Raw genomic sequence first — 214,655 nt, 5'->3', positions numbered from 1 at the left:
TTCCAAAATCTTTTTCGCCATCTCAATTCTTGAAACAGTACCATTGCTCAGTGACATAGAAGAAATCATTTCAATTTGATTTCTTTTTATCTTCATACTAATAACCTCTTATGCAACCGGCAAAATCAATTTGTCCTTAACATTGTGTGGCTTACCACATTTTTCAATCATCGTGCTATTCTGAAAGAAACAATAAAACCATCTTTCTGATTAGGAAAAATTTGTTAAACATTCCAATGATAGTAAGACAGCTTTCAAAGTTCTCAGGATGCTGTATCTCTGCCAACTTACTGCTCTGTTTCTTTGTAAAGTGGTCACTTAACCTTCATAGTTTCATTACTTCCTGCGAGAAAAACATGTTAACAAAATGGAAATATTGGTAACTGTTCACTTGTGGACAAAGATATAAGACCTAATTTGAAATATCCTACTGAATATTGATACTTTTCTTCATAATTAATGAAATAAGGACTGAATAAATATATTAATTTAGGTAGAGAAAATCACTGTACGTGCAACATTATAAGTACAGGCTGAGTTGTAGTAGGTGAGTATCAACTACTCAAATACCATGGGTGACATCATTGCCTTTGATGATTTTCCAAAATGGAGAACCTAAAACAAAATGCAACCTTCCCTTGTGTTACATGATATTTTACTTTCTTGGAAAACTCATTTATTGAAACTATGCTAAAATATTTGGTGCCTATATGTGCAAGAGAGAATCTGGGCTCAGATAATCAAAAACAAATATTTTTCGTTCATATGAATATTTAGCAGGACATTCAAAAATTGGACAGTATGTGGGACTCTCCCACACATGTGGAGCTCTAGCATCTTGAGCTTCTGCCCACTAAATGCTAATAGCAGAGTTACTATGACACCCTCACACATTTTCAAAGCACCCCCTGCAGCCTGCAGGACTTCATCTTTTATTTATTTATTTATTTATTTATTTATTTATTCAAAACAGAGTCTGGCTCTGTCAACAGGCTGGAGTGCAGTGGCGCAATCTCGGCTCGCTGCAACCTCCACCTCCAGGGTTCAAGCGATTCTCCTGCCTCAGCTTCCCAAGTAGCAGGGACTGCAGGTGCACGCCACCATGCCCAGCTAATTTTTGTATTTTTTGTAGAGATGGGTTTTCACCATGTTGGCTAGGATGGTCTCGATCTCCTGACCTCATGATCCACCCACCTTGGCCTCCCAAAGTGTTGGGATTACAGGCGTGAGCCACCACATCCGGCCTCATCTTTTTTTTTTTTTTTTTTTTTTTTAACTGTTCCTTCAATTGAGAATCACAAGATAAAAGCATCTGCCTCAAAGCTCAGCAAATAGTATTTTCCCAAATGGCCAGGGGCGACAGAAGAGAGTGGTATTCTCTCTAAATGCTATGAGGATTCTAGATAAAAGTTTTCTTTTCCAAATTACTTCTTGATAAAAGTTCATATATCATAAGACATTCAGAGGTATGTTTTTTCTTCTTAAGCGCCAAAGCTTTTTTGGATTTGTACGCATAGGATGAAGAATGGCAAGTGCTAGGCAGTGGAGCCTCAACAATGAAAGCTGTTTGCTTTCCAGTATCTGAAGAGACTAGTCTTTGTTTGAAAACCTTGTGATAATGTCACTTGGGGCAGACACCTTGAAAGAGGATGCCCATTCACTTCAAGACCCATGGTGAGCATCCTTTATTGCCACTAGCCTCATAACTAGGATCAAATGTTGACATCTGCAGCTGGGCGGGTACACACTATGATCCAGGAGGAAATAACACCAAAAAAACTGCAATATTTTGTTAATATATATGAATGGAAACCTGGTGAATGTGTGGAAGTGGATGCTAAAGGTATTAAACCAAGGAGAACAGAATCGAACACTAGATCCAGCTGAATTCATCGCTGTGGATACACTTTACTAGGGACTGCGGGCTCAAAATATCAGTCCACGCAGCTGGAGATGGCTGTAAAAGCTTACCTGGTTGGTTGCCTAAAAATTTCGACTCAATGGTGGTCTACAGTTAATGAGGTTGAAATGCTGGAGCTTCCTTGTCATGATGTGAAGGAGGTAATCCAAAGGCTAGCCTCAGTCTTTTTCCATAGCAAACTTCAATGCTGGAAGATTTTTGAGCAATGGCTACAAAATCCCAGAAGAAAGAAAATGTGAGCCAGATGTTTTCAGGTGTAAAGACAAAAGATAAATAGTTTGAACATGAAAGAACTCTGGGAATATTATTTTCATAAATCCATTTGAGAAATGTTGGAAGATTCAGCAGACCAAGAGATGAGTGGAGAAACAATTGCAGACGGGATTGGCAGTGAGCTTTGATGCAAATCACAGGACAAAGACAAATATGAGAATGACGGTGGAAAGATGGAATTTAAATGTTATTAGCCCTGATGATGTAGAAATGATAGAGCAAATGAAAGGTGGAAAGCAAAGGATGGAAAAGGATGAAAATATACTGATTTTTTTTCCCCCGCTGGATACAGCGGCATGTGCCTGTAATCCCAGCTACTTGAGGGGCTGAGGCAGGAGGATTGTTTGAGCTCAGGAATTCGAGACTAGCCTGAGCAAAAGAGTAAGACCCCATCTCTAAACAATTAAAAAATTATATATATGAAATAAAGTATACTGATTCCTCATCTTTAATAACTAGAGGTCAAAAGTTATTACTTAAAGCTAATTAAATGAATAGTAGAGTTATAAGTATTATATGGAATAATACAGAGGTAAAATAATTAGAGGTAAACATGAAGAAGGATAATATTACTAAAATCAGGTGATAGAGAAGAGAGGGGGAGATGGAGGAAAAAATATATTCATTCTGTCATTGTAAATAGAAGAAAACTATTATATACTGTTCGATTGGGGGAAGGAGGAGAAGACGAATTATTCAGTGAGTAGTAACTAGTATCAAGAAAACTGGAAAAATCCAGTTGACCCTTCAACAGCACAGGTTTGAACTGCATGAGTCCACTTATGTGTGAATTTTTTTCAATAAATATATGGAAATTTTGGGGGGATATTTGCAACAATTATAAAAAAACTTGCAGACAAACCACATAGCCTAGAAATATGGAAAAAAGAAAATGTTAGGTATGTCATCAATGCATAAAAATATGTACATACTTGTCTATTTTTATCATTTACTACCATAAAATATACATGAATCTATTATTAAAATGTTAAAATATATCAAAATTTCCACACACAAACGTAGACTACACATGGCACCATTGGCAGTCCAGAGAAATGGAAACAAATGTGAAGATGCAGTATTAAATCATAACTGCATACAACTCACTGTAGTACACACTGTACTGCTGGAATAATTTCGCAGCCACCTCCCGTTGCTGTCATGGTGGGCTCAAGTGTTGTGAGTATCCACCCAAAACGTTGTGTGACGCTCATCGGTCATCTCCACTTGCACAGTTCGTCTCTCCAGTAAATTCCATTGAAGTAAAAAGTAATTTCTCTCAGTTCTTGCATTTTTTTGTGTGTGTTTAGTGTGAGAAAAATGAAATCCTAAGCCCCTCAACCAACTGAACAGACTCTCTCGGCCAAAACTCAGTTCCAGCTGTGACGAGATGGGGGCCTCATTACACCTGCTCCTGCTGTAACTGCCCGTAGGTTTTCTTCCCTAAGGGTTACAGAGAAGCCAGCCCTTCTGAGAGACTCACTCCACTACTGATAGCCACCAACCACCTGTCGCTGCCCCTCCGTTTGGCAGTTTGGACAAAGCTTTCCTTCCTTTATAAGAGACCAGGGTCCACGGAGTGGTTCTGGCCAGTCTACCAAGGATGAGCAGAGAGGTTTTCGTGTTGTCTGCTTTACCACTTGACATCAGAGGGCCAAAAACTCTACGCTTGGATCATGCTAACACTGCCACTTTTTGAACATGGGTCCCTTGGAGAGACGTGAAGCTCTGTTGTGCATGTGTGTGTTTCTCCTTTCATAAATATTCATAACTCTTCCTATAGCTTATTAAGTACGTATATTTGGCCACCTGGTTCAGCAAATCTCTGTCTTACTCTTCCCCCTGTCAAAGTGTCTGTTTTTGGCTTCTGGCTGGAGGCTGTGCTTCCCAGCCTGTCAGAATGGCCACCCTACAAGCTGCAACCCTTTATAAGAAAGCTCTCCTTTCCAAATGTATGAAACTCTATCAGAGTGAGACTCTGTCTCAAAATCATAATAATAAAATAATAAATTACCCAGTTTAGCTGGGCATGGTGGCTTATGCCTATAATCTCAGCACTTGATGGGAGGCCAAGGCAAATGGGTTGCTTGAGCCCAGGAGTTCAAGACCAGCCTGGGCAACATAGTGAGAACCCATCTCAAAAAAAAAAAAAGTTATATAAAATGGTAAATCTTATGTATATTTACCGCAATTCAAAAAAAAAAACCCAATGCAATTTTTAAATGAAGTCTTTTTAAAGTATATAAACCGTTCAGTCTCTATAATTAAAAAATAACTATATAATATTATGAAGATTCAGAGAAAGCATATAGTAATGCAACTTGGCAAAACACAGTAAAGGCAAAAATACTAACCTTTCTACTCAGAAATTCTACCACTAGGAATTTTGCCTAAAGGAAATAAAGGTGAGCATAAAGATTTATCTATTAGAGTGTTCATAGCAGTGGTGTTTATCACTGTGAAACAGGAAACAAATCTACATGTTCAACGATAGAGTTACTACAAATTAAAGATTCATCCATTTCATGGGATAACTGTGGAAACCATCAAAATAATGATGTAGAATTATACTGAATGACACAGGTAGTAAACTTCTGCTATTTTTCTGCACAGAATCCATTCACTTTTCCAGGCAACAGGACCCTAGTTTTCTTTGAAGGGACCACCACCCTTCCTCTTCTCATTTCATGAAGTGAGTTAGTCATTACCCCGCCTCAGGGCGGCATGATTCGTGTCTGTTGAGTCAGCATCTCCTGACTCCTGGCTCAGTGATGGGTTCTGAGATGGGCACCTGACCTGTGTTAGACCAGTGCATTTTGATCCCAGGACTTTTTGTCCAAAAGACTGGGAAAGGGAAGTTCTTTCTCATCTGCTAGAGTTGATACAAAGGATAGCCTGGAGTTGTGGGAAAGAGGTCCCTTGAACAATGCCTACCAAAAAGAAAGCACCTGGACTTTTCACTCTTTTTCTTAAACCAGTCTGATTTGATTTTGGTTTTTATCACTAACCAAAAAAAAAAAAAAAAGTCATAAAGGATATGACATAGAAAGATGTTGTAAGACTGAAGTGAAAAAAGCATGTTGCAGAATAGTATGTGTAGCACTTCTACAAATCGTTTCCATACATACCCATAAATGTAGTCTAAAGGGATATAGTCTGTAATGATAAAGTATGAGCATTTTTTTCTTCTTGTTTAATGTCTCAAGATGAACTTTTCATTTCTGTAAGATTAGAAGGCACTGTAGGCTTTCCATGAGTGTCCCTTCAGTTCCATTATGCTAGCATTCTATTTTAGGTTGAAAATTTTTTACAGGAGCTTCTCTTTAGTGAAGTATCTGTCATCTGAGTCTCTGCTGTTGAATATGGAGGTATACTCAGAGTTGTTACTGTAGTGTCATTGCTTCTAGACACTGTCTGTGGACAGAGTTAGGAAACATATGCATGACTACACACACACACACACACACACACATTCCACATTTCATTCCAATCCATCACCATAGTGTTTATTCACTTTACACCTTCCACATATGTACCTCCCTACTCCAATAGTGAGAAACCTGGCTCCCATTTTCCTCAGTCTATTTACTTATTTGTTCAAGCCCCTGTAAATAGACTTAACCTCCCAATTATGTGGCCTTCTCCTTGGCCCTGGAGCAGCCATGCCAGCCAAGCTCTCCCTGATTCAGCACTGATACTGTGGACTCACTCCAGCTGCACTGGCTGAGTTGCACTGGCTAAGTTTTCTAGGGAAATCCTTAAAAGCACTAAAATAAAGTCAACATGTTAATACTGACAAGTTTGGAAACCATTCATTTATTCAAAAAATCCTCGTTGAGCACTTATTCTGTGCCAGGCACTTTTCTAAATGTTGGAGATGAAATGCTAAAACAGACAAAAAGCTCTACCTTTGTGGAACTTGCAGTCTAGCTGGGGAGACAATAAAGATAAATAAACTGTGCATGGTGGTTCATACCTGGGATCCCAGCACTTTGGGAGGCCCAGGTGGGAGGATCACTTGAGCCCAGGAGGTCAAGTTCAGCCTGGGCAATACAGTGAAACTCTGTCTCTACGAAAAGTCAAAAAATTAGCCAGGCTTTGTGGTACATGCCTGTGGTCCCAGCTACTCAGGAGGCTGAGGTGGGAGGATCCCTTGAAGCCAGGGGTTTGAGGCTGCAGTGAGCTGTGATCAAGCCACTGCACTTTTGTCTGGGTGACTGAGTGTGACCCTGTCTCAAGGAAAACCCAAAAACAAACAAAAAATAAATAAATAAGACCAGCCATAGTGGCTCATGCCTGTAATCCCAGTACTTTGGGAAGTCAAGGTGGGAGGATCACTTGAGGCCAGGAGGTCAAGACTAGCCTGGGCAACATAATGAGACCTCATCTCTACCAAAAATTAAAAATTAAAAAAAATTAGCCAGCATGGCACATACCTGTAGTTCCTGCATTTCAGGAGGCTGAGGTGGGAGAATCACTGGAGCCCAGAAGATGGAGGCTGCAGTGAGCCACGATTGCACCACCACACTCCAGCCTAGGTAACAGAGTGAGACCCTGTCTAGAAAGAAAGAAAGAGAGAGAGAGAGAGAGAGAGAGAGAGAGAGAGAGAGAGAGAGAGAGAGAAAGAAAGAAAGAAAGAAAGAAAGAAAGAAAGAAAGAGAAAGAAAGAAAAAGAAAGAAAGAAAGAAAGAAGAAAGAAAGAAAGAAAGAAAGAAAGAAAGAAAGAAAGAAAGAAAGAAAGAAAGAAAGAAAGAAAGAAAGAAAGAAAGAAAGGAAGAAAGGAAGAAAGGAAGAAAGGGAAGGAAGGAAGGAAGGAAGGAAGGAAGGAAGGAAGGAAGGAAGGAAAGAAAGAAGGAAAGAAAGAAAATGGTATGCTAGTGATAACTACTAAGAAGAAAAAAATTAAGTTGGGAAGGGGGATATGAATTGCCTGGGGAAGGGGATTAAATTTTAGATCATCAGGGGAGGCTTAATAGAGGAGACTTAAAAAAAAAAAAATGTGGCCAGGCGCAGTGGCTCACGCTTGTAATCCAGCACTTTGGGAGGCCAAGGTGGGCGGATCACCTGAGGTTGGGAGTTTGAGACTAGCCTGACCAATATGGTGAAACTCCATCTATACTAAAAATACAAAAATTAGCTGGGTGTGGTGGTGCACACCTGTATTCCCAGCTACTCGAGAGGCTGAGGCAGGAGAATCGCTTGAACCCAGGAGGCGGAGTTTTCAGTGAGTTGAGATCGTGCCACTGCACTCCAGCCTGGCAACAGAGTGAGACTCTGTCTCAAAAAAAAAGAAACAAAAGATTCAATGGAGTTTTGGGGAACAAGTGGTGTTTGGTTACATGAGTAAGCTCTTTAGTGTGATTTCTGAGATTTTGGTGCACCCGTCACCCAAGCAGTATACACTGTACCAAATGTGTAGTCCTTTATCCCTCACCCCACTCTTACCCTTTGCCCTGAGTCCCCAAAGTCCATTGTATCATTCTTATGCCTTTGTGTCCTCATTGCTTAGCTCCCACTTATGACTGAGAACATACGATATTTGGTTTTCCATTCCTGAGTTACTTCACTTAGAATAATGGTCTCCAATTCCATCTAGGTTGCTGCAGATGCCATTATTTTGTTCCTTTTTATGGCTGAGTAGTATTCATGGTATATATAGACCACATTTTCTTTATCTACTTGTTGCTTGATGGCCATTTAGGCTGATTCCATATTTTTGTAGTTGTACATTGTGCTGCTATAAACATGCGTGTGCAAGTATCTTTTTTGTGTAATGACTTCTTTTCCTCTGGGTAGATACCCAGGTGAGGGATTACTGGATCAAATGGTAAATCTTCTTTTAGTTCTTTAAGGAATCTCTGCACTGTTTTCCACAGAGGTTGTACTAGTTTACATTTCCACCAACAGTGTAAAAGTGTTCCCTTTTCACCACATCCATGCCAACTCCATTATTTTGTTGTTGTTGTTGTTGTTATGGCCATTCTTGCAGGAGTAAGGTGGTTTCACATCATAGTTGTGATTTGCATTACCCTATCATTAGTGATGTTGAGCATTTTTTCATATGTTTGTTGGCCATTTGTATATCTTCTTTTGATATTGTCTATTCATGTCCTTAGCCCACTTTTTGATGGGATTATTTGTTTTTTTCTTGCTGATTTGTTTAAGTTCCTTGTAGATTCTGGCTATTAGTCCTTTGTCAGATGCATAGATTGCGAAGATTTTCTCCTACTCTGTAAGTTATCTGTTTACTTTGCTGTTTGTTTCTTTTGCTGTGCAGAAGCTTCTTAGTTTAAGTCCCATCTATTTATCTTTGTTTTTATTGGGTTTGCTTTTGGGTTCTTGGTCATGAAGTCTTTGCCTAAGCCAATGTCTAGAATGGTTTTTCCAATGTTATCTTCTAGAATTTGTATGGCTTCAGGTCTTAGATTTAAGTCTTTGATCCATTTTCCATTTTGAGTTGATTTTTGTATAAGGTGAGGGATCAGAACCCAGTTTCATTCTTCTACATGTGGCTTGCCCAGTATCCCAGCACCATTTGTTGAATAGGGTGTCCTTTCCTCACTTTATGTTTTTGCTTTGTTGAAGATCAGTTGACTATAAGTATTTGGCTTTATTTCTGGGTTCCGTATTCTGTTCCATTGGTCTATATGCCTGTTTTTATACAAGTACCATGCTGTTTTGGTGACTCTGGCCTTTTAGTATAGTTTGAAGTCAGGTAATGTAATGCCTGTAATGCCTCCAGAATTTTTTTTTTTTTTTCCTTAGTCTTCCTTTGGCTATGCAGGCTCTTTTTTGGTTCCATATGAATTTTAGGACTGTTTTTTAATTCTGTGAAGAATGATGGTGGTATTTTGATAGGAATTGCATTTAATTTGTAGATTGCTTTTGGCAGAATGGTCATTTTCACAATATTGATTCTACCCATCCATGAGCATGGGATGTGTTTTCATTTGCTTGTGTTGTCTATATTTCTTTCAGCAGCGTTTTGTAGTTTTCCTTGTAAAGGTCTTTCACCTCACAGAGGGGACTTTCGAGTAGACCTGAAGGAGGTAAGGGAGCAATCGAAGAGGATAGCTGGGGGAAGAGCACCCCAGGCAGGGGCAGTGATACAAGGATGGAAGTGGAGAGAGGCCAGAGTGAAACAGGAGAGAGCAGGAGATAAGGTCAGAGACGTAGCAGGGACCAGAACATGTGGAGCTGTGCTGGTCATGGTAAGGATTTTGGTTTTCTGTGAGGGATAAAGGCAGCCACAGGAAGCAAAGGGGCTGATTTCATCTGACTTGTTTTGACAGGATCATGCTGGCTGCTGTGTAGAGAAAAGACTGAGGGGAAGTAGAAGAACAAAGAACAAAAGAGAACATGATGGCTTGGAACAAAGTGGTGTCAGTGGTGATAGTGAGAAGTGGAGAAATTCTGGGTATATTTTGGAAGCAGAGCCTGTAGGATTTGCTTGCAGAACAAGAGATGTTTAGTTGCAGATAGAAGGCTCTGGAGTTCAAAGGGGAGGTTTGGGCTTCATCAGCATCTAGGTAGTAATTCAAGGCATGAGATAGGATGAGATCATGTAGGCAGTGAATAGGGATAAAAAAGAGAGGGGGTTCAAGAACTAGGCCCTGATGGCCTCCCAATATTTAGAGGTTAGAAGTTGAGTAGGACCCAGTAAAACAGTGGCTAGAAAGATAGGAGAGGCCGGGCGTGGTGGCTCAAGCCTGTAATCCCAGCACTTTGGGGGGCCGAGACGGGTGGATCACGAGGTCAGGAGATCGAGACCATCCTGGCTAATACGGTGAAACCCCGTCTCTACTAAAAAATACAAAAAAAAATCTAGCCGGGCAAGGTGGTGGGCGCCTGTAGTCCCAGCTACTCTGGAGGCTGAGGCAGGAGAATGGCGTAAACCCGGGAGGCGGAGGTTGCAGTGAGCTGAGATCTGGCCACTGCACTCCAGCCTGGGCGACAGAGCGAGACTCTGTCTCAAAAAAAAAAAAAAAAAAAAGAAAGAAAGATAGGAGAAAAACCAGGTAAGTATGGTGTCCTGGAAGCCTGATTCAGAGATCAGGAATTGATATATTGTACCAAATACTTTAGATAATTCAAATAAAATGAGGACTGAAAAATGACTATTGGATTTAGTGATTGTGGAGGTCAGTGGTAACCTAGTGATGAGAAGGGCAGTTTCAGTGGAGTGGTAGGGGCAAAATCCTGATAGAGTGGAATCAAAAGAGAATACGAGATAAAATGGGAGATAGTAAATATACATTTTTTCAGGAAAAAGAATTTGGTTATTTAGTCTTTTGTGAATAATGATGCAAGGCTGGGCACAGCGGCTCATGCCTGTAACCCCAGCACTTTGGGAGGCTGAGATGGGAGGATTGCTTGAGTCCAGGAGTTCAAGACCAGCCTAAGCAACATGGCGAGACCCTGTCTCTATAAAAAATGATAACATGGCCAGGTGCGGTGGCTCATACCTGTAATCTCAGCACTCTAGGAGGCCGAGGCAGGTGGATCACAAGGTCAGGAGTTTGAGACCAGCCTGTCCAACATAGTGAAATCCCGTCTCTATTAAAAATACAAAAATTAGCTGACCGCATGATGGCAGGTGCCTGTAGTCCCAACTACATGAGAGGCTGAAGCGGGAGAATAGCTTGAACCCGGGAGGCGGAGGTTGCAGTGAGCCGAGACCACGCCATTGTATTCCAGTCTGGGTGATAGAGTGAGACTCCATCTCAAAAAAAAAAAAAAAAAAGACAACAAAATTAAAAAGTCTTTTTTTTTCCAAGATGAGAGAAATAATAGCATGTATATATGGGAATGCTGGTGGAAATGATCCAATAGAGAGGGAGAAATTGATAATATGAAGAGAAGAAATGGTTGGAGAAGCTGGAAGTATTTAATTTGGAAAAGGAAAAGTATAGGGGCAATAGTAAGCGGAGTACTATGGGGCGGTAGGGGCGGGGTTGCGGTTTTGTAGATCCTAGGGTTAGGATTAGGGAGGAAACAAAGTAAAAACTGGAAAGACGTGGGAAGTTTTGGTAAGAGGCAAGAGCGTTGGTATTTAAGATTTCAAAGATGAAGCCATTTCCAGAGATGACAAGGCTCCAAGTGTCTCTGTTAAATTAGTGGAAATAAAGTTGCTCCCCATGAATACTGAGCCTTGAACCAAAAGCCATTTGCTGGAGTAACAAATGGATAATATGAGAATGACAAAGGGGGTCCACAGATAACTGTGACACAGACACTAGAAGGTGGTAGAGCTGAATGGGGTAAGAAAGAGAAGCAGAGGGCCCAGCTGTGGAGGGGACCACCATGTAGGGTGGTGAGCTTCCTATCTCTGGAATAAAACACTGGTGACTCTGATTTAAATATTTATAAAAAGTACTCCTGAATTTAAAAAGTATTAAGTTCATCTATAGGAGACTCTGAGAAGAGAACTTTCAGTCCTAAAAGGCTGATACTATGATAATTGGTATGTCTCTTAAATTGGGTTTTCTGTATAAATTAGGATTCTTCTGTTTTTTTCTATAAAAATTATTTTCTGGCCGGGCGTGGTGGCTCATGCCTGTAATCTCACACTTTGGGAGGCCAAGGTTGATGGATCACCTGAGGTCAGGAGTTCGAGACCAGCCTGGCCAACATGGTGAAACCCCCTCTCTGCTAAAAATGTAGAAATTAGCCGGGCATGGTGGTGGGCATCTATAATCCCAGCTTCTTGGGAGGCTGAGGCAGGAGTATCACTTGAATCCGGGAGGCAGAGGTTGCAGTGAGCCAAGATCACACCATTGCACTCCAGCCTGGGTGACAAGAGAGAAACTCCATCTCAAAAAAAAAAAAAAAATGTCCTCAGGAGAATGAATGTTATCCTGCTTAACATCAGTAACAATTGGTCGTATCTGTTCTCTCCTCAGTTCCCTCAAAGGTCTTCTAATGGCCTGCACATTCTGACATGTAAATACTTTTTGGATTAAATGACATATCACAAATGCCAAGTTCTTGAGTTTAATGTATTAAATCTCATTAGTACTATTAAACATAAATAATGATTTGCTTTGTAGTTAAGGCTCATCAAATCATAAACATCTTCTGACGCCAGAGTCAGTTTTTATCCAGGCAAGCAATGCACAGTAATGGAACTGCTTTTTAATTTCCAGCCTGGTTCTTGACTAGCCCCTAAAATTGTCGCTCAGTAGAAGCTCACTGAGTATCATCTGAATTTGATAAGTTTAATCAATGTAAGAAAATGGTAATGTAAGTCAGCTACAAAAAGAAGGAAGCATCAAACAGAAATGGTTTTTAGACTGTCTAAAGCTTTTGGATAATTTCTATCCCTGTTCCCTGCTCCAGGGAAATAACAATACCCAAACGTATGTAGAATACAGATATGCAATGTAAAAAGCACACAGCTTATTTATTTTATTCAACACAAACTATTTCCTTCATTTCAGTAATTTCCCTTCCCCCACCCTCCAGAGAATTCCAGAAACATAATCATGAAGCCTTATAGGAATTTGCTAAAATGTTTTTATTGCATTTACTGAGAGTATCACATTATCCTCCAAGCCATTGTAAAGATCTTTTCATTAAAAAGGTTTTGGTTATCTATATTAAATTGCACATTATTTTTAAAAATTGTAAATTGTAGCCTTCAAAAAGAAACATACATTTTTTAAAAAGTACTAAAATACTGCATACTGGTCAAATCCAGCACAATCATTCAGCATAGTGATCTACATTTGAACAACTATTGTGCCAAAAATGGCCCCGGTGTAGGTAGGGAGAGAAGCAGAGCTGCACTGTGGTGTATAGCATACACTTGGAATAATTTGGCTTTGATGTCTAAGATAAAGTGTGTTTTTCTAACTTTCAAATATACAAAATAATTAAAAAAGTAATTTTCAAATAAACATTAAAATAAGTCCACATGAACAATGTCATATTATACTAGGAGATACTTAAAATATCCACACTCTCTCTTAGTAATACTACAAGGTTCAGTTTGTTGTAGCTATAACTTTAAGGCTAAAATAAACTGGTGGAAGAAGAAAAGCAAAATGCAACTTTTATCAAGCATTGTGCAATGCCTTTACAATCTTACACATCTCAAACCACATTAAGTTACATCAGAAGTTATAATTAGAGTGATGCTTAATCTCACTCTAATGTAACTTCTGATTAGCAAGCTTCCATTCTCTCTTCCAAATATAACTCATGTTAATGTAGAAAAGTGTTGTTATTAGTTACCAGAGCAAATCCAGTATACTGGATTTTAAGTCAGGGTCTTTAAAAGAGAGAAGAATTCAACTGAAACCTGTCATTCTCTAGCTGGGCATGGTGGCTCACGCCTGTAATTCCAGCACTTTGGGAGGCCGAGAGGGGTGGATCACTTAAGGCCAGTCTGGCCAACATGGTGAAACCCCATCTCCACTAAAAATACAAAATTAGCCAGTGTGGTAGTGGGCACCTGTAGTCCCAGCTGCTCAGAAGACTGAGGCACGAGAATCGCTTGAGCCCGGGAGGCGGAGGTTGCAGTGAGCTGAGATCGTGCCACTGCACTGGAGCCTGGCATTAGAGCGAGACTCCAAAAAAGAAAAAAAAGAGAAGAGAAGAGAGAAAAGAAAAGTAAAAAAAAGAGAAAAGAAAAGAAAGAGAAAAAGGAAAAGAAAAAGAAAAGAAAGACCTGTCATTCTCAATTCATCTGAATCCTACCTACAGAACATTAAGGAGACCCTTATGTCTCAAACTCCTGGCCTTGAGCAATCCACCTGCCTCGGCCTCCCAAAGTGTTGGGATTACAGGTGTGAGCCACAGCGCCTGGCCAAGGAGACCCATATGTAATTTTACGTGTTACACAATCAGACCAACGATGGTGCTTGATAAATCACAGATCTGAGATTTGCTGACACTGACCCAGCTGTAGTACTTATTGTTTATGTTAAATCTGAAAGACGAACCATGATACTTTCAGTGAGAAGTTTCAAATAATTATAAAAATATAACTGTGCAAGTAACTCATTATCCATGTTTTAAGATTGATGACTCTCAAAACTGATTTTAGCCTGAAAATTGCGAAATAGCTTTAAATGTCCAAATGTCTGCATAAGCAAGCTCAATAGGAAGCAATTATATATAATTTTTTTCACATTGCCTCAAAGTTACAGAATATATTTGAATCGCTCACTTTGTGTTAGAAACATTGACAAGGGACTTTCTCTTTAAAGTTATTAACTTAGGAGGTTGTGTTCATTAGAACGTTTTCATTTGGTGATCATTTTCTTGTGAGTTTCATAATTTAAAGTCTTACATGTTAACAAAAATTGAATACTTCTAAGTATATACTGGAACTCAATAATCACTGTATAGGTGAGCTTTTTTCCTCAGTCATGTATGTATACATTTTCCATTGTGTTGTATATTAATTTTTTTTTTCTTTGAGACGGAGTCCCGCTCTGTCGCCCGGGCTGGAGTGCAGTGGCCGGATCTCAGCTCACTGCAAGCTCCGCCTCCCGGGTTTACGCCATTCTCCTGCCTCAGCCTCCCGAGTAGCGGGGACTACAGGCGCCCGCCACCTCGCTCGGCTAGTTTTTTTGTATTTTTTTAGTAGAGACGGAGTTTCACCGGGTTAGCCAGGATGGTTTCAATCTCCTGACCTCGTGATCCGCCCGCCTCGGCCTCCCAAAGTGCTGGGATCACAGGCATGAGCCCTCGCGCCCGGCTGTATATTAATATTTTTAAAAGAAAAATAATTTTGAAAGGAACATGAAGTATAGCACCAATCTTGATTTAATAATCTTTGGTAGAAAAAAAAAAAGAGGCAGCAACTATACAGTCTGTTCATAGTCCAGGGTCAAAATACAGCACTTTTTTTTTTTTTTTTTTGAGACAGCGTTTTGCTCTGTCGCCCCGGCTGGAGTGCAGTGGCGCGATCTCTGCTCACTGCAAGCTCCGCCTCCGGGTTCACGCCATTCTCCTGCCTCAGCCTCTCGAGCAGCTAGGATTACGGCATGGAGCCACCACGCCCGGCTAGTTTTGTATTTTTGGCAGAGACGGGGTTTCTCCGTGTTGGTCAGGCTGGTCTCCAACTCCCGACCTCAGGTGATTCACCCGCCCCGGCCTTGTAAAGTGCTGGGATTACAGGCATGAGTCACCGTGCCCAGCCCAGCACTATTAATAACAAGCCCTCCATTCCTGAAATAACATTTCAATATAGACTGAATTATGAAAGATACTTTGACTCATTAGGGGAGATCACAGTAGAAAGGTTTTATGTGTTTACACATTTAAAATATTTAACAAACTGACTCTTCTAATGACAGATATTGAAAAATATCTAGTAAAGAATAAAAGTCATACATCAGGCTCCACAATAGTATTACAGACCTAATTTGAATTCTAAGTGTTATTTTATATTAGTAGTTCCTATCGCATACGTGTTTAGGGACATTCAACTCCAAAATACTCTTCTTAAAGCACTCATATTGAAAGGCAAAGCAACTTCTTTAGGTAGACTGGGTTAACTCCTACACTATTGCCACACTCAAGAACAGCATTTTAAAAAACTCCAGCAAGTCAAAAATTCATTGTCCCAGTCCTTGTTCTACTAGGAAGGAGTGTCTCTTACAGGAGTTTAATGTGTAAGTTGTAAGGTTCAGGCACAGCTGTACAATCTGTGCATCACTGATTATCTACCCTCTTGCCAATGAAAACAGAACTTTTTCATAATCAAGCTTCCAGTGTAACTTGAAAAGCCACTGGCGAAGCATTCTAAGTGTTCATTAGAATCTAAGTGGGTCTAATTTAGGATCTAACTGTATCTAGATTCTGAATTTCTTCAGGTTTTTCTTTGTCAGATCCACAGGCCATATTAGTTGTTATTCCTTTTTTGTTACTTTTACAACCGTTTATCAGAACAAAGCACTTAAGAAATTTTACTGATACTTTGACCCCACTAACATTTTACACCCCCTTGCTTTTCAATCCTAGAATCACCATTAGCTCCCTTTTGATGAAGCAGGAGTTGATTCAGCTGCGCTTTTAGCTGGGCTTTCAGCTGGACACGGAAAGCAGAGGTAGATGAATTGTCATGATCAAGTGGGTGTCATCAGGTACTTAGGTTTTATTTTGTTCTTACTGTCTTTCCAACTTACTAATAAAAATATTGAAATCTATTTCAAAAATGAGGTAGCCTCATGTTATTTTATATCTGTCAGGAATACAGTACCATGGGGAATTTTATTTCCCCAGAAAGCAAGATTGCACCCCTTTAGTATGGTACATTGAACTTTAAAAGAGGTGCCCTTGAACGTGTGGAAGTGAAGACGAAGTTTATGATTTAAAATTTGATAATTTTTAAAAACGCGAGCTAAGTAAACTACGTCCTAAGTTTCAAGGTTTTTCTGAGTGATTCAAAGATGTAATGAATTTTCCATGGGTCTTTACTGTCTCAGGAGTCATCATCTGATAAAATGCACATTGATGATAGGTCCGTAATTGTGGTTCTGACATTTATGCAAGCTTCACACTTCACTGTGAGCATTCAGCCCTTTGTTCTTAAGAATCGTGACCTATTGCTCTATAGTATATTTATAACACAAAGCATTAATCTCTGTCAACTAATAATAAACATGTCATGGCTATGAAAGTATAGTGAGCCCAGGGCCTGTTTATCTACCTTGTTATTATTTGCCCCTGGAACCATTCTTAAATTCAGCTCTAGACAGTCTTTTTAGACCAAGCTATCAACAAAAATCAGCATGTATAGTAGAGTAGAACTAATTTTTTTTTCTTTTTTTAGACAAGGTCTCATTTTGTTACCCAGGCTGGAGTGCAGTGGTGCAGCCACGGCTCACTGCAGCCTTGACCTGCTATGCTCAAGCGATCCTCCTGTCTCAGCCTCCTGAGTAGCTGGGACTACGGGCGTATGCCACCAAGCTGGCTAAATTTATTTTTGTAGAAACAAAATCTCACTATGTTGCCCAGGCTGAGTCTTGAACCCTGGGCTCTGGCGATCCTACCACCTTGGACTCCCAAAGTGCTGGGATTACAGGCGTGGGCCCCCACACGTAGCCTTAGAACTAATGATTAAGTCAGTAAAGTAGCAAGTCTTCCTTCTATGATGTATTCTTATTCTACATTACCACTATGAATGATAAATTGCCTTTTGTTTTCATAACGACAAAAAGCTTGTCTTTTTAAGACTTAATTAAATTGTTAGGGATGATGCATTTCTCATTCGCCAAGATACTACTTGCCTTTTAAATTATAAAAACATATAGATGTAAAAAGAAGGTAATAGTTTCATTTCCTTCTCTTTTTAAGACAACACACTAGAAAAGCAACAATCTTTGACCTAATGTAAAAGTTGCTCCTTAATTTTTTATACCAGCAACAATACCTTTTTTCAGTGTTAGAGACTTCCTAAAAAGTTTTAAATACTAGTTTAAATTGTTTACATATTATAAGATTGGAGCTAATTAGTTTATGCATTTCTACTTGTATCTCTAAACTCTGGGAATTTATTCTAACACCATTCACCAGAAAAGGTAACCCAACCTAAGGAAGGTTCCTGAAGAACAATCATTAGGAACTGCATGAGAGAGGCACACTACATTCCCAGTCACCCTTTATGCTGGGCTCTCAGGACTAAGATCTAATGAAACCTTAGTGAAACTGGAAATCAAAGTAAAAAATTATGCTCTCTGAAAATATGCTAAGGACTTGGCAATGTTTTTTTTTTTCTCGAAGCATTTACCTTACAATTTTAAAGTTACAAATGTTAGCATAAAAGATACTAATTTTTATGAAATTTATTTCTTCCCTTAAATATTTTAGTCATGTAATTTAAAATTAAATTCAATGTAGACTGTAGAACTAAGTTGAAGACTGAGAGAAAGCCATTCTCCAGGATACATTAAATTGGGTGGGGATCCATTCAGTGAAACTGCAGGGATCAGTAGGAAGTACAGCCACGTAACCAGTGGAGCTAAGCATGGATGCTAATGAACTCTTCAGGCAGTTTTTGAAGGATAGGAGGAAGTAAAGGAAAATGAAACAATGATGAGGACAAGAATAATGTAAGAAGAGTAAGACAAAAGGTACATAAGAAAGGGCATGAAAGTGCACCACCAGGAACTCCTCAGAGCCACCCATGCTATAGGTTGCCTTCCCCCCCCAATCTCATGTCATATTTTCTATTCAGTTTTCCATTGATTTAATGTCAAAAGTCATCTAGACATAGGCCAATTTAGAGTAACACTGGTAGAAATTAAAATATTCTTAAATGCAGCTAAAATGATTAGAATTATCCAAAGTAAATTGCTTTTAAACGATGTGTACTTTTACTTTCTTTTTTTTTTTTTTTTTTTTTTTTTGAGACAGAATCTCGCTCTGTTGCCCAGGCTGGAGTGCAGTGGCACAATCTCAGCTCACTGCAACCTCCGCCTCCCAGGTTCTTCTCCTGCCTCAGCCTCCCAAATAGCTGGGACTACAGGCGCCCACCGCCACGCCTGGCTAATTTTTTGTATTTTAGTAGAGACGGGGTGTCGCCGTGTTTCCCACGCTGGTTGTGAACTCCTGAACTCAGGCAATCCACCCGCCTCAGCCTCCCAAAGTGCTGGGATTACAGGTGTGAGCCACCATGTCTGGCTAGAATTTGAATCTTAATACAAGAATTATGCAATTTTCAGTGGAAATTACAAGTCTTAAAGCAGGGCTATGGAATAAGCATTGTAAATATGATCAAAGGGATGAACACATCTTGCATAAAGTATCAATAATCTGGGTGGTATATTACTGCTTAAATGGATGGATCCCAGCAATATCCATGGCAATCAAATTTAACCAAAATGTTTCTGGAAGTTTCTTGGCCATCTGTTACATTATTATCCAATCGAGTTTCTATAACAAGGAATGTTACTCCCTTTCATACTTTTCTTGGCCTCAAATGCCAGAACCTTTTGAATTTGAGAATTTTCTGAGTCTTATCAAAAACAGGATGAGGAGATAAAAGCAGAGTTTTGACTCTGTATTCTTTTCAGACTCTCAGAAACGTGTCTGGATTGAACACAAAAAATTTAGGCTTATCAGGTCACATTTTTGCAGCAGTAACACTTCATTCAGAAATTAGGACTTAGTTTGACTAGATTAAACCACAAATTTTTATATTAGTATTTTTCATTTTCTTTGTGTATTTTAAACTTTAAATCTTTTCCCACAAATAGTATTAAATATGTATTTATGGAATTTAGCATCTTACCTTTATACTTTTTCTTCTTAATTTTATATTATTATAGCAGAGTATTCTCCATATGAGTCTTTGACAATAGAGCTTTTTCAGTGTTATAGATCCAGTCTGATTCATTCCATTAAACTGAAAACTACATATGTGAAGTTTAATATACAAATACATATGCTGAGATCTAAGTTTTATTATATATACTTAAGTCACTGCTATTTTAATATGGAAACTAACCAAGCAATTTCTTTTAGTTTCAGATTATCTTTTTTCCTAAAATCAGCCAAATTTTGAAGAAAAAAAAACATTGTAGAGGTCTTTACAGAGATAAGTTTTCATTTTTGAATTACTTTCTATGAAATTGGGGAGAAGGTGTCTTAAGGGGAGTCTGTGCTAAAACTTTTTTTTTTTTGAGACGGAGTCTCACTCTATCGCTCAGGCTGGAGCACAGTGGTGTGATCTCTGCTCACTGCAAGCACCACCTCCCGGGTTCATGCCATTCTCCTGCCTCAGCCTCCCAAGTAGCTGGGACTACAGGCACACGTCACCACACCCCAGCTAATTTTTTTATTTTTAGTAGAGACGGGGTTTCACCACATTGGCCAGGCTGGTCTCAAACTCCTGACCTCGTGATCCACCTGCCTCTGCCTCCCAAAGTACTGGGATTACAGGCATGAGCCACTGTGCCCGGCCTAAAACTTTTTAAAAAATTAACAGTTTTTGTTTTTGATCTTCTTTTACAGACAGGGTCCTGCTCAGTTGAACAGGCTACAGTACAGTGGCATAGCTCACTGCAGCCTCCATCTCTCAGGCTCAAGCAATCCTTCCACTACCTCAGCTTCTGAGTAGCTGGGGCTACAGGTGGGCACCATCATGCCTGGCTAATTTTTAAATATTTTGTAGAGACATGGTCTCATGTTACCCAAGCTGGTCTTGAACTTCTGGGCTCAAGTGATCCCCCTGCCTTGGACTGCCAAAGTGCTAGGATTACAGGCATGAGCCACCACGCTTGGCCTAATTTTTTTTTATTTTTAGTAGAGACAAGATCTTGCTATGTTGCCCAAGCCGGTCTCAAACTCCTGGGCTCAAGCGATCTTCCCTCCTCAGCCTCCCAAAGTGCTGGGATTATAGGCATGAGCCACCTTACCCAGCCAAAATTAACATTTATAATAGTGGGTTTGATGATTGGTCTTAGTTGTATGTTTTGTTGAACTTCTCAAAAATGAGAAAGTAACGTTTTATATAACTGGACATGAGTGAATGAAATCATTTTCTAAAAACTTATAGTAAGAACATGAAAAGGTAGTATGGTCAAAATGTAGATTTTTTTTTTTCCTGCAAAAGAACCATCCACAGGCAAATTACCTAAGTCCCCTGAATATGAAATATGAAACTATTAGAAGTGGTAAGGTACAACTGCGTGTATGACAAAGTAAGTTGCTGAATGTCTTCACAATGAAAAGCACTACCTTTTAAAGGTCTCAAGCACTAAAGCATAATTTTAGGGATATAGGAAAGAGTTCTTGTTTTTATAAATGAGTATGGGTCACGGCATGACTTTGGTTTTAATTTTGGGACCTCAAACTGAAAGCTTTCTTATGATAATCTGTATATAAATAGCAAAAATATAATGGGAATGTTCATAGGTAACACACTAGGATAAATAATATGAGTGAAAATTTTTGCCAGAAAGTTCTGGAAATGTAGGACTTGGTTCTTTCTATAAGTACTTTTAACCTTTTCAGACTCATTAATTTCATAAACCAATTTAAGCAATTATTTCTATCAGCTACAGATATTTTCTTCACAAATATAAAGGGTTTTGCCCCCCTCCCCATCCTCCGGCCTCCACCAATTTCTGCCTGTAACTGCCACTTGATAACTGCTAAGTAAGACTTTGTTTAAATATCAGGTTCTAGTGCTAACAAATCTGGAAGTCAGAAGATTTCTAAGTTACAATTGCCAGAATATCTTTCATGCATTCTATTTTACTTTATTGTTACAATTTAAACAATTCAGAAACGTGGGGTGTTTCTGGCTACTTGAGTAAAACACACTGCAAACGCAAAGGGAACAATGCTGTAAACTTAAATGATTTCTGAACAGCTCAGGATTCTCCGGAGAGGATCCTTTTCATTTCACGTATTGATTCTGAACACATTGTTAGCACCCGCTCCCAGAAGGTTCCTTGACACTGGAGCAAGTCAGAATATCTTAATATTATAGCTTATTTAACAGCAGGAAAGCAACTTTAACACAGACTGGAGGTTTAGGTAGATCTGGTATTACCTAGAACCCAGGCTTAAATTTTGCAAAAAGTTTCCACAGAGCATAAGAAAGTAACACAGAGGTACCAGAACTGAAGACATCATTAACAAACAAAATATTTCCACTCCTAACCAAACTGCAACCCTTTCAGTATAGCTTGAGGTATTTTTAAATATTTGTACAAGCTAAAGATCATTCACAGTTTTCAAAGTTGCTTTTTACTGAGATAGCTTCAAATTTTCACAATATGTGACTTTCAGACATGTTTTCATATACCGGAGTCTCTGCCCTCAGACTCACGGAAACATCAGAGATATTCAGTGGCAGAAAATGGTTCTTGTAGTGATAAGGGTTCTATTTCCCAATTATTGTGCTATTCCTAGGATGTGATTAAAAAAATATGAAATTTGCATTTCGTATAAAAGGAAAGGAAACTTGCTTAAAATTCAAAAAGCAAGTCCAGTCTGGTGGAGGTATGTGAGATATTAAATAATAGAGTCAGATTCTTTCTTGAACACTCCAGATGAACTTGACAGCAGAGAGTTCTGGTTTTCCAACATTTTCTCCATCTTTTCTTTTCCAGTGGTTTTACTGATCTCTCTTTGCTTCTTACTATGGATCCATGGGATAAAACAAAGCACAGCACCTCCAATAAGGGGAGGGACTCCAGCGAGGTAGAATGCCACGTCATAGGAGCCCAGCTTGTCACGAAGTAACCCTGAGAAGGGAAAAAGCTGTCACCAAGGGAGAACAAGTGAAGCTCTGGAGGGGTCTAGATCAGTCACAGGGATGGCCTAGTCCCAGCCTAATTTCACCTCCACAGGACTGGTTCAAACATCTCAGATATCAGACTTTTTTTTTTTTAAGGAAACAGATCTGAAATATAAACCTTTATTGATAGAAAAAAAAAATCTCATATATGTAACGTTGTCATAAAGTACAGGCCTCTGGATTTTCATACCAAGACATTACTTGAAAAGCTGGAAAGGCAGACTTTTTTTTTTTTTTTTTTTTTTTGAGACAGGGTCTCACTGTGTCACCCAGGCTGGAGTATGGTGGCATAATCATGGCTCACTGCAAGCTTTGACTTCCCAAGCTCAACTGATCCTCCCAGCTCAGCCTCTTGAGTAGCTGGGACTACAGGTGCATGCTACCATGCCTGGCTAATTTTTGTATTTTTTGTAGAGATGGGGTTTTGTCACATTGCCCAGGCTGGTCTCAAGCTCCTGGGCTAAAGCAATCCTCCCACCTCAGCCTCCCAAAATGCTGGGATTACAGGCATGAACCACCATGCCCAGCTTTCAAACTACTCTTTGGTCTATTTGGTTTTTATGAAATAACATGAAACTATTTAACATTATAATTCAAAATTGAGAAAAATTGTAAATTTAATAATGTGGATGAAAGTTAGGTTGTTAAATACATTTTGGAAAGAGACTAAGGTTTATAAGTACCTGGAAGAAAATATAAATATATAAGAATTATTAATGGCATTCTATATTTGGGTTCTGCTTCTGAAAACTATTATTTAGGGTACTCAACATTTCCAATTTCTCTAACAAATTCCAGGACTCATGGTTTTAAAAGTTATCTTAGTGTTTTTAAACTTTTATAACTTATACAACCTAAATTATCTAAAATGTCCAGGGAACATACTGTACTAAATATCTATCTGACTTTGTTAAGTAAATAGCTGACCATTTGTCTAATTAAGTACCAACACATAAAAATGTGTATATCCATTCTGCATAAATAAAATAGACAATATCTGTAAATGTACAAGTTTTCTATCTTTGGAATCAGACCATTCCATACATAACTGAACTCTTCCTCCTTATGAACACTCATGATTATGTTCTGCTGTAATACTGTGATACCCTCAGAGCCTCCTGGTGAGCCAGCAGCTTTCTGCTGCCAGTTGCTGTGTGGTGGTGTTCTGCCTGCTTCCGAAGTTTCCTGTTACCTCCCTTATTCTTGCTCTGTTAACTGTCACTTCTGGTAGCAAAACTATTTACTACTAGAGTGCTGCTTATATAAAATCTGTTGTGGACTTAGAAACTGTAAAACTAAGCTTGTAGGGTATAAAAAGAAGACTGAACAGTATATTACCTGTGGGAGAGAAGAAGGAATGGAGGGTTCTCCTATAGGGAGACCGTGACCTTTTGAACTTAAACTGTATGTGGTCTGCTCAGTAGTAACTCTGCTTGCTTGATTCATGACTAGGAATGCAGTTTAGGATATGAGAATGCATTGAGCTAAACCTTCACTGAGTGTCTCATGTGCCAAACACAGATGACAGTACATACATTTACATTTTATCATATTTATATTGAATCTTCTAATACTAATTGACACAGGCACCCAAGTAATACTGAACATTAGACATCTTTATAGTATCATTCAGAGAATTTCTAGAGGTGGAATTCACATGAGATAGAATTAACCATTTGAAAGTGAACAATTCAGTGGCATTTAGCACATACACAATGTTGTGCACCCACCGCTTCTATTCCAAAATATTTTCATCGTGCCAAAAGGACACTTCATCCCAATTAAGTAGTTACTTCCCAATCCTCTTTCTCTCCAGCCTCTGGCAATCACCAGTCTGTTTCCTATCTGTATTTATTTACCTATTTTGGACATTTCACATGAAATAAATCATACGATATACAACCTTTTAGAGTGAGACAGGGTCTCACTCTGTCACCCAGGCTGGAGTGCAGTGGTGCTCTCACAGCTCTGCAGACTTGATCTCCCAGGCGCAAGAGATCCTCTCACCTCCACCTCTGGAGTAGGTGGGATTACACTACTATTAGTATGTGCCACCACGCCAGGCTAGTTTTTTTTTATTTTTAGTAGAGACAAGGTCTTGCTATGTTGCCCAAGCTAGTCTGGAACTCCTGAGCTCAAACGATCCTCCTGCCTTGGCCTCTCAAAGTGCTGGGATTACAGGTGTGAGCCACCATGCCAGCCATGTCACCTTCTATGTCTGGCTTCTTTCACTTATATGTTCTTGAGGTCCATTCACCTGGTAGCATCAGTTCTGTACCTTACTCCTTTTTATGGCTGAATAATATTGCACTGTAGATATTCCACATTTTGCTTACCCAATTAGCTATTTACGGGCATTTGGGTTTTTTCTATTATGTTATTTTTCATCAACTACTCCTCAGGGGGATGTATGATCTCTTACCAAAAGCTGACATATTTAGAAATCTTCCAGAATCTTCATCTCTTTTTTTTTTTTTTTTTTTAAATAGGGTTTCGCCCAGGCTGGGGTACAGTGGTATGATCACAGCTCACTGCAGCCTTGACCTCTGGGCTCAAGCAATCCTCCCACCTCAGCCTCCTGTGCATCTGGGACTGCAGATGCATGCCACCATGCTTGGCTAATGTTTTTATTTTCTATTTTTTGTACAGATAGTATCTCACTATGTTGCCCAGCCTGGTCTCAAGCTCCTGAGCTCAGGTGATCTTCCCGCCTCAGCCTCCCAGAGTGCTGCTATTGCAGGTGTGAGTCACTGTGCCTGGCCCACTGTTACATATTTTATTCAGTGTTTTAGCTGCCAGTAAGGATAAGAGGGACTTTTCAGCAAACTTTTTCAACATACCGTTTATAGCTAGTCTTATTAAAAATGTTACTGGTAAGGCACACATGAAAGCAAAAGACCAGTAATCAATAACCTGTAATACATTTTACATATAAGTGAGACTTAATTAAGACCTGAAGTAGAAAATACTATGAATTAATATAATTACTGGAGAATCATTATATTTACCTGCAATGGGTGGTCCAACAGTCATGGGTATAGACATAAATCCGAGCAGAAATCCAATTGCTTGGGAGACATCCTGGGCACCAACCAACTCAAAGGCTATGGGAGCCATAATGGAAATGAAGCATCCATCGAAGAGACCCATGATGAGACACACAGCAATGAGGGCCCCAAAGATGCTACACAGAGGAATCATCATGGACATCAGACCAATGAAGAAAAAGGAGAGTACCTAGGACGGACACCACAATGTCAGCTCCACTCGCAGGAAGTGAATGTCACAATTACTATGCAACATGCTTAGGACTTCTAAGTCACTACTGGTTCCCCTTTTTCCCCCCTGCCACTGCCCCATTCACTTTGATTTTACATACATAATCAACTCCTATAATCATCTCCTTCGAGTTCCCCTAGCACTTTCTTAATATTTCCACTAAGGGACAAGAAGAAAATAACTTTTTGTTTTGAGCCGGAGTCTCTCTCTGTTGCCCAGGCTGGAGTCCAATGGTGTGATCTCGGCTCATTACAACCTCCACTTTCCAGGTTCAAGCAATTCTTCTGCCTTAGCCTCCTGAGTAGCTGGGACTATAGGCAAGCACCACCGCGTCTGGCTAATTTTTGTATTTTTAGTAGAGACGGGGCTTCACCATGTTGGCCAGGCTGGTCTTGAACTCCTGACCTCAAGTGATCTGCCTGCCTCAGCCTCCCAAAGTGCTGGGATTACAGGCATGAGCCACACCGCCCAGCCAAAAATGACTTTTTATATATTTACTTTCCCTCCCAGCCTGCAAACCCCTTGAAGTCAGAATCTGCACCCCCAAAAAAAAAAAAAAAAAAATCATCTTTGGACTAGATATCATGAAGTTTAAGGATCTTGTATCTGGTCAGTGCTCAGTCAGCTCAAATTCATTAAACACTTGATTTTTTTTTAACCTTTAAAACCATATATACTTCACTGGCAGACATTATAGATAAATTTAAGCACCCCAGAGTTAAGGCTTATTATACTTATTTTGAGCCATTGAACACTTTCATTTCAGTGTTAGAGTAGTTAATAGAATCGAACACCTGATTTTGCCTACTATTTGGTAGGCACTGTGCTATGTACTAGAGATTTCAACAATGAGTAAGACTTCATTCCTATCCTTGGGTTATGGAAAGATGGACATTTAAATACGTAAGTGCAAGTGAAGTGTTTATATGCTGCCCTAGTTATATATTAAAAGTATGGTGGGTACAAAAAAGGAGGAAACAGTTAATTTAATAACTTTTTAAAGGCACAGAACGAGGCCGGGCGCGGTGGCTCAAGCCTGTAATCCCAGCACTTTGGGAGAATGAGACGGGCGGATCACGAGGTCAGGAGATCGAGACCATCCTGGCTAACACGGTGAAACCTCAGACGGGCGGATCACGAGGTCAGGAGATCGAGACCATCCTGGCTAACACGGTGAAACCTCGTCTCTACTAAAAATACAAAAAAAAAAAAAAAAAAAAAGGTTAGCCAGGCGCGGTGGCGGGCGCCTATAGTCCCAGCTACTCGGGAGGCTGGGGCAGGAGAATGGCATGAACCCGGGAGGCAGAGCTTGCAGTGAACTGAGATCACGCCACTGCACTCCAGCTTGGGCGACAGAGCGAGAATCCGTCTCAAAAAAAAAAAGAAAAAAAAAAGAATACCAGTTGACCATTTGAAAAATAAGCCTACCACTTCACACTAGCATTTCTAAAGAACAAAATCTCCCATTCTCCTGATTTTTATTTGCCAGTTAAATATCCTTTTCTCCAATGCAACTTCCATGACAGCACAAGCATAATTTCTTAGCAGTGAGTAACTGCTGGGCCTACAGCCTGGCAGGTTGGAAAGAACTGGGGCTCAGAGGGACACTATCAGGTTCTAAGCTCTCTCTGACCTTGAGCAAGTAAAAAGACTTCCTGATACTTCCCATTTATTGAGACAAAAAGAGATCTAAAGATAAATCAAAATGTAGAAAGGGGTTTGAAATTAACAAGTAGGTAAAGATTTAAGTAGTCGTTTGTATTGAAAATCTAAGTAGATAAACCCCAATCTTTTATTTTTTATTTTTGAAACAGGTCTCACTTTGTTACCCAGGCTGGAATGCAGTGGTGCGATCACAGCTCACTGCAGCCTCAACCTCCTGGGCTCCAAGTGATCCTCCCACTTCAGTCTCCCAAGTAGCTGGGACATGCCATTATGCCTGGCTAATTTTTTATTTTTTGTAGAGATGGGATCTTACTATGTTGCCCAGGCCATTCTTGAACTCCTGGGCTCAAACAAACTACTTGCTTTGGTCTCCCAAAGTGCTGGGATTACAGGCGTGAACCACTGCATCCAACCCTAATATTCTTAACAATAGAAACATTTTTATTCTATGTACAAACATAAAAGGAGATAAACATGGAAAGTTACTTAAATCTTAGAAACATATCTATAATCACAAACTCCAGAGAATCTAGAATAAAACTTTAGGATGGTACGGGGCCAGATTCAATGGATTTAATTGTTAAAACTATAGACCAAACATTCCCAACCACGCCACTGTAATTATACAAGGTTTTCAGGAATATATATTTTTTCTTTTAATGTGCTTCATTTTTTTTTCTATTTTGGTCAGTACATATTTCCTTTTTTTTTTCTTTAACACCAGTACCACTTGCCAACAACTTTCTTTAAAGATAAGAAAACCAGCTCTGTAGAATTTTATACTTAGTGAATGTTAGAAGCCTAGTACAGTACTTGGCTTTGTTAACTTTTCAACTTTGTTAAGTGCTTATGTTGTTTTAGAACAATATGTAACATGATTCCTGGAACTTGGCCTCTTCACATTTTTGTTCTTTGGTCAGTTTCGTAAAAAATTATTCAAGTAAAAGTTTCCAACTTATTGCTATATATTTTGAGCATACTATTTCTTTCTTTTTTTTTTTTTTTTTTGAGACGGAGTCTCACTCTGTGGCCCAGGCTGGAGTGCAGTGGCACAATCTCGGCTCACTGCAAGATCTGCTTCCCGGTTCATGCCATTCTCCTGCCTCAGCCTCCCAAGTAGCTGGGACCACAGGTGCCCGCCATCATGCCTGGCTAATTTTTTGTATTTTTAGTAGAGACAGGGTTTCACTGTGTTAGCCAGGATGGTCTCGATCTCCTGACCTCGTGATCCACCTGCCTCGGCCTCCCAAAGTGTTGGGATTACAGGCATTGAGCCACCGCGCCCAGCCTGAGCATATTATTTCTTAATACTTTCCCTGACTGCAAGTCATCCTTTTCTCCATTCAAGTTATATTAAGTTATATTCTTATTAGACAATGATTTATGTAGTTATTTAAATGTAAAAATTTTTCATTTTCCTGTAAGACTTGTGTTTATAGAAATTTACACATCTATTCTTTAAGTACTTCTCAGAAAAATACTTTGCTTCCTTCACCTTATTTGTAGCTACTGTAGTGATGCTCTTTCCCAGCAGATGTTAATACGCAAAATCTGGCTAAATGTGGAGGTAAGTAGGTGAGGCTGGTGAGAACACATGTATTCCTTACACGGAGGGATGCCTGGGCTGCAAGAAGCACATGCCAACGTTTGGCAGACTACACACATAGCAGGTTCAGTGCTTCATCACTCCCCAGAATAAAGACTGATCCAGGCATCAAATACTGATCTGGTGATGCTGGGACTCAGTGTGAAAGATGAATAAACTTAGTATTACATACAATCTTTTAAAACTTGCTCTCAAACACAGCAGCTCTGGTTAGATTCGAATAAGGGAGCCACAGTCTCCTTATTTTCTCCTAGGCTCTGGCACTGACACTTAATAAGCCAGTGACAGTTTAGATATCTATATTGCTTTTGTTTTCTTTAAGGAACTATATCACAAATATATAAATACTTGTTATAATAGCACAGGCTATAGAAGAATTAACCTTCTATGAGCTAGTGTATGTACATGAGAACAAAAGATTCCTTTTGCTCTTACCTTTCCCATTTCTATCAAGCAGAGCATTGGTGGAGAAATGTCAGTTTAGGTTTTGCTTAAGAATATTAAGTGTAGCTCAAGAGGAAACAATGAGCTGCACCTGACTAAGAGAAGGCATCTTGGAGGTGGACATATAATTGACGTTCCTAAAGTTTAGTCAATATAAAGTCTCCAGACTTTCAGAGCCTCTGGCTGGGCACCCAGGACAGAAAACAGTTGGCAACAGAGTTCTGTTGGCCCACCACAAACTAAAGGAAAATGTCAGGCTATACAGCAGGTGGCTGGATTCTTCTGAAGCACACAGAGGCCGGTGTCACGTCAAAGTGCTTCACAGGGAGTCGGTCAACCTTCTCCATGGCACATGGTTACTCTCATTTCTGCCTGATGGAGAAACGTGCATTTGATACGTTCACACCCCGTGCCACAGTCTAGATGAGAGTGAGTACGGAGCCTCTGATCATTTACTTAGGCTGGGAAATTGTTAAGTATTTGGATATTACTTTGGAAATAGCTTACATTTGGTAAAGTATATACCCTCATCCCAAGATATCTTTAGGTGAGTGTAAAACGCTAAAAAGGAAAATGGAGCAACACTGATCCAGTTCATTCTACCTGAACTGGAAGAGGAAGCTTACGCAGGCTGATGGATAGGAAAGTCATTAATATTTCTACATTACAAAAGTAACTCATGAATGTATTTTTTAAAATTCAAACCTTAGAGAAATGTACACAGTAATATATGAAAGTCTTCCTACAACCTCTTCTCACCCTCAACCCATGCGCATTCACGTCCTCAGGAATCAACACTTCACAGTTGGGTTTGCATCCTTCAGAGCGTTCCTGGGCACGTGTGTGTGTCGTCTGGGTTGTCTGCTCTATGTGCATGGACATGATGTCCATGCTTCAATACGTCCATGTCGCAGAGAAATATGATACAATGGAAAAGTGATCTAAATTCCAAGTTTTCAATTCTTTCACACGAAGTTTTAACTTTCAAACCTTTGAAATATTCTCACCCTTCCAAAACACTTATATATTACATTAAAGACACAAATCTGTAGTAATTTAATGGTAACTAGAAACACAGGCCTATAAGGTTAAGAAAATAGTAAAAAAGATACCACGATACACGTAGCCTCTCCTGTCCCAATAAAGTATATACTCTGGGACTTTTGCCAAGCTTTTCTTTAACCATTATTATTCTATGTAATGCATTTCAATCATGTCTTCTGGCAGGAGCTGTAGACTTGACTCAGCATTTATTTTTTATTTTTGTTTTTTGGAGACAAAGTCTTACTCTGCCATTCAGATTGGTGTGCAGTGGCAGGATCACAGCTCACTCCAGCCTCAACCTCCCCGGCTCAAGCAATCTTCCCATCTCAATGTCCCAATAGCTGGGACTACAGGTGCAGGCTACCATGTCCAGCTAATTTTTTAAGTTTTTGTAAAGATAAGGTCTCACTATGTTGCCCAGGCTGGTCTTGCATTCCTGGGGTCAAGAGATCCTTCTGCCTTGGCCTCCCAAAGTGCTGGGATTATAGGCATAAGCTACTGCAACCAATCACTCAATATTTAGAATTATTAGGTTGAAAATACCTGGGACCCAGGACCTTGATGGAAGTTGAAATTCAGAACTCTTAAGCAAAACTGTGAGATAAATTCCTAAATTCTTTGTTACCTATAAGCAAAGACTCTAATTCAGGATTAACTAGGGTCTCCTTTCTTGACACCTATTCCAAATCAGGATCTGCTTTCAGTATTTAATAGAATATTAAAACATAACAAATGCAAGGATTTATTAATCATCCAGTCTGGGCTAGGCACTTTATATAACCTGCCACCAAGAATCCTCACCACACCCCTCTGTTGGTTCTCAAGTTGGTGGTAGAACTGGGGTGAACTGGTGTCTCACTCCAGAGCCTGTGCTCTTGGGCTCAGCAGCCTCCTAGACTGGGGATTACCATGATCTGAAACTAGACCATGTGGAAGGGCTGTGAAGTGTGTCTGTGTCACCAGTGTTCTAGGCCTGGCTGCTCCTCAAAACTGGCTTCCAGGGACAAGGAGGGAAGAGTTGTCACAGCCCCATGAGGTTGAAAGATGAAAGCAGGGAGCAGGTATGTCTGAGAAAACACATCACCAGTGAACGGAAAGAAGGTAAGCCCAAGAGCACTCCAAGCCTTAAAGGATGGGCCAAAAGGCAGACAGCCAGGGACGGAGAAAAAGGAATAAACAAACAGGCAGAGCTGGAGTCAACTGCAGCCGAGAAAAGTCAAGAATCAAAAAACACACTGTGTGTTTGGGAAGCTGGGGCAGGGAAGCCAGGAAAAAGGAGAGAGAGGAGGTAGTGAATGAGGGAACGAGTCCAGCATCCTGCATGGGTTAGGCCTGTGCTGTGTCCTGTGCCACTGTGTTTACAAGGTGGAGTCTATGGGTGGCTCCTCTCAGCCACAGGACACACTGAAGGGCTTTCTTTCTCCTTCTCAGGCTTGTTTGAAATGCAGCTGTCACACCTGTGCCTCAGCAGGTACTACTGGCTGCCACAAACGATGCTCTACATTTGGATGAAAAAAATTAGATACGGCCTAACAGAAGCCAGATTGTGGCTAAACGTTCATCTAAAGTGAAATATTTGACCCCCAATACTAACTTTTAGCTTACTGCTGTGTAAATGCAGACCAACATGGGACAAGTTAGGAAAGGCTGTATTTTCTTTTGTAAATTACTGGAAACACTCAGGTATTAAAATGTGCTCCAAAAATGTTACAGATAATCTGTCTGCCCTATCTAGGGTAGGAGGACATTCGAAAATCGAAAATTGTTTTGGAATAAAATGCTGATATATAAAATATATCATGAGTTTATCTATTACAGCACCATAGTCCATCATCTCTCACCTGGACCCTGAATTGATCACCTACCGGGTCTTCCTCCCCTCTTGCACTCTCGTTTCCCTCCCTGTAATTCATCCTCCACACACAGAACAACCACAGTGACTTTAAAAACATGAAATCAGACCTATGTCCTCCAACAAAGGTCCACTACTCTTTTTTTTTTTTTTTTTTTTTTTTTGGTCTCACTCTGTCACCCAGGCTGGAGTGCAGTGGTGCGATCTTGGCTCACTGCAACCTCTGCCTCCTAGATTCAAGCGATCCTGCTCCCTCAGCCTCCCCAGTAGCTGGGACTACAGGCGCGTGCCACCAAGCCCGGCTAATTTTTTGTAATTATAGTAGAGACGAGGTTTCACTGTGTTTCGATCTCCTGACCTCATGATCCACCAGCCTTGGCCTCCCAAAGTGCTGGGATTACAGGCGTGAACCATCACGCCTGGCCAAAATCCACCACTCTTAAAGCAAAGTCTCTTCATCTTTGCTTTCAAGGCTCTGTCTAATCTGACCCACTCTAACTTTCCAGTCTCTTCCCATGCCACTTTCCTGTCTTCTTGGGTTTCCAAACACATTTGGCTTCTTCCTGCCTTAGTCTTGCTTTAGGAACTCAGGGACCATGTCTGTCTCTGTCTTGTTTGCATCACCCTAACGGCATCTGAGCTGGTGCTTGGGGCACAGGAGGCACTCAACTTTTTGAATGAATAAAAGCTGAAAGTCTGTAGTGCAACAAATGTCCATTAGAGGGCTCCCTTGACACTAGAGAACAAAACTAAATGTTAGATGAGGATGTCCACAGTGAGGTATTGACAAAGTGATCATGATACCATAAATACATTTTTAAAAGCAGCACATTACCAACTCTCTTCACTTCCTTCCAGCTGTGTGACCAGACTGTCCTGCGACTGCCTGGATCTCTATACACAGAGACACCCATGATGAGGTAGCCTCTCTGTTCCTCAGTGTTCACATCTCTAAGTGGAAATAACAATGGTACCCTCTCTTAAAGGGCTGGGACAAGGATCAATGAGATAATGCATGTAGAGCCCTTAGTTCATTGTCTGGCACATGAAAGTCCTCAATAAATGGTTGACTGTTATTACTTCAAGTCAATTAATGGAAGTTTATCTGTAATGCCTTTTCCAATCATTTTCCTGTGTCCAAATTTCACCTCTTTTTCAAGACCCTGCTCAAATACTGCCTCTCATGTATAGTATAATTAGACAGGCTTAATCCCCAAATCCTAAGGCCCCCCTTATGGCTCGCCTTTACCTTCCTTCCACAGCCAAGCGTTTGGACAAAGTTGTCTATATTTCCATTTGTTCAAATGATCATGATCAATTTTCTGCACCTGCCATCCACGAAACCATTCTCTGTAAGGTCACTCATAGCCTCCCTGTTCTAAATTCAATGAAAACCTTTCAGCCTCTTTGTCACTAGCTACTGACACTGCTGACCAGTCCTGCCCCTAGAAACACTCTCGTCCCTGTTTTACCCCCTGCCTATCTGGCCACTCCTTTTCTGTCTCCCTAGTCCTCCACTTACTTCATGCAGCCCATGAATGCCAAACCCACAGGCCTCTTAACCCACAGGCCTCTTATCTAGACTCTTTCATGAGCTCTAAACTCAACTTGGCTTTCCTACAGGCATCACAAACTTCACATGGCACAAACAAACTCATCACTGGGGCAAGGGCAGGTAGGCTGGGTGAAACAAATTTTTTTTAATTTAAAAACCCAATTCATCATCATACTTAGATCTACTGCATATTGATCTTGATAAGATGGAAAAATCATCTACTCCATTACCTGAGCCATAAATCTCAGATCCAGCCTAAGTGGCTTCATCAAATTTTCATTCTCTATGTCCCTAGCTTATTCCATTTGATCTCAGTATCTCTGCCTTGGTTCTTCCTGCCTAGATGCCTAGACTACTTTAAAATAGTTTCCAACTAGTTCCTGGACCTCTACTCTTTTTTTCTAAATTTTAGAGACATGGTGTCACTCTGTTGCCTAGGCTAGAGTACAGTGGCATGACCATACTCCCCTGTAACCTCAAAGTCCTAGGCTCAAAGTCCTCCCAGCTCAGCCTCCTGCATAGCTAAGACTATAGGCATGTGCCACCATGCCTGGCTAACTTAAAAAAAATTTTTTTTTCTTATAGAGATGAGATCTCACTATGATTCCAGGATTGTCTCAAACTGGCCTCAAGTGATCCTCCTGCTTCAGCCTCCTAAAGTGTTGACATTACGGTCATGAGCCGCCATGCCTGGCCTTTTTTCAAAATAGCTTTATTGAGATATAATTCATATTCTATGAAATTCACCCACTTAAAGTGTACACTTCAGTGAGTTTCATCACTATCTAATTTTATAACATTTTCATTACCCTACAAAGAAACCCAGTAGCAGTTACTCCCCATTCCCTCCTTTCCCTAGCCCCTACAACCACAAATCTACCTTCTTTCTCTACGGAAAGAGACAGAGATTCCTATTCTGGACACTTCATATAAATGAATCATTCAGTATGTGGCCTTTTGTGACTATCTCAACTCTTGTCCCCTCCTCCACTCCATTCCACTCTTCACAGTTACCAGATTGATCTTTTTTTTTCTGAGATGGAGTCTTGCTCTGTCACCCAGTCTGGAGTGCAGTGGCACAATCTCAGCTCACTGTAACCTCTGCCTCTCAGGTTCAAGTGATTCTCCTGCTTCAGCCTGCTGAGTAGCTGGGATTACAGGAATGTGCCACCATGTCTGGATAATTTTTGTACTTTTTGTAGAGATGGGGTTTTACCATGTCTAATCTCAAACTCTCAGGTGATCTACCTGCCTCAGCCTCCCAAAGTGCTGGGATTGCAGGCATGAGCTACCACACACAGCCGAGATTGATCTTTATAAAACACAACTCAGGCTGGGCATGGCTCACACCTGTAACCCCAGCACTGTGGGAGGCTGAAGTGGGTGGATCGTTTGAGTCCAGGAGTTTGAGACCAGCCTGGACAACACAGCGAAACCCTGTTACTACAAAACACACACACACACACACACACACAAAACAAAAATTAGCCAGGCATGGCGGCATGCACCTGTAGTCCCAGCTACTCAGGAGTTTGAGGTGGGAGGATTGCTTGAGCCTGGGAGGTCGAGGTTGCAGTGAGCCGTGATGGCACCACTGTACTCCAGCCTGGGAAATGGAGTGACACCTTGCCTCAAAAAACAAAAAAACACCAACCCCCGCCGCCCCAACTTATGTCACCCTCTGGCTTAAAATCCTTTAATAGCTCCTGGTAGGTTGCAGGATAGAGCTCATGTACATAACGGCCCTTCCCAAGCTGCTTCCTGTCCATCCCCCCAAGCAATCCAACTACTATTCTCCCTTTATTCCATTCAAACATTCGTTTCCCAGATATAACATCCCATGTCACACATCCACAGCTTTCCCATGTGTTTGTCTTTGCTCGGAGCATGCTTCTCTGTCTTCCTTATCTACATACTTGGTCCTCTCCTCTTAACTCTACTCAGACCTCGCTAGTGACTCAGATGCATGGTGCCTGTGTTGCCATGGCACCCATCTAGCAAACCCATTTTTAAAGCTGCAACACCGCTTTATCTTCTCCCATGAGACCATTAGATATTAGCTGAGGGCACAGACCATGCTTCACTTAAGTCTTCAGCATTTAGCCAAGTGTGTGACATAAAGGAGTCACTTCAATACCTGTTCTGTTGATTGTCAGTAATGATCTTGGAATTAGCATTTGTTTATGCTCACCCCAAAAAAACAGGAGGCAATTTGCAGTAAAGAAGCTCAAAAGTCACACACACAACCAAATTTCATAAGACATGCAAAGAGCACAGGATCTGCACATGACTATGAGAACTACACCAAAAAACATTCTTCATAGAAAAAGCAATGGACAAAAACCATTCTGGTTTGGTGGAGTTCCATGACAAAACAAAGAAATTGTTTCATTGCCAATTTTTCATGTTTAAAACCCAAACTAATAACTGACTTTGTCCTTGAAAAACTGCCTAAAGAAGTTATGTTGTAGAAAATATTTCTCATTTTTATAGAAGAATTTAAGTCACTTTGGGAGGCCGAGGCAGGCAGATCACCTGAGGTCGGGAGTTCAAGACCAGCCTGACCGACATGGAGAAATCCCATCTCTACTAAAAAATACAAAACTCAGCCTGGTGTGGTGGCACATGCCTGTAATCCCAGCTATTTGGGAGGTTGAGGCAGGAGAATCCCTTAAACCTGGGAGGTGGAGGTTGTGGAGAGCTGAGATTGTACCATTGTACTCCAGCCTGGGCAATAAGAGCGAAACTCCATCTCAAAAAGAAAAAGAAGAAGATAAGAAATAATTTAAGCATGTAAGTACATTTAATGAGCCATCGGGTGATAAGAGTAATTTCTGATAGGGGAAAAGTGTAAAAAAGTACCTGTAGGTAAACCTTCTTCACACCAGGCACATAATCTGCAATCCGGCCAAAGAGCAGTCGTCCAACTCCTGAAGTGATGCCAATGCACATGAGAACAACCTCTTTATTTTTTTCATCTTGAAATCTTTCATTTACATGTTTCATCTGTAGGCCAAAGAGAAAGAAACCACACTAAATATGGTAGAAAAACTTGGCAAGTTTGAGGCTCTGCATCAAATGCATTTGCTTCTCTGCAATGTTATGGGCTCTCAACTTTTTTCAAATTTGATATTTATGAAATTTGTCCTGTGATAATTTTTCATGAAAACATATGAAAAAAATTTAACATGTTTTAGTTTTCATTTTAAAAAGCATTTTTATGGCTGGGCACGGTGGCTCATGCCTGTAATCCCAGCACTTTGAGAGGCCGAGGTGGGTGGATCACCTGAGGTCAGGAGTTCAAGACTAGCCTGTCCAAACATGGTGAAACCTCATCTCTACAAAAAATTCAAAAATTAGCCAGGCGTGGTGGCATACACCTGTAATCCCAGCTACTTGGGAGGCTGAGACAGGAGAATCGCTTGAACCTAGGAGGCGGAGTTTGCCGTGAGCTGATTGCACAACTGGACTCCAGCCTGGCGACAGAGCAAGACTCCGTCTCCAAAAAAAAAAAAAAAAAAGGCATTTTTATAAGAGTTTTTATTTTTCAACAAAGGGTGAGAAGCATACAATTATAAGCTATACTGAGCCATTGGCTAAAGGAAGAGAATAGACATTTGAACATACCTATTCTCTCAAGGTCACCCAAGGACCCATTATATTATCTGCCCCCTAAGAGACAGTTCAAGGGTCAATTCTGAAGTTTTATTTATTCTAGGAGGACCTGAACCAAATTGACACCCCTGAAATGAGTTATAACAGAGCTTCCAGAATGAAAGCATAAGGTTCTCTACCTGTAAAGTTGCCTATTTGTGTAGCATTAGAACAGATAAAAATGCAGGGGCAGCTTAACAGAGCAGTTAAAAGATACACCACTGGAGAGGCAGACTGCTTGCGTTCAAGTCCTGGTTCTGTTCTTATCAGCCTTGTGGCTTTGAGTAAGTTCTTAACCTCTAGGGTTTCAGTTTCTTTGTCTGTAAAATGGAAATTGGAGTAGTACCTACTTCAGAAATTGGTTGTGAGGATTAAATGTCTGTGTAAAGAGTTTAAAATAGTGTTTGGCACACAGTTAATAACAATAAGATATTAATTTTAGCCTTCTTTTTTTCAAAGGACCTTTCTCCTCCATGTACAGTGTACATATAACAGAGACTACAGTGACCTGTGGGCCATAGATAACCAGTGAGCATATTCTGTTTGACGTTTCCATAATGCCTGACAATAATCATCCCCCACACCACACATGGGTCTCAGTTCTGGAAATCTGCAAGCAAATTTCCACCAAATACAACTACCCACATAGTGCCCATGTGGCAGTGAATAGCCTTCCTGGATGATATCTCTTTAAAACATTTCTCATTTTGCATTTTAAAAGCCCATTTATGTATCCCAACACCATCTCCTTTTTCTCTTCTCTTTCAAAACTATTAACTGTTTTCCCTAACTTCTGTGTTTTCATACTGGTCCAGAATAATCCTCCTAAATATGGCTTTAATCTCAATTCCTTATTCAAAGGCGGCCCACTGCCTACATTTACACTCCTTAGTTTGGTATTCAAAGCCTTCCGTAATCTGTTGCTAATCCATCTTTGTACCTTTATTACCTACTGATCTTTGACTCAGAAGTAGAAAATTCATCTGACTTACAAGCCTGGGTTAAACAAAACAAAACAAAACAGCAGAAAATTAAATGTCTAAGGGCCCAGCGAAATAACACAAAAAAGTAAAACAGGTTCATTGGAGAGAAAGGACATATATTGCAGTCGATTATTATCATATAGGTCTACCAATGTTGCCAAATCTACCTCTAGGATCCCTTTAATTTAAAAGAAAAGTCAGAAATCTGGATTTTGTGTGGAAATGTTGGCACCTAATTTAAATTTAGGACACTGTGTGATCCAGCTCTACAAAAGTCACACAAAACACGTCTGCAAACTGCATTAGGCCTGCTTTGATCTCAGCCCTAATCCCACCTGGCCCAGTAGGACAGGTTTATTCACAATGTCACTTAAATACGCCAAGATGTTCTTACCCATCTACATTTCTGCTGCCTCTTCTACCCTCTTCAACTTCCTAACTTCTTGTTATTGCCAAAAGTTTTCATTTGGTACCTGAGGTATTCCGTGTTCCTACCCAGCCCTGTGAGTGTCTCTACACAGTCTCTTAAGCAGACACTTCATGTAAAATTAGACATATCCACTCCTGTTTCAAAGGCACCTCAAAGTCAACACGCCCCATGCTGAACTCAACTCACCCTCACAAATTGCCTGCCCCCCATTTCAGTTAATACACTACTATTAGCCCAACCACCCATAGCAGAAACTGACAGCTACCTTAGATTATTCCCTTTCCCTCTTCAAATCCAAGAGTCACCACTGAATCCTGATGATTTACTTTCTAAATCTCTCAGACTTGCTTCCTTTGGCCCACGTTCCTCATGGTATTTTAGTTCCGTTCTTACCACTCACTCCTCACCGGGACCACTACAGCAGCCTTCTGACATGCTTCTTGCTTGAGCCCTCACTACTAAGTCTCTCCCCTCTAACCTATGTTCCCTGAGAACACCAGGTTAGGTTCAAAATGAACCTGTCTCAAACAAACAAAAATAAGAGACATTCTTTAGTATTCATAAAAGACTGAATCTACCAGGCATCTTTTTTTATGAAACTAAGAACACCTGTCTGTCAAATGGCTATTATTCCTTAATAGTGGTTTCTTTTCCCCCCGTTCTACTTTGTAATCCTTAAAAGGAATAATAAGGTGAAATGTTTGAGGAATTTTGAAAGAAGATAAATTGGGTAAATTCAAATTATGCTTAGGTGGGAACTTAGGTCTTCAACTAGAAGGGGCATTATTTATTTATTTATTTGACATGGAGTTTCGCTCTGTAGCCCAGGCTGGAGTGCAGTGGCGCAATCTCAGCTCACTGCAACCTCTACCTCCCCGGTTCAAGCGATTCTCCTGCCTCAGCCTCCAGAGTAGCTGGGATTACAGGTGTGCACCACCACGCCTGGCTAATTTTTGTATTTTTAGTAGAGATGAAGTTTCACCATGTTGGCCAGGCTGGTCTCAAACTCCTGACCTCAAGTGATCTGCCTGCTTCGGCCTCCTAAAGTGCTGGGATTACAGGCATGTGCCACCACGCCCGGCCTAGAAGGGGCATTATTTAACTGAATTTTGTTACTGTCATGATTATTTAAATACAGCAAGAACTTCAGCTTCTAATACTCCCTCCCTATTCCCACCAAAATCTGCAAACTAAAAAAGTTTTTTTGGTCAGTATGTGAGGGAATCTGGGGATGCTGGATCTCTGGATCCTTTCTCACTGAGGCAGTAGTTACCCAAGAGGTCTGGTATGTTCTACTTGTATTCTGGGCTGTCCATGACTGCTGCTGTTTTATAAATTTCTGCCCATCTGTCATCCTCTGGAGACTGGCATGCCCTTTAGTTCAGCAGAAAGTGAATACAGGACAAAATGGATATTTCTAACAAAGAGTTGTAGAGATATGGAAATGTTGAAGAGATGTTTTCATACTTAATCTAATTTATTTTTTAAACCAATTCAAAGCTTATACTAGAGGCCACTGTCTACACAGGGGATAATATTATGTTGTAGAGCAGTTGTTTAAAGTTAACTTTAAAGATAAGTTAGACTTTATCTAAATATATTAAGTGTTAGGAATTCATCTTTTTTTTTTTTTTTTTTTTTTTTTTTTATGGAGTCTCACTCTTTTGCCCAGGCTGGAGTGCAGTGGTGCGATCTCGGCTCACTGCAACTCTGCCTTCTGGGTTCAAGTGATTCTCCTGCCTCAGCCTCCTGAGTAGCTGGGATTACAGGTGCCCACCACCAAGCCTGGCTTATTTTTGTATTTTTAGTAGAGACAGGGTTTCACCATGTTGGTCAGGCTGGTCTCAAACTCCTGACCTCGTGAAACACCTGCCTCGGCCTCCCAAAGTGCTGGGATTACAGGCATGAGCCACTGCACCTGGCCAGGGATTCATCTTTTATTTATGTTCTTAAACATCTGTTTAATTCTGGGTTGCACACTTCCAGGGGATTAACAAAACCTTGCTAATTGACATCTTCGACACTGACTGTGTCTGAAACATTTTTTCTTTTTGAGACAGAGTTTCACTCTGTTGCCCAGGCTGGAGTATGGCACAATCACAGCTCACTGCAGCCTCGATCTCCTGGGCTTAAGTAATCCTTAGCCTCCCAAGTAGCTGGGACCACAGGTACATGCCACCACACCCAGTTAATTTTTAAATCATTTTTGTAGAGACATGGTCCTGTTATGTTGTCCAGGCTGGTCTCAAACTGCTGGGCTAAGCAATCCTCCACCCTTGCTCTCCCAAAGTGCTGGAATTATAGGCATGAGCCACCACACCTGGCCCTGGGTAACTGTTTCTGACCAGCCAACTGAAGGCAGGTTCCTCTCCCCTCACTAGAGCCCATGGACAGATTCTGTTTTTTGAGAGGTCTCAGGCAGTAGCCCAAGAAAGTGATCATCTCACTGGAATGGCCTCAGCCCTGGCCTCTCTCCTCTCCACCTCTCTTACAGGGGAGCCACAGTGTAAGACATTTGGAGACATCAGGTGGTGTTCTGGTGAAGAAGCTAAGGCAGAGTCCTCTAGCTCTCATGTATCAACCACAGAGGAAGTTAAATGGGTGGCCACAGTACAAAAGCAGCTCCAATAAAGCCGATGAACACGCATTAGAAACTCAAGCTTCTCATCACCAAATGGTTTCATGATAGAAGAATGCCCAACAGAAGGGAACCCCAAATCACTATATTTACAGAAACCTGTGAGGTGCAGTGGTGGTACACATCTGCAAAGCAAGGATGCCACTGATCAAAAAGGTCCAATAATTACCTACTGTACTGTTTTCTAAGATTGTGTAATTTGGCCATGCCTTGATGGTCATTATCTTCCTCCTTTTAAGGGGGTGAGTACTTTTTGTTTAATGTCTTTCATGTAAGGTTTATGGAATTTATTAAATAAATATGATAAAATACTGGTGCACAAAAGTTAGACTATATATCTTTGGGGAGTCATAGTTTAAAAAGAAGGGGGATTACTGGAGACTCTTCAAACAAAAGTAACTTTATTTCTGACAGAGGACTTGGAGTAACAGCTGACTGACAACTACAAAGTGCTAACAAAGGCCGTAGACAGAGGCCAGGAAAGCAGGGCAAAAACAGGCCCAGGGGAGGAGTGGAGACTGTGGGACTAAAATAATCACAACTGTCTTCTAGGCAGAACTGAACAAAACAACCCCTCCACCCCCACCCAATAGTTATCATCCACTGCTGTTGCAGTTAACTATGCTCTTTGGGAGATAAGATTTCAGTCACCCAGTCATCATCTGTATTCGTTTATAATTATTTTGATTCATCTCTGTCCTTCCTCATCAGACACACATCATCAAACTGAAAAGAGGTGGACAATAGCTAGGCATGTACATTCATTTTATGTCTAGGAGAATAAACTCTTTGGGGAAGGGAGGGAATCTGTATGTTTTACATTTACATGGTACATCAAAAAATGGGATAATAAATCCTACATAATATTTACCGCAATTATGGAATTCAAACTGATTCTTTTAACTCCCTACTTTCCAATACAGACACTAAGTTCAAAGCACTTTTACTCACTGCTGTTCACACCAGAGATTGGCAGCTTCAGCCTGTTGCCTCTCATTTACTGCATTTTGGAGGAATTCTAAGAAAATATCCATCTAACATTTGAAAAGCTATTCCATAACTCTAGAAGACCATTCTGCCTAAATACACTTTTTTGAAAGGTAAACTCAAAAAGCCTGGCCCTTTAAAAAAATAGATGTACATTCGAAAGGGAATAGAAAGCCTGCAAGAGTGGGTTAATGGATAATCTGAGTTTGTTACAAATCAAAACTTAACACTACCCTTTGACTTAAAAGTAGGATTAACAGAAATCTTCTGAATGAAATGAGACAGTTTATTTTGTTTTTTTCTTTCTTTTTTAAACGACTGTGTTTCCTCTGGCTGTGCTTTTGCTAGAGGAAGTAAATTAAAACAAGTGGGGCACTCCCTTAGGAAGTTCTGCATGAGCACTGCACACAAGCAAGCCGAGCGAGGTGATTAAAGGTGGAAGAAAACTAACTCCATAGATCTGAGTACATAAAATTAATCCCTTTACACCAGAACACACTAAAATAAAACTTTATGGCCACTGATAGATATTCATTGATTAGACTAGCCCCAAAATGTCATCTTAGCTTCTTTAATCTGATCAACTGTGCCTTGAGACTAAGGTATCTCTAAGATGTGCTTGAAAGGAAAAATTTCTTTGCTTGCCAACATGTTTAAGGACTGACATCTTTTGGCAGCACAGTGTCTATTTTTTAATGATATTTCTGTTGTGGCTAAACTGTGGTGCAGGTACCTGCTCCCTCCTCAGCAGCTGACCAGGTGGAGAGCAGACCTTTGGCCTAACAGGACTGTAGGAGGCATGGGTGGTTGGTTCTGTTTGTTTTTTTTAAACAGCTGATCTTTCCATTTCATTAAGATGGGTTTCCATGGTGTAGATAATCACGCATATCTACTGTTAAGACATGAAAAAGTACTAGGAAAAAAGAAGTTTCTGTAGTGCAGATTATTTGATAGCTACCAAAGGGCAGAAGAAAAAAAAAGTTCAGAAGGAAGAGATGGCTAATGGTTTAAAGAACCTGATTTTGAAAAAATTTCTAACTCTAAAAATTCTTTAAAAGCCTTTGTTATTTCTACTTTTTTTTTTTTTGAACAATTTTCCCTGGATTACAAACAAAACAAACAGTCCACCTATGACATAGCATCATTTAGATAAGATCAAGATTTAGTAAAATGTCCTAGAGGAATTACCAACCAAAACCAAGTTGGATTTAGATGCCAGTTTAAATAACCCTGCATTTTAGAAGTTTAAAGTAGACTTCATCTTAAAATAGAAAATAAATCACCAGGATTTTTAGGTAACTTGAAATTATTTAGTGGCTCTAAATAATTTCTGTGCCAGATATTTCACAAGTTATCAAAAATTGTTTTGTTCCTTCCTGAACAATGAAAGATTTAGTCTGTTAGTTTATTTAAATTTTTATTAATTCCACCTACATTCGATTTTTTTTTTTTTTTTTTTTTTTTTTGAGATTGCTTTTTCTGCCTTGTTGCCCAGGCTGGAGTGCAATGGTGTGATCTCAGCTCACTGCAACCTCCACCTCCCAGATTCAAGCGATTCTCCTATGTCAGTCTCCCATTTAACTGGGATTACAGGTGTCCGCCACCATACCCAGCTAATTTTGTATTTTTAGTAGAAACAGGATTTCACCATGTTGCCCAGGCTGGTCTCGAACTCCTGAACTCAGGTGATCTGCCCACCTCAGCCTCCCAAAGTGCTGGGACTACTGGTGTGAGCCACCACACCCAGCCTAAATTCAAATTTGATTCGGAAGTTTCTTTTTTGGAGTTTCATTCTTGGCACACCAGACTTACCACTCTCTCAGATCCTTGGTTCCTGGCAAGTTTGAATGAACACAACAGACTGTGTCTATGCTGGTCATCAAGATGGCTCCTGAGGGCTCAGCCATGGTTGGCAGCCTACCTGCACGACTGACGGACTCTGATACTTTGGTAGAGCACTTTGAAGATAGAAAAGTGGTTGCAAAGGCTCTGTAGATGTGGACTCCTGTTTGTGATTCGTGCTCCTTTGAGGTATCATGTACTTCCATGTTTTACATTTATTTAAAAACAAGAAAAGGGGACATGCTCTTTAAACTTATTCTTGGGTTGATCTGGTGATAAAGTCACCTATCGACTAAATGTGCATGCAAATGAACAGATAGGTGTGGGTTATGGAGTCTCTAATCAATAGTGGAATTACAGTCATGTGCTACTTAATAACATTTCTGGTCAAAGATGAACCACATATACAACAGCAATTCCATAAGATTATAATCCTGTACTTTCACGGTACCTTTTCTATGTTTAGATACACAAATACCATGTGTTACAACTGCCTACAGCATTCAGCACAGTAACATGCTGTACAGGTTTGTAGCCCAGGAGCAATAGGCTATACGTATGCCATATAGCCTAGGTATGTAGTGACTGCACCATGTAGGTTTGTCTAAGTACACTCTCTGATGTTTGCACAACAATGAAATTGCCTAAGGATACATTTCTCAGAACATATCCTCATTGTTAAGAGATGCATGACTGTACATGAATTTGGAAAAATAGTCCAAAGTGAACAAATGCACCCAACAAAAGGCTAGTTGAAATGGTATTAAATTTTAGAAGTTTAATATAGCCTTCTTTATCTTTTTTAGATGGAGCCTCGCTCTGTTGCCCAGACGAGTGCAGGGGCAGAATCTCAGTTCACTGCAACCTCCACCTGTGGGTTCAAAAGTGCTTCCTGTCTTAGCCTCCCAAGTAGCTGGGATTACAGGCGTGAGCCACCATGCCCAGCTAGTTTTTGTATTTTTAGTAGAGATGGGGTTTCACCATGTTGCCCATGCTGGTCTCAAACTCCTGACCTCAAGTGATCTGCCTGCCTCGGTCTCTCAAAGTGCTGCAATTACAGGTGTGAGCCACCATGCCTGGCTTAAGATTGGCTTCTGATTTGGTTTGAATGTTTGTCCCTTCCATATCTCATGTTGAAATGTGATTCCCAATGTTAGAGGTGGGATCTGGCGGGAGGTGACTGGATTTTGGAGGTGGATCTATCACGAGTGGCTTAGCACCATTCCCTTGATGATAAGTCAGTTATTGCTTGAGTTCAACAGAGATTGGGTTAACAGTGTGGCAGCTACCCACTGACACTCTTGCTCCCAATCTCATCAAGTGACCTGCTGCTCCCACTCTGCTTTTGCCATGAGTAAAAGCTCCCTGAGACCTCACCAGAAACTGAGCAGATGCTGGGGCCATGCTTCCTATACAGCCTGCAGAATCGTGAGCCAATTAAACCTCTTTTCTTTATAAATCATCCAGCCTCGGGTATTTCTTTATAGGAACACAAGAACCGAATACAGCTTCTTTTTAAAACAGAAAAGGATACATTCAGAAAGCATTATTTAAATCACTGGGATCTGAGGTAACTTGATAACTTATTTAATGACTTTGGCAGTAGTGTCAATAAGCAAGTATTTTGTAAATTCACAAAATTGGTTCTACCTTATTCTGTTGGTTATTGACATTTTAACTTAAAGATTTGATTTTTGAAAGAAACAAATAAATTAGGCCATTAGTTCTATTCAGCTTCCTAATTTTTCCCTTAATTCTGAAGTGAAGAAAAATGGATCCTTCCATGATAATTCTACCTTCTAACCTCTCTTCACTAAGATTTAGGCTAATGATGTTGGCTAAAGTGCTACTTTGCAAAGTCTCCTATCTATCTTTCTCTTTCCCTCAGTCTTTGGAAGGCATGGTGTTCAGTCTTTTTTATTAATCCTAAGAGCCATCTAATTGCTGGCTCAAATTTGCATCCATAAATCTAATTTGTTTTTACCAGAATGAAGATTAAAATTTGTTGAGTAGGCCTAGATCAGCTTTCCTTCCACTGTTATCATTTCCATATACTTCTGATATTGTCTATCGCAACTGTTCCTTTTCTTTTCCTTATTTCAGAGTTCTGTCGTAGGGGTTGGGGAAATGAAATCAACATTAGTCTCTTGGTATCCGTGGGGAACTGAACCCACACCTCCTCGGATACCCATATCTATGGATGCTCAAGTCCCTGATATAAAATGTTGCAGTATTTGCATGTAACCTATGCATATCCTCCTGTATACTTTAATTAATCTCTAGATTACTTATAATAACCGATACCATGTAAATGCTATGTAAATAGTTATTCTGCATTTTTATATTTCAATGCTCTACACAGAGAAACTTCTCTAGTAACAAACTATGATCCCCAGAAATGGTCCCTGAAAGTACAGTCTCCTGTTGTTGTTGTTGTTGTTGTTGTTGTTGTTTGTAGAGATGTGGTCTTGCCGTGTTACCCAGGCTGATCTCGAACTCCTGAGCACAAGCAATCCTCCCACCTTGGCCTCTCAAAGTTCTGGGATACAGGCATAAGCCACTGAGCCCAGCCTGTATTTTGTTTTTAATCAGTGTTCTTTTTTATTGTTTTTGTTTTGAGATGGGGTCTCGCTGTTGCCTAGGCTGGAGTGCAGTGGTATGATCACGGCTCACTGCCACCTCAACCTCCCAAGTAACTGGGACCATGGGCACATGCCACTATGCTCAGCTAATTTTTTATTTATTTATTTTTATTTTTATTTTTTTGAGAAGGAGTCTCGCTCCGTCACCCAGGCTGCAGTGCAGTGGCGGGATCTTGGCAAACTGCAACCTCTGCTTCCCCGGTTCAAGAAATTTTCCCTGCCTCAGCCTCCTGAGTAGCTGGGACTACAGGCAGCTGCCATCATGCCTGGCTAACTTCTGTATTTTTAGTACAGACAGGGTTTTGCCATGTTGGCCAGTCTGGTCTCGAACTCCTGACCTCAGGTGATCTGCCTGCCTTGACCTCCCAAAGTGCTGGAATGCTCAGCTAATTTTTTATGTTTTTGTAGAGATGGCATCTCACTATGCTGCCCAGGCCAGTGTTATTTTTATTGTTTTCTTCCTCCCAAATATTTTCAATCCATGGTTGGTTGAATCCAAGGATGTGGAATCTTGGATATAGAGGACTGCTTATATTTTAAATATGTTGAGTTTTTTCTGGTAATTATACAGTGTTCAGGAATAAAAGGACCACACCTTGGTAGGAGGACAGATAAGAAAGTGGAAAGCCTGTGTACTCTGGATTAAGGCAGCCTACAGAGCAGAGAGAAAACTTCTTTGGACAGGGAATCAGATGGCCTTGGCACAGCAGTGAAAGAAATGTCTTTGGAGTCAAATTATGAACTCTACTCCTTATTGAGGCTAAAATCTTGGGCATCAGTTTCCCAGTCTCAAACACTACACATTGGTTCACAATTTCATTCACAATTTAGTTCACAATTTAGGCAGCAATACCTCATTAGGGTTGTTTTGGAAATTTGTGGGGACTATTTTTATCTTTCTGATATACTTTCGCCCAAGCAGTAACTTTTCTTACTTTTTAATTTTTTATTGTGATAAATTCCTATCTCATAAAATTTGCCATTTTAACCAGTTTAAGTGTACTATATTAAGTACATTTACATTGTTGTACAACTGTCACCACCGTTCTGCTCCAGAACTTTTTCATTTTCTCAAGCTGAAACTCTTCACCCATTAAATAACTCCTCATTTCCCCCTCCCCTTGGAGACCACCATACAACTTTCAGTATTTATGAATGTGACTTCCCTGGGTACTGCATCTAAGCAGAACCATACATTTGTGCTTTTGTGCCTGGAGTATTTCACTTGGTGTAGTGTCCTCATGGTTCATCCATGTTGTAGCACGTATCCCAAGCATTATCTTACTTCTTTTATTTCTCCTTACTGTAACAAGTGGGACATTACTGAGGTTTAAAAACATTATGTATATAGGTAGGTCTTCTTCCTTTTTTCTAAAATCAAAGACAAGGCCTGGAATATAGAGGTCTTCTTATCTAGGAATTTTATTTCGGGAGAGAAAAGGAGGCACTGAGTACGACACTGCTTTGGGTACATTACAGGGTTGCTGTGAAGGTGAAAGGGATGCAGAGTTGAGAAAGTGCCACACGAGGAAGCGGGGATGGTGGGGACATGAGGTGATTCCTAATCCTGGGCAATTCTGACTCCATAATTCAGAATAGCTCTGAGGGCTCAAGAGTCTAGCAAGGAAATACCTGGCAGAAAAAGCAATTAATGCTTGAGGGATCAACAGGGAGCTAAGAATTGTCCTCTGAGAAAATGCTGAAAAGGACAGGGTCAGGAACTGAAAAGTCCCTGAGAGAGCTCCTGAGGAGTAAGGAGCACATAAAAGAAAACATGTGTTCACAGAAGCAGAGATAACAAGTTGGGACAGGGACACTTGGTTTATTATTGAGGATATTATAATGCTTCATAAATTCAATCATCAATATGTGGCAGCATTCTAAATCCCACTGATATGTGTGTGGGTCAAGAGGGGCATGGGCATCTGTTAACCTACTTGTTGGGTGATGTTCACACTCAAGACACCCCATTCTGCTGGGAGAAGGCACAAAGCACAGGGCATTATTTTACTCCAGCAAGACTGACTATACCTCTTGGCATCCTTTTCCATACCTTTAAGTTATTTCACATTGAAACTAGTCAAGATAATTATAAAATCACTTTTATTTCTATGAAGGTTTAAACCTCACCCTGTCATTAACTACATGTGTGTGACCTGAGAAAGTCTCTTAACTAACTCTTCTCCCTGCAAGATGGAGATAAAACTGTTCTTACCTTATTATACATTGAAGAACAAAGAAAAAAAGCACTTGAAGAACATAAAGTGCTATTAGAATGTAAAGTAGTCATGAGCAGAGAAATTAGTAGACCTTGCACTCTACCAGCCTATAAACTTAGCCAGCCTATAAACTCAACCTGAAGTCAGTTAAAAAAAAAAAAAAAAGAAAAGAAAAGATGGAGTGCCAGGCACATGCTAGGTGCTGGGGCTAGAGCAATGAAGAGAAGACGCTCTCCCTACCCTTGTGGAGTGTTCAGTCTGCCTTACCCATTTCTTCCTTAGCATTTCCTGAGGTGTTAGGACACTTCCCACACAAAACTCCCCAATGTACTAATGTATTTTGTAGATAAATCCACAGTTTTCACCAGCCTTTCCCATACTTACATAGACTATGTTACCCAATATAAGGGCCTAACAAAAAATACACTACTGCTGTTTTTCAACTTAAGCTAAAATTAGATATTTTCATATGTTTGTGAGTTTATTTCTCCCTCACAAATTTAAAATATTTTAGAAGTTTGGGGCCTACATTATAGGGATAATTTCCACCCCTGAGAAATCCATGAATCATTTCTAAAAACTACTATTCAATTATCTATGAATATTTATTTTTGGCTAAGTGTAATTTGGAACACAGGACAAACTTGGTCTACCTTACTATAAGCAGCAGCTTTGTTTTAGTTTAATTATTTCTACATGATCAGTTCTCTAGATTTCTTCTGTATTATCACCTCTTCTCTCAAGTTCCTATGCTAGTATATTATATTTTGAAAAGAAAAAACTAGCTTGTTTTGATGGAAGTGTTCTGTAAATATTAAACTTCGCATGAATGATCAAACAAGTGGTCAGAGAAATAAAGATCCTTATTCATCTCAAGTAGGAGAATGCTGGTGAATACTGCCTAAGGCACAAAACTGATAAATGGGCAAATTGTCACTAACCTGAATAGTCAAATTGCAGCAGATGTTGAGATCTGAAGGAAAATAAATGCAACGTTAGAAAAGCTAGAAAACAAGAAAAGCATAGACATCACTGAAAAAAATCTGAGAAAAAGTAGGGACAAAGTAAAGGAGAGAAGGTATCTTAATCATTCACTGTAATAACCACATGAGGCCAGGTGTGATGGCTCACATCTGTAATCCCAGAACTTTGGGAGGCAACCATGGGAGGGTGGCTCATGCCCAGGAGTTTGAGACTAGCTTGGGCAACATAGTGAGACTTCATCTCCAAAAAAGGTAGTAAGAAGAATAACCACATGAGAACCAAGTAACACTAGTATATTATAAGAGATAAAATAAAGTATATAATATGGCTTGGCTGTGTTCCCATCCAGATCTCATCTTGAATTGTAACTCCCATAATCCCCATGTGTCCTAGGAGGAACCTGGTGGGAGGTAATTAAATCATGGGGGTGGGTTTTTCCTGTGCTGTTCTCATGGTAGTTTCATAAAGGGCAGTTCCTCTGCATGCACACTCTTGTCTCCTGCCACGTAAGACTTGGTTGTGCTCCTCCTCTGCCTTCTGCCATGATTGTGCGGCCTCCCCAGCCATATGGAACTGTGAGTCCATTAAACCTCTTTTTCTTTATAAATTACCCAGTCTTGGGTATGTCTTTATTAGCAGCATGAGAACAGACTAACACAGTAAATTGGTACTGGGTAGTGAGGTGCTGCTGTAAAGATACCCAAACATGTGGAAGCAACTTTGGAACTGGGTAACAGGTAGAGGCTGGAACAGTTTGGAGGGCTCAGAAGAAGACAGGAAGATGTGGGAAAGTTTGGAACTTCCTAGAGACCTGTTGAATGGCTTCTGAGGTGGTCTCAGATGGAGATGAGGAATTTGTTGGGAACTGGAGTAAAGGTCACACTTGCTATACAAAGAGACTGGTGGCATTTTGTCCCTGCCCTAGAGATCTGTGGAAATTTGAACTTGAGAGGATGATTTGGGGTATCTGTTGGAATAAATTTCTAAGCAGCAAAGTGTTCAAGAGGAAGCAGAGCATAAAAGTTTGGAAAATTTGCAGCCTGTTGATGCAATGGAACCATAAAAACCCTAGAAGAAAACCTAGGCAATACCATTCAGGACATTGGCATGGGCAAAGACTTCATGATTAAAACACCAAAAGCAATGGCAACAAAAGCCAAAATTGACAAATGGGATCTAATTAAACTAAAGAGCTTCTGCACAGCAAAAGGAACTACCATCAGAGTGAACAGGCAACCTACAGAATGGGAGAAAATTTTTGCAATCTATCCATCTGACAAAGCGCTAATATCCACAATCTACAAGGAACTTAAACAAATTTACAAGAACAACCCCATCAAAAAGTAGGTGAAGGATATGAACAGACACTTTTCAAAAGAAGATATTTATGCAGCCAACAAACATATATAAAAAAAGATCATCACTGGTCATTAGAGAAATGCAAATCAAAACCAAAATGAGATACCATCTCATGCCAGTTAGAATGGCAATCATTAAAATGTCAGGAAACGAGATGCTGGAGAGGATGTGGAGAAATAAGAATGCTTTTACACTGTTGGTGGGAGTGTAAATTAGTTCAACCATTGTGGACGACAGTGTGGCAATTCCTCAAGGAACTAGAACCAGAAATACCATTTGACCCAGCAATCCAATTACTGGGTATATACCCAAAGGATTATAAATCATTCTCCTATAAAGACACATGCACACGTATGTTTATTGCAGCACTATTCACAATAGCAAAGACTTGAAACCAACCCAAATGCCCATCAATGACAGACTAGATAAAGAAAAAGTGGCACATCTACACCATGGAATACTATGCAGCCATAAAAAGGATGAGTTCCTATCCTTTGCAGGGACATGGATGAAGCTGGAAACCATCATTCTCAGGAAACTAAGACAGGAACAGAAAACCAAACACTGCATGCTCTCACTCCTAAGTGGGAGCTGAACAATCGGAACACAAGGACACAGGGAGGGGAACATCACACAGCAGGGCTGGTCAGGGGAATGGGGGGCTACAGGAGGGATAGCATTAGGAGAAATACCTAATGTAGCTGACAGGTTGATGGGTACAGCAAACCACCATGGCTGGCACATGTATACCTATGTAATAAACCTGCACATTCTGCATGTGTATTCCAGAACTTAAAGTATAATAAAATAATAAGAAAAAGAAAAACCCATTTTCTGGGGAGGAATTCAAGCCAGCTGCAGAAATTTGCAGAATTTCCATAAGTAAGAAGAAGCCCAATGTTAATTGCCAAGACAATGGTGAAAATGTCCCCAGGGCATGCCACAGACCTTCAAGGTAGCCCCTCCTATTACAGACCTGAAGGCCTAGGAGGAAAAAATGGTTTCATAGGCCAGGCCCAGAGCCCCCCATGCTGTGTGCAGCTTAGGGACTTAGTGTACTGTATCCTAGCTGCTCCAGCCATGGCTAAAAGGGGCTAAGACAGAGCTCAGGTCATGGCTTCAGAGGGTGCAAGCCCCAAGCCTTGGCAGCTTCCACATGGTGTTGAGTCTGTGGGTGCACGGAAGTCAAGAATTGAGGTTTGGGAACCTCCACCTAGATTTCAGAGGATGTATGGAAATGCCTGGATGTACAGATAGAAGTTTGCTGCAGGGGCAGGGCCCTCATGAAGAACCTCTGCTAGGGCAGTGTGGAAGGGAAATGTGGGATCGGAGCCCCTACACAGAGTCCCCAGTGGGACACTGCCTAGTGGAGCTACGAGAAGAGGGATACCATCCTCCAGACCCCAGAATAGTAGATCCACCAACAGCCTACACTGCATCTGGAAAGGCTGCAGACCCTCAATGTCAGCCCGTGAAAGCAGCTGGAAGGGGGCCTGTACCCTGCAAAGCCACAGGGACAGAGCTTCCCAAGGCCATGGGAACACACCTCTTGCATCAATGTGCCCTGAATGTGAGACATGGAATCAAAGAAGATCATTTTGGAACTTTAAGGTTTAATAACTGCCCTACTGGATTTCGGACTTGCATGGGGCCTGTAGCCCCTTTGTTTTGGCCAATTTCTCCCACTTGGAATGGGTGTATTTACCCAACGCTTGTATCCCTATTTTATCTAGGAAGTAAATAACTTGCTTTTGATTTCACAGATTCATAGGCAGAAGGGACTTGCCTTGTCTCAGATGAGACTTTGGACTGTGGACTTTTGAGTTAATGCTGAAATGAGTTAAGACTTTGAGGGACTATTGGGAAGGCATAATTGGTTTTGAAATATGACGACATGAGATGTGGGAGGAGCCAGGGGCAGAATTATATGGTTTGGTTGTGTTTCCTACCCAAATTTCATCTTGAATTATAGCTCCCATAATCCCCACATGTCATGGGAGCAAGCTGGTGGGAGGTAATTAAATCTTGGGGGCGGGTTTTTCTTGTGCTATTCTCATGATAGTGAACAAGTCTCATGAGATCTGATGGTTTTATAAAGGGCAGTTCCCCTGCACATACTCCCTTGCCTGCCACCATGTAAGACATGCCTTTGCTCCTCCTCCATCTTCCACCATGACTGTGAATCCTCCCCAGCCATGTGGAACTGTGAGTCCATTAAACTGCTTTTTCTTTATAAATTGCCCAGTCTCGGGTAAGTCTTTATTAGCAGTGTGAAAACAGACTAATACAGTATATGAAGAAGAAACAATGATTGGGTCCTACAGCAAAGTATGCAAGATATTTTCATTTTTGACATGCAGATTTTTAATAATACATCAAATAAAAATAAGTTGGATTAAAAAATCCAACTCTTGATTGGCCTTAGAGACTTGAGAAATTCTGTTACAGGCCTCCAAAGGGCAACAGAAAGCTGTCTTATTTTTGTATCTTCAAAGTACCTAATACTACCCTTCACCCAAAGGATGTACTTACTATAAGCTTTTCAATGAAGTTGTCCCTGACTGGCTAAAGTCGTCTCTTACCATTTCTTACCATCACCTTCCATCTCATTTTGTTTTCTTTGAAGAAAATATCACTATTTGAAAATTACTTTGTTTCTTTATGAACTTACTTGTTTATTGAGCTATGTGTGAGAAAGTATCTGCTCTTAGCATTGTATCCCCACATCTAGAATGTCTGTGGCACACAGTAGACACTCAAATGAATGCTTGAATCTGTTTAACTGATTTATAATTAGAGCAAGTCAAACAACAATAAATTAATTTAAATATAATTTATTCTAATGGCAACCCTGTTACTTAACTGTGCAACCTTAGGCAAACCTTTTAAAGCTCTCTGAGCCTCAGTGTTCATATCTATTAGTAGGAGAACCACTATTAGCGCTGCTTTCCTTATAAAAGGTTACCATGAGAGTTGAATCAGAAAACGTATATGTGCGTAAATATCTTCATAGCCTTTTTGGAAGTTAATTGCAAAGGGAATGAATAAATAAAGGAAACATTTTCAGGCCACATAACAACAACAAAAATACAAGAAATACATATAGGGATTGAGAGTAAATTTAATCAGCACACATGAATCTCAGTGGGTAAATTATCATATTTAGATTAACAAAGGCTGAGTACAGTGGCTCATGCCTGTGATCCCAGCACTTGGGGAGGTTGAGACAGGAGGATCACTTGACACCAGGAGTTCAAGGCCAGCCTGAATCACATAGCAAGACCCAGTCTCTAAATATCTATATATCCTGGTGTCAAGGAAATGTTGTAAGCCTATTTTTGAATGAAAAATAGAAAAACAAAATTACTTAAATTTCAAAATCTTGATGAAAAAGCAATGTAATTACTCTTTGTTTTGCAAAGTAGCAAAGTATTCTGTATAGCTAAGAAAAAGGCAAAAGGGAAGAAGGGAGGGAGGGAAGAAAGAAGGAAGGGAGGGAAGAAAGAAGGGAGGGAGGGAAAGAGGGAGAGAGAAAGTAAATGAAACTTTTAAACCCTAGAATTTAAGCCTCTAGGCCAAAAACAGAATTAACATTCTAAGCCTTTCTATTTTAATTGGTTGCAGTGGTACGAAGACAGAGATAGGGCAACTCTTCAGTTACATAACTCCATTTTAAATCAATAAAAATGTTTCCAGCACTCTACAACCATCATCCACCAAGCTGGGGACATGTAATGGGGCCCAAGACTTTGCTTCTGTCAGAACCTTATAGTGAACAGAGATAAACACAACTAACAGAGGTAAACCAACCAACATGAAGGAGAGGTCACCTTCAGCAGTCCATTACTGGCCGAGTATACAGTGACCTTTCGTTTACAAGAATACAATTGTGAGCCTTGCGTTGTCAGGGACAATCTGCTGCACAACAACCTTGTCCCTGAGCTCCAAATAGATCCATGAAAGAAAGACAACAAAGACAGTGCAACTGCTGTTGGCAACTCTGAGAAAATGCATCATGTCAAAATGGCAAAGCAACCTCCTGATTGGGAAATGAACCGTATGAGTTGATCAGGGTTAGGACAGAAACTAATTTCACTCCTGTAATCATTTTGTTTCTACATACACATTCTGTTTCTATGTACATATTTACAGGCTGGGCTGTAATAAGCTTCCATTTATTTTCCATGGATGTTCTTGGGTGTTACACCCAGTTCTGCTACTTTTATAACTGGCTTTTGGCCAGCAACTTAACCATTCTGTGCCTTAGTTCCTTTACCTTTCTTTTTTTGTAGGGCAGGGGGAGGAGTGCAAATTCGTGACCTGTACAATGCCTTTCAGGTCCTAAGTTACTGTTACACTTTTTTGGCAGGCACTTAAGTATGTTATTTAAAAGCCACACTTGTAAGAAGACCCAAGCTCAAGCCCTGGTTGCACCATGTACCATCCTTGCAACCCTGAGCAGTTGTTCCGCCACCCCAACTCTGGTTCTTTTCTTGCTAGACAGAAGCCCTGATATTGCCCATTTCACATGGTAGTCCAAGACTCCAGTGACAGATAATGTGGAAGCATCTTGTAGACTAAAATGTTAATAAAAACGTTAACTAAAATGTTAAAAAATGTTAAATCAAAAAGAAATGCGGGAAATAAATGTTATATTTGTCCACAAGAAACCTGTGGTTTTCTTTTAGACAAAGCACACCATTGCATGGGTTGGCGGATTGGGCAAAAATCTTAAATTATGCTCTGAAGCCTAGATGTTGCCATTGTTCTTACCATTTTACTTCAAAAAAGCATCAATTCAATTTAACATGGATACAGAGATACAGGGATTGCATAACAGAGACAGAGGGATTCCATGTTTGCAATTATACACCTCCAAATTGGTGCGCGTTGCCCTTTAAATGAGCACTTTTACAATCTGTTATGGGGGAACATAAACTTTGTAATTACAAGTAAGCTGCCCAAGGGGAGAGGGGCAAAAGAGCCAGAGAGCTAACGATAGGGATAGAAAGGCGGGAAGCACAGGGGGAAATAGATGAAACATGGGCAGCTGAGGGCTAACACATCAGCAATGTACAGCTGCTAGAACTCTGGGTGCTGAAGACCCTTCCTGACGGCATGAATACATAAGAAGGCCTGCTTACACTTATGCTCTATGATCCTTAGACTTAGTGACTGCAAGGGCTTCTCCCAAAGGATGCCCTAGACATTGAAGGTAAGAAATGTACTCTCAATGGATCAGACAACTCTCTCCACAACCCAAAACCACCTTGTCAATGTCAGGCAAAAGCCACTTAGTATAGCCTCACAAGGGGAAGATTCTTCAAATTAAAATTTCTATTCATCCCATATCATAACAATTTATTTTCTAGTTGACATAAAAACATGAAAGGACCCTTATCTAATTGGCTAAATTTAGGTTCCTCAAACTTGAACAAACTTTAATTTGATCCAAAGATTTGAGACATGCCAATGTCCATATTAGAAATGAAATTTGAGATGATTCAAAGTATACTGCATTTTATCAAATAAAACCTGAGACACATGCAAAACAAAATGAAAAACCTAGTGAAGGCCAGGTGCAGTGGCTTGCACCTGTCATCCCAGTGCTTTGGTGGGGAGCCAAGGCAGGAGGATTGTTTGAGCCCAGAAGTTTGAGACCAGCCTGGGCAATGTGGTGAGAACCCCATCTCCACAAAAAATTTAAAAATTAGCCATGTGTGGTGGTGTGCACCTCTGGTCCTAGCTACTTGGGAGGCTGAGGTGGGAGTATTGCTTGAGCCCAGGAGGTCGAGGCTACAGTGAGGTATGATTGCACCCCTGCATTCCAGCCTGGACAAGAGAGTGAGGCCCTGTCTTAAAAAAAATTCCCATTGGTGAAATTTACACATTAGCAAGAGGGAATAGTTTTCCAACACACTAATTCTTTAGAGCTCTCTCAGGAGACTACTGATCCACCAGTGGCCTCGGAGCGTTTATATGTGACTAAATTTCAAGCAGTTTACCTTTTTCCAGTTTCCTACAATAGTATTTATGTTAATCAAATAAAGGATAGATCTTGCTATAAATTTGTATATGTCCATTTTTGTTCTTCTGCTATGCTTAATGTTTACTGTAGAAAGCAAAATTGAACACGAAGCTATGTATGGTCCATGTTCTGTTTGTCACAGGTTGTGAAAACTAACTTTGCATGGCCTCAGTTTTCTCATATTCACAACGTACTAGATTTCAAAAGAGAAGTTGAGGCTGAAAAGAACAGTATAGATATTTTCTCATTCCCATTAATTATATCAAAACAAAAGCTGGTTTCCTCCAGAGTTTTCTCCCTGGCTGTGAAGCATGCTCTGAGTGCTGGAACACCTCAACATGGACTCTGTTCTTAGTTTTGAGAGAATAGAAGGGAAACATGCAAAGCAATCTTTGGTGTAGGCCCAGTATGGCTGAAAATAGCAGCACTCCCATCTCTGGATTAGTCATGAAGGAACGCAGACTCCTTCATAAAAAGAGTATATTTCAGACATATTTGTCTGAAACCTGTATTCAAATCCCAGCTTTAAGCATAAAGCGAATGACTTTGAACAAGCACAGCTTTGCAGAATTGTTTCCTTGGCTCTAAGTATGTGTTATTTATTACACTCATCCTTGTGGTGGTTCTGTGAGATTTTGGGGAAGTGCTTGACACATAATCAATTCTTGGCAAATGTTACATGAATCTCCCTCTGAGGAAGCCACAGAGAGATGAAGGCTTGTATGCTGTTCCTATTTGCATGGCTCAGTGCCCTTAGCTCTGGCTTGGAGCAGTACTGCTGCTCTGACCACAGCGTAAATGGAGGTGCTCTGCCTAGCAAGGTCCAATAGCTACATTCCAGTGTTGACTGATCCTTGGCAGCATCTGGCACTACTGAAAGCTAAAAAATACCTTTTGAGGTTCACATTCTCCTTGTACTGACTTATTAGCCTCAAATTTTCATTTCTGGTTTAAAAATACAATTCGTGGCCAGGGCGGTGGCTAATGCCTGTAATCCAGCACTTTGGGAGGCCAAGGCAGGCAGATCACCTGAGGTCAGGAGTTTGAGACCAACCTGGCCAATATGGTAAAACCCTATCTCTACTAAAAATTCAAAAATTAGCTAGGCGTGGTGGCAGGTGCCTGTAATCCCAGCTACTTGGGAGGCTAGGCGGGAGAATTGCTTGAACCCAGGAGGGGGCGTTGCAGTGGGCCAAGATCACGCCACTGCCCTCCAGCCTAGGTGACAGAATGAGACTCAGTCTCAAAAAACAAAAAAATTCATTTCCAATTATTAGTGGACTTGAAGTCCACCTAATTGCCCTGCTAGCAAGCAAATGATCTGTCTGTCTTTAATCATAGCATCAGGTAAATGAGATCTTCCTACCAGGTCAAAATTTCTTTTGAGAACAGTCAATTACTATTTGCCACAAAGTCAACCCACTTATAAGGGAGTTTTTAAAAAACAGGCTAATGAATACATACTTTACAGATTTCAATATATGAGTCAGTCATCTTCTTGACAGAGAACCATGTGGACCTAAAATTTAAAAACTGAAATTTGACCCAATGATATGGTCTAGAGTCAAAGAACACAGGTACTAAGTAGTTGATTTTCAAGTTGAGTAGCAGGGCAGAGAGAAGAGAGTAACTGAAACTAAATCATCGGCTTCATATTGGGGATGGAGCATTTCATGCCAATGAGAAAAGTTACCATCATTTTTGGCAACTTCATTATCTTTGTCACTGTCATTCTTCGGCATTTATCATTGTCATGTTTGGCATTTATCAGTTACCTCATGAGGCCCTATGTTCAATGCTCAACCAAAGCTATGTAGACCTGAGGCCTGGCTATGGTTCTGCATCCTGCAAACCTATTCTTACACACACCACTCCAGACTCTTTGAGATTTTTTCAGTGGCTACTGAAGACACAGTTGCTTGAGGGACCAGAAATTTATTCTATTTATCTTAAAATTTCAGCAAAGGCATAAGTGAATCAGAGCAAAACACACCAACTCTCTCCTCCATCAATGGACAGCATTACTGGTTACTCAATTATTCTGAGGTTTGCTTAGTTTGAGCTTATTTGTTGAATAGGTATTGAATAAATATGAATAACACCATGTCCTGCAAGTACAGAATGTGAAAAATCAGTATAGGATCAAAGTCGAGAATTTTAAAGATCCAAATAGTGAAAAAGTGAACATTACTTACACAGTGTCACTTTAGACTGATCCAGAATATATTTAGTCATTCAACAAATATTTGAGCACCCAGTGTGTGCTAGGCACTGCGCTAGATGCTTGGGATCTACCATTGAATGAAATAGATCCTTACCCTTGTGGGGTTTACATTCTAGCAGACATGTAAATATACAGATAGTAAGCAATGACCACAATAAAGCAGTAAAATAGATAATATGTTAGAAAGTATTAAGTGCTACAAAAAAAGAAAAGGAGTAATAGGAGGGGTTTGGGAATACTCAGGGGAAAAGGGACAGAGGAAGTTTCAAGCAGGTAGTCAGGGTGAGCCCCATGAAAAGGTGAATGGCAGAAGCAGAGTGGGCAAGGGGACAGGGATGGAAGCTCAGAGAGGCAGTGAGGGCCAGATTGTGGAGGACCTTGTAGGCCACTGTAAGGATGTTGGTTTTTACTCTTAGAGAAATGGGAAGCCATTGAAGGATTCTGAGCAGAGTGCCTTACGTTTAGAAAGAATGCCTGTGGCTTCTTATAGAGAACAAACTACACGGGCCAGAGAAGGAACAGGGAGACCAGTTAGGAGGCTCTGGCAGTGATCCAAGCTAGGGGTACGTGGTAGCCTGGGCTCAGGTATGAGTAGTGAGGATGGTACGAGGTGGTCAGATCCTGGATATATTTTGAAAGAAAAGCCACCAGGATTTCTTGACTGGATCAGGACTATGGTGTGCAAGAAAGAAGAGCCAAGGGTGACTCCAAAGTTTTGAGTCTGATCAACGAAAGGGTGGAATTGCCAACTCCTGAGATGACGATGGCTGGGGGCAGAGTAAGTTTTAGGGGGTAAGATCAAGACCCCAGGGTTAGGATATGTCTGAAACAATCTAGCAGTTACCCAAGTGGAGATACTAAGTAAGGAGCTGGATATACAGCTCTGGTGGAGGATTCAGGGAAAAGGTCTGGACTAGAATTATAAATTTGAAGTCATTGACATAAACATGATGTATGAACTTAGGAGACTGGATGAAACCACCAGTAGAATACATGGAGAAAAAGATCAGGGACAAGCCCTAGGACATGCTGACATTCAGGGGTCAGTGGGAAAAAGAAGTGAGCAAAGAAACTAAGGAGGAGTGATGTGGAGGCAGGCAGAAAACCAAGATAGTTTATGCTCCTGAAAGCTAAATGGAGAAAAACCAGAGTCAGAGGAGTCATTAAAAAAAAAAAAAAAAAAAGAAAAGAAAAGAAACCCAGAGGCCAGGCGTGGTGGCTCACACCTGTAATACCAGCATTTTGGGAGGCCGAGGCGTGTGGATCACTTGAGGTCAGGAGTTCGGGACCAGTCTGGCCAACATGGCAAAACCCTGTCTCTACTAAAAATACAAAAAATTAAGTCAGGCATGGCAGCAGGCGCCTGTAATCCCAGCTACTGTGAGGCTGAGGCAGGAGAATCACTTGAATCTGGGAAGTGGAGATTGCAGTGAGCCGAGATTGCACCACTGCACTACAACCTGGGAGACAGAGAAAGACTTCGTCTCAAAAAAAACCAAAAACAAAACAAAACAAAAAAAAGATTCCAGAAAACAAAACAAAACAACTCTCAGGCAAAAGGGGCAATTCATAAAAACTGACACAGCCGCTACTAGGAATCGTTTTTAGAAAGTTAGGCCTCATCTAAATGGATCTATAAGATTTGTACCCTTCTAAAAAAGATTTTAAGTGGGTAGGCCTAAAAGAGAGGTGAATTAGCTTCCAGGAGGCAATCTAATTCTTCATTGTGAAAAGTCAACTACAACAAGATCAAACCTCCAACCTCACTTTGAAAGCAAGCATACATATTCTCTCTCAAATCATCATGTACAATCTAATGAGATCTTAGAATTTTTAACATAGCAGTGACAGCACTCCCATGTACTTCTGAATCTTCAAAGACCTAAACTGGTAAGTTAGTTTCCTAGTTGATCAAAGATCTGATTTGTACACAGAATCTCATGCTCAAGGCCCAACTCCAATGCTATGAAACTTTTTTTTTTTTTTTGAGTGCAGTGGCCTGATCTTGGCTCACTGCAAGCTCCACCTCCTGGGTTCATGCCATTCTCCTGCCTCAGCCTCCCGAGTAGCTGGAACTACACGCACCCACCACCACGCCTGGCTAATTTTTTTGTATTTTCAGTAGAGACGGAGTTCCACCATGTTAGCTAGGATGGTCTCGATCTCCTGACCTCATGATCCGCCTGCCTCGGCCTCCCAAAGTGCTGGGATTACAGACGTGAGCCATGACACCTGGCCCACTATGAAACTTTTTAAAACCACTTTTCCAAATGGATATTATCTTTCTCCTTTTAAAATCTTCTATCTCATTCCTTAAAACCACTCAGTTGGCAATCACATTGTCTTACATTAAAAGAACTCCCATTTTTTGCCAGAACTCAGTTAGATGTTTCACACATATTTTATCTAATCCTCACAATTTTGCAAAACTGGGTTTATCTCCATAGATGAGGAAACTGATGCTTACAGAGGATGTCCAAGGTTATGCAACTAGTAAGAAACAAAACCAGGATTTAAACCCAGATCTGTCTTACTTCAGAACCTTCACTTTTTTTTTTTTTTTTTTTTGAGATGGAGTTTCGCTCTTGTCACCCAGGCTGGAGTGCAATGGCGCGATCTCAGCTCACTGCAACCTCCGCCTCCTGAGTTCGAGCGATTCTCCTATTTCAGTCTCCTGAGTAGCTGAGATCACAGGTGCAAGCCATCACGCCCAGCTAATTTTTGTAGTTTTAGTAGAGATGGGATTTCACCATGTTGGCCAGGCTGGTCACGAACTCCTGACCTCTGGTGATCCACCTGCCTTGGCCTCCCAAAGTGCTGGGATTACAGGGGTGAGCCACTGCACCAGGCCCAGAACCTTCACTATTAAACCACTATACAATACTGCCACTTACATAAAAGTACTACACTAATAATTATCAGTCACTATCTCTGTGACCTTGAGCAAGTTACTTCTTTATTTATTATTTGTTTTTTAGGGACAGAGTCTCGCTCTGTTACCCAGGCTGGCATGCAGTGGCACAATCATAGCACACCGCAGCCTTGAACTCCTGGGCTCCAGTGATCCTCCTGCCTCAGACTCCTGAGTAGTTAGGACTACAAGTGTGTAGCACCACACCTGGCTCTTTATTTCTTCACCTTCCATATTTAAAAGCCTGCCACTAGGAGGAGACAAATAAATTAAAAGTTGTTCAATCTGTTCTTCCTTTAGAATACTTTTTAATTTTTTTTAGAGATAGGGTCTCACTCAGTCACCCAGGCTGGAGTGCAGTCGCACCATCACGGCTCACTGCAGCCTTGACCTCCTGAGCTCACGCGATCCTTCTACCTTAGCCTCCAAAGTAGCTGGGACTACAGGCATGCACCACCATGCCCGGATAATTTTTTTAAATTACTTTTTGTAGAGATGGAATCTCACTATGTTGCTCAAGTTGCTCTTGAACTGCTGGGCTCAAGTGATCCTTCCATCTCATTCTCCCAAAGTGGTGAGATTATAGGCGTGAGCCACTGTGCCTGGCTGAGCAAATTATGTAATCTTTCCGGGCATTAGTCTTCCCATCCACGAAATAAAGAGGATATGCCACAGGTACTGCATTGTTGTGAATATTAAATGAGAGAATGTATGTAAAAGTGCTTTGTAAACTATAGCCATTTTTAATTACATGTACTAGGTTTATGCTCCTTCAGAGCAAATTTTTATGCCTCATATATGTGTCCCCTCAACAGTCAATAAAGGGTTTAGTAGGAATTGAACATCATCTACTTTACTAGTCTTTTGAAGGATATGAGACACCTTTTCCCTGTATAAGGAGGAAACTAGTGTCCCATTCCTGGTTAAGTATCCATAATTCAAACCTTAAATTACAACAAAGTGACAAACTCAGTACATCACCAAAGAGGAGCTTTAAACACCTGTATGGCATTTAGCTATCTGATCTTTCCTCTACCATGCTGCATTTGGTGCCATAATGGGTTGAGAGAGAGAAAATCTCAAATGAAAAATATCAACGTATTTTGTAAGAAAACATGCCTGGAAGAAGGCAGAGCAGAAAAAAGCCATGGTTTATTAACAGAATTAACAGAGACTTTATCGTTCTGTGCACTATCTGATTTGCCATCTCCTGATCACAAAAGTATCTGTAACATTGTCTAACTCACCTTCTACTATGAAATTTGACTTACCTGAAGAAATAACATGTTTATTAAATTTCCTTAGGCATACTCATTTTTTCCCCCAGTAAGACGGACACACTTGGTAATATATCCAGGGAAGTGGCCCAATATGCTATTAAGACTGTAGACTGAGTTTGCTACCAGGTAAGCACAGTGGAAGAGAACTAACTCCTGCTCTGCTGTTTACTGACATGTAATTCTTGGAAAATCACTAACGTCTCTATTAACGATAGATCTGTTTTTCAGTCTGTAAAATTGGGGCTAATATTTATTTTATCTGCTTTACTGGTTTATTGTGAAAGTCACATGAAGTAATATAAGTGAAATTAATTTACAAATTATAAATATATAACCAAAAATAATTAGGCAGTCATCTACCACTTTTCCTTGGGTAAATGTCCAGTATTAGCAAAGCTGAGTTACTGATTTCTGTGGGTGTGTTCACGTGGTAGTACCAAAGATAATTTTTTTTTAAAGCTGGGTGTGGTGGCTTGCACCTGTAATCCCAGCTGAGGCAGGCGGATTGCTTGAAGTCAGCCTGAGCAATTTAACAAGACCCTGTCTGGAAAAAAGAAAAAAAGAAAAAGCATTTCTACTCATCTTTTTGAGAAAGGACACAATAAATATTCTCCAATAAATGTTATCTTGACTACAGAAGCTATGAAAGAGGTTGGCTGGTAAAGTTAATCCTGTCACAACAGATCTATATTTCAGGAAACTTAGCTTAAGGTGGTTCAGCTATACCTTCCTAACAGTATGAAAATGGACTATCAGATCAGGATGTAGCCTGATGATCCATAAATAAGTTATATTTATACTTATTTCTTAACTAAAGAAAAACTGCACAAATCTCCAAAAGTAGACTGTAAGTTAGAAAAAAATCCAAGTTCACAAACATACAAATATGTGTGCCAATGTCAGTTTTGTTTATCATTTATGGTGAACCGTGAATACATATTTTCAGCCACAGAAGTAAGAAAAAAGGAAGATACATAATGAACACTTTTGAACAAACGTTGCTGGGGCAGATACTTTAGATACTGCTTCTTCCTTCTATTTTTTTTTTTCTTCCCCAGGTAGGGATGAAGTCTCCCTATGTTGCCCACGCTGGTCTTGAACTCCTGCATCAGCTCCCCAAAGTGGTGGGATTACAGGCATGAGCCACCAACCCCTACCTAGACACTAATTATTCTTATTTCAGTATAACAAAGCTGAATTTTGCCTTTGAAATAGAAATAAACAATATAAACTGCTTGAGCACTTGAAATACTCATTTCCTATAAAACTGTAGCTCTCTTTCCTCATTTAGAACTTGAGTAACTTTTCTCAGATATTCCTCTGAATAGAATTCCCATTTTCCCAGAAGTGTACCACAAGTAGATGTAATGTTTCTTTGTATCAAAGTCATGGCTTTTTTGCTAATTACCTAATTTCTACACTGGTTGCAAAACAATTTACTTACGGTAGCAAAATCACAGCGCTAACTTTGTCCCTGATAAAAGCCATATGAAGAAAAAGAGACTTATCAAATGTTTTATATTGAATGCAATTTGTTCCAATATTTTAGCCTTCCTTTTAAAAAAAAAAAAATGCGTTTTTTTGGGGACTTTTATTTTATTTTTAGAGGTAGAGTCTCTCTATGTTGTCTAGGCTGGATTTGAACTCCTGGGCTCAAGTGATCCTCCTGCCTCAGCTTAGTAGCTGGGACCACAGAAAGGCACCATGGTGTCTGGCTGGGTTTGCGGGGTTTTTAAAATACCAAAGCACACTATGAAACATACTCTCTCTGTTTAGTGGTCTGATGGTGTATTGACATTGTCTTGAGAGACCTTTCATTTCAAAAATACCCAAATTACAACCAGGATAATGTTTGAGGCCAACTTTAACTTGACCTATCTTTCTCTTCAAAGAAGTTTTTCTTTATGAAATAGTAATATTCATGATCAGTGAAGGAGCATACTCACCAAGTGAACATAAGGCACAAAGTATCCAAAAAGTGCAAGTGGTATTCCAACTGCCCACACTGCATAAGCTGTCACCTTGAAGATGGCAAAATTGAAAATTTTTTTTGGAGGACTGAACTTTCTCCTGGAAAAGAGGGAGGATCCGCTACCTCCACTCTCTTTATCTTTGGTACTGGTAGCAAGAGGACGGTAAGTAAAGCCAGCCAGAAAGAGAACAAACATGAAGATGCAGAGCACCCTCAGTGTGTGAAAGAGGCCCACGCTGTCAATCAGAACCCTTAAGAGCAAAGGCAGCAGGATTGTGAAGACACTGCTGCCAGCAGTGACAATGCCATTCACCAGTCCAAGGCGCTTCTTGAAATAGTGTCCCAGAATGACCAATGAAGGCTGGTATGCAAAGGAGCAGCCGCAGGCAAATATGATTCCATAGGTAAGGTACAGAGGCTCGATGGAACTGTATAAAGATGAAAAAGATGGAAAGCAGCTTTCAATATTGTTACTGTGTGCTTGGTAGAATAAAACCTTATAGTAAAAGTGGGTTTTTGTTCATCAACATATTTTCTACAAGTAAAAGTTAACCAAAATGAGGGGAAAACTCAGTAAGTCAAGAATGTAGCACTAAACATATTTTAATCTGAATGTGTGAAAAATAACCATTAAGGTCATCAGTGGTTTTGTTCTGCCTCCTCTTTCTGTGGATTTCAGGTGACGCACACAGCACTGAGTAAGAACTGTGCTCTCCACAGCTCAGAAATAAAGGTTGGTGCCAGGAAGAGTAAAATCAACAGTGATTCAATTAACAAACCAAAAACCTAGTCTCAATGAAACACTTTTTTAAAAAGTTAGAATTAACTATGAAAACTAATTATTTCATGGAGTTTTTCCAGGTACTTACCAAACAAGGTAGTAAAAGAAAAGGCTGCATTTTATATTTTTTCCCCAAGGTTATGTCAGGAACATTTGCACAGAGGCGCAGTTGTGCCTGTTTTTGCTGGCCTAAGGGCTGTAGACCAACCTTCGCCCTGTGTTGCACTGTTCCCAATATTGTGCAAGATAACAAGAAATCATATTCTGACTGCAGAAAGACTAAATTACGTGTATTCCTTTTAGTGATCTCAGTTTGTAAGCTGTAAGGCCATGCGTGTGTCAAAAGAATAATGGATTAAATAATCTTCTAGTTTAACCAAATAATTGCACATTTCTTAGGAAGATAAAGGATCATATCTTTATGTTCTTTGAAACAATTACGGCAAAGAACAAAACTAGTTAAAGTTTTTTGAAAAGGCTATCAGTAGTAAAAGCAAACAATTTATTAGAAAGTAAGATAGATAAAGTTGGTTAATAATTAAATTTTGGACAATAATGCTAGTCTAGCAACATGCTGAGGTAATCATAAGGAACTCTAGAATCTGATAAAATTAAGGCATGTTGGCAATCCTCTGAGATGCCCTTCTCCCTCTATTAATCCACAGCTAGCACCACCTTCAGATCAGGCTCAAGAGGCACTTCTAGGGTTTCCCAAATTAATCTCACCTCACTCTGATCACCTTTTACTGAATCTCCACTCTTTGTTTAGCCAACATATTAAGCAACTACTATGTACCAGATACGTTGTGGAAAAGAATATTAAAAATTTGGTCCTTGGCCAGACATGGTGGCTCACACTTGTAATCCCAACACTTTGGGTGGCCAAAGCAGGAGGATGGCTTGAACCCAGTCTGGCAACATAGCAAAACCCCATCTCTACTTAAAAAAAAAAAAAAAAAATTAGCTGAAATTAGCTGGGTGTGATGGCATGTGCCTGTAGTCCTAGCTACTCAGGAAGCTGGGGCAGGAGGATGGCTTGAATCCAGGAATCCAGGCTGCAGTGAGCTATGATCACACCACTGCATTCTGGCCTGGGTAATAGTGAGACCCGGTCTCCAAAAAAAAAAAAAAAAAAAAAAAAAAATTGTGGTTCTGCCTTCAAGATACTCATAGTCTGCTTAGTGAAACAAGATATCTATCCCAAATAATAATAACACAACACAGAACAAAACAGAAATTAATACTTCATTCATTCTGTATCAGTTTTTCCACCTAAGTAGTTTTCCAGATAATTGTAACTTATGTAAAGTGCTTATTTGCTTTTATTTAACAATTTTAAAGAAAAAAATTTTAAGTCTATTGTACATTTCTCTCTGCCTTCTTCAAAGTGTATATTAAAAATACTGTTCACAGCAGAATCATCAGGAACATCAGTTCCTATACAGTTGTACCACTGTACTGTAATGCTCTCAGCTGGAAAACCACAGAGCCTCTCCCTTCTACAGAGTGAAGTAACGAGCTTTGCGATGGCATTTTCACTGCTGCTGAACCCTTTTCACTTCCAGGTTTTCCCTTCAGGAACAGATGGTTCCAGTCTGTGATGTTTGGCAGCCGAATAAGTGCAATGTAAATGAGTAAGGCTGTTGGATACCAATCATATGTGCAAAAAGGATCCAGAGAAGGGACATGGGTGTGATTGACCTAAGTTGCTGGAGAAGGTTTTCCTCAGAAGGCTGAACAGGAACTAGAGGAAAAATGGACCTGCCACCCAACACTCAGAATCTATACCACATTTCCCCTTGCTCCTGTATCTTGCTCTCAAGTTTCAGTAGCCTTTGACCAGCAGGCTAAATAATGACATTTAATAGAAAATATGAGAATATTACACGTAGTAAGGGAATTTTAGTTTCAATAAATTTTGTTTCACTTAGAGGGTACAGAAAAGAGAGAGAGAACTGGGTCACATCAAAATATATGTCATAATTTTTATTGCTCAGTGGTCAGAAAAATTTGAAAAACATTGCTTTGTATGTGTGTTTTGTTAACAAACTAGGTAGTAAATTACATAAGCTGTCTACCTCTCAGTCCCCTCTCGACCACAGCTGGAGTTGTAATACATTTGGCAAGTGGCAGAGCCACAGGTACTGACAATAGGTACCTGTAAGCTTCCAGATCAAAGAAGCTATCTGATGAGGCATTAATAACATTAATTACATTAATAATAATGTAAATATTATATTGCTGCTAAAATAAATCATCTCATGGAATTACCTACACAGAATCTTATTCCAATCAAAACTTTTTTTTTAAAAAAAAAAACAACTTTAGAAGAAAAAACCCACCAAGGTACTTTAAAGATGAAAATATCTATTTTCTACAAAGAAATAAATATAATTTTTAAAAATCCAACTAGAATTTCTTTCTTTCTTTTTTTTTTTTTTTTTTGAGACGGAGTCTCGCGCTGCCCAGGCTGGAGTCTAAATTAGATGGAAGAAAATACGAAAGAATGAGGCTCACTTTAGAGTTGAGGAAGGGATGTGTGTTGGGGGGTGGGGAGTGGCAATGAGTAAAACCAAGGATCCTGTTGATTAAATACTTAAAAATAAAAAGTCAAATGTAAATTTCACTTATTTTTCCTTAATGACCACATTAATGCTTTTCAACTAAAGCAGCATGAAGACAGCTAGGGACAGGAAAGAGGCAGGAAATGAAGATAAACCACTAAAGTAGAGACAAAGGATAGAAATGATCTTAAGAGGTTTTCTTCTTAAGCACCTCCTGTTAGCCAGAGCTACATATTAAATCAGTGTTTCTCTAACTGAGGATTATTCTGCCAAGGCAAGGGACTTACAAGGAGAACCAGAGCTGCAGGGAGAGGTGTTTAATGCAGTTATGTGCCCATCTGCTCCTTACGGTTAGTCCCTCTTCAGTGCACTGCATCTTTTCTTCTAATACAGGAGTCCCCAATCTTTTTGGCACCAGAGACCAGTTTCAGGAAGAATTTTTCCATGGATGGGGTCAGGGGAGGGTGGTTAGGGATGATTCAAGTGCATTACATTTATTGTGCACTTTATTTCTAATATTATTACATTGTAATATATAATGAAATAATGATACAACTCATCATAATGTAGAATCAGTGGGAGCCCTGGGCTTGTTTTCCTGAAACTAGATGGTAACATCTGGGTGTTACGGAAGAAAGTGACAGATCATCAGGCATTTAGATTCTCATAAGGGGAGTGCAACCTAGATCCCTCATATGTACAGTTCACGATAGGGTTTGCACTCCTAGGAGAATTTAATGCTGCCGCTGATCTGACAGGAGGTGGAGCTCAGGTGGTAATGCAAGTAATAGGAAGCAGCTATAAATACAGAGGAAGCTTTGCTTGCTCACCCACAGCTCACCTCCTGCTGTGCAGCCCAGTTCCTAACAGGCCATGGACCCGTACCAGTCTGTGGCACAGGGGCTGCGGATCCCTTTTCTAATAGATACAGGAGAAGTACACTGACATTAAGTTTTATTTTAAGGTACATTGGACCACTTCATTTTGCCATGATATTTTAAAATTTTAGCATGTCCTTTTTTTAAAGAACAGACAGGAATTCTCTATCTGGATTGGAATAAATGGCAAGGTTTTGGTCTCATTAATAAAAATATTTCATATCAAGCCTATGAACAGCTACTTTAAAACAGCACGTATTGTAACCCGTGGGCCTCAGACTGAATGGACCTTAAACTAAGGCCGCTATTTTAGGTAACTTATTGTTATAACTTGAGTGCCATTGGGATTTTTATGTGAACAGAAGAAAAAGATAAGGAGAAACATTTTTCCATGCACCAGGGAACACATATATCCTGATTGATGTCTAAGTCTTGGAAATTACAAGAAAAAAAAGCATTCAAATTCTTAAGCTCTGATTTGCTGCTATGGATAACAGTTTGTTTTATAAGTCATACTGCTTAAAGTTTTAAGAAATGAAAAGGAGGAGCTTTGTTTGTAAATAACAGAGTTTTTTAAATTAAAACTTTAAGGCATTTAACAGTTTTTAAAAAGCAACATGAAAAAACCAAGTCCTTACCTTACAAAAGAACTGGACATGAGCCCAACAAATCCAACAGCAGCACCCATGACAGCTGTTTTCCGACAACCAAATAGGTCTGTGAAGACGCTGACTATTGGGCAGCAAAAGAAAATCATCCCCATGGAGAGAGAACCTACCCATGCTGTAAAAGAGGGGAAACGGTGGGAGGAATTATGACATGGTAAGTTATATTTGTACTTATTCCATTGATATAATACACATTTAGAAAAATTTTATTTTTAGTTTTTTTTTTTTTTAGTATAGCGCCTAAGCTTAGTTCTTTTGCCATGGAAATTGACTCATACACTAGTAGAATATTTGCTGACCTGGATAATAGTTACTGGGTATTTATTTTATAATTATTTATAAAACCATACATATGTTTAATCTTCTTTTCTGAAGGTATGTTATATTTCACAATAAAAAAATTGAGAATCAGAAGTCAGATTCCATAAAAACCCAAAAAATGAAAACCAACAAGAAAAAAAGAAATATTAAATACAAATAATCATAATTATGTGCCAAAGAAATGAGTGATCTGACTTCGCCGAGGAAATCAAGTCTGTAAGTCTTCCTAAAAAAGTAAAACAAACTAATGGAACCTAAGTGAAAATGAGCTGTGGAAAAAACAGACATGAGTCATATTCCCAGCTCTACAACTGCAACATATCCTTGGTCAAGTTACTTCCCCTCTGAATGAGTTTTCTTATCTTGAAAATGGATCAAATAAATACCTTTCTAGAATTATTAAAGATTAGAGAAAGTGCACATAAACCTCAGTATCTGGCACATAAGCACTTAATAATTTAGAGTTTTAACAATGATGATGACAACAAATTGTCTGTCTTGGTAGATGTCCCTGAAGCTCTGTGAAGCTCTGGGAGTCTCCCAGTATATTACTCTATTTTCTTAGCAAAGGTAGTTAAGCCCTATGCAAATGATCATCATTTCTAGTAATGAATTTCATATTAAGTCCAAATGAAACTTTATCATACTAATAATTCAATATTTTGCCTTTTTTTTTTTTTTTTTGAGAAATGATCTCACTCCATTGCCCAGGCTGGAGTACAGTGGTGCGATCTCAGCTCACTGTGAGCTTGACAGCCCAGGCTCAAGCAAATTTCCCACCTCAACCTTCCAAGTAGCTGGAACCACAGGTGTGTAGCACCATGCCTGGCTAATTTTTGTATTTTTTGTAGAAACGAGGTTTTGCCAGGTTGCCCAGGCTGGTCTTGAATTCCTGGGCTTAAGCGATCACCCACCTTGAGCCCAGAAATGTTTTGCCTTCTTACATTTTTAAATTATTTATGTATTTTAGTCAGTTGTATTTCTTTTTTGTGTGTTTCTTTTGTAGAGACAGGGTCTCACTTTGTTACTCAAGCTGGTCTTGAACTCCTGGCTTCCAGCAATCCTCCCACCTCGGCCTCTAAAGTGCTGGGTTGCAGGCGTGAGCCATGGCCCAGTCAGTCAGCCATATTTCTATTATCTGTCTTCCCTCACCAGAAAGAAGACTAATCTTAAAATACAATGAAGAGATTGTGTAAACACTGTCATCTTGACTTAAATGGTGGTGATAGGGGTTCAAAAGTAGACGGTAGGAAGAAGCTGATTGGCCAAATATATTAGCACAATCCAACCAAGACGTTTAGAGCCTTACAGTATGGGGAGCTTGAGACAGGTTAAATTTTCTTTTTTTAATGAGACAGGGTCTCGCTGTGTCACCCAGGCTGGAGTGTGGTGATGCAATCTTGGCTCACTGCAACCTCTGCCTTCTGGGCTCAAGCCATCCTCCCACCTAAGCCTCCTCAGTAGCTGGGACTACAGGTGTGTGCTACCACACCAGTTAATTTTTGTATCTGTTGTAGAGACAAGGTTTCACCATGTTGCCCAGGCTGGTCTCAAACTCCTGGGCTTAAGCAATTGGCCCACCCTGGCCTCCCAAATTGCTGGCATTACAGGCATGAGCCACCATACCCAGCCTAGTAAGAATTTTTTAGTCTACTATCTTATACAAAATTTTACTAATCTCTAATAATTTAATTTCATTCAAAAAAATTCAGACATCTGTGGTGTTTAAGAAACAGTCTAGGCTGGGTGCGGTGGCTCACATCTGTAATCCTAGCACTTTGGGAGGCCAAGGTAGGCTGATCACCTGAGGTCAGGACCCCGTCTATACTAAAATACAAAAATTAGCCAGGTGTGGGGGCAGGTGCCTGTAGTCCCAGCTACTCAGGAGGCTGAGATGGGAGAATCACCCGAACCCGGGAGATGGTGGTTGCAGTGAGCCGAGATCATGTGACTGCACACTGCAGCCTGGGCAGCTGAGAGAGAAAGGAAGGAAGGAAGGAAGGAAGGAAGGAAGGAAGGAAGGAAGGAAGGAAGGAAGGAAGGAAGGAAGGAAGGAAGGAACGAAGGAAGGAAGGAAGGAAGGAAGGAAGGAAGGAAGGGAGGGAGGGAGGGAGGGAGGGAGGGAGGGAGGGAGGAAGGAAGGGACGGAGGGAGGGAGGGAGGGAAAGAGATAAAGAGAGAAAGAGAGAAAGAGAAAGAAGGAAAGAAAAGAAAGAAAGAAAGAGAGAGAGAGAAAGAAAGAAAAGAAAGGAAAGAAAGGAAAGAAAGGAAGAAAGGAAGAAAGAAAGAAAGAAAGAAAGAAAGAAAGAAAGAAAGAAAGAAAGAAAGAAAGAAAAGAAAAGAAAGAAAGAAAGGAGAAAGAAAGAAAGAGAAAGAAAGGAGGAAAGAAAAGAAAGAATCTAATATAAATACTAGGCAGGCCAGAAGAAAACATCCTAACATCTACTTTTATTTTTTATTTAATTTTTTTTATAGCAAACATTGCCTGACAACTAACATCTACTTTTAGATAAAAGCGCTTTTATAATTAAGGGGCCAACACTAAATATTAGACCACGTCAAGAAACCCAAGAGCATATCCTTATACTGCATATACTGCTCATATGAGTGAAGATTTTTCAAGAAAAAATACCTTGGCCGAGCACAGTCGCTCAAGCCTGTAATCCCAGCACTTTGGGAGATCAAGGCAGGCAGATCACCTGAGATCAGGATCAAGACCAGCCTGACCAACATGGAGAAACCTCGTCTCTACTAAAAATACAAAAATTAGCTGGCCTTGCTGGCTCATGCTTGTAATCCCAGCTATTCAGGAGGCTGAGGCACAAGAAGTGCTTGAACCTGGGAGGTGGAGGCTACAGTGAATCAAGGTCATCCTACTGTACTCCAACCTGGGGGACAGAGTGAGATTCTGTCTCAAAAAAAAAAACCTTGCATAAGTTTTTGTGAATTACTGTGGATTTCAATCTACTGTTATACCAAATATTAAAAATTACAGACTTATGTGTTTACTGAATAAGCACTAAAGGATATAATCAAATATAGTTTCTTGTCTTGATTGTCTTTTTAAAATTTATTTAGTGGGGAAAAATTTTCCCTTGCCACTAGATGATCACTTCAGCAGGCCCATTTGATTCTTTTGGTCAATGTTAAATAAAGGAAGGCTTATGGTCACTTAGGTAACAAACCAATCTTCACTAGGTAATCAAATGTTTTCCCCAGCCCCAGGGAACCTGGGAAGGGATTGAATCAGCTGCTTCTCTTCTCTTCCACAACTTTCGCCATCACTAGCTGTGGGATCTTTCCAAGATAGGCATGGAAGACAGGGAGGCTGGGGAAGGAAGGCAAAGAGATGCCAACATGGGCCTTCCTGCCAAAACACCTGTCTGCTGATGTTTGAAGCTAACTCTTTTTTCTCAGATGCACTTTCATGGGTTATTCAGAGTCTCACCTCTGGTCATAGCTCCACTGACTTGGATAATTCATTCTTCTCCTGGCTTTTTGGCTGTCATTCAAAAGACTCACCATTGGAACCTCCCTGCCCTTTCAGGCATCTATTTGGACAGAAGTCCAACTCCAAGCTATCCCTCTCCTCCACTAGACCCACCTCTAATCTGCAGGAAATATATTTCCTTTGCCCTGACAAAGGCTGGAGTGTAGGCAAATTCAACACAGCCACCATTATAGTATAGTTCTTTCTGTGGGAACAGTAAGCTAGCCACAGTTCTCTCCTTGTTGGGTATCTCGGAGAGCGGACCCTGGTCCTCTTTTCCCCGCAACTGGGGGGAATCCTTTAAATCTCTTAAGTCGTCCCTCTCAAGCCCCTCTCACTCGATACCAAGTGAGAGAACAAGGAGAGATACCAAGTAAGAGAACAAGTGAGAGTAACCTCCACTTACACCATGGTGGAGGGGACTCAGCACCGTTTTCTCAGGAGTCCTCATAAAATGCTATTCCTGACCCATAGTATCCTTCTTAATGGGTTTTAGAGACTTTAACTGGTTTGAAAACCTATTTTAAAAAGCCACATAAAATATCTCACTTTTGAAATTCACACTATTGTACTGTAGTGCCTACACTGAAATTCTAATAGATTTTGCTACAATAATAATTGGCAATAGATGAAGTTAGGTCTGTCTTCTGATCAAATTCAAGAATAAACTAATTATCAGATTAGTTATTACCTGCTATTGCACACTCACAACATTTCTAGTTTTTGTCAAGTTTTAACATGGCATCTAAATAATCCAAGGTCTTATGACCTATGATATATATGCCACAAAAATAAAATAGACTGTTGTTCTCTTTCACCCCTTCCAAGTCTGACTATTACCACTATTATAATAATAAAGACTCAGCAGAGCTAGCTGTTGTACTGATAATATATTTGTTGCACTCAGAAGATTATTTCATTTAATCTCCAGAATTCTATAAGGTAGTACTTCTATTAAGTTCGTTTAACAATTGGGAAACTGAAGTACATAGTTACTGTAATATATCCAGCATGGTAAAATTTTTATCTTAAAAATGCAAATAGCCGGGTGTGGTGGTTCATGCCTGTAATCCCAGCACTTTGGGAGCCCAAGGCCGGTGGATCACCTGAGATCAGGAGTTCAAACCAGCCTGGCCAACAGGGCGAAATCCCATCTCTACTAAAAGTACAAAAATTAGCTGGGTGTGGTGGCAGGTGCCTGTAATCCCAGCTATTCCGGAGGCTGAGTAACGAGAATCGTTTGAACCTAGGAGGCGAAGGTTGCAGTGAGCTAAGATTGCGCCACTACACTCCAGCCTGGGCTACAGAGTAAGACTCCGTCTCAGGAAAAAAAAAAAAGGCATCAAACTAGACCAGGAACAGTGGCTCATATGTATAATCCCAGCACTTTGGGAGGCTGAGGTAGGAGGATTACTTGAAGCCAGGAGTTCAAGCCCAGCGTGGGCAACAAAGCAAGAACCCATCTCTACAAAAAAAAAAATACTTTAAAAACTAGCTGGGCATGGTAGCAAACAACAGTAGTCCCAGCTACTTGGGAGGCTGGGACTCCTGGGAGGCAGGGAGGCAGGAGGCTCCCTGGAGCCCAGGAGTTTGAGGCTGCAGTAAGGTATGATGGTGCCACTGCACTCCAGCCTGGGCAACAGAGCAAGACCTTCTCTCTCAATAAATAAATAAATAGCAATCGAGCCCTAGTCCCTCTATGTTCTTCTACAAAACACCCACAGAGGACTTCCGAATTTTCCCCCCAAGGATCTCTCCTCGAAAGTTGACAGTCGATTTGCAGATCAAAGCATGCCCCCACAGAACTATCCACAGGGTCATCTCATAACTCATGCCCACTAGGAGAGCATGTTGAAAGCACGCCCACTTGGCCACTTCTACAACTTACTTCCGCCCAAGAAGGTGCCAGCTCAGATATCTGCCCAGTAGCAGAGGGACCCTTGCCCTTGCTCATTTCCTCCCCTACCTTATAAAAATGCCCACTTTTTGCTCCAAAGGTGAAGTGGCACACTTAGGCAGGAGGCTTTGTCCCTCTGCCTCTAAGCTAGTTTTGAAATAAATACACTTCTTTGTATCAGAACTTGCTCTTGTTAATTGGACTCTACATGCAGTGACCAACTAACCTGCTTTTCAGTTACACTATTAAAATTTTAGTGTTCTTTAATGTTCCAGGTTCTATCCTAGGCTGTTGGGAATATAAAAACAAATAAAGAGATTTCTCTACCTTCCAAAATTTTTCAGTCTAGTAACATATGCAAAAGTGGTCTGATCAGAACACCAGATAGAACGTCCTGTGTCTTAAGAGATATAGATGCCAAAAATGTATAAGATGTGCTTGTATATCTCTTATTTGAATATGTGTGTATATTTGACATCAGAGAGACACATCCAAGAAGACATGTTAAGAAATCTTTTTACAGAAAAATACCAGGAAGCATTTCAATTTCCCTATCTAGATCCTATTTGTTTCCTACTCCATTCTGAGAAAAAATCCCAAGGCTCTAAATGTATGACAAAAGCAGGATGCAAATCACTCAAAGTGGTTAGGTTTGATATTTAAGAAGATTCTCCTGCATGCCAAATAAAGCAAAGGTGTTGTAATTATGCAGATGTAAATAATTGCAAGGGCGAAGTGTTTACAAATGAAAATACCCAAAGGGAAGATTTACTGTAGTTAAAGGTTGATAAATAGTTTTTTGCCCTTTGGTAGTTCCAACCTGCATTTCCACTCCATCTTGGCCTCTTTCAAGATATCTATGCTCTGTAATAATCAATATTGGTCTAATAGCCTTAAATTATATAAAATAATCGTATGCAAAACTGAGATTAAAATGCAATATGTCAATATTATTGAGCAGAGTCCCAGTACCTCCTGGAGCATGAAACTGTCTGGCAGCTACACAAAAATTCAGGAATGGGTAGGCTATACTGCTGTACTCTTGCTTTGACCATTTTATTGCCATCCTGAAGGTTATTTGGTAGTTACATTGCACTTAGGAGTGGCTTTAAAAATATTTGCTAATCAGCTGGGCACAGTGGCTCACACCTGTAATCCCAGCACTTTGGGAGGCCGAGGTGGGCAGATCACAAGGTCAGGAGATCGAGATCATCCTCACTAACACAGTGAAACCTCGTCTCTACTAAACCCCGTCTCTACTAAAAATACAAATCTATATATATATATATACATATTAGCTGGGCGTGGTGGCGGGCACCTGTAGTCCCAGCTAATCGGGAGGCTGAGGCAAGAAAATGGCGTGAACCCGGGAGGCAGAGCTTGCAGTGAGCCCAGATCGCACCACTGCACTCCAGCCTGGGTGACAGAGTGAGACTCCATCTAAAAAAAAAAAAAAGAAGATGCTAATCAACTTCTGTTTATGGCATTGGAATAAAGTGGTCCTGCAAACCCTACTACAGATAACTATTATTAAATCTGAGCTAAACAAAACTAAACATACTGGAAAATATCTTAAAAACTGACAGAAATTGGGCGAGAGTTTGAAAAGCTACAGTTGCAAGAAGAATTACAAAGTTGTGGGCTTTCTAGAGGGCCAATAAAATGTGCAGATGCTCGGTAGACTGAACAGAAGCCAGAATAAAGAAAGGCAGCATCTGAAAGTTGTAAGAACTAAGCAGAGATATCAGCTGCCGCACACCACAGTGAGATAGGATTTGCAATGTGAGCAAGCTATCTGCTAGGAACAAAAACTTAATAATCCTTGGATTAACACAGTAGATTCAGAGTTATTTCAAAATATTATCTACATGTTCAAGTTTCAACCAAAATTATGAGGCATGCAAACAAACAGGCAATCAAAAAAATAGACTGTGAATGGTCTCAGCTGTTGTATTTAGTAAACAAAGATTTCAAAGTTTCTATTATAAATATGTTAGATGAATTAGAAAATAATATTTTTCAAAGAATTTAAGATAAGAAGTGATCTTACTTAGTGAAGAGATAGGGAATCTCAACAACAAAATGTAAACTATAAAAACAAGAGAAAATTCTAGAGATGAAAAGTATGTATCTAAAGATTGGGTAATTTCTATTTTCAAAGTTCCCAGACCTTTCTTATCTTTCATCTGCAATCTGCTAAGGGAACCTATTGAATGTATTTTCCAGTCATACTTTTGAAGTATATTGGTATCTTTCCTCTGTAATAACTCAATATTGGTCTAATAGCCTAAATTATGTAAAATAATAATATGCAAAACTGATATTAAAATGCAAAATATTATTTACCAAAGTCCCAATAATTCCTGGGGCACAAAGCTGTCTGGAAACTATACAAAAATTCAGGAGTGGATAGACTGTACTCTTGCCTTGACCATTTTATTGCCATCCTAAAGGTTATTCGGTAGTTATATTTTACTTGAGAGTGGCTTTTAAAATATTTATTAATCAACCTATGTTTATGGCATTGAAATAAAGTGGTCACGCAAACCCTACTACAGATAACTACTGAATGCATTTTTCAGTCATACTTTTGACGGATGAAGTACTGGAGATAGAAAATACCCAATCTAAAGACAGCTGGCCTTTTCTCACATTGCAAATCCTGTCTCACTGTAAGAGAATAATATTAAACAAAATTAAGTCTTAGAGACCTATGGATCTCTAGGAAAAAATGTGAGTCATTCTGAAGAAATAATGGGGCTGGGCACAGTGGCTCATACTTATATATTTTGGGAGGCCAAGGCAGGAGGATCACTTGAGCCCAGATATTCAAGACCAGCCTGAGCAAAATAGTGAGACCTCATCTTTACAGGAAAAAAAAAAAAAAAAAAAGCTAGGTGTGATAGCATGCACATTTACATCCATCTTTAATGCTGTTATTTTCACTTATTTATTATAACATTTACATATAGTGTTATAGTTTTTGTTTAAACAGTAATTTAAAGTTATCCTTGTAAAGAAATTATGAGGAAAAGTGTGTGTGTGTTGGGACCTGTGGTCCCAACTACTCTGGAAGCCAAGGGGAAGATCACTTGAGCCTGAGAGGTTGAGGCTTCAGTGAGCTACGATGGTGCCACTGCACTCCAGCCTGGATGACAGAGGAAGACACTGTAAAAAGCAAACAAATAAAAAGAAATAACAGCCCAAAATAAAAATTGCAAATTGTGTGAAAAACTTTAACTTGTAGATCCAAGAAGTTCAAAGACCACCCCCAGCAGGATAAACACTAAGAAAATGATTCCTAAGCTCATCACAGTCAAACTGCTGAATGCCAAAAACAAAATTCTGAAAGCAGAGAAAAATAATATATTATATCTAGAGAGAACAATTATATCATTAACAGGTGGCCTCTTGTAAATAATAAGGGACAGAAGACATTGGAACTTTCATACTGATAGTGCTGAAAGTGGGGGAAAATAACCAAGAATTCTATATCCAGCCTTTTGAACTAGCCTTCAAGAATGAAGGCAAAATAAAGATTTTTTAAATGGAGAGAATTTGTCGCTAGGAAATTTACACTACAAGAATGTTAAAGTTCTTCAGGCTGAAGGGAAATGACACCACTGGCAACTTGGGTCCAAAGGAAGGATTAACACACACACACACACTTTTCCTCATAATTTCTTTACAAGGATAACTTTAAATTACTGTTTAAACAAAAACTATAACACTATATGTAGATGTTATAATAAATAAGTGAAAATAACAGCATTAAAGATGGATGTAAATAGGTAAATACTGTAATAAGGCTCCTATATTTTACCTGAATTCTGTATTAACTTAAAATAGATTGGGATGACTTAAAGACGCATATCGTAATACTCAAAGAAAGCACTAAAAAATTATGCACAGAGATACAGCTAGAAAGCCAATCAATGAATTAAAATTGATTACTAAAAATTATTTGATTAATGCAAAGGCCGGCAGAAAAGAAGGAACAGAAGAACAAAAGGTAGATGAGACAAATAGAAAACAAATAGCAAAATGGCAGACCTAAATGATATGGCCATATCAATTATTACATTAAATACAAATTGACCTAAATGTCATTAAATTTAAAAAGATCTAAATGGATATGGCCATATCAATTTTTTTTTTTTTGAGATGGAGTCTTGCTCTGTTGCCCAAGCTGGAGTGCAGTGGCATGATCTCAGCTCACTGCAACCTCCACCTCCCGGGTTCAAGTGATTCTCCTGCCTCGGCCTCTCAAGTAGCTGGGATTACAGGCACGCGCCACTGCACCCAGCTAATTTTTGTATTTTTAATAGAGATGGGATTTCACCATGTTGGCCAGGCTGGTCTCGAACTCCTGACCTCAAGTGATCCGCCCACCTCGGCTTCCCAAAGTGCTGGGACTACAGGCATGAGCCACTGTGCCTGGCCTCAATTTTTACATTGAATAAAAATAGACTAAAGACTCTAATCAAATGGCAAAGATTGACTGGATAAAGACACAATAACTAATTATATTCTGTTTAGAGATATATTTTAAATTCAAAGACAAATAAGTTAAAAATAAAAAGATGGAAAAAGATATCACATGTGAACAGTAGGCCTAAAAGCCTAAGGTGGCTATACTAATATTAGACAAGACAGACTTTGAGACAAGAAATATCACTAGAAATGAAGAGGAATACTTCACAATGGTAAAAGTGTCAAGGCATCAGGAAACTATAACAATTATAAATGTATATATACCTAATAACAGAGCTTTAAAAATATAGGAAGCAATGAAATTTGATCCCTACCTTATACCATATAAAACATCACTTCAAAATGGATCATAGAACTTAAATGTAAAACTGAAAACTATAAAACTTCTACAAGAAAATATTGGAATCCAGGCATGATGGCTCACAACTGTAATCCCAGTCTCAGGGCTCATCTGGGATCCCTGATGGGTGAGTAAATGCGGACCTAAACTCTTTCACTTCCATTTCCAAGGCTTCTTGTCCTCAGACTTTGTGCTGAAGGCGGATGAAGCACGGAACCTCTGGTGAGCCAATTAAGAGCGACTGGTGCAGATTACAGAGGACAGGATGCTGGAGAGGACTCCAACACCCACCCTTCACCCCACTGCTCTCAAGGGTTGGGAGTGTCAACCTTGTTCTAATCCAGTTTTTTTCTACCACATTTTCCTTCTTTTTGGGGGGCCTGTCATGGCACCTATCTCTTCTTTTACAATGTTAAGAGTGTTGCTGCAAACTACAGAGATATTACTGGGTAGAATGAGCATTTGGCCCAGCCGTCAGATATGCAATTCAGAACAATGCAGTTTCCATCTGTTCTTAGAGGCAAGGAGGATACAGGGATTAGAAGTGTCTTTTTTTTCCCCCTGTTGAAGGAACCCATTTGCATAGAGCAAGAGGTTTTTCCCCCAGGCACTTCCCCCTTCTTGTACTTAAGCTGTTCTTTTGTCTTTTCTCCACAACATCAGGAGTTAAACACAGCCCTGTGAATACAGGGAGCTTTTCTATGCAAGGGTTTTCTTTTGTCCTTTTGGAAGGTATCTTACTAGGCCAGGACCCAAATTCATGGGACTCCCTAACTTAATGAGTCCATGCACCCTCCTGAGGCACCCTTTTGTCCCAAACTCCATTTCAAGCTTCAGGTTGAAGGCCTAGAAAGAAAAACTGGATCTGAGGGATCGAGAAGCAGATGGCAATGAAAGTCAAGGGACACAGCACTGTGAGTAGGATTAATTCCTGCCAATTAAACCCCTGCTTCATGGAAGGAGGTCATGCTTTTATCTATGGCATAGATGAGGTCTAGGAAACTCAAAGATTACTGACAGCAGGGAGGATAGGCAGTACGTAGGTGAGTACAGATCATTCCTACCTTCTAGGCCTCCCTGTTCCACATGGGTGAAAGCCGTGTTGGCACCCATGGGCAGCACCTGCCAAGGTCACAGGGGCTCAGAGATACAAAGATGGAAGAAAGAAAGGGGACACCTTTTCTTTCTCCTCCTCATGTACCCTAGGTATATGCTGGGAGGAGAAAGGAACTAAACGATGCCTTTTCCCCCTCTTTCCAGATGGGTAACCAGCCATCTTCAGTCTGTACTTCTTTTGAATGCATCCTGAATCACTGGGACTCCTTTGAAATAAATGTCTTCTTTTTCATCTTCTGTCTTCTCTTCATGGATGGATAATTGGGTCCTTGTACCACAGGATACTGCCCTTGGATGCATCCCCCAAACTGTGAAAAGTTTAATTTCCCCAAACCTTAAACTACTTGGCTTAAAATTGAACTGGGAAGGGAACCCAGAAACCCGACATGCCAGTAAAAGAGTAAAAGTTCTTACCATTCAGACTTCTGGCCTCTTTCTCCCTGTGCAGACCAGTAAAAAGAAGGATAAAAATCACTGTTTACTCTTCTGTAAAGTTTTAATTAATGGAAAAAAGGATTTGTGAGGCTAATCTTAAGCTGTAGCCAATCTGGTATGCTTTGTGTGTCTTTCTGTACAGTTCTGTCATAAGGAGTAAGACAGGATAGAACACGGACCTAGGACCCCATATGCCCACTGTTCAAGCTAGCCCTGCAAACTGGTCAGTTACAAACTTCGCTACAGGTCTCTGAAGGAAAAAAACTGATTAAGGTCTCCATCTTGTTTTATGTCCTTGGGAGCTTGACCTTGTAACCACGTGGCAGTACTTTTTTTTGGTCTCTGCCATTTTACAATGGCAGCCCAGGTTCAGTCCTGGCTTAGGGAATGAATACTTTCTGGCTAATATCTGTGTGACTTTTATATTTGTTGATTCTCTTTCCCTCCATGAACAACTTCTAGCTTCCTTTCTGAAATCTTCCTTTCTCTGAGTTATCTTAAAAGATTCTAGATTTTGTAAAAACTGCTTACCACCTCTTTGAAAATACCTTGTATACAGGCGGTTAAATCACAACCTTACTTAAGTCTTGTTGGTTTCACCTATGAGGTTACTTTTGAAAAAGTTCAAAAGCCAGAAATATTGGCCACTTGGTGAGGCTGAAGTTGGGTAACAAGGGATTTAAAATGATTTTTTTTTTCTTTTGAGACGGAGTCTCACTCTGTCGCCCAGGCTGGAGTGCAGTGGCACGACTTGGTTGCCTCTGCCTCCCAGGTTCAAGTGATTCTCCTGCCTCACCCTCCTGAGTAGCTGGGACTACAGGCATGCACCACAATGACCTCTAATTTTTATATTTTTTTATAATAAAAAAATTATGTAAATTTTTTTTTTTTTTTTTTTTTTTTAGCAGAGACGGGTTTTCACCATGTTAGCCAGGTTGGTCTTGAACTCCTGACCTCAGGTGATCCACCTGCCTTGGCCGGCAAAGTGCTGGGATTACAGGTGTGAGGCACTGCACCCAGCCTGCTTCTTTTGCTTTTGAAAATTGTTCACCTTGCTTGCTTTACAGTTTCATAATGCCATATTACCAATAGCACACCAGAGTGGCTACAGCTTAAGCTACAATTGGTAGCACATAATTAAAATAACTTACCAGGCTTTACATTAAAATTAAAAATTGCTAAGGTTTACCATTATGCCATGTAATTGAGACTACTGAAAACAGATTTATATCAAGGTGTGTAAGGAAAGTAAAATACGTTTTTAGTAAAGGATTATAAGAAGGCATGGGAATGTAAATTTTTGTCTAGTTTAGAGGATTAAATAATTGTTTTAAGTTGGATAAAATAAAGTCAAAGGTTTAAACAAGTTGTGGAAGGTCTGTAAACATTAATCTTGCAAAAGAAATTCTGTGTGTGAACATACTGACTAAATTCAAAAGGGTATTACATGGTTTTTCTGTATATTGAACATTAGAATAAAAGCACAACAAGGTTTTCTTAAGGCACTGACCTACTCTTTAACAAAAATTTGTAAAGGTTTATAAGAATCTTACCTCATGGTCAAACTGGTTAAGATTAGACAGAATTATCTAAAGATTTCATCAAAAAATAAAGGGTGTGGGAGAGACCAGAGATGGAGTGTTTGGAAAGCTGTCTTCACTCTTAATGAGTAAAGGTTTTTACGTTTTTTAAAATTTTTGAGTCATCATTTTGGCTAAATAAATGACTTATGGTAATATGCAGTTGTATTTCATAATATAAAGTGTTTTAAACCTCTAATGTATTTAACAGGCTTCCCAAAATCAAACTTCAGTTTCAAGGTTGTCTTTTCTGACATCTTACTTTTGAATACTACAGAGGGCTCCTGGATTATCCAAAAAGAGAGGTAAACGGGATTAACTGACATGTTTAGTTATGTGGGATTGCCAAAATAAAAATAATGTTTAATGTTCTTCAGGTTACATTTTAGTGAAAAATACTAATATATGTTCCAAAATTGTATGTGGTTTCTAAAATTCTAATGTCTGAGTATATGCTATCAATCATAATTAAGATTATTATGTTGTTATTGTAAACCACAGAAATAACCAAATTTCTTTGTCAATCATGGTTTTGACTGTGATTACCCAAAGACATTTTGTCATTCACAGACAATTGTCCTATTTTGATCCTTTTCAAAAGATGGTTTATAATCAGCTATAGGACTTTGACAGGTGGTCTCAAATGCAAGTTTCTGATAACTTTGGAGATTGTGATATTGGAATAGAGGGAAAATGTACAGGACTCATGAAGAGCTGAAATGTTTGTGAATATCAAGCAGAACAAGAATTAACAGAATGTACTGAACTAATAGAAAGCTGAAGTAATCTTTTTTGCTTAAAACATTGCTGATCCTTATTGTTTTTCAGAGTCAAGGAAACTTTTATGTTGAGCTATCTACAGCTTTTAACAATTGAGTAAGCTATACTCCAGTGAACAAAATTTGGAGCACATTTATTTCCTTCTGTCTGGTTTCCCCAGAAGTTGGAAACTATTTGTGAGTATTCTTAATTTGCAGCAATACAGTTATTTGCATCAGTGCAGTAAGAATCCATTTTCTTTTGCAACAGGACACAGTTGGAGAAACCGGTTGTTTTACCAAGGCTTTGACTAGTAGGGCGTGCTTACCTTTAAGAAATCAAGTTTGACTTGCAGAACCAATAAAAGCCCCTTGGGAAAACTGGCCTCATACTTTGTCTTCTACACAGTCCCTGTACAGGGTTCCTAACCTGTGGTGAGTAAAGAATGTCACTTTCTAATAGGCCCAGGAAACCCATCTTATCTTGGGACCTCAAGAAGAGAGGAATTTACCCAACTCACAGGTATTTGAGGATACAAACCCATGGCTGGGCTCAGCTTTAAAAGGTCTTATCTGAAATTCCTTGTGGAACAGAGTTCCATCAAAGCCAATTTTAAAAGCCTGTGTGAAAAATTATTATTCTTGCTGTACTTTATGCAAATAACCAGGCCAAATATGAGACTAAAGTTTATTCTGCAAACAACTCAGTCCTATCATGATTTGTTTTTAACAAAAATGAGGACTGGAGAGAGAAAAATTATGTTTCAAAATTATCATACACTTGTCATTGAATTCTAGTCTCATTAGTTGTTTTTAAGTTTTTGTCTGCATTTTAGACTAACCCTGCTTATTTCTGTGAACCAACCAGTGATCATCAGCTGCAGCTCAGAAGAAACAAAAGGGATGGGTGATGTAAAAATCTGGATCAATATTCTAGTTCTGGGCAATTATCCTGCAAAGCTTGCCAGGTGATAGGAGTAAATAGGGTGTCCATAACCTGGAGGTTTCTTTGTTTGGGAAAATAAGACCAAAGAAGCTGACCAAAGCTAAGACTCATGCACCCAAATCTTAACAGGCATAACTATAGCCACCTGTTATCTGGGCATGTTGGCAGCCATGGGATTTTTGAGCTGTCCTTACCCCCTTATTTTGTTTTGATACATGTCTTCTAATAATCTGGTTTGTCTTTTCTCATTTTCAGGTTGTCAAACTCCAGTCATGCAACTGGAGCCTCAGTCGATGGCTCTCTTTTCCTGGGGACCCTAAGATAGGCCTCTGAGGGAGATCTGACTGCCATTTTCCCAAAACAGCACTCCTGTCAGCAGGAAGCAGCTAGTATCAGTCATCATCCCTATTCTAATGGCAGTTAGATGTACCTCTTCAGAGGGGAGAATTGATAGCAGCAGGAGGTAGACAAATGCCTAGGCAGATAGGAGTGTAGGAACGGGTCCCTGGTGAAACCTGACCTTCAAGCTGAAGACAGTTTAAAGCCTAGCTACAAGTCCCAGGTAAATCCATGGACTGGATTGAGAACCTGTCTTCCCATTTGGCATGCTTTCCTCTGATTGATCCCCACCCTTCACCTATTTTACACATACCTATCCTTTCTTTTCTTTAATTTTCTTCGCTTTCTTTTTTTTTTTTTTTTTTTTTTCCTGAGACAGAGTCTTGCTATGTCAGCCAGGCAGAAGTGCCATGGTGCGATCTTGGCTCACTGCAACCTCTGCCTCCCAAGTTCAAGCAATTCTCCTGCCTCAGCCTCCCAAGTAGTTGGGACTACAGGTGCCCGCCACCACACCCTGCTAATTTTTGTATTTTTAGTAGAGACAGGGTTTCACCATGTTGGTCAGGCTTGTTTCAAACTCCTGACCTCAGGTGATCCACCTACCTTGGCCTCCCAAAGTGCTGGGATTACAGGCATGAGCCACCATGCCAGGCTACATACCTACCCTTTCCTAATTGGTTTTCTACACTATCGTGCCCACCTTTGAGTGTTGTCTTCACTTTAACCTTTATTGCATACTCACAAACCAATCTGTACGTACTCCCCATTCTGAGTCCGTAAAAAGCCCCAGACCCAGACACATACACACAGAGAGAAACCACCTGACTGTGGGGGTGAGGGACCACCCCCTGAGTCCCCTTTCTGCTGAGAGCTGTTCCATCACTCAGTAAAATTCTTCTCCACCCATCCTCACACTTCAAATTGCCAGCATATCCTCCTTCTTTTTAGATGTGTGACAAGAGCTCGGGAACTGCTGAACGTGGGTACAAGCTATACCACAGGTGGACCAAGTGAGTGGGGTGCCTCAGCCCATGACCGAGTGAGTCGCTGGTTTGCAAAGTAGCTGAGAAAAATCCTGTCTTACCAGCACTTTGGGAGGCTGAGTTGGGCAGATCACCTGAGGTTAGGAGTTGAAGACCAGCCTTCCCAACATGGTGAAACCCTGTCTCTACTAAAAAAAAAATACAAAAATTAGCTGAGCATGGTGGCACACACCTGTAATCCCAGTTACTCAGGAGGCTGAAGCACAAGAATCACTTGAACCCAGGAGGTGGAGGTGGCAGTGAACCAAGATAGAACCACTGCACTCCAGCCTGGGTGACAGAGTGAGACTCTGTCTCAAATAAAAGAAGAAGAAAACATTGGAGAAAATCTTTGTGATCTTAGTTTAGGCAAAGATTTCTTAGATATAACATCAAAAACCTAAATGCCCATACAAGAAATCCATTCAAGAAAATGTTGATAAACTAAACTTCATCAAAACTAAGAACTTCTCTTTGAAAGACACTGCTGGCCGGGCGCGGTGGCTCAAGCCTGTAATCCCAGCACTTTGGGAGGCCGAGACGGGCGGATCACGAGGTCAGGAGATCGAGACCATCCTGGCTAACACGGTGAAACCCCGTCTCTACTAAAAAATACAAAAAACTAGCCGGGCGAGGTGGCGGGCGCCTGTAGTCCCAGCTACTCGGAAGGCTGAGGCAGGAGAACGGTGTGAACCCGGGAGGCGGAGCTTGCAGTGAGCTGAGATCCAGCCACCGCACTCCAGTCCGGGCGACAGAGCCAGACTCCGTCTCAAAAAAAAAATAAAAATAAAAATAAAAAAAAAGAAAGACACTGCTAAGAAAATAAAAAGATAAGCCACAAACTGAGAGAGATTTGCAAATTACATATCTAGTAAAGAACTTGTATATAAATTACACACAGAATTCTCAGAACTCAATAAAAATCAAGCGACTCAATTTTAAAAATGGGCAAAAAATTTGGACTTTACAGAAAAGATATATAAATGGAAAATATGCCTATGACACCCAATATCATTAGTCATCAGGGAACTGTCAACTAAAACAATGAAAAACCACACACATAGGATATCTAAAAATGATTAATCATACCAAGCATTGGTGAGGATGTACAGCAACAAGAACTTTCACATACTGCTACTGGGAATATAAAATAGTACAAACACTTCAGGAAAATAGTACAAACACTTCAGAAAGCAGTTCAGGAATGTCTTAACAAGTTTAACATAAACCGACCATATGACCCAGCTATTCCTCCATTCCTAGTGGGTTCCCAGCCCTTGAGCCTAAGAGAAACCAAAGCATATGCCTATACAAAAACTTACATACAAATGTTTATAGCTGCTTTATTTCTAATAGTAAAAAAAAAAAAAAAAAACCAGGAAGAACCCAAATATCTATAAATAAGTGATTAGATAAATAAATTATGGTATATCTATGTAATGGTATACACAGCAATAAATAAGAGTGAATTACTGATAAATACAACAACATGTACATGCACCACATTCTAGTAATTCTACTCCCAGGTATGTACTCCACACGTGCACAAGGAGAAATGAGTAAGGATGTTCACAGAAGCATCTGTAATAGTAAAAATCTGGAAATAACCTAAATTGCCCATCAGCAGTCAAATGAATGAAACAATGTTGGTAGTAACGTACAATGGAATATAGATTTACACATTTGTAGTTATAGCATAAAACATGATGTGAATAATTAAAGTAAATTTGGAATAGTACTACCTGTGAGAAAGTGTGCATGAAGGGGATTAGGAATGGAGAAGTGTATACAGGGGACCACAGCTGGGCCTGTAATGTTTACATCTTTTTTTTTTTTTTTTTTTTTGGAGTCAGGGTCTTGCTTTGTCACCCAGACTGGAGTGCAGTGTGCAGTGGCAGGATCACAGCTTACTATAGCCTCTGGTCAATTGATCCTCCCACCTCAGGCTCCCGAGTAACTGGAACTACAGGTGCATGCCACTGGCTAATTTTTGTAGAGATGGGGTTTTGCCTTATAGCCCAGGCTGGTCTCCTGGATTCAAGTGATTCAAGTGATCTCCTGGATTCAAGTGATCTGCCCTCCTTGGCCTCCCGAAGTGTTGACATTATAGGCATGAGCCACCATGACTGGCCTACATCTTTTCAAAACTGAGCATGTTAGGAACTGAGTAAAGAGTAGTGGATATGAAGAAAATACATTTGTTATGTTACTCTCTAGATTTTTGTTTGTTTAAAATATTGAATAAATAGAAAAAAAAATACTGAAGTTAATTTGCATATCTTCAAAAGGTTATTTAGAGCAGGGGTTCCCAGCCCCCGAGCCTGTTAGGAACACAGCAGGAGATGAGTAGCAGGTGAGCCAGCATTACCAGCTGAGCTCCACCTCCTGTCAGATTAGCGCAGCATTCGATTCTCATAGGAGCACAAACCCTACTGTGAACTGCGCGTGCAGGGGATCTAGGTTACACACTCCTTATGAGAATCTAATGCCTGATGGTCTGAGATAGAACAGTTTTATCCTGAAACCATCTCCCACCCCATTCGTCAAAAAATTGCCTCCATGAAACCAGTCCCTAGTGCCAAAAAGTTTGGGACTGCCGATCTAGAAGAGGTAAAATCACTTTACCAGAAAAAAGCTAAAAATAGGGAAAATGTGCACTGTAATTGTCATGTCAGAAAAGTAAATTTTAAAAATAAATAAATATTAATAATAGGGAAATAATCTCAAACTCTTTTCATTATAAAGTTCACTTTAAAAATGACAGACTATATTTTGCAAAAATATTCTTAAAATCCAAACATCCCATTCCTCTGAAATTAAAACTTCACTTCACATTATATTATTAGTAGTTCTTTTAAAACATCAAATAAAAATACAACAGAATAGCTCTCTGTTATCCCCTCTCATTTCTGCATACTGATAGCATTTCATGATGCTTTCAAATAAGACAGTCATCTCTTTTGACTATAAGCCAACATTACCAACTAGGCTCACAGTGCTTTTTCTTTTTCTTTTCTTCTTTTTTTTTTTTTAGTCAGATATAGCATTGTAGGAAGGATCATAGTACTGATACTCTCTGAAGTATTTACCTACATAAATTATTTGGAATTTTTCTGCATGGGAGATTTGTCTAGTCTCCCACATTTACTTATTTATTCAATCACTTGTTTATATCATTATGGACTCATAGATATTTATTTTATATTTTGATTTAAATTCAAATACTTCTCTGCGGCATAGATCTGCCTTAAAACCACAAGTAGTCTGAAGTTATATTCTACGATTTCACTGATACTGACTACTTAGCTAACTTATATCTTCAATTCTTGGAAACCTCATTCTCAGATAAAAATGGCAAGTTTGGCTGGGCGCAGTGGCTCATGCTTGTAATCCCAGCACTTTGGGAGGCCAAGGTAGGTGGATCACGAGGTCAGGAGTTCCAGACCAGCCTGGCCAACATAATGAAACCCATCTCTACTGAAAATACAAAAAACTAGCTGGGCATGGTGGCAGGCACCTGTAGTCCCAGCTATTCTGGAGTCTGAGGCAGGAGAATCACTTGAACCCAGGAAGCAGAGGTTGCAGTGAGCCGAGATCATGCCATTGCACTCCAGCCCAGATAACAGTACAAGACTCCATCTCAAAAACAACCACCACCACCACCACCACCACCACCAAGTTTTATCTCAATAGTACAATCAAAATGTGAAACTTTCCTACCTTTTAAAAAATAAACTTTCAGCTGGGCGCAGTGACTCATGCCTGTAATCCCAGCACTTTGGGAGGCCAAGGCAGGTGGATCACCTGAGGTCAGGAGTTCAAGACCAGCTTGGGCAACATGGTGAAACTCCATCTCTAGTAAAAATATAAAAATGAGCTGGATGCGGTGGCACATGCCTGTAATCCCAGCTACTTGGGAGGCTGAGGCAGGAGAATCACTTGAGCCTGGGAGATGGAGGTTGCAGTGAGCCAAGATTGCATCATTATACTCCAGACTGGGCGACAGAGCAAGACTCCGTCTCAAAAAATAAAATAAAATAAACTTTCATTTTAGAATAGTTTCAGATTTACATAACAATTGTGAAGACAGTACAGAGAGTGTCCATATACCTCACATCCAGTTTCCTCTATTATTAACATCTTATGATAGTATGTTACATTTGTCACAATTAATGAACTAACATTGATACATTGCTACTAATGAACATCTATACTTTATTCAGATTTTCTCAGTTTTAACTAATATCCTTTTTCTATTCCAACATCCCATCTAGGATAGCACATTATATTTAGTCATCGTGTCTCCTTAGTCTCCTCTTGACTGTGACAGTTTGCCAGACTTTTCTTGTTTCAGATGACCTTGACAGCACTGATGAGTGCTTTTCAGGAATTATGTAGCATGTCCCTCAATTGGGATTTGTCTGGTGTTCTTCCCATGATTAGTCTAGGGCTATGAGGTTTTTTGGAAGCACAACTACAATGTGTTGATATTGAACACAGTGCAATATCAACATGGCTTAGTGCTTTCGATGTAAACCTTGATTATCTGGGTGGGACAGAGTTTGCCAGATTCCTCCACTGTGAAGTTGTCTTCTTTTCCCTGTTTATACTGCACTCCTGGAACAGCCCACACTTATAGGAGTGGGGAATTAATTATGTTCCATATTTACCTGCATAAATTACTTGGAATTATTCTGCATGGGGGATTTGTCTAGTCTCCCACATTTATTTATTTATTCAGTCACTTGTTTATATCATTATGGACTCATAGATATTTATTTTATACTTTGATTTAAATTCAAATACTTCTTCATTTTTTGGCTATTGCGAACTCTTTCACATGGCTCCTGTGACCCTTTGACATACTCCCATTATTGGGGAGCAATTTATTGTTTTTAGTTTTTGAGTACTCCCTTGCTTTCTGATATATAAGATGCTCCAGGCTAATCTTATATATTATCATCAGCCCTTTCTGCAAGGAGCCCTGGTTGCTTTTACTGGATGATAGTATTACAAACCAAGATAAATGGGTGCTAGGTGTGCTTGTTGCTACAGGGATGTCATGGCTTCTGCACCCTCTAACCAATGGAGGTAGAAAAGACATGTGCATATACCAACCTATCTATGCATATCTATAAATATTTTCCATGTGTAACCATCTGTATCTATATTAAGCTAAACAAAAATTCATGCTGAGCATACTTATATACACCTCCAACTCTAATTCATTATCACATGGGTTATTCTACCTCCTTCCTTGCTTGTCTATAATCTTTCATTACAACAATGAAAAATCTGGGAATTTCCTACTTTTCACCTCAGAAAGTTACAAAAGTAAAAGAAGAAATGAATTTATGTTTTGAGACGAAATCACTTCTTCAAATAACCACATTATTATGTTTTTTTGGGCCAGGCATGGTGACTCACATCTGTAATCTCAATACTTTGGGAGCCCAAGACTGGAGAACTGCTTGAGGTCAGGAGTTTCAGACCAGCCTGGACAATCTAGGGAGACTCTGTCTCTACAGAAAAAAACAAAAACAAAACAAAACAAAAAAAACCTTTTTTTTAATTAGCCAGGCATGGTGGCATGCACCTGTTGTCCCAGCTACTCGGAAGGCTGAGCTGGGAGGTCAACGCTGCAGTGAGCCATGATCATGCCACTGCCCTCCAACCTGGGTAACAGGGCAGGGCAAGACCCTGTTTCAAAAAAAAAAAGCGCCCTGTTGAAAGCAGTGATATTTAAAGATGATAGGAAGATTGTGCAGCATACCCTCTGTGTGTCACCCTTAGATGAGGCCAAACCTAGAATCCGTAACCCAGATGAGATCATCCTGGCCCCTGGTAGAACATCTTACCACTTTCAGAATTGTCTTTTTTTTTTTTTTTTTTTTGAGACAGAGTCTTGTTCTGTCACCCAAGCTGGAGTGCAGTGGTGTGATTTGAGTTCACTGCAACCTCCACCTACTGAGTTCAAGCAATTCTCCTGCCTCGGCCTCCCAAGTAGCCAAGATTACAGGCACTGCCACCATGCCCGGCTAATTTTTGTATTTTTAGTAAAGACAGGGCTTCTGATTTTTGCATTTTCAGTAGAGACGGGGTTTCCGTGTTGGTCAGGCTGGTCTCAAACTCCTGATCTCAAGTGATCTGCCCGCCTTGGCTTCTCAAAGTGCTGGGATTACTTTGGGAGCCACCATGCCCGGCCTCAGAATTGTCTCTTGATGTCATAGCCTCATCTTTCATCAAGAGATACTTAAAGAAACTGCCTGATAAAATCCATTATTACCTCCACTATAAGGCCAATGCCAACGTTACTTCATTACTTAGCGTCTCCTATGAGAAACAAAGGGGCAAAAAATACTTGCTTCCTTGAGTAAAGTAATAAGTAAATTGTGTCTTATTTAACCACATCCATCATGCTTCCCTTTTCATGTTGTTTGCCAGAAGCTTAGAGCCAAATTTGCTATGGGATTGTAACAACTATATAGGCCCTGACTGGTGATGTGTTTATATTCCCCCAGTCTTAACAACACATACTAGGTCATATTTTTCATGGTTGCTGAAATTTTATTTTCTACTCCTATCCTACCATTTTATTTGTGTAGTGTTTTATGCTTCTAAAAACTACCTCAAATCCTTTGCGGAATGAAGTAATATAAATTAATGCACATATAATCCTATTATTACTATAGTTGTTTAATCTTTGAAATAATAACAGGATTAATGGCCTATAGTGGGAAACTAGTTAAGAAGAAAACTTTTTACAAGGTTCTTATATAAGATATTGAAAAATATTCTCAAAAATAGAGGGGAAATAATAAACTGTTCTTAACCTGAACATTATCATTTTCTCATAAGACTCTGATATAATTTTAAATTCTGGACCACCAGGAAAAATACTTTCCTAATTAGATCCCCTTCAAACATCTACTTTCTCTACACCCATTTCTGTCCTTTCCCCCAGTAGTGAACCTTTGCCTCTTTTGTTAACTGCAGGAACCATATGGGTAGTGGCTGGACCAAGATTTAAAATCATAACCAATAATGATCAGGAAGCCTAAAAATAAACTCAAAGCAGGCATCTTATCTTTGTAAGGAGAAAGGGAAACTAACATTTCTTGAGGACCTGCCACATGGCAGATGATGTTTAGGAGCATTTTATATATACCATTTCATTCAATCTTTAAAGCAACCTCAGGTGAAATAGGTTCAGAGGTTCAAAGCTCAGAGGTTAAGTGATTTGCCTAAGGGCTCCCTGCTATTTAAATGGAAACTTCTAGATTTATACCCCAGCCTTACCTGACCATCTAGCCCAAAAACCTCCACTGTCCATTCCATCACTCCTTATAAGCAACCACGCTGCTTTTATTGTTTTTATTTAATTTTTTTTTTAGACAGGGTCTCACTCTGTTGCCCAGGCTGCAGTGTAGTGGCATAATCTCAGCTTACTGCAACCTCCGCCTCCCAGGCTCAAGCCAACCTCCCACCTTAGCCTCCTGACTAGCTGGGGCTAGAGGCACATGCCACTGCTCCCAGCTAATTTTTGTATTTTTGTAGAGGCAGGGTTTCACCATGTTGCCCAGGCTGGTCTCAAACTCCTGAGCTCAAGCAATCCTCCTGCCTCGGCCTCCCAAAGTGCTGGGATCACAGGCAGGAGCCACCATGCCTGGCCATGCTGCTTTTATAATTTCTTGTCAGTGCACCTAAGCTAGGGAACCTTTTAAAGATGGGAGAACAATTTAATAATGCTTAACAGAATAAGGACACAAAAAAGTTATTTAAAATGCCTTTCTGGGGAGGAATACATCAGAACCCAGCTCTTCCAAAAACGTTCCACCCTACTTGCTCTCAGGACTCTCCCTCCCTTGCACATCTCCAGCACTTACCACCAGTGCTACTCATGGTCACCGACCCAAGGTTCTTTACCCTGTGCATTGTATTTAAACGCACACACATGCATGTGCACATACACACCTTGTATCCCCAAATCTGGGTTTCTTAAATGTCGCCACCATGCCTTATACATGCATTTCCCTCTTCTATTCTTCACATTGCAGTAGATGCACAAAAAGTATCACATGATTGAATGAGAACACTCAGTCTTCGAAAGGGAAATTACTGCTGGATGTGTAATAATTGACCTCTCTGCTTTTCTCAAAGAAGGTTGTATCCAAATCTATCCCCTCGGTCCACAATAAGACATTCCTCTCTTACTCCAACAGCATGTTCTGGGAAGCCAGAGAAAAGTACTTACAAGTAAAATAAAACTACTTACAGCATACTATCAACCATTTCTATACTCTCTCACAATGAAAGAACCCTGATTCATTAAGGTGTTCCTTGAATTTCTCAGTATAGCCTTGTTCTGTAAGATTCATGGAACTAACTTTTATGTGACAAGGAAGATTTTTTAAGGTTATCTCTAATAAAAATATTGAACGGAATGGAGCTAAGGATTAATATTTGAAAGAAAACCTAAGTTTTATTTATCAAATTTGTATGCGACGCCTTCATTCATTCAATAAATACTTTTTGAATATCTATAATATATGTGCCAACACTATTCTAGATGCTGAGAAGACAGTGATGAACAAAACAGACACTAATCCCTGTCTTCATGGAGCTGCCATTCTACTGGGGGACAAAAAGCTAGAAAGAACTGTTGATATGCTGGTTGACAAAATTAGGACTCAAAATCCATATAAAGAGGAAACTGAAACCAATAAAACCAAATTTAATGGAGAAAAATACAGCATTTAGAGTTCAAACATTAAATGGATAAGTATGAACAGGAAGGGGATATATAGCTTTATTCATGCAATACACATTTATCTGTGGGTTCTCTTCTCCAGGAGTAGTTACTGAGGGGGTGGAAACGCCCTGCTCTGCTGGGCACTGGGGATCTCAAGTCCCTAATCTCAAGAAACTCATATTCGAGAGACACAAACAGCAAGGACAGAACAACGAACAGTGTGATAACTGACCAAGGTGTGTACTGTGTGTTGTGGGACAACTTAAGAGGGGTATCCAGCCTAGATGGGCAGTGAAAAAACAACCACTCTTTCCTCAGGGTAACACCCAAAGTGACATGAAGGATGAATAGGCTTTCATCAGGCAAGGGATGGGGGAAAGAAGAGGCAGGACCATTCTATGTAAAGGGAATAGCACATGCAAAATTAATATCTGCAAGTGATTCTCTAAGAATGCAGCCAGAATCACAGCAAAGCCATGCCAGTCATCCCAAGAAGTACGGACTTTATTCTTTAAATGTCAGAGAGTCAACATGAGGTTTTTAAAATCTGGGAATTACATGATCAAACGGTATTTTAGAAACTCCTCTTTGGCAACAGTTTGAAGAACAGGATGCTCATAGGGGAGATTGGGAGGAAGGCAGCTGGAAGGCTGCTGCAAGTGACAAATGACAATTGTCTGAAATCAGAAGTAGCAAGATATCCAAGGAGACAGATATGAGAGATGTGAGTGATGGAATCAATAGGACTTATGATCCATTAGATTAAAAGAGATGAAGGGAGTGGCAATAGATTGGCTCTTAAGAGATTTAGCTACGTGGTAAAGTGAGGGGAAGACAGATGCAGAGTTTAAGAATGAAGAAAACGAACAAGTTTGGAGAATGGGGAAAAGAGAGGTGATGAATTTGTTTCAAAATGAAAGCAACTTACTCAATATGCCTGAATATAAGGCAATTTATTTTCCCAAAACTATTCCTCAGAGGAAAAAAATAGTTACTTTACATTAAATTCTCAGTAAAAATTTTCTCATCATGGGGTACTTTCCAAATTTCTGTATTTTGAACAAATTATTGTTTGGGAAAAACAAGCCAGAAACTACCTTTAATTGTTGCTGAGTATGTATGCTACTAGAGGTCACCTGATGAATGGAAGTGTCCTAAAAGGAGCAAAGAATCTAATTTTCCTGAGAGCATACCTCACATTTGCAAATTTAGATGTTATAAATTTCAAAAAGCAACACAGTAAGTAGTTATGTTGTGGAGATCAAAAATATGCACCCACAGAACAAATTTAAAAAAACAGCTGTCCTAATATTGTACAAGTAGAGACTTGACACAAGGAAACTCCTTAATTCCCTGGCTGGTATCCATTCAGGGACTTCCCAGTGGAGTCAACTCAGAGCCTGTTTCCACCCCCTCAGTGTCTGCTCCTGGGAAAGAGAATCTGTCTGATTGATGCCTTTGGTAGAAAGAACTGAGCATGCTCAGTCAGCTCCCTCTGGGCTTTTCTTGTCAGTGGCCTGTCATTAGGAGGTCCAAATTCTTTGATTATCCATGATATAAGTTTACGGCAAAGCCTATAGGAGAGGTTTGTAGCCAACTAGCTCACTTGTGTTAATAACTGCTATGCCAGCCCTCATCCTTTAAATGCACAGGGAGGTATTATACGGCCACAGATGATGATGATGATATTGATGATATCGATATCTGGGATTTAAAATGTACAATGTGCCAGACAGTCTAGATGCTTCATATAACACGCTTTTAATTGATTTAACCAAAAATTTTAACATAGCCTACATTAAGAGATAAGAAAAGGAGTAGCACAAAAAGTTAAATATTCATCTTCCATAAGGAAGTCTGTAGATAAAAATCTAACTTTGAAAATTCAAAATACAACCATATAAGCATGCTGTTTTGAAATATGAAGATAACCATAAGAAATGGCTAAAAGAGTTGAAAGCAGTTGATTTGGAGTAAAGTGCCCAGTATGAGAGGGGAACAGGGCAGAGGACTGCTACTCTTTATTATAAGCCTTATAGAAATCTGATATTTTATACTGTATGCATATAAAACTTTGATAATCATAAAAATTAATTTTAGGAAGAAAACATACCAACTTTGTTGAAATTAATCTAGGTATAAGACCAAGGTACTGCTTTTAAAAATCATATGATCCATTATGATGAATAAGACTTCCAAAACTATCTATCAAATAGTCTACACTGAGAATGACACCACTGGGAATAGAAGAGTCATGACAGTGGCACAGCCTTGCTGAGGATTTGAGAATTCTTATCAAAATTCCTGGGAATACATTGGATCTATAGGTCAGGTATCAAAGAAAGAAGCAGGTTCCTTAAACCAACGCAGAACGTAGTTTCTCCTGATTGGGGTGGGTGGTTGGGGGACCAGGGAGGAGATAAAAAACAGTCTTATGTTCATAACTGGCTTTGTCTGACCTAGAATCATAGTTGAATTACTAACTTGCCAGAGTGCTTGAAAGCATAAAGACATCATTCCTTTATCAGTGACAGTATCTGTAGTGTGAAGAGTGAAATGGAAGGCTAAGGCAATAGCTACAGAGGAAACTAGAGAAGAAGGGTTCTGACTGTAATAGGCTGCTTTGTCAAGTGGTATCAATTCTACCAAGGACGATCAATATCAGTCCAGCACAAGCAAAGGAAGACAATTTTTTCAGAAAAAACCCTTTCCTAGATTTTGAAGAATTTAAAAGTGATTTGAAGGGATAATGCTTAATCTTGCTATTTAACACTTAATAACAGCATGTGTTGTTTTAATAAGCCAAAAGAAACATACCTTTCAGAGCTCAGAGTAATAAAGAGTAAAAGAAATCATTTTAGACAGCTACTATATACTCCTCCTGTTCAAGAGGGAGGAAAGAACTGTTTATTCCCATTTAAAGAGGTTTATCTGAGTAAGTAATTTAGATAGGTCTAGGACAAACTCCAAGGTAAAATTTCCAGTTCACCTCAAACTGTCATCCCCTCTGTAGCCCAACATAGAACATCTGTATACATTTTCCTTCATTTTGTGCTAAGCTTTATTAAGTTCTTACTATGTGCCAGGCACTGTTTAAGTGCTTTACATGCATTACTCCTATTTCATATCATTTAATCCTCACAGCAATCCTGATTAAAGTATTGCTTTTGTTTGTTTGTTGTGTGTGTGTGTGTGTGTGTGTGTGTGTGCGTTTTGAGATGGAGTCTTGCTCTGTTGCCCAGGCTGGAGTGCAGTGGTGCAATCTCGGCTCACTGCAACCTCTGCCACCTGGGTTCAAGCAATTCTCCTGCCTTAGCCTCCTGAGTAGCTGGGACTACAGGTGCCCAACACTATGGCTGGCTAATTTTTGTATTTTTAGATAAACACGTGTCACAGGGGTTTGTAGAGATGAGGTTTCACCATGTTGGCCAGGCTGATCTGGAACTCCTGACCTCAAATGATCCACCCGCCTTGGTATCCCAAAGACTGGGATTATAGGCATGAGTCACCATCCCTGGCCTGATTGAAGTATTCTTATTCTACTTTTTAAGATAAAGAAACTGAGGCAAAAAGTGGTTGGATAAACAACTTGCCCAAGGCCACACAGACACAGGACGAAGCAAGGGAACCCAGTCTAGGGCAAACATAGTTCATTGTTACACACTGTCCACCAGGAGCAGCCCAACTTCTACAAAGAACTACAGCAAACCTTTGGAGACATTTGGAGTACCCCTTCCTAAAACCGTCATGCACAAACAAGCCTTAATATTCTAAAAACATATCAACCCACACAGACAAGTTTCCACCTACCAGGCAGATTTCTATCTTGATGAATCAAATGCCTCCTTGCTCATAATTGTTGGCCTGTCAAATAGGTGACACCTTCTGTTCTAAGTACCAATTAAACAAAGATGCTCTGATAACAACATTCTCTAGCCACAAGTAATTATGCTAGGGAGTAAGTTACTACTGAATAGCAAGAAGTTAAGAGATAAGAACATAAAAACTGCCAAGATAAACCATAAACTGCATACACAGGCTGAGTTGCAAGTCAATCTTACATTCCTCCTTGACAGAGGATGTGGGACCTGCCTCCTCTTTTATATAGAAGAGTTCATTAGGAAAAATTGAGATAGATCGATGAATAACAGAGAGAAAAAATAGCTTAGGAGAAAGATAGGATACCAAGAGCATTCATCTTTTACTCTGTTCTACTGTGTCCTAGAAATCTTGATCTTCCTACCACAGCATGAAAGAAAGATTTGTCTCAAAATTGCCTCTGCCATTCTGTTTAATCTCAAAATCAAATTTAAATAACAGGCATCTATTTAAAGTATAGCAATGGGAAGGTAGATTGATGATCAATAAGGCCTAAGGATGGGTGTGATGTGATCAGCAACACTCCTTTAGAGTCACATAAGAGAAACCCCTGCCAATCACAAACGCACACTCTCAAATCAAAGAACACATGGACACTCAGCACTGACAGAATGAGATTCACAGACCTAAACGGTGGCATTTGTGCTGGCCCCAGAGAAGTACATCTCTGCATCTGTTGTTCTATGTCCACAAAACAAAAAGGGATTTCATCTAACTGCCATAAAGTTGTGGTTGTGTCACTGCCAAACTCAGAGACTGACACAGCATTAGTGTGTGTAGAGGATTTGAGCAGCAGAAGCTCTTAGGTTATGAAATATTAATTTATCAAATGCTCCCCCGAAAGGGCAAGAATGCAATGAATTCTTGCATAATGAGGTTTCATTTCCAAATAGTGCTGAATGTTCATTTTCTTGCACATTTTAAAATCAGGTTTCTTTTTTTATTGTTCGGTTTTAAGAGTTCTTGTACATTTTAGATAAGAATCCTTTATCAGATGTGTCTTTTGCAAATATTTTCCAAGTCTTCTCATTCTCTTGACATTGTCTTTCACAGAGCAGAAATTTGTATAGTTTTGTGTTTCATATTTAGGTTGATGATCCATTTTGTGTTCATTTTTGTGAAGGGTGTAAGGTCTGTGTCTAGATTCATTTTTTTGCATGTGGATGTCCAGCTATTCCAACACCATTTGTTGAAAAGGGTATTTTTGCTTCATTCTATCGCCTTTGCTCCTTGTCAAAGATTAACTGTATTTGTCTGGGTCCATTTCTAGGTTCACTATTCTGTTCCATCGATCTACTTGTCTATTCTTTCACCAATACCACACTGTTCTGGTTACTGTAGCTTTACAGTAAGTTTTGAAGTAGGACAGTGTCAGTCTACAGTTGACTTAATATTGAAGAAAATGAGTTGATTTGCTATTGAAGAAGAAGAAGTAGAGACTTTAACTTTATTCTGCTTCAATATCATGTCACCTATTTTGGGTCTTTTGCCGGTCCACATAAACTTTAGAATCAGTTTGTCAATACCCACAAAATAACTAGCTGGGATTTTGATTGGGAGTGTACTGAATCTATATATAAAGATGAAAAGAACTGACATCTTGACAATATTGAGTCTTCCTATCCATGAACATGGAATATCTGTCCATTTATTTGGTTCTTTTATTTCTTTCATCAGAATTTTATAATTTTACTTATATATCTCTTATACCTATTTTGTTGGATTTATACCTAAGTATTTTATTTTGAGGGGTGCTAATGTAAATGGTATCGTGTTTTTTGTTTTTGTTTTTGAGACAGAGTTTTGCTCTTCTGGCCAAGCTGAAGTGCAATGGCACGATCTCGGCTCACCACAACCTTCACCTCCCTGGTTCGAGCAATTCTCCTGCCTCGGCCTCCCGAGTAGCTGAGATTACAGGCATGCATCACCACACCCAGTTTATTTTGTATTTTTAGTAGAGATGGGGTTTCTCCATGTTGGTCAGGCTGGTCTCAAACTCCTGACCCCAGGTGATCTGCCCACCTCGGCCTCCCAAAGTGCTGGGATTACAGGCGTGAGGCATTGCACCCAGCTGGTATTGCATTTTAAATTTCAAATTCCACTTGTTTATACTGGTTCCAATTATATTTTATTTTTTAATCTTTACATCATTCCTGTGACTAGAAAACACCAAAATATCTTGATTATGCTAACATACTGATTTTGCTAAAATAAACGTAAATAATTAATTTTATAGAGTAATTACATAATTTTTAAATATGTCTTTGATTTACTTTATTACTCACCCAAATATCACAACCCTATCAAAGGAATACTAAAACATGTGAAATATTAAATAATTGAATTATGTTGGGTGGGTACAGTGGCTCCCACCTTAAATCCCAGCACTTTGGGAGGACAAGGCAAAAGGATCCCTTGAGCCCCTAGAGTTCGAGACCAGCCTAGGCAACATAGTGAGACACTTATCTCTATTAAAAACAATTTAAAAATTAGCTGGATTTGGTGGCACATGTCTGTAGTCCCAACCACTTGGGAGGTTGAGGTGGCAGGATCACTGGAGCCTGGGAAGTTGAGGCTGCAGTGAGCCATGATTGCATGACTGCACTCCAGCCTGGGTGACACAGCAAGACCCTGTCTCAAATAAAATAAACTAATTAAATAATTAAATTCTTCCATCTTTGATATTTCACTTTCTATTATTTAATGCCATAACATTAAACATTTTCTAATTTTGTTATAAAGGTTTATTTGTCAAAGTAGAAAGCATATTTTAATGGTTTTTTAATTTAATAACTTTAAATATTTAGACATAAGGTACATAAGCCTCCACTGGCATACCTTAGCCTCCACTGACATACCTCCATAGACATAGGGTATGTGAGTACTTTAGAAGTGGGTTGGTGATGACTTCATTAGAGTGGTGGGGAAGTGAAGAACTGAGGTTGGGCTGGCAACATTCTGTTTCTTTTCTTTCTTTCTTTTTTTTTTTTTTTTGGAGACAGGGTCTTGCTGTGTCGCCCAGGATGGAGTGCAGTGGCATGATCGCAGCTCACTGCAGCCTCAACCTCCTGGGCTCAAGCCATCCTCCCAGCTCAGTCTCCCAAGGGGCTGGGACTACAGGTACATGCCACCACGCCCAGCTAATTTTTGTACTTTTTGAAGAGATGGGGTTCTGCTATGTTGCCTGGGCTGGCCTTAAACTCCTGGGCTCAAGTAATCTGCCCACCTCACCCTCCCAAAGTGCTGGGATTAGAAGCAATTAGCCTCCATGCCTGGCTGGCATTCTGTTTCTTAAAAAAAAAAAAAATAGGTTTAGGGGTACATGTGAAGGTTTGTTACATAGATAAACATGTGTCACGGGGGCTTGTTGTACATATTATTACACTGCCCAAGTATTAAGATCAGTAACCAAGAGTTCTCTTTTTTTCTCCCCTACCTCTTCCCACTCGTCCCACTCAAGTAGATCCCAGTGTCAGTTTCCTTCTTTGCATTCATAAGTTCTTATCATTTAGCTCCCACTTACAAGTCAAAAAATAACAGATGCTGGCGAGGTTCTAGAGAAAAAGGAATGCTTATATACTGTATGAGTGTAAGTTAGTTCAACCATTGTGGAAAGCAGTATGGAAAGTCCTCAAAGAGCTAAAAGCAGAACTACCATTCAATCTAGCAATCCCATTACTGAGTGTATATCCAGAGGAATATAAAGCATTCTACCACAAAGACACATGCATGCGAATGTTCACTGCAGCACTGTTCATGGAATCAACCTAGATGTCCATCAAAGATAGAATGCATAAAGAAAATGTGGGACATACGCATCATGGAATACTATGCAGCCATAAAAAGGAACAAGATTGGCCAGGTGCGGTGGCTCATGCCTGTAATTCCAGCACTTCTTGGGGCCAAGGTGGGTAGATCACGGGATCAAGAGATTGAGACCATCCTGGCCAACATGGTGAAACCCCGTCTCTACTAAAAATACAAAAATTAGCTGGACGTGGTGGCACATGCCTGTAGTCCCAGCTACTCAGGAGGCTGAGGCAAGAGAATCACTTGAACCCAGGAGGTGGAGGTTCCAGTGAGCCGAGATCGTGCCACTGAACTCCAGCCTGGGGACAGAGCAAGACTCTGTCTCGGAAAAAAAAAACAAAAAACAAAAAACAAACAAACAAAAAAAAACAAGATCTCTGCAAGTCTAGATCTGAAAAAGGGCCAAAATAAAGAAAGAAAAAGAAAAAAATATTAAAAAAAAAGAACAAGATCATGTCTTTTCTTGTTCAGTAACATGTTCAGTAAAAGGATGGAACATTCTGTTTCTTAATAAGACTGTTAATAATTATTCTTCAAACTATACAGGTATGTTTTTGTGCTATTCTGTATATAGGTTGTTTTTCACAGTAAAAACAAAAAAAGCCAGCAGGGAGAAGGAAAGGGAATGGAGTGGGAAAAGTATAAAGTCACAGTATGTGAGCCCGATGGACACCATAAATCTTCTAGATTTTGTGTAGAGTATGAGTGAAATGGAACCAATATGCTCACTTTGTTTACTTATGGAACCAATTTGCTCACTTTGTTTACTTATGAATTCAGCTTTTAGAGGATTTGAGGTGAGCTATGTAACTCTGCTGGATTCTCTCTCTCTGAGGCAACCAAGTCCTTCTTATATACATAAACCCCAAAACTGTCAGAAGAGCTAGGAAGGAACTAAGGAAAAAGAACATTCAATGAGCATTGCAGCCAGGCACAGTGGTGCATGCCTGTAGTCCCAGCTACTTGGAAGGTTGAGGCAGGAGGATCACTTGAGCCCAGGAGTTTGAATCCAGCCTAGGCAAGATTCAAGTAAGACCCTGTCTTAAAACAAAACAAAACAAAAAAAAGCACCAAATGGGCCAGGCACAGGACTAAGTGGTTTGCACATATATATGTTGTTAAATCCTTGCAGCAACCCTGCAAGACAGGGAGGACTAACTTCATTTCACTGGTAGGAAAGCCGAGGTTCACAAATATTAAGTAATTCTCCAAAGGACCACAGAGCTGGTTAGTTGTAGAGCTGGCTCAAGGCCAGTTCTCTGAAGATTCACTTATTAAATATAACAATTTATTTCTTTGTCAACAGCAGAGGAATGATTTAGAAATTGGAAAAATAAGCAAATCATCATGATGAATAAGACAATCGGGCCAGGGGTTCAAAGACCAGATGCTAGTTTTACTTCTTTATCTTGTATCTCTCTGCCTGAAACACATGCCCGCCATCCTCACTACCCACTTATTTATTCATTCCAACTCTTACTAAGTAATAACTTTTCTGAATTCCCCAAGTTTTCTGCAATGTTAGTGTAGGACTTTTATATTAGAAAAAAAGTATTTGGTTTACTTTATGATTATATAATGTTTATCATAAGTCAGTCACTGTTTTTTTGTTTGTTTGCTTGCTTCTTTTTTGTTTTTGTTTTGTGCAGTTGCAAGGTTTAATAGAGTGAAAACAGAGCTCCCATACAAAGGGAGGGGACCCAAAGTGGGTAGCCATTGCCACCTCGAATGCCTGGGTATATCCTGATCATTGTCCCTCCCCCTGTGCTCTCAGGCAATAGATGATTGGCTATTTCTTTACCTCCTGTTTTTGCCTAATTAGCATTTTAGTGAGCTCTCTTTACTACCTGATTGGTCGGGTGTGAGCTAAGTTGCAAGCCTCATGTTTAAAGGTGGATGTGGTCACCTTCCCAGCTAGGCTTAGGGGTTCTTAGTTGGCCTAGGAAATCCAGCTAGTCCTGTCTCTCACCGCCCTCTCTCAAGATGAAAACTCAAGTGCTGTTGGGGAGGTTGGCCAAAGACCACTCTGCTTCCTGCTGAATTGGGGCGTAGTAGGGGTTGTGCAGTTGAGATTTTCTCGGGAGGGGTGCCTTCAATGTCATTAACATTGGAGCATGGGCTAGCAGGCTGGTCTAGCTGTCCATGGTAGATCTTAGTCATGGACTGCATCTGGGGCTACATTTGAAGAACCATTTGTAGATTTACAGCTTCGATTCTGGAAGAGACAAACTTAACAAGGAGGTTAAAGATTCAGGGATTGAAATGTATGACCTGCAGTACAGGTGATTTTTTTTTTTTTTTTTTTTTTGGCACACTTCACAAGCCCTGACTATCTGCTTCATAGTTTTGAAAAGGCCTGGTCCAGTAAATAATGATTTGGCCATCTGATGGGTGCTATCAATGCCTAAGTGAAAGGTCTGGTGAAGGGTTTTGAGTAATTTCCATTGGTTAGCTGCAAGCAAAAGTATTTTTCCTTCTTTGGTGGCCAGCCATCCTGAGGGGAGGGAAACTATGTCCTTGTGAGGTTCCCCATTCTATTTCTTCTGCTGAGTACTGGGGCCTGGTTTCCCAGAGGGGATTACCCTATACTAGGAGTCCTTCTATAAGCATTTCTAATGGAGGGTCCCGCCTTGTGGCTCTTTTGGCTTCAATATCCGCTCAGCAATTCCCTTCTATTTCCCTATCCTTTCCGATGACCCTGGCAGTGTAAGACTGCCACCTCTTTAGGTTTCTGTACAGCCAATAATAATCTCCTAAAGGCTTCCTGATGTTTGCTAGGTGTTCCCTCGGAAGTTAGGGATTCCCTTTCTCTCCATGTTGCTGTGTGGGCATGGAGGACTAGGTAAGCATACTTAGGTCTGTATATGTATTTACCCTTTTTCTTTATCCTAATTCTAGTGCCCAAGTGAGGGCTATTAGTTCTGCCAAATGAGCACTAGTTCCTGGAGTGAGGGGATTACTTTCAAGTATTCCATTATCACTGACCACTGCATACCCTGCTTTTCAAAGTCCTTTTTCTACAAAGGAACTTCCATCAGTATACAAGTTGAGGTCGGGAACAGTCAAGGGAACCTCTAGAAGGTCCCCTCGAGTGGCATAGGTTTAAGCAATGACTTGTTGACAGTTATGTTCTATCATTTCTTCATTGTCTGGAAGAAATGTGGCCGGGTTAAGAACTGCACAAATGCGCAGTCGCGGCACTGGTCCTTCAAGTAATAGAGCCTGATATTTAAGTAAACGGTTGTCTGACAGCCACAAGTCTCCTTTAGCAGTGAGTATGCCATTCACATCATGAGATGTCCACACAGTAAGATCTCTTCCATGCATTACTTTAACTGCTTCAGATACTAAGACTGCCACTGCCGCCACCACCCATAAACAATGAGGCCAACCTTTTGCCACTACGTCAATTTCCTTACTCGGGTATGCCACGGGTTGCAAGCTGGTCCCTCAGACCTGTGTAAGGACTCCTAGAGCTATTCCTGTTTTTTCTGTGACATATAAAGAAAAGTCTTGCCCCATTGGCAAGTTTAACACTGGGGCTTGGGTTAGGGCCTTCTTTAGGGCCTGGAAAGCCACTTCTGCTTCAGGTGTCCATCTTACTAAATGGGCATTGGCTTTCTGAGTTTCCTTAGCGTATATAATGGACTGGCTATTTCGTTGTACCTGGGAATCCAGATTAGGCAGAAGCCTGTTATGCCAAGGAACCCTCTTAGTTGCTTTAGGGTTTTGGGATATGGATAAGCCACTATAGGCTGCATACGAGCCTCACTGAGGACCCTGGTGCCTTTGGATAATTTTAGCCCTAAGTATTTCACCTGCTGTGAGCAGAGCTGAGCCTTTGGTTTGGAAACCTTGTAGCCACAGGTAGCAAAGAAATTTAAGAATGCTTGGGTGGCTTGATGGCACAAGGTTTCTGAATGGGCAGCTAAAAGTAAATCATCCATGTACCAAAGGACAAGAGTGTCCAGGTATGAGAACTGGCTCAAGTCTTGGGCTAATGCCTGGCCAAACGGATGGGGGCTATCCCTGAACCCTTGGGGTAAAACAGTCCAGGTGAGTTGAGACGTTGGGTTCAAAGGATCTTCAAAGGCAAACAAGAATTGAGAGTCAGGATGTACACAGATGCAGAAAAAGACATTTAAGGTTCAGGACTGTAAACCACTCTGCTTCCTCTAGTATTTGGGAAAGCAGAGTATAAGGGTTAGGTACAGCTGGGTATAGAGGGACAGTGACCTCATTGATAATCCTGAGATCTTGCACGAACTCTCCACTGTCCGTTGGGTTTCTGTACTCCTAAAATTGGAGTATTACAGGGGCTACTGCATGGTTTTACTAGGCCTTGGGCTTTTAGGTCCTTAATAATCTTTTGGAGTCCTTGGTGGTCGTTGGTGGGCCTCGGGTCAGTACTGCCTTTGGTAGGGAAAGGAGGCGGAACCCTTCAGTTTAACTTGAACAGGACAGGCATTTTTTGCTCATCCATATTGTCTTTCTGTTGCCCAGACTTCAGGATTAATTCCTTCCTCAAGCAGGGGACAACAAACAGGTGTTCCTTCTCCTATGTTCAGGTGTATAATGGCCCCTGCTTTTGCTAGAATGTCTCTCCCTAACAAGGGAGTGGGGCTTTCAGGCATAATTAGAAAAGCATGTGAAAAGAGTCAAGTTCCCCAGTCACAACTTAGTGGCTGGGAAGAGTATCTAGTGACTGGCTGTCCTGGGACCCCTCAGATAGTGACAGATCTGGAGGGCAGTTGTCCGGGACAGGACAGTAAGACTGAGAGGGCCACGCCAGTGTCCAGGAGACAGGTAACCTCCTGGCCCTCAATGGTCAACAGACCTAGGGCTTTGTGAAGGTGATGGCATGGGCTGGCACTTGCCCCAGGCACCCTCAGTCCTGCTGCTGGATCATCTGGTCAGTGGCTTCTGACTCAGAGGACCTATGTCCCCTGGGGCAGTGGGCCTTCCAGTGATTCCCTTGATATAACAGGCATGGTCGAGGGGGTGGCTTATTTCTATTTGGACAATCTTTTTTAGTGTTCTTGTAGACCGCACTGGAAGCAAGCCCTATTAGGCATTCTATTTGCCCAGCTTTTCCCTTTTCCAGAGCCTTCAGAGTCCGCTTGCTGAGGGCCATGAGTAAAGCGGTGGCTTCTAATTTTTTTTTTTTTTTTTTTTGAGACGGAGTCTCGCTCTGTCGCGCGGTGGCCTTTTCTTTATCCTGTTTGTCCCATTCCGCCTGCTCCTCCTGATCTCTATTATAAAAAACCAAGGTTGCCAAGTTCAATAGGGTTTCTAACTTTTACTCCGGGCCTAAGGCGGACTTTTGAAGTTTTTTTCTAATGTCTGCAGCTGACTGAGTGATAAACTTATCCTTTAAGATTAATTGGCCTTCAATAGAGTCAGGTGATAGAGACATATGCTTCCTCAATGCCTCCCTTAGTCTCTCCAGAAAGGATTCTCTCTCCAGTAGGATATTCTTCCTTTCCCTGTGTTATAGTGTTATAGTGGACATCACTGAATAATTCATAGACTTCCTCCTAGTTTTCCTTAGTCCTTCTAGCATGCAAGTTAGCAAATGTCTGCGGCACCAATCTCCATCTTCTGATTCTGTGTCCCAGTGAGGGTCTACACTGGGAACTGCCTGCTGACCTGTGGGGAATCACTCTCTTTCCTCTGTTGTCATCCTATCATTGACCTGACTGAGATACCAGAGATCGCCAAACTCAGGCTGCAGTTATGGCGGCACTTCTCTCATTTGGGGTTAGTGTCTGATTTAGCAGGAACATTATATATCTTCATGTCAGATCAAAGGATTGCCCTAACCCTTGTAAAACATCAATATAGCCATCAGGGTTATCTGAGAGTTTACCTAGGTCTATTTTAATTTGCTTTAAGTCTGAGAGAGAAAAAGGTACATGCACTCTGACTGGGCCGAATTCTCCTCCTCCCACCGTTTGGAGGGGGCATAATCAGGGGATATTGGCACTCTTTGGTTCATTGTTTACCCCTTTGTCTATCTCCTTTTGGACCGTTTGGGTTGAAGGGGGTCCTTATTAGTTGGGGAAGGAGTCCGGGGGACACCGGGGTAGGGAGGTAGACTCTGAGGGCTTCCTGTAGGACATAAATCACACTTTTTACATAATCGCAAGTTATCTCTTAATGAAAAGAAAGTTTGTACATATGGCACTTCACTCCATCTGACTTCTTTTCTACAAAAGAGGTTTAGCTGTAAGATGGTGTTACCATTTATACTTCCCTCAGGGGGCCAGGTTTCTCCCCCTTGAAGAGGATATCATGGCCAGGCGGTACTGCAGAAAAAAATCGTTTCTTTCTTAGCATCTGAGAGTCAAATTGGTCCCAGTTCTCCAGAATACATCTTAGGGGCATTTTTACCTTGGGGGGAACGTTTCCAATCTGAAGAAGGAATATAGGGATGCCAGCACCCCTAGTCATTTTCCAGTGAGTATTAATCCTAGAGCGTCCTCTATGGTCCTAATGCTTATTCCTTTCTAGGGTGCGTAACCACCCAAGGACCCCTGCTTATCGGATTAGTTACGCTTACCGATGTAGCACCTCTCACCCCTTTTCCTGCCCTTCTTGACCACAAAGAAAGGGGTCTGGTCTGCTGGATTCTAGTGGTCCTTTACCAGCATTCCTAACATTGCCTTTGTGCTCAGGGGTGAGTCCTAGACCTGGGCTGGGTCCCTGAGTATTTCATAGCAACCTAGTCGCCCCATCAAGATGCATTCCCATAAACAACAGTTCTCATGCAAATTCATTTCAGAGAGGGTGTAGGTAACCTTTTGAGTCAGGATTGAGAGAGTTTTTTGATTCTGTAAGTACTTCAGGCTTGACTGAGCGCAAACAGCTCGCACATTTGAGCAGACCAATTATTAGGCAATTTTCCTAATTCTGCTTCTATAAGAGTTTCCCTATCAATTACTGAATACCCATTACGGTTTGGTTTTTTTCCCTCAATCACCCAGGAGGAACCATCTATTGTCCTGTCCTGAAGGAAGTTCCTCCTAGGTCTGTTGGACCTTTGTAATAATTAAGATTTAAACCCTCGTTAGGAAATCTGCTGGGTTAAGGGAATTTTCAGTGGTTAATGTTAAATCACCTTTTTCTAACAGAATAGCCCCACACTTTAAGATTTCTGAGTTAGTAAATTACCTTTTTGCTTTTTTGACTTAGGATACTTCTGAACTGGTGAGGTGTGCTCACAATGAGGTTTCCTCTAAAGTTGTATTTCTACTTTTAGCAAAGCAGTTGCCACTACCGACTGAAAGGATTTGGCCCATCCACGGGTTACTGGGTTAAGGATTTTTGATAGGAAGGCTACAGGTTGTCAGTGGTCTCGGTGTTTTCGGGCTACGCCCTTGTTTACACTGACAACAAAGTGGTATTCCAGGGTTATAGCGTCACGGAGAAGACCTTCAATTATCAATTATAGGTTTTAAATTTACCCTGACTTTTAAAGGAATAGGGCACATTGTTTTTTCTTTACTACTTCTATCTTTTTCTTTCTCTCTTTGACTCCCTCTTTGTCTCTCTCCCTTTCTCTCCCCTCTGTCTCTGTCTTTCTCTCTCTCTCTCTCTTTCTCTCTTCTCCTAGCCCTTTACAAACTTGGGACCCTGGCAAGGGTGGTGGGGAACGGGTCCTACATAACTGCCCATGTCGAGAGCTGTATGCCTAAATTGGGAGGGACACCAGGGACAAGACTCTCTGGGTTCATAGCCTAGGGGCCTAAGGACACAGCGTAGAGCTTCCTTAGATCCCTTTGGAGATACAACTTGCTAGAGGAAATGAAAATCTGAACCATTAGTACCTAGAAGGCAGGGATCCGAGGAAGTAGATTCAGAGGTAAGGAGAATTTTGGGGCTACACTTTCAAGAAAGTCATGTTTGGGACCCAGGAGGTATGGGTCAGAAGGAAAAGTAGCAGTGCACGCATGGGCAACTGTTGAGACTTCTGGCTGCACCATGATCTCAACCGGCTAATGCCAGGAGTTCGGGACGACAGCTTTCTGCCTCTAGTCGGCCCTCGGCTTCCCCAGGAAAATTGAAAGTGGAAGCTGGTTCCAGGCAGACCAATGCCCCCAATGCAGAAGGGATGGGGGTTATTAGAAAGTCCTTCCCCAGATAGCCTCACATCTGAGTCTTAAGTCCAGCGGCCACACTAATTGTTTTTAACCGGCCAACAGGTGCCCGGTATTTCCCTCTAATTCTAAGGAAGGGTAGGACAGAATAGCAAGTGAAAGTGGTCCAATATTACCATGAAAGTGGTCCAATATTACCACTTTGGAAGTCCCTTCATGGTGGCCAAAATGTTACCGGTGGGTCCTTGTTCTCAGAGCTCCCAAGATGGTGACAGGCCGCTTCCAAGATGGTGGCAAGCCTCTTGTTCTCTGACCTGGGGTTCTTGGCCTCACAGACTCCAAGGAATGGAATCTTGGGCCATACGGTGAGTGTTATAGCTCTATTCAGCTCAATTAGGACAAACTCCAGGCACTCAGTCCGCACGGGAACAATGGCAGGCCTCTAGCCCGATTGGGAGAAGTGATGGATGCTGCCTCGCTGGATCACAAGTGCAGCGGACACCCTGCCAGATCCGGAGGGGTGGAAGTCAGCGGTGGGTCTGCGATGGCGGCAAACAGCAGTGGTGGACAGCAAGTGAAAGCTCAGCTCCAGCCGTAACAAACATGGACCAGAAGAGTGTGCAGTTGCAAGATTTAATAGAGTGAAAACAGAGCTCCCATACAAAGGGAGGAGACCCAAAGGGGGTAGCCCAAGTCAGTCACTGTTTTAAGTGCTTTACAAATACTCATTTAATCCTCATACCTACCCTATGAGGGCATGATTAGTATCTGCTTTATACCTAAGAAAATTAAGGCACAGAAAGATTGAGTATTTTCTCAAGATTACATAGCTAGTAACTCAGCCAGGATTCAAAATCAGACACAGTTTGGATCATGCTCTTAACCATTATACATTGCTGTATGTCTATTTAAAAAACATCCTAGTGGGGAAAAGCTACTTTATTATCCTAGTAGATTCTATCACAGCAGAGATGGGCAGGTGGGAGCATGGATAATAGCTCAACAGACCCAGGTCCAAGGCCCAGGTGGTGGGAGGGTAACACACTCGAGGAAACAGAGGTGCTGGTAAGTAGCAGCAGAAGTGAATGGCCCTTCTGCCTGGTGAGGCTGCAACATGTAATACAGAGGTAATGCTACCAAGCCACAAGGGAGCTCCACACACACATAACAGAGTGTCTAGTGCTGAGAGTACAACAGTGCTCATTCAACTGATACTCCCCCAAAAAAGTGGAGCCCATCAAAAAAAGAACAGCTTGGGGAAAGACGCTTCTAAGCACTGTTTACATGTAAACACAAAGGAACTAGCAACATGTCAGTGAACAGATTCACTGAAGACTATCTCAGCTGTCTTCTAGAGGGCACATAAACAAGTTCCCATAGTAGAGAAGAATGCCTTCACATGAGTTTAACAGGAAGACCTTCTCCCCTAGAAATACTGTGTTGACTCCACTGTGACGGCATTTCATTTAGAACACATTCCCCATGACTATATATGCTACAGTACTAACATATGTCTCCTGTTTTTTGTTATGATAAAGTGTGGCAGGGAGCAGGTCTTAAAAGCATACAAATAAGTGTTAGAAGCAAACTACATATTCTGATATGATGACTGTGTCTCATAACCAAATACTCCAGTTTGTAACTCCAGTGTAGGTTTTCTTAAAGAAATGATAGCTTGAACTTAATGCAAAACCTAATTTTTGAATTCTAGTTGTATAAATTATTTTCTCAGGATTTTGGATTTTGCTGTGTAAGATGACCTCAATCAGACTGAATACAATGCGTCAAAGCAAAAAATAAAAAAATAAAAAATAAACATTTTGAATTTTACTTATTTTATGAGGGAGAAAAGAGAAACAATTGTCTCTATCAATTGTCTCAGGCCTTTGCACTGAGATTTAACAGCATCTCTACTTTGTCCTGTGGCCTTTCACTCAAGTTATCCCTTGTCACATCCAGAGGTCCAAGACAGAAAAGGCAATTTGGATATGGTGAGCTGTCAGTAAAGATTCTGAATATGGAATTCCATCCTAAGGGTGTCTGGAGTTATATCTTGGAGGCCTTTGAATGCCATATGGCTAGTCTATAGTTATACAAATGTAAAACTTAAAAACCACTTTGAGTTAAACTGAATTTAAATACAGAATAACAGCTTTATCACTAAAATAGCGTTTGTCAAGAACTTTGTTCTTTCACTGATAAAACTGGCTTTATAACATTTACCTATCAAATATAAGCCACTGACAAGAACAAAATACTGATAATTCTGATAAATTATAATGTATTGCCTATTTACTAACGCACTAACCTTAATTAAAGTACCATATCAGGTAGAGATTGTTTTGTTTTTCCTATTTTCTAACACTGAACTCAACCAGCTTGATAGTTTCACATCAGTTCCAAACCACTGTATTTTTCCACTTGTGCCCCCAACCCCCCCTCCCTTCTTTGCCCACTTTCTTGGAAGCCTGACAGACTGCTCCAAGGTCCAAACACACAGCTGTTCCTTCCAAGGCCAGCTCCAAAACTGACGTGGGCTGCCTGGTAGGCATCATTCCAATCAATTAGTAATGCCTCGTAGCCTTTTCATATTTCAGTCTTTTCCTTTTCACCGGAAAGACTTACTGCCTAACTTTAAAACCTGTTATAGCATAATGTTAAATGAAAAATAAGTAGACACTCTATAACTTTGTGCAGCTTATACACACATAAGAACTGGAAGTGAATATGAAAAAATAAAAACAATTTGTTAGGGTAAAAATTTTTATTGATTTACAAATTTTTATAATTATTATTATAGTCTGTGCAATAAAAAACCACTAAGGAGGTAATCATCATAATCTGTCACTAGCAAGCCCCCTTCTATCTTCTATAAGGAACAATACACTCTCTCTTGAACACAGAGGTATTCGTTCTCTCCTCAATAAATAGCTTTCCTTACTGCATCCGACTTCGAGTGGTACACAGGTGGAACTTGTCACAGTAGAAAGATTTAGAGTGTGGTGTTATGGAATTAACATCTATATTTTTTCTTCAAACCTACCAGTGTGTCTTGATCAGCCAACCTTTCTTCTCCAATAAAAGAGCACTGCTCCCTCTTCTTATCAGACCACTAAATAACCAATAAGTAATTATTAAACATATTATTGTGAAGAAATAATTAAGAAAACAGTATCTAGTGTAGAGTTAAGTGTGGGTTTGAACTCTGGCATCACTGATCTGCTGCGGGACCTCAAACAGATTAATTAACCACTCTGTGCCTCATTTTCCTCATCGGTAAAATGGGAAGGAAAATAGCATAATAATGGAGATAAAAAAGCTTGGAACTGGCTCTTCTTAAACACTCAATAAATGTTTGCTATAATTATAATTATTATTAGAATGCTAACCAATTGATGATAATAGTTAAACTGACAGAATTATTCAAAGAAACAAACTTCCAAGGAAATGAAACCATGTTTTAAGAAGAAAACTCAAGGATATCACTGCCCCTTTTGGCCTCAGTGGAGATGAGAAAAGCTACTAACAGTCTGAAGCCTCAGAGCAAAGGCAGCAGTAATCTTGGGTTCGGCCTGGATTCAGCTTGGTGAATAGGGAAGACATGACCCAGTACACGCAGGTTCACTCATGTAATCTCAAGAAGCCACAGTTTCAACAATGTCCCTCTCCATGCACAACAGGATTTTGCTTTTTCCCCTAACCCTCACTACTTCCTAATCCCTATTTTGTGTCTAGTGTTTAGAAATAGTCTCTTCACCCCTTTCCCTCTACTCTATTTCCACCCTTAGTGCCCCTTCGGACTGTTAGAGCAAACAGATTCATTGATAGATAACAAGAACCATAATGCCACTTTAGAGATGACTGCTGAGAGAATACGTGATAAATATCATCCAATGATCAGATTAGGAGTACACCAGCAAGAACACCGCAGTTCTAATTGCTGATCAGCCACCACTAGTTGTATGACACATGAGATTCTAGCAAGAAAGACATATTTCTTCTATACCTTTATTTCCTTCACAGTACCTGGCCTAGCGCCCACCCAAAATAAGACACATCACTCCCCTGCTCAAAATCCCACACTTAGAAGAAATCCAAGCTCTTTACCCTGGCCTACATACCCTACACAATCCAGTCCCTCTACTTCCACACTGTACCATAAAATGTGCCACCTGTGATCCTGCCTTTCAGCTTCTGTGCTTCTGTTTCCTCCTGGGAACTGATTCCCCAGGTATTCATGTGGCTATGGTCACTCAGGTCTCAGATCAAATACCACTTCGTGTGATAGGACTTCCCAACTAGCACTCTTCTCAAGCACTGTCCCCTTTTACTTTCCTCAAAGTCCTTGTCACTCCATAAAATTCTTGTTGACTCATTTACCATTTCTACCACTAAAATGTAAATTCCATCAGAGCAAGCACCCTATCAAGTTTGCCGTGTTCCTGATGCCTAGCACAGTGACTAGCGTATAGAAAGGGGCTCTCAATTTTTGTTGAGTTAAATGAGTAATAACCTCTGAAAATAATACTACCAATATTTATTCAATGCCTACTATATGCCTCCACTGTTCTATCAGGTTGGTGTAAAAGTAATTGCGGTTTTTGCTGTTACTTTTAATTCTACTTATTATCTCATTTAAGCTACCCAAAAATCCTACAAGGTCCTCCATTTTACAACGAGAAAACCAGGGCTTCGAGAGATTAAGATGCTGCACCATCACCCAGCTAGTAACTGGTAGAGCTAGTATTCTAGTCTGATTCATAATATATAATTCATATAAAAATATAAGAACTTCTATTCTTAACCACAGTGCTATACTACCTCCAAGTCAGATTTCTTCATTTGCAATATATTAATAACCATGTCATCACACTAGACTTGACAGGCTTATAGTGAGGAAAAATATATAAAAACAAATTGAAAAGTATAAAGTACTACGTGGATATGTTATAACATCCTAAAACAGTCATGGACTGCATCACGACTCTAACTAGATCAAAAAGAAACGTGGTAAGCAATAAAGTTCTTTAATCTCACACTTCATCTAGGGCACAGTGCTCAGTAGTAGCATGAATATGACGCTCCTACATATAGTTCAACATTAGTCAATGCATATTTTTACCTACTTACCATTCAGCTGCAACTGTATAAGCATGAAGTATAAGAAGAAGCTAATCAAAGGATGAGTGTGAAAAAGAGGATCCATAAATACCAAGAAACACCTCCTGGTGAAGTCAACCTGCCCTTTACAACCAAACACCAGCCCCACTGGCTCCTCACTCATTACATGGAAAAAACTAAGGTAATACCCAGCCTGGAACATGGTTTTCAGCAGTCTTCAAAATCTTAATATTTATTATTCTAGGACTTTAAGATAATTCCTACTAAAGTAGAGGTTTCAACTATAAATCTAGAAATGGGGCACTATCAATTATAAATCTGACATTTATGATGAATATTACACAGATATAAACATATACCATAAAATATGCATGTGCCTGTGTTTGAACTAAGTCACTACTGAGTCAAGTTACTAATTTCTATATCTGTCTTCTCTAAGAATTTATAATAGAAATCAGTATATAACTGTAACTCAGTGTAGAGCAGTATTTGAGTCCAAAGATTTAGGCTTGCAGCCTAAGTTTTCCAGACAACTCCTGTTTGATCTAGTCAATCTGAGCCTCAGTTTCCTTATCTGTAAAATGAAGATAATAATAATACCATCCTACCTGTTGGCCAAGTTAGAATTAAGGGTGTTACTTTATATAAAAATACACCAGAAGGTTTAAGGCAGTAAACAGACTTTACATTTTTTATATAGCAATTGAAAGGAATCCTAATAGAAATATACAGTATAAATATAAACTCTTACTGATATTCAAGAATAAAGAGAGTTGTAAAGGATATTTATTTAACCACAGAAAAATCCAAAAAAAATTACCTGCCCCTATTCAGACTGTCTAGCAAAATTTAACAGAGGCAAAGGAATTTCAGGGGCAGTTTGATGAGATGTGGATAGAACAGTTTTTTGGTGAACTCATTAAGTCAGAGTTTTTCAATAAGCCCTAATCATAACATCTTACCATAAATGTGTCCTGGTTTTCCAGATCACATCTTTCCAGAAATTTCATGAGGAGGTAGGTGATAACCAGTCCACACCCAAATTCATTTATCAAAACATATTATTGTTTGTACAAAGGTTTACTCCAAACCACTCCCATTAGCCCTGGAGACAAACTAATAAATGTCTATAATTTAATGACAATGCTGCTTTTAATGATAATGTGAGCTTTAGCATGGTAAGTTACAGATACAGAAAGATCTTTGGATTAAAATATGTCTTTTGGCAGGATTCACGGATCTACTGAGATGTTACTGAGAATTTGGAAACAAAAATAAACACTAATTCAGGGTTTAAATAAATTTTATTAGTAAAATGTAAAATACTTTAATAAGATACTTTCCTAGTTGTATTTCACCTTCCCATTATAGCTGTACTAAGGTTAAAGTATGACTGTCTTTAATGAATTGTGCCATGTAGTCATCAGCACTTAATGATTCAAAGACTTACTAATTAACAGTGAGGAAAATTCCCAGAAACTGTACAATGAACTGAACTTGAACTCTGACAGTTATCAATGAATGAAATTGCAGAGGTAGGAAGGACAGTTGATAAGTAGATCTATAAACATTTATTTTTCCTATAGAAAGTCTACAAAGAAATTTTTACTTCATGTTTGTAGAGATTTACATAATGCTAAAGATTACATTGAAAATTATTACTCTCTGCCATTCCTACTCAATTACCTAAGCCAGAATAAAATTTTGAGAATTCGACAAAGGAAAATCATTCTGGCTGGGCATGGTGGCTCATGCCTGTAATCCCAGCACTTTGGGAGGCCAAGGCGGGCAGATGGCCTGAGCCAAGGAGTTGGAGACTAGCCTGGGCAACATGACAAAATCTCATCTCTACAAAAAATACAAAAATTAGCTGGCTATGGTGGTGCATGCCTGTAGTCCTAGCTACTTCAGGAGGCTGAGGTGGGAGGGTCACTTGAGCCTGGGAGGTCAAGGCTGCTGTGAGCTGTGACTATGATTGCACCACTGCACTCCAGCCTGAACAACAGGGACAGACTCCGTCTCTAAAAAAAAAAAGAAGAAAAAAATTCACTCTATTGGGGAAGAATTAATAAAAGTTCTTTAAGTTTTTTTTCTAACTATAAGTATAGAAGTTAATTTCTTAGCCACCAATGAACCCCAAATAATTTGGTTCGGTCCTAACTTCACAAGAGTTGAAAGCATAGAGTTCCCTATATTTCTATGGCCTGTATTTCCTATATTTCCCTATATTTCTATAGCCAATCCTATTACCTACAGTTTAGCTACTTCCTGCCAATCAAAAAGTCCATTACTAATCAAGAACTCCTCCATCTTAAGGACCTCAGAGTATTTGGTTTGCTCTTAATGAGGCTCTCAAGCCCTCTGAAGTAGAGCACTGGAACACAAGGCCCCTTTCTGACCTCTGACTGGCTGACTTTTCTGCCCCTTCTGATCCAGGACTGACCCTCAATTCTGAGGATTCTTGAAAATTTTAAAAGGAAAAGAAGAGGGGAGAGGATTAAAGCCAGTGTGTCCCAGATGGTAACATAACACAAACCCTATTCTTTTTTCTGATGAATATCAGCACTTTCTTCAGGTGGGCATTTAGGTTAGAAAGGACTCCTTGAGCCAAGGGTCACAGAAGCTAGTATTAAGGAGGACAAAGACTCAAATCCAGTAAGCCAGGGAAACCATCCCTGCCAAGCGGCTCAGATTCAGGCTCCTATTGCCCCTTAGACCGACATCAGAATATTTAGGAACTGTTACTGGTTATCCAACTATTGGAGCACAAAAGAATCAGGCAAAGATACTGTCACCTCCTGGCTCAAGGGCTTAAACCAAATAACTGAGGCAGCAGCAAGTCTCAGCCAGTAGGTCTTGCCCTGATTCTGTCCTCACGAAATTAGACACTGAGGAAGTGGACTAATACCAGAAAAAGACCCTTGTCTAGAGGGAGTCACAGTCTCAGAGGTAAACTAAACACATACCTGAGCATGGATGTGAATTACACAAGTAAATAAATAATTGATTGAGTAAGTAATGAGAGGTTGAAAGGGAATGGATCCTTTTACCCTGTAGTAATCTGAAGAGACTTCCTTGCAAGCTTTTAGACAACCTGAGCTATGGCCTATACATTGGGAATATCAGACACAGTTGCTCATGAGAGAATTATATTTGACAGTTAGAGAAGAAATAAAAGTCCAAAAGCCAAATTACTATGGAACCAGGCAGAGATCAACCAGATAGGATGATGACAGGTGGGAGGAATGGGCCAGAGTCCAAAGCAGCACCTGATGATAAAAACATACATGGTAATAAGATCCAGATCACATCAGGCTCCAAGATCATGCTGATCTTTTCAGAAGGCAAGTTAATATGCAACATGTGAGTGAAAGGCAAGTGTAAAAATATACCATGAACAGATGAGGCAATGTTTATTTTCCAAATGGAATGAGTCTCGGTAATGATGAAGAACTGGTAGTAAATAAAATACCAACATTGATTATGCTCAGTACCCCTCTCCAGGGGATGAGTGACAGTGACTAAGAGTAAATTCCAACCATGCAGAAAAGCCTAGAACAGTTTTCAGTGCCTGCAGGGCAGGGCCTGGGAGGTGAGCTCCTGGCCTGGCTGAGGCGGTCGCATCTCATCATCCTCACCACTGCTTTACCACCCCCATTCCCTTCAATAATGTGGTTTGACACCTCCCACCACCACCAAAAAAGAAAAGCCTAAAACAGAACCCACCACTTCTCTCTGAGGAAGCAGGAAGCTAAGCTGAACATGATAAGAACCTGATAAGAACAAGAAGTAACAAGAGCCCTTACCTAAAGCAGGTGCTAGGTCTGCATGGATGAACTGTACCTCAAGGATCTCAATTGTGCCCTGGAAGCTTTAAAGAGCACAGGGTTCTTTAAAGGCAAGGGTTCCTCCCCAGCCAGTCCACAGTGAACAAAGGGCACTAGTGGGTCCATTAAAGTTCCACTTGCCTGGAAAATCAGTGACTCAGCCCAGCCAGAATCTGAACTGCTTTCCAATTGATAGCATATTGGGTTCCATCTTTAAAATCCCAAAGCATATTCTTCTTTGTCTCTGCAGTTTAGGTGGGCTTCCAAGGAATGCTGAGAAGTGAACTAGACTAAAGCCAAGATACGGAGTCCGGTCCAGGGTCAGGACAAAACATCGTTCCAGTAGCTGCTCATCAATATGCCAGCATGCTGCCAGCCTGGGATAAAATGACCACCACCACGCCCCACAACACTGTGAGTCACAGATGCCTGATCCCAACCCTCCCTGAGCTTGTACCCAGGACCCAGCAAGAGGTGGAGGGTGATAGCAGAACACGGGTTTCCTCCTCCCCTGTGTGACCCAGTAATCAATCACCCAAGGTGAGGGCAACAGGGAACATGGGGTGGGGGCCAAGAAGGGCCTGGGGTACAAGGGTACAGGAAGCCAGCTACTGAGAGCCCACCCTGGGGAGGTGGGGAGATGTACCTCACACGAGCCAAACCCAGACCCCTAGAACAGCCTCCATTGGCCCACTGGGCTTAACTCACAAAACAAGATTAAATATAAAATTATTGTCGGCCGGGCGCGGTGGCTCAAGCCTGTAATCCCAGCACTTTGGGAGGCCGAGACGGGCGGATCACGAGGTCAGGAGATCGAGACCATCCTGGCGAACACGGTGAAACCCCGTCTCTACTAAAAAAATACAAAAAACTAGCCGGGCGAGGTGGCGGGCGCCTGTAGTCCCAGCTACTCGGGAGGCTGAGGCAGGAGAATGGCGTAAACCCGGGAGGCGGAGCTTGCAGTGAGCTGAGATCCGGCCACTGCACTCCAGCCTGGGAGACAGAGCCAGACTCCATCTCAAAAATAAATAAATAAATAAATAAATAAATAAATAAATAAATAAATAAAATAAAATAAAATAAAATTATTAAGAATTTTCAAGATGCTGACAGCAGAGCATTAAGCCAAGTATGGGACCCTTCTGAGCAGAACCCTGTGCAACTGTAGAGGTCACAAGCCCAGGAATTTGGCTCTGGCTGGTTCTCTGCTATAATATGGGGAAGAAAAACAAAGGAGGTTAGTCTGCAGCTTTCCATAAAGTTTCTTTAAACCAAGCTATAGGAAATAGAAGAATAACACAGAATTTCTGTAAACACTATGCTTTTCAAAACACAATACAAGTCTCTTTTGCTTGTTTGAGACAGGGTCTCACTGTATCACCCAAGCCGGGGTGCAGTGGCACAATCACAGCTCACCACAGCCTCGACTTCCTGGGCTCAGGTGATCCTCCTGCCTCAGCCTCCCAAGTAGCTGGGACTACAGGCACACGCCACCATGTCCAGCTAATTTTTATATATTTTGTAGAGACAGGGTTTCCTATGTTGCCCAAGCTGGTCTTGAACTCCTGGGCTCAAGCAATCGGCCCAACTCAGCCTCCCAAAGCGCTGGGAGTACAGGCGTGCGCCACCGTGGCCAGCCACAATAAATTCTTGATAATGCTGGTGCCAATGAACTGGACTAATCCAGGCCTGTAGAGTTACCAGAGTGCCTCAATTCCTCTAACAGGGAGTAAGAGGCACATGTGTCATTACATTTTGCTGGTCATTGTTTGACCTGTGGCTCACTTAAAGTGGAGTTATAAGAAGCTGGTTGTATTGTATATTCCAAAATTTCCTGGAAACAAACATTCCATGAATGAATAAAACAGAAATACTTGACAAAAATACTTCATTTTTTTTTCTATTAGGGAAATAAAGTTCCCACTTGACTGCTATCTACCCACAGACCTATAAAAAATAACTTTAAAAATTATATATCAAAATAAGCTCCATTTCAGTGAGGTTCAGTTTATACTGTAAGTACTAAAGAATAAAAATAACCCTAACACCTTAAGATAAATGTTTCCAAATCAATTGTTTAAAAAAAACACACACACACTAAGCACTCTGCAATGATTGAGACATTGAGACAACCCTAATATCTTGCTCAAACATTAATAACCAACACTATGATATGATGTTCATTCTCTGTTTAAAAACAGCCAAATAATCTACAGTATCTGCTGGCTCATGGTATAAGTGAAAGCCATCTAGACCAATGCTTAAAGTGGTTCATGGGCAGGCACCAGTCTGCAAACTATTATCAGTTCACAAGATAACTAAAGAAATAAAGAGTGTTTAGAAATAGCAGTTTAAAAGAGCAATTTTATATCTAATAATACAAAATACAAATAAAAGTCATTATGTCTGATATTTTTGGAATTCTGGAATAGAGGGATGCACTAACAGAATCAACTGGCATTTTGGCATTTCACTTTGCTTCCATTTAAGTTATAAAATGTTATGTCGTGTAGAAACTCAACTATTAAAAAGCGTACTTGAAAGTGCAAAGGCTTCCAGAGTTATCTAAGCCTGAACTAGTCCATAACCTAAGTTAAATTTCTAAAACAGTGACATGAAGAACTGCCATTTATCAACTCTAATAAGTGCTTCTGATTTAAGAGCACTTTTTTTTACATACTTATGTATACTTTTGAACAATGTTGATGCAAGTTTTTTTTTTTAAGTAAAACAATGTTGGTGATCACTTTTCACACTAGGTATATGCCTATGATTGCAAATATATCCCCAAGAAAAAATCTTGATTATTTTTCCAAGAATCCAAGAAAGGATTACACACAGAAAAAGGAGAAATGGAAAAAAATGTTTCATAAAATCCAAACTAAGGATGTTGGAAGAATGATGTCAGCATGTTTCCCTAAGTGTCAGTGTGGTTCTGCAATGTGAGGACATGTGCAAATCCCGTTTTTGGGAAATAGATACAGGCATTAGTCATGACCACATTTTTTTAAATTTCTACTCTACATTTCCAGTTAATTTTTTTTTTTTTTTTTTTTTTTTGAGTCAGAGTTTCGCTCTTGTTGCCCAGGCTGGAGTGCAGTGGCGCAATCTCGGTTCACTGCAACCTCCGCCTCCTGGGTTCAAGCGATTCTCCTGCTTCAGCCTCCGGAGTAGCTGGGATTGCAGGCATGCACCACCACGCCCGGCTAATTTTGTATTTTTAGTAGAGACGGGGTTTCTCCATGTTGGTCAGGCTGGTCTCGAACTCCTGACCTCAGGCGATCTGCCCACTTCAGCCTCCCAAAGTGTTGGGATTACAGGCATGAGCCACCGCACCTGGCCGTCCAGTTAATTTTTAAGATGGATGTTCCCATTAATACTACTTAATGGTTTAAGCCAACTTCATAATTAAAGACTTCACCTAATAGTTTGAAAGAAATTCCGTTATCATAAAAATTGGGTCTGGATACATAAAGAAGAAAGAAGACATTCAAATAATAAAACATGAAGACCAGCAAGCCTGCCAGTATTATGGTTTCTAAACCAGTAAGGTTACAATGTTCTGTATTTCCTCAATGAGTGTATCTGGCATTTCTTCTTATAAGGACACTAGTCCTATTGATCAGGACCCCACCCTTGTGACCTCATTTAACCTTAAGTACATCCATCAAGGTCCCACCTCCAAATGTTGACACACCAGGGGTTTGAGCTTCAAAATATGGATTTTGGGGGTCACAAACATTCAGTCCATAACATATTGCTAGCATTATATTTCTACTGGCAGTGATGCTATAGAGCAAAGATCGGCAAAACGTGGCCTGCAGGCAAAACATGGCCCACTGCTCATTTTTGTACACCTCACAAGCTAAAAATGCTTTATGTTACATTTTTAAATGGTTGGAAAAAATCAGAAGAATATGTCAAAACATATAAAAACTGTGTAAGATTCCAACGTTAGTGTCTAACAAAGTTTTAAAAAAATACAGTCACATCCATTTGTTTACATGTTGTATGAAGCTGAGTAGCTGCAAAAGAGACTATGCAGCCTACTCTAAAATAGTTACTAAATGGCTCTTTACAGAGAATATTTTTGTCAATTCTTGCTACACAGGATTAAAGTGAAGCATCTGTATATGGTCTGACTGACCCACCTCTAAAATATATAATCACCTTTAAAAAGCAGTACTATTTATCACTTTTACCCAGTTTACTTCCAAATAGGATCTGAGGAAACCTATTTTTATGTCAGCAATATTAAGTTTAAAGCTCTTATCAGAACTCCTGGGCTAGCTTAGCCCTTCAAAGATGTGGCACATTCCTTGCCAACAACAGATAACCCACTCAGTCCCCTTAATCTTGGCTTTACTGAAATGCATTTGGCCTCATTTCAAAGTCCTATCTCTGCCTTCTTCAGCATGACACCTTCCAGTAACGGTGCAGACTTTTGGTCCTGTTCCTACTTTGACTGTTCTTATTCTTTGGCTTTGTCTTCCTGAGGATCCTGCAGAATCTTCCGAATAAGCATGAAAATATTTCCTCAGTCAGAGACGAACCAGCTTTTCTGGTTGTGTATGGCAGGAAAGGCAAGTAAAATTAGGTGGCGATACCTATTCTCAACTGATTTGAGCCCTTCACAGCTTCCTTCCTAGTGGTCCATCAATGCCATATACAACCTGAGATAATTTATCTTTTTTTTTATTTTTATTTTTTGAGACGGAGGTTCACTCTGTCACCAGGCTGGAGTGCAGTGGTGCGATCTCAGCTCACTGCAACCTCCACCTCCCGGATTCAAACGATTCTCCTGCCTCAGCCTCCCGAGTAGCTGGGACTATAGGCGTGCAGCAGCACGCCCAGCTAATTTTTTGTATTTTTAGTAGAGACAGGGTTTCACCATGTTGGCCAGGATGGTCTTGATCTCTTGACCTCATGATCCGCCCGCCTTGGCCTCCCAAAATTCTGGGATTACAGGCATGAGCTACCACATCCAGCCAATAATTCATCTTTATAGGTGCTAGACAGAACTGGAGGGAATGAATAAAAAGAGGTTTAAAACTACCATAACTTTCAGAAAATTTATTGAATGGGTTATACTTTGTCTTTTATCATTTGCATTCATTTTTTTCCTGTTATAATTACATTTCCTGTTATAATTACATTTCCTAAAATTAGCGTAGAATGTCAACAAGAAGCCCTATGAGGCCAATGGTTTGAATAATAAAGCTCATAGTAAATGTTTTCTCTTGAGATAGCAATAGACATTTGTTATTTACATTTCTTAAATTACGTTGTGTATTCTTTCATGTCTATTGTATTTTTCTTTGGTGAACTGCCTGGTCGTATCTTTGATCTATTTTTGTTTTGAGGTGACAGTGTTTTTAAAAATTCTATAACTTAACATGATAATGACACCAAGTCCAATGTCCTATCCTTTCTTAAAAAGCAGCCACTAAAATGTCAATATTTTGGCTTCACTCTCCCTCCAGTTCTCTCCTTGAAGTACAATAGAAAGGGCACTAGACTTGAAGTCCTAAGACACAGGTTCACTGCTGGATTCCTGGGACTTGTTTACTTACCTGTAAAGTGAAGGGGCTGGATTAATTGTTCAGCAAGGCCACAGAGGTCTAAAATTCTTGTAGTCTATTAGTTTTTCTATTCTCTCCCCATTCATCACCAGCTCGCGAATTCTATCTATGGTGGCAAGATGGCAGCTGTGAGTTAATTAAAGGATCTGTGGGGTTTTGGTAGTCATAAATTGGTGGTGAAGAAAAAACCAAAAGCAAGAAGTATAGAGAAAAGAAATAGTACTTCATGTCCTCAAAGGGTTCAATTTCTATAAAAATGATAAAATTAGTTAAGATGCTACCATTTCAGGGTCAGACTTTGGCTCTGTTGAGAATTTTAATTGCATTATTGCAAACAAATAGCTTCAAAGCAAATAACCAAATATTGACTGAAGCAAAGTTGGTCCAAAAATTCGGTTTATTTGGTGGTACAAAAGAATAAACCTGCACATTGGCTTTCACCCTCCCACTTCTTTTTCTCTTTTTTTTTTTTTTTGAGATGGAGTCTCGCTCTGTCGCCCAGGCTGGAGTGCAGTGGCGCAATCTCGGCTTACTACAACCTCTGCCTTCCAGGTTCACGCCATTCCCCTGCCTCGGCCTCCCAAGTAGCTGGGACTACAGGTGCCCACCACCACACTCGGCTTTTTTTTGTATTTTTAGTAGAGACAGGGTTTCACCATGTCAGCCAGGATGGTCTCAATCTCCTGACCTCATGATCCACCCGCCTCGGCCTTCCAAAGTGCTGGGATTACAGGCATGAGCCACCACTCCTGGCCTGACCCTCTCACTTCTTTTACCAATCCTCTTCAATACCCCAACTTCCATGTAATTGTGTTGGGCCAACTTTCTTCTAAAGGACAAAATTAAATAATCAATACATGTACTACTAAAGCAATTCCAGGCTTTAATTATGTTGTGTATTCTTTCATGTCTATTGTATTTTTCTTTGCTTTAGTTTTGTCTTCAAAAGGGGCACTACTTTTAGTTTTCTAGTATCCCCTTCCTACCATCTGCCATTTTCTTAAAGAGAAATGCAAATTTATCTTTAAAAGATCTGGCTGCCCACAATGAATTAAGTACAAAAATTTTTACCAATAGTTGGGGGAGAGATTCACTCAAAATTCTACCATCCTAATACAACTATGTCTTCATTTTTCCATATTCCCTGATCTCTCTTCACATGCAAGCACATTTTGGAGTTATAGTCATGTGGTACATCCTGCTTTCACCAAGCTCTTCCATGTTGCTGCACAGTAACCATTATCATTTGCATTTGCATCACAGTACATAAAGTAGGTCATCAGCATTTTAACCACTTCTGTATTTGGGGGCACTTAAGTTGACTTCAAATTTTTACTTTTTTTTTGCCCGGGCACAGTGTCTCATGCCTGTAATCCCAGCACTTTGGGGGGCCAAGGCGGGTGGATCACCTGAGGTCAGGAGTTTGAGACCTGCCTGGCCAACATGGTGAAACCCCCGTTTCTACTAATAATACAAAAATTAGCCAGGCATGGTGGCACATGCCTGTAATCCCAGCTACTTGGGAGGCTGAGGCAGGAGAATCGCTTGAACCCAGGTGGCAGAGGTTTCAGTGCGCTGAGATTGCACTATTGCACTCCAGCCTAGGCGACCGAGAGAGACTCCATCTCAAAAAAAAAAAGAAAATTTTATAGTAATGGTATAGTGAACCTCTTCATGCATTTAGCTTTTTCTTTCTTATGAGTCATTAAGTGAGATGCTAGGGAGTGAGATTCTGAATCAAGTGATGTGATTGTATTTGCCATTTTTAAAAATTGGCCTTGCCCAAATTATTTTACTCTAACAGTAAGGACATTAAAACCCAGGTGTGATACTAAAAGAACATTATGGGATATAAGAAATATTCCTTTTTCATGGGTATAGGAGGTAAGGGGTCCCTATAAGTAGTATGATAAAACAAATGCCCCTTCAGTCCTTTGATTCCTCACTGCTTGAGAAAAAAGCAAACACTACTACAGCCCTTTGATCTGGTGACAGGAGGGAAAAACTGCAGACCTCTTTTTAGGTTTCAGTAAAGGGGTAAAAAAAAAAGTTTGTTAGCTTCAAGGCTCTACTTTAAAAGTGCTTCTTTATCAGATTTCTAGGCATGATACTACTGAGTTTTGTTCCACTTGTACAATAATTTTTATGAAGGTACTCCATGACCTGACCCTCTCTAGATACCACAAGCCTGAGAAAGAAATAATAAGGGAGCAACCAGAAAGCGGGCTTCAAAGAAACATATAATGGAAACATTTCTCACTGCTTATTAACAGCAAGAAATAAGGCCAGTCAATTCTATTCATTCCATGTCATCTCTACCATTAAAAACTTTTTCCAAGCCAGGAATAGTGGCTCACTCCTGTAAGCCCAACACTTCGGGAGGCCAAGGCAGGTGATCATCTGAGGCCAGGAGTTCAAGACCAGCCTGGCCAACTTGGCAAAACCTTGTCTCTACTCAAAATACAAAAATTAGCCGGCATGCTGGCGGGCGCCTATAATCCCAGCTACTCAGGAGGCTGAGGCAGAGAACTGCTTGAACACAGGAGGCAGAGGTTGCAGTGAGCCAAGACCGTGCCACTGCGCTCCAGCCTGGGCAGAGACTTCATCTCAAAAAACAAACAAAAAAACCTTTTTCTTTGTTTGATCACTACTAATACATGATACTTGTACATCTTTAATTCAGACACAAAAATGGAGATGTGGAAAGGAATCTGTCCTCACTTCCACCAAAAAAGGCACAGCTATGGTACGATGGACATAAGAAAACGTGTGGAAGAACATACAATTAAATACTATTAGAAAAAAATAGAATCCACTACATACAGGCTTCTGCAACTTGCTTTGTATGTACCTTTTAAATAACGTACCTTTAAGGAGGATGCAGTGAGCCAAGATTGCACCACTGCACTCCAGCCTGGGCAATGGAATGAGACTGTCTCAAAAAATAAAATAAAAATAAATAAATAAATAAATAAATAATGTACCTTTAAAATACATACTTTTCATTATGAAATACTGAAAGCATTCAGAAAATTATAGGTGCTTACCAATCAATTTTGTCAAATCTTAACTCTGATAATATTTGCTTTATAATTTAAAAAAATAAATTACAGAGATGAGGCCCCTCGTCTGGCCTGCCCCCTCCATTTCCCTCCCTCCCTTTATAGAGATCACCACATCCTGTATTGGCTGAATATCATTCCTATGCATGCTTTTCTATTTTTATTACATAACTATGCTTTAATAAAATACATTTACCTTATTTCCTTTGAAATAATTTAATTAAACTTACCTTCAATTTTAAAATGCATATTTTTAACATTATACCATTTCTAAAATGTGGATGTATCTTACAATCCATAATGAGACATTACATCACAATTTAATTGGCAATTTTCCCCCTTTCTCAGTGCACATAAAATAATAGTGCATCTTAGCATCAGCATAGCCTTTTAGATTCTCTGAGATGTGGTAGGATTGCTTTACATGACTTTTTAAGGAAATGGCATCACATTAGACATTTCACAACTTTGTCATTTCATTCGATATGATGTTTTTGAGATTTACCAATGTTGTCACATGTATGCAACATCTTTAACGTCTCAACTAACTGTGACACACCACAGCATTAGAAGACATTTAAGTAAGACAGAAGTCCTATGCTTGCTAATGGAAATGGTAACTAGTGATGTTCAAATGCTTGACTTAAACAAAGAAAAGGTATACCAAACAAGATGGAAATAAGAAAAAAAGAGGGAGAGAAGAAAAAGAAAAAAATTCCCTGCTTGTTTGATTTGTACGTAGCTGGGAACAGCAGACATCTGAATAACTAAACTTGATGACTCAGGAGTAAAAATGACAAGAGGAACTGTTTCCTGGAAATCTGTGCTGTTGCTACTCCAGGGCCCAGTCAGAAATGCAAGCTGCTCATATCAGTCACGCAGGCACTGAGACCCCAGACCCTGCTTTTACTCACTCAAGGTTGGCTGAAAACCAGCATCATCATAAGACAGGCGACAACAGCGGAGGGACAAAGAAAGGGCGACCGAGACTGCAGCCTCATTCACTGTTTCCTGTGACTCTGCTCTTCTCTGTCCCTCCTCCCTCATTTGTATGCCTCTTTTTCACTACTACTTTAGCCAAGAAGTCCATTTCAAAGACATGTACCCACTGTGTCCGCCTTATACGCTTAAACACAAAAGCGCGTGCATGTACTCACACACACACAATCCCCACGATGAAAAGCCAAAGTAAATACTAGATTTTGCTGAAGGTACATAAGAAATTTTCTATTACTGGTTCCTAAAATGAAACCCCAGTTTTAGCTTGAGAGTTAAAAGAAGCAAAACAAACAAACAAACAAAAATTCTAGAGCTCCTGATAGCTTTTTCTTCCCCTTTCCACGTGATCGAAAAACACCTTGCTGGAGGCAGATTTTATTTTTGAAAAGGGCCTCCAGTGGCCTTTTTCACAAACACACACGGAGCCCTTACTTTTCACAGAGGACATACTGTGATAACTCTTACAGGGGTGTATTAAATATTATACTACTAATTCTTATATGTGTAGTTTGCCCCTTTACCTCCATTTAACCATAAGCCAGTTGAAAAAAATGGCAATACTCTAATTCTAGCTAACACAGAAATGCCCATATTTACTCATATTAAATAAAGTATTACAGAACTCATTAATAAATGTAACCATCAAAGAAAAGTAGAATTTCTAAATTATTTAATTTGTTAATAGGTAAACTGCATCTTTTTATCTTTTAAAATTTAATATTTTAAATTCTAGTATATTTAATATAGAGTAACGGAACAAAATGACCCCCAGACCATTTTATTGCTTTTTCTTCCTCCAAAACATTCCTGGAAGCCAGAAAATCCACTGGAGTTCTGGTGTTTTGGGGCATTCGGCAACTAAAGTTCCTGTTACCTGCTGACATACTTGAAGTGTGTCTGAACATAAAGTCTTGGAAGATTAAACTCTCAAATTTGATTAACTTACTTTCTGTCAAGTTATCCTAATTAACCTACAACCTTCAAACTTTGGGATTATTGCTGCCAATTCTGTACAGCCATTTGTTTAGTGCGCAGTCTGCTCTAATACCCTCCAAGGCAAAACTGCAAATAAAAACTCTTTTTGATTTCTACTAATTAAATAGACATTGGAATGTGCCATGCCTATAATCTGTATTAATATGTGAATACAAATTTTGCCTACTTCATATGAAGCATTCAGAAAGAACTTCTTAAACTAAAATAAATTCTTCTTGCAGTGAAGGACTTTCATTTGTTCAGAAACATCACTGAATGCCTACTATGTGTCAAGCACTGTGGTGGCCAGTGCAAATATAGTTGTAAACAAGACAGACACAGCCCCTGCACTCATGCACTTTCCATGACTAGGAAGGAAGACAGACATTAACAAATAATTACAACCAAATAGTTAGAAAGCTAACACCACAATTTGTGCCTTGCACAGCACTTGCCAAAATTAAGCTCAATATCAAAAATACAAATACTGGCCAGGCACAGTGGCTCATTCCTATAATTCCAGCACCTTGGGAGGCCAAGGCAGGAGGACTGCTTGAACCTAGAGGTTTGAGGCCAGCCTAGGCAACACAGAGAGACCCCATCTCTACAAAAAAAAATTTTTTTTAATTAGCCAGGCATGGTGGTGCATGCATGTAGTCCTAGCTACTTGGGAAGCTGGGGTGAGAGGATTGCTTGAGCCTGTGTGGTAGAGGCTATAGTGAGCCATGATCATGCCACTGCACTCCAGCCTGGGCAACAGAGCAAGACTCTGTCACCAAAAAAAAAAAAAAATTTTATATATATATACACATATATATATATATATATATACACGCATACACAAATACTCTACTCAGTTAAGGACTTTGTTGAGTTTATAGATAAAGAGTGGTACAAATGGTAGAAGAGAGATGACAAAGTCATGCCTCAAATTAAAATTGTAGGATAGTAATAATGGGTGAACAGCATTCTGTATGTACTTAATGCCACTAAATTGTACACTTTAAAAATGGTGAAAATGGTAAAACAACCCAGGTACAGAAAGACAAATACCTACATGACCTCACTCACATGTAGAATCTTAAAAAGCTGATCTCACAGAAATAGAAAGTACAATGGTCTCACAGTCTGGACTGGTTAGAGAGGAGATGGAAATGGGCAGACACTGGTTAAAGGATATATAATTACGAGTAGGTAGGAAAAATAAATTCAAGAAATTCAGACAATATTGCATTTTTTAAAATTATTTTTTGTAGAGATGGGGTCTCACCATGTTGTCTAGGCTGATCTAGAACTCCTAACCTCAATCAATCCTCCTGCCTTGCCCTCCCAAAGTGTTGCGATTACAGGCGTGAGCCACCATGACCAGATGATAACATTTTATTTTTGAAAAATGCAAAGACAGTGGATGTTAAAATATTCTCACCATAAAAATGATAACTGTGTGAGGTAACACATTTGTTAATTACCTAGGCTTAACTATTCCACAATGTATATATGTTATGCATGATATATACATCATGCTATGCATAATACAAAACGTCACATTATGCATGTTAAATACATACAATTTTATCTGTCAATTTTTTTCTTTTTTTTTTTTTTTTGAGATGGAGTCTCGCTCTGTCGCCCAGGCTGGAGTGCAGTGGCGCGATCTCGGCTCACTGCAAGCTCCGCCTCCCGGGTTCATGCCATTTTCCTGCCTCAGCCTCCCGAGTAGCTGGGACTACAGGCGCCCGCCACCTCGCCCAGCTAGTTTTTTCTATTTTTTAGTAGAGACGGGGTTTCACTGTGTTAGCCAGGATGGTCTCGATCTCCTGACCTCGTGATCCGCCCGTCTCGGCCTCCCAAAGTGCTGGGATTACAGGCTTCAGCCACCGCGCCCAGCCTTACCTGTCAATTTTTTAAACAAAACATATTTTAAACGTCAAAACAAAAAAAAAATTTATAGCATAAAATTTGCCCTTTTGGTAGATTTACCAAAATTAAGTAGAAATCAAAAAGAGTTTTTATTTGCAATTTTGCCTTGGAGGGTATTAGAGCAGACTGCATTAAACAAATGGCTGTACAGAATTGGCAGTAATTTATAGTAAGTTGACCAAAATGGCAAATTTTATGCTATCAATGGGTTTTGGTAAATTTACCAGAATGGTAATTTTATGCTATATATGTTTTGTCACAATAAAAAATGTAAAAAAAATTGTTGTTAAATGTTTAATCAACTTCACCAAAAATTTAAAACATATGAGTAGTATATTGAGAGAAGCTATATGGCACAGAAGTGAAAGCAGATAAAAAACGTGAAATTTCTTGGCTTTGATTATCTGCCAGCCTTACATCAATTGTATAGTTCACCTATCAGAGCACAGCTGGAGGTGGGTAAGGGCCCAATCTTAGAAACAGGTTTCACTACAAATGCATGGTTTCTAATCTTCATTGGATTCTCAAACCTTTTCCTTATCACTAATCAGCTCCCAAACTTCTGCCATTCTCTTTCAATCTGCTGCTCAACCCCAAGACCACATTTAATGACCTCTTCCCCTCCATTTCCTGATCCTCACCAAACCTACCTGCATTTGCTCCCATTCTTATTTTCTTCTCTCCCAGTTCTGAATAGGTGGCCCCTCTAGCAAGAACCTTCCTTGTAAAGATCTGATCTGCTCATGAACCCTATTCCATCAATTAGCCCTTTAGTAACTTCACCTCCTCCCTCTCTACAGGCCCCTTCTTTAAGCTACTTCTCAAGCTACTCTTATCTTCAAAAAAAAAAAAAAAAAAAATTGTTACCCTCCCTTGACTCTAATCTTCCTCTAGCTACCACCCTACTTCTCCCTCTGACTTGACTTCCTCCCTTCTTAGCCTGTACCCCTATCTCTTCCTCCCATTCACTGCTCCACAGACTATAATCAGACTTCACTTCCCATAGACCCAGGCCGATGAAAGAGTGCTGGCTGAAGTCATGAGGGATTTCCCACTGACTCATTTCAATGGACTCTCTTTGGTCTTTCTTAAATATAGGAAATATCAGCCATATTTAAATTTCTTTATTGGCAGCACCACTATTCATTCAATCCTCTAAACCAAAGCCCTGTAACTCTTTCCAGAGTCCTCTCACTCCTACTTTTTTATTTCCTTGTTCAGCCACAATTTTTTTAATTTCAAAAAAAAGTACACAGTATTACCCACTTGAGAAATTTAAAAATACAGACAAATAATACAGAACAAAATTAAAATTTAAATTTAATGTACAAAAGAGAAATAAAAACATACATCCCAACAAAGATTTGCACACAAATGTTCATAGCAGCTGTATTCATAACAGGCAACAACTGAAAACAACCCAAATATCCATCAATATGTGAATGGATAAAAAATTGTGGAAGGCCAGGTGTGATGGTTCACACTTGTAATCCCAACACTTCTGGGGGCCAAGGCAGAAGGATTGCTTGAGGCCAGGAGTTTGAGACCAGCCTGGGCAACATACAGAGACACCCATCTCTACAAATAATTTAAAAATTAGACAGACATGGTGGCACACACCTGTGGTCCCAGTTACTCAGGAGGCTGAGGCAGGTGGATCACCTGCGTCTGGGAGGTCGAGGCTGCGGTGAGCCATGATCACACCACTGCACTCCAGCCTGGGTGACAGAGCAAAACCCTGTCTCAAAAAATAAAATAAAATAAAATAAAATAAAGTGGCATAGGCATACAATGGAATACTACTTAGTAATAAAAAAGAATGAACTACTAATACATACTACAACAAGGAGAAATCTCAAAAGCATCATGCTAAGTGAAAAACAGATGCAAAAGAAAACACACTGTATGATTCCATTCATATAAAATTTTAGAAAAGGCACAGCTATACTGACAGAAAGCAGATCAAGTTTTCAGGAGCCAGAATATAGGAGAAAAAGACTAACTGTAAAAAGGATCATGAGGGTACATCCTGGGGTGATGGACACACTATATTATGATTGTGATGGTGGTTACATGATTGTATATATTTGTCAGAACTATCAAACTGTACACTTAAAATTTGTGAATTATATAATATCTAAGTCATCCCTCAATAAAGCTGATTTTTAAAAACTAATTACATTTAATTAATTGAGCCTTCTAAAATACGATTTTTAAATCTACGTTTCTTTTCTGAAGACCTAATTTATATTTCAGTTCTGCGGTGAATCAATCCCATATATAGTATTGTGTTGCTCATAATGACACAAAATTATAATTGGAAATAATACTTAGCTGAATTACTTTATCTCTGGGAAGCTTATCAAGGCAACGATTTACAATGTACATAAGCAGGTGAATTTTGTTGTGAAAATGGCATTATTTTGATTATGATAAAGAAGCTGTGTGCTCTTTGATTCTACCTGCATAGCAATCTCATTTATTCTCTTTGAGAACCTCCTGAATGGAAACCTCAAATTTCAAAGGGTGAATACTGGTCTGACTTTCAGACACTGTACCTAGGCGGAAAGCACAGGGCTAGGACTTCCTCCTTTCTTTATTCCCTGAGGATTAAAATGTATACAAGGGGACTTCAAAAAACTCATTTAAAAAAGAAATTAAAAGATAATGAAAATATAAACTTCATTTCTCAACATAAGCTCCATCAAGTTCAAGATACTTTCGTGAGTAATGATGCCAGCCATTAGTCCATCTCTAAAGAACTGAGGGTTCCAGGAATTTAACCACATCAATGCAGTTCTTTTTACATTATTAACTGAAGAAAAATGGGTGCCCTTTAAAGATTTTTTTAAGATTAGGAAAGAAAAAGAAGTCAGATAGAGCCAAATCAAGACTGTAAGTCAGGCCAGGCGCAGTGGCTCACACCTGTAATCCCAGCACTTTGGAAGGCTGAGACAGGCGAATCACCTGAGGACCTGAGGTCAGGAGTTCAAGATCAGTCTGGTCAACATGGTGAAACCCCATCTGTACTAAAAATACAAAAAAAATTTTTTTTTGTATGTGGTGGATCATGCCTGTAATCCCAGATACTCGGGATGTGGTGGATCATGCCTGTAATCCCAGATACTCGAGAGGCTGAGGCAGGAGAATTGTTTGAACCTGGCAGGCGGTGGTTACAGTGAGCCAAGATCACACCACTGCACTCCAGCCTGTGCAACAAAGTAAGACTCCAACTCAAAAAAAAAAAAAAAAAAGACTATAAGTGAATGCCTAATAATTTCCCATCAAAACTCTTACAAAATTGTCCTTTTTTGATGAGAGGATGAGCAGGAACACTGTCCTGGTGGAGAAGGACTCTCTGGTATAGCTTCCCTGGGTGTTTTTTTTGTTTGTTGGTTTTGCTGAAATGTTGGCTAATTTTCTCAAAACACTCACAATAAGCAAATATTATCATTCTTTGGCTCCCCAGAAAGTCAACAAGCAAAATGCCTTGAGCATCCCAAAAGTCTCTTGTCATGACCTTTGTTCTTGACCAGTCTGCTTTTGCTTTAACTAGACCACTTCCACCTCTTGGTAGCCACTGCTTTGGTTGTGCTTTGTCTTCAGCATCATACTGGTAAAGCCATGTTTCCTCTCCTATTACAATCCTCGGACATACGCCACAGGATCTTAATCCCACTTGTTTGAAATTTTTATTGAAAGTTCCCTCTTCAATTAGGGCATGAACAAGATTAATTTTTTCCTTGAAAATTGATGTGGATGGTCTACTGCTGCGGGCTTCATCTTCAACATCATCTCGTCCCTTCTCAAAGGATGTTAGCCACTTGTAAACTGCTGGTTTCTTTAGAGCATTGTCCCCATAAACTTTTTGTAAAGCATCAATGATTTCACCATCCTTCTACCCAAGCATCACCATAAATTTGATGTTTGTTCTTGTTTCAATTTTAGCAGAATCCATGTTGCCCTGATAGGGGCTTTTTAAAAACTGGTGCCATATCATTTCTTAATGTCTCGAACTGTTCAGACATGTTGTAACAACTTAGTACAAGTTGATGTTGGTTCAAAAATATTTTGAAATCCATGCACACTTTTTTTTCATAGTGTACATTTTTTCCATGAACTTTTCCAAGACCCCCACACATTTCTTTATTCCCACCCCCACCCCCACCATCTAATAAATACAGTACTTAAACAATGTTGACTAGTTCAAAATATGTATTTATTTAATGCATAACAGAATTGCTGCCACCAAAAGACTCACTTCCTGAACAATCCATATTCAAACCAATTTTATAACACTAACTTGCCTAATTCTAGTAACTGAAAATGCACACACAGGGTGCAAACCTTTACCTATGAAGGCAGTTTTGTTAATCCCCAGCTAGAGGAAAGGCTCTGATTTTTGTCTAACGCCTATCTGGAAATCTACCACAAGACAGTGTATCAACATATTTTCCCTGTTGTTCCATAAACCATTTCCAGAGTTACAGAATGATCATGCTACAGTGCAGGGAGGAAAGGGTTGAAGGCAACGAGTTTCTATTCACTTATCATTAAGCTTAGAAAAGCTGATCAGTTTTGACAGTTCTAACTCACTGACTTGCTTTCCAAAAAACTAAGGATAGTTCCAGCTCAATAGAGTGATTATCCAAAGATTAGTGACCACTGATTAATTTATCCTCTTAAGTAACCATAAATAATGGGGATTACATTGCCTTGACATTCTTCCATAACCCATTCTCAGTTGCCACCAGACACCCAAAGTCATCTTGATGAATTAGAGGATGAAGACAGATTAACTAGATTAAGCATGACTTTTATCAGATTTTTTTTTTTCAAAAATAGTCTGCCTCTTGAAGTGGCTCAATATCTTCAAAGTATAAAAGTATAAAATCAAAGTATAAAAAAAACTACCACATACACAAAACTAATTATAATACCATACACATAACAAATGAACACTAAGTTATAGAACATCATGTTTTGAAGTCAATATCAAAAACTGACATTGCTCTTTTGATTCCCAACCTTTACTACTATCAAGTCTCTTCTTGTCTGATGTGTTGGCATGGAATTTAAAAGATTGTATGACTTCTATTTTTCAAACTCGGAGGAGAAAAATGCTTTAGTTGGACTTTCCTTTTCTTCCCTTCCCTGTAATTGTTAGAAAACATACTCACTAATCAGCAAGCCAATACTTCAGTTCACCCAAAAGGCACAACAGCAGACAAATGTGGTCAAAATACCACTTTACACACTGACTTTTGCTTTAATACAGATTTTGTAAATGAAGCCAAATGATATTAAAAGATGAAACAATTACTGGAAGGGTAAAGGTGTCTTGGCTTACAAAAAAGGGCAGATATCTCTTCTTGCACAACTATCAATTCCCTTTCATCCACCCCCTGCTGTTACTGGTTCTTCCTCCAGGGTCACTGCACTTCCAGCACCTTCAGCTGGGCTTCAATCACAAGAGAGCAATTCAGGACCTGAGCCCTGAGAGATCACAGGACAGCACGTGAGTCAGCACACACGCCCGCACACAGGCACCGTGCCAGCCTGCTCAGTCACAACAGTGTTGGACGGATCTGTAGTGCTTTATGCATTGAAAAGTACTTTGACACTCTCTTACTTGAGTCTCACTGCTCACTGTGTGACAGGTAACTAAGGCAAAATACACTTGTGTGTGGCCAGGTGGCTAGTTATTATCTCAATTAGGACTGACTCCCTTCCCAGCCAGAAAGTGCCGTAAAGATGACACCTCCTCCCCTAGCAAACCTCAAATGTCCATTATGAATATGCAAAAACAGTCCATATTTCTCAATAAACCGTGCAATATTGTACACCAGTCCTATTCAGGTAATTTAATTTCACTTATTCTATAATAGTATTATAGTAGCTCTCCTAGATAACTCTTTTAAAGAGTAGAATCTACACTTACTTAAAAGAATTAGCTGTTTTCATTTTGAATTGTGAATGAAGTAGTTGGCTCAGTTATTAAACTCTGAATATATAACATCATCTGCTTGTTGAACAGGTTTTCACCACTGTCAATACTTTAAATTTAAAATACATAAATTAATTGAAATGGCTCTAAGCTATTCTCACTGTCTCTTAGTCTAGAACATCTTAAAAATAAGACTTACAGACCAACTTAATTACATCACAAGTGACAGGAGGAAGGTACATGCCAAAAGTCTTTAGCAGTCATGTCAAATTGAAGGGAAAAGATGACTAAGTCTTAAGACAAAGTTTTGGAAATACCTAAGATACGGATAGTAAGAATACAATTTTGACACTTGGGAAGACACAAACCTGAATTAGAGAAATCTAAAGGCTAGAAAGACATTTTAAGGAAGTTTTATTACTTTTTTTTTTTTTTTAAGACCAACGCTAAGATGTGGCAGCAGCTACAGTGGCCATCTCAGTGCGGTCATACCTTTAAATATAATGATTTCAGCAGAAATGAACTAAACTACCTAGAAGCAGCCCGAGTCCACTCAAGGCAGGATTTCTGGGTTTCTATTACATCATGTTCCTCTTAGAGATATATGTTCTTTCCAAAGTACCACCACTGGACTCGGCATCACTCTGAGACTCCCAGTTTGCATTTCCAGTTACCTGCCTGACATCACCCTTGATGTCTTGCTGACCCTTAATGCTCAACATGCCTAAAATGTGAGCCAGCCTTTCCCTGGCAACTCCTTCTCCTCATGCCCCATACCTGCCCATGGTACCATCTAGGGCTATCGACATGATTTTGTGGGGCACAATACAAAATGTATTGTAGGTCTCCCTGATCAAAACTTATTAAGACACAGGCTCCAGATGTAGGCATCAATGCTGTTTCTGTGTTCTTCATCACTGTCCACACTCATTCTTTCCCGGAATTCCTGCAGTCTATCCTTTGAAATGCCTCACATCTGTCCCTTCATTCCCATTTCCTTGGCTGCCCCTCAAATCTCACTTGGCTTTCGGTCGGGGCTTTGTAATTGGTGTTCCTCCTATTTCTTGCCTCTGCAACCCAGACATCTTTTCAAAGCACTACTTAGAAACCCTCTTCAGAAATCCTCAGTATCTCCCCATTGCCTCTATTAAATAAGGTCCAAGCTTACCTTAGCATTTAGATCTTCCATCTCCCAGCTCCACCATTCTTTTCCAGGCTTATAGTCTATGACCTTTCACTGCATATCCTGGGCCCTAGACAAACCAAACTCCTTGTCATTCACTTAATAAGCCCAGTTGTGGGGTCAAGTATAAAGAACTTGGGCCATGAAGCTGGAGACTTAAGTTTAAATCCAGCCTCACTACTTACTAGACTTAGTAGCCCCACCTAAAACACACACATCATAATTGTTACATGAAAGGATTACTGGATAGATTAAACAAAAAAACCTAAAATACATAGTCAACCACGGTCAGAACATTTAGTATTAGAACTGCCTCCTGGTCCTTGCCCAGGCCTTACACTCTCACCTCGGATAACCTTCTGTTAGATGTGCTGAGGAAAGTCTCCCAATCTCGTAACACCTAACTCAAAAACTGAAGCCTTCTCTAGTCAGCTCAGTCAGAAGTCATTCTCCCTTCCTCCAAAATCCTATATCTTGCTTACACAACATTTAGCAGGTACAGCATAGTCTCTCAGAGTTACTTAAGTATATCTCATTCTTTTTCCCCTCATGACCTCTCAAGAGCATGGAGTAAGTCAAATTAGTTTCTTGTGTGGCTCTTAGTACATATTTTGTGCTCAAAAAATTAAATGGGTGGCTGGGCATGGTGGCTCACATCTATAATCCCAGCACTTTGGGAGGCTGAGGCACGTGAATCACCTGAGGTCAGGAGTTTGAGACCCACCTGACCAACATGGTGAAACCCCGTTTCTACTAAAAATACAAAAATTAGCCGGGCATGGTGGCATGTGTCTGTAATCCCAGATACTGGCAATTCCTGCTGAGACAGGAAAATCGCTTGAACCCAGGAGGTGGAAGTTGCAGTGAGCTGAGATCGTGCCATTGCATTCCAGCTTGGGCGACAACAGCAAAGCTCCATCTAAAAAACAGCAACGAAAAAATTAAATGGGGAGCCGGGCATGGTGGTTCACACCTATAATCTCAGCACTTTGGGAGGCTGAGGCAGGCAGATCCCTTGAGTCCAGGAGTTTGAGACCAGCCTGGGCAATGTGGTGAAACCCCGTCTCTACAAAAAATACGAAAATTAGCCAGATGTGGTGACGTGCACTTATAGTCCCAGTTACTCGGGAGGCTGAGGTGGGAGGATCACTTGAGCCTGGGAAATCAAGGCTGCAGTGAGCCATGAGTGTGCAACTGCATGTACTCCAGCATGGGTGACAGAGCGAGACCCTGTCTCATAAAAATAAACAAATAAATGCAAAAAAAAAATTTTAAACATACCCCAAAATTAATTAATAAAAAATTTTCAATGGAATTAGCTTGAGACCTTGATGCAAGGTGATAGCACTGAAAGAGATTAAGATGTGACTACTCTTGCAGACTTGATCCTCTGAAGGATGAGATGCCACCTAGAAGAATCACAGAGTCCTCATGCCCAAGTCTCTACATGGTTTATTTTCATTCCTATCCCCCACCCTAAGACAGACCTTGATCAACACCTGAGCTAAGACAGCAGAGGAAACAAGGACATGACCTACCTGCCAAGATGTGTCAGGTGAGAATCTAAAGCCTAAGATAATCTCAAGCTTTCCTTCATTACCTATGGGAATGAAGTTTTACTCTAATATATTCACTGGTATATGTCCTCTTGTATTTGCAAATCTTATATATAGTTGCCAGGTCATTTGCTGCTTCTGAAGGGCTCAAAAACTGGATACACAGACTTATAAGCACTGAAATATGATTTTTAAACTACTTTAAAAAATGTCATTGGTACTTATCAAATTAGCAAATACTAATAAAAATAAAACCAAACATTGGTAGCGTTTTCAGGAAGCCAGCACATCACTGGTGGCACAATAAACTGATTCAAGTTTTCTAAAGAATAATCTGGCAATGTGTAACAGGTGTTATAAAGTTGTTCATACCCTTTGAACCAGTAATCTCACATTTGGACGTACACCCAAGGAAGCAATCCAAGAGAGGGGAAAAAAACAATTTGTTCAACGACATATACAGATATGCTACATATGTTGCATAACACTGCCTGCTACTCATGATACAAAGGAGGCCTGGTTGAGTAACCTAGGGTAGACCAATATGGTAGAACATCACACTTACTGAAACAATTAAGCAGGTGCCTTAAGTGATACAGAAAAATGTACCTTAAAAAATGTTTACTGAAAAACAGAAAACAAAAGCAAATATTTACATATAAATGTATAATTCTGCCAGGCCCAGTGGCTAATGCCTATAATCTCAACACTTTGGAAGGCCAAGGCAGGTGGATCATTTGAGGCCAGGAGTTTCAGACCAGCCTGGCCAACACGGCAAAACTCCGTCTCTACTAAGAATACAAAAATTAGCTGGACATGGTGGCACATTCCTGTAGTCCCAGCTACTTGGGAGGCTGAAATGGGAGGACGGCTTGAGCCCAAGGTTGAGGTTGCAGTGAGCCGTGATCGTGCCATGGCACTCCAGCCTGAGCAACACGGCAAGACTCTGTCTCAAAAAAATAATAATAATTCATAATTATTTATTTGCAAATCTGAAAACCCAAACCCAAAATTTTTGTAAGAGAATATGAACATTTAATTAGAAGCAAAACTTTATCTGAACTGACGTGAATGGTCTCTATTTAACTCACTTATCCAAGTATTTTGCTGCAGAAATGTTAATGTATTTGATTATAGGGTATCTGGGACTCTTCCAGGGGTGTCAGAAAATACAGGTGTCTGTATCAGGTTACTTTTTTTAAACTCTATTTACTTCAGTAGGGAGCAGGTTACTTTTTTACAATTCAAAAAAATCTAGGCTGGGCGCAGTGGCTCAGGCCCATAATGCCAGCACTTTAGGAGGTCAAGGTGGACAGATTGCTTGAGCCCAGAATTTCAAGACCAGCCTGGGCAACAAGGCAAAACCCTGCCTCTACAAAAAATACAAAACTTAGCTATGTGTAGTGGCATGCCCCTGTAGTCGTAGCTACTTGGGAGGCTGAGGTGGGAGGATCACCTGAGCCCAGGAGGTCAAGGCTGCAGTAAGCCATGATCCCAGCACTGCACTCCAGCCTGGGTGACAGAATGAGATCTTGTCTCAAAAAAAAAAAATTTTTATATATATATATATATATATATAGAGAGAGAGAGAGAGAGAGAGAGAGCGCAAGAGAAAATCCCAAGAGTTTCAGATAAACGATTACTATACTGATAGACTATCTATACTGACGATATCTATACATATATAACATATACATGTATGTATGTATGTATGCATACATGCATCAGTTATAAATTTAAGTACAAGTGTTAAAGTTTGACATTCCCTGGCTTTGTTGATAAAACTGCTTAAGGAGAGTATATTCTTTAAGGAAAGCTAACCTCCTTATAATGCCTCATCTGTGGGGGTGAGTAAAAAAAGACAACTGTAGGCCAGGCACGGTGGCTCACACCTATAATCCCAGCACTTTGGGAGGCTGAGGTGGATCATGAGGTCAAGAGATTCAGACTATCCTGGTAAACATGGTGAAACCCCATCTCTACTAGAAAGACAAAATTAACTGGGCGTGGTGGCGCATGCCTGTAATCCTAGCTACTTGGGAAGCTGAAGCAGGAGAATCGCTTGAACCCAGGAGGCGGAGGTTGCAGTGAGCCCAGATCACACCACTGCACTCCAGCCTGGCGACAAAGTGAGACTCCATCTCAAAAAAAAAAAAAGACAACTATAGATAAACCAAATCCAAATCCCCAAATAATTACAGATTCAAAACCAATAAAACCAAATGTATTATAATTTATTTTTATTTAGATTCAAGTAAACATCTATAGATAATTGCACAACATTTCTGGAGAAAGTTCAGGCTTCAGATCTATTGAGCATCATTTACAGACACACATGTATTAAAAGAAATGATAAACTCTCATGTTTTATAAAGAATCTTCCAGGTGACCTGTAAATAGACTAATCTAGAGTTTAAATCATTAGAAAGTATTACTTTAAATGTAGTAGTTTAAATGGACATTTGAAACATAATCTTTTCTTTCCCCTGCTTTGTCTATGCTGAAAAAAAAATATTTTTTTTTTTTTGAGATGGGGTCTTGCTCTGTTGCCCAGGCTAGCAGGCAGTGCAGCTATCTTGGCTCAATGCAGCCTTGACCTCCAGGGTTCAGGTGATCCTCCCACCTCAGCCTTTTGAGTAGCTGGGACCACAGGTGCCTGCCACCATGTCCAGCTAATTTTTGTATTTTTCTTAGAGATGGGGTTTCACCATGTTGCCCAGGCTGCTCTAGAACTTCTGGGCTCAAGCAATTCATCCACCTCGGCCTCCCAAAGTGATGGGATTACATGTATGAGCCACTCCGCCCAGCCTTAATCTTTTTTTTTTTTTTGTATTTTTTAGTAGAGACGGGGTTTCACCGTGTTCACCATGATGGTCTCGATCTCCTGACCTTGTGATCCACCCGTCTCGGCCTCCCAAAGTGCTGGGATTACAGGCTTGAGCCACCGCGCCTGGCTGTCTTAATCATTTTTAATGCAGGTAAAAACCCTCTGAGATTCTGGCCAGCAACAAAATGTGGCAAAAATAGCGTATTTGTCCTCCCCTCTCCATATAAAATAGGATTTTTAGATTAGAAACTATTTATCAGCCGAACATGGTGGCTCACACCTATAATCCCAACACTCTGGGAGGCCAAGGCAGGAGGATTGCTTGAGCCCAGGAGTTCAAGGCCAGCCTGGGCAACATGGTGAGACCCCATCTCTACAAAAAAACTTCAAAAATTAGCCAGGTATAGTGGCACACGCCTGTGGTCCCAGCTACTCAGGAGGCTGAGGCAAGAAAATCGCTTGAGCCCAGGTCGAGGCTGCAGTGAGCTGTATTCACACCCCTACGCTTCAGCCTGGACAGCAGAGCAGGACCCTGTCTCAAAAATAAATAAATACATTCATACAAATTATTTATCAACTCTGGATTTAATGTTTCCTATATAATTATGCATAAAAATACAAATATAAGTCTATTATCTCCTCTGACCCTCCTTTATGCCTCACCAGCTCCCCTGCCCTGCCCCTGTAAAAAATGAACAAAAAATGTGTAGTCACTGGCTGAGGCTCAGGTGTCACTACTACATTACAGAGCTCTTAACAATTGTGCATCCGATATTAAATCTTTGTTTTGAACCAACATCAAAATACGGCCAAAGGATCTGATCTTATTAAAAATCAGGTCCTTTTTTCAGTTTGAGCCTATTCCACAATTAACATTTTTCTCTGAGTAGAAGGAGACAAAACATAACACCTAAAACTAAAACTCCATATATTTATCATTTAAAAAAAAAACTTACTTTTAGGGGACGAGTACTTACAGTCAATAATTACATGGTTAGGGGTCCTCCTGTCAAAGTTTGAGTGCTACATTACTACAGGACAACAATGACAACTTCTTACCCCATTCACACTACAACATCAATTAACTTTGTGGAATGTCATCGTTTAAACAACCATTGACAAATGTAAATCCTTTGAGATGCTGCCATTTGAAGTTGCAACATAAAGGCAAAACTAATAAAAAGGATAATTAGTAAGATGAAAAGGTTTTTATTAATAAAAACAGTCTCCAGACTAACCTACTTGACTTGACTTTAATACTTATCCACACAGAAAAGTCAATAAATATCACTATTTAACAAATAGGCAGTTTTCTATTTTTATAATATTAAAACACATCTCAAAATTGGTCTTGTATCCAATCTAAATGCAACACGAATATAAATTTTGACTTTCTGAACACAGGCAGAACACTGCTGATACAATTTACTCTTTTTAAAAGTTTTACTACACTTTTTAATGTTAATTTTATTTTAATTAAAAGTAGAGACGGGGTCTCACCATGTTGCCCAGGCTGTTCTTGAACTCCTGAACTCAAGCGATCCCTCCACCTAGGGTTTTCTTTTTTATTGTGAGATGGAATTTCACTCTTGTTGCCCAGGTTGGAGTGCAACGGCACGATCTTGGCTCACCACAACCTCCACCTCCCGGATTCAAGCAGTTCTCCTGCCTCAGCTTCCCAGGTAGCTGAGATTACAGGCATGCGCCACCACGCCCGGCTAATTTTGTATTTTTAGTAGAGACAGGGTTTCTCCATGTTGGTCAGGCTGGTCTCTAACTCCGGACCTCAAGTGATCCACCCACCTCGGCTTCCCAAAGTGCTAAGATTACAGGCATGAGCCACGGCACCCGGCCTCCATCTAGGGTATTCAAAGTGCTGGGATTACAGGCGTGAGCCACCGCGCCCGGCCAGTGAGTAATTCTTAAGTGGGGGCACTGGAGGAGAAAAGCAGCACAGCTCCCCTCACTCACTAAGAGGCATAGATCAGAAGTTCTAGAGGGGTACATTTACTAATTTTTTAAAAGCACACATTCAATATTATACTTCTGTATTTAAAGAACAAGAAAATAATTCTAATTATATCCATAACATAACTAAAAGTAAAGCTTGAGCGGGCATGGTGGCTCATGCCTGTAATTCCAGCACTTCGGGAGGCCGAGGCGGGTGGATCACCTGAGGTTAGGAGTTCGAGATCAGCCTGACCAACATGGCGAAAGCCCACCTCTACTAAAGATACAAAAAAATTAGCCAGGTGTGGTGGCACACGTCTGTAGTCCCAGCTACTCTAGAGGCTGGGGCACAAAAATTGCTTGAACCCAGGCAGCGGAGTTTACAGTGAGTCGAGATCACGCCACTGCACTACAGCCTGGGCGACAGAGCAAGACTCCATCTCAAAAATAAATAAATAAATAAATAAAAATTTTAAAAATAAAAGTAAAGCTTGACAAAATTTTGGCTGATGGATATAGAGTATGACATTATCTTCTGCCACTCACAAGGAAAGGCAAACTACACTTGGATGTGTGCAACAATATTCTGAAGTACCGTGAGATTTTTATGTTTATCAAGAGGGGACAAAGGGAGTTACAAACACTGTTTTGGGGCCAGGCACAATGGCTCAAGCCTGTATTCCCAACACTTTGGGAGCCTGAGGTTGGAGGATCACTTGAGCTCAGGCGTTCAAAACCAGCTTGGGCAATATAGGGAGAGCCCGCCTCTACAAAAAAAATTTTTAAAAATTAGCCAGGTGTGGTGGTATGTGCCTGTAATCCCAGCTATTCAGGAGGCTGGGGCAGGAGGATTCCTTGAGCCTAAGAGGTTGAGGTTATGGTGAGCCATGATCACATCACTGACTGCACTCCAGAAAGAAAAGGCTTTCATGTACATTATTTTTTAGAGTAGCCTTGTGGTATGTCATTACCTCCATGTATAGATAAGAAAGTTGCAACTTGCACAGTATTAGGATTGATATCAGTATTTACTTTCATTAAGTTGAACTTAAGAGCAGATTTTTGGCTAGAAAAAAAATTGTACTCCTGCCCTAGCCTCGTGAAGAACTAGGGTTACAAGCACATACCACCACACCTGGCTAATTTTTAAAAATTTTTTTGTAGAGGTGGGGTCTCCCTATATGGTCCAAGCTGGTTTCAAATGCCTCAGTACATCACTGAGCAACAGAACAAGACCCTGTCTCTTAAAAAAAAAAAAAAAAAAAAGAAAAGAAAAGAAAGAAAAAAGAAACACTGCTTTGGTCCACAAAGGAGACATTGCTTTGGTCCATATACAGTATTTCTAATATGTATTTCATACTTATGCCCATGATTAAAAATTAGTGAAATGAAAAAAGACTTCTTCCTTGAGAATAAGGCAAGCCATTTCTTCGTCGACTTTTTTTTAGTTCCTATATGCAAGGTGAGGAGTTACTCTTGCTGTTAAAGAAGGCACATTAACAAAGAGGTATGATCACACACATTTGGCATGTACGTTTGAAAGCACTGCTTTCCTCCATTCCTCCAGCCATTGATAGGCTATCTCTCTCATGTGGTGGGTCTGCGCAGTTCCCAGGTGTGCTGGAGTTTCCTGTTCTGAATCTCTGCCAATAAAAACATCCACAGTCCCTGCGTGGGTGGCACCAGGCAAGGCAGGTGCTCAGAACTGTGGTGAGCTGACTGTTCAAGTTATGTTTAGGGTTTAGCTTGTTTTTGTTAAGGTTTGCTTGTTTAATTTGAATGTAAGACCAGTTTCTAGCTAGGTGGTGATAACTCTGGAATTCTTTTCCAAAAATGACACCACAGCATTTCTGATGACTTAAGTAGGAGACACTATTGAGAGAATATTCTAAAGAACATGCAAGTAAATATGTAGTAAATAGTTTCTGGTTGGGGACAGGGGTAGGATTTTACTTTCAGGACAACTTTGACATAAGTATAATCTTTTTCCAGCCAAAAAGCTGCTCTTAAGTTCAACTTAATGAAAGTAAATACTGACATCAATCCTAATACTGTGCAAGTTGCAACTTTCTTATCTATACATGGAGGTAATGACATACCACAAGGCTACTCTAAAAAATAATGTACATGAAAGCCTTTTCTTTATAGTAACGGAATGTATTACTCCATTTTTATACTGTTATGAAGAAATATCTGAGGCTGGGTAATTTATAAAGCAAAAAAGGTTTAATGGACTCAGTTCCACATGGCTAGGGAGGCCTCACAATCATGGTGGAAGGTGAAAGAGGAGCAAAGGTATGTCTTACATGGCAACAGGCAACAGAAAGTGTGCAGAGGAACTGCCCTTTATAAACCATCAGATCTCATGAGACTTATTAACCATCACAAGAACAGCACGGGAAAACCCGCCCCCATGATTCAATTACCTCCCACTGGGTAATTACCTCCCTCCCATGACATGTGGATTATGGGAGCTACAATTCAAGATGAGATTTAGGTGGGAACACAGCCAAACCATATCAGGGAATATAAAAATTGCCACTTTAACAAATACAGATCATCTTTAAAATGGCTTTCACGGACTGCTTTATTAGAATAGGTTGAAATCAGGTTCTCTGTCTACTACTTTAAACATAATTTGTAACTTATTTGAATTCATTCTCAAAACTCCAAAATGTAGCTACCCCCAATGTTCCAAGAGCATCAAATACGTAACAATTGCATAAAATAACTATTTGTGTCCCAGGATTGTGACAAAAGAATAAAATGGCCAACCATTTCATCAGAATCTCACAAGGACCAACCATCGCACTGAAAACAGGAGTGGCACACACAAAGGCACAGAGGCAAAAAGCAGCAAGACAAATTTGGGCCAGTATAACACCTACAGGTTGGCTAGAACACAAAAACCAATAAGGGAGAGAGGCAGGGGCAAGGCTAGAGTGCCAGGCAAGGGCCAGAACTTGCAGGCCTTCGGAGTAGGGAGTTTGATGTTTTCCTAAAAGTAATGAGTGTCACTGGGCATTTAAACAGAAAAATCATACGGTCCAGCCTTTTAGAAAAATCACCCAGATGTACAACTGAGGACAAGCAATCCTGTTAAGGGGTTATGATTAATTGTGGCCAATAGTAATGAAGGTGGCCAGGCACAGTAGTTCACGCCTGTTAGTCCCAATACTTTGGGAGGCTGAGGCAGGAGGGTCACTTGAGGCCAGGAGTTTAAGACAAGCCTGAGCAAAATAGCAAGATGCCATCTCCACCAAAAAAAAATGTTTTTAATTAGCCAGGCATGGTGGCACGTGCCTGGTGTTGCAGCTACTCAAGAAGCTGAGATAGGAGGACTGCTTGAGCCTAAAAGTGAGGCTGCAGTGAGCTATGATCACACCACTGCACTCCAGCCTGGGGAACACAGTGAGACTCTCTCTCAAAAAATAAAATAAAAAGTAATTGAAGGCATGAATTAAGTAAGACACAGCAGTGAAAGAAAAGGGGAACTGATTTATGAGGCATTAAGAAGGTAAACACAAAAAAACTCTGATTAACAAAACAGGTAAGGAAGGAAGAGAAATAAGAAGTTAAGATACATTCCAGGTTTCTGAGTTAAACAACCAGAGGTATCATGTACTGAGAATTGAGAAGGAGGAATATGGATTCAGAAGAATGCTGACAAACGGGCTGTCATTTTTGGTTGTAAGGAAAGGTTGTATGGAGTGGCTGAAAAATAAGTTCACGTTAGTTTAGTATGATGTACCTGTGTACCCAAATGGAACTGTCCAGAAATAGTAAATAAGGGTCTTGAACACAGAGATGAGATTTGGAAATAACAGCCCCAAGACAGTGGATGGAAGAAGGCAGGAAAGTGAAGCAAGTACATAGCCAGGGACTGAGCCTCAAGGAACTGTGACAAAAAGATGTAGCAAATCACATCAAGAGCTGAGTACAATTTATTCTAAGACACCTCAAAATCACTCCTGAAAAAATTTGTTATGCTTTTCATTTTGGCTAATTGGGTTCCTTCAGCAGTTAATTTTATTGATAAAATTCCATGAAAAAACACCACAGGAACCTCGCATTGTTGTATTTAATTAGAATTCACTATATACGCTATTCAGTCTTGCACTGAATCCAGAAACATTCTGGAAATGAAGTATGAAATGCCCACATCATACTCGCTATTATTCCAAAATTCTAGAGCCATTTTTATAAACTTCTCACTTATTTTAGCAGGTAGTTTAGATTGGTTTATTGCCATAAGTGAGTTCTCTTAGCTTTTCTACCTCTCTTCCAGTGTAAATAACAATCAGGTATTTTTCTTGTATTGAAAGATGTGTAAGACCATGAACCAGACTATTTGTTCACTGTAACTAGCTCAACAAAACACTGTTACTAAAAACTTTTCTAAGATACAGAAATGGCTAGCTATGCAGGCCACTTTTCCTACCAAACAAAACAATATCTCTTTAACATAAAGGCAAAACATAGCAGTTAACTTCTGAACGATAGCCAAAATTTCCTATAATCTAGGTGTCATATACAACTGTACGATGTGGATATCAGTATAACTGCAAATGTGACAACATGGTGGGGAGGGAACAACTTCCGAGGAAGCACTAACTGACTTGAAGCTTCAGAGGGGCTAGCAAGATACAGGGAGAGATGCCGCAAGATTCATTCATCCCTAAATGCTACTGAAAATCCTACTTTGCGATTGTAACTACCTAAAAAGAAATCCGTCTCCATACAGGGAGTGTAGAGTTGCATTAAAGATTACAGCCAAAGAGCCTCCCTTTCAGGACCTTTTTGATAATCTACTTTCAAACTACTGAATTGTTGATGTTTTGATTTACACTTTTTTATTTATTTATTTTTTGGAGACAGAGTTTCTCTCTCAATACCCAGGCAGGAGTGAAATGGCACAATCTCAAAACAAAACGAACAAACAAAAAACTCTAGGCTCTTCATTAGTTCCATGGGTTTTCCAGTATCTAGCAGAGTTAAAACAAAGTTGCACTTTCTTTTTTCCTTTTCTTTTTATTGAGACGGAGTTTCGCTCTTGTTGCCCAGGCTGGAGTACAGTGGCACCATCTCAGCTCACTACAACCTCTGCCTCCCAGGTTCAAGCGATTCTCCTGCCTCAGTCTCCTGAGTAGCTGGGATTACAGGCACGCTCCACCATGCCCAGCCAATTTTTTGTATTTTTAGTAGAAACAGAGTTTCACCATGTTGGCCAGGCTGGTCTCGAACTCCTGACCTCAGGTGATCCATCTGCCTCGGCCTCCCAAAGTGCTGGGATTACAGACGTGAGCCACTGCGCCCAGCCCAAAATTACACTTTCTAAGGAAAAACAATGTTCCACTTAATTGTATTTCCTTTTACTCTTCCCCAAAGCATTTGATTCCTCTTACCTAGGCAAGACGCATGCACATGTGAACGGGTAAAAATTCAAGTAAAAAGAGACAACTCATGCCTGTTATCCCAGCACTTTGGGAGGCCGAGGCAGGCGGATTACGAGGTCAGGAGTTTGAGACCAGCCTGACCAATGTGGTGAAACCCCGTCTCTACTAAAAATACAAAAATTAGCCAGGTTTGGTGGCACGCGCCTGTAGTCCCAGCTACTCAGAAGGCTGAGGCAGAAGAATTGCTTGAATCCGGGAGGCTGTGGTTGCAGTGAGCCGAGATGGCACCACTGTACCCCAGCCTGGGCAACAGAGTGAGAGTCTGTCTCAAAAAAAAAAAAAAAAAAAAAAGAGACAACTCAAGTTCAGCTTGCTCCCTCAGACACAGCAGGATGTGAGACACTCCTCTGAGTGCCATGTCATCGGCAGCTTGCTGGGCACCATAATGGGACTGTGATGCCGTCAGCATTTTTCAATAGTTGTACTGCCCAACTTGGAGTCGGCTTACTTCCCCTTTCCAAAGTCTTAATTTCACCAAGTGAGATTTATAACCATAGAGAAAGAGGCATCAAATGCCTTCCCCACCCCCACCACCTGTTGAAATGACCTTAGAATTTCAGCGTTTTATAATAAAATTGAGTCCTGTTATATTGAAAATCCTTCAGGGAAATATTCTATTACTTCTGGTCTGTTATTAATTTGTATCCCACAACAGATCCTAAGCTACTTGGAAACAGCTGACATTTTCTCTCTCAGTCATTATCTCCAGTGCCCAGGACAGAGCCCAAAACAGAGCGTGTTAGATAACTTGGTAAACATCTGTAGAAAGAGAATTAACAGTAAGATGTGTAAACTCACTTACACTTAGTGTGAATGAACTTCTTCAGGCCCTTTCCTGAGAAATTTTGGGTACATTATCCATTGCGTGGGAAGAGTTAACAGACCCCTGAAGAGAAGTGAGCCTAAGAAAGGCTCCTCCTCAGTTCTGCCTAGAAACATTGTCCTGCTGTGGATCAATCTAAAAGAGAATGGTTCTCCAAAGGAAACCCCAGACTTTCGCTTGAACAGCATATGGAAGTATCTTGTTCCTCTATGGAAGTCTCTCTACACTTCAGAAACATAGTTCAAGATATTAATAATTTCCAATTGTTTATTCACCACAAAGTAAGACCAAGAAACAAGGACCCTTCTTTCTAATCCCAGAATGTGTGGTAGAGCACTCAACCAATCACTAACACTTAAATTAATCAACAACATAAAGAACATCGTATTTGCAGAATGTTATCTAGTCAACGCAATATGTTGAATGATTAAAACCCAACTCCTGGTGCTTGCTTCAGCAGCACTTTGAACAACAATTTACTAAAATTGGAATGACACAGAGAAGATTAGCGTGACCCCTGCACAAGGATGACATGCAAATTCATGGAGTATTCCGTATTTTAAATAAATAATTAATTAAAATTAAAATCCCAGCTCTTAGAGTCAGATAAGCCTGGGGTTGAATTCTGGCTCCACTTCTTACTTAAACTCTGTAAGCCTGAGTTCCCAAATCCAAAAAGGAAGATATTAACAAAGTCTATCAGAGAATTGTAGTAAGGTTTAAATAGGAACGCATTTAAAGTGCTTAGCCACAGGAAAGTACTGAAGAAATGTGCACCATCATTTGGAGACCTAGATTCCATTCCACCACCACCTCCCTGTATATCCTTAGGCTAATCACTTGCTATAAAGAAGCTAATGGAAACAAGGAGACAGAACTAGCTGTACTCTAACACCAGCATTATCAATCATGAGTACGGTAATAGGAAATAGACCAAAACTTTGAAAAATAAAAGGCTTAAACAAATTCCAGATATTTCTTGGCATGTATTTGAAGCTTGCATATGCTTGATCGCAGATGACTCAGCATTCGAATATCAAAGTGAAAAAGCGTGAACAATCAAACTTCAAAGCAGATATTCTCAAATAGTGCCTGTGGTAGATGAGGGACTTTATGAAACACCTTTGTGTGTGTCTGTGCACTGAGGGAAAGAGAAAGGGGTAGGGGACAGGGGAAGAGAGAGAGATCTCAACAATAACTGGCTTAAAGACTATCTTGTAATCATTTTTTCAGCACTAAGTTTAAATTTGTTTTCTTCCTCAGCCCTTAACATCTATCAGTCATATATGTATTACCTAGCACCCAAGTAATGGCCATTGTTCAATCTAGATGCTGTGTTATACAGGACCATTACAAGTGCAGAGGGCCCTTCTGTAGGAATCAGACAAAGGGCACCCAGAGCCCAGGCTGGTTTTCAGTCCCCACTTAGTTTGGCACCCTTGTGCAATGGCACAACCAGATATAGATATACAGCAGTCAGGCAGAGAAGCACAAAGATCTTCACACATTTAACTAGCATACCTGTACAACTGATTGTATGATATATACCCACGCATACACAAACAAGACTATAAGAGTTGTCAAAGACTGAACTGAATAAAAAGAAGAAAGATATTCATCAAAATGGAAAACACAAAGTTTCACAGAGTGCAAAAGAAAAACCAGATTCCTTCCCTCACTTTCAGCTACCCAGTATTGGGATATTGTAGCCAATTGGAACTTTGGGGACAAGTAGTAGGTAGAGACTTTGACACTGCAAAATTCTGATCCCTGGCAAAGCTATGGTCTCTCTCTGGCAATTGCTCACCCTCTCTCAAAAAAAACAAAAAAAACAAAAAAACCAAACACCCACAGACACCAAAGGATCTACTTAACTGAATTTGCAAAAATAATGATAAACAAACGACTGCTGTTGTCTTGACGGCATTAAAAATCTGTAATCCCAGGCAGGAATATGGTAAATGTTGGAACTAGTCTTTAAATGTTAACTCTGTCAATTCTGCCTTCTTTTGGGGCTTTTCTCTTTGACACCCAATACTCACATAGAAAAGACACCAAACTACTTTTGTTTACTATTATATATGCGTATCTCCCCTGCTAAACTTTACCATGATTACCTTCCTTAAATGGTTAAGTACATGTTACTACATTTTTAACACTTTTTGTACCTAGCCCATTGACCTGCATACCACAGCAGTTTCAATAGCTATTTAAAGAACAGAAATTCCAGGTTAAATATGGTACCGTATTCACATGCATAAAGAGACAGTGTACAGGAATATTCATTGCAGCATTGTTTAGAATGAGTTTGGAAACAATCTAAATGCCTATCAAAGGGAGAATGCATAGAGTATAATACAGTCAAACAATGCAAACCATGTAAGTTAAAATGGAAAGAATTTGAGTTACCAGTTCACACTGAGGTATTATGTAGATAAGTCACAAACATGATGCGGAATGGAAGAAAAGTAAGTTGCAGAATGATGCAAATAGTATAATAGTATTTATATGTGGTTTTAAAACTCTCAACATAACCCAGCATTACTTTTGTCTTAGAATTTATTACAGTCTTGCCCATTTCTTATATGTATACTTAAAGACCTAAGGAATATTCGCTCTAAAAATAATAGAAAATCAAGGTTAAAAAAAAAAAAAAAAAGACTATTAATCATATAAAGTTGCCCCAAATGACGGGGAGGGAGGTTGATTCAGTAATGGAAATCACTTAGCCCTTGAAATCAGTTGTGTTTTATTGCCATTCTACTACCCACCAAGACACTTTCACTGAGCTACAGTTTTCTCATCTAAATGGGATTGACCGTGCTCACCTTGCAGGATAAAGTGAAATAATTTATGTTAAAGTGTCACGCAGAAGGTCTTAGACTTGTTTTTTGCCTAATCAGCCAAAAAGTCATAATAATGCTCTACAGGGAGAAAATGCTGAATCTGCACCATTTGTATCTAATTTACTATATGGTTAAAAAAAAGTCAAAAAACACAACAGGAAGAGGGAAGAAGCAACCCCTCACCTTCCTCATCCCAGTCCCTAATCCGGCTGCCTCCCGTGTTTTCTACATTTAGCCCAGAGGGCAAAAAAAGGGTTGGGGGGGGCGGGAAGGCACGGAACCCTGACTCTTGCAGGGCCCCCTTCGGAACTCCAGTGACCTTCGTACAAATCTCTTTCATTCCTCCAAACTCCACCCCCCGCCCCGCCAACATACGCACACCCCTCTGCGGCCCAGGAAGGCAGATGAAGAACTACACAACTAGCATAGTCACGAAAGAGACCACAAAAATGACAGGGCGATGTGTGAGGCTGAAGGTTCTGGGGTTCTGTTTGTTTTCAAACATTAAAAGGAAGGATTCCTGTGGACTGTTAGTGTCTACTCTGCCGAGGGGAAAGGAGGACGATCTCGGCAAGTAAGTTCTGCAACCTGCTTGCAAACACACAGCTCTGCAGTTGGATTCCACATAAAGACAGGCACCCCGAGGCCCCAGAAGCGGCAGGCTCTGTCTGCAACTCGACAGACCCCCCAGCTCGCACCCTCTGGCACGAAGACCCACCGACATGCACACTCGGAGGCAGACACAGCCCACACGCGGGATGCGCTCGGGGGCCCCATGCGGGTCCCCCAGGCTGGTCTTGGCGGGCGCCGCGCCTCACCTGTCTTAAAGACCATCTTGTCATCGTCTTTGGAGCCGAAGGTTTTCAGCATGGACACGAAGAGCACCCCGCAAGCGTTCTGGATGCCGAACACCGACCCGTTGCACCACATGGCCGCCAGCATCACCAGCCAGCCCCAGCCGCCCTCGGGGGGCTCAGGAGGCTCATGGGGCTCCGCGTCCGCCGGCCCCGCCAGCTCCACCTCCACCTTCTCGACAGCAGCCTCGGGGCTGTCCGAGGGTCCCGGGCCGGGCGGCGGAGCGACCCCCGTGGGCGCGGGGCCGAGCGGCTGCGCCTCGCTCGTGCCCCGCGCGGAGTCCGGCTCCTCCTGGGAGAGCACCATGGCCCGAGGCGGCCCCCTCAGGCGCCGGAGGAGCGCTAGGGACGCGAGTTACCAGCGGGCTCCCGGAGGAGCTGCGGGACTCCTGGCGGGCTAACGAGGCCGAGGCGAGGGCGGCGGAGCCCCTGGCGGGCGGGCGGGCGGGCAGCGCGCAGGCGGCCGCAAGGACAGCTGGCGCGCGCGAACGCCTCGAGGATCGCCACCGAAGCCTCCAGGTCACAGCCCAGCACCCCCGACTGAGCCCACGGCCAGTCGCCGGTTCTTAAAAGCACTCCCCCCACCCCGCCGGTTGGGGCGTGGCCGGGAGCGGGACGTGCCCCCACAGCCTCCCGATGATTGGGCCTCGGAGAGCGGAGGCGGGGCGCCCCGCGGCGCGCGGCCCCAGGTGCCTGCTGCAGACGCCGTCTGCGCGCGCGTCTGCGACGGGGCCTCCTCCCGCTCAGAGAGGGGCACAGATGTGTGGGTCACCGCGCCTCAAAGCATGGGCAGAAGGGGCGCGTCTCTTAGGTGCGGGGTCGGTGGGCCTTCAGGAGAGCAATACTCTAGCCTCAACTCACCGACACAGCGTCACAGTCACAGTAACATTGTCTCGATTGTGTTTGTGTTACGTTTTGGCATTCACCTCTCAGTACTAATTATAATATGTAAGATTCTTTATGCCACCTGGCTTCTTAAAGAAGTCGTCTGAAGGATCAGAGGCCTTATTTTATTACTTCAGTTCCATTCTCTTGCATTCGTATACAATTTCCTTATGAATATTTGGCACACCGAAGATGCTTATTTTCAGTCTTCATTGCACTGCAATTCCAAAATCTTCAACCAACTAATATTTTTAACAGACAGAAAGCATTACTTTTCAACTACATCACAGTCGTTTTCACTTTAAACAAAAACTAAAACCTGTATTCAACTCCTCTGTCTCCCTGAAGCATGGAGTGCCATCCTATGTAAAAGGAAGGAAGAGTAACCTGCTATGCAATATTGAGGATGCTTCTTAATTTCTGTTATTCGGATTCTTCGCTTCAATCAAAGTCAGAATATGCTAGTTACTTGATGTGCCCACCAATGTGGTAGAGTACACGGATGAGTGCGATCGATCACGTTTCTGCCTCTATTGGTTCATAAACTGGAAGAGACTAGGAGGCTCAGATGATGTGTTATAATACATGTACAAAAGAGAGAGGTGAGATAGTCCCTTAATATTCTCTCCAAAACACTGTAGAAGAGCCTCTACAGCAAGCAGCCTTTGGCCAAAGCCCTGATTCATACATACGACTTCAGTAGGTCAAGAAAAAAGAGCATTCCAGGTAGAGAAGATAGCATAAACTAAGGAAAGCAAGGCGTGCTTGGTTGTGGAATGGGGAACACAGCTCAAGTGTAATCTGCCTTAGAAATCGGGGCAAAATAGTAAACTAAGGAATAGGCACATAAGTGCACAAAAATGAATGTATGAAGATGTTACCCCAGTATTGTTGGAAATAAGGAAAATTTGGAAGTATGATGTACCTTTATTTAATCAGTAGAGGACTGATTAAATACTTACTTTATAACTTCTAAAAGTTCTGAAGGTCATCTGTATTTATTGAGTTTGAAAGTTGTCCACAACATATTATTGGGCAAAGAAAGCACATCGATTATATATTTGCATGCACACAAACACACACATATGTAAGAATTATCCATGAGTCAATACTGATGTAAGTAAATGATTAAATAAATAATGAGGAGAGAATAGACAAATCTCTCCTGCAGGAAATATAAATACTTTATGAACATACTCCTCCCTCATGGAGGTGAAATACAATGGTTTACTCTTTAAGTGTGGGTATGCATAGTAACTTTCTTCCAAAGAGTATAGGATGGAAAGAGGGGGTGGGGGGAAGAAGTAACTTTAGGGTGCAAAAAATGGCATACAGTACCTCAACCAGATGCTAATGTATCCCCGATATGATGTGATGAAAATGGTACTTTACCTCTGTGGTCTTCCTGCCAAAACCCATAATCCCTGGCTAACCATCAGAAAAACATTAGACAAATCCCAATCAAGGGCAGTCTACAAAATACCCATTAAGTACTTTCCATTATTGTAAAGGTCATCAAAAACAAGGAAAGTCTGAGAAACTGTCACAGTCAAAAAGAGTCTAAGAGGGCTGGGCGCCGTGGCTCATGCCGGTAATCCCAGCACTTTGGGAGGCCGAGGCAGGCAGATCATTTGAGGTCAGGAGTTTGAAACTAGCCTGACCAATATGGCAAAACCACATCTCTACTAAAAATACAAAAATGAGCCAGGCATAGTTGTGTGGGCCTGTAATTCCAACTACTCAGGTGGCTGAGGCAGGAGAATCACTTGAACCCAGAAGGCAGAGGTTGCAGTGAGCTGAGATCGTGCCACTGTACCCCAGCCTGGGTGACAGTGAGACTCCAACTCAAAAAAAAAAAAAAAAAAAAGCCTAACAGACATAACTAAATGTAATGTGATATCCTGGATGGATGCTGGAACAGAAAAAGGACATTAGATTAAAACTAAGGAAATATGGACAAAGTGTGGGCTTTAGTTAAGAATAATGTATCAACATTGGGTCATTAATTGTAACAAATGAGGCAAGGTGTGGTGGCTCAAGCCTGTAATCCCAGCACTTTGGGAGGCTCAGGTGGGAGGATTACTTAAGGCCAGGAGTTAGAGACCAGCCTGAGCAACATTGCTGAGACCAGCAACCAAGCTGGTCTCAAATTCCTGGCTTCAAGTAACACAAGATTCCATCTCTTTAAAAAAAAGAGTGTTTACTTCTAACCAATAGGCTATTGAATGGAACAGAGTTTTAGGTGTCCAGGAAAACTACCTTCTGTTTCTATGTCCACACTAATCAATAACTCACATTGTATTATTGGATTGACCTCATCTTCTCCATCTGAAAATGTGAACCTGTTTACTTATAACTACATCATAGCGATGGGTTTTTTTTTTTTTTTTTTTTCCTGAGACGGAGTCTCACTCTGTCACCAGGCTAGAGTACAGTGGCCCAATCTCTGCTCACTGCAACTTCCACCTCCCAGGTTCAAGCAATTCTCCTGCCTCAGGCGCCCAAGTAGCTGGGGCTACAGGTGTACACCACCATGCCCATCTAATTTTTGTATTTTTAGTAGAGACGGGGTTTCACCATGTTGGCCAGGATGGTCTGTATCTCTTGACCTCGTGATCCACCCACCTCGGCCTCCCGAAGTGCTGGGATTACAGGCATGAGCCACCACACTCAGCTCAGTGATGGTATGTTTTTAATGAGTTCCTATTTATTAAGTGCTTTGAGATCAGACAAAAAGATTTATAAAATTTAAAAAGGTATAATTGCTCATTAAATCTAAATGCCAACAATACTTTATGTAGGCCTTTTCATCTCTAGTTTATGTTAAACTTATTTATTAAATCAAATAATCCACTTGATTCCTTATTCTATTTCAAAAGACCAACCTCTCCTATTTAGGACAGTCTTACTTATTTTTTTTTTTTTTATCTTATTTTATTTTATTTTTGAGATGGAGTCTCGCTCTGTCACCTAGGCTGAAGTGCAGTGGCCCAATCTCGGTTCACTGCATTGAATGGAGCCCACAGTGCTGAGATTACAGGCTTGAGCCACCACATAGGGCCAAAAAGTGCACTTTAAAAATGAGAATGAATTAACTCTCTCATCTCCACTTTTTTACCTCTCTTTCAGAAGTCCCCTTGACCTGATTCTCCTTTGGTGTTACCCCTAATCCTCCCAAATCCAAGCTAAAACCTGGGTCTCCTTCCTCTCCCCTGATTCCCTCAAATACAATCCTGTCAACTCTAGCTCCAGAAGGTCTTTTGACTGGTTCCCTACTCTCCATTTTTGCTGCTGGTTCCTTAATGATTCCTTATCATTTCTCAAGGACCATCATAATGACCTACTAATTAGTTTTGCTGCCAACAAATTCTGCCTGAACCAATTCATCCTCTACCTGCCCAAACTCTGTTCTGCAGGCTTAAGGCCTGCTCCTCATTTCAGGAACAAGTATAAACACCTCTATTCCTCCCTGCAGACCCTGCTTCTGAAATGACCTTCTCTCCCCTTTTCTGAGTGGTGAAATCTCACTCAATCTTCAAGGCTCAACTCTAAAATGGAATTCACTTCTCTGAAGCCTTTATTGATCCTTCCTCTAGGCTGCCATATTTTATTTATAGCAGTTTTTATGGTCAATAGACTCTTCCATTCCCATCTCTTCAATCTCCTTGGCTAGTGTAGGAATTTTCAGACAGGTCAGATAGTCTTTCATAAATCTTTGAACCACAGGACCAAGTAGTGTAAGTGCACAACAAATATTTGTTGAACCAAATTGAATAGAATTCAAAAATAAAGAACCACAAAGTGTGAAATTGAGAAGATCCTATATTTTCAGAAGAAAACTTTTAAATATGTTTAAATCATGTGTTTCTTTTTTTAGTTATAGAAGTAATAAAGAGCCGGGCAAGGTGGCTCACGTCTGTAATCCCAGCACTTTGGGAGGCTGAGGTAGGCAGATTATTTGAGGTCAGGAGTGTGAGACCAGCCTGGCCAACATGGTGAAACCCCATCTCTACTAAAAATACAAAAAAATTAGCCAGTCATGGTGGCTCATGCTTGTAATCCCAGCTGCTTGGGAGGCTGAGTCAGGGGAATCCTTGAACCCAGGAGGCAGAGGTCACAGTGAGCCAAGACTGTGCCTTTGCACTCCAGCCTGGGCAACAAGCGCGAAACTCAGTCTAAAATAAATAAATAAATAAATAAGCCGGCTGCAGTGGCTCATGTGTGTAATCCCAACACTTTGACAGGCCGGGTGGGTGGATCACCTGAGGTCAGGAGTTCGAGACCAGCCTGGCCAACATGGAAAAACCCTGTCTCTACTAAAAATGCGAAAATTAGCCAGGGGTTGTGGTGCATGCCTGTAGTCCCAGCTACTCAGGAGGCTGTGGCAGGAGAATCACCTGAATCTGGGAAGTGGAGGTTTCAGAGAGCCGAGATCGTGCCATTGTATTCCAGCCTGGGCAACAAGAACAAAACTCTGTCTCAAAAGAAAAAAACAAAAAACAAAAAACGGAATACAGGCCAGGCATAATGTTTCACACCTGTAATCCTAGCACTTTTGGGAGGCCAAGGTGGGAGGATTACTTAAGCCCAGGAGTTCTAGACCAACGTAGGCAACATGGTGAGACCCTACCTCTACAGACAAAAAAAAAAAAAAAAAAAAAAAAAGTACTATATGCTTGTTATAGCAAATGTCATAAAAACAATAAAGTTTAAATCATTTGCTATAGCCCAGGCATGGTGGCTCACCCCTGTAATCCCAGCACTTTGGGAGACCAAAGCAGGTGGATAACTTGAGACCAGAAGTTTGAGACCAGCCTGGCCAACATGTTGAAACCCTATCTGTACAAAAAATACAAAAATTATCCGGGTGTGGTGGCACACAGCTATAATCCCAGCTACTTGGGAGGCTGAGGCATGAGAATCACTTGAACCCAGGAGGCAGAGGTTGCAGTGAGCCAAGATGGTGCCACTGCACTCCAGCCTGGGCAACAGAGTGAGACTCTGTCTCAAAAAAAAAAAATAAATAAATAAATAAATAGATAAATAGATAAATAAATATAGTAGAACCACTCAAATAACCCATTTTAACCTTAATATTTGTTATTAATTATGCATGTATGAGAGATACCATATTTGTTTTGTATTTTTCCTGTAAAAATGGTGTAGTATCACCAAAAAAATTAAGCAACTCTTTTGATCCTTAGTTCAAATTGCTGCATTCAAGATGATGAGTGACACATGAAGAAGCCTGATAAGATTAGGATGCCCAGAGGACAACTAGAGTCACTTATATATAGGGGTTTAGCCACAGGCCTTCTCGAGAGGTTCTTACGTCTCAAATCTATACATCAGCAAACATACCCACCAATTATTATATATTATGAACCTTCAGGATTGCTCAAAAGCCACAGGTCTACTGTATTTCCTTATAGTCTTTGTTTCTATGCATTTTAAAACAAAATGAGAATCATAGTTTTACGGACTTAATTGTATCCCCCCCCAAAATTCATACGTTGAAACCCTAATCCCCAGTACCTCAGAATGTGACTATACTTGGAGGTAGCACCTTCAAAGAGCTAATTAAATTAAAATGGGTCATTAGGGTGGGCCCGAATCCAATATGACTGGAGTCCACATCAGAAGGGGAGATTGGAACCTAGAGAGTGAGCAGGGAAAGGCCATGTGAGGACACGGGAAGGAAGAGGACAGCCATCTGCAAGCCAAGGAGAATGGCCTCGGGAGAAATCACACCTGCTGCTGATACCTTGATCTTGGACTTCTAGACTCCAGAAGTGTGAGAAAATACATTTCTGTTGTTTGAGCCTGGCGTAGGGCCACGTGCCTGTAGTCCCAGCTACTCAGGAGGCTGAGGTAAGATGATCATTTGAGCCCAGGAGTTTGAGGCTGCAGTGTGCTATGACCACACCTGTGAATAGACACCGCAATCCCGTCTGGGCAACATTTTGAGACTCCCTATCTCTAAAAAAACAAACAACTTCTGTTGTTTGAGCCCCTAGGTCTGTGGTATTTCATTTTGGCAGCCCAATGAAACGAATGCAACATAAACAAAAATTAGTTGGACATGGTGGTGCATGCCTGTAGACCCAGCTACTTGGAAGCCTGAGGCAAGAGAATCACTTGAGCCTAGGAGGTCAAGGCTGCAGTGAGCCATGATCATACCGCTGCACTCCAGCATGGGTGACAGGGTGAGACCCTGTCTCTTAAAAACAAAAACTAACACAGTACACATAATAAAGCACAGTTTTGTATCCTGCATTTTTTTCACTTATCACATCATAAATAATTTCCCCGTGTTATCAAATATTCTTTAAAAGCAGGGTACAAATGGCTATAAAGCATTCTACTGTGGAGATGGACCATAATTTATTTAGTCACATCCCTATCATGGTACATATATATTATTTCAGGTTTTCCACTATAATAAATAATACTGCAATAAACATCTTTACACACAAATCTTTGTATCTCAAATAAGTTCCTAGAATAAAGTTCTAGATGGGAGATTACTAGTGAAAAGCAATATTTTAAGGCACCTAATACACTGCTAAATTTTAAAGAACTTTATTAATTCATACTACCACAAGTACTGTATCAAAATGCTCATGTTAGTGTACTCCAGGAATTTTTTTTTTTTTTTTTTTTGAGACAGGGTCTCACTGTGTTGTTCAGTCTGGAGTGTAGTGGCACAATCTCAACTCACCACAACCTCTTCCCCCTGGGCTCAAGCTATTCTCCCACCTCAGCCTCCCAAGTAGCTAGGACCACAAGTGCACACCACCGTGCCTGGCTTCTTCTTCTTTTTTTTTTTCTTTTAATTTATTTTTAGTAGAGATGAGGTCTCACCATGTTGCCCAGGCTGGTCTTGAACTCCTCAACTCAAGCGATCTGCCCACCTCGGCCTCCCAAAGTGCTGGGATTACAGACATGAGTCACTGCACCCAGCAGGAAATCTTGAATAATATAATTATTTTTAAATCTTTGCCAATTTAGAAGAAAGATGAAATTTCATTGTTAGTTTCTTTTTCAAATCTTTGGGTATCAGTGCGAAAGATCATATTTATTGACCATCTGTATTTTTTTTTTAATAAATTGTTTCTTGGTGGTCGTTCTTCACATTTTCTAACAGAGAAATTGGCTTTTACTGAGTGATATTTATTAATATTTCTCCATGTAGATCCCATGCATTTCTTGTTAGGATTATGTCAGGCATTTCATTTGCATGCTGCCGATGCTGCTGTCACTGCTTTGGGGAATGAATGGTTTTCTGTAAGAACTTCTAATTGGTTACTGCTAATGCAGTAAAAAGCAATTAAGTTTTTATATAGTTATCTGATCCTACCACTGTAGTGTATTATATTTTTGAGAAATCTGGATAAATTTAAATATAGTGCTTTAATTATCATTAAATGATAATTTTTCTTTTCATCTGGCATTTGACAGTAAAGCCAGTTCTCCTAGGTTAAAATAACACAGCCTTAAAAAGTTTTTCTCTGGGAGCTAAGCTATGAGGTCTCAAAGGCATAAGAATGATATAATGGACTTGTGGGACTCCGGGGAAGGGTGGGAGGAGGGTGAGAGATAAAAGACTACCCACCGGGTACAGTGTACACTGCTTGGATACACAGCACCAAAATCTCAGAAATCAAACTAAAGAACTTATCCATGTAACCAAAAACCACAAGTTCTCCAAAACCTATTGAAATTTTTTAAAAATTTATTTTTTTCTCATTTTACAGTTTATGTTACATCTAAATCCTATATCTTAAATGAATATACTTTTTTAATTTTTATTTTTATGCAGTTACAAATACCCAACCTATTTTATACTTCTGATGGAAAATAACTTCACCATTTCTTTACTTTTTTATTTTTATTTTTAATTTTATTTTTTGAGAGGGAGTTTCACTCTTGCTGCCCAGGCTGAAGTGCAATGGCACGATCTCAGCTCACCGCAACCTCCACCTCCTGGGTTCAAGCGATTCTCCTGCCTCAGTCTCCCGAGTAGTTGGGATTACAGGCATGTGCCACCATGCCTGGCTAACTTTGTATTTTTAGTAGAGACAGAGTTTCTCCACATTGGTCAGGCTGGTCTTGAACTCCTGACCTCAGGTGATCCACCCACCTCAGCCTCCCAAAGTGCTGGGATTACAGGCGTAAGCCACCATGCCCAGCACCATTTCATTTTTTTAATGCAACGACTTCTGTCCTCAAACATTTTGGTTTTTATCTCAAGTGTGTTCAAAAGCAAAACAATGTGCATCGGTTTTTATGCTGTTAATTGTTCTATCAGATTTCTCCAGCCTTGTGCTAGGGTATGTCTATAGGACAGAGCAGAGAGCAGCCCAAGGCTCCCAGGACACCACTCAGGCCCCCAGGACACTTCACCCTTATGGGTGTCATGTGGGCCCAGAGTCTGGTCTTCAGCTCTTTGTGTTCCAGAATCCAATTATCTCCCCTCACCAGAACCATTTAGCTTCTAGAGAACGATTTAGTGAAAGCAAATTTACACTAAAATGGATTGAGAACTTGCAATATCTTTTTTAAATGTAATTTCATGTGCTGTCAGGCCAACTTGAGTATTCTTACGGGTTGCATAGTGCCTTATTTTCCAAGGGGGAAAACTCTGTGTGACAAAACCTGTTACTATAAAAAGGCTCTTAGGGGATTCAGAACCACGTTAAAAAGATTTAATAATATTTAGAGAAAATGCCATCAAGCTATGCTACCCTGATGTCTCCCCAAGTCCACTATAGAAAACATATATAATGGCAAAAGCACTTGGGTTTTTCTTTATTTTTTGGTGGGGGGGCAGTGTTTTGAGACAGAGTCTCACTCTTTTTCCCAGGCTGGAGGGCAATGGCGCAATCTCAGCTCACTGCAACCTCCGCCTCCTGGTTGAGTTCAAGTGATTCTCCTGCCTCAGTCTCCTGAGTAGCTGGAACTATTGGTGCACACCACCACATCTGGCTAATGTTTTGTTTTGTTTTGTTTTGTTTTTAGTAGAGACAGGGTTTCACCATATTGGTGAGGCTGCTGTTGAACTCCTGACTTCAGGTGATCCACCTACCTCAGCCTCCCAAAATGCTAGGATTACAGGCATGAACCACTGTGCCTGGCAATTTTTTTTTTTTTTTTTTTTTTTTTGAGACAGAGTCTCACTTCGTTGCCCAGGCTAGAGTGCAATGGCACAATCTCAGCTCACTGCAACTGCAACCTCTGCCTCCAGGGTTCAAGTGATTCTTCCACCTCAGCCTCCTGAGTAGCTGGGATTACAGGTGCCCACCATCACACCGGGCTAATGTTTGTAATTTTTGGTAGAGACAAAGTTTCGCCATGTTGGCCAGGCTGGTCTTGAATTCCTGACCTCAAGCAATCCACCTGCCTTGACTTCCCATAGTGTTGGGATTACAGGGTGAACCACCATGCCCAGCCAGCATTTGGAATCAAATGAGCTTCTGTCACTTCACATCTGTGTGACTGTGGTCCAGTAGCTAGCTTGGACTCAAGAGGCTAGGTCTCTTGTTGTGCTTAGGGACCTACAACAATTCCTGGGCATCTAACCCCAATTGCTCCACCCCATATGCCATCATTCTATTATGATAGCATCACCTCAGTCATGCTGTAGTTTATCTTAGATATGCTTTAGTACCATTGGTGAGGTTGGAAGAAACTCTTTTTTTTTTTTTTTTTTTTGAGAAGGAGTCTCACTCTGTTACCCAGGCTGGAGTGCAATGGCATGATCTCGGCTCACTGCAACCTCCGCCTCCTGGGTTCAAGCAATTTTCCTGCCTCAGCCTCCCAAATAGCTGGGACTACTGGCGCCTGTCACTACGCCTGGCTAACTTTTGTATTTTTAGTAGAGATGGGGTTTCGCCTCGGCCTCTCAAAGTGCTGGGATTACAGGCGTGAGCCACATTGTCTTTGAAAATATTCTGGAATGACAACTGTGGTTTAGATATTTAAACAGCTTCCTTTGCATACAGCAACATTGCCTAACCAGGTCTCAAGCTTTGGGAATATGTCCTATTTGTGGCCTGTGGCTCCCCATGCTGTGTCCGCAAAGCACAGCTGCTCAACAGAGGTCTCCCTTCAGCGCAGACCCTTCCTCCTAATGTTTGTTGAAATGTACTGAATAGAATTAAATTTACCGTCAGAAGAAGAAAAAGCATGTTTAAAAAATTCTTTAAATAGAGACAGTGTCTCACTCCATCACCCAAGCTGGAGTGCAGTGGTGCAATCATAGCTCACTGTAACCTCGCACTCCTGGGCTCAAGCAATCCTCCCAGCTCAGTCTCCCAAGTAGCTATGACTACAGGCATGCACTAGCTACGTTTAAAACTTTTTTTGTAGAGACAGGGTCTTGCTATGTTGCTCAGGCTGGTCTCAAACTCCTGGCCTCAAGGAGACTTCCTGCCTTGGCCTCCTACATTGCTGGGATTACAGGGGTGAGCACTGTGCCTGGCCAAAAAATCATGTTTAATAATTTACATTTGGTGAAAATAATCGGTTTCCTTGTGTATAGCAGAAGTTAAAAGGATTTTGGAGGAAGAAGATTTGAGCAAGTTGTGACTCAACCCCTCACAAGCTTCTGACCTCAGGCCTCAGGACTATTGAGGAAATGAAGCAGAAAAATGACCAGAAGTTCTCTGTGACACATGCCTGACTGTGAACATGCTACTGTTGTTGCAATTACTGAAAATGATGTCCTTAGTTACAAATAGCTCTTGAAATGTATTCATGGACTCATACAATATTACCTCTAGAGGAGGGATTTTATTATTTTGTCTGACCTCCTGCTTAAGACAAGAAACTCTTCTAAAGCATCATAGTAAAACTGAAGGGCCTACGCCATGCCAAGAAACTATATCAGTGTATGTAAATGTCAGGGAGTCCACATTAACAACATGGCTCGCAGTTACACCTCATCCCCTCCTCTGCTCACCTTCTGAGGGGCTCTGCATGGCACAGGCTCCGTACAAAGACTGTCTACTTGGGAGGAGAGTGTGGGATGGTGTCATGGAAACTTGTTCTTCCAAATGACAGTGGAGGTGAATCTCCAAAGAGAGCCTTCTGCAGTGACAAGGAAACCTAAAACACCATGTGGAAGGAACCTCAAGAATCATGGATTCCTGGGTTTTTAAAACATTTTTTACTGTAACTCATAGTTAGAAACACGACGGATATCATTACCCAGTACACACACACAAACACACACAATTGGAACAACAGTCTAAGAAAACAATGTTTACATTACTAAGTACAAGACAGCATATTCTGATCTGTTTTATTTTGTTTTTTAAAAACTGTTGATAAAAACTCTAAATTGATTCCACCACCTACTAATAGATTGTGCTTTGAGGTTTGAAGAACATTGATTCAGTCTAATCCTCCCATTTTACAAATGAAGAAACTGAGGCTGGGAAAAATGAAATGACGGACATTTGACTATTCCCTGAATACACGGATGTCTACAGCATGACAGCAACAAGACCCCAGGCTTCCAGAGCCTCAGCATGGCCTTGTTTCAGTAGCTCCTATACCTTCTCCTGTCCACGTGTAGAGAACTAATATTTCCTACTTCTATTTTAAAAGAGAGGAGGTTAGATGAGCCTTCCCTCCTTCTCACCTGCCCTGACCTGCCCCCATTGCTATGGCTTCACATACTAGTGACCGCAGAAAAGAGCACCCTATGGGGAATGTAGGGGTCTTCTTCTCCTCAAATCTTATGTTGGTGGGGATTTTTTTCTTCCAATTAGTTAGCCAACCCCTGAGAAAGATCACCTGAAGCTTGGCCTCTGAAAATTAAGATAAAAGATAGTTCCTTTCCATGGGGAGAAATGGGATGTGGGGAGAATCCTGCAGATAACTGGTCCATGACTAATCCTGGTTGGTCAAGCGCCATTTGGGCCAACTGGGTAGCTATCTGGAAGTGTGACAACCCCTATTCCGGAACTAATTGTGATGGATTTCAGAGAGGCAAAGCAGCACCTATTTGCCCTCAGGCAAATGGCTTCCTCAACCTTCTCATCCTAAGACCATCCTACTCCTTCCTCTCTCCCTTCTTCCTGGCTTAGATGAGGGGTAAAGGGTGTGTATTTTTCAAATGATAAACTCCTTTTGAGATTGGCAGTATGTTACATACAGAATATACAGAAACCGTCATTGCCTGTCCTGGTTATTTAAAGGAATCAGGAAAACAAATACAAAAACAAAATCAAGAATATCTTTTTGTTGGCTGTGTTTCCACAGGCCATATTTCTGAACATGAGGTAGAAAGCTGTGGATACATAAAAGAAAAGAAAATGGTTAGAGTAGACAGGCAAGTTGACTGCTAGCCATGAAAAATGTAAGATTGGGAGGGTTTTTTTTTTTCTCTCTCTCAGTAAGAAAAATATATACTGTTGTTCTAGGGAGTTCGATCTGTTTTTCCTTAGAATTCCACAACATTTCTCTCAATTCCCCTTTCTCCTTCCCACCTGTCTTCCTACCTCTTCCCCACCTACCCTCAAACAATCAGACTTAAGATCAAGATATTGAAGTTGAGATGTGAAGTCTAGGACAGGAGCCAAAACCCCTACACTGGCAGATTAGAATGAGAGACCAGCTAGTACTGGTGGAGATGCTGTGTCTTATCTCTCTTGGCTCTGACTCCAGCACAGTTCCTGCCTGGAACTTGAAAGGTGCTCCATATAAACATATAGGATAAATAAATGGCATATATAATGTAAGAACAAGCAGAAGACCTAAAGAATATCAGCTCAGAATCTGGATTCCAGACTTCAGGGTCAGAATCAGGAAACCAACAAGTACAATGAGAAGAGAGTACTGAGCTAGACTCCGAATACATAGATGGTCACAAGTCAGAATCAAGAATGGTGGAAAACATGCCATTTTAACATGCTAGCCAGGGAGAAACACAAAATGGGTTTCTCCTATTGTATGACAATTGTACCTATATGACAAGTGACAACAAATTGGCTTAGCATCAGTAAACAATTAAGAGTTTTCAGAGAAGTAAACTCAAGATGAACCCACGGCTACTCCAAAACCATGCAAAATTAAACTACATTATTACAAATATAACATCTAGAATTGTGCTTCCCAATGTGATCACCGCTGGCCATATGCAGCTATTTAAATTTAAAATAATTAAAGTAAAATTAGACGTTCAGGTCTTCATTCTCATTAACCATATTTCAAATGCCCAATAACCACAGGCGGCTGGTGGTTATGATTGGACAGCACAGATACAGCACTGGCATAATGAGCAGTAACAGTGACCCTCTGCTCTGGTGTATTCAATCAGCCCTGCACATCACTCTAAGTGAAGCAGGGACCAAAAAAAAAATCAGAAGAGGGTAACCACAAAGCTAAAACACATCATTTGTGAAATAGTTCAAAAGACTAGAGATATTAAGCCTGGAGTAGAGGAAAACTCAGTAGGGGATGTGAAGATTATCTTCAAATATTGGAGGACTGGCATGGGGATAAGGAAATGGTATTGTTACAAGTGACGTAAGGGATAGAATTAAACCCATGGATCAGGGTTAGAAGGAAAAAGATTGCTATCTCAGCAGAAGGAAGAACTCCTTCTCCATCAGAGCTATCCAAAGTCAGGGTAGACTGCCTCATAAAGGAGTGACCTGCCATCCTGGGGATCTCAGGCAAAGGCTGAGCATAGACCTGACAAACAGGTAGGACAAAACAGACACAGACAGGGTGCAATGGTTCACGCCTGTAATCCCAGTGCTTTGGGAGGCTGGGGCAGGAGGATCACTTGAGCCCAGGAGTTGGAGGCTGCAGAGAGCTATGATTGTGCCACTTCACTCCAGCCTGGGCAACAGACCAAAACCCTGTCTCAAAAAAATAAAATAAAAATAAATAAAAAACAACTTGTGGAAAGAAGGAATTTATTTATTTATCAAATATGTCAGGCAGGAGGGGAAACTTCAAACGTGAATGGGTAGACTAATCTTTGAAACTCTTTCAAACTCTGAGAACTTCTGATGCCTCTGATTGAGATTCAGCCACTGGCTGAGAAATTCTGGAGGGTGAAGTAGGCAAAGGGTCTGGACTCTTGAACAAGATCAGGTGCAAACTCAAGAATATGACAGGCGAGAGAGAGCTCCAGAGCAAAAGAGGAGAAGAAAACAGTCATCAATTAAGTGGAATTAAGTGAACCAGAGGGACAGAAAAGGAGGTACAAGAGGAGGGAGACATCTTGAGAAAAAAGAAAGACTAAAAGACTTGGAGTGTGAAGGAAGAATGGAACAAGTGTGGGAGGTTTGTGACAAAAGGCACAAATAGAAGCTTCGATTTTGACTCTTCCCTGACTCAGACAGCTCTTCATGAGACAGTTTCTTAAATAGGAGTAGAAAAAATATGATGGGCTATGTAGCCAGAGAGCTTGATAAAGGGAGACAAAAACAGATGAATAAAATAAACACAACACATTACAAAGCTTTTAAAATACCAAAGTGGAAAATATTTGAACACCGCCACCCACAGAGACAAAAGGATTTCATCTTCTACTGCCCACACACCTTCCAGACGTCCAATAGTCTAATAAAAAATAATATATTAAGAATTTTTTTAAGTTTTTTTTTTTTTTTAAACAGACGAGGTCTCATTATGTTGCCCAGACTGGCTGCTTGAACTCCTTTGCTCAAGCAGTCCTCCTGCCCTGGCCTCCCAAAGTGCTGGGATTACAGGTGTGAGCCACTGCAGTGGCCATATTGGGAACTATTTTGAAATGAAGATTGTATTGGTTTCCTGTTACTGCTGTAACAAATCCCCACAATGTACTGGCTTAAAATAGCACACATTGATTCTTTTACAGATTTGAAGGTCAGCAGTCTGAAGTCAGTCTTATTGGGCTAAAATTAAGATGTTAGCAGGGCTGGTTCCTTCTGGAGGCTCCAAGGGAGAATCTGTTCCTTGTCTTTTCCAATTTCTATTTATCATGTAATGAAACGTATTTAATTATTTTAATAAAAAAATAGATCCTGGCCGGCACAGTGGTTCATGCCTGTAATCCTAGAACTTTGGGAGGCCACGATGTATGGATCATTTGAGGCCAGGAGTTCGAGACCAGCCTGGTCAACATGGTGAAACTCTGTCTCTACTAAAAATACAAAAATTAGCTGGGCATGATGGTGTGCACCTGTAATCTCAGCTATTCAGGAGGTTAAGGCAGGAAAATTGCTGGAACCTGGAGACAGAGGTCGTAGTAAGCCAAGATCATGCCACTGCATTCCAGCCTGGGCAATAGAGCAAGACAAAAAAAAAAAAAAACAAGGAAGGAAGGAAGGAGAGAGAGAGAAAGAAAGAAAGGCCCTTACCATTTATGATGAGTTTAGTCTCAAAGGAATCTTTCTGTTGGAAAACCTAGATGTATTACTCAGTTTCTACAATAGTAGTACATGTCTACACCACCTGATAGCTTTGAGCACTAATTGTAGTCATAAAGCATTTGTGAGATTTTAAGATTAAATTTTGACTCCTTTCCAATTAACTCATTCTGAAATGTGGGGAGGACTGTTAAATCTTTCTGCACTGTGGTTTCTGGCCACATTTAAGTCTGGGCTTTCTTCCCTGACCTGGCACAAATTAAGAGTGATATGGGCTTTTATAGTCAATCTTTGAAAACTTTCTATTTATTATATATGTATATCCAATAATGGCCACTTTTTATGATATAAGAATTTGAGGGAGCAAATTTGGCACAATTATTGTCAGTCTCTTGAAACTAGTAAGTCTCAAAACTAGACAAGGTAATTAATTTCTAGATTAGATACTAATCATCATTGTAGCTTCCTGAAGGTCAACAGGAGAAAGACAGAAGCTCACGTAAGCACCAGCGTAAGGTTATAATTTAACTAGTAGTTCTCTTTTGTGATGACCACATTTCTACACAGAAAAGGAAATGTTTGTTCAACAGTTTCATCTGTCTCATTTCTTACTGTGGATTTGAAGGGATTTACCGTTGAGAGGCAATTGTGCATTTTTCTAACTCCAGCTCCTTTCTTAAACTTTAGGATGGAGCTCAATTCACAAAGTATATCAAAGGAGGGGGTCTGATGATATGGTTGTAGTCCTTTGCTCAACCATAGAAAGATTCAGTCACCACAGTCACATGGTTATGAAAAAAGTAAGGTTTAGAACATGAAGTTACCAGTCTCTGAAATAACCAAGGAGCCCTGTTTAGTGCTGTACTGAATCACACAGATCCTTTTTAGTTTTAAACCCAGACTGTCTCCAGTTCTCACATACTGTAGCTTGTTTAGTGCCTATGTTGTCTCAGTGCCTATCACTTCCTGCTCCTTATTCATTCAACAGTCATTTTTGAGCACCTGTTCCATGCCAACCACCATATTAACATGTTGGAAGAATAACCAACACATTGTAGTGTTGTGCCATTTACAAGCCACTTTTACAAACACCATATCGTTTGGCAATGTAATGTGAGCTATTCAAAGTCAAGAACCGAGACCCAATCATCCTTGCATCATCTGGGACTTAGTTTGGTGCCTGCTTAATGCTCATTTGTTGAATGAATGAATAAATGGAGAAGAGAATGAATGAATGAGTGAATACAGAAAGCCTCATATCCCTAGTCTATGCTATTAGTTTTCATAGGATGATCAAACATTTACTTTTCTCTGTAACTCTTTTTTACCCTGGAAACACTTTGTGCTTCCTACTCATTTCTTTCTCCCCTGTAGAGCAACGCCTCCTAATGATGCCCAGAGGCAGCACCCCAGCTCCGCGCAAGTCCCTAGACTTGCTGCTGCCTCTGCTTCTTTGCTGAGGCTGTTCCGGAGGCTGATGATCTCTGGGTGAGGGGTCACACTGTGTCAGCCCCAGTCCCATTCTGGCCTCTTTTTGAAACCAACCAACACTTTATGGACCATGATACAAACTGTATCACTCTTATTACTACTGTTGCAGAATAATTTTAATTGGGATTTTTAAAAGCTGTGTAACAAGACTTCCCTTGTTAACTTAGAAATCAAGAAAGCAATAAGCCAAGAAATCTAGAAAACAGTGGTGGAAACCATAAGCCAAGCTGATGCGCATTTAGTACTCAGGATGAGATCAACAGGCAGAATCAGAGAATGGATGGCATCCAGAGATTGCTAAAAATATTTCAAGCAATATTCTACTAACTTTGCAAACAGAATGCTCTTTTCCTCTTTTCCCTTTTATTAAAAAGATAATCAGGCCAGGCACGGTGGCTCAAGCCTGTAATCTCAGCACTTTAGGAGGTCAAGGGGGGTAGATCACTTGAGGCCAGGAGTTCAAGACCAGCCTGGGCAAAATGGCAAAACCTCATCTCTGCTAAAAATACAAAAATTAGTTGGGTGTTGTGGCTCATGCCTGTAATCTCAGCTACTCAGGTGACTGAGGCATGAGAATCGTTATGAACCCCGGTGGCAGAGGTTGAGGTGAGCTGAGATTGACCCATTGCACTCCAGCCTGGACAAAAGAGTGAGGCTCTGTCTTAAATAAATAAATAAACAGTACCAGCCGGGCGCGGTGGCTCATGCCTGTAATCCCAGCACTTTGGGAGGCCGAGGTGGGCAGATCATGAGGTCAGGAGATCGAGACCATCCTGGCTAACACGGTGAAACTCCATCTCTACTAAAAATACAAAAAATTAGCCGGGCGTGGTGGTAGGCACCTGTAGTCCCAGCTACTCGGGAGGCTGAAGCAGGAGAATGGTGTGAACCCGGGAGGTGGAGCTTCCAGTGAGCCGAGATCACACCACTGCACTCCAGCCTGGGCGACAGAGCGAGACTCCGCCTCAAAATAAATAAATAAATAAATAAACAGTACCTTCCAAATCACCACAAATTTTTAAAACAACCCCAAGCACAGATAAGACTTCAAAAAAAAAAAAAACAAGGCCCTCCTTTCCTGCCTACGCTGGCAGTGATCCAGTTTCTTGGTGCACTCATCCAACAGCTATCTGTTGAGCTTGCTTATTGGGCACTCTTGGGGATGCAATGGGTTGTTTTGTTTTGTTTTGTTTATAAATGACAGACAGGGATTCTGCTAGGTGCTCAGGGAAGGAGACAACACTTCAGCTGAGACTGAAGGATAAGCAGGAACAGCATATGCAGAGAGCCTGAGGTGAAAGGGGCTGGGCTGTTCCCCCAGCCAAGAGACTGCAGAGGGAGGGGGTTTGAGAGGAGATCTGAAACGAAGGCAGGAGCCAGATGGTAGAGATCCTAAGGTCAGAGGAGGCAGCTGAGTATGATTCTGAGCACGAGGAGAGCCACAGGAAAAATAGATTTTCAGGTTCTGATGTGTTTTTCTCTGTGCCACATACAGTGACATGAGCAACATCAAGGTCCAATGGCCTCCTAAGTGGCACAAAAGTTATTGGCCGCCCCCTTAGCCTCGTTTATTTGGATGCCACTTTAGAGGATTAGCTAGGTCAATATGTCTGTTACTTTACTAAACACTTCTTTTATGATAAAGTTGTGCCAGGTTTTACCTACATGATCACATTAAATCTTCACAAAAACCTTTCTTTAGCAAGGTTGCCAAAACCATCTTCAGGTCTTCTGACAAGAGAATTCAAAGACTTCCCTATTCCGGTGCACCTACAGGTTGTTCCTATTTGAGATGACATTCCGATAAGGCAGTGGGAGGAGAGTCAAGATGAGGATCTGCACCCACTGCTGCTGCAACATCTTTCACCGCCAAGGCAGATAAAGGAGCTTGCAGATTTTGATCAGGAATAAAAGTATACTCCTTCACTCAGCACATAATTATGGGCACTAGAGATATGAAAACAGCTGGAGCACAGCCCCAGTCCTTGTCGTTAGTCAAGTTAGATGGAATCTAGTAAGAGCTCATACCTGTTATCCCCTTTTAAAAATTTTCTTTTAGTATTTTGAGTTGCTGCTTTATGGTGCCACCTTTTTAATCACTCCTCCACTGACACCCTCACATATTTTGGGATAGCCAGTGGGTGAGCCACACGGGGAGAGGGAGAATTGTGTCATGGGTACAACACACCTGGTGAACACACCCCGGAACCACTATGCATGAGATCAGGTGAAAATTAAGATCAAGGTTGATCTTGCTGGAGAACGAAAGACAGGCTTGGCCAGGCACGGTGGCTTATGCCTGTAATCCCAGCACTTTGAGAGGCTGAGGCGGGTGGATCACGAGGTCCAGAGATTGAGACCATCCTGGCCAACATGTTGAAACCTTATATCTACTAAAATTACAAAAATTAGCCGGGCGTGGTGGCAGGCACCTGTAATCCCAGCTACTCGGGAGGCTGAGGCAGGAGAATCGCTTGAACCCAGCAGGTGGAGGTTGCAGTGAGCCAAGATCCCACCACTACACTCCAGCCTGGTGACAGAGAAAGACTCCGTCTCAAAAAATAATAAGAAGAAAAAGAAAGAAAGAAAGAAAAAAGAAAGAAAGACAGGCTTGGCCGGGCATGGTGTCTCACACCTGTAATCCCAGCACTTTGGGAGGCCAAGGTGGGCGGATCTCCTGAGGTCAGGAGTTCAAGACCAGCGTGGCCAACATGGTGAAACCCCGTTTCTACTAAAAAAACAAAAAATTAGCCGGGCATGGTGGTGTGTGCCTGTAATCTCAGTTACTCAGGAGGCTGAGGCGGGAGAATGTTTGAGCCCAGGAGACAGAGACTTGAGCCAAGATTGCACCACTGCACTCAAGCCTGGCCAACAGAGTGAGACTCTGTCTCAAAAAAAAAAAAGGTCAGGGGAGAAATAGTACCTAAGTGATTGGGTGGTTATAAGGACTGGATGAAGTGGTATGCAAAGCAACTAGCTCAGAGCCTGCCAGATTGCAAGTGTGCCCCAGAGAATAACAAAGGAGACTTGGAGGTGGAGGAGAGGAGCCTACCCACCACTCATGCACTGTCTTGTACATATGCAAGCCTCAGGCCAGAGGGGAAGTAAGGAGACTATTGGCACCACTGGCAGAGCTGTTCTCTCAGACCCCTTCCCCCTTTCCCTGCCCAAATTGTCACCAGCGGCAACTTACTGACAGCACCCACAGCATCCACTGGGAGGAGATCCTGGGAGCCTGGGGTCTGTTGACTTGTTCTATGAAGGTGCTGTCCCTCTCAGCCCTTATGGCCCACTTCATTCATTCAGCTCCATGGGGGAAAACAAGACACCGAAGCTGGGCCTGGTGGAACACAGTGTGGCCCAGGAGCAGCCGACTTTGGAGTCTTTAAACTATATTTATAGAATGTCTGTGACGATGTGCAAGGACAGAGGTCCTGCCCTTGCCCTGCTACGGATCTAGTACAGTAGATATGATGACACCAAACAGTACAGGTACCTGGGGAGGACAAGCAGAGCACTGGGACTTAGGTGGGGGAGAGAGGGAAGACTGACTGCACCCCATTTAGGGGGCTGGGGAGGCTACAGGAAGCAGGTGGCTTCCGAATAAATGGGAAGGAAGGGCATAAAAACCAGACACTATTTTCCAAGCAGCTTAGCTTGAAAAGAAAGAGAGAGCAAGATGGCATTAGCTAGAAAGAAGAGAGGGCTGAAGGCCCAGGGGGCAGCTCCCCAAGGGGCTAGGGAGCTGAGCTGGCCTGTGCAGAGGGACAGCTTGTCCTGCAATGTGGGAAAGAGGAGTGTGTTTAGTTCTAAGTGGACGTGAAAAGGAAGGAGGAGCAGGTTGTTCATATCCTTGAAACTCTGCAGCTCAATTTTTTCCATGAAGGAAGGAGTCAATTCCTGAGAGTCAGGAGGTTCTGTCAGGTGGGGCTTGGGGAGAGCAGGGAAACTTTCCAAGCCTCACTGAAGACCACTGGTGGGCATGGGGAGCTCAGGTGCGACTGGAGAGAACAGAGGTTTTGTTGTGGTCCTAGTCCACACAGCAGTGTGGTTTCTTTCAGACAGAAGCCTATGCATCCTCATGGAGGGAGATAGGCTGCAGACAGAGGATAAGAAGTCGGAGGAAGAGATGATAAGGTTCAGGTTATCAGCTGTGTGAATCAAGACTAGAAAGGAGTGTCCGGCAAGGTGCGGTGGCTCACGCCTGTAATCCCAGCACTCTGGGAGGCCAAGGGAGGGGGCTTTGCTTGAGTCCAGGAGTTCAAGACCAGCCTGGGCAACATGGAAAAACCCTGTCTCTACAAAAAAAAATACAAAAACATTAGCTAGGATCAGTAGGTGCACACCTGTGGTCTCAGGTCCTTGGGAGGCTGGGATGGAAGGATTTGTGAGCCCGGGAGATGGAAGTTGCAGTGAGCCAAGATCATGCCACTACACTCCAACCTGGGTGACAGGATGAGACCCTATCTCAAGAAAAGAAAAAAAAGAGAATGTCTGAAGTCATCAGAGGACCAACAAAGTAAGGAGGCAGTCAGACTTCAGGTGCCCAAGAGGGAAGAAGAACATGTGAGAGGAGTGAGAAGGTGATAGCTGGAAAGACACTGTATTAGATTGAAGAGTGTCCCCAAAAGTTCATGTTCACCCAGAACATCAGAATGTGACCGTATTTGAAAATAGGGTCTTTGAAGATGTAACTAGGTAAGATGAGGTCACTGTAGTCTGGGATGGGCCCTAAATCCAATGACTGGTATTCTTAGAAGAAATCAGAAACACAGAGATATGCACACACACAGGAGGGTGCCATAGAAAGATGGAGCCAGAGTTGAGGGCGATGTGTCTGCGAACCAAGGAATACCAAGTGTTGCCAGGAACCACCAGCAGCTGGGAGAGAGGCAGGGAACAGGTTCTTCCTCAGGGCCTCCGGAAGGAACCATCCCTGCCAACAGCTTCATTTAGAATTCCTAGACTCCAAAAAGCTTATCCACTACGATCAAGTTGGCTTCATCCCTGGAATGCAAGGCTGGTTCAACACACACAAATCAATAAATGTAATCCATCACATAAACAGAACCAATGACAAAAACCACATGATTATCTCAATAGATGCAGAAAAGACCTTCAATGAAACTCAACAGCCCTTCATGCTAAAAACTCTCAATAAACTAGGTATTGATGGAACATATCTCAAAATAAAAAGAGCTATTTTTGACAAACCCACAGCCATATCATACTGAATGGGAAAAAGCTGGAAGCATTCCCTTTGAAAACCAACACAAGACAAGGATGCTCTCTCTCACCACTCATATCCAACATTGTGTTGGAAGTTCTGGCCAGGGAAACCAGGCAAGAGAAAGAAATAAAGGGTATTCAGTTAGGAAAAGAGGAAGTCAAATTGTACCTGTTTGCAGATGACATGATTGTATATTTAGAAAACCCCATAGTCTCAGCCTAAAATCTCCTTAAGCTGATAAGCAACTTCAGCAAAGTCTCAGGATACAAAATCAATGTGTGAAAATCACAAACATTCCTATACACCAATAACAAACAGAGAGACAAATCATGAGTGAACTCCCATTCACAATTGCTTCAAAGAGAATAAAATACCTAGGAATCCAACTTACAAGGGATGTGAAGGACCTCTTCAAAGAGAACTACAAACTACTGCTCAACGAAATAAAAGAGGATACAAACAAATGGAAGAACATTACATGCTCATGGATAGGAAAAATCAATATGAAAATGGCCATACTGCCCAAGGTAGTTTATAGATTCAGTGCTGTCCCCATCAAGCTACCAATGACTTTCTTCACAGAATTAGAAAAAAACTACTTTACATTTCACATGTAACCAAAAAAGAGCCTGCATTGCCAAGACAATCCTAAGCCAAAAGAACAAAGCTGGAGGCATCATGCTACCTGACTTTAAACTATACTACAAGGCTATAGTAACCAAAACAGCATGGTACTGGTACCAAAACAGAGATATAGACCAATGTAACAGAACAGAGGCCTCAGAAATAACACCACATATCTACAGCCATCTGATCTTTGACAAACCTGACAACAAGTAATGGGGAAAGGATTTCCTATTTAATAAATGGTGCTGGGAAAACTGGCTAGCCAAATGCAGAAAGCTGAAACTGGATCCCTTCCTTACACCTTATACAAAAATTAACTCAAGATGGATTAAAGACTTAAATGTAAGACCTAACACCATGAAAACCCTAGAGGAAAACCTAGGCAATACCATTCAGGACATAGGCATGGGCAAAGACTTCATGACCAAAACACCAAAACCTATGGCAACAAAAGCCAAAATAGACAAATGGGATCTAATTAAACTAAAGAGCTTCCGCACAGCAAAAGAAACTATCATCAGAGTGAACAGGCAACCTACAGAATGGGAGAAAATTTTTGCAATCTATCCATCTGACAAAGGACTAATCTCCAGAATCTACAAAGAACTTAAATACATTTACAAAAAAAGAAAAAAAAAACAAATCAAAATATGGGCAAAGGATATGAACAGGCACTTTTCAAAAGAAGACATTTATGCAGCCAACAAACTTATGAAAAAATATTCATTATCACTGGTCATCAGAGAAATGAAGATCAAAACCACGAGATACCATCTCATGCCAGTTAGAATGTCAATCATTAAAAAGTCAGGAAACAACAGATGCTGGAGAGGATGTGGAGAAATAGGAACACTTTTATACTGTTGGTAGGAGTGTAAATTAGTTCAACCATTGTGGAAGACAGTGTGGCAATTCCTCAAGGATCTAGAACTAGAAATATCATTTGACCCAGCAATCCGATTACTGGGTATATACCCAAAGGATTGTAAATCATTCTACTATAAAGACATATGCACACATATGTTTACTGCAGCACTATTCACAATAGCAAAGTCTTGGAACCAACGCAAATGTCTATCAATGATAGACTGGATAGAGAAAATGTGTCACATCTACACCATGGAATACTATGCAGCCATAAAAGAGGATAAGTTCATGTCCTTTGCAGGGACATGGATGAAACTGGAAATCATCATTCTCAGCAAAGTAACTCAAGAAGAGAAAACCAAACACTGCACATTCTCACTCATAAGTGGGAGCTGAACAATGAGAACATATGGACGCAGGCAGGGGAACATCACACACCGGGGACTTTCAGCAGATGGGAGGCTAGGGGAGGGATAACGTTAGGAGAAATACCTAATGTAAATGATGAGTTGATGGGTGCAGCAAACCAACATGGCACATATATACGTATGTAACAAACCTGCACATTGTGCACATGTACCCCAGAACTTAAAGTATCATAGTAAAAAATAAAAAAAAGAACTCCTAGACTCCAGAACTGGGAGAGAATAAATTTATGCATTTTAAAAAATATTTATTTATTTATTGAGACGTGGTTTGACTCTGCTGTCCAGGCTAGAGTGCAGTGGCACAATCTCAGCTCACTGAAACCTCCACCTCCTGGACTCAAGCCATCCTCCCACCTCAGCCTCACAAGTAGCTGGGACTACAGGTGCATGTTACCATGCCCGGTTAATTTTTGTTATTGTTGTTTTGAGACAGAGTTTCACTCTTGTTGCCCAGGCTGGAGTGCAATGGCGCGATCTTGGCTCACTGCAACCTCTACCTCCTGGGTTCAAGCCTCAGCCTCCCAAGTAGCTGAGATTACAGGTGTGGCCACCATGCCCAGCTAATTTTGTACTTTTTAAAGTAGAGATTGGGTTGACCAACATGGTTGGTAGACCACGTTGACCATGCTGGTCTCGAACTCCTGACCTCAGGCAATCCACCGGCCTTGGCCTCCCAAAGTGCTGGGATTACAGTTGAGTCATGGTGCCTAGCCAGTTTCTGCAGTTTAAGGCCACCTTGTGGTATTTTGTTATAGCAACCTTGGGAAGCTCATACAGACATGAAGAAGATGGTTGTTGGAGAGTTGGGGTTGATGGCGGGCAGTCTGCTCAGTCCAGCTGATGCTTTGTGATTGCTGTGAGGGTGAAGATGTCAGCAGATGCTAGAGAGATCCTACGGGGTGGACTTGGTGAGACTTGGCAACTCATCAGATGCTGAGCTGGTGGGGGAGGGGACGTGTATAAAGGAGGCAAAGATGACTCCATTCACAGCTGCTGCCTGAGAGACTACATTCCTCCTGATTTCCTGGTCCTGGGAATGGCAGTGCCATTCCCCCAAGGGAGATGATGTGGTCTGAGAAGATTCAGGAGTCTTGTTGTCTTCCTGGAGAAGGACTGGAGGAGGGAGCCATCCTGTGGAGTGATGAGTGAGTTTGTGGTGAGGAAATGGAGGTGGTAAGAGATGATGATTGATATGGTTTGGCTATGTCCCCATCCAAATATCAACTTGAATTGCATCTCCCAGAATTCCCAACGGGAGGGGCCCAGGAGGAGGTAACTGAATCACAGGGGGCAGTCTTTCCCGTGTTATTCTCGTGATAGTGAGTAAGTCTCCCGAGATCTGACGGGTTTATCAGGGGTTTCCGTTTTTGCTTCCTCCTCATTTTCTCTTGCCACCACCGTGTAAGAAATGCCTTTTGCCTCCCACCATGATTCTGAGGCCTCCTCAGCCATGTGGAACTGTAAGTCCAATTAAAACTCTTTTTCTTCCCAGTCTTGGGTATGTCTTTATCGGCAGCATGAAAACGGACTAATCCAATAACTTTGCAAGTTTAGGACTGAAAAAGAGGAGGTTAATTTTCGCTAGGTCAGAAGGAGGCATGTTCTTTGAATGTCACTGTATTTTCGCTGCCAGAGGGCTATCTTGTCCTCAAAAAGGTAAATACTACTCTTTTTTTTCTGCTCCCATCTCTGATATAGCACATTGAACCATGTCTCTGCATCATAAACTTGGATATTATAATCGTCTACCTGAATCTGAAACAGACAATGAAACAGGATTGGAAGAAGGCTAAAAGGAAGGGGTGCATGTCTGTGACCATGTCTTTGTGTGTGTGAACGTGCATGTGTGTGCATGCATGTGCATGTGGGGAGGGGAGGGGGCAGGGAGTGCTTAGAAACTGGACATCTCATCCCAACAATGCCCTTTGCCACACTTGTGTTGTCAGTTTCTCAGGTGATAGCTCCCATCCTTCACGTGTCCCTACTCAGCCCACATGATGATCATCCTATGGAGGTGTGACGATAGCAGTTGCCCACAGGAAGTCCTGGGCCTGGGTCTCCTCTAATCAGCAGGGTCTGCAGCTCCAGAGAAGTTGGTTAACCACAGTTAAGGTCGGGGGTACCTCCTCTCCTGCTTCTAGATCACAGCCATGGCTCCTCCTACTTCTTTCTTAATTTTTTTAATTTTAATTTTTGTGGGTACACAGTAGGTATATATATTTATGGGGTACATGAGATATTTTGGTACAGGCATGCAATGCGTAATAATCACAACATGGAAAATTGGACATCCATCCCCTGATGCTTCTACTTCTTGTCCTTACTGGAGAAGGACCTGTCTTCTAGTGTTGTGTTGTGTCTGAGTCTGACCGCAATTCATGTTGCTTGTTTTTTGTTGCTGTTTTTTAGGAAACAGGGCCTTCCTCTTTCCCCTAGGATGGAGTGCAGAAGCACCATCATAGCTCACTGCAGCCTCCAACTCCTGGGCTTAAGCGATCCTCTCACCTCAGCCTCCTGAGTAGCTAGGACTACAGTCACGCACCACGATCCTTGGCTAATTTTTAATATTTTTTTGTAGAGACAGGGTCTCACTTTTTTTCTAAGTACAACCCTTGGCCTACATTCCTGGCACAGAAACAACAGGCTGGTTAAAGCTAATACCTTATTGTAATGGAGTCCTGGAGATCAAAGCCAGAGGATCGGGGCAGCAAATCTCCAAGAGCCCGAAAGGCATTTTTCCTTCCAGAACAATTTTGACCCCCATCCCCTGTTTGTTCAGACGCTTCTTAGCTGTAATATAATCCTCTGGCTCCAATTGCAGCCTAATGCCAGGAAAGAATTCATGCTTATTTATTAAACCTTTACAAAGAGTAGAGTTGAGTGGGATGAAAATTAAGAACAGAATCAAATCAAAGGTTTAGCTGTTTTATCATGCATACCATCATCCACATAGCCCAGATCTGCTGATTGAGAGACAAGGGGAAAGAGACTGCCTCTCAAACCATTGAGGTAACCTTGAAAAGGTGAGTAGGAGATCACTAAGTATGAAAAACAGCACTGTTCAAAAGTACAGAGTTGTACAAAGTACCCAGTGGTAAAGAACAGATTTTGTTTGGAGGACATTAAGAAGCGGAAGGCTGGTATAATTTAGACTGTGTTAGAGAATGCAGCCAGAGAGACAAGCTGGGAATATATTATAAACACTCTCTTCTACCGCAAAAGAAATTTGGATTTTTTTCACATGAATGGAATTGTTAAGGAGGAGAGCTTAGAGTCCTTAAGTAGGAGAGCTGCTGGATCAGATTTTTATTTGTAAACGACAGATTCTACTAAAGGCTGGGAGACTGAAAGGTAAAGAATGATAGGCGGAGGGTATGGAGAGAAGGTGAGAACTGGCAGAACAGTGGGAGGGAGAGAGGGGTCGAGGGAGAGGAGAGAGTCAAGGTGAACGCAAAGATCCTGCCAGGCGACTGGGTGGGTGGTAGTGCTATTAACAGAGATGGGGAGTACAAGGTAGGCAGCAGGTTTGGCAGGGGAAACACATGCTTACTTCAAACCTGTTTAATGTACTGGTTGCTCTCCAGAAGACACCCAGGGGGTAGGGGACTTTAAAACAAGAGGTAGAGGCTAGGGACATTTAGCACAGATGGGGACACACCTACAGATGGAGAATCAAAATGGACCCTACCAGCCGGGCGAGGTGGCTCACGCCTGTAATCCCAGCACTTTGGGAGGCCAAGGCAGGTGGATCACCTGAGGACAGGAGTTCGAGACCAGCCTGACCAACACGGCAAAATCCCATCTCCACTAAAAATACAAAAATTAGCCAGATGTGGTGGCGTGCACCTGTAATCCCAGCTACTCAGGAGACTGAGAAGGGAAAATCGCTTGAACCCAGGAGGCGGAGGTTGCAGTGAGCCAAGATGGCACCACTGCACTACAGCCTGGGCAATAGAATGAGATTCATTCTCAAAAAAAAAAAAAAAAAAAAAAGGACAAGGAGCTAAGTGTGAACTTACGAGCTACCAACTAGAGAGAACTTAGAATGAGAGGTGATCCAAGCCGTGAGAGCACAGTAGATGAGAAAGCTTCAAGGAGGAAGTGTATGCAGACAGGCTCACCCGACTCTTCCACAGCACACAAACAGCCGTGGTGAAGGTGGAGAAAATGCCCCAGATGGAAGCAACTGAAATCCTTCCTCCTTTGTTTGACTCTGCCCACTGCCTTGCAGCTTCATCTCTAGTCCAGATCTTTTTTATCTTATTTCTTTAGAGATGGGGTCTGGCTGTGCTGCCAAGGCTGATCTGGAAGTCCTAGGCTCAAGCAATCCTCCTGCCTCACACTCCTGAATAGCTGGGATTGTAGGTGGGACTGCTCCACCATACCTGGCTTCTAGTCCAAATCTAGCCCTTTCCCTGACAAGGAGAGTAAAGACCATGTGAGTAGGTTAGTCCGCCTCTGGGCAGCTCAGTTGCTGCAACCTGGGAAGAAAAAAATACAGTCATGTATCACTTAACAACAAGGATACTATAAACTAAAATTAAAATTCCAAGTCTCCCAACAGACTGAATGGACCTTCCCTCTCAGCCAAGGGTCTTCCAAAGAAACCCAAATAGCTAGTCCAGGCCATGATGGGAAGGGGTTGCTGGGCATGCCTCATTATACACTCTTCCTTTCAAAGTTTACACACAACTGATTACCATTAACATTAAAATAGAGATCTTAAGACTGACAGAAGGCTGGGTGCAGTGGCTCACCCCTGTATCCCAGCACTTTGGAAGGCTGAGGTGGGGGGATCACCTGAGGTCGGGAGTTCGAGACCAGCCTGACCAACAGGGAGAAACCCCATCTCTACTAAAAATACAAAATTAGCCAGGCATGGTGGCACATGTCTGTAATCCCAGCTACCAGGGAGGCTGAGGCAGGAGAATTGCTTGAATCCGGGAGGCAGAGGTTGCAGTGAGCCAAGACCCCACCATTGCACTCCAACCTGCACAACAAGAAACTCTGTCTCAAAAAAAAAAAAAAGATATTATAAGCTATGTTATTATATATGTCTCACAAATATTACTTTTAGGAACTACATTAATTATTTTTGTTACATTTGTTATGAAATAATGTATTTTGTTATATTTGTTATGAAATAATTTATTTGACTAGATTATAATATATATGGTAAAAAAGTTCAAAATGCAGAGTTGTCCCTCCCCATTCACAGGGGATTGGTTCCAGGATCCCCTGAGGATACCAAAAACCTGTAGCTGCTCAAGTCCCTGATATAAAATGGTGTAGTACACTCGGCAGATACGGAGAGCCAGCTGTTCACAAGAAAGATGTCTCCCCGCGTTCCCATCCCTGTCTTCCAACCACCCAGCTCTCATCAAACAGAGGATTGAGCTAGAGGATTGAGCTAGGGCAGAAGACTGTTTCGCTAACTAGGAAATTTCTAGAAGCCCAGGAGGAAAAGGCCATGGCAAGGTGATGGTAGGGCGGTGGGGGTGGGGGATGTTTATTGGCTCTGGTCACAACATCCTTGGATTAGCCCATCTGCATTTGAGGCATTGGAGAGATGGAAGGTTGGGGAGATGGAGGGCAGTTTTCTAGAACAACTGGACTTGCACAAGCCAGCAAGAGAACTTGCTCAATCCTCTCATCAAACAGTTCTGGTCTGTTGTGTGTACTTCCAGAGATATTTTGGGTATGTGCAAAATGAATTTACAAATACGTATTCTTCCTTCTTCTCCCCCTAGTGGCAGCAGACTATGCACACTCTCTGCACCTTATTTTTTTCACCTAACAGTGTATCCTGGAGCCTGTTCCAGATTGCCTAATTAAAGCAGGCAATTGGGAAAGCTTTTATTAGAATAGCAATTTCTTTGCAACAACAAATAGTGGCTCTCCCAGAGGCATCCAGATCCTCCCTTGAGCCAAAATGACAGGAAGCAAGTGACCCACCTACCAGGTCTGCCCATGGAAACCAGGAATACCAACTCTGAGATTCCTGTCTCTTGCCCACAGTGTGGGGACGCTCAAGAGGCAGAAATAGATCTTGTTAATAAATGGAGGCAGCATGTCCAGAGAAAACAAGACTGAAGAATGAACTTCGCTCCAGAAATAGGTTGCTTTTACTTTCTGTCTCCTGCACGCTGGCTTGTGCAAGTCCAGTTGCTCTAGAAAACTGCCCCCCATCTCCCCAGCCTTCCATCTCTCCAATGCCTCAAATGCAGACGGGCTGATCCAAGGATGTTGTGACCAGAGCCAGTAAACATCCCCCTCCCCCATCGCCCTACCATCACCTTGCCATGGCCTTTTCCTCCTGGGCTTCTAGAAATTTCATAGTTAGCGAAACAGTCTTCTGCCCTAGCTCAATCCTCTAGCGTTTTAAGGTGTTACCTTAAATCAGATCAACTAGCCCATGTGTTGAATACTCAGAAAGGCACTAAAAATCTAAGATTTGACATAATAATGATAATACTAAGAGTCCTATAAAGAGGGGGATTGTTGAAGAGAAATGTGGATGGCAGCCTGAAGTATTTGTTGGGGACAAACATTTCCTATTTGCCTAAACTACTAAGAACCATCTCCACTCCCACCTTGACCCCAGACAAATGGAAAGGGTGCGTTTCTCATGTTTACCGTGTTGAGGAGACCCTAAGAGCCACATTGTATGGCTCTGCGTTTCAAGGAACATACAATCTCCTATATGCCACGCACAGGGCCAGGCACTATGGATACAGAGATGAGCAAGGCAGGGGCTCATGATCCAGGAGGTAAGATGAGACATTGGCACGAAAAATCAACTAGACAGGGAGGGTTAATGAGTACAAAAAATATATATATATAGAATGAATAAGACCTACTATTTGATAGCACAACAGAGGACTACAGTCAATAATAACTTAATTGTAAATTTTATTTCCTTCTTTTTGAGATGGAGTCTCACTTTGTCACCCAGGCTGGAGTGTAGTGGTGCAATCTCAGCTCACTGCAACCTCTACCTCCCAGGTTCAAGCGATTCTCCTGCCTCAGTCTCCCGAGTAGCTGAGATTATAGGCATCCACCATCACGCCCCGCTAATTTTTGTATTTTTTAGTAGAGACAGGGTTTTGCCATGGTGGCCAGGCTAGTCTCGAACTCCTGACCTCAGGTGATCCACCTGCCTTGGCCTCCCAAAGTGCTGAGATTACAGGTGTGAGCCACCGCACCCAGCCAATTGTACATTTTAAAATAACTAAAAGTGTAATTGGATTGTTTGTGATACAAAGATAACTGCTTGAGGGGATAGATAGCCCATTCTCCATGATGTGATTATTCCCCATTGCATGCCTGTATCAAAACGTCTCATGTACCCCATAAATATACACATCTACTATGTACCCACAAAAAATGTTTTTAAGTCAACTATACAAGAGCTGTCACTGGGTGATAAAGAAAGATTGCCAAAAGAATAACACACATTGACTTTTGAACTATGGGTCTTAACTCATCAGTGGATAATAAAACCAGTTTGGTGGACAGGGGATGTGACCAGAAGTTTTTTTAATGGAGTAGAATAGAACGGAAAATATTAACACATACAGTACATAATCTGGATATTGTTTTGTGAAACCTTTGCTTTTCAGTTTTTTATCAAGTCACATGTGTTCCAGTCATGATATGAAATTCTTTTTTTTTTTTTTTTTTTTTTTTTGAGACGGAGTCTCGCTCTGTCGCCCAGGCTGGAGCACAGTGGCCGGATCTCAGCTCACTGCAAGCTCCGCCTCCCGGGTTTACGCCATTCTCCCGCCTCAGCCTCCCGAGTAGCTGGGACTACAGGCGCCCGCCACGTCGCCCGGCTAGTTTTTTGTATTTTTTTAGTAGAGACGGGGTTTCACCGAGTTAGCCAGGATGGTCTCCATCTCCTAACCTCGTGATCCGCCTATCTCGGCCTCCCAAAGTGCTGGGATTAGGGGCTTGAGCCACCGCGCCCGGCCTGAAATTCATATTTTATTGTGGTTTACAGACACAAAGTTTGAAAACAACTGATATCACAGTAAGGAGTCACCAATGTAAATTTGAGAAACCTGGAAATAAATCCCTCAAAAGTACAGGATGTAGCACAGAGGAGGTGCTCCAAAAATGTTTATTGAGGCTGGGCACGGTGACTCGCCTATAATCCCAGTACTTTGGGAGGCAGAGGCAGGCAGATCACTTGAGGTCAGGAGTTTGAAATCAGTCTGGCCAAGGTGGCGAAACCCTGTCTCTACTAAAAATACGGAAATTAGCTGGGCGTGGTGGTGCACACCTGTAATCCCAGCTACTTGGGAGGCTGAGCATGAGAATCGCTTGAACCTGGGAGGTGATGTTGCAGTGAGCCAAGATCATACCACTGCACTCCAGCCTAGGTGACAGAGCAAGACTGTCTTTAAAAAAAAAAAAAAAATGTTTATTGAGGCTGCACATGCTACAGGACTTTAAGATAAGGCCTATTAAAGCAAGGTGGACTCCATAGCCCTGAATAAGTGAGGGGAAATTCTTGGTATCCATGTCGAGGCTGCTCGGGCAATGCATTTTATATCGGGAATTCCTCTACTTTGCTCTGAGTTAACTGCCAGCACTTGTCTAGGTCTTTCTCATCTCTGCTATGGCCAATGAAAAGGCCTCCAAACTGTTAGTCCCTCTTCCACTCCAGCCCTCCGTATCAGCCAGGAGTCTGCTCAGCTGTAACAGGAATCCCTACCTCAGTGGTTGAAACAAGTAGATTTATTTTTCTTATGTAACAAAAAGTCTGGATGTGGACAGACTAGAGCTTATATGGCTGCTCAAGAGTGTCATCTGAAAACCAAGCTCCTATATCTGCCTGCTGTGTACATATATATACACACACACACACATAGATATATGTGTATATATATACATATATATGTGTATATAGGCATGAAACTTTCACCCTCATGGTTGCAAGATGGCTGCTGCACCTCTAGGCATTGTGTCCTTTTCCCAGGCAGGAAAAATGAGAAAGGGTATAGGACAAAGGCACATACCTTTTATCAGTAAAACAATAGCCATCACTGAGACTACTAAAGTCCTCTCAGTAGACTTCCAATTATATCTCATTAGCCACTTATACTGTCATTGGCCACCCCTGTGGTAAGGAAATAAGTCAATTTGCATTTTTGGCTGAATACATTGCTGCCTTCAACAAAATCAGAGTTTTGTTAGTAAAGAATTGATATCTGGGCAGGGCATGATGGCTCACACCTGTAATCCCAGCACTTTGGGAGGCCAAGACGGATGGATCACCTGAGGTTAGGAGTTCAAGACCAGCCTGGCCAACAGCTGAAACTCCATCTCTGCTAAAAATACAAAAATTAGCCACGTGTGGTGGCATGGGCCTGTAGTCCCAGCTATTCAGGAAGCTGAGGCAGGAGAATCACTTGAATTCAGGAGGTGGAGGTTGCAGTGAGCTGAGACTGTACCACCAACTCCAGCCTGGGTGAAGGAGCGAGACTCAGTCTCAAAAAATTAAAATAAAATTTTAACAAAGAATTGATAGCTGCAAGTGTCTGCCACATCCCCTTCAACATAGTCTCTGCTTCAAACCCTTAAATGGTTTTCCACTGCTTTTAAGAGTAAATTTGAAATCCTTAAAGCTATCCTAAGTGAAATAACTCAGAAAAACATTTTTTAAGTAAAAATAAAAATGTAAAAATTAAAAAAAAATAGGCCAGATGTAGTGGCACATGCCTGTAATCCCAGCACTTTGGGAGGCTGAGATGGGAGGATCATTTGAGGCCAGGAGTTCGAGACCAGCCTGGGCAACATAGTGAGACCTTGTCTTTATAATAATAGTAATAGTAAATAAAAATGAAATCTTTAAATTTACTGTATGGACTGAATTGTGTTCCCCAACCCCACAAAAAAAATTCATATGTTGAAACCTTAACTCTCCGTCCCTCAGAATGTGACTATTATTGCATATGGGGCCTTCAAGGAAGTAATTAAGCTAAACGGGAGTCTTTAGGGTGGGCCCTAATCCAATCGACTGGATCCCTATAAAAAGAGGAGATTAGGACATACAGAGAAATACCAGGGATGTGCAGGCACAGGGAAAAGACCATGTGGGTAAGGCAGGAGAATAGGGTCTAGAGGCAGGGAACCCAAGGCCAATTCATGCTGACTTCTTAGAACTAAATCAAAAGGAAGACCTCCACTTTCCACACCTAAGTAATAAAAGAGCTGGAAACTACTCACTTTGCAAACTGCCCACCCCACTTTTTATGCGTGGCAGATGGAATATTGAAAGTACCTCTGATTGGTTGCTTTCTGCAACTGATCAGATGTTTGCATAGGAGTGTGACTTGTAACTTCACTTCAGCTTCTGATTGGTTGCTTACTACAACCATTCAGACTGATTGCAGGCCATGTCTTCCTTTGCATGGAAGTGGAACTTTGTAACTTCATTTTAGTCTCTGAGTAGCTGCTTTCCACAACCAGTCAGAGGTTTGCAAAGGGTGTAACCTTTGTAACTTCACTTTACTGATTGTGGGCTACTACTTCATTTGCATGGGGTGTACACCAAGTGGCCAATGGAAAACTTCTAGAGGATACTTAAACCCCAGAAAATTCTGTATCTGGGCTCTTGAGTCCCTGTGCTTGGCCTGCTCCCACCCTGTGGAGTGTACTTTTGTTTGCAGTAAATCTCTGTTTTTATTGCTTCATTCTTTCCTTGCTTTGTTTGTCCATTTTGTTCAATTCTTTGTTCAAAATGCCAAGAATCTGGATACCCTCCAACAGTAACATGGAGACACTGAGAGAAGGTGGCCATCTGTAAGCCAAGGAGAGAGACCTTAGAAGAAACCAAACCTGCCAATACCTTGATCTTGGACCTCCAGCCTCCAGCTGTGAGAAAATAAATAAAATAAATTTCTATTGTTTAAGCCACCCAGCCTGTGGCATTTTGTTATGGTAGCCCCAGCCGACTAACACAGTTGCTTAAGAGAGCTGGGTGTGATCTGGATCCCCGCTAACCTAGGGTTCACTCTTTCGCCATTCTCCTTTGCTCATGGCCCTCCACCCACACTGGTCTTCTCTAGTTTCTAGAAGGTCAGCCCCGTTCCAGGCTCTGGAGCTTTGAGTGCACTGTTCCTTCTAACTAGAGCTGTGTGCCCCCTGCTTTTTAAGTGACTGGCTCCTTCTTGTCCCACAGGTTTCAGCTGACATATCATTTCTTCAGAAGTACCTTCCTGACCACCCCGTGGAACAGAAGTGTCTCCCTCTACCTGATATTCTATCTCTGGCCATGGTTTGTTTCTTTATAGATTTTTATCATGATTTGTGATAATTTTGTTTACTTTTGTCAAGTCTTTTGTTTGTCTTTCCAATAGTAGACCTTAAACTCCCATGAGGGCAGAAACATGCCTGCCTTAGTCACTGCTCTGTCCCAGTGGCTTAGCACATTCTAGACCTTCAATAAATAATTTCTGAGGGAATGCAATGTGTGTCATCTGGTATTTTCTGTTGCTTAAATTTATTATTTATTTATGTATTTAGACGGTCTCACTCTGTTGCCCAGGCTGAGTGTGGTGGTGCACTCATGGGTCACTGCAGCCTCAACCACCTGGGCTCAAGTGATCCTCCCATCTCAGCCCCCTGAGTAGGTGGGACTACAGGTGCACAACACCATGCCTGGCTAATTTATTTATTTATTTATTTTTTTGAAACTGAGTCTTGCTCTGTCACCCAGGCTGGAGTACAGTGGCACAATCTCGGCTCACCGCAGCCTCCGCCTCCTGGGTTCAAGCGATTCTCCTGCCTCAGCCTGCTGAGTAGGTGGGATTACAGGCACATGCCATCACACCTAGCTAATTTTTGTATTTTTAGTAGAGAAGGGGTTTCACCATGTTGGCCAGGCTGGTCTTGAACTCCTGACCTCAAGTGATCTGCCTTCCTTGGCCTCCCAAAGTGCTGGGATTACAGGCATGGGCCACCGTGCCCAGACATGGCCATTTAAATTTATTTATTTATTTATTATTTTATTTTATTTTATTTTATTTTTTTGAGACGGAGTTTCGCTCTTGTTGCCCAGTCTGCAGTGCAGTGGCATTATCTCGGCTCACCGCAACCTCCACCTCCCGGGTTCAAGTGATTCTCCTGCCCCAGCCTCCCGAGTAGCTGGGATTACAGGCATGCGCCACCATGCCCAGCTAATTTTTTTTTTTTTAAATAGAGACAGGGTTTCTCCATGTTAGTCAGGCTGGTCTCGAACTCCTAACCTCATGATCCACCCTCCTTGGCCTCCCAAAGTGCTGGGATTACAGGTGTGAGCCACCGTTCTTGGCCTTAAATTTATTTTTAACTATGTGTTGAATGAAAGGAGAAAGAGCAAGCCTGACTTTTCTAGATGGGGGATGGGTAGCAATTGGGTGCAATCACCACCCACATATATGTCCATGGGGCTCAGGGGTACCACACCTCTGCTTCCTCTAAACCATTTAACACCTTGATGATCTTCCAAGAACTTTGCTTATTAGTGGTTCCAGTTATGGCCTGGTGAGGGAGAAAATAATTTGTTACTCATATATAATATGTCAGAATTCTATCACCTTCACTCGGCTACAGTACATCCACTCCAAACTCCACTAGCTCATTACATGAAGACATCCAAAAGCATTCGAACCCTTACATGTTCCCTTTGTCATAACTCAACAGCAAAAACTAAAACCTGATAAACCAAGCTATTTACAAAGTTTTGTGGAGAGGAAGGTAATTCCAACCACCATGTATCACAAATGCTGAACTGTTCAACAGAGGATGACCAAATGGAAATTGAAATCTGCTCCACGTTTCTAATATCAAGCCTGGAGAGAAAAGAGTCTGTTATTGTCTCCACATCTAAGATGAAACCTGAGGACTCAGAGCAGCGATTGCCCTGGCTTGCCTGGCCATAAATACCTTCTTGTTTAAAAGTCCATGCCCAAGCTGGGCATGGTGGCTCATGCCTGCAATCCCAGCACTTTGGGAGGCCGAGGTGAGTGGATCACTTGAGGCCAGGAGTTCGAGACCAGCCTGGCCAACATGGTGAAAACCCATCTCTACTAAAATTACAAAAATTAGCTGGGCACGATGGCGCAGCCCTGTAATCCCAGCTACTCGGGAGACTGAGGCAGGAGAAACATTTGAACCTAGGAGGCAGAGGTTTCAGTGAGCCGAGATCATGCTACTGTACTCCAGCCTGGGTGACAGAGTGAAACTTGTCTCAAAGAAAATTTTTTTAATTAAAATTTTAAAAAAAGTCCATGCCTGCCAGACTGTGGGAACAATGAAATATTATTTCAAAACGTCTAAGTTTATGCAAAAGACAACAGACTAATCCAAAATAAGGATATAACAAGGGTATTAACTTTTATTAATAAAATCTATTTTATTTATTTATTTTTGAGACAGAGTCTTGCTTTGTCATCCAGGCACAAGTACAATGGCAAGATCTTGGCTCACTGCAACTTCCATCTCCTGGGTTCAAGCGATTCTCTTGCTTCAGCCTCCCGAGTAGCTTGGGCTACAGGCATGTGCCACCACGTCCAACTAATTTTTGTATTCTTAGTAGAGACTTGTCTCCATGTTGGCCAGGCTGGTCTCAAACTCCTGACCTCAAGCAATCCACCCACCTCGGCCTCCCAAAGCGCTGGGATTACAGGCGTAAGCCACTGGGCCTGGCCTAAAATCTACTTTAAAAGTTTTTTGTGGTTTCTTCCCTGAAGGTTTATAGGCCTTTGAACATATTTAAGGGGAGCAAAAATACTATGTTTGCATGTTTCAAATAAGTGAATTAAACATGGACGGAATTGACTAACTGTCTCAAGAATTAGATCAGGACTTTTGCCTCTAAAATAAATCCAAATATTAGTTTTCCTGTTTTTCTCACTTTATTATCATAAATGCGCCTCATTTTCTTTATTTCTTTTTGTCTGCATCTGCTTGCTAGGGAAATGAGTGCCTTATTTTAAAAGTCTGTTGTGTTCCTCGAAGGCTGTCTGCAAACTATTTTTGGAAAGTGAATCATCTAATATCTAAAGATATCAACTATTTTAGAGATCCTTATACTGAATTTTGTTTGCAATAGGAAGAAATATGCTTGTAATGTAAATATTCACATTCTAGTTTTTCTATGTTTGAAAATTCAGATTCTAAAGTCTCAGATTTATGTGTCTCATAGATTATGAAAGTTTTTCACTCTTAAAATAGTAAATAGCTGACAAAATACAAATGGCGTGATATAAAACACAGAAAGGAATCAAATCAGTGGGTGGAAATGTCTTAACTTTGTGCTGATTAAGGAGTATATGTGAGAAAAACTGTTCTTTTCCTTTTTTAGCTTCCTCATCTTCCCTCTTAGGTTTTCCTTCCCTCTCCCAATCCCCTACTTCAGCAAGTTCCCAAATTTTAAACAAGTCAGTCTCCTGTTTGGCAACTTTTCCTGACCATTCAGCAGTCAGAAAACAGGAAAGTTACTCTTCCCTTTGCCCTGTTTTTAAACTTTCTATTTCTACTAGGCAGCTTTTACCTATCACACTGGGCTTTAACAAAGTATCTGAGGAATTAACTCACACTAATGTAGAAAACACTGGTGGCAATTTTCCATGTCTTTTTTTTTTTCTTCTTCTTCTTTGAGACAGGGTTTCACTCTTGTTGCCCAGGTTGGAGTGCAATGGCGTGGTTTTGGCTCCCTGCAGCTTCCGCCTCCCAGGTTCAAGCAATTCTCCTGCTTCAGCCTCCCAAGTAGCTGGGATTACAGGTGCATGCCACCATGCCTGGCTAATTTTTGTATTTTTAGTAGAGATGGAGTTTCACCGTGTTGGCCAGGCTGGTCTTGAACTCCTGACCTCAGGTGAATCACCTGCCTTGGCCTCCCAAAGTGTTGGGATTACAGGCGTGAGCCACCATGCCCAGCTCCATATCATTTTTTTTTTTTTTTTTGAGACGGAGTCTTGCTCTGTAGCCCGGACTGGAGTGCAGTGACCAGATCTCGGCTCACTGCAAGCTCCGCCTCCCGGGTTTACGCCATTCTCCTGCCTCAGCCTCCGGAGTAGCTGGGACTACAGGCGCCCGCCACCTCGCCCGGCTAGTTTTTTGTATTTTTAGTAGAGACGGGGGTTTCACCGTGTTAGCCAGGATGGTCTCGATCTCCTGACCTCGTGATCCGCCCGTCTCGGAAGGTCACCCAGAGGCAACAATTTTTTTTTTTTTTTTTTTTTTTTTGAGACGGAGTCTCTCTCTGTCGCCCAGGCTGGAGTGCTGTGGCGCAATCTCGGCTCACTGCAAGCTCCGCCTCCCGGGTTCACGCCGTTCTCCTGCCTCAGCCTCCCGAGTAGCTGGGACTACAGGCGCCCGCCACTGCGCCCGGCTAATTTTTTCTATTTTTAGTAGAGACGGGGTTTCACCATGGTCTCGATCTCCTGACCTTGTGATCCGCCCGCCTCGGCCTCCCAAAGTGCTGGGATTACAGGCGTGAGCCACCGCGCCCGGCCGAGGCAACAATGTTTTGATTCAAAGGAACAGTTCATTAGTGAATGGATTCTTGAGAGGACTTCTGTTTTACATGCATTTATCACTGCCATCTCTCTAGTCCACTCTAACAAGAGTAAAGAAAAGAAGGCACACAGCCAAAAGGACAAAGACGCAAAGAAGAACAATCTAAACCCAAAGCAAGCAGAAGGAAGGAAATAATAAGGCTTAGTGCAGATATTAATGAATAGAGAATAGAAAAACAGCAGAGAAAAATCAATGAAAGCAAAAGTTGATTCTTTAAAAATACCAACAAAATGGACAAAACCTTAGCAAGACTGACCAAGAAAAAAAGACTCAATTACCAAATCCAGAATTGAAAGAGGGCTCATTACTACTAATCTCACAGAAATAAAAATTGTAAGGCAGCCAGGTGCAGTGGCTCACACTTGTAATCCCAGCACTTTGGGAGGCCGAGGTGGGCAGATCACCTGAGGTCAATAGTTCAAGACCAGTCTGACCAACATGGTGAAACCCTGTCTCTACTAAAAGTATAAAATCGGCCGGGTGTGATGGTGCACACCTGTAATCCCAGCTGCTCAGGAGGCCGTTGGCAGGAGAATCACTTGAACCCGGGAGGCAGAGGTTGCAGTTAGCCAAGATTGCACCACTGCACTCCAGCCTGGGCAACAGAGAGAGACTCTGTCTCAATAATAATAATAATAATAATAATAATAATAATAATGATAAATTATTAGGGAACACTACGAACAACTGCATGCCAACACATTACATAGTATAATTTAGATGAAATGAACACATTCATGGAAAGACACAAACTATCAAACCTGATTCAAGAAAGAATAGAAAATCTGAGTATACTTATAACAACTAAACAGGCTGAATTAATAATAAAATAAAAGAAAAGTCTCAGCTTCACTGGTGAATTATACCAAGTATTTAAAAAAGAAATAATACCACTATGGTATTATTCTGTGATAGTATTATGGCATGCAATTCCTCAAAATTAAAAATAGAATTACCATATAATCTGGAAAATCTACTTCTGGATATATATCCAAAAGAATGGAAAGCATAGTCTCAAAGATATATTGTATGTCTTGTTCATAGCAACAATATTCACAATAGTCAAAAGATGGAAGCAGCCATTTGAATGGATATACAAAATGTGGCGTATAACTACAATGGAATATTACTCAGCCTTAAAAAGGAGGAAAATTCTGATGCATGGTATAACATGAATGATCCTTGAGGGCATTATGCTAATGTGAAATAAACCAATCACACAAAGATAAATACTCTATAATTCCACTTATACGAGGTACGTAAGAGCAGTCAGAATCATAGGAACAAAGCCAGGTATGCATCTAAAGTCTCAGGTACTTGGGACGCTAAGGTAGAAGGACTGCTTGAGCCCACGAGTTCGAAGCTGTAGTGCACTATGATTGTGCCTGAGAATAACCACTGCACTCTTGATTGGGCAACATAGTGAGATGCTGTCTCAAAATTTTTTTTTTTTTTTTTTTGAGATGGAGTCTGGCTCTGTCGCCCAGGCTGGGGTGCAGTTGCCGGATCTCAGCTCACTGCAAGCTCCGCCTCCCGGGTTTATGCCATTCTCCTGCCTCAGCCTGCCGAGTAGCTGGGTCTACAGGCGCCCGCAACCTCGCCCGGCTAGTTTTTTGTATTTTTTAGTAGAGACGGGGTTTCACCGTGTTAGCCAGGATGGTCTCGATCTCCTGACCTCGTGATCCGCCCGTCTCGGCCTCCCAAAGTGCTGGGATTACAAGCTTGAGCCACCGCGCCCGGCCCAAAATTTTTTTTTTAATTATAGAAACAGAAAATAGAACAGTGGTTACTGGGAGCTGGGAGAAGGGGAAATTGGAGGTTGTTTAATAGGTATAGAGTTTCCATTTTGCAAGATAAAAAAGTTCTGGGCCAGGTGCAGTGGCTCACACTTGTAATCCCAGCACTTTGGGAGGCCAAGGCAGGTGAATCACCTGAGGTCAGGAGTTCAAGACCAGCATGACCAACATGGTGAAACCCTGTCTCTACTAAAAATACAAAATTAGCCGGGTGTGGTGGAGCATGCCTGTAATCCCAGCTGCTCGGGAGGCTGAGGCAGAAGAACTGCTGGAACCCGGGAGGTGGAGATTAAGGTGAGCCGAGATCACGCCATTGCACTCCAGCCTGGGTGACAAGAGTGAGACTCTGCCTCAAAAAAAAAAAGTTCTAGAAGTTGGTTGCAACAACAATGTGAATATACTTATCACTACTTATCACTACTAAATTGTAAACTTAAAAATGGTTAAGATAGAAATTTTTATATTAGTGTATTTTACCACAATTTTTGAAAGATAAATAAATGATATAAATTCTTCACAAACTCTTCCAAAATATAGAAGAGAAGGGAACATTTCCCAGCTCATTCTGTGAAGCTGGTATTACCCTGATACCCAAACCAAAGACACCACAAGAAAGCTATGGACTAATATCTCTTACCAATAAGATGCAAAATCCTCAAAAAAATTAGCAAGTAGAATTTGGCAATATGTAAAATGGATTATACACCACAATCAAGTGGAATTTATCCCAGGAATGCAAGATTGTTTTAACATCCAAAAGTCGACTGATGTAACATACCACATCAATAGAGTAAATGGGCCTGTCTGCAGAATCCACAACAACCAGCACCAGGCCCATGACACAGGGGTACTGGGACATCTGAGGGCTGACCCACACCATCTGCCTGCTCCAGCAATACACAGACTCAAGCTATGAGCAAAAGAAGTACACAGTGGGGGGGGGGGGGGGGGGGGGGTGCTCCTGACTATGACAGAAGCCAGTGGTTGAATGAAAAATTTGAGCTAGGCCTGGACTTTCCCAATCTGCCCTACTTGACTGATGGGGCTCACAAGATAACTCAGAGCAAAGCCATCCTGGGCTGCATTGCCTACAAGCACAACCTGTGTGGGGAGACAGAAAGGGAGAAGATTTGGGAAGACAGTTTGGAGAATCAGCTTATGGACAGCCAAATGCAGCTGGCCAGACTCTGCTACAACCCACATTTTGAGAAACTGAAGCCAGAATACCTGGAGGCACTCCCTGCAATGCTGAAATTCTACTTCCAGTTTCTGGGGAAGCAGCCATGGTTTCTTGGGGACAAGATTGCCCTTGTGGATTTCATTGCTTATGATGCCCTTGGGAGAAACCAAGTATTTGAGCCCAAGTGCTTGGATGCCTTCCCAAACCTGAAGGACTTCATCTCCCGATTTGAGGGCTTGGAGATCTCTGCCTACACGAAATCCAGCCGCTTCCTCCCAAGACCTGTGTTCACAAAGATGGCTGTCTGGGGCAACAAGTAGTGCCTTGAAGGCCAGGAGGTGGCAGTGAGTTGCCCATACTCAGCCTGCTGCCCAGACTGTGTAGAGCAGCTGGACTCCACACCCCAGCCTCTGCCTTCTTGTTCTTTTCTCCTGTTTATTCCCTTTTTTACTCCCAAGACTTTATTGGCCCTCTTCACTTCCCCTAAACCCCTGTCCCATCCAAGCCCTTTAAAGCCTCAGCTACCCATTTTCCTTTATGAACGTCTCCCTCCCAACATTACCCTTCCCTGCACTAAAGCCAGCCTGACCTTCCCTCCTGTTAGTGGTTGTGTCTGCTTTGAGGGGCCTCACTGGCCCCTCACCTGTGGAGCTAGCTCAGCCCTGAGGTCCCAGGGCTGCATGAAAGAGCAGCAATGACTGGTTTACACGCGCTTCTCCTGCAGCATGGCCCCTGCCTTAAGCCTACCTGATCCAAGTAAAACCTAAAACACACACACACACACACACACACACACACACACACACACACACACAGAATAAATGTCAAAATCCACAGGATCATTTCAATAGATGCAGAAAAAGCACTTGACAAAATTTAACACCTTTTCATGATGAAAAAAACACTCCGCAAAATAGGAATAGATGAGAATTTCTTCAACTTTATATAGGGCTTCTACAAAAACCCCACAGGTAAGAGCACATTTAATGGTAAAAGAACTGATTCTTTTTCAGATGAAGCATCAAGACGAAATGAATAACAGGATAAAGACGTCTGCTCTCCCGGCTTCTATTCAACATTGTGAAGGAGGTTCTAGCCAAGGCAATTAGGCAAGAATAAGAAATAAAAGGCACCCAGCTTGGAAAGGAAGAAATAGAAGTATCCTATTAGTTGATGATGTGATTTCGCATATAGAAAATTCTAATGAATCCACTAAAAAACTATTTGAACTAACAAACAAGTTCAGCATGGTTGCAGAATACAAGATTAATATACAAACAGAAATTGTACTTCTTTATAGTTGCAATAAGCAAACAGACAATGAAATAAAGAAAATTCTGTTTACAATAGCATCAAAAAGAAAAATACACAGAAATAACTTTAACAAAAGAGGTACAAAACTTGTACACTGAAACCTACAAAACATCATTGAAAGAAATTGAAGATTTTAATAAATGAAAAGATAATCTATGTTCATAGGACAGAACACTTAACATTGTTAAGATGGAAAAACTCTTCAAATTGAACTAAAATTCAATACAATCCCTAACAAAAACCTTGACTGATTTCTTTGCAAAAATTGGCAAGCTAATCCTAAAGCTCATATGGAAATTTAAGAAACTCAGAATGGTCAAAACAGATTTTTAAAAAGAACAAAGCTGTAGAATTTACATTTCCCAATTCTAAAACTCACTACAAACCTATAGCAATCGCCAGAGTGGTACTGGCATAAAGACAGACATATTGATCAACAGAACAGAATTGAAAGTCCAGAAATAAAGCCTCACATTTACTGTCAATCAATTTTTGACAAGAGCACACAACCATTGAATGAGGAAAGAACAGTCTTTTCAAAAAGTGGTGCCAAGACACTGGATATCCATATGCAAAGGATGAAGATGGACCCTGTGACTCACACCAGATACAAAAATGAATTCAAAATGGATCAAAGACTTAAATCTAAGAGTTAAAACTCTAAAACTCTTCAAAGAAAAGTCAGGAGTGAGTCTTTATGACCTTGGACTAGGCAATAGTTTCTTAGATATGACACCAAAAGCACAAGTAAAACAAAAGAAAAAATGTGTAAATTAGACTTTATTAAAACTAAAACTTTAGTCCTTCAAAGTACATCATCAAGAAAGTGAAAAGATTCCAATGCTCAACACCATTAACCATCTGATAAATGCAAACCAAAACCATATGAGACACCACTTTACATCCATTAAGATAACTATAATAAAAATGGAAAATATACATAAGTGGACTTGTGTTATATGGGGAAAAAATGGAAAATAGCAAGCATTGGTGATGATGTGGAGAAACTGCAACCCTCGGCCGGGCGTGGTGCCTCATGCCTATAATCCCAGCAGTTTGGGAGGCCGAGGCCTGAGAATCGCTAGAACCCAGAAGGTGGAGGTTGCAGTGAGCCAAGATCATGCCACTGTACTCCAGCCTGGGCAACAGAGCAAGACTCCATCTCAAAAAATAAAATAAAATAAAGAAAAGAATTTGGTAATTAAAGAAGTGCTTTGTTGAGTTAGTATGCCACAAAGTTATATAGTACTAAAAATGCGCCTGTACTCTTACCCGGCTTCTCCAGAACTGAGGGAGATCACGGAAGGATGAAAGCAGTAGGTTTCTCATGGCAGTGAATATGATTTTCTCCTTCCATTTTTCCTTCTCCCTCTTGTTAAATAAAATTCCCCTGGTTGCAACTCCCTAGTGAGAGGATTGATGACAATTGAATTATTTTGGAGGATCCATCTTTAGGCAGATTCTGGTTGTATCACTGAAGCTGTGACTGGGATGTCATATATGAGAAGATATATAGAATGAATCTATAGGTACTGGAGGCTAAGTCTAAAGTATGCCTTGATTTGGCTTCCTAACCTAAAGAAGTTTTAAATGTCCATTCTTAGAGTTCTTGTCAAAAGTTCCAGCAAAGCTTTGCAGCAGTTAATGCTATAGAAAAAGAGAAAAAAGTTCCCACAGGCTGGGTACAGTGGCTCACTCCTGTAATCCCAGCACTTTGGGAGACCGAGGCAGGAGGATCACCTGAGGTTGAGGATTCAATACCAGCCTGACCAACATGGACAAACCCCATCTCTACTAAAAATACAAAATTAGCTGGGTGTGGTGGTGCATGCCTGTAATCCTAGCTACTCAGGAGACTGAGGCAGGAGAATCGCTTAAACCTGGGAGGCGGAGGTTGCAGTGAACTGAGATTGCACCATTGCAATCCAGCCTGGGCAACAAAAGTGAAACTCCGTCTCAAAACAAACAAACAAACAAACAAAAAACAGTTCCAGCAAAGCAAACTTAAAAACAGTCTGTGTGGTCAATCACTATTCTTGCTGCTCTTATGTAAATAACCAGGCCAACTTTGATGAGACTACCCTTATTTTGTAAACCCATTTGTCTTATTCTGATTATTTTTGGTAGAAATGGGAGGAGTAACTATAGAGAGAAAAACTGTTTCTGAAGAAAAGCTATAGTACACCTGCTATTAAGTTGTAGCTCTGCTCATCGTTTTCAAGTTTTTCTTATCTTCCTGTAGATTGGACTAGATTCTAGAATTCTCTTTTCCTCCAATATCTGGCTACAACTCTCCAACTAAGAAGAACGGCTCTGTTCCCAAAGCCCTCTAAGCTGAAACTGGACAACTCAATGTAAATTTCAAGGGACAAGTGTCATTCCTGATGTGTGGGCCACAAAGAGTTCACCAAAACGCCTGATACCATAACCAGAGACATTCAAACCGCAAACCAGGGAAAGAAGTTGACAACTTCATGCTGTAAACAGCTTTCCCCAAGGTGTCAGCACAAGACTGCCTATCATAAGACTCTTGCCCCTCTGAACTTGTTTTTTTTTTTTCTTTTTTGCCCATCTTTTTCACTTGGCACAGTCAGCAGCTCCTGCAGGCAATCTGATGAACTGTCATGTGAAACCCAAATCTTTACAGAACCTAAGAGCTTCTTTAGTCCATCTAGTGGGTAAGTTTAGCAACATCTCTAATGTACGTAACTGTTGTTCAAATTGTACTAGCGGTCCCTTTTATAAAGTTACACTTCTAGATCCACTTGTTCTCACTCCCTGCTTTAGTATAACCCAGTCATAAGGATGCCAGATTTCCTATAGCTGTATAGGAGGAGTCTGTGCAGTTGATAACACTTGTTGTACATGGGTAGAAGCATTGGGTATTGCAGAGACTCGGTTACAAAAAATGAACAGTCGCTTGGGTAAAACAAGTGGACTCCTCATCTGACTCCTTCTTTGATTTATTCAATTTTAGTTGGTTTGGTTCATGGGATCCTGGCTAAGGAGCTTACACCAAACTGCCGGTATTATCCTCCTGATAGTCATAATAGTGGTCTTCCTGTTGTGCTATATTCTCTCAAAGGTTTTAAATACCTACATGTAGCCATCCATTGAACATTGGATGACCTCTCTTCAGCTAGAATAACAAAAACTCAAAGAAGTATGTGATCATGAGGACACTACAACCTAAGAATGGCACATCGAGACCAGAAACGCAGAATGATGGTAACTGAGAGCAGTGTGAATGGCCTAAGTTTTGGTTGCACTCTCATCTACGTGACAGCCTGACCCAAAGGGTGAAATTGTTAAAAAAAAAAAAAAAAAAAAAAAAAAAAATTATAGGAGGCCACTGGTTTGGACTGAACTCCTGCTCTAGGTCCAACAGATCAAACCAAAATGGAGTCAGTCACGCTAAAGTTCCACATCACCAAACTGAAACTGTTTGTTTATCTGACCTTCTAAGAAATCAGGCGAGAGACAATAGCTAAATCCCTAAACAAGCAATTTCAGCCAGTATGATAAAGAAGTCCCCTTTCTAGCCTTTACAAGGAAAGTAACTTTGAAACAATCTATCAAGTTTTTGTTTTCTGTTTTGGCGTTTCTCAACCTTTTTCTGTCTATAAAGCCAACCTCCTCTGATTAGAACACTCATTGTATTTTTTTTGTTTTTGTTTTTTTTTTGAGACCGAGCCTTGCTCTATCACCCAGGCTGTAGTGCAGTGGTGCGATCTCGGCTCACTGCAACCTCCGCCCCCTGGGCTCAAATGATTCTTGTGCCTCAGCCTCCCGAGTAGCTGGGATTACAACCACATGCCACCACCCCCAGCTAACTTTTGTATTTTTAGTAGAGATGGGGTTTTGCCACGTTGGCCAGGCTGGTCTCGAACTTCTGACCTCAGGTGATCCGCCCACCTTGGCCTCCCAAAGTGCTGGGATTACAGGCATGAGCCACCATACCCAGCCTCATTGTATTTTATAGTATGAGGTGTTGCTCAGTTCTAGAATTACAAATAAAAGCCAATTACGTTTTTAAGCTAAATTTGTTATTTGTTGTAATTTTGTCTTTTGCAACTTTTCTTTTCTTTCTTTTCCTCCTCTTCTTCCCCTTCCTTTTTTTTTTTTTTTTTTTCTGAGATAAGTCTCACTCTTGTACCCCAGGCTGGAGTGCAATGGCGTGATCTCGGCTCACTGCAACCTCTGCCTCCCGAGTTCAAACGATTCTCTTTCCTCAGCCTCCCACGATTCGCCTTTCAGGCGCCTGCCACCATGCCTGACTAATTTTTGTATTTTTAGTAGAGACGGGGTTTCACCATGTTGGCCAAGCCAGTCTCAAACTCCTGACCTCAGGTGATCTGCCTGCCTCGGCCTCCCAGAGTGCTGGGATTACAGGCATGAGCCACCATGCCTGGCCTTTTCCCCTTTCTTTTCTTCCATTATTGTTCTTAAGTTTGCACAATAATTAGGATAAGTAAGCATTTATAAAATCAGGTATAATTTAGTCTTCTAATACATATTCCAATGGTGTTGTCACATCTTTTATCTAGATTAATACCTTGGTACATATCATTTAATTTTATTAAGAAAATTTAATTGTTATTTTAATTACTTTATTTATTTATTAGAGAAGAGGTCTCGCTAGGTCACCCAGGCTAGTCTCGAACTGCTGGGCTCATGCAATCCTCCCACCTCTCAAGTAGCTGGGATTATAGGCGTGAGCCACCATGCCCGGCTTGTCTGCCTGCCTTTCTTCCTTTCTTCCTTCTTTCCTCCCTTCCTTCCCTTCATTCCTTTCCTTCCTTCTTCTTTTTTCATTTTCTCTCTTTCTTATTTATTTACTTATTTATTGGTAGAAATAGGGTCTCACTGTGTTGTCCAGGCTGGTGTTATTATTGGTAAATGGGCAGATTTACGTAAATGATGAAGGATTATCACCCCTTCTTCTTTTTAGAGATGGGGGTCTTGCTCTGTTGCCCAGGCTGGACTCAAACTCCTGGGTTCAAGTGATCCTCTTGTCTCAGTTTCTCAAGTAGATAAGACTACCAGGCTCACACCACTGTGCTCAGCTTCCCCCATTTTTATTATTAACATTTCCCCAGCCAGGCATGGTGCCTCATGCCTGTAATCCTAGCACTTTACAATGTCAAGGTGGGCAGAGCACTCAAACCCACAAATTTGAGACCAGCCTGAGCAACATAGCTGGGTGTGGTGGCACGTGCCTGTAGTCCCAGCTATTTGAGAGACTGAGATGGGAGGATTGACTGAGCCCAGGAGGCCAAGTCTGCGGTAATCATGCCACTGCACTCCAGCCTGGACAACAGAGTAAGACCCCCATCTCAAAATAACAAACAAAAAAACATTTTCTCACACTTTCTTATACACTAACTATAGACAGTGTTATTTGACTGAAAGAGATAGTACGTTCTTCTTTTCTTTTTCTTCTTTTTTTTAAGATGGAATCTCGCTGTATTGCCCAGGCTGCAGTGGTGCAGTGGCGTAATCTCGGTTCACTGTAACCCCTGCCTCCCGGGTTCAAGCAGTTCTCCTACCTCAGCCTCCTGAGTAGTTGGGATTACAGGCATGTGCCACCACGACCAGCTAATTTTTTGTGTTTTTAGTAGAGACGGGGTTTCACACCATGTTGGCCAGACTGGTCTTGAACTCCTAACCTTGTGATTTGCCCGCCTCAGCCTCCCAAAGTGCTGGGATTACAGGCATGAGCCACTGCATCTGGCCTCACATTCTTCTTTTCTCAACCTTTTAAGAAACACTTGAATGTTTTGTTTTTTTTTTGTTTTTCTCCCCCTCGAGATGGACTCTCACTCAGTCGCCCAGGCTGGAGCGCAGTGGCGCGATCTCGGCTCACTGCAACCTCTGCCTCCTGGGTTCAAGCGGTTCTCTTGCCGCAGCCTTCCGAGTAGCTGGGATTACAGGTGTGTCCCACCATACCCAGTTAATTTTTGCAATTTTAGTAGAGACAGGGTTTCACCATGTTGGTCAGGCTGTCTTGAACTCCCGACCTAGATGATCGGCCCGCCTCAGCCTCCCAAATTGCTGGGATTACAGGTGTGAGCCACTGTGCCTGGCCAAAAAACTTGAATGTGTTCCAAGTGCTTATTGTTAAAAATAGATAGTAGAAAAAAAATGTATTTTGTTTTTTAATCAGTTGCCTTATATATTCATTCAAAATTACAACAGTTGGTTTCTAGGCTAGATTTATATTTGCTCAATAATTCATTTTGAGAGCTCAAAATCGTAGGTTTGGTTCCAGGTTCATCTAGTTGTAGTTCTTATTTATATTAGTAGAAAACATCTTTTTTTAAAAAAAAGGAAAAAAGAAAATGAAGCCTCAACAACAAAAAGTAACTTAAAACCAGGTCATTTTCCTATCCCCAGATGTCCCCAAATCACAGAATCTCAGCTGGGGAGTGCACCTGGCCTCGTCTCCTGCCTTCAGCCATCATCCTGTCTCTAGTACCTCTCTTATCAATGTCCGATCACGGAAGCCTCACTGCCTCCCCAGGCAACTCATTTCAGTCATGAGTAGCTCTACCCACAAAAAGGTGAGACTGAACTGAAAACTTTCTCCATCTCACTTTCACTCATGAGTCATAAATATGCCTCTAAAGTTCTTAAAATAAGTGTAATTCCTTTCCACTTGGTTTTCCATCAAATGTGTGGTGAAAACTATTACATCCTTAAGTCAAATACTTTGCTTCCTCAAGGACTTGACATTGACAGTTCTGAAATGTGCTCTCCCAAATTTTCACATACTAATAACTTGACATTCAGGACTCAGTTCAGTCCGTATGTTGCCTTTACTGAGAGCTCTTCCCTTGTCATTCTTGTTAAAGTAGGCCCTCTTGAATCGCTCTCTATTTTTATTTTATTTTATTTTATTTTTGAGATGGAGTGTTGCTCTTGTCGCCCAGGTTGGAGTGCAGTGGCATGGCCTCAGCTCACTGCAACCTCTGCCTCCCAGGTTCAAGTGATCTTCCTGCCTCAGCCTCCTGAGAAGCTGGGATTACAGACGCCTGCCACCATGCCCGGCCAATTTTTGTACTTTTAGTAGAGACAGGGTTTCTCCATGTTGGCCAGGCTGGTCTCGAACTCCTGACCTCAGGTGATCTGCCCACCTCGGCCTCCCAACGTGCTGGGATTACAGGCATGAGCCACTGTGCCTGGCCTCTTATATTGTTCTTATGTCACTTATCACTTTCTGAATGTATCCTATTTGTTTATATGTTTTACCACTTCTTTCCTTCCACTAGAAAGTGAGCCTTCTGGGGACTGGGAACATGTCTCTTGTTCATTCAGTTCCTTATGCGATCCAGGCATTCTATTCCTAGGTACTACCCCAAAGCAATGAAATCACTTGACCATACAAAGACTTGTAGCACGAATATTCATAGCATCTGTTTTTTGTAACAGCCAAAAAGTAAAAGCAACCCAAGTGTCCATAAACAGATGAATCTATTAAAAATCTGTAAGAAATCCATATTATGGATTACTACCTACAGCAACCAACTACAGATACATGTAGCAACATGTATGAACTTCACAATATTCATGCTGAGTGAAAGAAGCGAGTCACAAGAGTTCTTCTCTTTCATTCCATTTATACAAAATTCCATTAAACATAAATTAATTTCTAGAGACGAAAAGCAGATCAGTGGTTGCCCAGCACATGGGGTGGAGGGAAAAAAACAAGTGTGAATTTTTTGGATGGGATGAAAATATTTTGCCTCTTGATTGTGGCAGTGTTTTCATAGGTATTCACAAATGACAAAACTCACCAAATCGTACACTTTAAACAGGTGCATTTAATTGTACATAAATTAGGCCAGGCACAGTGGCTCACACCTGTAATCTCAGCACTTTGGGAGGCTGAGGTAGGAGGATTACTTGAGCCCAGCAGTTCGAGACCAGCATGGGCAACATAGTAAGACCTTGTCTCTATTTTAAAAATAAATAATTTTATTAATTTTATGTAAATTATACTCCAATTAAGTTGATGGAATCAAATTTTGTTCAGTAAATACTTTTTTTCTTCAGGCAAATCATCCCTGCCTAATCTGACAGAGTTTGGAGATTTTTTGTTACATTCGCCATTACCAGGTAGCTCAGTTTCTCCAAGGGTGGTGCCCAGAAATGGAACCAATATTATAGATATGAACAGGTTAGAGTATGTTGGGTTCCTGTTACATCCACTTTTTTATTACTGTACATTTGAATCAGGATTTCTTGTGTTTAGACTTCAAAAAATCTCATATAAATGATTTTAATCAGCCTGAAGGATCAACTTCTGTCAGTGCAGCTTAAATTTAGGGGGACGTTTCAGAAGCAGGCCTACACTGATGTCTGACATTGGGTTTCTCCAGGGGCATTTCCCAACTGTAGAACAGTCTCCTTTATCCTAACTACCTGTATATTTTTCCCCCAGGTTCTGAACTTTTCTTTGTGTCTTTTTTTGTCTTCATGAAAGTGGAAGATAACACCGTTTAAAGAGACAAAGGTCAATAGCAGCCCTGAGGCTGGTCAATAAAGATCTGCTTTCTGGATGCCATAGATGTAGTCATCGTTCATCAATACTCTTTGGGTGTAGTTGTTTAAATTGCTATGAATTGGCCTGGGTGCTGACTAGTTACATCATTTCTCCATGTGATTGACAAGAATAGTGTGTGACACCTAAGACATCTTGCTGAGAATCCACTAGATTAGGAATTAGAAGGCTTGAGTTCTAGGTCCAGATTTACCTCTTTAAGTTGTGTAACATTGGACAAGATTACTTAATCCAAGCCTCTGCTTTTTCGACTGGAAATTTTATACAAATACCACCTGCACTATTCAGTTTATGGAATATTCTAAGTATCAACTGAAAATATCATGTGAAAATAGTTTCAAAAAAAGATTGTGCTTATCAGCCAGGCGCGGTAGCTCACACCTATAATCCCAGCACTTTGGGAGGCCAAGGTGAGCGGATCATGAGGTCAAGAGTTCGAGACCAGCCTGGCCAACATGGTGAAACCCTGCCTCTACTAAAAATATAAAAATTACCCGGGCATGGTGGCAGGCACCCGTAATCCCAGCTACTTGGGAGGCTGAGGCAGGAGAATTGCTTGAACCCGGGAGACGGAGGTTGCAGTGAGCTGAGATCATGCCACTGCACTCTAGCCTGGGTGACACAGTAAGACTCCATCTCAAAAAAAAAAAAAAAGAAAGAAAAAAATTGTTCTTATTATATTATTTATAATAATGTCAATAGGAAATGCCATTAATGTCCAACACTAGAATGACTAAAATAAATAACATATCCACATAATCAAATATTACAGAGCCATCAAAAATAGTGTTTAAAAAATAACTAGTGACACAAGAAACTGCTTACATACAACATTTATTTTAAAGAGCAGGGCAGGCCAGGCGCAATGGCTCACACCTGTAATCCCAGCACTTTGGGAGGCTGAGGCGGGAGGATTGCTTGAGCCCAGGAGTTCAAGATCAGCCTGGGCAACATGGCAAGACCTCTGTTGTAAAAAATTAGCCGGGCGGTGGCATGTGCTTGTAGTCCCAGCTACTAGGAATGCTGAGGTGGGAGGATCACCTAAGCCTGGGAGGTTGAGGCTGCAGTGTGCAGTGATCTTGCCACTGTACTCCAGCCTGGGCGAGAGTGCGAATCTGTCTTAAAAAAAAATAAAGGCAGGACACCTAGTTGTGAACCCTTGGACAAGGGCTAATGATGGGAGCAGGTACAAGGGAACTTCTATGGGTCTTTACAATATTTCTATTTCTTTTTCTTTTCCAATTTAGATAAAGGGGGTACATGTGCAGGTTTGTTACCTGGGTATACTGCATGATGCTGAGGTTTGGGGTATGACTGATCCCATCACCTAGGTATTGAGCACAGGACTCAACAGTTTCTGAACCCTTGGCCTCCTTGCTCCCTCCCCACTAGTAGTCAGTCCCCACTATCTACTGTTGCCATCTTTATGTCCATGAGTACCCATTGTTTAGCTCCCACTTACAAGTGAGAATGTGTAGTATTTGGTTTTCTGTTCCTTGACATTAATTCACTTAGGATATTTCTATTTCTTGATCTGGATAATGATTATGCAAGTGTGTTCACTTGGTAAAAATTTGTCATGTTTTGCTCATATGAACACTTCCATACATGTAGGTTTTAGCTATATATGTATTTAAAAATAAAAAAGCAGAACTCAAAATAAGACCACAGTTTTATTTTATGTATTTTATTTATTTATTTATTTATTTATTTATTTATTTATTTATTTAATTTTTTGTGACAGTCTCACTCTCTGTTGCCCAGGCTGGAGTACAGTGGCATGATCTAGACTCACTGCAACTTTTGCCTCCAGGGTTCAAGCTATTCTCCTGGCTCAGCCTCCTGAGTAGCTGGGACTACAGGCGCGTGTCACCATTCCTGGCTAGTTTTTGTATTTTTAGTAGAGATGGGGTTTTGCCATGTTGGCCAGACTGGTCTTGAACTCCTGACCTCAAGTGATTTGCCTGCCTCGGCCTCCCAAAGCACTGGGATTACAGGAGTGAGCCACCGTGCCCGATACCATAGTTTTATTTTTAAATTTGGGGTTTTTAAAAGATATATATTTTAAATATTTTTTAGAGACAGTGTCTTGCTCTATCACCTAGGCTGGAGTGCAGTGGCAAAACCATAGCTCACTGCAGCCTCAGACTCCTGGGCTCAAATGATCCTCCTGCCTCAGTCCCCAGAGTAGCTAAGACTATAGGCATGCACCACTATGCCTGGGTAAGTTTTTAAATTTTTTGTAGAGACAGGATCTTGATATGTTGCCCAGGCTAGTCTTGAACTTCTGGCCGCAAGCAATACTCCTCAAATTACATGTGTGAGCCTCCATGCCTGGTCCTATTTTTAATTTTTTAGAGACAGGGTCTTGCTATATTACTCAGGCTGGAGTACAGTGGCTATTCACAGGCATGATTATAGCGTACTAAGGCCACCTGGACTTAAGGGACTCTCCTGCTTCAGTCTCCTGAGTAGCTGGTGAAACCCCCTTTGCAAAAATTATAACTGAGGAAATTATGACAGTGAAAGAAATCAGACCTAAACGGCTCCATCTTGCGTCTAACCTTTAAGCTGTCCTTGTTCATCCCTGGGCATAGCCTGAACTAACTTTGGGAAGGAATTCAGTTTATGCTTTGACTCTAAAACAAAATTGATAATAGCTCTTTCCTGAAAAGACCCCCTTCTTGCCTGGGAACCAGTCTGCCTTTGTAGGACTAACAAATTAGCTAGAAGATTAGAAATTACAGTTTAGGGGTGATGCAGCGTTTGGATCCAAGAGTCTGAACCTTCCCAAATTGCTCCTGGGGATAACATCACCATTGTAAAACTTAAGATCAGAGCTATTTTGCAGACCCTGAACTCGATGGATCAGCTGACACCACCCAGACAGTAATCTGGGTCAGCTAGTTCTGCCATCCCACCCAGGAACAGAAGAGAGCAAGAAAAATTCACTTCTGTCCCCTATGAGTCCATCTCCAACCTGACCAATCAGCACTCCCCACTTCCCAAGCACCTACCCGCCACATTATCAGGAAGGCTGATTTGGGTAATAATAAAACTCTGGTCTCCCACACAGCCGGCTCTGCATGAATTACTCTTTCTCCATTGCAATTCCCCTGTCTTGGTAAGTTGGCTCTGTCTAGGCAGCCGGCAAAGTGAACGCGTTGGGCAGTTACACTGGGACCACATGCGCACCACCACACCCAGCTTAAAACTATGTATTTTTTTAAGTGGTAAGAAATACAGCAAAATGTTAATGATGGTATCTCTGGCTGGTGAGATTACAGGTGACTTTTATTTTCATCTTTGCAACTTTCCCTTTGATGATCAGAAAAAAGTGTTTGTTTGTTTGTTTTAAATTAGAAAAAATATTCCTTGTATTTGAAAGAAAATGCTTGGCCTGGCGTGGTGGCTCACCCCTGTAATCCCGGCACTTTGTGAGACCAAGGCGGGCGGATCACCTGAGGTCAGGAGTTCCAGACCAGCCTGACCAACATGGCGAAACCTCGTCTCTACTAAAAATACAAAAATTAGCCAGGTGTGGTGGTGGGCGCCTGTAGTCCCAGCTACTCAGGAGGCTAAGGCAGGAGAATGGCATGAACCTGGGAGGCGGAGCTTGCAGTGAGCCAAAACCGCGCCACTGCACTCCAGCCTGGGGTGACAGAGCGGGACTCCATCAAAAAAAAAAAAAAAAAAAAAAAAAAAGAGAGAGAGAAAGAGAAGAAAGAGAAGAAAGATAAAGAAAAGAAATTGTAAACATATACAGTGTCAGGTGTTATTCCCAATGCCTGAAACATAATAATGCTTGATAAATGTGGAGTGAATGGTTATTGCCCTGTGAAAGTTGGTCCATAAGAATTGGGTCATTCTCTTCAGATCCAACTAAAACAGAGTCGAGAAGCCAGGAGGAAAAAGCACTCAGGGTACAAAGCATTGCTCCAAGAATAGAGTTTTTGCAAGCCTGGCTGCTGAAACTGCTTGTTGTAAGCTGAAACCAGTTTTATCTATAGCTTCTGAGATAACTTGCTACAATTCTAGGACTAATTTTGCCCTCTGCTGTTGCTCACCAATCAGAGCTCCCAGCTCCCCAAACCCATACTAGGGCAAATGAACTTTCTCAAAGAGCAATACATAACATTTCTGCTTTTTAATAAAACCTCTGGCCTTTTCTTTGTTCTTCA

The 214,655-nt window shown here is 41.0% G+C and overlaps 1 protein-coding gene and 2 pseudogenes across 2 annotated transcripts; 2 read left to right on the top strand and 1 right to left on the bottom strand.

Annotated features, from left to right (window-relative positions):
* Positions 1–12,692: 12,692 nt before the first annotated feature.
* On the bottom strand, positions 12,693–157,614 carry SLC16A10 (solute carrier family 16 member 10). 2 transcript variants are annotated; one of them, XM_008007320.3, is made up of 6 exons: positions 157,117–157,614; positions 70,917–71,061; positions 66,030–66,483; positions 36,765–36,908; positions 25,466–25,694; positions 12,693–22,404 (listed from the first exon to the last, which is right to left on the bottom strand). In XM_008007320.3, the coding sequence occupies exons 1-6, from the start codon at positions 157,457–157,459 to the stop codon at positions 22,172–22,174; spliced, it is 1,548 nt and encodes a 515-aa protein (XP_008005511.1). In that variant the 5' UTR covers positions 157,460–157,614; the 3' UTR covers positions 12,693–22,171. The 2 variants fall into 2 exon arrangements, with proteins under 2 accessions (XP_008005511.1, XP_008005512.1); XM_008007321.3 differs by lacking the exon at positions 157,117–157,614 and adding an exon at positions 130,731–131,003.
* On the top strand, positions 153,902–154,014 carry LOC119625416 (U6 spliceosomal RNA; annotated as a pseudogene).
* A 42,490-nt stretch (positions 157,615–200,104) lies between the features above and the next one.
* On the top strand, positions 200,105–200,917 carry LOC103240573 (glutathione S-transferase Mu 2-like; annotated as a pseudogene).
* The last annotated feature ends 13,738 nt before the right edge of the window (positions 200,918–214,655 follow it).

This window comes from Chlorocebus sabaeus, chromosome 13, assembly GCF_047675955.1.
Source record: "Chlorocebus sabaeus isolate Y175 chromosome 13, mChlSab1.0.hap1, whole genome shotgun sequence".
Classification (NCBI taxonomy): Eukaryota; Metazoa; Chordata; class Mammalia; order Primates; family Cercopithecidae; genus Chlorocebus; species Chlorocebus sabaeus.
Note: the sequence above shows the minus strand (reverse complement) of the source record. Positions and strands in the feature narration are given on the sequence as shown.

Bases quoted from the DNA above. Each gene is read 5' to 3' on its own strand.
- SLC16A10 (XM_008007320.3), bottom strand. From the start codon at position 157,459: ATGGTGCTCTCCCAGGAGGAGCCGGACTCCGCGCGGGGCACGAGCGAG. The intron at 71,062-157,116 runs GTGAGGCGCGGC...CCTCTTTTACAG, and splicing joins CAAGATGGTCTTTAAGACAG to CATGGGTAGGTTCTCTCTCC. The intron at 66,484-70,916 runs GTAAGGACTTGG...ATCTTTATACAG, and splicing joins ATGTCCAGTTCTTTTGTAAG to TTCCATCGAGCCTCTGTACC.